The following is a 258,438-nucleotide window of genomic DNA, read 5'->3' as shown; positions in this document are numbered from 1 at the left end:
TCTTTTGAAATTCTACTCTGTCTTCAACATGTACTATATTTCCAAGTTTCTCACAATCCAGAAATTTTGGAAGCATGCTATCCTTGCCCAATGTGCATGCATATTTGACTTCAGGCTTATAACAAGGTGACCCCTTTCACTGCCCTATTAATTCACTTATCAAAAAGGCAGCCCACCAGCAATTTTCTCCAGGCTGGTAAATGAGAAAAGGGCTCTAAACACTGCCCTTGCGAGTCACACTTACATCTCAAGATTATATTTTTCTTTTATATGTACAGGATGTAGGCCCAGGTTACTCAGCATGTCATCATAGGACAATCCTCTCAACCCAAAGATCGATTTAGTGAATCTTCACTACTGTACCAATGCAAATATATCCTTCTTTAAATAGAGAGACCGAAACATAGAAAGTAGAAGCAGAAGTAGACCATTTCGGTCTTCAAGCCTGTTCAATACAATCAAGATTTGAAGGTGCCGGTGTTACACTGGGGTGAACAAAGTTAAAAACAACATAACACCAGGTTATAGTGCAACAGGTTTATTTGAAAGTATTTGAGACACCATCTCAAAGCCATATTCCCAATTTCTCAAATACCCCTGATGCCTTTAAAATCATTTATTCAGTAACTTGGCCTCCACAGCCTTTTGTGGTAAATTATTCCACAGGTTCACTATCATTGCAGTGATGAAATCTTTCCTCCACTCAGTGCTAAATGATATACCCTGTATCTTGAGGCTGTGTTCCCTGGTTCTAGACTCCACAACTGGGGGAATATCCTCCTGCATCTAGTTTCTCCAGCCCTGTTAGAATTGCAGACATTTCAATCAGATTCCTCTTCTTATCCTTCTAAACTTCAGTGAATAAAGGTCCCATCAAAGCAATCTCTCCTCAAAGAAGAATCCTACCATCTCCAGTATCTATCAAGTGAACCTACCCTGCATGCTCTATGGCTAGTATATCCTCTCTTTAGCAAGGAGACCAAAATTACATGCAATATTCCAGATGTGTTCCAGCATAGCCTTACAAATTAGCAGTAAGACATTCTTACTTTAATGGGTACACAGAGTTGTGAAAGATTGTACTCTAACTCATTGTTAGGTGCCTGCACCAACAAATCTGTTTGTTCATAAATTAATTATTAACTTCATATCCTGACAAAAGTCTTATGGTGTTATTCCTACCTCTTAGTTAAAATATTAACATTGAGTTAAAAATCCCTCCCTAGAACTTGATTTAGAGACAAAAACAACTGTAGATACTGGAATCTAAGGTGGACAAGCAGGAGGCTGAAAGAACACAGCAAGCCAGTCAGAATCAGGAGGTGGAAAAATCGACGTTTCAGGTGTAACTCGTCTTCAGTCCTGAAGAAGGGTTCTACCCGAAATGTCGACTTCTCCATCTCCTGATGCTGCCTGGCTTGCTGTGTTCTTTCACCTGCTGCTTGATTACCCTAGAACTTGATACCTGATGGCCAAGGAGGGTGTGTTGATAGAATAGTTTGACTACCAGTCTGCAAATCTTGCCAGCTTTTACAATCTGGTGGTAAGAGTTGGAGAGTCTTCTGGTAAGCTTGATGCATTTTACTTGTGCTTGAGGCTTCCTGCAAATTATAGTCTCCTATGTCAGGTCATAAACATAATGACAAGGAGTAATAGTTTTTAACAATGGGGAAAGAGGACCTTCAGCCAATTGTATCCATGCTAGTCACCAAACTCCATGTATTCTAAACCCATTATCCAATCGGTGGCCTGTAGCCTTTTATCATAGGATATTTCAAGTGCTCATTTAATAGTTCTTAAATGCCTCAAGGGTTCTTGCTTCCACCATCCAAACAGGCAAAATATTTGGATACCCACAACCCTTGAAGTGAAAGAATTTCCTTCAAATCCCTTCTCAACCTCCTACTCTTTACCATAAAACTGTGCCCTCTGGTTTATGACCCCTCCATTCACAGAGTGGAACCCCTACAGTGTGCAATCAAGTCATTCAGCCCATTAGGTCTACACCAACTCTCCAAAGAGCATCCCAGTCAGACCCATCCCTCTACCCGATCCCTGTAACCCTGCATTTTCAATGGCTAATCCACCTAGCCTGCACATCTCTAGACAATGGGTAATTTAGCACGGACAATCCAACTGCATATTTTTGGTTGGTGATGGTGAGAGGAAACATGCAAATGTGGAGAAAATGTGCAAACTCCACACAGCCCAAAGCTGGAATCGAACCCTGATCCCTGGTGCTATAAGGCAGCAATGCTAATCACTGAGCCACCATACTGCCCTGGGCAAGGTTTGTCCCTGTCTACACCCTTCTGATCTTTGTCCACCTCAATTGGTGCTCAGTCAGACTTCTTTCCCCTCAGGAAAACAAGCCTACCCAATCTCACAGTCTGGAAGATCACGGAAGGTTGAAAGAGCATGGAGGCAGTGGACAGAATTACTGTGCAGGGGATTCAAGAGTGGGAGGAGAGGAGATGGGTGGGAACACAGTGGAGGCAGATGGGGAAGTGTGGGAAGAAGGAATGGAGGTGGTAGGGTTAGAAGGAGGAATTGGGTAGGAGGGCAGATGGAACGGGCAGAGAGGTGGAAAGAAGGAATGGAGGCAGAGGAGAGGGAAGAAGGAAAGTGGATGGGAACAAGGAGTGGTGACAGGTGGGAACAAGGAATGGGGCTGAGAAGGAGAAATGGGAACAAGAAATAGGGTCAGAGGGGTGGGAACAGGAGCAGATTAAAAAGGATGGGGTCAGAAGGGCGGGAACAAAAAATAAGGTCAGAGGAGTGGGAACAAGGAATGGGCAGAGAGGTAGGAAAAAATGAATCGGGGTGGGAAGAAGCAATGGATCGGTGGGGTGGCAACGCAGGAGTGAACAGAGAGAGTAGGGAGGATTTCCTTTGAAAGACGCAGCGGTTGTTCGTCAGGGGGAAGAGGCAAGTTCCTTGATCCCTGGGCAGCACAGAGCCCTCCCTCTCCGCGTGTGTAAGTGAGTGGGGAGAACAGGCTGAGGCTCCTCGGCCAACACCAGCCCCCACAACCCCCGAAAGGCCAGCACCAAAGCGGACTTCTCTGCCGAGTTGTCGCTGCTGCAGGCGGTGAAGCTGGAGGCGATGGCCGACGGCGGGGGGAAGCTGCTGCGCTTCAGGTTCCCGGAGCACGACTCGACGGCGCTGCGGAACATGGACGAGCTGCGGCGGGGCGAGTGGTTCTGCGACGTGACGGTGCTGGCGGGCGGCCTGCGGTTCCCGGGCCACCGGGTGGTGCTGGCCGCCTGCTCGCCGTTCCTGCGCGACCGCTTCCGCATGGAGCCGGCCCGCGAGGTCACCGTGCTGCCCGCCACCGCCGCCCCGCAGGCCGTGCTCCGCCTGCTGCTCGCCTGCTACACCGGCCGCCTCGAGTTCCCCTTCGCCGACATCCTCGACTACCTGACCGCCGCCAGCTGCCTGCAGATGGAGGACGTGGTCGAGCAGTGCCGCCGCTCGCTCTCGCCCTGCGTGGTGGCCGCCTCGCTGCTGCGGCTCGCCCAGGACGGGGGCGGCGGCGGCGAGGCCGAGGACGGAGCGGGGCCTGCGGCCGCTGGAGGAGGCCTCCGCCCGGGCCGCTGCTCCGGAAACCCGCGCGTCCGGGCGGCGGAGAGACTCGAGACCGAGGCCTCCCCGCTTCCTCCTCCCACCCAACCCCCTGGGACGACGGGGGCGGTGCGAGGCGTCGAACCGGTCAAACTCGAGGCCCAGGCTTCTCCACCACCGCCGCCTCCTCCTCCTCTCCTAGGCCCCGGTGACCGGGAGGCCCTCGCCGCCCCTCACCCGCCTCCTCCTCCGCCCGCCGCCGATTACCTGGAGACGGAGGGCCGCGTCCACCGGAGGCCGGGGCTGGAGGTGGGCCAGGGGGAGGGAGGGGAGGAGGGAGGCGATGGCGGAGATGGGGAGGAGGACCGAGCCAAGGCCGAAGGGATGGTGGCCGAGGCCTACCCGCCGGGCACCGGGGCGGAGGAAGGAGGGGAGGAAGAGCCCGAGGACGACTACGAGAGCTCGGCCAGCGAGGAGTGCCGGGCCTCGGGGGGTTTCTACGGCGGAGGGGCGGCAGGGGGTTTCTACCAGCGGCCCGGGCTGGGCGAGGAACCGCAGGCCTCGGGCCTGGAGGAGGGCCCCGGTCCCGCTCCCGGAGCCGGGGGCTTGGCCGAGCCGCCCCTCCTGTGCTCGGAGTGCGGGGCCCCGTTCGAGCAGCGCAGCGGCCTGGCGGCCCACCTGCTGCTCCACAAGCTGTACATGTGCCCGCTCTGCGGCAAGCTCTTCAAGAAGAACGCGCGGCTGGCCCAGCACCTCAACGTGCACACCGGCTTCAAGCCGTACGGCTGCGCCGTCTGCGGCCGGGCCTTCACCCAGAACCGCTCACTCAAGGACCACATGAACGTCCACAGCGGAGACTCGCCGCACGGCTGCGGCTACTGCGACATGCGCTTCACCCACTACAACACCCTGCGGGTCCACCTCCGGGACCAGCACGGCAAGACCACCAGCGGCAAGAACTCCGGGGAGCCCAGGCTGGCCGAGATCAACGTGGTAGTGCCCTAGCTGGGCGGGGGTTCAGGGTGGGCCCTGGGGTGGTGGGGGGGGGGGTGCTGTATGGTGTATGGGGCTGGGGGGGGGGGGTGCCCTCCCACGTAAGGAAAGTGGGCTGGCTAGGCGTGGGGAGAGACGCGCAGGCATTGGAGTGGAGCACACGGGGTGTGTGGGGGTTATCCCTAGGGGTTGGGTTGGCATTAAGCCGGAATAGGTGAAATGTGGCACGTCTGTTGGGCTTGATCCCTTGGAATGGGGAGGATGTGTGTGTGTGTGTACGGAATCGGATCCCCAGAGGTGAATGAGGTACTGGGGATGGATCGTGAGTGAAAGGATCCTTCCAGAAGAGTTGAGAGTGTTTGAAGAGTTCCCTATTATGTTGTTGGGGGAATGGCAGGGTAATAAGTAGAACAATTTGTGGGATGGTGCGGGGGGGGGGCCCAGGCAGGGTGACACATACTGATGATGGGTACTCCATACCAAGCTTAAAACCTCAGCCCTGCACACGTGCAAATTCCACTCTAGATAACACACAGTTCCTCCTTTTTGTAGTGCCCCTCGTGCCTGCCTCCTCCTCTCCATCTCAGAAGAGCTGCTGCTCTTTTGCCTCCCCCCACATTATATTCAACCTCACCTACAGTCTCTATCATTTTCTCTGACCCCCTATCCAATAAGATGTGGGAGCAAAGTAGGTCAATACTCCCCTTGCATCCACCATTCAACAAGATCATGGCCGATTCTTTCTGCATCTAGGTCAAGTTCTCAATTTTGTCAAAATCAGAGGAGCTACATCACCAGCAAGCATGCCCTTGCAACTGGTTCCCTGGGCCTCTGAGGATAGAACCTCCATTTTACTGACTGTCCTTGAGGTCTTTGCCCTGGTCACTGAGGCTTTGCAACAAGTTGATCAGCTGAATTCCAAGTTGTACTACAGTCTGAGACATCAGACTGCAGAGCAGGAAGCCATTCACCTTTCATGGCTCTGCAGGTTCCTTGGTAATATGATTCAATTAATCAAACTCCCATCACTTTGTAAATATCATTTTCCCCTTCTGCTATTTGTCGAATTTACAAAGATCATAGATCTCACATCATGGATGATGGTTCTTCAGCTGACTGTGTCAGCTGCTGTCCATCTAATATAATTCTACTCTCCAGCCTGGGGGCTATAGCCCTGTAATTTACAGCATGTTAAATGCAGATTGAAGTGCTTGTTAAATTTGATAGTCAAAATCTGTTATTGAATCTCTTTCCACTGCCCATCTGGGTGTGTCCTTCAAATCGCTACCTGTAGTAATATTTCTTGTCACCTCTGGGTTCTTCTGCTGATTAACTTGCTCCTATGCCCTCTAGTTTCCAACTCTTGTAACCAATGTAAACAATTTCTCTGTGTTTGCTTTGACGAAACTATTAATGATTTTGAGCATCCCTCAATTTTGCACCTAACCTCCTTCCCCTACACCAAACTACCACCCCAAGAACAGTCCCAAGCGCTCCATATCCTTTAGCCCGGAACAATTTTTGGAGACCTCTTCTGCACCTACCCCAACCCTAATGTCCTTTCTAAAGTACTCCAAGGGTCCTGAACAGGACAAAGTATCCCAGCTGAGGCCTTGCCTATGTTTTGTCCAGGTTTAGTTTAACCTCTGCTTTGTATTCTGCCAGTATTTACGAAACTAAGATTACTAAGTATTTATAACAACAGTCATGGCTAGTTTTATCTGCTGCTAAATCAATTTCCAATGAGAGCAGAGTGATTAAAGGACCAGTGTAGCTTTCAAACCTTCCTGACTGTTCCCATCCCTGCTGAGAATGAGCTGTGACCTACAAGCCACCCTTTAAGTCCATTAGAGAGCTTGTCTTTTCCATCTCCGTAGAGTTTTATTACATGTAAAAAATAGAATGTATAGTTTTTAGATTGTGTTGTGGTTCATTTAAACTCTAAGGATAATATTGGTGTCAATCTTCAGCTGCTTGACAAATAAATATAAATTTCATAAATTCTCTCGTCTGATAAATTTGACATCAAGCATATTTGCTAAACTCCTACATGGTGTTGGGGACGGTGTAGAAAATTAAGGGAATAAAATTATTAATCCCATAGACAGTGGTAACACAATTGTTACTGATCTCAAACATAAGGGCATAAATATTACTAATCTCAGGCATGGTGGAAACAGGATTGTTACTAATCTTTGACATTGATAACAATCCTGCACAATTCAGCAGGGGAGAACAGGATTATTACTAATTTTAGATATAGTAGAGAAGAATTGTTACAATTCCCCAAAAATAGAGAAGATAACAATGTTGGTTAACTTCATTCATGGTGGAAATCTGATTTTTACACATCTCTAGACAATGAGGGCAAGATTGTGACTAATGCCAAAAATGGTGGGAACAAGATTGTAACTAATCTCAAATGGGGAGAGGGGCAGAATTACTATTCTCATAAATATTATTCATTCTGCAAAGACATGAACTGAATCGTAGTTTGAGTCCATGAATGGCAATTTTAACTTAACACTGACAAGCAAATGAGACAACTATTATGACAGCTAAGACTTGCTATTTTACCAACGAAAGGAAGTTTAAAATTTAATAATTACTAAAACACTGATTTGTGTGGGGATGTATAAAACATAGCTGGTAGGTTTGTTAGCTAAGAGTTTGTCAATCTGTGTGAATGTGGTGTTTGTCAGCAGAAAACGGTTTCGAGATTCAGAGAAAGATCCAGTTTCAAATGTGTCGACCTTTGGAGTGATCCTGTAGCAATTGCTGGAACCATGCAATATAAAAACATTAGAAAGTGCTGAATCTGATGCCAACTGACTGTCAGAATGATTCACAACCAGACAGATTCTGTGTCAGAACTACAAGATTATAGAGCCAAAAGCATCCTATGATTAATGCACTCAGTCCCAGTTTGACAGAGGATTATGTCAAATGGATCCTGTTCTAGATCCATCCAGTGCTAGAGTACTGAGTGCAAAGCCTGACATCTAATACCAAACAGATCTGGTGTCATAGAATTCCAATACCAGAGCTCAAGTGACGGAAACGGTGGTCGATCCATTGCTAGGGAAATCGAGTGAAAGTATTAGAGATATCGCTAAAGGATTCATTGGCAGATGTCAAATGACAGATCCAGTGATTTAATGAAAGAGTGCTGAAGCAGGTGTATCTGGTGAACAGTAGATTGAGTGTTGGGAGATCCAGTTACAGAGATTGAATGAGGAGTTCTACACAGATTGATCAATAGAGATAAATAGTGATAATTAGACTGAGGTGACAGTGATCTAGCTATCTGAGAAAAAGTGACAAATCTGTGGCAAAAATATTGGGAAGATTCAGTGATGAATCATATGAATGGGCATGGGCAGAGATTCGAATGGTACAGAAATAAAGTGATGGTGAAGGTTCTATTTATGGACTGACTGACAGGTAGGAGAGGTAAAAACAATGACTGCAGATGCTGGAAACCAAATACTGGATTAGTGGTGCTGGAAGAACACAGCAGTTCGGGCAGCATCCAACGAGCAGCGAAATCGACGTTTCGGGCAAAAGCCCTTCATCAGGGGTATGAAGGGCTTTTGTCCGAAACGTCGATTTCGCTGCTCGTTGGATGCTGCCTGAACTGCTGTGCTCTTCCAGCACCACTAATCCAGTGACAGGTAGGAGAGATACAGTGACAGATGAAGTCATGATGAGAGCCTATTTACAGATCGTGTGGCAAGGAGATCCTATGCCAGTGAGATCAGGTACGAGAGGGTTCTAATGACTGATAAATTGAACTGAAGTAAGATGGGTGTGTCTAGGAGATCAAGTCAGATATCTTATGAGATAGGGTTCTAGTGATGGATCGAGTAAATAAACAAGAGTGTGATTGGGGAGATCTAGTGGAAGAGAGTAAGCAATAGAGATGCAAAGACATTGATTAGTGGTCTAGTACTAGGAAGTTTGAAATCTGGGGATTAGTGATAGTTTTCTATTCCAGTTAGTGAGTTATAAAGTGTCAGAATGATCAATCGATTGATTGGCCGATCCGATGTTAGGAAGATTGAGCGATACCAGTGACAATGCTAAGAGGTCGAGTGCTAGGGCTTCAGTGGCATGCACCAACAGTGCCAATGTTATTGGGTGCTACAGGGATTCAGTTGCGGATTCAACATCGGGGAAATCTATTTACCGAGAGATCGAATGATCCAGTGGAAGGTACCAGTGTCTGAGACATCAAATGATGATCCCCCGCTTTGGCAGAAGGACTTGAGTGCAACAGAGATCCATTGACGGGGGAGAAGAATAACAGAAGGAACGAGTTATGGTGAGATCCAATGAGCGTGGGATTGAGTGATGGAGAGACCATGTGCCGAGTAGGTTTCCAGTGGCAGACATCGAGCGATATCAGGGGCCGGGGGGGATCAAGTGCGGCTCGGAGATTGCGCAGCGGGAGATCTGGTGAGAGAGATCGAGCGACGCTGGAATCGGCAACGGGTACGTCCAGTCGCGGGGAGATCCAGTGAGAGTAAGATCCAGACGCTGGGAGATCCAGTGACACAGACCTACATGGGAGGGGGAGAGATCCAGTGACACAGACCTGAGGGGGAGGGGGAGAGATCCAGTGACACAGACTTACAGGGGAGGGAGATCCAGTGACACAGACCTACAGGGGAGGGAGATCCAGTGACACAGACCTACAGGGGAGGGGGAGAGATCCAGTGACACAGACCTACAGGGGAGGGGGAGGGGGAGAGATCCAGTGACATAGACCTACAGGGGAGGGGGAGAGATCCAGTGACACAGACCGACAGGGGAGGGGGAGAGAGATCCAGTGACACAGACCGACAGGGGAGGGGGAGAGAGATCCAGTGACACAGACCTACAGGGGAGGGGGAGAGAGATCCAGTGACACAGACCTACAGGGGAGGGGGAGGGAGATCCAGTGACACAGACCGACAGGGGAGGGGGAGGGAGATCCAGTGACACAGACCTACAGGGAGGGGGAGAGATCCAGTGACACAGACCGACAGGGGAGGGGGAGAGAGATCCAGTGACACAGACCGACAGGGGAGGGGGAGGGAGATCCAGTGACACAGACCGGCAGGGGAGGGGGAGGGAGATCCAGTGACACAGACCGACAGGGGAGGGGGAGAGAGATCCAGTGACACAGACCTACAGGGGAGGGGGAGGGGGAGGGAGATCCAGTGACACAGACCGACAGGGGAGGGGGAGAGAGATCCAGTGACACAGACCGACAGGGGAGGGGGAGGGAGATCCAGTGACACAGACCTACAGGGTAGGGGGAGGGGGAGGGGGAGGGGGAGGGAGATCCAGTGACACAGACCTACAGGGGAGGGGGAGGGAGATCCAGTGACACAGACCTACAGGGGAGGGAGATCCAGTGACACAGACCGACAGGGGAGGGGGAGAGAGATCCAGTGACACAGACCTACGGGGGAGGGGGAGGGAGATCCAGTGACACAGACCTACAGGGGAGGGGGAGGGAGATCCAGTGACACAGACCTACAGGGGAGGGGGAGGGAGATCCAGTGACACAGACCTACAGGGGATGGGGAGGGAGATCCAGTGACACAGACCTACAGGGGAGGGGGAGGGAGATCCAGTGACACAGACCTACAGGGGAGGGGGAGGGAGATCCAGTGACATAGACCTACAGGGGAGGGGGAGGGAGATCCAGTGACACAGACCTACAGGGGAGGGGGGGGGGAGGGGGAGGGGGAGGGGGAGAGAGATCCAGTGACACAGACCTACAGGGGAGGGGGAGGGGGAGAGAGATCCAGTGACACAGACCGACAGGGGAGGGGGAGAGAGATCCAGTGACACAGACCGACAGGGGAGGGGGAGGGAGATCCAGTGACACAGACCTACAGGGGAGGGAGATCCAGTGACACAGACCGACAGGGGAGGGGGAGGGGGAGGGGGAGGGGGAGAGAGATCCAGTGACACAGACCTACAGGGGAGGGGGAGGGAGATCCAGTGACACAGACCTACAGGGGAGGGAGATCCAGTGACACAGACCTACAGGGGAGGGGGAGGGGGAGGGGGAGAGAGATCCAGTGACACAGACCTACAGGGGAGGGGGAGGGGGAGGGAGATCCAGTGACACAGACCTACAGGGGAGGGGGAGAGAGATCCAGTGAAACAGACCGACAGGGGAGGGGGAGGGAGATCCAGTGAAACAGACCTACAGGGGAGGGGGAGGGGGAGAGAGATCCAGTGACACAGACCGACAGGGGAGGGGGGAGGGGGAGAGAGATCCAGTGAAACAGACCTACAGGGGAGGGGGGGGGGGAGATCCAGTGACACAGACCTACAGGGGAGGGGGAGGGGGAGGGGGAGGGGGAGGGAGATCCAGTGTCCAAGAGATCGAGCGACATCCGGGGGACGGGGAGACCGAGCGGCGGGGGCGATCCAGTGAGGAGGGAGATCCTGGAAGGGGGAAGGGGGGAGGCTGGTGGAAACTCCGCGGCTGCGGCTGGTCGGCCCAGCTCCTCTCCGCTCCGCTGCCGGCGCAGGGCAGTTTTGGCGGAATCCGGGCCCGGGAATCGGTCGGCCACCCGCCGGGGACTGCGGCAACTCGGAGCCTGGTGAGTCCGAGCGGGGCCTTCGGGGAGACGGGACGGGGGTAAACAGAGAGAGAGGGGGGAAGTGGGGGGAGCTCGGGTCTTCACCTCGCACTGTACCCCGCCCCCATCCTCTTCCCCCCCGGCCCCGGCCCCGGCCCCGGCCCCGGCCCCACTCCCGCTCGCGTTAGGCCCCAGGCCTGGGGCTGGAGTCCCAATGTTCGCCTGGGTTCAACGGGATACAGGGGAGGCCGGAGCCGCGGCCGCTGACCCCGGGGGAGACGGTGAGGAGGGGGAGACGTGGAAGCTCCTGAATTTAAAAAAAACTCATTCGAGTGTTACCCCCCCCCCCCATCTCCAACTCCTTCTAAACCCCCAACATCTTAATTTTATCTCCCCCCACCCCCTGCCTCCGATCACTCCCCCCCCCACCCCCTGCCTCCGATCACTCCCCCCCCCCACCCCCTGCCTCCGATCTCCCCCCCCCACCCCCTGCCTCCGATCACTCCCCCCCCCACCCCCTGCCTCCGATCTCCCCCCCCACCCTCTGCCTCCGATCACTCCCCCCCCACCCCCTGCCTCCGATCTCTCTCCCCCCCCCACCCCCCTGCCTCCGATCTCTCTCCCCCCCCCACCCCCTGCCTCCGATCTCTCTCCCCCCCCCACCCCCTGCCTCCGATCTCTCCCCCCCAGCCTCCGATCTCTCCCCCCATCCCCTGCCTCCGATCTGCCCATCTCCGAACCCCCATATTTAACTACTGCATCCCCAATTCCTTTGATTTTAATCCCCCCCACCCCAGTTGAGCCACCCTTGATTTCACCATCCTATCCCCACTTCCAACTCCCCATCTTTTACTCAAAACGCACCCCACTCTTCAACCAAACAAACTTAAATCCCACCGCCACACCATCTTCACAATCTTTCTTCCACCATCTTTAACTGCTCATCCCCACCTCCGAATGCCTCAAATCGCCATCTTCATATCTTCGCCCCCCCCCTCCCCCCCAATCTTTCTGTAAGGTATGGAGTTAATGTTTCTCACAGTTTCCTTCCACCATCTTCAACTCCCCATATCATCTTCAACTCCCCTATCTCAGCCCATACCCCCACCTTCAAACCACTTCCAGCCCCTTCCAAACCCCACCTCCAATCCTCTGGAAGCCTCATATCCAACCTGTCTTCAAAGCCCCAACTCCACACCCTACCCCCAAAGACTGCAACCCCAACCCTCTCTAATCTTGCAACCAAAAGCCCTCTTCAAAACCTGGACCAAAAGACCCCCATCTCCAAAATAGCGTTTCTAACAATCACAACACCATTTCCAAATATTATCCTCTTCCCTCCAAACAATGTGAAAGCAAAAGTAAGCCTTCGGATCTGCTCAGACATTCAGTGAGATCATGAATAATCTGATAATCCTCAACTTTCCCTTATGACTGTTAATTCCCATAATTAGAAATCTGTATCAACATTCCATACTTGGCAGCAAACTCCAAACCCTCCATCCAAATGTCATTTTAATCCCACACCTCCAAACATGATACTGAATACTCTGTCTCCAGCCATTCTTTAAACCTGACATCTAAGCCCCTTCCTCATCTCCAACCGCCCTTACAAACCTTTCATCCAAAACCTCACCACCAACACTCTTTAAATTCAACATCTAAATTTCATCACAAACCCTATCCAAATCCCCATTTTCAACCCTCCTCAAATTCAAAACTCAATTTCCAAACCATGTATAGAAAACCATAACCTGAATAGCCTAAAACCCTTAACACCCTCAAAACCATTACCTCCAGAACCTTAACCACCAAACCCCAAAGTAACCTAACTACCCAAAAGTTTCAGCCCCAAAAACCCTAACTCCTTCTCACCAAAAAACTTCATCCTTACCTAACCATTCAGAACATTATCAAAGGCATAACCCAAAACCCATAACACACTCCACCTCCCCCCAGAACCTTAACCACTCATGAAAATCCTAACCAGACCAGTCTTAAATCTGGAACAAAAACAAACCAAAGAAATAAAAATGGAAGATGGTGAAAAAACTCAGTAGGTTTAGCAGCATGCAGGGAGAGAAAATAGAGTTAACACTTCTATTCCAGTAACCTGTCTTCAGAACTGATTGTAGCGGGGAAAAGATTGGTATATATGATGTTGGTGTTTTCCAACTCCCACTCCATCTTCAGTGTATATACCAATCTTAAATAGCTACAATCAGTTCTGGATTGTCCCAAAATGTTAACTCTCCTTTCTCTCTGCAGATACTGCCAGACCTGCTGACTTTATCCAGCAATTTGTTTCAGCCTAAAACATTAACCTCTCGAAAACCTCAACGCTAACACAACCATGGAAAATCCTTAACCGTCCCCTCAAACCCTGACCCAAAAATATTAACTTCTCAAAACCTTAACTATATCCCAAAATGCTTTGCACCAAAACCCTAAACTGACCATCACAAAGTAATTTCCTCTCTACATCACTCCACCTCCCTGCTGTGCGCTTCTCCCTTATTGAGAAAGCTTTCTGTAAATTGATTGAAGGCTATGAAATTACTTTTAGCCAATACCAAACGGGAAGATCATGGAGTTGAGCTGAGTTGAGGAATGTCTTGGGACCGTATCACTATCATTGGGTCAAATTACTGGTGTTCCCTCACTGCAAACACTGTTAGACATAGAGCTAATACGTTAGGAAACTGCACAGAAGGAATGGGCTTAGTTTTGAAGAAATATTGTACTGCATTCAAAACATTGACCCTATTGCTGCCAGGTCTGAGGTTCTCCACCATTTAATTTTTATTTCAGATGGGATGAATCAGACTTAGATTGGACCTATGACAGTACGGGGAGGGGGAGGGGGGGGGGGAGGGAGGGAGGGGATGAGGGCTAATGGTGATGTGGAAGTGGGACAGGGTTTGGAATGGGAATGTTGCAGAGTGGTAGAAAGGAAAATGGCAAATCTTGTTGGGAGATTGGGAGATGCAGGTAGGAGGTAGACAGAAATTGGCTTGTTCAAGCTTGGGTCGAAAGTGATTTTCAAGTTGTGTGCGCTGATGGGGAGTGTGACTCATTACTTGTGTTGCTTAATTGGAATGACTGGATTAGAGTCTTACAGCACGGTAACAGACCCTTCGGTTCAACCAGTCCATGCCGACCACAATCCCAAACTAAACTAGTCCCACCTACCTATCCAGCTTCTCTTTATAACTTAAACCCTCCAATCCCAGCAACATCCTGGTAAATCTCTTCTGAAACCTCTGTAGGCTTCTTCCTATAACAGGGTGACCAGAACCGGACACTTTACTCCCGAAGAGGCCTCACCACCGTCATATACAGGCTGAACATGATGTTCCAACTCCTATACTTTGAAGGCAAGCGTGCTAAACATAGTCTTTATCACCATGTTTACATGTGATGCAAACTTGAATTATGAAGCTGAACACCTACAACATTACCCATGTTCTACAACATTACCCAAGGCCCTGCTTTTAATTGCGGAAGTCATACCCTTGTTTGTTTTACCAAAATGCAATATCTAACATGTATCCAAATTAAACTCCATCTGCCACTCTTTGGCCCATTGACTCAATTGATCAAGATCTCTTCGTAATCTGAGATAACCTTCTTCTCTGTCTACTATACCACCAATATTAATGTCATCTGCAACTTTATTTAGCATACCTTGTATATTCTCATGATTGAATTAAATACCTCAATGCAACTTAATTGCGTCATGCATGGAATTCAACAGTAAGGGAGGAGGCCATACAACCAATCGTTTTGGCATGTGACAGTTCACTTGGATAGTCACTTCTGTATGCAGAGGTTTAGAGCTATGGATAGTGATGAAAGAGACTTCATTTTTCTTTCCACCGCATCGTTGCATTCACACTTACTGTCTGACATTGAAACTTGAAGGGATTTACTCAACTTGTGTTAGGACTGTTCCTTCCATGCATTGGACCCTTATATGGAATTAAAAACTGGAGTTCAGAGGCAGGGAGGCTGCTCATGTGCCACAAGACCTGGGGTCCGTTGGTACAGCTATTCAATTAGCCACAATTTTCCTTTTTGAATTTTTTTTTATTGCTCCTCATCTCTCCCTCTGATGATAAATGGTAAATAATAAATCCATATCCTTTGGTTACTGACCCACTGCCACTGGAAGCAGTTTCTTTGTGTCTATTCTGTCAAAGCCTTTTGTAATTTTGAAAATCTCTGCTTAAATCATTCCTTAACTTCCTTTGCCATGCTGAGAGCTGTCCCAGTTTCTCTGGTCTCAGAAATCCCTCATTTTGAAAATCTCTGCTTAAATCATTCCTTAACTTCCTTTGCCATGCTGAGAGCTGTCCCAGTTTCTCTGGTCTCAGAAATCCCTCATTCCCTGGTGAGACAGAGAATATAGGAGCAGGAGTAGGCCATTCGGCCCTTCAAGCCTGCTACATCATTCTCAATCATGGCTGATCATCTAACCATATGTTATTGACCAGTTTAGAATGACACCTCGCTCCTCCCTCAAACTGTACTATGTAAGTAGCCTAGACCCTAACTTTTATACTTTTTAAAAGGCAAGTATAAAGTGCTGTGTTCCACACATGATTAGATTGGTCCATCATTAAGCTTAAACCAAAACTTACTTTATTCTTACAACATAGTTAAAATACAACAAAGAAGAATTAGAATAACTTTATTGAAATGCATAACAAGATAATATATTATTTAACAACTAATCATGAAATGTTCCAACATAGGCAGCATCCCAAAAACACATGCTTGGTAAACACAATTCAGCAACACAATTATCATTCTCATGCACTGTCTCTGTTCAGTCCAGAAGAAAGAAACACTGAAAAAAACAATTTGCCCCTTTTGATTTTTTTTTAAGAGGAAGCTTTCAGAACTAGGGAGAGGAAAAGCAAAGTCTCATGGATGTTGGAAGATGTCAAATAAAAACAGAAAATGTGAAAGAAACTTAGTTCTGGCAGCATTTGTGGAGAAATATAGTGTTAACACTTTGCCTCCAATATGATTCTTCCTCAGAACTCGGGGGCTCTACTTTAAAATTCAGTATTGTCATTTTAGGGAAGTTTTTCTGTCAGAATGTGTGCGACTTTGCCTCCGAAGGCTATGTGAAGGATACTTTAACACTGGCTAACACACTATAGAAAGGATGAGATTGCACCAGAGAGGATGCAGATGTTGCCTGGTTGCAGTGAATCAGCTGTGGCGAGAGACCAGATAGGCTGGGGATGTTTGCCTTTGAGCAGAGAAGGCAGAGGAGGGATCTGATTAGAACGTAGAATGGTACAACAGAGGAACAGACTCTTGGGCCAACCATGTTTGTGCGGACCATGATGCCATTCTAAATGAACCTACCTGCCTGCACATGATCCATTTTCTTCAATTCGCTGCCTGTTTATATGTCTGTCTAAAAGCCCGTTAAACATTACAATTTTATCTGCTTCTACCACCTCTTCTGGCAGCATGTTACGGGCACCCACCATCCTCTGCATAAAAAAAACTTGCTTCGGACATCTCCTTTAAACTTTCCCCCTCTCACCTTAAATCTATGCCCCGTAGATTTCCACCTTGGTAAAAAGACTCTGACTATCTGTGATTCCCAATTTAATGTATTTCTGTGGTCACATCTTAGCTTCTGACTCGTCAGCAAAAACAATCCTCTCCTTATAGCTAATACTTTCTCCTCCTGAGTTGGAGTGTGAGGACTGCAGATGCTGGAAACCAGAGTTGAAAAGTGTGGTGCTGGAAAACCACAGCAGGCCAGGCAGTGTCCGAGGAGCAGGAGAATCGACGTTTCGGGCAAAAGGGCTTATGCCCGAAACGTCGATTCTCCTGTTCCTCGGATGCGGTCTGGCTTGCTGTGTTTTTCCAGCACCATAATTTTCAACACTACACTCCAAACCTCTTTTTCACCCTCTCTAATACCTCTATATCCTCCTATGGTGTAGTGACCAGAACTACACACAGTATTCCAAATGTGGCCTAGCTGAAGTTATATACAGCTGCAACATGACTCATCAATTTTATACTCAGTGATCTGACTGATGAATGCAAGCATGCCTAACACCTTTTCCTGCCTTACCCACCTGTATTGCCATTTTCAAGGAGCTATGGACATGCACCTCAAGGTCCCTCTGTTACTTAGTGCTCCTCATGGTGTTACCAATTACTGTATAGTCTCCTCTTGCATTTGATCTCTCAAACTGCATCACTTCACACTTAAGGGGAGGTGATGGTTTAATGCTATTAATTGCTGGACTGCTAATCCAGATACTCAGGTTGCATCCCAGGAAAACAGATTTGAATCCTGCCATGGTAGATGGTGAAATTTGAATTCATTTTTTTCGATGTCTGGAATTAATAGTCTAAAGATACCCATGAATCTAGTGTTGGAAAAACCCATCTGGTTCATTAATGTCCTTTAGGGCAGGAACTGCTATCCCTACCCGGTCTGGTCTACATGGGATTCCAGAACCACAGCAATGTGGCTGACTGTTAACAGCACTCTGTGCACTGAGGGCTGGGCAACTAATGCTCAACTGGCTGGCAACGCCTACCTCCTATGAATGAATTAAAAAATGCACTTGTCTGGATTAAAATTTCACATGCCATTTCTCCACCCACACTCCCACTTGAGATGTACAACATTCTGAGATAAGGAAAAAAAAATTCCCCTTAGTTGAGGGTTAGTAACCAGGGGCACAATTTTAAGATAAAAAACAGAAGGTTTAGAGGGAATTTGAGGAAATTATTTCTCATCCAGAGGACTGTGTTTATCTGGAACTCACTGTTTAAAAGGGTGGTAGAGGCAGGAACCCTCAGGGCATTTTGGAACCATTTAAATGAACAGATGAAATGCATACAAAGGTAACAGATCAAGTGCTTGAAAATAGGATGAGATTAGATGGACGTTAATGAGTGGCATGGACACTGTGGGGTGAAGGGCCTCTTTCCACGCTGTAAATATGCTCTGATTCTAAGGTGGTGGAGGGGAGGGGGGGGGTGTCATTTAATATTTTTAAGATCTTTGATAGGCAAGGGAATCAAAAAGCTTTTGGATAATTGGGAATGTAGAATTTAAAACACTTACAAATTGGCCAAGATCTTATTGAGTGGCAGAGACTGAATGGCTTGAAGGGCTGATCAACCTTCTGCTGCCCCTGATTTGTGCATCTGCAGGTTAGGCCTATACTCATTGGAATTAGGAAAAATGAGAGGTAATCTTATTGAAACATATAATATTCTGAGTGACCTTGAAAGGCAAGATGCTGAGATACTTCTCTTTTGGGCGAAATATAAGTGAGGAGCCACAGTTTAATAATACAGAGTCTCGAATTTAAGGTGGGGAGGAGGAGGGAGGCGATGGCGTAGTGGTATTATCACTGAACTGTTAATCCAGAATCCCAGGTAATGTTCAGGGGACCTAAGTTTGATCCCCGCTATGGTGGAATTTGAATTCAATTCTGGAATTAAGAGTCTTAAGGATGATCATGAATCCATTGTCAGGAAAAACCCATCTGGTTCACTGATGCCCTTTACGGAAGGAAACTGCAATCCTTACTTGGCCTGGTCTCCATGTGACTCTAGAACCACAGCAATACGGTTGACTCTCAACTGGCCTCTGAAACTAGGGATGCGCAATAAACGATGGCCTGGCCAGTGATACCCATATCCTATGAATGAATTAATAAAAGGAAGATCGGTAATGTTTAGAATTCACTTCCCCAGCAAGTCTGGGAGATTGGTTCAGGGTATATACTCAAGGCTGAGTTGAGTAAGATTTTTAAAAATTTACTCGTGGGATATAGGCGTTGCTGGCTGGCCAGGATTTTATTACCCGTCCTAACTGCCCTTGAGAAGTGAGCAGCAACTTTGATCGACTGTAGTCTACATGCTGTAGGTTGACCCCCCAATGGCCTAAGGGAAGGAATTCCAGGATTTTGACCCAGTGAAGGAACGGCAATATATTTCCAAGTCAGGACGGTGAGTGGCTTGGAGGGGACATTGCAGGTGGCAGCTTAATCTGTATGAGGGAGTTGAGGATTATTGTTGGCAGACAGGAAAGAGCAAAATTCTGGATTAGTGGTGCTGGAAGAGCACAGCAGTTCAGGCAGCATCCAAGGAGCTTCGAAATCGACGTTTCGGGCAAAAGCCCTTCATCAGGAATAAAGGCAGTGAGCCTGAAGCGTGGAGAGATAAGCTAGAGGAGGGTGGGGATGGGGAGAAAGTAGCATACAGTACAATGGGTGAAGGGATGAAGGTGATAGGTCAGGGAGGAGAGGGTGGAGTGGATAGGTGGAAAAGGAGATAGTCAGGTAGGACAAGTCCGGACAAGTCATGGGGACAGTGCTGAGCTGGAAGTTTGGAACTAGAGTGAGGTGGGGGAAGGGGAAATGAGGAAACTGTTGAAGTCCACATTGATGCCCTGGGGTTGAAGTGTTCCGAGATGGAAGATGAGGTGTTCTTCCTCCAGGCGTCTGGTGGTGAGGGAGCGGTGGTGAAGGAGGCCCAGGATCCATGTCCTCGGCAGAGTGGGAGGGGGAGTTGAAATGTTGGGCCATGGGCGGTGTGGTTGATTGGTGCGGGTGTCCCGGAGATGTTCCCTAAAACGCTCTGCTAGGAGGTGTCCAGTCTCCCCAGTGTAGAGGAAACTGCATCGGGAGCAACGGATACAATAAATGATATTAGTGGATGTGCAAGTAAAACTTTGATGGATGTGGAAGGCTCCTTTAGGGCCTTGGATGGAGGTGAGGGAGGAGGTGTGGCGCAGGTTTTACAGTTCCTGCGATGGCAGGAGAAAGTGCCAGGATGGGAGGGTGGGTTGTAGGGAGGTGTGGACCTGACCAGGTAGTCACGGAGGGAACGGTCTTTGCGGAAAGGGGTGGGGAGGGAAATATATTCCTGGTGGTGGGGTCTGTTTGGAGGTGGAGGAAATGTCGGCGGATGATTTGGTTTATGCGAAGGTTGGTAGGGTGGAAGGTGAGCACCAGGGGCATTCTGTCCTTGTTAAGGTTGGAGGGGTGGGGTCTGAGGGCGGAGGTGCGGGATGTGGACGAGATGCGTTGGAGGGCATTTTAACCACGTGGGAAGGGAAATTGCGGTCTCTAAAGAAGGAGGCCATCTGGTGTATTCTGTGGTGGAAATGGTCCTCTCCGGTGCAGATACGGTGGAGGCGGAGGAATTGGGAATACGGGATGGCATTTTTGCAAGAGGTAGGGTGGGAACAGGTGTAATCCAGGTAGCTGTGGGATTGTGAAAAATGTTAGTGTCAAGTTGGTCGTCATTAATGGAGATGGAGAGGTCCAGGAAGGGAAGGGAGGTGTCAGAGATGGTCCAGGTGAATTTAAGGTCAGGGTGGAATGTGTTGGTGAAGTTGATGAATTGCTCAACCTCCTCACGGGAGCACCAGGTGGCGACAATGCAGTCATCAATGTACCGGAGGAAAAGGTGGGGAGTGGTGCCGGTGTAATTACAGGAGATCAACTGCTCTACGTAGCCAACAAAGAGACAGGTTTCCAGCATCTGCAGTCATTGTTTTTACCCCTAGGAAAGAGCAAAAGCTACAATCATATCTGGCAGAGGAGAGGAGACAAATGGGCTCACCTTCCTCCTATTTACTGGGGGAAAGGAATGATTCGCCCTGTGTCTTGCTTGTGTGTTAGCAACACTGGGTATATTGTGGTCCATCTGAAGATGTCTGATGCATCTTTCCCTGTTATTTCTCCTTCTTGTCCCCCTCCTCAGATAAGCAATTGGAGAATGCCATCCTAAGCACCTTTCCCTGTTGTTATTTCCTCTTCTCCCGCACCCACCCCAGATAAGCAATTAGAGGATATTGTCTAATGCATCTATTCCTGTTATTTCTCTTTATCCCTCCCCAGATTCCTCTGCCCAGCTATGGCGTCTGACGACGTAGTGAGGTTTCAGTTCCCGAGCCACGAGGTAACCATCCTGAAGAAGATGAACCAACTGCGGCTGGAGGAGCGTTTCTGTGACGTGACCATCGTGGCGGACCAGCTGCGGTTCCCGGGCCACAGGGTGGTATTGGCCGCATGCTCACCGTTCCTGCGTGATCAGTTCCACATGAACCCATCACAGGAGGTGCAGGTCTTCCCCATGACCGGCGCCCAGATTGTGCTGCGCCTGCTGCTCTCATGCTATACCGGCTGCCTTGAGTTCCCCTTCAATGACATCCTCGACTACCTGACAGCCGCGAGCTGCCTGCAGATGGAGCATGTGGTGGAGAAGTGCCGCCAATCGCTGTCACCACGCATTGGGCCCCGCGTGCCCCCATCCGAGGGAGTCGATGAGGGGCCTGGCACACCGCAGATCGCCAGCTCGTCAGAGCGAGTGCCGGACACCGAGAGGCCGGCTCCCTGGGAAGCTGGGACAGCAGCCCCAGCACCAGAGGAGAAAATACCGAAACGGACGCCAGCTGACGATGTGGTGAAGCTGGAGTCAGAACAACACTCAGATTTCAGCGGGACCGAGGACATCTGCATCCACAAGGTGGAGTCGCTAGCCGACTGCATGGAGGGTTGCCCGGAGCCGGTGGGCAAAGTGCGGGGTCCTGAGACCGCCAACGGCCTGGAGCCAGATCCGGGCATCCATTCGACAGCGGGTGGCTACCCAGATGCCGGTGGCCCTCCCTATGACATGTCAGAGGTGATGATCTCAGACGAGTTCCAGGAGGAGGACTATGAGAGCTCAGCCAGTGAGGAGTGCCGCAGCAGCGGCTTCGCTGGTAGTTACTACCGGCCCGGAGAGGAGCACCCGCCGCTGGCACCTCAACAGCAACAGCCGCCGCCCCCTTCTGCCACCGCCCTGGCGGGACTGGGCACTAAGGAAGGGGAGTCGGCGCGCAGCCCTGGCCTGTGCTCGGAATGCGGCGCACCGTTCGAGCACCGCGAGCACCTGGCTGCCCACATGGTAGTCCACAAGCTCTACATGTGCCTGCTGTGCGGCAAAGTGTTCAAGAAAAATGCACGGCTGGCGCAGCACATCAATGTGCACACCGGCTTCAAGCCGTACTGCTGCGCTATCTGCGGTCGCACCTTCACGCAGAAGCGCTCGCTCAAGGACCACATGAACGTGCACAACGGTGACTCGCCGCATTGCTGCAGTTACTGCGACATGCGCTTCACCCACTACAGCACCCTGCGGGTCCACCTCCGGGACCAGCACGGCAAGACCACTACACGCAACATGGAGAACAAGCCTGCTGAAATCAGCCTGGTGGTGCCTTAGCAGTTGGTTTTACCCACCAACCCAATCTACCCCTTCTATCCTATCCTTCCCTTCTCTCCACTTTATCATCTCAGAATCTTCATCCTTCTTCACCCCAGATCCATTCCAACTTGACCCCTCCCATATTTCACACAGAATCACCTCCTGTCAAAGAAGCACCCCATTTTTTAGACAACTTCACAGTGCAGCCACCCCAATTAACGGCACACAGTTTTAATCTGATCAAACAATGGACTCTTCCAAATTCTCGGTCCACCTTCTGCTCTTGTCTGTTTAAGTTTTTTTTTAACCAAGGGCCTATCCTCACCATCGCCTGGTTTATTTTATTTTGTATGTCTCCACAACAGGAAACGTCTCTTTTGTGTAATCTATATTTTTATTGCAAAAAATAATAATTTGTGATTTAAAAAATATACAAGTGAAAATCATTTCTTTTTATAACCTTCTGTTGCGTGAATTATTAATTTGTCAGGCGCTGGGAAGGTAGAGCATTGTCCCTCGGACTGTTTTTTATTTCACTGAGTGCTTTTATGGTGGTTTCACTTGTAAGGCAGGTAGTTGCCATGCAGTCTAACACTCAAACACAGCCTGCTCGTGAAGCTTTAGGGGTTTCTGGTCGTCCCCCTCACAGCTTTTACAATCAGATTTTGTTCACAACATTGTAAACAACATTGAAGAGCCACTGACTGCCTTGTGAGTTTTTGAAGGGGAAAAGGACTGCAGCAGATTTAAGGTCACCACTCCCCTGGCCTTTATGGAATGGATGGAGACCATTCAGCTCTAGAACCTGTCCTGTCATTTCATAGAATCCTTACAGTCCAGAGAGGGCCATTCAGCCCATAGTGTCTGCTCTGCCCCTCTGAAGGAGATCCCATCCAGAACCACCCCTACCCCATCTTTGTAACCATGCATGGGATTTTTAAACCTCTTGGCTAAACCACGTAACCTGCACATCCTTAGACAATTACAGGGCAATTTTACTAAGTCCAAGCCATTTAGTCTGCACATCTTCGGACTATGGGAGGAAACTGGAGACTCCGAAGAAACCCACGCAGAGACTGGGGAGAATGTACTAATTCCACATAGTCTCCCCAATGCTGGGATTGAACTCATGTCCCTGGCTCTCAGGCAGCATTGCTAACCATTGTGCCACCATGCTGATCTTATCTGATAAGATTGTGACTGATCTTACACCTAACTCCAATGCCCTTTGTTCCTTAATATCTACTGAAACATATCATTCTCAGATTTAAAATGAGCAATAGATCGAGCATCAATTGCCATTTCTGGTCACGATTACAAACTGTCTCCCACTGTAACCTATGTAGATAGAAGTGTTTCTAAATTTCACTCCTAAAAGGAGTAACTCTAATTTTTAAATGGTGGTCTTAGTTCTTGATTTCCCACCCAGCAGAAACAGTTCTTCTCTATCTACCTGACCTGTTCCCCTTAACATTGAGAAAACTTCAATCAACTCAGCTGTATACCTCTGAATTCCAGGGAATGCATCCCTAGTTGTTTTAAAATCTGCTAATAATTCAACTTTCAGAGACCGGCTATCATTCTTGTGAATCTACCTGCACTTCCTTTGAGGTTAGTGTAAACGTCCAAAAGTATAATGTCCAAAACTCATCACTGTTACTCTGAGTGTGCTGTAACCTGGGTGTTATATACCTGAAGTTTGACTTCTACTTTTTTGTATTCTTGTCCCCCATATGTAAAAGGCCTGCCTTCTGTTAGCTTTTGGTTTGATTTTTTTCTGTACCTGTTCATGACATAGTAATGAGCCATAGTCATACAGCCATAAAGCACAGAAACAGATTCTCGGTTCACCTCATCCATGCCGACCAGATAACCTCCTAGGCTTTCAAGTCTCATTAAACCCACACTGTTTCCAGCTTTTCATTGTCATAGACAGGGAAATAAATCAGTGGTGTCCACATTAAATAACGAATTAACCAAAGACAAATTCAGGTACTGTAGGTGGATATCTGACCAAGGCTGAAGTTTCTTTCCATTTAATGCCATCAGCTTTTGATTTGTTCTGATCATTTATTGTCCTTTCTTAGTCTCTAACTGGTGAAAATGGAGCATGTACAATCTCTCAGAACCTGTTGGCTTTAAACCAGAGTTTTCTAAATATTGGACTTCTTCGAATGTGGCATTTAAAAAAAAAAGTTAACTCAATTAAAGTTAATTAATGCAACAATTTGGCTAGAAACTGCAGCAGGATATGCAGAGAAGGTTAATGGATTGGTCCCTTGAATGAGCGGGTTATCTCATGAGGAACCGTTGAGAAGGTTGGGTTTGTTTTCATCTGAGTTTAGAAGAGTGAGGGGTCACTTGATGGAAGTGTGTAAGATTCTGAACTGTTTTAGAACATAGAACATTACAGCGCAGTACAGGCCCTTTGGCCCTCGATGGTTTCACAGGTTGGTGGAACAATCTGAAGCCCACCTAACCTATACTATTCCATTTTCATGCATATGTTTATCCAATGACTACTTAAATGCCCTTAAAGTTGGCAAGTCTACTACTGTTGCAGGCAATGCGTTCCACGCCCCTACTACTGTGAGAAAAGAAACTAGCTCTGACATCTGTCCGATATCGATCGCCCCTCAATTTAAAGCTATGCCCCCTCATGCTAGCCATCACCATCTGAGGAAAAAGGCTCTCACTGTTTACCCTATCTAACCCACTGATTATATTCAATGTCTCAATTAAGTCATCTCTCAACCTTCTTCTCTCCAACAAAAACAGCCTCAAGTCCCTCAAGCCTTTCCTCCATACCAGGCAACATCCTAATAAATCTCCTCTGAACCCTAAAAGCTTCCACATCCTTCCTCTAATGCGGTGACCAGAACTGTACACAATACTTTCAAGTTGGGCTACACCAGAGTTCTGTACAGTTGCAGCATGACTTCATCGTTTTGAAACTCAATCCCTCTACTAATAAAAGCTAACATGCAATATGCCTTCTTAACACCCTATCAACCTGGATGGCAATTTTCAGGGATCTATGTACATGAACATTGAGATCCCTCTGCTCATCTACACTACCAAGAATTTTACCATTAGCCCAGTACTCTGCATTCCTGTTGCTCCTTCCAAAGTGAATCACCCCTCACTTTTCCACATTAAACTCCATTCGCCACCTCTCAGCCCAGCTGTGCAGTTTATCTATGTCCCTCTGTGACCTACGACATCCTTGTGCACTGTTCACAACACTACCGATCTTAGTGTCACTCGCAAATTTACTAACTTATCCTTCTACGGTCTCATCCAGGTTGTTTATAAAAACGACAAGCAGCAGTGGACTTTAACAAGGTGGACATAAAAGAAGATGTTTCCTTTTGTGGGTGAGTTCAGAATCAGCAGGCTCCATTTTAACATTAGGTTTGCACATCAAGAAGAAATTCCTTTTAGAGGGCTTTGTAACTTCAGAATTCTCTGCCTCATGAGGTGGGTGTCATCGTTTTAAAAATATTCGGAGGTGGATAGATTATTTTACAGCAAGGCAAGAGTTGCCAGGTAGATGGGAATGTAGGATTAGAAACACAAACATCAGCCAAAATCTTGTCAAATTATGGGAAAGGCTGAATGGACTACTACTACTTTGTATCATCATTCCTGTACAAGTGACCCTTGACCCCACTGGATACAGGTTGACCACTGCTCAAAGTAACTGACCTGAAATACAGCCAATCCAACCTTGAAGCTGACCACTTTTGAGTGTTAACAGTACACTGATATAGCTTCCTTTGGTCTGAAGTAGGTGACTGCCCACTGTGCCATCTTGAGTTCCACATATGTCCTTGCTCTCTTGGTCTTCTTGTGTCCCTTTGGAGATTTCACACCCCACATGCACTGCTGGCTGTTGTTTCCAAATTACTGTCATCCGCTAACCAGGATGTGCAGAAAAAGAAGCACTGTCTCAAGCTCTGGGCCAATGCCCTTTTTTTCAAGTTGTTGAGCTATTAGAGAGGATGGGCAAGACATTCGTAATAGTTTCAGGGATGAGAGACTTCAATTATGTCGAAAGGTTGTGATTATTTTTCTTAGGGGAGAGAAGGTTGAGGGGAGATTTGACAGAGGTGTTCAAAATCATAAAGGATCTGGACAAAGTATTTGGAGTAACTATTAATGAACACATATAGAACCAGAGGGCACAGATTTAAGGTAATAAGCAAAAGAACTACAGTGACACGAAGAACAACTTTTTATGCACAGCAAATTATTAGGATCCGGAATGCAAGAGAAGTGTGGTGAAGGCAGATTCAATGATAAGCTTTTAAAATAATTATGTATGTAAACAGAAAAGCAAAATGCAAGTTCGGTGGAAAAAGATAGAGGAGAGGGGCTAAGTGGTTTTCTCTTGCGGAGAGCCAGCACAGGCACAATGGGATGAATGTGCTGTAAACCCTTCCATGGTACAACCCTCTACTCCTTGTCCCATCTATTATTAAGTATGGCGATATGATTTGGGTTTCAATACAAAACGCTAAGCACACCCAACTGCCACATTCTGTTGATTATTCTCATGTATCCTGTAATTTTCCCAAATGATCCCAGAGTGATATGTTGGTAAATGCACTCTGGAAGTCAACCATAACATCCATGGGCACTCCCTTACCTACCCTGTTATTGACCTGATTAGGGAACCTGAGCTTATATTTAGAAGAATGAGAGATGACCACATTAACACATGTACAAGTTTTATTGTGTGGATCCAGCAAAGATGTCTCTCTTGGCTGGGAGGTCAGGAACCATTGGAGGACAGTCTCATTAGAATTTAGAAAAATGAGAGATTACCTCTTTGAAACATATAGGATTCTTAAGGCTTGAAAGGGTTAATACTGAGGGGATGTTTCCACTCAAGGGAGAGTAGATCAAGAAAGCATAGTATTCGAATAAAGGGGTGAAAATTTAAGACCGAGAAGAATTTTTTTTCTGTCAGCAAGTTGAGAGTCTTTGGAATGCCTTGCCACATTCAAGTATGGATATCCTTGTCGATATGTAAGACTGAGATATATAGATTCCCTTTCCTTCAGGACATGGGGGAAGCAAGGGTTATGGGGAAAAGCCAGAAAAGTGGACATGAGGAATATTGGATCATCCATTATCCTATGAATAGAGGAGCAGACTCAAAAGGACAAAAAAGCATACCTCTGTTCTTGTTAGTATAGTCCATTAGGACTGAGTTGAGGAATTCCTTCACTCAGGGTGGTGAATTTCAGAGGACCGTAAATGCTTAATCATTGAGTGTTTTAAAGATGGCAATGGACAGATTGCAAAAGATAGAGACTATGGAGATAGTGCAGAAAATTATTGAGGTTGAAGATCAGCCCTGATCTGTTTGGACAGAGGATCAGATTCAAGGAGTGGAATGAACCACACCTTACCTATGTTTCTGTTTTCCTATCAACTCTAAAATTCAACTTGATTAGAAAGACATGACCACTGTTAAAAATGCTGACTGTCAATTCACCCCTTATCAACCAAATATTTAAGCACTTTATATTTGTAATGAGTGGGAGCAGAAAAGGTAATTTTCAGATTGCAACAAAAGGAGAAGTGGTAATAATTTGAGAGATTGTAATGGAAAAAGTGTAATCAAATGAGAGGTTGTAATGATGAAATTGTAATAGAAGGTGTTGTTACAAGAAGGTTGTATTGCAAGCCTGACGTCATCTATGATGGTTATGATACTGGTTTAGTAATCAAGATTGAGTCATGAGTTGAGGTTTCAAGTACATCCCATCAGGACAATTGGAAAGGTTAATTAAATAAATATCAAATGAAAAACTGGTCTCAGCAGAGGTGATCACCAAGCTAGCTTTTTAAAAATAAATACTTTCCATTTGCCAATGTCCTGAAGGAAAGGGAATCTCATCTTGTTCTAGGCTGGCCAACACAACTCTAGACAGAAATGGGCTCTCACTTTAATGTTGCAAAAAGCAACTCAGTTTGCCACTTTATCAGGATGCCCAGAAATGCCAGCATTGTCAGCAATTCCCAAATCCTGAAAGCAAACATCAAGAAAGAGAATTGGCATCCATTGCCTGCCTTGTGCAATCAATGGTTGGGAAATGCACACTTTCCTGTAACTCCAATTCTTTTTGTTTTGTGTACACTGGGTAAATCAGGACAAAAACAATGATCCTTACACCAGGGGACATTTACCTCATGAATCAATTAATGTCAAACAGTGAATGTTCACTAACACTGATGATTTGATGGGAAATCAGCAGGGTAGATATTACGAACGAAGATAAAGAATGAACTTTAGCTCAGAAACTCATCCTCAAAAAAATAAGGGCACGGCGTTTCCAGTTTTGTTCTGATTCCCTGTTTACCCTGCAGTTAATGAACAGCCAAGAACTTCAATAGTTGGTCACCAGTACCTATGCTTGGAATCAGGATTCAGTGTCATATAGATCCACGGAAGCTTGAGAGCATTTTCAAATTCCTCAGGATTCGGGAATGAAGCTGTATCGATTCCTCATCTTCTGCCTTCCTTTTCTGGCAGGCGCAAAAGGTAAGTGATGGACTAACAGAGTCAGGCTGCGATTAGCAACTTGGGGGTTTCATCTTTCCTGATTTCAGAATGCATTGAGACTGTAGAGGGGTGACCATTTATCTTTGGAATCAACCTGCCAGGGCATATTCCAGTCCTAAGCCATCACTGAATCATTCTATGATTCACTTTTTCATCAGAAAGAGGGGCTTGCATTTATCCAACTCCTTCAGTGACCTGAAGAGACCTTCACAGTTACTTCAAATGTCAACCGGTTAATAATGTGCACAGCAAGCTCCCATAAACAAATTAGGTGAATGACTACATCACCTATATTAATGATTGAAGAGAACAAATAAAACAAAAGTGCTGGAGAAACTCACCAGGTCTAGCATGTCTTTGAATAGAGAAACCGAGTTAACTTCTAGAGTCTAATATGGCAGAAAAAGACATACTGGCCTCCAAATGTTAACTCTTTTTCCTCTCACCACATATACTGCCACACCTGTTGAATTTCTCAAGCACTTTCTGATCTTATTTCAGACTTCCAGCATACACAGTAGTTTGCAGTTATTTGGTTAAGGAGAAGTGTGACGACTGGGAGGACTCCCCTGCTCCTATTTGAAACAGAGCCATGGCACCTTTCTGGCCCATTTGAGGAGGTAGCTGGTGCATTGGTTTAACTTGTAATAACTTATTTGACAGTTTGCACTCTCAGCATTGCTTTGGAGTGTCAGCCTTGATTATGCACTCATTTTTTAAGGTGGACTGGCACTTCCAGCCTTTTGATCTCTACAAAGCCAAGATGTAGGAATAGGAGCAGGCCATTCAGCCCATTAAGCCTGCTCCACCATTTAACAATATCATGGCTGATCTGATAATCTTCAACTCCACTTCCTTACCTTTTTCTTATAATCCTTGATTCCCTTAATGATTAAAAATTCCTATCTCAGCTTGAATGTATTTATCAAGTCAACCTCAACAACCCTCCGGTAAATAATTCCACAGATTCACTACCCTCAGAAGAAATTCTGGAAGTGACAGTGCTACCCAATGAATTACACAGGATTAATGAGGGATCTGAATAAAGTGTTTAGTCAGACATTCCTTTACCCAGAGTCTGATCCTATTAAAAGAAAGTAGTTCGGACCTACACTGAATTCACAGAATGAGAGAGAGAGAGAGATGTCTTCTCTTCCAGCGATTTGGAGATATTAAGGATAGCAGTCGCTGAACTCAGAATCGGTAAGAAGTGGAGCTGGAAAGGCACTGCAGCTCGGTCAGCATCAGTGGAGCAGGAAAGTCGACATTTCGGGTCAGGACCCTTCATCAGGACTCTTCTACATCTCTTTAACATGGTCTCCTCCTCCTCCCTTGTCCTTTATATTTCACCCATTCTCCTTCACCTTGTCGTCTTCTCTCTCTTCTCACTCATTCTTTCACATTCAGTCGCCCTAGTCCTCATTCCCCTTCCTCTATCCTTGTTCCCTTTTCCCTCCTTCTCTCCCCCTCTGTTTTTGTCCCTTCCCTTGTTCCCCACTTGCCTTCTATTTCTCCCTATTCGTCTTCTCTCCCTTCAGCTCCTCCCCTCTTTCACTCTCTGCCCTTCATTTTTCTCTCTTCCCCCTCGTACTGTCACACTCAGGCCAGGTAATCTGCTGGAAAGGAAATACAGAAATTTCACTCCAGTGACTGCCAACAGTCAGCAGATCATGTGCTTTCACTGAAAAGCCAGTTGATCTTGAAGACTTTCTTGAAGTCAGAACTTATCACATCAGTGGGCAAGGCCCTCCAGAGGCTAATAAGATGAATATGAGGAGCGGCCCTTGAATCTGTTTCACCATTTAATAAGATCCTAGTTGATCTGATTTATTCCTTACCTCCACTTTCCTGCCGTTCCCACATAAGCCATGATATCTCACTCATCAAAAAACCTGTCCAACTCGGAATGGAATTCAATGACTCAGCATCCATTGCTCATTGCAGGAAAAGAATTCCACTCTGAGAGAATCTCTTCATCCCTTGATCTCAGTCTTATTTTGAAACGGCACCTCCTTTGTTCTACATTTCCCCATGACAGAAAATGCCTCCTCAAAATCTGTCATAGATGTCATACAGACATAGAGATGTACAGCACGGAAACAGACCCTTTGAGCCAAATCAACCATGTCGACCATTTATTCTAACCTAATCTAGTCCCATTTGCCAGCACTTGGCCCATATTCCTCGAAACCTTTCCTCTTCATATATCCGTCCAGATGCCTTTTAAATGCTGTATTGTACCCTCCTCCACCACTTCCTCTGGCAGCTCATTCCATACACGTACCTGTGCGTGAAAAAGTTGCCCCTTAGGTCCATTTTATATCTTTCCCCTCTCGCCCTAAAACTATGCCCTTGAATTCTGAAACCTTCCCCCAACTTCAGGGAAAACACTTTGTCTATTTATCTTATCCATGCCTCTCATGTTTTTATAAACCTCTATAAGGCCACCCCTCAGCCTCCGATGCTCCAGGGATAACAGCCCCAGCCTAGACCGCCTCTTCCTCCAATCCTCAAATCCTGGCAACATCCTCGTAAATCTTTTCTGAACACTTTCAAGTTTCACAGCATCCCTCCAATAGTAATGAGACCAGAATTGCAATATTCCAAAAGTGGCCGAACCAATATCCTGATGAAGGGCTTGTGCTCGAAACATCAATTCTCCTGCTCCTCCGATGCTGCCTGTCCTGCTGTGCTTTTCCAGCACCACACTCTTGACTCTGATCTCCAGCATCTGTGGTCCTGACTTTCTCCAATGTCCCCAACAGACATAACATGACCGCCCAACTCCTAAACTCAATGCTCTGACCACATCTGTGACTCTACTTTCAAGAACCTATGAACCTGCATTCCAAGATCTCTTTGTTCAGCAACACTCCCTGGAGGTTACCATTAAATGTAGAACTTCTACTCTGATTTGCTTTTCCAAAATGCAGCACCTTCAATTTATCTAAATTAAACTCAATCTGCCACTCCTCAGCCCATTGGCCCTCAAGATCCCATTATAATCTGAGGTAACCTTCTTCGCTGTCCACTGCACCGTCGATGTTGGTGTCATGTGCAAACTTACTAACTGTAGCTCCTATGTTCATATCCAAACCACTTAAAGGATGAAAAGTAGTGGACCCAGCACTGATTCTTGTTGCACATCATTGGTCACAGGTTTCCAAGCTGAAAAACAGCCCTCCACCATCCCCTCTGTCTTCTACCTTTGAGCCAGTTCTGTATCCAAATGGCTAGTTCTCCTTGTATTCCATGAGATCTAACCTTGCTAACCAGTCTGCCATGGGGAACCTTGTCAAACACCTTGCTGAAGTCCATATAGATCACGTCCACCACTCTGCCCTTATCAATCCTCTCTGTTACTTCTTCAAAAAACTAAATCGAGTTTGTGAGACATAATTTCCCATGCACAACACCATGCTGACTATCCCTAATCAGTCCTTGCCTTTCCTAATACTTGTGTATTCTGTTGCTCAGGATTCCCTCCAACAACTTGCCCACAACGAATGAAAGGCTCACCAGTATATAGTTCCCTGGCTTGTCCTTACCACCTTTCTTAAATAGTGGAACCACGTTAGCCAACCTGCAGTCTTCTGGCACCTCACCTATGACTATCAATGATGTAAATATCTCAGTAAAGGGCCCGGCGATCACTTCCCTAGCTTCCCACAGATTCTAGGGTACACCTGATCAGGTCCTGGGGATTTATCCACTTAAATCCGTTTCAAGACATCCAGTACCAGCTCCTCTGTAATATGGACATTTTTCAAGATGTCATCATCTATTTCCACACATTCTATCTTCCATGTCCTTCTTCACAGTAAAAACTGATGCAAAATACCATTTAGTATCTCCATCGTCTCCTGTGACTCCACACATTAGCTGCCTTGCTGATCTTTGAGGGGCCCTCTTCTCTCCCTAGTTGCTCTTTTGTCCTTCATGTATTTCTAAAAACCCTCTGGATTCTCCTTAACCCTGTCAAGTCCACTCAGAATCTTATATGTTTCAGTAAGATCACCTCACATTGTTCTCAACTGCAATGTGTATAGGCCCAACGTATTCAACCTTGCCTCACCTCTTCTATCCCAGAAATCTGCTAAATGACCCTTCTTTGAATTCTGGCGAACATTTTATCCACGGCATTAAAGGCTGATTTTTTTCCCCTAATTAACCTGTTCAAGGATGTTAATACATATAGTTATGGAGAAGGTGGGACTTGAACCCAGAACTTCCTAGTTAAGAGCAGGGACACTTACAGTGCCACAACAGCCCTGGGCTAATATGTGATGTTATCACCACTGAGTCAGAACAACTGGGTACATACACCTAATCTAAGCCTAAATCAAGGCCCCATTGGCCTCTCAGGTGAACATAAGAAATGCAATGATTCTATTTGAAGAAGAACAGGGTATAGTTGACTTGTTGAGGTTTTTTTTCTTCACTTTTAGCTTTCTCCTTTTCACAAGATGAGAATTGCTTGTGAGGCCTGCATTTGTGGCCAATCTGCAATGCCCTTGAACTAACTGCACTGTTGGGCCTAAACAGAGGCACTGAAGAGCTAACCACATTAGTGTGGCTATGGAGTCACATGTCAGCCAGCCAAGTAAAGATGGCAGATTATCCTCCCTAAAGGACACCAGAAAAAATGGGCTTTTACAACATTTGATAATTTTTTGTTGTTCTTGTTTTCTGTATAGACTTGATAGGTGTACCATATGACTCAGAGTTCCACAGTCACTATTACTGCACTGAGTAGCTGCAGTTTTCTTCTCATTGAATTATCTTGTTGAAAAAGAGACTGTAACAACACACCAATTGCAAAAACAATTCATAATTTGGCAATGTACTTCAAAGCATCTCCTACTAGTCACAAGCTTTGACACTGACACTGTACATGCAGGAATGGTGTTATACAGCACACACATGGCTTTGAAAAACAGAAAGCACTGGAGAAACTCAGGAGAACTGACACCTTCTGGCTCCCAAAACAGTTACCAAGCTGGTCCCATTCTCCATCCCTACATCCACAGCTCTCTAAATTTATCATTTCTAAATATCTATCCAGGCCTTCTTATGAAACCTCCTATGGAATCCATCTCCACCACTCTCCCAGGAACGCATTCCAACTCCCAACAACTGAGTAAACAAGTTCCTCATCTCACTCTTAGCTCTCTTGCTGACAATCTTGAAAGTATGACTGTCTAGATATAAACTCAAGGATCCTACCTGTCACCTTAACAACTGTTTCAATTTGCCTGGCCGCCTTCAGAGATTCATGCTCATGAACCCCAAGGTCCCTGAGCTCCTGTCCTACCCTCAAAATTGTACCTTTGAGCCTAGATTGTCTCTCCAAATTGCTTCTACCAAAATGCATTACTTCACATTTCCCTGCATCGAAATTTACCTGCCAGATGTCTGCCCATTTGGTCAACTTGTCGATTTCCCCCGACATCACTCAGCACCATCCCCACAACTCACTATTTTCCCTAGCTTCATCTGCAACTTCAGAGATTTTGCCTTCAACACCCATTTCCAAATCAGAAAGGGACAAGGGTCACAACACTGATCCTTGGCAAGCACCATTTTAAACTTAACTTCAATCTGAGAAATGCCCATCTATATCTACTCTCTGTTTCCTATGTTTTAACCAACTTCTCGAATCCTGACAACTTGGAACCAGGCCATTCAGCCTATCAAATTCACATTGCCCCTGTCAAGAGCATATACTACCCAGACCCATCCCTGCATATCCCATGGCTAAGCCAGCCAAAATATACATCTCTGGACAATATGGGCAATTTAACATGGCTAATCCACCTAACCTGCATGTCTTTGTAGGAAACCAGAGCACCTGGACTAAGCCCGCATAGAAACAGGGAAAATGTGCAAACTCCACACAGTCTCCCAAGAGTGAAATTGAACCCGAATCCCCGGTGCTGTGAGGCAGCAATGCTAACCACTGAGCCACCATGCTGCAAAATCTACCAGTCCCAAACCTTTCTAATTTGCTAACCAACTGTATCAAATGTTTTTTGAAATTCCATGTGTACAACATCCATTGTACCACCCTCACCATTGCCTGTGTCACCTGGTCAGACAGCTCAATTAAATTTGTTAGATATCACCTGCCTTGACAAAGCCAAGTTGACTGTCAAGTATTAACTTGTTTCTCTCGAAGTGCGTCTTTACCTTATCCCGTATCATGCACTCCATCAGCTTTCCCACTATTGATGTCAAGCTGACAGTTCTATAGTTTCCTGGATTATATTTTAAACAGCACTGTCACATTTGCAATCCTCCAGCCACATGGGACTAATCCTCTGCTCAGAAAGGCCTGAAACATTTCTGCCAATGGCTCTACAATTTGCTCTCTTATCATTTTCCGCTTGTTAGAGCAAACATGGATGTTGTCCAGGTCTTGTTGCATTTGAACACGGATAGATTCAGTGTCTTGAGAATCATGAAAGGTGCTGAACATTGTATAGACATCAGGTTTGGACAGCGAAGGAGTACAGAAAAGACACACCAGTTTAGTTCCAGGGATGAAAAGCTTCAATTACACAGAGACATTGCAAACTTTGGACCTGATCTCCTCAGGGACTGTTAAGTAAAGACTTGATCAAGGTGTTTGAAATCCTGAGGAGTCTGGGCAGCATTAGTCATAATACGCCTTTAGCAGGATTGACAACCAGAGTGCACAGATTTAAGGTGATTATCAAAAGAAACAAATGTGTCACAAGGAGAAGCCTCTTGTAGAGAATGCACTGCTTGAGAATGTGTTGGCATCAAGACAATCAAAATAGAGTTGATTAAGTGCCAGAATGGAAAGATTGACAGAGCTATGGGTAAAAGCAAGGAATGGAACTAGTTAAGTTGCCATGACAGAGAGCCAACATGCCCACAACAAGGCTGAATAGCCTGTATCATAATCAAAATCTTTTAGTCAGCCCACTGGGTTGGCTTTCCGGACCAATTCTGAGGTCAACGTGCAGTAGTACAGTAAGGTGGAACCTCCTTCATCCTAACTTTCACCTCCCTATCCCATTCTCCCTCACCCATTCATGAAGTTACATTCACAAATCTCATTGCAGAAGATGACGATCAAGAAGAGAATATAACTTGTGATCCCAATGTCCACATTATTGGGGGCACACTGACGAAATCGAATGGTAATGCAGTGGACAGCATTCTGAGGTTCCAGTGTCCAGAACACACCTACCCATACCCAGTGTCAGAGACAAAGTGCACGAGGAGCGGGCACTGGTTCAGGCTCACTTACAGACGCACCAAACCTATATGCAAAGGTGAGACAGCTTCCTTTTCTGTTCCTCTCCTCTCTCCTTCCTCTTTCTGCTTCACTCTTTCATGACCTGTGATCATTTATTACTGCCCATCCAGACAATAATTGGCCTTGAGAAGATTGTAACTGAGCACCATTTTAAGACTAACTCTGCCATTCTCAGTTTACCTGTCAACAGAATTGAAATTGTGGTGGAATCTGAAGTTGTGTGTCACTATCCCATGTCCTGCGATCAATAAACTCGAAGATTGCACCTCCCTGGAAACCTCCCAGGAGAGGGAATAGGCTGACCAAGTTGCTCTTGCCTCCGCAAGAGAATCAGAATAACAGGCCAAATGGCCTCCTTCTGTCCTGTATCTGTTCTGTGACTCACTGATCTCCTTAGCTCACTCGCTCCTCCTTGAGTCTTTTGAAATCCCTCATGTCTCTGTTCTCCTCAAACCCTGAAGTCAATGCCAGACCATTCAACCTTTCTAACCTGTTCTTATCTCTCTAGAGTTTCGATGTCCAATGCCCGTACTGGAAGATGGAATGATCAGACCACAGAACCTTTCCTATTCCAACGGGGAAACTGTTTTTTTCGAGTGCTATGATGGGTATAAGCTTCAAGGATCAATTAGCAGGACCTGTATGAAGAATGGGCGATGGAATGGGACAATAACTAGCTGTAACTCTGGATGTGAGTTTCCCCCTTAGGTATCACTGGATGTGTTTGCTTTGCTGTTTTCAAAATAGAATTCCACTTAGCCTTCCCTTCTTGTAACACGTTTCCTACTTTCACCACCGGAAGTTCAGGTTCTCGTGTTTAGATCCTATCCTCCAATCCTGGACACTTCAACCAGTAGAAATAATTTATTTCAATCTTCAGGATTTCCAGCCCCCATCCCGCCCTTCCTCCGACTCCATGCCCCCCACTCTATCGTCCTCACATCAACCCCTCCCACACCACCCTTTCCTACCCCGCTGCTTAACCCATACTTCACTCACTCCTCTCATTTCTACCACCATCAGTCTTACCATATTGACTCCTCCCAACCTCACTCTCTTCCCATTTTCCCTCTCACCAACCCTCAATTCCCGCAACCACACTCTCCTCGCACTTCGATCCCCCAAATCTCTCCCCCTAGTCCTTTCAAACTCATTCTCCCTGCTGTCAACCTCCCACCCTCAATCCTCCAAGCCTCACTTTCCATGCTCTCAACCCTCAAATTATTCTCTCCTCCCTCAATCCTCCCAGACTTACTCTCGTCACCCTCAATCCTCCCAACCTCTTTCCCACCCTCACATTTCCCCATTCTCACTCACCCCAACACTCTCTCGTTTCCCCTGTCATACCTCTTGGTGTGATTCCACTATTCCCTCTCCTTAAATTCTCTATCTTCCTCGTTGCATCTCCCTTAGTATCTGGAAATCTTTGACCAACTCACCCCTTAACATTGTAAATTTAGGGCGGCACGGTGGCACAGTGGTTAGCACTGCTGCCTTATAGCTCCTGAGACCCGGGTTCAATTCCCGCCTCAGGCGACTAACTGTGTGGAGTTTGCACATTCTCCCCGTGTCTGCGTGGGTTTCCTCCAGGTGCTCCGGTTTCCTCCCACAATCCAAAGATGTGCAGGTCAGGTGAATTGGCCGTGCTAAATTGCCCGTAGTGTTAGGTAAGGGGTAAATGTAGGGGCATGGGTGGGTTTCGCTTCGGCGGGTCGGTGTGGACTGGTTGGGCCGAAGGGCCTGTTTCCACATTGTAATGTAATCTAATCTAAATTCTAGGAAACACAACCCTGGTTTGCATTATCTCTCCTTGTAAGTAACCCTCAGGCTCCAGGTATTATCCTTGTGAGATCTGATCCATTCTCTCCAAGGCCAACATATCCTGCCTAGGATTGGATGCCCAAAACTGATTGCAGTGTTCTAGGAACAAGCTCAAGGGACTCTTGGTACTCCTAAATGAATATTGCTATCAACAGTACCCTCCAATTCTTCAAACAATTATAGGCTTAGATTGAAAGAGCTTTAACTGAAGCACTTCAGTAAACTAGAAATTCCCGGTGCCATTTCCTTCATGGTGAGCGGAGTTATTGTACCATGAACTTCACTCTTTTGGAAATTGATGAATGGGAGGTGTGTAGGAGGAAGGGGTAACTGCGTGGGAGGGTGAAGCTTTTCCCTTGTGTGTATGCTGCCATGGGTTTGAAAATAACTGAAAGCTAACTAGCTACTAAGTTGTTTCTCACCTTTAATCATGTTTCCAAACTCTCAAAGCACAATACTGCCCTCATCCCGGGATCCCAGCTGGAGGCAGGAAATCCGGAGAGAATTACATGATCGGCAGCAAGGTGGAGTATGTCTGCAACAACCACCTGGTGCTGGTAGGGTCGAGCGTGAGGCAATGCCTGGAGTCGAGGGAGTGGAGTGGGAGAGAACCCAGCTGCCAACGTAAGTCTTCCTCTTCATCAGTTCTTTAGGTTCATCGAATGAACCATCAGACAGGAGCATCAGCTCACTGCCTCTTTCTATTACCTGTTGTGCAGGTAATGACTGTTGGAATGACAGTTTGCATGGGATCGCATAGTGTTTACAGCACAGGAATTGGCCGTTTGACCCATCCCCTCTGTGCCAGGTTTTATGAGTCATGGAGGCAAGGAGAGGGATTTGATTTATTTGTTATTGTCACATGTACCGAAGTACAGTGCAAGGTTTTGTTTTGCGAGCAGTATAGGCAGATCATACCTTACAGGACACAGAGATCATAGGGTGTTTAGACAAAACAAAGCATACAAGGTTATATCTTCACAGGAGATGCACAAAAGCAACATCAACATTAGACTGGAAATTAGAGAATCCATTCAGCAGTCTAATAATAGCAGGGAAGAAGCTGAACTTGAACCTGTTGATACATATTTAAGCTTCTATATTTTCTAGTGGAAGAGAGTATTACCAGGGTGGGAGGGGTCTTTGATAACTTGGAAGCCTTTTCATGGCAATGGGAATTGTAGATGGAGTCCACAGATGGCAGGATTGGCTTTTGTAATGGTCTGGGCTGTGTACACAACTTTCTGTAGTTTCTAACAGTCCTGGGCAGAGCAGTTGACGTACAAAGCCACTATGTACTCAGGTTCTACGGTGCATCTGTAAAAATTGGTGAGGACATGCTAAATTCCCTAAGCTGCCTGAGAAAGAAGAGGCATTGTAGTGACCATTGCATCTAAATGGGAGGTCAAGGACAGATTGTTGGTCATCATCACTCCAAAGAACTTGACATTCTACCCTCTCCACCTCAGCTCCATTGATGCAGATTTCATAGAAACTTATATAATTCTAACAAACTTGACAAAGTAAATGCAAGGAAGATGTTCCCGGTGACTTGGGAGTCCAGAACCAAGGATCTCAGTTTAAGAATATTAAGGGTAGGTTGTTTAGGACTGAGAAGAGGAGAAAAGCCTTCACCCAAATAGTGGTGAGCATGTCCAATTCTCTGCCACAGAAAATGGTTAAGGCCAAAACATTGAATATTTGCAAGAAGGTTTTAAATATAGTTCTTAGCGCTAAAGGGATCAAAGGGTATGGGGATAAAGCAGGATCAGGGTATTACTTTGGATGATCAGCCACTATCGTATTGAATGACAGAAGAGGCTCAAAGGGCAAAATGGCCTAACCCTGTGTGTATTTATCACGTTTCACATAAAATCTGTTCCACATAAAATCTGTTTGACACTGTGTATTTGTGTGTGGCAAATCTTAAGGCAAATTTTTTTTTAAAAATTACAAATGAACTGAAAGAAATACTGAAATGGATAAAGTCATTGCCTTTAAGCCAGGAGCTCCCACCCAGTTTGAATCCTAAACCAAGTCTTGATGGCCAAGGAAAGTGCATTCATGGTACCGTGAAACATGCCAAGCCCCTATCCTGCAAATATATTCAAATGCCCTTAGGGAGGGAATTTCAGAATATTGATCCGGCGACACTGAAGGAATAAACGACAAGTTTTCAAGTAAGGATGGTGAGTGGCTTAGAGGAGAACACACAGGTTGTGGTATTCTCATGTATCTGCTGCCTTTGTCCTTTCAGATGGCTGTGTACATAGGTCTGAAAGATGCTGAGCAACTCTGGTGGAGAGTGGATGCTTGTGGATGTGATGCCAACGAAGTGAACTGCTGTGCCCTGAAGGGTGTCAAGCTTGACTGTTGTAGGAGCTGCACTCAGCCAGGCAAAAGGGGAGCAATCTATCACACTCCTGACTCCTTATCCAGTCTTGGCTTTTATGTGGCTCTGGAACCTCAGCTCGCCACTTAACTGCCCACTGGAATGGCCTAATGAGTCACTCCATTATACTTGAGGAGGCATCTCAGTGCCACCTTCTCATGGGCAATAATGCGTAGGCACTAAATGCAGATGTCGCTAGGATCCCCACATACTGTGAATGAAAAATAATCATCCATCTGTTTTGAGGGATTAAAATCAACCCAGGACTGAGAGGAGAACTCGCTTCCTCTTTTTCAGAATGGAGTAATGGCAATACTATTTTATTGAGGTTAAATATTACGGAGAGTCTCAACAAGCGCAAATGATGAGGAAAATACAATGTAAAGAGTGGATTGACGACATTGCCCTTGCTTCCCTCCAGTTTCCCACCATCCATCATTGAAACCGAAATTGAAAGAATCCATTCAGCTTCAAACTTTATGCAGGAAGTTGGCAGGTGTGGTTAGTTGGTGGGGAAGTTGTCAGGGGTAGCATGGAAGAACAACTTTCCATTTGGGAAGATTGTGGGACAAAAATGGTACAGTCTCAGTTTGGACACACGTGAATCTATCACGTGGATCTTGCTAAATCAACACTTTTCTTTCGGCAGACAAAAACTCCTTTGACACTCCAGAAGATGTAGCATCAGCTTTCACAGCCTCATTTACCAATATGCTGGGTATGACTCAAACTGGAGAAGCAAAGCAGCCAGGTACGTCATATGTTGACATTAACCAATCCCCCTGTCTAACTCTTCCTTTGTCTCAGCTAGAACCTTTTTAAAAAAGGGATAGGATAAGTCCTTAATAACCAAAAGTTGCATTTTCACTTTTTTATTGGTGAGAGAAACATAAGAAACCACAATAGGCCATTCTACCCCTAGCAACTTGCTGCACATGGAACAAAATTGATACAATTCTGGTCTTAATTCTACTTTTCTGTCTGCACTCCTCCATAACTCTTTTAATCTATTATAACACCGATGGGAGGAGTGCTCTGGTAATCAATCTCCAAAGTGTAAATGTTTTTTTAATCATCAAGATAGTTAATTTGTCTCTTTATTGTCTTTACGTAGAATAAGAGATACTTTGACCAGGTTTCTTCATTAGACTCAAAACACACTTAATGCAAACAAATGTCCTTTAGAAGTGGGGGAAACAGGTTACCAACGAAGCTACTATAATTACTCTTTAATTCCAAATAGATACAGGTCAGATAAAACAACACAGGTCTGCAAATACGAGTTTGGGGGAAAAAAGTTGAAGAATAGCACCCTTGTAAGTCAAGGGTATGAACGTGTTGGTTTCTCACAGTTCTTTAGATTTTCTGTTGACGAGATCTAATTACTGAAAGTTGCAGAATGATCAGAGATCTTCAGACCCAATTTCAGATTCTGATCCTGATATTGAAAACTTCATAAGATTTTCAAACTACTTCACTGACAGAGAGTGTGTTTTTTGCTGTTTCTTTTCTTTAAGGTTTGTCTTTTTCTGACTAAGGCAGAGAAATCTGCTTTCTCCTGCAAGTTCCCTCAACAACTCACATCTCAGGTCTGTGAAAACATATAGCAACGTGACACCAGAGGCTGCTTCTAGGCAACAAACGACATAGATCCTAGATTTTATTTTGAAGTCTGCCCGTTGAGCAGTTATGGACCACAAACTTTATGTCTTATATCTCTCTTAAAAGACTTTATTGGGCTCTTTCTCCCAAAATGACTTGCTTTTCCAGCAAACAAAAGATTGTCCATAGTTCACTTTGACCTTTTCCAAGAAATCACGATAAAGCCTCTTCAACCAAGAAATGTCCAAATTGTTCCTTATTCCATTTTCTTATAGTTCATTGATATATATGGATTCTCAACAAATCAGCAATCTGTCTAAAACCAACCTTGAACATATTCAGTCGCCCAGACTGTCCATTCTGAGGAAAAGAATTTCAAAGACTGATGATCCCCAGATGATTCTCCTCATTTCCACCTTAAATAGGAGACCCACGAACAAACAGCTAAAATAAAATTGTTTAAGGAGCTAAAGCAAAATAAATTTTAGAATATTTTCCATAATATAACGTACATACTTTTAGAAGTGAAATGTTTCAATGAGATTGGGGAGTGGATGGCAGTCTGATGTTAAGATATTGGATCAGTCATGATCATATTGAATGTGGAGCAGGCTCGATGGGTTAATGGTCTACTCCTGCCTCGAGTTTTTAAATGTTTTCTATGATTGTTTTTTTTCCTCCTGGGTTGTTAAATGCCCTTCTGTCTGATCCAATGACCAAAATCCTCCTTTCGAATATTTTATTTGTTCCCATTTGAACCACAATCTATTATAGGAACAGTGAACATTGAGCTCACTGGGAGCTGAAGAGTAGGAAGAGGCTGTTCTACCAATCAATTGGACCATGGCTGCAGTGTAACCAAACTCCATCCAATCACCTCGGCCCGTTAAACCCATACACCCTGACCCAATAAAATATCTATTCCTACCAGAAAACAAATTGTGGATGCTGAAGATCTGAACCAAATTTCTGAAGAAGTTTCATTGGACTCGAAATGTTAACTCTCCTTTGTCCATAGATGCTGCCAGACCTGCTGAGTTTCCATAGCAATTACCATTTTTGCTGGAAAACAACTGTCCCACTCAGTTTTGAGTTTTTCCTGCCACACCTCAGCCCACAGAAACAACTCTTTGATGGAGAGAATACCAGGTTTCCTCTTCTTTTTGTGCGATCGTTCACCACATTAGTGGGCATCAAAGTCAATGTTCCATTAGGCTCAAGGGTTCTTGGTCTTTTCTTATTCAAAGTGGAATCAGTCTGGTCAACATAACCCTGACTTCTAGATGGGCCTGGGGCTGAGGGTAGCCAACTTCAACTGGATTTCTCCCTGATGATTGCATCACATGACATTCGAGGTCCATCCACCTCAGCTGGTTTAACAGTGTTTACTATCCCCCAACTCCCTCATTCTCCAAGAGATAGTAACATAGTAGTAATATCACTGGACCAGTAATCCAAATGCCAGTCTATTACTCAGGGGAGTCGGAAAGTGTGGTGCTGAAAAGGCATAGCTGGAAGGGCAGCATCCAAGGAGCAGGAGAGTTCACATTTTGAGTGTACTCGGGGGACTCAAGTTCAAATGAATAAGTCTGAACTTTAAGCTAGTCTTAGGAATAATAATAATGATGTACTGCCGATAATGGTTCACTAATATCCTTTAAAAAGTGACATTTACCATCCTTACCTAATATGGATTACATGTGACTCCAGACGTATGCAATGTGACTGACTCTGAACTGCCCACCAAATGGCCAAGTATCTCAGTTCAAGGGAAAGGCTGGGCTTGTCAGCGACGCTCATATCTCATGAATGAATAACTCAGCAACAAAAGTAAAGAAAATTGATTAAAAGTCAAGTCAGATTTTGGGCCTCGGCCACCTTTTTCCTGCACTTTGTTCACAGTCATGTCAAGTGAGATTAACTTTTCAATGGTCAAAGACTCCATGGCAACAGAGGGTCAGGAACTCTATTGGGATCCTAGGGCTTGCCTTCATCCAAAGGCAGATGATAATGGTGGGAAGAAGATGAACTTTGCCACTGACAGATTTGCCTTAGTGATTTACACGGTGTGGTGGGATATGCAAGGGGCACTAGATGGACACAGGCCTTAGAGAGCTCAATGTCCATTGGATTTGGGAAGGTATCTTCTGATCTATGGAACACCTCCTTCCAATGAGCGCCAATGTAACCCATATCACCCTAACTTTAACTGTCTCTTACTTCACAGCATCCACTGCCCGCAAAATTACTCTCGCCAAGGATGCTCCACTTCATATATACATCCTGCTAGATGCTTCCGAAAGTGTTGGTGAGGCCAACTTCAATGAAGCCAAGAATATCATAAAGAATCTCACTGACAAGGTAATGAAACAAATCACTGCCAAGAAGTTTGAAAGTGGCCTTTAGCGTAGTTTTAAACAGAAGAATTTCATGGGGGTTATTCCTTGTTCTGCAATTTTTTGGACATCACTGCCTCAGGATAATGCAGCCCCGTTTGATTGGAACCCTACTATCTTAAACCTTTCCACTGGCATCCCCACCAATACTCAGTAACAGAAGTGTGCACCGTCTACAAGATTCTCTGCAGAAATTCACCAAGGCTTGCTGGACACCACCTTCTAAATCCCAGACTTCTGCCATCCAGAGGGACAAGAGCAGCAGGTTCATGGGCCACCGCCATCAACAAGTTCCCCTCCAGGCCACTCTCAGTACTGATTTGGAAATATATATTACTGTTCGTTCACTGTCACTGGGTTAAAATCCTCGAACTGTCATCTAGATTGACTGGGGGTGTACATACACCATGTGAACTGCAGTGATTCAAGAAGGCAGCTCACCACCACCTTCTCAGAGGAAATTAGGGTTAGGTGACAAACCTTGTCAACGAAGCTCACATGAACAAAGAAGTAATTTTTATTATTTTTTGTTATACTCTTACATTGTAATTTATACAGTCATAGAGATGTACAGCATGGAAACAGACCCTTCAGTCCAACCCATCCATGCCGACCAGATATCCCAACCCAATCTAGTCCCACCTGCCAGCACCCGGCCCATATCCCTCCAAACCCTTCCTATTCAGATACTCATCCAAATACCTCTTAAATGTTGCAATTGTATCAGCCTCCAACACTTCCTCTGGCAGCTCATTCCATACATGTAACACCCTCTGCGTGAAAAAGTTGCCACTTAGGTCTCTTTTATATCTTTCCCCTCTCACCCTATGCCCTCTAGTTCTGGACTCCCTCACCCCAGGGAAAAGACTTTGCCTATTTACCCTATCTATGCCCCTCAAAATTTTGTATACCTTTAGAAGGTTTACAGAACCTCAGCCTCCGACACTCCAGGGAAAACAGCCCCAGCGTGACAGCCTCTCCTTGTAGCTCAGGTCCTCCAACCCTGGGAACATCCTTGTAAATCTTTTCTGAACCCTTTCAAGTTTCACGACATCTTTCCAATAGGAAGGAGACCAGAATTGCATGCAATATTCCAACAGTGGCCTAACCAATGTCCTGTACAGCCGCAACATGACTTCCCAACTCCTGTACTCAATACTCTGACCAATAAAGGAAAGCATACTAAACGCTTTCTTCACCATCCTATCTACCTACGACTCCACTTTCAAGGAGCTATGAACCTGCACTCCAAGGTCTCTTTGTTCAGCAACACTCCCTAGGACCTTATCATTAAGTGTATAGGTCCTGCTAAGATTTGCTTTCCCAAAATGCAGCACCTCGCATTTATCTGAATTAAACTCCATCTGCCACTTCTCAGCCCATTGGCCCATCTGGTCCAGATCCTGTTGTAATCTGAGGTAACCCTCTTCGCTGTCCATTACACCTCCAATTTTGGTGTCATCTGCAAACTTACCATCTGTACCTCTTATGCTCGCATCCAAATCATTATGTAAATGACAAAAAGTAGAGAGCCCAGCACCGATCCTTGTGGCACTTCACTGATCACAGGCCTCCAGTCTGAAAAACAACCCTCCCCCACCACCCTCTGTCTTCTACCTTTGAGCCAGTTCTGTATCCAAATGGCTAGTTCTCCCTGTATTCCATGAGATCCAACCTTGCTAATCAGTCTCCCGTGGGGAACCTTGTCGAACGCCTTACTGAAGTCCATATAGATCACATCTACTGCTCTGCCCTCATCAATCTTCTTTGTTACTTCTTCAAAAAACTCAATCAAGTTTGTAAGACATGATTTCCCATGCACAAAGTCATGCTGACTATCCCGAATCAGTCCTTGCCTTTCCAAATACATGTACATCCTGTCCCTCAGGATTCCCTCCAACAGCTTGCCCACCACCGAGGTCAGGCTCACCGGTCTATAGTTCCCTGGCTTGTCTTTACCGTCCTTCTCAAACACTGGCACCACGTTTGCCAACCTTCAATCTTCCGGCACCTCACCTGTGACTATCGATGATACAAATATCTCAGCAAGAGGCCCAGCAATCACTTCTCTAGCTTCCCACAGAATTCTCGGGTCCACCTGATTAGGTCCTGGGGATTTATCCACCTTTAACCGTTTCAAGGCATCCAGCACTTCCTCCTCTGTAATCTGGACATTTTGCAAGATGTCACCATCTATTTCCCTACAGTCTAGATTTTCCATATCCTTTTCCACAGTAAACACTGATGCAAAATATTTATTTAGTATCTCCCCCATTTTCTGTGGCTCCACACAAAGGCTGCCTTGCTGATCTTTGAGGGGCCCTATTCTCTCCCTAGTTACCCTTTTGTCCTTAATATATTTGTAAAATCCCTTTGGATTCTCCTTAATTCTATTTGCCAAAGCTATCTCATGTCCCCGTTTTGCCCTCCTGATTTCCCTCTTAAGTATACTCCTATTTTCTTTATACTCTTCTCAGGATTCACTCGATCTATCCTGTCTATACCTGACATATGCTTCCTTCTTTTTCTTAACCAAACCCTCAATTTCTTTAGTCATCCAGCATTCCCTATACCTACCAGCCCTCCCTTTCACCCTGACAGGAATATACTTTCTCTGGATTCTTGTTATCTCATTTCTGAAGGCTTCCCATTTTCCAGCTGTCCCTTTACCTGCGAACATCTGCTCCAATCAGTTTTCGAAAGTTCTTGCCTAAAACCGTCAAAATTGGCCTTTCTCCAGTTTAGAACTTCAACTTTTAGATCTGGTCTATCCTTTTCCATCACTATTTTAAAACGAATAGAATTATGGTCGCTGGCCCCAAAGTGCTCCCCAATTGACACCTCAGTCACCTGCCCTGCCTTATTTCCCAAGAGTAGGTCAAGTTTTGCCCCTTGTCCAGTAGGTATATCCACATACTGAATCAGAAAATTGTCTTGTACACACTTAAGAAATTCCTCTCCATCTAAACCTTCAACACTATGGCAGTCCCAGTCGATGTTTGGAAAGTTAAAATCCCCTACCATAACTACCCTATTATTCTTACAGATAACTGAGATCTCCTTACAAGTTTGTTTCTCAATTTCCCTCTGACTATTAGGGGCTCTATAATACAATCCCAATAAGGTTAGCATCCCTTTCTTATTTCTCAGTTCCACCCAAATAACTTCCCTGGATGTATTTCCGGGAATATCCTCCCTCAGTACAGCTGTAATGTTATCCCTTATCAAAAAGCCACTCCCCCTCCTCTCTTGCCTCCCTTTCTATCCTTCCTGTAGCATTTGTATCCTGGAACATTAAGCTGCCAGTCCTGCCAATCCTTGAGTCATGTTTCTGTAATTGCTATGATATCCCAGTCCCATGTTCCTAACCATGCCCTGAGTTCATCTGCCTTCCCTGTTAGGCCCCTTGCATTGAAATAAATGCAGTTCAATTTATTAGTCCTACCTTGTCCCTGTCAATTTATTAGTCCCTGCCTGCCCTGACTGTTTGACTCACTTCTGTTCTCAGCTGTACCCGTCTCAGATCGATCTCTTTCATCATTGTCTCCCTGGGGTCCCACTCCCACTCCCACCCCACTCCCCCTCACCTCAACCACCCCCCCCCCTCCACCCTCACCCTCACCTTACTAGTTTAAATCCTCCCAAGCAGTTGTAGCAAATTTCCCTGCCAGTATATTAGTCCCCTTCCAATTTAGATGCAATCTGTCCTTCTCGTACAGGTCACTTCTACCCCAAAAGAGATTCCAATGATCCAAAAATGTGAATCCTTCTCCCATACACCAGCTCCTCAGCCATGCATTCATCTGCTCTGTCCTCCCATTCCTCCCCTCACTAGCTCGTAGCACTGGGAGTAATCCAGATATTACTACCCTTGAGGACCTCCTTTTTAAATTTCTGCCTAACTCTCTGTCATCTCCCTTCAGAGTCTCAACCTTTTCCCTTCCAATGTCGTTGGTTCCAATGTGGACAATGACATCCTGCTGGCCCCTCTCCCCTGTGAGAACATTCTGCACCCTCTCTGAGATATCCTTGATCCTGGCACCAGGGAAACAACACACCATTCTGCTTTTTCTCTGCTGGCCACAGAAACGTCTGTCTGTACCTCTGACTACAGAATCCCCTAATACAATTGATCTCTTGGAAGCCGACATACCCCTCGTTGCATTAGAGCCTATTTCAATACCAGAAACTTGTCTGTTCGTGCTACGTTCCCCTGAGAATCCATCATACCCCACATTTTCCAAAACAGCATTCCAGTTTGAAATGAGTATATCCACAAAAGACTTTTACCTCGTTGATTTTAACCCTACTGCGAATCCTCTTGCAAGGATGCCTGCCTTGAAGAAGTTTTCCTCCTCTGTCTACAAGAATCTCAGGGAGTCCCTCTCCCACTGCAACTCCCAGGTCATTTCCTCTGCCCTGAAGCTCTTCAACCATGTCGTGAAACAAACTCGCTACCACAGCCACATTTGCTTCCTCAGTGCCTGCCTCCGTAACCAACTCATCCCACACGGACTCCTGACCACCTTTAAACCAGCAGAGTTCGGACCCGAACAGGACAAACAATACAGACTACAGATTCAAAAACACCAGCAACAGTTCTCCTTCAAGATCCTCCACTCCATGCTTGCAACAATGCACCAGCACCTAACCTCTCTCCAGTCAGCCCTGCCTTCAGCTGAGGGCCACACTCTCTCAGAATTGCAAAGGACCCACTCTGTACTACATCCTCAGGAGAATTCATACTCTCAACAAACAGTATTTCAATTCCATCTCAAACATCAAAAACTGTAAGTACAACAAACTTTTATCCATCCACCTCCATGACCAGCGCTCCTCAAACATTCCAGAAGATTCCCCTGGCCTCAGAACCTATTCCACCATTAGCCATGCGGCTGATGTAGCTACCACCCCCACGCTGATTGATGATGTCACTTCCGCCCCCATCATGACCACTCCCACAACCACTTCCACCCCTCATAATTCCTCATGCATCACACCTGACATCACTTCTGCCCTTCACATCATCGCTGATGCCACATACTCAGTGACTCCCGCCACCCCTATTGCCGTGGTTATCACCACTCCCGCCCCCACCAGCGCCACTCACCTGCATTCTGCTGACATGCCCCCCACAGACCCCACTGTCACTATCCCCACCCCCCAGAACCCCAAGGGGAACACTACCCTTGCTCATGACTCCACCCCATTCCCCCCACCATCACACCCACTCCAGTTACAGGTTCCGCCCCCACTCCTAGCTCTACACCCACACCAGATCCCAACTCCCAGCCCTGCCGAGTTTTCACCATCCCCCCCCCCAGACCTCCCCCTCACTGAGGACGAACGATCAGTCCTCAGCAAAGGACTCACCTTCATCCCCCTCCGTCCACGCATCAATGAATTTAATACACGCCGTGATGTCGAACAATTCTTCCATCGCCTCCGCCTCCGAGCTTACTTTCACAATCAGGACTCCCGCCCACCTTCAGACGACCCCTTCGCCCACCTCCAACACACTGCATCCACCTGGACACCCCGCGCTGGCCTATTACTTGCCCTCGACCTCTTCATTTCCAACTGCCGCCGGGACGTTAACCGCCTCAACCTGTCTACCTCCCTCCCCCACTCCAACTTCTCACCCTCACAACGTGCAGCCCTCCAATCCCTCTGCTCCAATCCCAATCTCACCATCAAGCCAGCGGATAAAGGGGACGCAGTGGTAATCTGGCACACTGACCTCTACACCGCTGAAGCCAAACGTCAACTCGAGGACACCTCTTCCTACTGCCCCCTCAACCATGACCCCAACCCCCCATCACCAAACCATCATCTCCCAGACCATACAGAACCTCAACACCTCAGGAGATCTCCCACCCACAGCTTCCAACCTCATAGTCCGGGAACCTCACACTGCCCGGTTCTACCTCCTTCCCAAGATCCACAAGCCTGACCACTCTGGCCGACCCATTGTCTCAGCATGCTCCTGCCCCACTGAACTCATCTCTACCTACCTCGACACTGTCCTATTCCCCCCTAGTCCAGGAACTCCCCACATACGTTCGAGACACCACCCACGCCCTCCACCTCCTCCAAGACTTCCGTTTCCCTGGCCCCCAACGCCTCATCTTCACCATGGATATCCAATCCATCTACACCTCCATCCGCCACGACCAGGGCCTCCAAGCCCTCCGTTTTTTCCTCTCCAGACGTCCCCAACAGTATCCTTCCACCGACACACTCATTTGTTTGGCCGAATTGGTCCTCACCCTTAACAATTTCTCCTTTGAATCCTCCCACTTCCTCCAGACCAAAGGGGTAGCCATGGGCACACGTATGGGCCCCAGCTATACCTGTCTCTTTGTTGGCTACATAGAGCAGTTGATCTTCCGTAATTACACCGGCACCACTCCCCACCTCTTCCTCTGCTACATTGATGACTGCATTGGCACCACCTCGTGCTCCCGCGAGGAGGTTGAGCAATTCATCAACTTCACCAACACATTCCACCCTGACCTTAAATTTACCTGGACCATCTCTGACACCTCCCTCCCCTTCCTGGACCTCTCCATCTCCATTAATGAAGACCAACTTGACACTAACAAACCCACCGACTCCCACAGCGACCTGGATTACACTTCTTCCCACCCTACCTCTTGCAAAAATGCCATCCCGTATTCCCAATTCCTCCGCCTCCGCCAGATCTGCTCCCAGGAGGACCAGTTCCACCACAGAACACACCAGATGGCCTCCTTCTTTAGAGACCGCAATTTCCTTTCCCACGTGGTTAAAGATGCCCTCCAACGCATCTCGTCTACATCCCGCACCTCCGCCCTCAGACCCCACCCCTCCAACCGTAACAAGGACAGAACGCCCCTGGTGCTCACCTTCAACCCTACCAACCTTTGCATAAACCAAATCATCCGCCGACATTTCCGCCACCTCCAAACAGACCCCACTACTATGGATATATTTCCCTCCCCACCCCTTTCTGCCTTCCGCAAAGACCGTTCCCTCCGCGACTAACTGGTCAGGTCCACCCTCCAATCCTGGCACTTTCCCCTGCCACCGCAAGAACTGTAAAACCTGCGCCCACACCTCCTCCCTCACCTCTATCCAAGGCCCTAAAGGAGCCTTCCACATCCATCAAAGTTTTACTTGCACATCCACTAATATCATTTATTGTATCCATTGCTCCCGATGCGGTCTCCTCTACATTGGGGAGACTGGGTGCCTCCTAGCAGAGCGCTTTAGGGAACATCTCCGGGACACCCGCACAATCAACCACACCGCCCCGTGGCCCAACATTTCAACTCCCCCCCCCCACCCACCCTGCCGAGGACATGGAAGTCCTGGGCCTCCTTCACCGCCGCTCCCTCACCACCAGACGCCTGGAGGAAAAACGCCTCATCTTCCACCTCGGAACACTTCAACCCAAGGGCATCAATGTGGACTTTAACAGTTTCCTCATTTCCCCTTCCCCCACCTCACCCTAGTTCTAAACTTCCAGCACAGTAACTGTCCCCATGACTTGTCCGGACTTGTCCTACCTGCCTATCTTCTTTTCTACCTATCCACTCCACCCTCTCCTCCTTGACCTATCACCTTCATCCCCTCCCCCAATCACCAATTATACTCTATGCTACTTTCTCCCCACCCCCACCCTCCTCTAGCTTATCTCTCCACGCTTCAGACTCACTGCCTTTATTCCTGATGAAGGGCTTTTGCCCGAAACGTCGATTTCGAAGCTACTTGGATGCTGCCTGAACTGCTGTGCTCTTCCAGCACCACTGATCCAGAATCTGGTTTCCAGCATCTGCAGTCATTGTTTTCACCTCCTGCACTAGCTGCACACCTCTACTACCCTTCCTGGAGTTAACCCATCTATGTGACTGTATCTGAGACTTTCCCCCCTTCCTATGTCTGCCATCCATCACTTACTGTTGCTGTTGCAAATTCCTCATTGCTTCTATCTGTCTCTCCAACCGATCCACTTGATCTGATAAGATTTGCATCCAACAGCATTTATGGCAGATATAATCTGCAGTAACCCTTAAACTCTCTTTAAACTCCCACATCTGACAAGAAGTGCATATTACTGCAAAGGCCATTTTTGCTCCTTCACAATCTACAGACCCAGGAAATAACACCGTCTTATTCCTCGACAAACACTGCCTCAGGTTAAGTTTATAGCTATGGCTTATATTTTAAGTTTAATCAAGAGATTTATCTCCAAAAACATATAATCAAGAAAGAATCCACTATACTCACTACTGCAGCCTTTCTCTTGGACAGACTTAAAACAACAATTAATTTATCTGACTCTGTGCTGTAAACTTCGCCCAACAGTTCCTCCAAGATTAGTTGTGAATTTCACTGTTTGTTAATTTTCCTAGATGCACTCCGATGTCCAGTGACACGAATTCAAACAGCAAAGGCGGTAATTGTGCAGGTTCTCTCTCTCAATTTATTTCTATTTTATCTCATAGATTGCAAGTTTTGACATTCAACCCAAATTTGGAATTATATCGTATGCATCAGAACCAAAAGTCATCTCTGACATCAATATGAAGGAGACAGCCACAGCCGATGAGGTCATTTATGAGTTAGATAATGGGGAATCGGCACAATATGAAGGTGAGCTAAGGGTTGGAATGCATTTGCTCATTCATTAATGGTCTAATAATGTAAGAAATAGGAACTGGAGTAAACCATTCAGCCCCTCAAACCTACTCCACTTCCTGCACAATGCCCATGGCTTTGCAGTTTCTTGGTATCCAAAAAGAAGTCTTGCATGTCATTCGCCTCAGCGAATTTGCGCTTGAGGGAAACAAGCAAGATCAGATATCGCCTCACGGAATAATTGGACAGTCAACTCCCATTCTTATTTTGCTCATTCAACATAAACTGGGATAAAACCCATTCTCTGTCTCCCCTGCCCCACTCCCTTGTGATGCTTCTCAACATTGTCCTGAAGTCCGGGTCCCCCAGTTACTCTTCTCTCTGTCTCATTCACTCCTGACAGCTGTCTGTCACTGGCTCCTCACTCCTACCCATTCATCAACCTACAGAGAAGCTATACATCGCTGCTGCTCTGCACCGGCCCATATTGCCACCCTCTACCCCTGCAAGGCAGGTTTTACCACAGACATATGTTTTAGCCTCATCTAGAGTAAGGTGTTCAGTTCTGCTCATCACACCTATGTTGAAAGGATTTTCTGATTGTAGGTCATCCCGAGCTGAAACATGAATTGTTTCTCTCTCCACACATGCTGAGCATTTCCTGCAGTTTTTTTCTCTGTTCTTATTGAAACATAGAGGGATGCATAGTGGTAAAAGTCACTGGACTAGTAATCCAGACCACCAGGCTAACATTCTGGGAACATGGGTTCAAATCCCACAATGGCAGATGGTGAAACTTGAATTTAACAATAGTCTGGGGAAAAAAAATTTGTAGTCTAATAGCGGCCATGTAATTTCTGTTGATTGTTGTAAAAAAAAAAAGACCCATCATGTTCATTCATGTCCTTTAGTGCAGGAAATCTGCCATCCATATTTGATCTGGGCTAGATGAAACTTCAGACCCACTGTAACTACCTTCTGGACAATAAATATTGGCCTGGCCAGTGACACATCCCCTGAATGGATGAAAAAAAAATTGGAGGGAGCAGAACACAGATTCACCAGAACAATACGGCACAGTGGCTCAGTGGTTAGCACTGCTGCCTCACAGTGCCAGGAACCCGGGTTCAATTCCCACCTTGGGCATCTGTCTGTGTGGAGTTTGCACATTCTCCCCGTGTCTGCGTGGGTTTCCTCTGGGTGCTCCGGTTTCCTCCCACAATCCAAAGATGTGTAGGTCAGGTGAATTGGCCATGGTAAATGGCCTGTAGTATTAGATTCCATTAGTCAGGGGTGAATGTAGTAATGGGTCTGGATGGGTTGCTATTCAGAGGGTTGGTGTGACCTTTGGGCCGAAGAGTCTGTTTTCACACTGTAGGGAATCTAATCTAATCTAATACTGGACCTGAAGGGCATTGTGAGGAAAAAGTAACTGTAACCAGCTTGTATTTGCTGGAAATCTTGTCGTTTCTGAGGTGATTCAAGAGTCTGTTTGTCCCATTGTGTCTATGTGAGACAACTGCAAAACTTTCAACAACTTCTTGGCTTTCTACCCCCCACCCACTGTCTTGCAATGTTTTCCTCATCAGATAATGATCCAATTCTCCTCTAAAAGCTGTGATTGGATCTCCTCCCATGGCACTCTCAGGCAATATTTATACATCATCATACATCATACATAAATTCTGACCAAATGAAAACAGAAAGTGCTGAAGAAACATAGCAAGTCTGGCAGCATCTGTGGAGAGAAAGAAAGAAAATATTTCGAGTCTAATCTGAAGAGTCAGACTGACACAAAACATTAACTGTTTCTCTCTTCACAAATGCTGCCAGTCCAGCTCAGTTTCCCTACCAGTTTCTGTTTCATTTCCGATCTCCAACATCTGCAGTATTTTGCTTTTATTAATAGTCCTAACCACTCTTTGCTTCATAAAGGCATCCCCCCTCCATTTCACTCAAAGTCATAAACATGGAAACTTTGGTCAAACTCATCTGGACCAACCAGACATTCCAATCTGACCCAGTCACATTCGCCAGCATTTGGCCCTTTCGACTCTTCCTATTCATGTCCCCATCCAGATGCCTTTTGAATGTTGTAATTGTACCCATATCCACCACTTCCTTTTGCACCTCTTAAAATACATGCACCACCGTCTGCATGACAAAGCTACCGGTCTTTTAAATCTTTCCCCCTTACCTTAAACCTATGTCCTTTAGTTTTGGACTTCCCCACCTGAAGGGAAAGACCTTGGCTATTCATCCTATCCATGCCTCTCATGATTTTAGAAATCTCTTAGGTCACCCTACACCCTGCGACACTCCCAGGGAAAACAAAACCCAGCCGATTCAGGCTCTCCCTGTAACTCAAACTCTCAGTCCTAGCAACATCCTTGTAAATCTCTTCTGTACTCTCAAGTTTAACAACATCCTTGACCAGAATTGCACACAGTATTCCAAAACTGGCCTCACCAATGTCCAGTCTTGTTTCTTTTGCCACTCACCTTAGACATGTAGCCTCTGGTTCATAATCCTTCCAGCGGATAATAAACCAACAGAAACAATTCCTACCTGTTCACACTCATCGCGACTTTGATTCGTGTTATCAAATCTCTACTTGACCTTCCCTTTGAAGAGAACAGGGTCTGGATGCCCAATTTCCTTCATTAATGTTAGTCCCTTATTCCCAAAAGAGTACTACAGGCCCAAGGAGCCAAATGGCCTAGTCTTTAACTTAAGAGTTGGGTGCACAAAGGGCCCTGATTTTTAACTTGAACCATCCTCGGTGAAATGGTGACATGTAAACATACAACTTATTCTCCGTTAAGTTCTGTTGTGCACTGAAGAGTGTTATGGACCAAACTAGACCTCCCCTATATTTTAAGAAGGTAGCCTCGATACTAACTTTTTCTTATTTTAAAAGGCAGATGTGAAGCGCCGTGTTCCAGATGCAATGCAACTGGTCAAACTACTAGTTAAAATACAGGAGGAAAAAACAGTGAGAGAATAGATGATAGAAGATATTCACTGAAGCGCCAATCTTGTTGAGACCCCAAAGGCTTCTGCTCAAAACTAAACCAAACAACTAAAAACAACAGAGAAATCCTGATCTGTGAAAGCTGTCCATACCCAGCTGCTTCCATTGTTTCAACTTTAAAACAAAATCCCAAGGACTCAAACTGTTTACTTTCTTAGAGACAGCTTAGCGCCTCTGCCTTACAAAATCTGTTCAAGAAAAGGACAAAATAACCTCTTAAAGTGACAGCATCATCACAAAAGGGATCTCTCCTCTGAACAGTGACAACACAACCTTGGCATCACGGAGGGGGTTAGAAGGGGGACAACTATAGGGTTAACATTGGGGTTAGAGTTAGTGTGCAAATTACCTCCTGTTGACCTATGGACCTCAAGGTCGTCTTTATTCCGATTGTAAAATGTAGAGACTCCCCCATTTATATTTCGCTATGGGCATCACACCACAGTGTAGATGCTGGGAGGTTGTTCTCCCATCCCTGCTGGGGAACCCAGAACATAGTATTAGGGTAAAGAATGATCACTTGGGACTGAAATAAGGAGAAAGTTCTTCACTCAAAAAGTTGTGAATCTATGGAATCCTCATTTTGAGCAGCTTATGGATGCGCCATCATTTGATACTTTTAAGGCTGTAACGTACAGGTATTTTGGGTCTTTTAGGGAATCGAGGTATACGAGGAATAGGCTGGTGAAAGCAGCTCAGATCTACAGTCAGCCATGATTGTACTCAATAGCAGAACCAGGCTTCACAGGTCACAGGATCTACTCCTGCTCCTACTTATATCATCAACAGAGGATAACTCAACACTGATTCATCAAAACAGGGCTAGACAGGGTAACCATAGGAAGGATGTTCCCGATGACCAGGAAATCCTGAACTAGGGATCACAATCTAAGGAGATGGGGGTATGTCATTTAGGACTGAGATGAAAAGTAATGTCTTCACACAGAAATTAGTGAGCCTGTAAAGATCTCTGCCATAGAATGTTTTCAAGAAGACGTTAGATGTAATTCTTAGCACGAAATGGATCCAAGAATATGAGGAGAAAGTAAGAACAAGATACTGAATTGGATGATCAGCCAGGATCACATTGAATGGACAGCTATGTTAAGTTGTAAATTGTGTAAACCAAGAACAATAGACTTTTGTCTGATATCTGGTGTGGAACCAAGTTAGCAGATAAAGTTAAGAGTTGGATCTCCCGATGTCTAATTGAAAGGCAGACCATGTTCAATTGCCTGCTGTTTCTCTCTCTTTCCAAATTGCCGCTGAAGCCACTTTTTATAAAAAAAATCAATTCCCTTGATTTACATCTTATGTTTGTAGTTCATGCTGACAAGAGAGGCACCAACATTCATGCAGCGCTCAAGAAGGTGTTGGAAATGATGGTCCTCTCAAAGATCATTTATAAGGATTCCTGGGCCAAGACAAGATTCGTCACCATATTATTTACTGATGGTGAGTACGCTCAGATACTAGTGTGAAATATCTAAAAAGTGGATAGAAGATAAGGTTTGGGGCAGATTAAGCTGACCGAAGCAAAACAGACCCACATCACACTGACCCTGAATGTTTGCAGTCATAACTGACTACAGCCTCCTAGAAATAGCAGTCGGCTGGCTTGGACATTCCCCTCATTTGTTTTATCTCTTCTCTCCCTACCACCTTCAAACATTGCTTACAGTATGCACTGTGGCTGCAATATTATGCAGGCCATCTTAAATGTTATCTCCCGTCACCAAAAAGCATAGTGGCAATACGTGTGCGCACCATCTACAAGATACATCACAGCAACTCACCAAGGCTCCTGTCAGAACACCTTCCAAATCTGCACTCTCTAGCATCTAGAAAGGCAAGAGAAACAGATGAATGAGAACACCATCACCTTCCTTACAAGCTGCACACTACCCAAACTTGGAAACATTGTGGCCATTCCTGAATTGTTGCTGCAGCACCCTCTCTGTGAGTATAACTGCTATAGATGGACTGCAACGCTTCGAAAACATGGCTTGTCACCATCTGCTTCAGGGCAATGATGTCAGGCAAAATAATGCTGGCCTTGGAGGCATTCATGAATGGATAAAATAAATTGGTTGAGGGTGCTGTGATGTGTTTTGGGATACTCTCAATCAGGTGGTTCTCAATGGTGAGTTGTACATTTCTGAGACCTTCTTTGGTGTTGCAGGGAAATCGAACATGGGAGGGGACCCCAGGACAGCAGTCAGAGAAATAAAGGACTTTATTTTTGCACAAAATAAATCGGATGATTATCTTGGTGAGTATCCATGTGCCAGCGTGAGTTTTCATTTGGTTCCAAGCCAGACTGCGATGTGTGAAACTAGATGTCAAACATTTTCTTGTACATTTATTGTGCAGCATTTCACCTGTCTGTCTCCTACCTACTGTTCCCAGTGTTTCAACAGTCTCTACTTATAAGTGCTCGAGGCACGTAATTAAGCAATGCCTTTCACTGGTGTATCTTGGCAATATAATTAACATACCATTAACAAGTTATTCAGAAGATCATTACTCACATAGATACTTCCATTCATTGCATTCAAAGCAGCTTTTTCTCTGCTGTCCACCCTTCAACAATCTGTAATAGATAGGAGAGGAGAGGAAAATGTCATTGCAATGAAGTTGCTTTTTATCTCGTGGAAACTGGCAGTAATTTTTCAGCCTTTCTTAGATTAATGGGTGGCACCAGAGGACTTGTTCAATTTTTTAAAATGGTTTAAAGTTAAGTCTAGCAACTACAGACCAGTCAGTTGAACTATGGTGGGCATAAAACTTCTAGAAATAATAATTATGGGCAAAATTAATAGTCAAATAAACACCTACAGGTTAATTAAAAGCCAGCATAGATTTCTTTTGGGAAAATTATGTTTAACCAATTTGCTGGAGTCTTTTGAAGTAACAGAGAGAGCTAATGGAAGTAAGGCTGTTCAAGTATTCATGGACTTTCAAAAGTGGTTTGATAGAATGCCACTCACATCTGTGAGCAAAATTATAGCTCATGAAATAAAAGGGACAGTAGCAACATGAATACTGAATTGGACAAGTGACAGGAAACAGATAGCACTGGTGGTTGGATGATTTTCCAATTGAAGAAAGATTGTTCATGACATTCTTCAAGAACCCTGATTTATATTAATATCCTGAAGGTTGAGGTAGAAACTGCAGTTTTAATACTGTTGCATGGTACAAAGTTTGGAAGCATTCTAAACTGAGAGAACAGTGTTGAATACCAAAAGGGCAAGTAGGCAGATGCAGATCAAGAGAGTAACATGAAGTTATTCATTTTGTTAGGAAATACATGGAGAAACAATCTCAGAAGTATCCAAGGGTATTGAATTGCAGGAGCTTACAGCTCTAAAGTATATGAAGGAACATATTGCCCTTGATGTATGTGTATTAGTCATTGGAGCTGGCAAGACACATTAAGAGAATGGTTAACAAAGCATATAGTATCCTAGGCTTTATTTGCAGGGTCATGAAGTACAGTTAAGAGCAGGTGGTTATGCTGAATTTATATAAGACTAGATTGACCTCGGCTGGAGTACTGTATCCAGTCCTAAGCACTGTATTCTGGGAAAGGTATGAAGACATTAAAGAAAATACAGAAAACATTCACTAGAATCACTCTAGGAATGAAGGACAACTTGGGGTGGGATGGTCTTCCTTGGAGCAAAGAGAATTGATGGTAGTATTTGAAATCATGGGAGTTTGAGATAGACAGGGAGAAACTGTTCTTACTTAAGAAAGGAGAGAGAATGATTGGACATAGATTTAGAACAATTCGCAAAAGAAGTCGAAACAATACAAGAGCGAACCTATTCACATAGCAAAAGTAGTTGGGAGCCTGGGAATGCACTGCCTGAGATTGTGCTGGAGGCAGCCATTCAAAGAGCTAGGCGCAATCGCGACGGGCTGAACGGCCTCGTTCCGCCCTTGACTGGTCTTGGGGCATTGAGGGCTACGTCCCGCTAAGGCGGGCGCGCGTACAGCTCGCAGGGAGTAACCGTCGGAGGGGTGGGGGGGTGCGGCAGAGAGACAGAGAAAGGAGACCTCCCAGCCTCCTTCTTACTCCCGGGAGAGAACCAAACTGACCCCAACGCCCGCTGGAGCCCCAGTCCGACTGAGACTCAACGTCAGGACAGTACCGCACGCACTCCCCTGAACATGCGCAGTGATGCGTGATGTCACGTGCAAATCAACCTGACAGCGTTCGAAGTTTGGGTTACTCTCCAACGGACACGCGCGCGTGCGTTTCGCTCGCTGTCGTTTGCAGTGCCGTGAGGAGAGGAAACGGTCGACGGTCGGATACTCGCTGTCACCGTTGTCAGTGAAGCGTCGACTCTCCTGGTCCTTGGTCGCTGCCCGGACCTGCTGTGCATTTCCAGCGCCACCCTTTTCGACCCCCCCCCCCCCCCCCCCCCCAGCGTCTGCAGACCTCACTTTCTCTGAATGTCTGGGATGGAGTACCAGGTGAGATTTTACTGAGTAGGGTTTGGATTGTTTTCGGCTGGAGCTCGGGGCGAATCCGAGGTTTGGCTGGGGATCTTGGGTGGTGGAGGAGGGTGGTTTGATCCAGATGGTGGGCGCATCCAGATGCAGAGGTCGCAGTCTGAGGACTTGGGGTGGACCAGACAAGATGGAGATCAGACACTTCTTCACCCAAAAAGTGGAATTCATTACCACAGGAAATAGATGATGCCAAAACATTGAATGTATTCCAGAGGTGGCTAGACATAGCACTTGGGTGAATGGGATCATGACGGTTGGCGCAGCAGGCTTGAAGGGCTCCTCCTGCTCCTATCTCCCATGTCTCTAAGAGAAATTGTTTAGACTAGTGACAAAGTTTGTTCAAGCTGGTTTGTACATCCAGGCATATTGAATTGTAAGCATATTGTCCATCCTTCGCTTGAGTGTCAGTGCTCACAATCTACTACTTGTCTTACAGATATGTACTCCTTTGGAGTGACAGATGGTGCCAATATGCTAGAACTGAACGCGCTATCATCTCAAAAACACGACGAGAAACATTGCTTTATTCTTAAAAGCACGACAGAGCTGATAAAAGCTTTTGATGACATATTAGGTATGGATTTCAGTTTCTTTGACAGTGTTCCTTTAAGGCTCATTAAACAATTTAATTCTGAGTGGAGATGCTCTTATCCTGGTTTAAATTTAGCAAGGTGCAACATCCAGGTCACTACATTTGAAATTCTTAATTTCCCACAATTCAGCCAACATTAGTCACACTACTGAAAAATCAGTGGTGTTAGAAGGGCTGGCTTTATTAAAAGAAGATAAGTCCCCAGGACCAGAAGAGACCGTTCCTAAGGATAATGAAATAAGATTGGAAACTGCAAAGGTACGAGCCAGAATTTTCCAATCCTCTTTTGATCGTCATGGTAAGTGAATGTTCACAGGGAAAGCATTTAGAGTCATAAGGATGTACAGCACTGAAACAGGCACTTCAATCTAACTTGTTCATGCTGACCAGATATCCTAAATAAATCCAGTTCCATTTGCCAAGATTTGGCCCATATCCCTGTTAAACCCTTCGTATTCATATACCCATCCAAATGCTTTGTAAATGTTGTAATGTACCAGCTTCCACCACTTCCTCTGCAGCTCATTCTATATGTGCACCATCCTCTGTGTGGGGAGATTGCTCATTAGATCTGTTTTAAATCTTTCCTTTCTCACCCTAAATGTTAGCCCTCCAGTTTTGAAAACCCCACCACAAATCCTGGCAAAATAATCGAGTACTGGGTACTGTTAGGTTCAGGGATGATTCAGTACTAACTATTATCAGTACTAGTTGCAATTAAGTACATGAATGATTCAGTATTAGTTACTATTGTATAAAGGATGCTAGAGTGCTAGTTAGGTGCATCAAGATTTGATTACTAATTTCCTTGGATATGGGAATGGTTGAATGCTGATTAATGTTTGGTACAGGAATAGTGGAGTGTTTATTATTATTGAGTTGGAATGCCAACATAAATTATTACTGTTTGATGCATGAATTCTCATTATTGTGTATGCAATTTCTTTTTATTCATACATGGGATGTGGGCATCACTGGTAAAGCAAGCGTTTATTGCTCTCCCCTAATCCTGCTGGAGGAGATGGTTGTAAGCTGCATCCTTGAATTGTTGCAGTCCTTGAGGTGAAAGGGCACCCTAATATTGCTGTTAGGATCGGAGTTCCAGGATTTTGACCCAGTAATAGTGAAGATGTTGAGATGTCGTTCCAAGTCAGAATCATGTGTGACTTGATGGTGGGTTTACACGCAGTTGTCCCCATGCATTGGCTGTCCTTGTCTGTCTAGGTTTGTCTTGGAAGGTTCTGTTGAAGGGGTAAGTGGTGAGTTTCTGCATTATATCTTCTATTTATTCACTTTACCCTCCATGTATGTGTACCACCTATAAGTTATAATGCAGGCGGTGATTAGAGTGCCAGTGAAGCAGGCTGCTTTGTTCTTATTGTGTCCAGCTTCTCGAATGTTTTGGAACCACACCATCTAGGCACGTTGGGACTATGCCTTCGCACTCCTGACTCATGCTTTGCAGGTAGTGGACAGGCATTGCAGAACAGGAGGTGAGTTATTTGATGCAGAATTCCTTGCCTCTGAACTATGCCTGAAACCAACCTTTATCTGTCAGTTCCAGTTCAGTTTCTGGTTCATTTTATTCCCCAGAATGTTGATAGTAGGGGATTCAATGACAGTGACACCACAAATGTCAATGAGTAACGGTTAGTTTCTGTCTCGGAGATAATCATTGCCTGGCAGTTGGGTAGTGTAAATGTTTCTTGCCACTTAGCCAAAACCTGGATGTTATTGTGCCGTTACTGTTAGGTGCAGGAATGATTGAATAATAATTACTGTTGAGAACAGGAATGGTTGAGTACATTTTACTGTGGGGTGTGGGAATGGCTGAGTACAAGTTATTATTAGGCATGGTGATAGTTGAACATTGGGTGCATGAATGGGTGAATACTGATTGCTGTTGAGTATATGAGTGATTAATTACTATTGTGTCTGGTGATAGTTGAGTTTTATTACTGTTGGCATTTACTGACTTATGACAGTTCGGTTTGTGACACCTCTCGAGCATCTTTGCTAATCTTGCTTTGGTGATTATTGTAACATGTGCTGTATCTTTGCACTTTTGCAGACTTTAACCAAATTGGTGATTTGTGTGGAGTTGCTGATGAAAATGTAGAGAAATCCTTCAGATTGAGACACCCCTGGCACGTTCTCATGGAAATTCCGGTAGGTTTTACACACAACCACAGAAGTAGCAAGATATTATTAGGGTCTCAATTTATTTGCCCTTGAAAAGGTGATTGTGAGTTGCCTTTTTGAACTGATACAGTCCATTTGGTGCAAGTACACTCAAAGAGAAAGTTTCATAATTTTTGACCCAGTGACATTAAAGAAAAAAGCAATATATTTCCAAGTCAATACATTGTACGTCTTGAAGGGGAACATGGTAGAAGCAGGTGGTAGTGTTCCTAAGTATCTGTGCCCCTTATCCTTCTAGATTTTAATGTCTGTGTTTGGAAAGTGTTGGCTGAGAAACTTTGGGTGAATTTCTGGAATGCAACTAGGTCCATTGCTGCTGTTGAACATTGGTGGTGGAGAGAGTAAATGTTTTTGGATATGATGCTTGTCCAGGCAGTTGGGGAGTGTTCCATCGATTGACAATGGTCTTCATTAGACTCTTGATTCCAGATTTTTGTTGAATTCCAATTCCACCCAGAACACTACCTGGACCCCTAAGGTATAGTCTAGTAATAATACCACTTGATTGTCACAGTGGTGATGCTGTTGAGCCCTTAAAATCCATTTATGCCATGAAATCACCTGGAAATGTTTTCTTAGGATTTTTAAAATAAATTTTCCTTCTTCTGTTCCAAAAACGTGATTGTTTCTGAAAATCTAACTTTTTTAATATTAGAAATATATCCATATTTGACAACTTAGGACCATCTAGCAATGCAGGGGCAAAAATAGAATTACCAATGCGCACAGAAAATGCTGGAGAAACTTAGCAGCATCCTTGACCTGTATATGATTCCAGATCCACATTAATGTGATTGACTGTCAACTACTCTCTGAAATGGTCTAGCAAGTCATTCAGTTGCATAAAACACCTCAAAAATCTCTCAGAAATGAAATTGGACTGACCACCCAGCATTGACCTATGCACCAAAAACAACAACAACAAACACAGCTCTGCAGCATCATCCTTACCAACATCGGAAGGCTATTGTTAAAATTGGGAGCGCTGTCCCACAGACTAGTCCAGCAACAGTCTAACATAATCATACTCTTAGAATCATACCTTACAGGTAACATCCCAGACAGCACCATCACCATCCCTGGGTATGTCCTGTACCACCAGTAGGACAGACCCAGCAGTGGTAGTGGCAAAGTGATATACTGTTGGGAAACGGTTGCACTTGGAATCCTCAACACTGGCTCCTGACCTATGAGGGCTCATAGCATCAGGCCAAACATAGACAAGGAAACCTCCTGCTGATTACGCGCACTATTTTCCCTTGGCACCTCCATATTGAACAATACTTGGAGGAAACACTGAAAGTAGAAAGGGCACAAAATGTACTCTGTTTGGGGTCTCCATGTCCATTTTTAAGATTGACTTGCAGAGCCACGACCGTCAGAGGTGGTCGGAGCTCCAAGGGCATAGGTGCTAGACTGGGTCTGCAGCAGGTGGTGAGAGAACCAACAAGACGGATGAATACAGTTTGACCTCGTCCTCGCCAGTCTGCCTGCTGCACATCCATCTGTCTATGACAGTATTGGTAAGAGTCCTTGTGGAGACAAAATCCTGTCTTCGCAAAATCCTCTCCTCCTTCATGTTGTGTGGCATTGTAACTGTGCTAATTAGCACACATTTTGAAAAGAGTTGAAAAGTGTGGTGCTAGCAAAGCACAGCAGGCTAGGCAGCAACTGAGCAGCAGGCGACTTATACCCAAAACGTGACTCTCCTGCTCCTCAGATGCTGCCTGAGTTGCTCTGCTTTTCCAGCACTACACTCTTCGACTCTGATACTCCAGCATCTGCAGAACTCACTTTCCCTCAGATTTGGAACAGATTTTGCAACTTGAAATTGGGCATCTACAAGGCACAATGGGCCATCAGCAGCAGCAAGATCATATTTTAACACAATGTCCAACCTTATGCCCTGGCTTATCCCCCATTCTACCATTACCATCAAGCCAATGGATCAACCCTGGTTCGATGAAGCAAGAGCAGGAGGGCTTTCTAGGATCATTACCAGGAATACTGAAAACTGAGCTATCAACATGGTAAAGCTACAACAACAGACAACTTGTGCGTCAAACCGCATTAGCAACAAGTGATAGATGGGTTAGCCCCATCCAATCATGACTGTCAGTTATCAATTAAACAACTCAGTGGAAGAGGAGCCCAACAGATTTCCCCATCCTCAATGATGGGGATATACAACACAAAACATAAGGCTGAAACATTTGTACCAATCAGGCAACATCCTCTAGAAATCCTCAACATCACAGATATCAGCCTTCAACCAATTCAATTCACTCTGTGTCACATCGAGAAACTGGATACTACAAAGTCTATGGGCCCTGATAAGACTACTGAAGACACATGCTCCAGGACTTGGTGTGCTCCTAGACAGCCTGTTCCAGTGCAGTTAGATCACTGACATCTACTTGGCAAAGTATGAGATTGCTCAGGTATACCCGCTGCACAATAAGCAAGACAATTTCAACTTGCCAATAAATGCCCCACCCCATTAGTTCACTGTTGATCATCCACTCTCTTCAACACTGACCTTCAGTAGCAGCAGTGTGTATCCCATACAATCAGAAATGCAGCAAGGCTGTTTACACAACACCTTCCAAACCCATGACTGCTATAATTCAGGAGAACAAATGTAGCACTACCTACAAGTTCTCCAAGTCATCATCATTCTGACTTGGAATTAAATCACTGTTCCTTTACAGTTGGTAGGCCAAGCTCCTCTAACTCCCTGGCTCACAGTAAGGTGGGTGTTCATACACCCAAAAGATTACAGCAGTTCAGGAAGGCAGCCCACCATCACACAAGGAAAATGGGAGTGCTAATTGAGCCAATGACATCCTTAACCTCTGAATAAATTAGAAAAAATTTTGGACTTCACCTGATGACGGAGCAGCACTGTGAAAGTTTGTGCTTTCAAGTAAACATGCTGGACTATAACTTGGTGTCATGTGACTTCTGACTTCATCAAAGTAATACCAATTTCACTCTTCCATGTGAAATTTAGTAATTATTTTTCAGCCTCCACCCTTTAGGAAGCCATCCTCTGCTTTGGTGTTAATAGATTCCAAGGCATTTGGAGTGATTGAAATTAAAGCATGTAATTCTCTCATTTTGCAGAGAGAGTTTATCACCTTCCTCAGTTACTCACTGATGCTCAATTTACATTCCGCCAGGGTCACCAGGTGAGAATGATAGCCCTTGATATCAGGATCCTGTTTGACTGAATGTTGGATCAAGGAGCTCAAACAAAACTGGAATCAATGGGTATCAGGGGGCACACTCTCCACTGGTGGAAGTCATATCCAGCATATAGGAAGTTGGTTGTGGTTGTTGAAAGTCTGACATCTCAGTTCAAAGGATCTCTCTGCAGGAGTTCCTCAGAGTCGTGGCCTCTTCCCAAATGGCTTCAATTGCTTTGTCAATTATCTTTCCTCCATTGTAAGGTCAGACTGGGATCTTTGCTGGTGATTACACAATGTTTAGCACCATATATGACTCTCCAGTATTGAAGCAGTCTTTTCTCAAATGCAACATGACAGTATCCAGGCTTGGATTGACAAGTAGCATTTTCACTACACAAATGGCAGACAATGGCTGTCTCCAATAAGGGACAATTTAACCACCATGATTTTCAAGACATTACCATCACTGAATCCCCATTATTAACCTCCTGGCGATAACAATTGACAAGAAACTCAACTGACACCCCCTCATAAACACAGTGACTACAAGAGCAGGTCAGAAGCTAACAATATTTCGCAAGTAATTCAGCTCCTAACTCCTCAAAGCCTGTCCACCACCCACCAGACGCAAGTCAGGAGTGTTGTGTGATATTTCCCATTTGCCTGGATAGGTTTACATTCAACAGCACTCGAGCTTGACACAATCCAGGACAAAGCAGCCCATGTCATTGGCATCGCATCCACAAACATCCCACCCTTCCACCATTGACACTTAGTAGCAGCAGAGTATACTACCTACGGAATGGACTGCTGAACTTCACCAAATATCCTTAGACAGCATCTTTCAAACCTATGACCACTTTCATCTAGAAGAACAAGTGTAGCACTTCCATCTGCAAGTTCCTCATGTTGATTTTGAAATATGTAGCCATCCCTTGATTGCTGCTGGGTCAACATCCTGAAATTCCCTGCCTAAGTGAATTGTGGATTTACCTGTAGCACTTGTACTGCAGCAGTTCAAGAAGGCAGCTCACCACCACCTTCTCAAGGGCAACTAGAGATAGGCAATAAATGCAGGCTCAGACAACAACGTCCAAGTCCCTCAAGTGAATAATAAAAGTCTTCTGTCCCTCATTCCATACTCAGTATTACAGGTCAATATATGTATGTGGTCAGAGATTCCTAAAAGCCACCAAATATTTATCCTTAACTGTAAATAAACATTGATAAACATAACAATGTGATTAACCAGATATGAATACATTGTGGAGGGATGTTCAGTTATGGTTTCCAGTGGGAACTGGATGACAGCCTGAAGGGAAAAAAAGTTAAGCAGAATACAGGGTATAGGCACTGGAGTGGAAACTGGTTAATTGTCCCTGCAGAAGGTACCACTAACACTATAGGCTGAACGGTTTATCTGCCATTATACTCGTTACACTATGTTATTCTTAATTTTTCATCAAGGAAATTTTGGGACACAGTCTCATTGAAATGTATCAAATTATTGGAGGAGTTGACAGGGTAGATAGACAAAGAATGATGGAGAGACTGGAATGAGGGGCCATAGACATTTTAAGACTGAGGTGAAAAGAAATTTCCTCAGGTGAAAGGTGTGAATCTTTCACACTCTCTGCTCCGGCCTGCAACAATTTGACTAGTAAGGACCTTCTGGCATGCACTGGACACCTACTCCGTTCAAAGGCAAACAACGTCCCATGGAAGAGTAAACTAAATAATGGAGGTTTTGGAATTTAGAGTTAAGGTGTAAGATCAGCCATGACTGTCTTAAATGATGGAGTAGGTTTAGGCCAGTGTATGGCCTTGATTCTTTGTCATCTTGCCCCACACCTCAAAGTTGCATGTGCTCTTCACCTCTCTCTCATCCTTTCATGAAATCCACTCCTCCCGTGTCTGTGCCTTTTTTGCTCATTTGTAGCCTAACCACCTTAAGGGTTCATTCCTTCACTTTGGCAATGAGGTCCAGTAATGAGTGGTGCTCTCTTCCCCATACAGGGTATCGGTAGTTGCAGTGGATCCATTGTGTCCCCTGAATGGGTCCTGACGGCCGCTCATTGCTTGAAAGATGTGCAGACTAAGTTGGATATTGATAAGATTACAGTGCAAATTGGTAAGGGCTTCCTTTCCACTTTTCTTACCCTACCACAGGAAGAGCTGATTGTCCTTCCTCCAGTGTTTAAAGGTGAAATTATTCATAGGCTAGGGAGCACTTCGGTAAGGTCACAACTAGAGTGCCAAGAGCCTGGTCACCACACTATAACAAGGATGTGGGGTTGCACTGGAGGTGGTGCAGACAAGATTCAGCGGGACATTGCCTCAGATGGAGCATTTTTGCTATGAAGAGAGGTTGAGTAGACTCACATTTTTTTAGAGCAGAAAAGGTTGAGGGAAGTTCTGATTAAGATGCTGAGGGGCTGGATAGGAAATAACTGTTCCCCTTAGTCAAAAGTCATTGAAAAAAGGGCATAATTTTAAGGTGAATGGAAGGACATTGAGAGGGCATTTGAGGAAAATATTTTTCACCCAGAGGCAAGTGTGAATCTGGAATGCACTGCCCAGGAGAACAGTGGAGATGGAAAATCTCGCCACTTTAATAAAAAAGTACACGGATGAACCCTTGAAATGTCATAATTTTTAAGGCTATTGACTAAGTGCTGGGAAGTGGGATTAATGTAGATAGGTCAGTACAGACTTGATAGGCTAAAGAGCCTCTGAGGTGCTGTGTGACCTTAGGACTATGACTTTAAAACTACCTGTTTTACACTCCATCTGCCCCAGAGGCAAGTACTGGCTGGGGTGTGAAACAGGTCAATGTTCCACCACTCTTTTTCAAGTCTTCAAAGACGAACTGTAATCCTCTTTGTTTCATGGTTAACTATGATAGCTCTTGGTTCCCAGATTCTTAGATGGGCAAAAGTGAATATTATACAAGGAAATTTGCCAATGTAAAGGGTTGAACACAGCAGTCTAGTTCTGTTTTGTCCAGAGCGTGGGGCTAAAATTCCAACGATATGCACCCGTAGGGCATCCTAACAGCCACCACACCACCTCAGTGCTGTTGTGAACAAGACTGTTGAAGGAAGGCACAAGTCAGAATAGTTGAAAAGGTCTTCCCAATTGGCTTCAAGACAGAAATCAGAGAGTTTATAGAATCGCTACTGTGTAGAAACAGGCCCTTCAGCCCAACAAGTCCACACCGACTCGCCAGAAAGTAACCCAAGCAGACCCATCCCCCTACCCTATAACCCTATATTTGCCCCTGAGTAATGCACCTAACCTAGATTGTAGGAGGAAGTCAGAGCACCCGGAGGAAACCACACAGGCATGGGGAGAATGTGCAAACTCCACACAGTCACCCAAGGCTGGAATCGAACCTGGGTCCCTGGCACTGTGAGACAGCAGTGCTAACAACTGAGCCAACATGCCATGGTAACGATGTTCTGCAAGGTTCAAATGCCAGAATACCGCTTCACAATGATTCTGATTTTGGAATCAAAAGCACTACTTCTAATTTGAAGGGATAATTGCCACAGAGGAGAACTCCAACGTATTGCAGGAAAATATTAATAACGGTCGAGAATAGTTAAATAATTAGCAGATTAGGTTAACGCTGTTTAATGTCAGGACATTTTGATAGGAAGAGTAGAGAGGTCACTTATTACATGGAAGGTGCAAATCTAGATTGGGTCGAGGATCTAAGGAATAACGGGATCGCCGAGTACAAAAACACGAATCACTAAGAATGTACCACATATTAGCAAAATTATAAAAAAAGCAAACCACGCACTAGGCTTTATTTCTAGAGTGATAGGATTGAAAATAGCAAAGTATTAAACCTTGTTTTGATTCTTGAGTGCTGTGTGCTATTCTGCTTGCTATGTGATGAGTTTTGTTTTCCAACATTCAAAGACCGACTGACTTCCTTGTATTACTAACCCTGAGGGTGGCTGATCTTTGATGAGGTGAATAGCTATTATTAGTTCAATTGTAAATAACAGCCCACTGTCTTAATGACTTTGGGCTAGAGTTGAAAAGATTCTGTTTCAGGATTCCCACTCAAGATAGTTGCAACCACATCATCAGTTGCACATTCCTTGAACTGCATTTATAGAGTGCTTTGGATACAAAGACAGTGTTAGAGATGTTCCTCACGAGCCTACAACTCTCTTGACCTGGAAGACAGTGGCAGAACGCGATGGCAAGTGATAGAGGGACACAATCAAGTCCATTGGGGGAAAGAAGAGATACAGAAGAGTGGGCATACCAATGCATTAACAAACACTTCAGTTCTGAGGGGAGTTTTGTAATGGGGTTGTCAGAGGAAGGAGTTTCACAGTAGAGTTACCTTAATTTTTACAACTGTAGCAACATGTTGGCACTTCACAGAAGCAATGGTTTTGGCACCGAGCCATGTAAAGAAATATTAGGACAGACGACCAAAAGCTAAAGCAGGGCGATAGGTTTACTGGAGCATCTTAAAGGAGTAGAGGGATTTCCTCTCTAACTTAAGGCATCAAAAGCAGAAAGTACCAATAGTGAAGCTTTGGAAATTGGGAAATGATCTTGAGGGCTAAGAGAGTGAATGGGGAAAAGCTTAAATTCTTCACTTCTCAAGAAATAATTCTTTTTATCCTGATCCAAATCTGCAGGTGATAAGTTTAGTTTTAGCCATGTGAAAGACGTATATATACATCCACAGTACAACCTATCAGGGCTGCTTGATGAGAAAATCTCCCAGTTTTACGACTATGATGTGGCATTGCTTAAGTTGAAGAAGAGAATAGACTTTGCCGACACAAAAAGGTAACTGGTGTCTTTACTTTGTGTATATTTGCCTTTGTGAGAGACCATTCAGTTGATCTTAATTTTCCTGTCCAGAGACTCTTCTCTGTTCACAGAACCTGATTGATTGCTGCATTAACACATGCAGGACAATGTTTCATGCTTTGATTTCCACTATTCTATCTGGAGGCACATTCCAAGTACTGATCAGATTTTGTGTGAAAGATTTGACTTGATGTGGGTCCAAGTTTGACTCTTTTGCCAGTATGACCATTCTTGTAGACGTGAAAAGTATTTGAAATATATCTTCTCCATTTAACTTTGTCAAACTTTTAACAATGTTGTATCATTTTAGAAGATCACCCCTCATATATCTCTGATCTGAATTGAACACCCAAAGTTTTCCTGATTTCATTCCCCCCAATTCCATCAAATGAATTTTTGACACGAAGAGACTTAAAAAGAAATGGGGATGGTACAGGAAAGCAGTGTTTAGTAGATTGAATGGAGAGGCATGCATGAAGGGCCAAGTGGCCGATAGCTGCTCCTGATTCATACATTCATACGTGTGTTCTTGTGAATGAAAATATTTTCTTTAGTCTAGAAGTTTATTTTGCCTCCCAGTGCTAGGGTTTGGGACATCTGCTCTGGGCTGGACAGGAAGTAGAAGCAGGAGAGATCTTGGTCCTTGTAAGTATCAAAGACATAGAACAGGGAGACATATTCAGCTTTGACAGTGTGAAGAGCAGAACCTGAAAGGTAACGACTTCTGGATTATTACCCAAGTCCATGCCAATTTGCAGAGGGACTCTTAAGATTAGTGTAATGAATACATATCTCAGTGACTAATGTGGGAGAATTGGATATCAGTTCCTAGCATTAATGTGAATATCAGAGTCTGTATTTTTGGGATTTAATATACCTCTACCATGCTAGGACCAGTCTTCTAACAAATCATAAAACTAGTGATACAGAGAGGGTTATAAACTAAACAGTGGGGTGGGAGGTCAAGGGATAGATGCAATAAACAAGGGAGAACAGTAGTAATGAGAAATGAAGGTCAGGAGTGGACCTAATAAACCTAAAAATATGCCAACAGTCAAGACGAATTGTTATAAGGATAACAAAAAGGCAAAATTAAAGGTGCTTAATATGATTGCATATTGCATCCATAATAAAGTTAATACATTGATAGTGCACATTCAAAAATAAATAATGTGATATATTAATTTTGGAGACACGGCTGCATGATGAGTAGTGATAGATGCTTGACGTTCAAGGAGAATGGGAAACTCGATAAAAGTGGAGAGACATTGGAACTCTAGCTCAAAGGCAAATAGGTAGGTAGATTGATTCTTTTTAGGCAAGAGACTCAAAGGTTGACGGGTAGATGGGAATGTGGCATTTGAAACACAAATGTATAAGCCATGATCTCATTGAATTATGGAGCAGACTCAAGGCCAAATGGCCTACTTAAAATTGTATGCAGATATGAATTTAGAACAGAAGTAGCTTTTTCATTGTTTGACAGTAATTCAAAAAATGATATGTGACAGGCTGCAATAATGGCAATAAAGGTCCAGATTTCCTGGTGTACATTCATGTATATCAATATACTTATAGATTTTTATGTGTTTACTTTGCAGTCTTGCTCAGACTTTCATATCATGTTCTTTTATTCTGTTTATGCAAAAGTTTTAGCTATTTGAATATCTCCATTACTATTCTAAAACCACAAGCCACTAAATATTATCAAGGAACATAATTTATTCTTGCTCAGTGCTGTTGTGATGATTATTGATTGTGTAAATCACATCTAGTAACAGTTACTAAACAGTTGCAGGAATGTATAGTATTCTATCAGGTGAACCAATAACAACATACACCTATTCAGTGAAAAGTGTAGAATATACAATCTATTCTATAAAAAATAAATCTATAGAAACAGCATTCACACTAATGTATAATATTCCTTTTGAAAGTTTATTGTGGTGTCTCATACTGTTGGACCTTGTGGTTGTGGAGATGAAAGGATGAGAGGCATTTCAACATGAAGATTTGGTTTATAGAATTTGAGAAAATTTTCCAGGAAGTATGCACTTCCAGGATTTGATTTGCATTGTTTATAGCAGGAGAGCATGAGAGATATTTCACCCAGCCCGACACACCAAATGAGCAAGAATAAGCATGGAATTCTCCAACAAAAACAATGGATATTCCACATATACGCTTATTCATTCATATCATCAGTGATAATCTCTCCTTCAACAATCCTTTTAAGTGATAATCTATTTCTTTTAGTCGATCCATCTGTTTACCATGCACAAGCGAAACAACAAGAGCCATCCGAAAACCATTCCCAGGAACAAATTGTCGTGACCACGGTATGTGTGAACAATGAAACTTGATATAGCGGAGTGTCAGAGTGATTATTGAAGGATTCCTGCACAATTTAAGCAGTGTACTCAAGATTGTTCAGGCAAGCGTGCATAAAACTGTACAAGCAAAATTAGGTGCAAGGTGATGAGCCATTTAAACACCATAACTGGTTAGCTCCAATGACTGGTTTATGAGGCAGAGTGACACCAACAGCGTGAGTTCAGTCCCAGCACCAGCTGAGGTTATCATGAAAGTCCCACCTTCCCAACTCTCCCCTCACTTGAGGGATAGTGACCTTAAGGTTAAATCACCACAGTCATATCTCTCTCTGATGAGAGAGCATCCCTATGGTCCTCTGGGACTATGGTGACTTTACTTATTCCTCATGCAGTGTAACAAACTTAAACTGGAACTGAATTGCATTGGTATTTGATTGCTTTTGAAGTGACTATCCTGCTAACTAGTTTGTTCTGTGTATCATTTACTGACTCACTCATGCTGTAACTGACCAGCTCCTGGAGTGACAATAACATCATTTTTGCTGAACCTTCCGACTGACCCCTGCTGTGACCTGGCTGGGCAGTGAGGAGCAGGACTTTGCAAATTTTTTTAGGTTTGAGAAGCCTGTAAACTAGGCTGTATTTATTTAATCAGCTTATTCTGTGCAGAAAATGAACTGTTACCGACGACCAGATCAGTCCCAGCAAGCTTCGTGAAGCGTGACAGGGGGAGATCAGAGACAGAGGCGTATGTCACAATAAAGACGACTGAGGCTGTAAGTGATATCTCCACTGACCCTATGATGTGAAACCTTGCTAGTCCTTAGGATCCCCTCTTAAAGAAGTGTCTTTCCATTCGGCCTAGTGAACCATGAGGTTCATTGAACCCTGTGCATGTAGCCCACATACTCTTCTGCAAAGAGTCAATGCTAAACATTGACAAACTGTTCTAATGAAGTCCCAGGTAACAGGAAAGGTAAATAAACTGGTTAAGAAGGCTAATAATGTACTTGCCTTTAATAGGTGAGGAATAGAGTTTAAGAACATAGAGGTGATGCTGGGAATGTATAGCATGTTGTTGTGCCACAAGTACAGTATGTGCAGTTCTGGAAGTCACACTGTAGGTGGGATGTGATTGCACTGGAGAGGATGCAAGGGAGATATACCAGGATGATGTCTGGGTTGGAGAGTTTCAGTTATGACCAGATTTTGAACAGACAGAGGTTGTTTTCCTTGCAGCAGATTGAGACGTATAAAGTTATGAAGGGCATGGGGAGGGAAGAAAGAATGGTGATTTGAAGGAGGGATCAATAACCGAGGCATAGATTTATGGTAAGGAGAATGTGAGGAAAACGTTTTTCATTCAGAGGGTGGTGGGAATCTGGAACTCACTGCCTCTAAGGGTGGTAAAGGCAAAATCCTCAACATTTAAGATGTCTTTAGATGTGAATATGATGAATAGTCAAGGGATTTTAGGGAGTCCAAAACTAGAGGGCATAGATTTAAGGTGAGAGGAGAAAGGTTTAAAAGGGGCCTGAAAAGCAACATTTTCCATGCAGAGAGTAGTGCATGTATGGAACGACCTGCCAGACAAAGTGGTGGAGAGGGTTACAATTACTTCATTTAAAAGACTTCTGGATGGGTACATGAATAAGAAGGGTTTAGAGGAATGCAAGCCAAATACTGGCAAATGAGACTAGATCAGTTTGGGATATCTGGTTGGAATGGATGGGTTAGACTGAAGAGTCCGTTTCATGCTGTAGAACTCTATAATTCTATGTGCTCTTACAAAGCCAAGGCACACAAGACTATGGACCAAGTGCTGGAAAATGGGCTGAAAGGTCTTTTTCTGTGCTGTAGAACTTTGAGTCCATGATTCATGTGCAGCCTTATTCTGTAAATAGTTGCCAGAATGTTTCATAAAAGGTAAAATTGCTAAGTCTAGATTCTATCAGTCTCTTGATCCTGACCAAGGACACAGCCTCTTCTAAAGTCCAATTATGTGGCGATGAGGCTACTGGGTGAGGGAAGTCACTAAATTGTGATCACAGGGTAGCTGTCCCCACTGTCCTTACCTCCTGCCTGACAGCCAATGTCCACTGCCCTTTGTTGAGACCCTTCTCCATATATAGGGATCCAAGGTGCTTAAATAAAAGTACATTACTTTGAAGTCCTGAAGTTGAGTGATGCTGGACTCAAAACTTTACCTCTTTCAGTCAGCACAGATGCTGTCAGACCTACTATGTTTCTCAAGTCTTTTCTTTGTTTAAAATGCTTAAAACTGGCAATTATCATCTCACTAAAGATACAGCTTTTTATTCAGTCTAAAAGTTGGGAATGTCAGGCAAGGTATTCTGCTGATGTATCATTGTCTGTGGTTTCACTTGTCACTATTTCTGTCTCGCCACTTAGCTGAGAGATGCCTGTGAGGCGAATGCACTCCATGCTGAAGAGTACAAACACGTTACTGATGTGCGGACGGTGGTCACAGACAGATTCCTCTGCACTGGAGGACAAGACCCTGTAGCTGAGGAGGTATCTTGTAAAGGTATATGGCTCAATACCTTAATCTCATCACTCTTACTGTTTTACTGTGTGTGTCTGTTTGTGTGTCTGTCTATTTCTGTGTATGTACTTTTGTGCACTTGTCTTTTATCTGACATTTTGGGTATGCCTGTTTGTGATGCTGTGCATTTGTCTGTTTTGTGTGTGCCTGCATGCTTGTCTATGCTTACGTTTCTCCGGGTGTGACCACTTGGATATCTACAGTTATATGTAGGTGCTTACGTGTGTGGCAGGCCACCTTTGTGTCTCTGACATGTAACTTTTTGTATTTCTGTGAGTGTGCTTATGTCTGTGCCTCTGTGTTGGTGCTTGTGCATTTGTCTGTAATGTGTGCACACGTAGCTCTGTGCTTGTGTGATTCTCTTTGTGAAGGATCAACCATCAGGAAGAAATTGTTTCCATTGGCAACTGGAGAATACAGGTTTAAAATAATTAGCAAGAACTCAGAAGTCGAGGAGAATGTTTTTCGATCTGTGAGTTGTGATTTGGAAAGTGCCGCTTGAAAGGGCAATGCAAACAGATTGAATTGTAACTTGTAGATGGGGGATTTGGATAAACACTTGACTGGGAGAAAGTGAGGGCTGGAAATCAGAGTCGAAAGGTGTAGGCTGGAAAAGCAAAGCCAGTTGGGCAGCATCCGAGGAGCACGAGAGTCGACATTTCGAGCATGAGCTCTTCATTAGGAAAATTCCTGATGAAGAGCTCCTGCTTGAAATGTTGACTCTCCTGCACCTTGGATGCTGCCGGACTAGCGGTGCTTTTCCAGCATCACACTTTTCGACACAACACTTGAATGGGCAATTTTTAGGAAGGTAGGGAAAACCGATAAAGTGACAACAAAGCTTGATGACTCCTTCACAGAAACAGCATAGGTACAAAAGTGTTGTAAGGCTCTTCAGTGTTTTAGTTTCTTAAAAGAAAATTCTGTTTAGTCACATCTTGCGATATTGGTTTGCAGGTGACTCGGGAGGTGCCTTATATATGGAGAAAAAACGACGATTAATTCAGGTGTGTTTTACAGTTCCTGCATATGCTTTGTTCCTCTTTAGAACATAGAACATTACAGTTCGACCCTCGATGTTACACCGACCTGAGAAATCTATCTGAAGCCCATCTAACCTACACTACTCTATTATCATCCATTTGTTTATCCAATGACCACTTAAATGCCCTTAAAGTTGGCGAGTCTACTACTGTTGCAGGCAGGGCATTCCACACCCTTCCTACCTTTTGAGTAAAGAAACTAGCTCTGACATCTATCCTTTATCTATCACCCCTCAATTTAAACCTATGTCCCTTCATGCTGGCCATCACCATCCGAGGAAAACGGCTCTCACTGTACACCCTATCTACACCTCTGATCATCTGTATGTGATTATTAAATCACCTCTCAAGTACTTCTCGAACGAACACAGCCTCAAGTTCCTCAGCCTTTCTTCATAAGACCTTCCCTCCATACCAGGCAAAATCCTAGTAAATCTCCTTTACACCCTTTCCTATGCTTCCACATCCTTCCTGTAATGCAAAGACCAGAACTATACACAATGCTCCAAGTGTGGCTGCACCAGTTTTGTACAACTGCAACATAACCTCGTGGCTACAAAACGCAATCCCTCATACAGTAAAAGCTAACACACTGTACGCTGCCTAAACAACACTCTCAACCTGGGTGGCAACTTTCAGGGATCTATATAAATCGACACCAAGATTGCTCGTTCACACCACCAAGAATCTTACCACTGGCCCAGTATTCTGTATTCCTATTACTACTTCCAAAGTGAATCAGCTCACACTTTTCCACATTAAACTCCAGTTGCCATCTCTCAGCTCAGCCCTGCAGCTCTGCAGATCCTTCTGTAACCTACAACATCCTTCCGCACCATCCACAACTCCACCGACCAGTGTCATCTGCAAATTCACTAACCCATCCTCTATGCCCTCATCCAGGCCACTTATAAAAATGACAAATGGCAGTGACTCCAAAACAGATTATTGCGGTACATCACTAGTAACCAAACACCAGGATGAACATTCCCCACTCTCTGTCTTCTTTCAGCTAGCCAATTATTGATCCAACCTACTAAATCAGCCTCAATCCCATGCCTCTATTTTCTGCAATAGCCTACTGTGGGGAACCTTATCAAATGCTTTACTAAAATTCATATACACCACATCAACCGCTTTACCCTCATCCACCTATTTGGTCACTTTCTTAAAGGTTTGCGAGGCATGACCTACCCTTCACAAAACATGTTGACTATCCCTAATCAAGTTATTCCTTTCTAATTGCTCATAAATCCTATCTTTTTTATATTCATTTCCAAAACTTTACCCACAACCAAAGTAAGGCTTACTAGTCTATAATTACCAGTGTTGTCTCTACTCCCCTTCTTGGACAAGGGGACAACATTTGCTATCCTCCAGTCTTCTGGCACTATTCCTGTAGAGAATGATGACATAAAAATCAATGCCAAATGTTCTGCAATCTCCTCCTTGGCTTCCCAGAGAATCCTTGGATAAAGAGGAAAATCAGGAAGGCAAAACGGGGACATGAGATAGCTTTGGCAAATAGAATTAAGGAGAATCCAAAGGGTTTTTACAAATACATTCAGGACAAAAGGGTAACTAGAGAGAGAATAGAGCCCCTCAAAGATCAGCAAGGTGGCCTTTACGTGGAGCCACAGAAAATGGGGGAGATACTAAACGAGTATTTTGCATTAGTATTTGTTGTGGAAAAGGATATGGACATTATAGACTGTAGGGAAATTGATGGTGACACCTTGCAAAACATCCATATTACAGAGCAGCAAGTGCTGGATATCTTGAAACACATAAAGGTGGATAAATCCCCAGGACCTAATCAGGTGTACCCTATAGCTCTGTGGGAAGCTAGAGTAGTGATTGCTGGGCCTCTTGCTGAGATATTTGTATCATTGATAGTCACAGGTGAGGTGCCAGAAGACTGGAGTTTGGCTAAGGTGGTGCCACTGTTTAAGAAGGGTGGTAAGTACAAGCCAGGGGACTATAGACCAGTGAGCCTGACATTGGTGGGCAAGTTGTTGGAGGGCATCCTGAGGGATAGGATGTACATGTATTTGGAAAGGCAAGGACTGGTTCGGGATAGTCAACATGGCTTTGTGCGTGGGAAATCATGCCTCACAAACTTGATTGAGTTTGTTGAAGAAGTAACAAAGAAGATTGATGAGGGCAGAGCAGTAGCTGTGATCTATATGGACTTCAGTAAGGCGTTCGACAAGGTTCCCCATGGGAGACTGGTTAGCAAGGTTAGATCTCACGGAATAAGGGGAGAACTAGCCATTTGGATACAGAACTGGCTCAAAGGTAGAAGACAGAGGATGGTGTTGGAGGGTTGTTTTTCAGACTGGAGACCTGTGACCAGTGGAGTGCCACAAGGATCGGTGCTGGGTCCTCTACTTTTTGTCATTTACATAAATGGTTTGGATGTGAGCATAAGAGGTACAGTTAGTAAGTTTGCGAATGACACCAAAATTGGAAGTGTAGTGGACAGTGAAGATTACAACAGGATCTTGACCAGATGGGCCAATGGGCTGAGAAGTGGCAGATGGAATTTAATTCAGATAAGTGTGAGGTGCTGCATTTTGGGAAAGCAAATCTTAGCAGGACTTAAACGCTCAATGATAAGGTCCTAGGGAGTGTTGTTGAACAAAGAGACCTTGGAGTACAGGTTCATAGCTCCTTGAAAGTGGAGTCACAGGTAGATAGAATAGTGAAGAAGGCATTTGATATGCTTTCCTTTATTGGTCAGAGTATTGAGTGCAGGAGTTGGGAGGTCATGTTGCGGTTGTACAGGACATTGGTTAGGCCAGTGTTGGAATATTGTGTGCAATTCTGGTCTCCTTCCTATCAGAAAGATGTTGTGAAACTTTAAAGGGTTCAGAAAAGATTTACAAAGATGTTGCCAGGGTTGGAGGATTTGAGCTATAGGGAGAGGCTGAACAGGATGGGGCTGTTTTCCCTGGAGCGTCAGAGGCTGAGGGGTGACCTTCTAGAGGTTTAAAAAATTATGAGGGGCATGGACAGGATAAATAGACAAAGTCTTTTCCCTGGGGTCAGGGAGTCCAGAACTAGAGGGCATAGGTTTAGGGTGAGAGGGGAAAGATATAAAAGAGACCTACGGGGCAACTTTTTCACATAGAGGTTGGTACGTGTGTGGAATGAGCTGCCAGAGGAAGTGGTGGAGGCTGGTACAATTGCAACATTTAAAAGGCATTTGGATGGGTATATGAATAGGAAGGGTTTGGAGGGATATGGGCCGGGTGCTGGCAGGTGGGACTAGATAGAGTTGTGAATCTGGTCAGCATTGACGGGTTGGAGCGAAGGGTCTGTTTCCATGCTGTACATCTCTATGACTCTAAATCCTATCCAGCTGTGGGGACTTATCTATTTTCACCATTCCAGAATTGCTTACACCTCCTCCTTATGAACCTCAAACCCATCTAGTCTAATAGCCTGTATCTCGGTATTCTCCTCGACAATGTTGTCTTTTTCCAGTGTGAATACTGACAAAAAGCATTCATTTAGCACCTCTCCTACCTCCTCGGACTTCATGCACAACTTTATACTATTGTCCTTGACTGGCCATAATCTTACTGTCGTTATTCTTTAATTACTGACATACCTGTGGGAAAGCTTTAGAGTTTTCCTTGATCCTACCTACTAAAGACTTCTCATGTCCCCTCCTGGCTCCTCTTAGCTCTCTCTAGGTCCTTCTTGGCTAACTTCAACTCATAAGTGCCCTAATTGTGCCTTCATGTCTCATCTTTACATAAGCCTCCTTCTTCCACTTGACAAGAGATTCAATTTTTTTTAGTAAACCACGGTTTCCTCACTCGACCACTTCCTGCTTGCCTAACGGGTACATACATATCGAGGACATACAGTAGCTGTTCCTTAGACAGGCTTCACCTTAAAATTGTGCCCATTCCCTGAAGTTTCCTTCCCCATCTTTTGCATCGTAAATCTTGCCTTATCACATTATAATTCCCTTTCCCGCAGCTATAACTCCTGCCCTGCGGTATATACCGTATCCCTTCCATTGCGACAGTAAACCAAATTGTGGATACTGTCACCAAAGTGCTCACCTACCTCCAAGCCTAATACCTGGCCCGGTTCATTACCCAGTACCAAATCCAATGTGGCCTCGCCTCTTGTTGTCCTATCTACATATTGTGTCAGGAAACCCTCCTGCACACATTGGACAAAAACTGACCCGTCTAAAGTACTTGAACTACTGCGTTTCCAGTCAAGACTTGGAAAGTCAAAGTCGTCCATAACAACTACCTTGTTATTTTAGCTACTGTCCATAATCATCTTTGCAATCCTTTCCCCTGTATCTCTGGACCTTTTCTGAGGCCTATAGAAAACTCCCAACAGGGTGAACTCTTCTTTCCTGTTTCTAATCTCAGCCCATATTACCTCAGTAGACGAGTCCTCATCAAACATCCTTTCTGCCACCATAATATTGTTTTTGACTAACAACTCTTCATCTCCCCCTCTTTTTATCACATTCCTTGTTCTTCAAGGATATGTTTATGTATGTTGTGGTTCTGTTCACTGAGCTGAGAATTTGTGTTGCCGACGTTTCGTCCCCTGTCTAGGTGACATCCTCAGTGCTTGGGAGCCTCCTGTGAAGCGCTTCTGTGATGTTTCTTCCGGCATTTATAGTGGTTTGTCTCTGCTGCTTCCGGTTGTCAGTTCCAGCTGTCCACTGCAGTGGGTGGTATATTGGGTCCAGGTCGATGAGTTTGTCGATAGAATCTGTGGATGAGTGCCATGACTCTAGGAATTCCCGGGCTGTTCTCTATTTGGCCTGTCCTATAATAGTAGTGTTGTCCCAGTCAAACTCATGTTGCTTGACATCTGCATGTGTGGCTACTAAGGATAACTGGTTGTGTCGTTTCGTGGCTAGTTGGCGTTCATGGATATGAATCGTTAGCTATCTTCCTGTTTGTCCTATGTAGTGTTTTGTGCAGTCCTTGCATGGGATTTTGTACACTACGTTGGTTTTGCTCATGCTGGGTGCCTTGTCTTTTGTCCTGGTGAGTTGTCTGAGAGTGGCTGTTGGTTTGCATGCCGTTATGAGTCCTAGTGGTCGTAGTAGTCTGGCTGTCAGTTCAGAAATGTTCTTGATGTATGGTAACGTAGCTAGTCCTTTGGGTTGTGGCATGTCCTCATTCCATTGTCTTTCCCTTAGGCATCTGTTGATGAAATTGCAGGGGTATCCATTTTTGGCGAATACATTGTAGAGGTGTTCTTCTTCCTCTTTTTGCAGTTCAGGTGTACTGCAGTGTGTTGTGGCCCTTTTGAACAGTGTCTTGATGCAACTTGTGTGTGTTGGAGTGGTTGCTTTCATAGTTCAGGACTTGGTCTGTGTGTGTGGCTTTCCTGTATACCTTTGTGGTGAATTCTCTGTTCGGTGTTCTCTGTATCATCACGTCTAGGAATGGGAGTTGGTTGTCCTTCTTCTCTAGTGAATCTGATTCCAGTGAGTGTGGCATTCATGATCCGGTGTGTGGTCTCTACTGCTGTGTTTTTAATGATTCCAAAAGGTGTCATCCACATATCTGATCCAGAGTTTGGGATGCATTTGCGGTAAGACTGTTTGTTCTAATCTTTGCATTACAGCTTCTGCTATGAGTCTAGAGATGGGTGAGCCCATGGGTGTGCCGTTGATTTGTTCATATATTTGGTTGTTGAATGTGAAGTGTGTTGTGAGGCATAGGTCCAGTTGTTTGAGGATGCAGTCTTTGTTGATAGGTTTCCCGTGTTGTTATCTGTTCTGTATGTCCAGCAGGTTGGCTATTGTTTCTCTGGCTAGGGTTTTGTTGATAGAGGTGAACAGTGCCGTTACATCGAATGAGACCATAGAATTCTTGGACATCAGAAATATCCATATAGATAAGGAAGAAACTATGGTCTCATTCGATGTAATGGCACTGTTCACCTCTATCGACAAAACCCTAGCCAGAGAAACAATAGCCAACCTGCTGGACATACAGAACAGACAACAAGACGGGGAACCTATCAACAAAGACTGTATGCCCAAACTACTGGACCTGTGCCTCACAACACACACTTCACATTCAACAACCAAATATATGAACAAATCAACGGCACACCCATGGGCTCACCCATCTCTGGACTCGTAGCAGAAGCTGTAATGCAAAGATTAGAACAAACAGTCTTACCACAAATTCAACCCAAACTCTGGGTCAGATATGTGGATGACACCTTTGTCATCATTAAAAACACAGAAATAGAGAACACGGATCATCAATGCCACACTCACTGGAATCAGATGCACTAGAGAGGAAGAAAAGGACAACCAACTCCTTTGATGTGATGGTACAGAGAACATCGAATGGAGAATTCACCGCAAAGGTGTACAGGAAAGCCACACACACAGACCAAGTCCTGAACTACGAAAGCAACCACGCCAACACACAAAAGAAGTTGTATCAAGACACTTTTCAAAAGGGCCACAACACACTGCAGCACACCTGAACTGCAAAAAGAGGAAGAACACCTCTACAATGTATTCGCCAAAAATGGATACCCCCCGCAATTTCATCAACAGATGCCTAAGGGAAAGACAACGGAATGAGGACATGCTACAACCCAAAGGACTAGCCACGTTACCATACATCAAGAACATTTCTGAACTGACAGCCAGACTACTACGACCACTAGGACTCATAACAGCACGCAAACCAACAGCCACTCTCGGACAACAACTCCACAGGACAAAGGACCCAACACCCAGCATGAGCAAAACCAACGTAGTGTACAAAATCCCATGCAAGGACTGCACAAAACACTACATAGGACAAACAGGATGACAGCTAACGATCCGTATCCATGAACACCAATTAGCCACGAAACGACACGACCAGCTATCCTTAGTAGCCACACACGCAGATGACAAGCAACATGAGTTTGACTGGGACAACACTACTATCATAGGACAAGCCAAACAGAGAACTGCCAGGGAATTCCTAGAGTCATGACACTCATCCACAGATTCTATCAACAAACACATCAACCTGGACCCAATATACCACCCACTGCAGCGGACTGCTGGAATTGACAAGCAGAAGCGGCAGAGACAAATCACTATAAATGCCGGAAGAAACATCACAGAAGCGCTTCACAGGAGGCTCCCAAGCACTGAGGATGTCACCTAGTCAGGGGACGAAATGTCTGCAAAACAAATTCCCAGCTCGGCGAACAGATCCACAACAACGAGCACCCGAACTGCAAATCTTCTCACAAACTTTGAATGTTTATGTATCGTAATTAGTGAGGGCAAGGGATCAAATTTCAGAAGATTTTAAAATTAAAGAGTAAAGTTAAGGCACAAGAGAAAGATACTTTATATGAGAAATGATGAACCGACCGTAACAGTAAGGGACAGAGAGGACAAATCCAAGATCAAATCAAAAGGTAAGACTGAAGGTTACACGGAAAACAAAAGGACTATCCTAGAGCTCTATATCTGAATCAACTTAGTATTCAAAACTGAGAGCTTAAAAAGAAATACACATGATCTTGTAACTGAAATAACTCAACAGAGGCCAGTATCCCGTCACCAGGTGCCCCTCTATTTACAAATGTGCACTCCTTGCCCATAATGCTGCCTCATACAGAGTAAGGCACCAGGGTGACAGTATCCCTGACACTCAACTGTTTTATGTCAGCAAGGGCTTCTTGATTGAGGCTGTATAATTGGGTCCAATCCGGGAACTCCTATTCTATGAGGTCCAGCTGCTGACCTTGTTACAATCACTGTAGTAACAATTACAAAGAATAGATGCAGGATGACAGAGACTGTGATCTGAATATTAAAGATATATAGGGATGCCCAATTAAGATAGAGATGAGAGTTCCTTTTCTCACAGATGGTCATTCGGGACACTTCATCAAAAGACCACAGAAGTAGAGACTTCGAATATTTTTAGGATAGTGGCGGATAATTCTTGATAAGCAAAGGGGTGGAGAGATTATCAGAAGTAGGCAGGATTGTGGGTAATCAGTTCTATAATTTGTTGACCACTCTGTATTATGTTAGCAAGCCACTCTTGGTCTCTTCAATTCTACATACAAGGGACTTAACCTGTCCTTGTTTGTTGCCAAAATCAAACTCCCATACCAAACCAGATCTGGCAACTCAAATATTTCCATTTCCTGTATATGTTGAAGGAGAGACACTGAAATTTTTTCTTCATTTGTGGGACGAGTGTACGTCTGGCTGGGCTAGCTCAGTCATCAACTTGCCCATCGCAAATTGCCCTTGGGGAGATAATGGTGAGCTGCCTTCTTGAATTGTTAAGCACTTCTCACACATTAGCAACCATCATTATGTAAAGGTGACCTTTGACGATGAGATCCAAGACTGAATCAGCTGGGCCAACTCAGTCATCTATAATCTACAGCAGTGAGTGTTTGACTTCAGAGACCTCAGTAAGCCAGCAAAAGTTCTAGTGTACAGAGCAATTGTCATCACCATGTTCCTGTATTACATTGAGACCTAGATTGTGTATCAGTGACACTTAAGACAAATTCTACCAATAATTCCTTCTCCACCTTCATTAGATTGAGTGGGAGGGCTGTCAAGCAAACTTGAGAGACCTTTCCAAAGGCAGCTGTCTTTTAGGTAAAACTCATGCAAAATCAAGACTGTCTTATCAACTCTCAAGTGGTTAGCCATTGCTGGGTGGACAGAGAAAATGCTACAAAGACACTCTGAAGTTCTCCCTGAAACACACACCCCGACATTAACGAAGGGGAGGATCTTTCTACCAGTTGTTCAGAATGCCAACAACTTGTCCGCCAAACTCCATCACACCCCATTGTGCCCAAAATGTCTGTGAGTCACCAGTTAATATGTTCGGTCACGTGAAGATAGCAGAAACCCATAGCCCTGGTCGAGGTCAACCTGGAGTTGAGGGCAGCCGAAGACGACAAATGTTTGTGTCATTGTGTTAGATATTAGGCTGAGGTAGAGTTTATGGATTCAAGTCCTATTGCACAGACCAGAACAAAAATGAAAGATATTGTTACCAAGGGAGTGCTGCACTGCCAGCAGGCCAGTGGAGGGTGAGGAACTTCATTCACACATATAGATTGGAGAATGTTGTCCTTGGAGAAGAGATAATGGAGAGGAGATTGAATGGAGATGTTCAAATTCATGCAATGTCAAGAGAGTATTGGTAGAGAGTGGTCCCACGTAGGGAAGATTTGAGGAGAGAACCCAGATTTAAGATAATTGGCAAATAAATGAAGCAAGATATGAGGAGGAAGTTTATGATGTAGTGAGTGGTTAGTAGTATCTGGAGTGCACTGAAATTGTGGTGGAGGTAGATCCATTCAAGGCTCTCAAAGGGAATAAATTGTTTTTTGAAAAGGAAGCAAGTGCAGGGCTAATGGGAAAAGTGGAATTAATGGCATTAAGGAAACTCCTCATTTGGAGAGCTCATACAGATACAATAGGCCAAATGACCACTTTCTATTTTGTAACAATGCTGTGATTTTGAATAATATGCAGTTTCAGTATGTAATTCTAACATGTGTTTTCCTATATTCTACAGGTGGGCGTTATAAGTTGGGGAGTTATTAATGTCTGTGATACTGTGAATGCAGACAAGAATCACGCTCGCGACTTTCACGTCAACTTATTCAAGGTGTTGCCATGGTTGAAAGAGAGACTTGGGAAAATTATGACATTCATAAATTAGGGTTAGGAGATGGCCATTCTGCCTCTCAAGCCTGTACTGCTATTGAATTGGATCATGGTTGCTCTCTTTCATAATGCTATCCCACCCACCTTGGTTCCATAAACTTCAGTAACCTTGCTGAGTGAAAATTCTATTAGTCTCAGTTGTTTTAATTTTGATGTGGGGAATGTTCCAATTTATCCGCTACCCTTTGTGTGATCTAGCATCTCGCCCAAGGATGTAGCTCTAGTTTTAAGCCCATTGCCCTCATGTTCTGGACTCGTCCTTTAGAGGATCTGGGTTCTCTGTTTACCCTGCTGAATACTTTAATCAGTTCAAACACCTTAACACTATTAACTCAAGGGAATAAAAAAACCTAGTTTCTGCAATATCTCCTCATGTTTGGACCTTTTCAGACTTGGTATAATATCATAAGGAATAGGTCATTCGAACCATCTTCACCATTAAATAAGACCATGGTCTCAACTTTCCTTACTGTTCCCCCATGATCCTAACTCCCTTGTCAATCAAAAACCTGACTAATTGAACCTCCGACAGATTCAATTTATCCACTCTCCATTGCACTCTGGGGTAGAGAATTCAAAATTCCGCAGACCACTGAGAGGGGAGATTCCTTTATACCTCCATCTTAAATAGTCTTCTCTTTCTTAATTTGGAACTCTCCCTAGATTCCCCAGTTGAAACACCCTCTCAGCATCTTGACAGTCAAGCCCCCTTCAGAATCATTATATTTTAACTTGATCACTTGTTTTTCTAAATGCTAATAAGTTCAACCTGCTCAATGTTTTCTTATGATATATTCCCCTTTATCCCAGGGATCAAGCCAGGTGAACTGTGCTGAACTGATTCCAACACAGTAAGGAGATAAAAATTGTATAGTGTTCTAGATGAAATGGCACCATCAACCTGTACAGTTGTAGCAATATTTTCCAACATTTACATTTTATATCTTGCAATAAAAGCCAAAATTCCTTTTGCCTTTCTAGTTTCTTGCTATACCTGTGTGCTGACATTTTGCGAATCATTTACTAGAACACTTAGAGGTCTCTCAACAAAAGCCAAAAGAACTGTGGATGCTGGAAATCAAATTATAACAGAAATCGCTGGAAAAACTGAGCAGTTCTGGCAGCATTTGTGCAGAAAAGTCGGAGTTAGCAGTTTGGGTCCAGTAACCCCCCCCCCCCCCCCCCCCCCCCCCCCCCACCACACCTTTAAACGGAGATCTCTCTGTGCCTTAGCATTCTGCAGTCACTTCTATTCAAATTATATTCCAGTTTATGAAATAATTGTTGTGAATCTTCACTGCATCTCCTCCAAGACTACTATTTCCTTCCTGAGATGCAGTGAGCAACTGAATATAGTTTTAATACATCCACAGTACTTGTTACTCCCATTCATAATCGAGCTGACTATCAGATAAAGGTGAACTTCCATTTACTTGTTTAGTTATTTTTTTGTATGTGTTTACGAGTATTTTAAAATATCTTCTATAGTTGGGCCCTCTAAATCTCTGTTCATCCACAGTTTCCGTTTAGAAAATATTCTGATCTTTTCCACATCTCTAACTGCCAGTTTTGACCACACTTTAAATCAGTCACTGCCTCTGCAACTTTCCCCTTCCATCTGTGTCATTTACAGTGCTACTGAAAATGGTGCCACTTACACATGTGGTTCTTTATTCTTTCATTGGTACTATTTATCTACATAGTGAAAAACAGTTATCCCTGGGAATATACCAGGAAACACCCTGCAATTAGAGTATATAGCATTATCACCAGTCTTTGCAACCTACCTCATGCAATTTCCCTACATATGTCAATAGATTGTCTCCAATTCCATGTGTTTTAATTTCATTAACAGTCTCTCATGAGGAACCTTACTGAATTTCTTCTGAAACTCCACTTGAATGATATCCATAGATGTGCCCTAATGCATCACAAAAGCTACATTCTTGGAATGTAGAAATGTGATTGAGGAGCAGGGTTAGATTGTTCAACCCTTTCATTTTGCTATATCATTTGACAAGACTGTGGCTGATCTGGTTATGGATATTTTTTTCTTCCCTTGTAGCCACTGGAGTCCCTGGTCTATGAAAAATCTACCCAAAATAAATTCAATGATGCCTTAATACTTTCTAGAGGAGTGAATGCCACTGACTGTAGAGAGGGAAGAAAAATTCTCCTCATCCCCATTTTCAAAGGGAAATCTCTTATTAAACTGTCCCCTACTTCTAGAGTCCTGCAGAAAGTGATATTTTTACTTGAATTCAACTGGGTTTGTGGCTGTGACCTCGTATTTTGCAATCCAAGCTGGCACTCTCTAATAGTCCATATTGAACTAACTGCTCATTCTCCTAACAGATTTGAAGATCAGTTTTATCATGTCTAAATTTATCAGATCAAGTCCATCAGTGTGGTTATCACTAAAGCAAACACAAAGCAAAGACATACCTTGTCAACAGTGCCAAGTGCAAGATTTTACCTTGACTTCACTGATCGATCTTGACAGTCTTCCCAAATGTGCTTCTGGAGTTTAGGACACAAGGGGTAGGTTACTTGGCCCTTCAAGCCTGGCCCTTCAAGCCTGGCCCACCATTCAATAAGTCCATGGTTGATTTGCCCCAGGCCTCATCTTTGGTGTGAGCTCATCATTGCCCTCAACTCCCTGATATTTCAGAAGCCTCCTTAAAGAATTTCAGTGATCTAGCTTTCACAACTCTCAAAAGGAATTTCAAGCATTCTTCTGAGCGAAGAAATTCCTTTGCATCTCAGGTTCAAATGGGTGTCTCCTTATTCTAAAATATGTGCCCTAGTTTGAGATTTCCCAAATCTACTCAACATTCCACTTTGTCAAGTTTCCTCAGAATCTTGTCTTTTAATAGGATCACGCCTCATTCTTTTAAACTTTAGTGAACAGCTACTAATCTGTTCATCCCACGTATCAGCCTTGTAAACCTCTTCTAAACTGCTGCGAATGTCAGCACATCCACCCCGTTCACAGTGCTGCCATTGCAGACTCACCCACACCCTGTACAGTTGCAACGAGATTTCTATATTTTCAAACTCCAACCATCTACAAATAAAAAATTCATTTGCCTTCTTAATTGCTTGCTGTACCTGCATGCTAACTTTCACGATTTTAAGAAGATACTGCTGTGCTGCAGTTTTTTGATAAGCAGCAAAAGGGAATTGGAGGGATCATTGAATTATCTACCTAATTATACACCCTCCCCAAAATTCAATTACATTGACAGAGGAAAAATAGAAGAGCGATCGATAGAAACAAGGACTGGTGTGCGCAGGAAAAATGAGAGACCAAAAGAGAGAAGGAATGAGAAAAGGAGACAAAAAAGGCACTGAGTGAGATAGTGGAGAGGGACAAAAGAAAATGAGGAACTGTGAAAAGGATAGAGAGGAAAGTGGAGTGGGAGAGAGAGAGTGATAGAGACCAAAATAGTGTATATGGGGAGAATGCAAGGGACTGTGAAACAGAAGACGGAGTCAGTGAAAGAAGAGAGAAGAGGGTGAGTGAAACATATAATACATAGAAGATAGGGTAAAAGAGACGAAAATGAAAAAAAAGAGAAAGACAAGCTCAAGAGGAAGAGGTGGACTGATGTAGAAAGAGGGAGGAGGATAAAGAAATGATAGAAAGATGAGAGGAGTTAGCCAATGTTACTGTGAGCTCCTGACTTAACTATACATACAGAATATTAATAGTTTGGTGCAAGTTAAAAAAATGAATGTGTCATAGATTAAAAGCCTTTCTAAGGAAACATTACATTTATGAGCAAGAGGAATAGGTGATTGTTGGTGTTTACTGATTTATTTCCCTTCCTTCACTAGCTTGATATAGAATATATATTTCTTTTGACTGTTTCTTGTGATATTTTGTTGAAACAAACTTGTAAGTACATGCAATCCTTATTTGCAAATGCTTCACAGAAAACAATGATCCATGAGCACATTTGGGAGCCTGAAGCGTGGTTGCAATAAGCATCATTATGAAAGAAAGCATCGTGTAATGTACACAGGCCATTTACACTAAGAGATAGCTGTCTACCTGAATCCCATTTCCCAGATTTTTACCAATATCTCAAGATTTTTCCAAATATCAAGACAAATTTCTTTTGAAGGATGTTCGATGCCCCAGAACTTGGCAACCGGGGTCAAAAATAAGTTGATGATATTATCAACCCAAATATTAGTGAGGATGGGGGGAGAAAATGTGTGTTACATGTGACATAAGTACAGGTGTATTTGTACACTTTGTAAATACTGTCTGAAATTACATGTTTGTACTCAAGAGATGTGTATGTGAAGACACATCAGTTGTGATAACAATAGAATTCTAATTGCAGTGCAGGTTGCCTTTAAGCAGTTCCCTGGGATTGAGGAAGACTTGTTTCCACTGTGGTTCTGCAGGTTATGAGATGGTTGATAAACTCAGTTGAGACTGCCATGTGGAATGGTGACACTGAAGTGTTGGGTCAGTGGGTTGTTTTAATGTTAGTACGCTTCCTCCAACTCCTTGACTTTGCCTCAGCCTGTCACCGATAGTGTCCCCCACTGTTTTGTGCACTGGTGGGTGAACCTTCTCCATTTCAGTTTGTTAAATGTCAGGGATTCTCTGAGTCATATCTCCTTGGGGTTGCAATGAGGACATCCCTAAACTGTACCCAGTTAGCCTTCAGGGAGTCTCCAGATACAAATAATTCTGAGCAAGCTGTTGCTTTGGGAATCTGGTGCCCGGCATACAAGTCAACACATCCAACCCTGTGGACTGGTTTTCAGTGACTTGAACCTTGAGGCTGTGTGTATAGTTTTGTTGTTCTCTGTTTGATTATGAGAAACTGGGAACATAAAATGCTCACCTGATTTGGTTGGTTACACATGCATGTTGACTCCGAGATAAGGAAAGAGTCATTGTGGAAGCTGAGCAGGCAATAAGAAGATCAGGTTTTATAGTCCTCTGTCAGTGGGTTCGTGAGGGAAGGCATTCTAAAATTTCTGTGATGACCTTCACAATGGTACTCCCACATTGTGGGGTGGCGTGAGGCCTGGGTCAGCCTGCCTGGCCTTACCTTATGTGAGGCCGTTGAAGTTGCCAAGTAAAGACCACTTTAAGAGCTATTTACTGCCTGGCCTCAATTTTCAGAAGACATTTGGGGCTGTCACATGGGGAATGCTGAGTATTGGTTTTAGATTAGATTAGATTAGATTACTTACAGTGTGGAAACAGGCCCTTCGGCCCAACAAGTCCACACCGCCCCGCCAAAGCGTAACCCACCCATACCCCTACATCTACATCTACCCCTTACCTAACACTACGGGCAATTTAGCGTGGTGGTGCTGTTGGGTGGAGGGTTTTCAGCCTGTGAGAAACAAAGCCCACTCACTTCAATAATTTCAGTCCGAGACAAGATCTGAATCAGTAGTGTCATTTATTTTACACTTGCAAGTGGGTGTGATGTCCAGTGTCTATAAGGCAGAGGACATACACACCAAATTCAATTCATACACAACATTTATTTGATTTCTATTGTTTTACACTGCTCCCTCCCCTGTTTATATCTTCCACTTCCCTAAGACCGGCCCCCATTACCCCTGTTTATCTCTTGCCTTATCTGGCCTTGTCTGTGACAAAATGCTTATTTCTGGCCTCACAAGGCTGTTTGACCTCATCCTGCTGTAGGTCATTATTAGGCATATTCTTTCTTCATCATTATCTACCCCCTTCATCTGTGCCTTTCCTGAGGCCGTTCTGATCCCTATGACCCTTTTAATTGGGGTTTGTTCCTCTGTCTCTGTAAAAGTGGGAAACAGATGTTTATACCTACTGTTTGTACAGGCGTATCTAGCTTAACTTCATCCCCTCACAACATCTTGTCTACTTGTCCGTAATGTCTACTATTGTTTTGCAGTCACATTTCATTCTGACATACAGTTTTAGCTAATACAAAAACAATTATATATTTCCTCCACATCGTTTCCATTCTTGTTGACTCAGCTCGTGGCTAAAACAATTACAAACTGGTGTGAGTTCATTTTACTTTGTAAAATGGAATTGCAGAATTGCAGAAGTAACATTAATTTACCTATATCCCACAATTTCCCCCTTTTATTTAATTACCATTTGTTATCTTCTGCATTTTTCTCTTAGGGGCATCTGTTTCATTAAGGCTGTTTCAATCAGTCTTTGGGTGAGCCCTCGTATACAGGGTATGATACAACAGCCAATGGCTACCAATACCCCGACTACTACTATCAGGGAAGTAAGGATAGAAACCACCACCCCCTTCTACCTTCCAAACCAGGACTCAAGCCATCCTGTGAGAGATGTGTCTACTCCTGGATTCTAAGCCAATTCCTCTGCTAAGGTAGTCAATCCCCTTAAGGCCCGAGTAATTGAACCATCAGGTGCAGTGTTATTAGGAATAAAGGTACATCAGCTTCCTCCTAACATCACACACACACACCCTTTTTCTGCTAAAACCCTATCAAGGGCCATTCTGTTTTCCCATACCATCCTACTTGTCGCATCAAGCTGGTCTGATATTCCTTTAACCGCATCTCTTGTATAATTTATAAATTGCTGTTGATTATAGAAAATGTAATTTATCCAATCTACATTTTTATTAATTGTTACCCACCAAAATAGAGCTGACTCAAAGCCTGCTGCAATCTGGTTACGAGCCTTGAATTCATCAGATACCCTCCTAGGGACTCCTATCAAATCGAGATAAATCCTGTCATTGAAAGAAGTGTCTAACAGTGATCTCTTACCCCTTCCCTTTTCCCCTACTATCTTTTCCTTCTCAAATGCCAGGGTAAATGGAATTGCCAATTGTACAATTGCACATATCCCTCTCCAATCTGGAGGTAGCGTGGGTCTCAATATTTTGCCTCCACAGTCCCACCACAGATCCGCTCGGGGAACCTTTAGTGCTGAGTAGTTCCCTCCCTTCTCCGTTTCGGTAACATTTTTAATCTCATTACATAATTTCAGCTCCCCCAAATCTTTCGACCGACTTGTACCTCATCTATGCACACATGATGTGTGATTTCCAACTGCGGCGGAAAATAGGGGGGGAGCTTTTGCATCTTTCTTCTCCAAGGGAGGGAACATCAGAGATAGGGAGGTAGAATTCCTATCATTCCATGCAGTCTCATCCTGATACAGGGCTATCATACATTTCATGCCCTTCCTGCCTCGCTTCCACCGAGTGGAAAGGAAACCACCTGGGCCACTGGCCGACCAGAGGCACATGCATCGCAATTGCTCTTGTTCAGACTTTTCACAGTAAACTTTACCCATTCAACCCAGGCATTTGCATCCCCGTACCCAGTTTCTATTTCAATGGTCTGTTTCAAGTCATTTACCTCTATAAATTTTACTACTTTAGGATCAGCGGGAGGGGTGAAAGATTGTATCTTATTACCCAGTAGTTCTACCCGTTTTCCCCGTCCTACGCTAATTCGAAAACAATAGCCCAAGAAATCCTTCCCATTTGCTTTCATTTCTATCCCAAACGTTTAATTTCATTGTATCTCATAGGTGCCCCCCCCCCCAGGATTGTTTCGTGCCATGTGGCTTTCCTTATTGTTAGGTATATTGGGTTACACTTTTTATCGGGACAATCGCGAGCTGGTCGGAAGGGGGCCCGGTGTACTGTGACGAGACCATTATACTAAGTACCATCCCCAAGGCCATCCCCATAGGACTTAAGATGTATCTCAGAGCTGCGGTACTGTCTCTGATTATCTACATCCCCACAATTTACTAAACTGCATACACCAGCGTCTATTACTTGTGGATTATCAGATTCAGGAACCGTTAATAATACATATGAAAATGATATTTGACGAAATCCTAATACTAAAAGGGCTAGCATCATAATTCTAGCAGCATTCCCAGTATATTCCCAGTATTCTAAACATCATGCTGAAGCACAAAAAGACTTAATATACAATCTTACAGAAATAATCCCACGCTCGCGTCACCACTGTATAATTAGTTACTCAAAGTCTCTTTAGTCCGAGTTTCAGTGGATCTTGCGTTGATTCAGCTGTCCAGACTTCTTCCTCAACTGGAGATTCCACTGGCCCTTTGATCCGAGTGTAGTGAGTCCAGCCTTTCTCTGCTGTCCTCATTGCCGTTTCGGTAGTCAAAAGAGCCTGGTACGGCTCTTCCCAGTCTGGCTGCAATTTAGTCTCTGTCCATGATTTTACTAAGATTCAATCGCCCGGCCGGATGGGATGAATGGTGCATTAAAGGGGTGGAGTCTGTGCCAATAAACCCTGTTTCCTGAGGGAAAACAAAGAGGAGGACAAGCCCAGTATATACTTCTTTAAAAACAAATCTTTAGTTTCGGGAATTGGCAATTCTCCATTCGTTCCCAAGTAAGGTAATCCAAATAAGATTTCATAGGGGGATAGTCCCAAGTCTTTCCTTGGGGCTGTTCATACTCGCAAGAGAGCTATAGGTAAACATTTGGTCCAAGGGAGTCTGGTTCCTATTATCAATTTAGAGAGCTGTCATTTGAGTGTTTGGTTCATTCTCTCAACCCTTCCCGATGGAGGTTGCCATGGAGTATGGAACTCCCAGGAAATTCCCAACCCTTTCATTACCCCCTGTAACATTTTAGAGGTAAAGTGAGTTCCTTGGTCGGAATCTATATGATTCACTAGCCTATATCGGGGAATTACATGCTCCAATATTGTTTTAGACACTCCACTCGCAGTGGCAGTAGCTAGGGGGTATGCCTCAACCCAACCAGATAAATGATCTACTATGACTAGCATATATTTTAGTCTCCCTACCCTGGGGAGTTCAGTATAATCTACTTGTATACTCTGGAAAGATCTCAATCCCGGGTCTCTTCCTCCCGGGGTCTGTTTTCTCAAGACTTTCTTATTTACCTTTCTGCATATTACACATCCCTCACATATTTGTTTAGCAATTGTATATATTCCTTTACATCCATATTCCCTAAGAACTAAATCACATATTGCTTGTACTCCCCAGTGGCTGCCTTGGTGTGGGACAGCCATAATCTCTCGCATCATCATTTTGTTCAAATTCTCCTTCCATCAGGTAACATCCAATGCCCGTCTGCTGTTTTTACAGCCCCTAAATCTCTCAATTCTTTTTCTTCGCTTTCAGTAAATATAGGAGCTTCCCGAGGACCTGGGACAGTAGGTATTAGGGAATGAATCACCACTTCTTGTGGGTTCAGGGCGGCTTCCCTCGCCACTTCAGCGGCTAATCTATTTCCCCTAACCTCTGGTTCATTTCCTTTCTGATGACCATTTACATGCACTACTGCTATTTCTTGGGGGAGTAATAGGGATTCCAAGACCCGTTTAATCAATTCTTCATGTACTAATTCCTTCCCCCACCTCTGGGTTAATACTCCCCCAGCCGCTCCCTTATCCACGGTAGCAAAGAGGTGGAAAGGTTTATCTAGGGAAGGTAAGGCTAACACGGGGGGCATGGATCAGATCTCTTTTGCCTCATCATCCTAACTTAGACATTTTGGTTCCCCCTCTAATAGTTTGAGATATAATTTCTTAGTCTTCTGTGCATAGGAATCAATCCACAATCTGCAATAACCCGTGAGACCCAAAATTTGGGTAACTCCCGTTTAGTGCTGGGCAGCGGCATTCCCACTATTCCCTCTATCCGTTCCGGGCTTATCTTTCGTTTTCCCTCACTAACTAAATGTCCCAAGTATTTCACTTCTTGCTCCACATATTGTGGTTTGTTTTTAGATACCCTCAGTCCCTGCTGGCCCAGGAAATTCAATAATTTGTTCGTGGCTTCTACTACTCTTTCTCTTCTTTTTCCTGTTACTAAGAGGTCGTCTACATACTGCAACAGGGTAGTCCCCTTGGGGCTGCTAAATTTCTCCAATATTTGTTCTAACATCTGTCCAAATAAATTTGGGGAGACCGTAAACCCCTGGGGGAGCACAGTCCACTGGTATTGCTGTTTCTGTCCTGTCTTAGGGTCTTCCCACTCAAAGGCAAACAAATTCCTACCTTCCTCTGCCAAGGGACAAGCCCAAAAGGCATCCTTTAAATCTATCACACTAAACCATCTGTGGTCATGAGGGATCTTACTTAATAACGTATAGGGGTTTGGCACCACTGGGTGCCTGATCTGTACTATTCGATTTAATGTTCTCAAATCCTGCACCAATCGATAAGTTCCATCGGATTTCCACACTGGTAGTATTGGGGTATTATAAGGAGACATACATGGCTCCAACAGTCCATCTCTAATCAGTCCTTCAATTACTGGCTGCAATCCTCATTTACCTTCGATGGAAATGGGATATTGTCGCTCACAGACAACGTCCCCTTTCCTTTTTTTAAAATTTACTTCAAGGGGAGGGATCTGTAGTTTTCCACAATTCCCTTCCCTAGCCCATACAATAGGGTCTATGTCTCTCTCTCCACATCCTCTGTCAACATTGCCTTTGTACAACTAATTCTTTTTCCTGAATGCCAATCTCCAGTCCTAAGAGGATAATTAAATCTCTCCCTAATAAGTTACTTCCTATATCAGGGATATACAGCAGTTCCCCTGTGACCCTATCCTTAGGACCTTCTATCATCATAGGTTCAAATACTGGAACAGTAAAGCCTTCCCCTTTTACCCCCAAAACAGTAATTGACCGTGTCGACATTCCTACTTTCTTTGGTTTAAAATTCAGCGATGACCGTGCTGCCCCCGTATCTACTAGGAAGACTACCTCTTCCCTATAGGGTCCCACCTTCAGGTTTATCAAGGGTTCCTGGTGGGTCCCTGAGGGCAGGAACCCCTGACACCCCTATTCTTCATCAAAATTCATAAGCAGAATTGCCCTCTCTTCCCTTTTCAGAGCAGGACACTCCCACTTAAAGTGCCCTATCTTTCTGCAATAATAGCATCCTGCCTGTGGAGACCTCCAGCTCTGCCCCTGTCGCTCGAACCCTCTATCAAACGCTCCCCCTTGTCCTCTCTGTCCGACATGCTGCCACCCGCCGCTCCGGTTGGTCACTATTGGTTCCACTCTTTTCTTCACTACCTCATCAACCGTAGCTACCATCATTTTCACCTTCTGTTTTTGTCTCTCATCCTCTCTCTTTCTGTGCTTCTCTTAACAATTCATCTAATGGCTTTTCACTCCACCCTTCTATCTTCTGTATCTTTCTCTGTATGTCTGGCCATGCCTTTGTCACAAAAATGTACTTTCAAAAGACCCTGTGCCACTGGATCCTCAGGGTTCATTCCAGAATATTTCCACATTGAGTCTCTTAATCTCTGCAAAGAAAGCTGAAGGGGTCTCATCTTTCTCCTGTCTAACTTCAAAGACTTTAGTCAAATTCTGTGACTTCAGAACTGCCTCTCTTATTCCTTTTCGAACCAGGTCTTTCAATTCCCTCATTCCTTCTTAATACTCTGGGTTTTGATCTTCCCACTGGGGGTCTCTGAGGGGAAACTTCGTCTCTCCCTGTCCAGCATCCCCATCTCCAATGGGGTGTTCCCTGTCCCATATTTTAATGGCTGATCCCCGTATAAGTCCCCTTTCTTCCCCAGTAAATAGTATATTCAAAATAGACATTAACTCAGTGTTTTTAGCTCCCCATAACTTCAAACACCAATTCATCAATTCATGCTTGACTAACTTTAAAGCCTGTTCCAAACTTGTAAATATATTTATATATTTACGTTCATTTATTCAGTATTTAATATTTAAAATGTAAAATGCATACAGTTCTCAATTTTGAAATCCACTGTAATCACCCAGTTTTAGTCCCTTAATTTAAATCCAAAATTAGTTTTCTTAAGTAGTGCTGACCAATCATTGCTTAATTACAATACTATAGGTCGTGAAATAATCAGAGCTGCCTTAAAAGAATTTGTCTATTCAAGTTAAAAAAAAAACTTCTAATGCATGAACAATGGCCGAATCCAAGGTCACAGATATTAACCATAGAATTTTGTTTTTACTACAATCTAATGTTGAACTGAAACTTCAACTGTCCTCCATAAATCGCTTTTATGTAAAGATAAAAGAGATTAGTTAGAAACTGATAGTAAGGCAGTCATGACCTGTAAGAAGAACAGGAGGTATCATTCTTTTTTTCATAATCTCTATAGAATCCTTAACCTTAAAAGAAATCATATTAAGTTTCCATAATAAAAATCAGATTCAAAACAGTCCCGGAACTCAAGCTCCAGGGAATAAAACGCAAACATTCAATCACCAACAAACAAATGTGCATTCAAACCAAATCACAAAGGGTTAAACTTTCTACCAGCTGTACAGCTCTTTTCATTCACTCTCTCTCTCTCTCTCTCTCTCACTCATTGACAAATTCAGATATTTACAAACCCAGTCTTTGTCTGACCTGTATTTTGGCCAGAAGACGGCGGGACGAAGAATGGATTCCTTAGTCCATATGAAGCAACAATATTTAATCATCTTTTTCCCCTGTACAAGTATTATTTTGCCAATTCCACAACATCCTGCCCAAAGGACTTTCTGGAGGTATGTTGTAAGGGACCCTGCCTCCATTTCCATTGCCTTTTCCTTCTTTTGTTTTCCCGGAGGCTTTTTCCTTACCCACGGCACAACCCATATTGAGATCCTTCGTTAGTCCCTTATTAACTACTAAAACTCAATCCCGGCCACCAAGGCAATACTTAAAAGTCAATTTTCTTACCTTGGTCTGTGCACAGAGTTGCCTGGCCTCTTTGTGTCATATTGTCTATCGAGCTCCTATCACTGTCTGATTCAGATGTCTCTCTTGTGGGATTCGTACCAGTCGCACAAGGGAGCGGACCAAACTGGGACACGAGACCGCTTCTCAACGGGGAACGGGACGCGTCTTCCCAGTGTCCAAGGCCAGCCACTCCCCCCCGGTGATGGAAGAACATCACGGACGAGCCCCCAATTGTGAGAAACAAAGCCCACTCACTTCAATAATTTCAGTCCGAGACAAGATCTGAATCAGTAGTGTCATTTATTTTACACTTGCAAGTGGGTGTGATGTCCAGTGTCTATAAGGCAGAGGACATACACACCAAATTCAATTCATACACAACATTTATATAATTTGATTTCTATTGTTTTACACTGCTCCTCCCCTGTTTACATCTTCCACTTCCCTAAGACCGGTCCCCATTACCCCTGTTTATCTCTTGCCTTATCCGGCCTTGTCTGTGACAAAATGCTTATTTCTGGCCTCACAAGGCTGTTTGACCTCATCCTGCTGTAGGTCATTGTTAGGCATATTCTTTCTTCATCATTATCTACCCCCTTCATCTGTGCCTTTCCCGAGGCCGTTCTGATCCCTATGACCCTTTTAATTGGGGTTTGTTCCTCTGTCTCTGTAAAAGTGGGAAACAGATGTTTATACCTACTGTTTGTACAGGCGTATCTAGCTTAACTTCATCCCCTCACAACATCTTATCTACTTGCCCATAATGTTTACCATTGTTTTGCAGTCACATTTCATTCTGACATACAGTTTTAGCTAATACAAAAACAATTATATATTTCCTCCATATCGTTTCCATTCTTGTTGACTCAGCTCGTGGCTAAAACAATTACAAACTGGTGTGAGTTCATTTTACTTTGTAAAATGGAATTGCAGAATTGCAGAAGTAACATTAATTTACCTATATCCCACAAGCCCATTACTATTCTACTGCTGAAACTCTCATTCATTTGTTACCTCTAGCTTCAACTATTTGAATGTACTCCTGACTGGCCTCCTACTTTCCACCCTCAGTGAACAAGAGGTCATCCAAGGTTCTGCCACCATATCTTAGTTCACAGCATGTCCCATTTCCCTATCACTCTTCTCTGATGAACATTGGCTCCTGCTTAAGTTCCCCTCTCTTCGTGACCTCACCTTTCCTTATCTGTACAAAGCCTTGCAGCCTCACAATCTGCTGTCACTCTTCTCATTTTGACTCCTTGAATATGCCCCAAATGTAATTGCCTCACATTTCTGCCCATCCCATTGCAATCTTTGATTCCCTTGTCAATTGGAAATCTGCCTCAGCCTTGAATGCATTCAACCACCACCTTTGGTATCAGTGGAAAAGAACTCCAAAAATTAATGACCCTCAGAAGGAAGAAATTCCTCTTTGCCTCCATCTTTAATGGGAGACCAATTACTTTGCAACTTTACACACCGTCTCTTCTAAATGTCTACATGATTTGCAAGATCACTTTTCATTCTTATGGGAAGGCAGTGGTGTAGTGGTAATGTTGCTGGAATTGTAATCCAGGGTCCCAGGCCAATATTCTGGAAGTATGGATTTGAATCCCATCATGGCAGCTGGTGAAATTTGAATTCCATACACATTGGAATTATTGAAACAAGATGACTAATATTGACCACTTTAAGGAAAAGAACTCTGTCAGCTTCACAGGTCTGGCTCACATGTGACTCCAGACCTACAGCAACACAGTTGACTTTTAGCTGCCCTTCCAAAGTATTAGGGATGGGTATTAAATGCTTGCACAGCCAGTCCCACCCGCATGTCATGAATGAGTTAAAGTAAGTTATTCTATTGATATCAGTCCAATCTGTTTGACCTTTCCTTGTAAAATAATCTCTTCATTTACGTAATCAGCACAACTAATCTTCTTTGAACTTTCGGTGTGTGTATCCCATCTTAAGTAAGGAGACCAAAACTGTATCCAGTGTTTTTAGTTTTCTAAACAGAGTAATAACAACCCCTCTCACTTTCTTTGATCTAACAGGGCCTCATCTCATCAGACAAGAATCTAGTTTCAGCTGATAACATTTCACAGATATGTGAGGTCAGAAGCTCATCTTGGAGTCAGTTACGTAATTTCCAGTTGATATGGACTTTACTCGATCAGTCAATGACCTGACCAGGTGGACCATCTCAGCCTTGTGTTTGCACTGATGGTTAACATTGCCAAATTTATATTATTGTGGTCACTTGACAGTACAGGACTTGAATATTGTTGAAATGAGAGACATATTTTTGTCTAGCACTCACCAGAGTGCATATAAGAATGACAAACTTCAAGCAATCATAACCATTTACACTGCAGTAGAAGAGGATGCTGCTTGGTTGGCAAGCAGTCTATGCTCAACTAATGCACACTTGCAATACCCAAAACAAAACAACTACAAATCTCTATAATTCTTGAGATTAGGTAATACTTGTCCTCAATCCAAAGTTACAAAACAATTTAAAATAATGAGTTGACCTCCAAATTTGGCTTTTTGCCTTTTTCCAAAAGTGACAATCATACACAGACATTTATTCTCTGGAAAACAAAACAATATGTTCAAATTTTAAACCTCTGCGATACGCTGGAGATTCTGCTTTGTTTTCTCCACGGCAACATCTCAGCCAATCAAGTCAGCTTGTCAACCAATCAGCACTCTTATCTCCCATAGATATATATAAACATGCATAAAGGAATTGTTGTGATTTTTTGAAATTTAGCATTATTCCATTTGTCCTGATGAATGCAAGGGGAAAACCTTCAGCAAGTTGTACAGGACATTGGTGAGGCCTCTTCTGGAGTACTGTGTTAGGCTTTGGTCACCCTATTGTAGGAAGGATATTATTGAACTTGAGATGCTTCAGAAGAGATTTACCAGGATATTGCCAGGAATGAAGAGTTTGAGTTATGGGGAGAGGTGAAATAGGGATATTTTCATTGGAGATAAGAGGTTGAGGGGTAACCTTAAAGAGCTTTATAAAATCATGAAGGGTATAGATAAGGCAGGTGTCTTTTCCCTGGGGTGGACACCTAGGGAAAAGGGGCATATCTTTAAGGCATGAGAGGAGAAAGATTTTAAAAAGACATGAGTGGCAATTTTTTAGCAGATTGGTTCTTTTGTGGAATAAACTTCCAGAGGAAGTGCTGGATTCAGGTACATTTACAATGTTTAAAAGACATTTAGGTAAGTATATGAATAAGAAATTGTTGGAGGGATATGGGCCAAGTGTGTGCACATACTACTAGTTTAGTTTGGGATTATGGTAGCATGGTCTGGTTGGACCTAAGGGTCTTTTTCTATGCTGTATGGCTGTATAACTTGTTATGAACCATACAAGACTGCCCCCCAACCCCCCAAAACAAATATTTTAATAAGCTATTCTAGAGCCTAATTTTTTTCTTATCTTAAATGAAATATGGAGTGCTGTGTTCCAGATGCAATATGACTGGTTAAACTACTTGAAGTTAAGAAAAACGCAACTTATTTAAACATTATAGTTAAAATAAAAACAAAAGAAAGAGGAATTTAGAATACCTGAACTCTGTTGAATAGCTTAACACAATAATAGATACAGTAACTATTAACTGTTCTGATGTACTAACATCCCATTAAAATACTGCTTGGCAATAAGGAAAATTCAGACAAAGATTTTCGCATGCAGTTCTCTCATCAAGGATGGAAAAACATCAAGAGAAAGTTCAGAGAGAATAGCAGCGAGGGGACATTCACTGAAGCTTCATCTGTTGAGGCCCCAATAGCTCCTGATGCTGCTGAAGAAAAAACCAAAACTCAGGAATCTGGGATCTGTGAGAGATGGGCACACTCATTCCAGCTGTTAAACAAAATCCAAGGCCTCCAAAGCGGATCTTATCCCAGATTGCTCAGCACCTCTGCCTTACAACTTGACCTAAAAAAAGGACAAAATAAGCTCCAAAGGCCACAGCATCATCGCAGACTCTATGACTATGACTCCAAGTGACTCTATTTCCAGCCATGTTCTAGCTGATATTCCCTCAGTCTAACTGGTGTGCATTCCATTGAACCTGTCAGGGAATCTCACTCACATTGATATAAAAACACCCATAAGACCTTTAACATTGTAAAATATCCTCAGCTTCTTCAATGAGACATAATCTAATAAAATTCGACACTGAGTCACTGTCGTGGAGAAAATATGGAGAATCACTAGGAGATGCAGAGAGTTCTTCAAGAAGTAGGTCTTTTATTTGCAAACAAAAAGACATGACACTCAGAAAGCAGATTTTCAAATGCCCACGAACCTCAGGGTCTGTGGTTTTTTACATTTTTTTATCATGTTTCTGCTAGCTTATCATCTTGTGCAACTATATTAATCAAAGTACTTCACTCTCGCTATACAATAAACCAGTGTTGTTCGTTCCCATTATCTCTAGTTGTCTCACTATAGATTTTCCTACATTCTACTTAATGTTATTCTAATGTCACGGTTAGATATTTACTGTCAGCTTTTGCAACAATGGTCTTTCATTCCAGACCTTACTTAATATTTTCCTAATGTCATGATTAGATACTTATTGTCAATAGTCTCAAGCAGACTGACTCTACTAACTATTAATTAGATATTTGATATCATGTCCCAAACATTTATGCTCCCAATCTTGTCATAATGACACTTAACAGGAAGGCTAACTTTACTAATTCTGTTATCTCATCTCACCATAGTGACCTTTCAGCCTCAACCTTCCTCTGCTAATTGGTGTAAGACCATTTCACTATTCTTATGCTATCCTGCATTCCACAGAATAGCAACAGATCGTCTTGCAACAGATCGCCAGTGGTCTTCATGCTTTAACCCCTCCCATGCTTTCATGCTCTTTATTTTCCATATCACATGAGGAGAATTTAGGTCAGTTGAGAAGTAACTTCCGTCAACGATGTGGATTTTAATGATGTGATTGAGGTGAGGTAGTGAGTTGGAGGGAATTCCAACACTTGGAACTCAGGCAACTGAAGGTATAGCCACCAGTAACAAAGTGATGAAAATGGGGAATGCTCATGAAGCTGAAGAGCAGAGTGTTCTAAGAGGGTTTTGGAGTTGGAAGAGATTTACAGAGATAAAGAGGTACTAAGATGAGGATTTCTAAATCAAAGCTTTGCTGTATGAAATATCTGTGGAAGCCAGTGGTACAGCAGACAATAAAGGCATGGGACTTGCTACATGTTTGGATTTTGCTGAGTTAAGAGTTAGGGAGGAGCTAAGTTGGATGACCAGTGAGGTGAGCATTGAAATAGCCCAGAAGTAATACATATGAGGATTGAGATTTCAAACCACTAGTGAGGTGAGGCAGGAGCAGAAACAAAAATGGTACAGATTTGGAAATAGGTAGGTTTGGTGATTGAGGGGACATTAGGTCAGAATCTAATCGTAGACTCAGATACAGTGCCAAGGTCACGAATAATTTGGTGTAGCCTTAGACAGATGTCCAAGAATATAGTGACTGGTGCCATGTAGGAACATATGTTTATTGCAAGGTCAGTGGAATATTGAAGGAGAAATAGTTTGCTCCAGTTTTACAGGACATTCCTGAGACTGCATCTGTAGTTCTGAGTGCAGTTTAGATCTCCTTATGTTTAGAAAGGGTACAGTTGCTTCAGAAGCACTTAAGGGAACATTCACTTGGCTGATGCCTGGGGTGGAGGGGTTCCTTAACAGGAAAGCTTGGACAAATTGGGCCTGTATCCAGTGAAGTTTAGAAGAATGTGAGGTGATCTTATTGAGATAAAACATTCTGAGGTTACTTGGCAAGGAACATGCTGAAAAGATGTTTTCTTTTCTGAGAGAAATTAGAATTGGGGATGTGTTTAAAAATAAGGGATTTCCTATTGAATTCTGAGAAGAGGAGAACTCTTGCTTATTCTTCAAAAGGTAATTAGTCTATAGATGTCTCTCCTCCAGAGAGCTAATGCTAGATTATTGAATATTTGTAATACAGAGACAGATAAACTCTTGTCTAATAAGGGGGTCAAAGTTCATTTGGGCTGAGGCAGGAAAGTGCAGTTGAGGCCACAAAAAAATCAGCCTGATTTCATTGAATGGTGGAACATGTTTGATGGACTCTACATGTTTGTGTGCAAAGGAAAATACAAAGTAGAAAATCCACATCAGGCGTTGCTCAGGAAATTCTGGAGAACTAACCTGCTTATCTGAACAGTGACTGTGGGGTTTCTAATATCCACCTGAGAGGGTGAGTCTGTCTCATCTGAAGAATGCACCTCTGACAGTGCAGTCGTCCATGAGCACTGATGCTGGAATGACTCAAGACAAGAATGCCCAATACAGTCCAGCTCCTGTGGCTGCCTACGTCCCAGTGTTTACTGTCAATTAGACTCTGTGTTGAATTTTCCAGATCAGAATGAATAATCCTGTCCATTCCCAGCATCATCCCCATCTCTACTAATAAAGATTGGCCACAATGAGAATTGCACATTGGAGCCTTCTGCTGAGGTGGATCTTGTGGAATCTTGATTGGTAGAGGCATTGCCATGGTGATTGCACCAGTTAAAGATACTTAACAGTTAACTGCCAGACTTTGTCTAAATTTTAAATCAAGTACATTGATTGATTTATTGTTGTCACATGTACTGAGATGCTGTGAAAAATGTTGTTTTGTGTTCTATACAGGCAAATCGTACCATAAGCTGTTTGACTCCAATTGGTGAGGCCATCACCCCGAAAGAAGAACCAACTTGTACCAACATACACCAAAACCCATTTGCTACAAATCCATGCCAAATATGGTACAAAGCCACGAAAGCCAGGTCTGTGCCCAGCATCAGCGGCATAACTGAAGCCTCTTTTACTCAACATAAACAGACAATGAAATTCAAAGCTGACAGATATTGATGCACTCATAGAAAGAGCAAGGCATAAACAGCAGGACAGAGATCTATGATTCTGCAACATTCTCAGGCTGTGTATGATCAAGTAGTAATATAGGACCCAGACCACATTAACCTCTATTTACTTAACTTGTGGTATTTGCAGGGAGATTAATGCAGAACAATCGGCCAAACGAGGTCTGATTGATATCTGGGGTGACGTGAGCGATGGCAACGATGTTATCTATTAAATAACTTCATTGATCAGGTTGTCCATGTTTACACTGCCATTGCTGGGAAGTTATTGTTTAATCAGCGTTGAGAACACAGTCTATGTGCCATTGAGTGCAGCATTATCCACCGGCGAGGATAGAAATGGGACTGGTCAGGATTGCTGCCTTGAATCTCTTCATTTTTCTTGTGAGTGGTAAGTGAACCCTCAAATCCAAACCATCAGGAAGGCAAGCGTTTGTTTATCAGCAACATCCAGGCTGGACAGGCCTGTTATGTTTCTGAGCTTTGTATGCATGCTGGGTTGAAAGATGCCTATTGCGCCATTGTTAAAACTCCCTCATATCAGGCAAAATGACTTGGTTTTTAAGCAGTGGGTCAGGTTATCAGCACAACACTACACCCCCGTAATCCCTCCCTCATGTTTTAATCCGGATTCCCTTTCTATCGATTCTATTCGATTGTGAGGGTAGGCAATGGCCTTGTTGTATCATCACTACAGTATTAATACAGAAACTCAGTTAGTGATCTGGGGACCTGGGTTCAAACACCACCATGGTAGATAGTGGAGATTGAATTCAACAATGAACCTGGAATTAAAGGTCTAACGATGACCATTGTTGATTCTGGTACACTAATGTCCTTTAGGGAAGGAAATCTGTCATCCTTATCTGCTGTAGCCTTCTTGCGACTCCAGACCCACAGCAATTTGGTTAACTCTTAACTTCCCTCTGGGCAATAGGGATGGGCAATACATGCTAGCTTAGCTAGAATGTCCACATTCTATGATGAGTTTTTAAAAATGTATCTCTCCCTGTGGGAGACAGTTCCACCTTCTTGTAAGTCTTTGAAAGAAAAGATTTCTCCTGAATTCCTGATTGGATTTATTTGTGAATATTGAAGTCCCCAAACTCTGCTCTCTGACCTACTTGTGGAAAAGTCCTCTCTGCATCTGCACTTTTGAAATCCTTCTTAATTTTAAAGATTTATAACCCTTGAGCCTTCTCCCTTCCAGAATGTAAAGTTCCAGCCTGTTCAAAGGTCTCTAATGTTTATATTAGAGCTTTGTTTCACCTTCTCCAGTTTCTCTCCTGATAATGTATCAACATCTTGCCCTATTCTTCCAACCAGAGTCACTTCCTCTATATACACAGGCTGCCATTATTCACTCCTGTTCTCTCCATAAAGACTCCTCATCTTCACTTTTTCCATTGTCCTCTGTATATATTCACCACCTTCCTTCCCTCCATATTCCTTGTCACCCCCATACTCTCCAGTCTGACCCCCTCACTCCATATCCCTCAGGATACATCCTTACTTGCTTGACTCCCTCCTTCCACCTTCACCCCTTCCCTCCACATCACTCAGTAAACACGTTTCACTTGAACACATTCTATATCCGCCAGTAAACATTTTACACCCTCATGTCCTATATGTTCTTAGTAAACACTTGCCATCCTCATGTCTTCCATTTACCTTCTCCCCCCCCTTTCGATCCATATCCCTTTGTTGACCCTCTCCACACTCCCATTCTCCATAGATACCGTCCACAATCATTCCCAAAAGATCCCTCAGTGAACACTCACCATCCTCACTCCATTTCTCTTACATGTTCACTCAATCCATGTTCACTCACTTGCCCCATTCATTATTCACAGCCCTCAGTCCTGTGTTGCTGTGAGAGGGTGTATGTGAGCCTTGTGTCATGTGTGGAGGTTTAGGTACATCTACCCATTGGGAGGCAAGAATGTGTGTTTAGGTATGTGAGTATATTGTGTCAGTGGTTCTGTCAGTATGCGTGTGTGAGCATGTCTGTGTGAGCATGCATCTGTGTGCACATGTATGGTTGTATCTGCATGTGACCTTGCATATTTGTATTTCATGTTAGAAAAAGCATTTACATACACTATGTCTCTTTCAACTCTACAAAGCGGATGGTGTCCACTCGCTGGTTCAGGACAATAGCTTGATCAATCAGATTCAACCTGCCTGCTTACAAAAGCTGGCTGTTAACTGTCAATTATCATTAACTGGTGTACAATTCATGGCAATACCTCCACCAATCAGAGTATCAGACTGTTCTCACGCAAGACAACTGTCGGGCTTCCCCTTGAATTGTAAATTCTTGCAAAATACCCTGATGAGTACAAGTCTTTTTTTCAGAAATCCAACACTCTGGATATTGAGATTTAACGGTTATGAATTTCTGGGTTCACATCATGTTCTGTCTGATTTACATTCTCTGATTATAGGTGAAAGTGAAAATGATGACATCACATGTAATCCCAACATCACAATCAAAGGTGGGAGGATCACACTGTCCAATGGTGGGGAAGTTGGGAGCACTTTAAGGTACATTTGTCCCTTCGGGTTTTATACATATCCAGTACCAAACCGGACCTGCAGAAGAAATGGCCAATGGAGTTTAATGAGAAATGACCATGGACGGATCACTTCAAAGGCAGAATGCAGAGGTGAAAATCTTAATCGTTTTTCTTCATTCATTCCTAGAATGGTATGGAAAAGATGAAATATTTGCTTTCTGCTGTTAAATGAGGGGAGGGTGGCTGCATTTGATATCAAGGCACCGCTCGACTGAGTTTGATATCCTAGAGCCTTATCAAATTGAAGCCAATGTTATTGGGGGATCCCACCACCAGTTGGAGTTATACTTGGCACAAAGGAAGATTGCTAATGTTGGAGGTCAGTCATCTCAGCTCGAAATCTCTGTAGGATTTCCTCAGGGTAGTATCCTAGACCTAACCAGCTTCAATTACAGGGTAACCCCCCCATCCGTGAAATCATTTTCCGTGGTTTCAATTACCTGCAGTTTACCACAGCCCAAGCATATTATAGGGAACATTCCAGCATCAGCGACCAGGAGGTTGCTGGGCTGGTACGTTCCCATTAAATTAATGGGTTCACTCCTGTCCAAAGTTTCAGGCTTCTGTGGTAGGTTTTGGAACGTAACCCCCCGCAGGTACGGGGGACTAATATATTTTAGAAGCTTCTTATCTCGATTTAAAATCAAAAGTAGGAGCATTGCTGATGATTGCACAATGTTCAACATCATTCGTGCTTCCTCAGACACTGAAACCACTTGTGTCTAACTGCACAACAGTCAGGCTTGAACTGATAAACAGCAAGTAACATTTGTGCCACACATGCTCAGGCAATGACCATTCCCAATAACAGAGAATCTAACCACATCCCCGAACATTGCTGGATCCCCAACTAGCAACATCCTGGGGTTATTATTTGATGAAATAGCAGGGCATCTCGAAAGAAATTACCCCATTGTACAGATGTAGCAAAAGTTCATGAAGGGCAGGCCATGCTTCACAAATCTTTTGGAATTCTATGAAGCATTTCAAGCAAGGTGGACAATGGGGACCTAGTGGATATGGTGTACCTAGATTTTCAAAAGGCCTTTGACAAGGTGCCACACATGAGGCTGCTGCATAATATAAGGATGCATGGTGTTAGGGGTAGAGTATTCGTGTGAACAGAGGATTGGTTGACTGACAGGAAGTAAAGAGTGGGGATAAATGAGTGCTATTCTGGCTGGCAATCAGTGACAATGGTGTGCCTCAGGGATTGGTGTTGGCACCATAACTATTTACAATTTATTTCGAAGATTTGGAGTTGGGAACCACTTGTACGGTGTCAAAATTTGCCGATGACACTAAGATGGGTGGTAGAGCAAAGTGTGCAGAGGACTGTGAAACTTTGCATAGGAACATAGATACATTGAGTGAATGGGCAAAGGTCTGGCTGATGGAATACAATGTTAGTAAATGTGAAGTCATATATTTTGGTTGGAGTAACAGCAAAATAGATTATTATTCAAATGGTAAAAAAGTTGCAGCATGCTGATTTGCAGAGGGACCTGGGTGTCCTTGTGCATGAATCGCAGATGGATGGTCTGCAGGTTCGATAAATAATTAGTAAGGCAAATGGAATTTTGTCCTTCATTGCGAAAGGGGTTGAGTTTAAAAGCAAATAGGTAATGTTAGAGCTGTACAAGGTGCTGGTGAGGCCACACCTTGAGTACCGAATGCAGGTTTGGTCTCCTTACTTAAGAAAGGAGTTAAGGGGGTTGGCTTATGAGGAGAGGCTGAGTAGATTGGGATTATATTCATTAGAATTCAGAAGAATGGGGGGGGGGAATCTTTTAGAAACTATAAAGTTATGAAGGGGATTGATAAAATAGAAATAGATTAGATATTTCCATTGGTAGATGAAACTAGGACAAGAGGGCATGGTCCTCCGGTCCCAGAGAGAGGGGGTGGGCGGGGGGGGGGGGGGGGGGTGGATGGACTGTGTATCTAACACACCTCGGTCCCAGAGAGAGCAGGGAATGGACAGAGTACCTAACACACCCCGGTCCCAGAGAGAGAGGGGGGAAAGGACAGTGTATCTATAACATCCCAGTCCCAGAGAGAGGGGGGGAAAGGACAGTCTATCTGGTACAGGTCCCAGAGAGAGAGAGAGAGGGGGGAAAGGACAGTGTATCTAACACACCGCAGTCCCAGAGAGTGAGAGAGAGGTGGGTGGGGGGGGGTGGGGGGGTATGGAAAGGACACTGTATCTAACACACCCGGTCCCAGAGAGAGGGGGATGAAAGGTCAGTGTATCCCAATAACATACCCCGATAGAGGTAGCAGGTTTAGATGGTTCAACTAGAGGGTTGTTAATCTATGGAATTCCTTGCCCAGGGAAATGGCCGATACTACTTCAGTAATCGCTTTTAAAGCTAAGGTGGATACTTTTTTGAAAAATAAAGGAATTAAGGCTTATGGTGAAAATGCGGTTAGGTGGAGCTGAGGCCACGAAAGGATCAGCCATGATCTTATTGAATGGTGGAGCAGGCTTGGGCCAGAAGGCCTACTCCTGCTCCTAATTCTTATGTTCTTAATTTCTTATTGCTCAGAGACCGAACAGGACTCACCTTACAAATAGTGTAGCTATTACAGCAGATCAAAGGCTAGGAATTCTGCAGTGGGTAAGTCACTGGACCTGTCCAGTATCTACAAGTGTTAAATTAGGCATGTAATGAAATACTCTCCACTTGCCTAAATAAGTACAGCTTCAACATCACTCAGAAAGCCCGATATCAACCAAGGTAAAACAACTAACCCAATAGACCGCATCCATTTATACTGAAATACTCAATCCCTTCACCACAGGCACACAGTGGTGACAGTGCTGCAAGGTACACAATCTGACATAGGAGCAAAAGTAGGCTATTCAGCCCATCAAGTCTGCTCTGCCATTGAATGAGATCATGGCTGATCTGACAATTCCAACTCCACTTTCCTACTTTTTTCCCCCATAACCCTCGATTCTCTTACTGATTAAAAATCTGTCGATTTTAGCTTTGAACTTACTTAATGACCCAGCCTCAAGAACTCTCTACAATAAAGAATTTCATAGATTCACTATCCTTGGAGAGAAGGAATTCCTCCGCATCTCTATCTTAAGTGTGTGACCCCCCCGCACCCCACCCCCATTTTGAGATTATTCCCTCTGGTCCTGAATTCTCCCACGAGGGGAATCAACTTTCCCGTATACACCTGTAAGTCTCCTAAGAGTCTTGAATGTTTCAGTAAAGCTACCTTTCATTCCTTTTTATAATTACTCTTAGTTAAGCTTGACAGAGTTGTTTTGACCCGTGTTCCTCCCTCACAAACTGCAGCAATTCATGAAAGTTATCGTACATAGAAAAGTATAGCACAGAACAGGCCCTTCGGCCTACAATGTTGTGCCGAGGATTAATCCTAATGTAAAATAAAATAACCTTACCTATGCATCCTTCAACTCACTGCTCTCCATGTGCATGTCCAGCAGTTGCTTAAATGTCCCTAATGACTCTGCTTCCACCACCACAGCTGGCAACGCATTCCATGCATTCACAACTCTCTACGTAAAGAACCTACCCCTGACATCTCCTCTATACCTTCCTTCTAATATCTTAAAACTATGACCCCTCATACCAGTCAATCCTGCCCTGGGGAAAAGTCTCTGGCTATTGACTCTATCCATGCCTCCATTACCTTGTATACCTCTATCAGGTCACCTCTCTCCCTCCTTCTCTCCAGAGAGAAAAGTCTGAGCTTAGTCAACCTTTCTTCATAAAAGAAGCCCTCCAGTCCAGGCAGCATCCTGGTAAACTTTCTTTGCACTCTCTCCAAAGCCTCTGTATCTTTCCTAAACTAGGGCGACTAGAACTGGACACAGTATTCCAAATGTGGTCTAACCAGGGACTTGTAGAGCTGTAGCGGAAACTTTGAGGGATCTATGTACTTGAACACCAAGATCTCTCTGTTCCTCCATACTGCCAAGAATCTTGTCTTTAATCCTATATACAGCATTCAAGCTCGACCTTCCAAAATGCATCCCTTTGCATTTATCCAGGTTGAACTCCATCTGCCATTTCTCAGCCCAGCTCCTGTCTATGTCACGCTGCAGCCTGCAATAGCTCTCGATACTATCAACAGCACCTCCAACCTTTGTGTCATCTGCAAATTTACTAACCCATCCCTCAATCTTCTCATCCTTTTCATTTATAAAAAACTACAAAGAGCACTCCACTCAACACTGTCCTCCAGGCAGAATACTTTCCATCCACAACCACTCTCTGCTCTTTGTCAGCCAACCAGTTCTGAATCCAAACAGGCAAGTCTCTCTGTATCCCATACCTCCTGACTTTATGAATGAGCCTACCATGGGGAACCTTATCAAATGCCTTGCTGAAATCCATATACACCACATATACTGCTCGACCTTTGTCAACGTGTCTTGTCATATCCTCAAAGAACTCAAAAAGATTTGTGAGGCATGACCTGCCCCTCTCAAAGCCATGCTGACTGCCTTTAATCATGCTATGCTTTTCCAAATAGTCATAAATCCTATCCCTCAGAATTCTTTCCAGAACCTTGCTGACCACAGACATAAGACTGACTGGTCTGTAATTGCCTGGGATTTCCCTATTACCCTTTTTGAAAACAGGAAAAACATTTGCCTCCTTCCAATCCTCCTGTGGTATGACTCCTGTGGAGAGTGAGAAAGCAAAGATCTTCACCAGCGGCCTAGCAACCTCCTTTCTCGCTTATCAGAGCAACCTTGGATAAATCTGGTCTGGCCTGGGGACTTATCAATCTTAATGTTCACCAAAATTTCTAACACATCAATTTCATCAATCTTGATCTGTTCAAGCCCATATCCCAGCTCCTCAAAGTTCTCATTCACAACAAGGTCCTTTTCCTTAGTGAAAACTGAGGCAAAACACTCATTTAGGGCTTCCCCTATCTGCTCATAAAACAGTAGTTTCCAAACCTGTAATATTTATCATCCAGAAGGACAAGGCCAGCAAGGCATGGCCCAAATTGCACATCGCCTGTTGTTAAAAGTACAGGTCATTCTGCTATAACGCGACAGTTGAGTTTCTCTGCAATCTTGCGCCATAAGAAACCGCGCTGTAGAACATCACTAATAGAAAATCGCTATACCCATTTCAGTAGAAAGTTTTCACTATTCAAATAATGTCCACAATCACAATCAGCCAGTTCGTGCTGATGAAATGTGCGTTATAGCAGAATGACCTGTTTATCATTGTTCTTACACTGTTGCTGGTTTGAAATCTTAGACTTGGTCTCTAAATGTTTGAAGAAAGCTTCATTGCGCAGTGAGCAGTGTGACTTGTAGCTGAGTGATGTGGTTGAGATGGGGAACAAGGCCTTATTTAAGGGGAGGTTAGGAAATGGGTAAAGTGAGTGGGCAGAGGTTGGTTTGGAACCTGTCCAGTCAAGTGGCCTGCTCCTGAGCACCTTGCTCTGTGTGGATCCTTTTCACATGTTGTTCTTCTTTCAGCATTCAAATGCCCGACGCCTTCGATTGAACAAGGAGCATTCTTTCCAATCAGTGTGTCATATGCCGTGGGTGACACTGTCAGCTTCGAGTGTGATGATGGATACAGCCTATGGGGCTCAAAGAACAGAACCTGCCTGATCAATGGAAGGTGGAATGGGACCACAGCCGTGTGCCAGGGTGGATGTAAGCTCTGGGTTCTGAGGCCAAACTCACAGACTGAGCTTTCCTGTGCACTTTGGGCCGGGGTGGTTTGGGGGGTGGGGGGTCATAGATGATGCCAGAGTGATAGCTGCACATGAACATCTCCAATCACCACCACAACGCTTTGGCATTGCAAGTGCACATCTAAATGCTTTTTCAATATTATGAGGGTTTCTGCCTTTACCATCCTTACAGATACTGAGTTCCAGATTCCCACCATCCTCTGGGTTTACATCTATATCCTCACATCTTCTTTAAAACTCCTGCTCCTTACTTTAAATCAATGCCCCGATCCTTGAACCCTCCACCAGGGGAAATGTTCCTTATCGTCTCCCCTGCCTATGTCCCTCATACTTTTCTACATCGAAATAATGTACCCCACTCCCACTCTCAGTCTCCTCTGCTTCAAGGAAAACAACTCCAGTCTGTCCAATCTCTCTTTGTAACTGAATTAGGTTTAACTCAGGCAATGTCCTGGTAAATCTTCTCCTATAATGTTGATTCCAGAAATGTACACAATACTACCAATTGCAGCATCATCTTACTGTTCTAAAATGCTATGCCCCAGCTAATATAGACAAGTATACTATATGCCTTCTTAACCATTTTCTACCTGTCCTGTTACCTGTCCTGTGCCTCTGATTCTTGGTACTTCCCAGGGTTCTATTGTTCATCATGCATTCCTTCTCTTGTTTGTCCTGCCAAAGTGCATGTGAATTTAATTTAGTTTGCCGCTAATCAGCCCAGTGCCCAGCACTTGGATAGCCTCCTGTCCCCATAGGATAATCTCATGATGTTTTACCATCACACAAATTCCTGTATCATCCGAAAACTCACTGATCATTATTGGAGCTGTCCAATGTTTATTTCTGCTTTGCGGTGAGTATTTGATTACATACCTCCCTTTTCTGTTTGCAGTGGACTCTTGTCCTAATCCTGGCATTCCTGCAGGAAGCTCGAAATCTGGGACTAACTATGGCTTCAACGACAAGGTCAAATACCTGTGCCTCCACAATCTTGTTCTGATTGGTTCAAATGAGAGGATCTGCCTGGAAACTGGCGAATGGAGTGGATCGGAGCCTGTGTGTCAGCGTGAGTGAACAGAAATGGCAGAAATATCACTCAAAATAAAATGGACCGTATATTTAAATGACAGTGTAAAAATTGGAAAATGAGCACCTAGGTTTAATTGATTTTTGTGACCAACGTTCTGATTAAACGTTATCTTAAGGTCTCTCGATGGGAACACAATGAAGGGATAAGTGAGTGCACTGTAGGATCAACTTTAATGGAATCAGGTCACATGGACCGAATGTTATCCTTATTGCCCCCTTACTGTTGTCAATGGTTAGTACACAGCTGTATAAAACCCTTCGGTCTCTGGGACTGCTATGCCAAAAGCTCCTTAAAAATTGCCCTCAGTATGTCTGTGGCCTCAGCTGGATGGGAGGCATAGGGGTATAGCTTAAGATGGTTTTCCAGGAGCACCTGAGTCATTAAACCTGAAACCGGAATTGAATTCACTTTATTGTCACCTGCACAACAGTTAGAAATAAGGGGGCATTACTTGAAATGAGACTAAGACCACACTGTTCACTTTTGAGGAGATGGTCATGCACTCTGACTTCAATATCCCTACCACAGTCTTTGGGAAGAAATGTAAAATTTAACAAGTTAAGAAGGAACGTACAATTGATGGCTGTTCTGAGTAAAGGTGAGTTGAAGCTGTCAAAGTGTCATAGAACTATACAGCATGGAAACAAAGCCTTCAGTCCAACTCGTCCATGCCAACAAAATATCCTAAATTAATCTAGTCCTATTTGCCAGCATTTGGCCCAGATCCTCTAAACCCTTCCTATTCATATACCCATCCAGATGCCTTCTAAATGTTGTAATTGTACCAGCCTCCACTACTTCCTCTGGCAGCCTGTTCCATACAGGAACCACCCGCTGCGTGAAAAAGTTGCCCCTTACATCCCTTTTATTATCTTTTCTCTCTCACCTTAAGTCTGTGCCACAGTAATGCAGCTGACCAGTACTCTGAAATAGCCCCAGCAGGTCACTCAGTTCAAGGCCATTTGAGTTTACTGACAAATGATCGCCTTACCAGCAACTCTGGAAAAATAACTAACAAAAAAGTCAATAGGTGATAATTTGCCAAATGTATTCTCATTTTAAAGGACTTTAAGGCTTGAAAATTAATAAGGAGCAAACTGCTAAGACAGTATCAAAATAACCAGGAGCTCTGATAACTAAAAGAGGATCCTGCCTAATACCACATCCTGCCTCAGCCTGGCAGAGAAGCTTAAATTATGAGGTCAGGCTTATACTGTCATGAATTTTGAAAACCATAAGACTGTAAGATAGAAGAGAGGGAGGTAAAAACAATGACTGCAGATGCTGGAAAGCAGATTCTGGATTAGTGGTGCCGGAAGAGCACAGCAGTTCAGGCAGCATCCGAGGAGCAGTAAAATCGACGTTTCGGGTCAAAGCCCTTCATCAGGTATACAAGCAGACAGTCTGAAAGGTGGAGAGATAAGTGAGAGATAAGATATAGGAGCAGAATGAGGCCATTTGGCCCATCGAGTCTGCTGCGTCATTCGATCATGGCTTATATGTTTCTCAACCTCGCTCTCATGCCTTCTCTCATAACCCTCGATCCCCTTACAAGTCAAGAACTCTGCATTCAATATTCTCAATGCCTTGGCCTCCACAGCCTTTCGCGGTGATTCATTCCACAGATTCACTGCCCTTTGGCTGGAGAAATTCAGGGATGATCTGACCTGGGGGGTTCTTGAGACATTATAAGTGACTTAATTGAATAGACGCTGGGAAGCTATTTTCTTTGGGTCGAAAAATTAGAGTGAGGGATCAGGTAAATGTCGGAGCTGGGTCATTGTGGAGTGACGTCAAGAAACGTTATTTCACAGTGGAGACTTGTGAACATTGGAAATTCTATCTCCAGAAAGGCTGTGGATGCTGAGGGCCTTCAAGAGTGCACTTTGATGGTTTTGTTTGCTGCTTAAAGGTATCCAGACGTGCAAACAAAATGCCTTCTTCACGATCCGATCGACCTGAGACTCCACTTTCAAGGTTTGCACTCCAAGGTTTCTTTGTTCAGCAAACTCCCCAGGACCTTACCATGAAGTGTATCAGTCCTGCCCTGATTTGTCTTTCCAAATGCAGCACCTCACATTTATTTAAATTAAACTCCATCTGCCATTCCTTGGCCTATTGGCCCATTTGGTCAAGATCCCCTTGCACTCTGAGGTAACCTTCTTCACTGGCCACCAATTTTGGTGTCATCTGCAAACTTACTAATTATACCCAGGGGTGTGGATAGGGTAAATAAACAAGGTCACCTCCTGACTTGGGGGAGCCCAGAACTGGAAGGCATAGATTTAGGGTGAGAGGGGAAAAATTTAAAAAGGACCTAGGGGGCAACTTTTTCATATAAATGGTGGTGCATGTATGAAAGGAGCTGCCAGAGGAAGTGCTAGAGGCTGCTACTATTAATAGCATTTAAAAGGCAGCTGGATGGCTCCATAAATAGGAAGGGTTTAAAGGGATGTGGACCAAGTGCTGGCAAATGAGACTACATAAATTTAGGATATCTGGTCGGCATGGACGAGTTGAACCAAAGAGTCTGTTTCTGTGCTGTATGTCTCCATGACTCTATGATCCCGCAACCCGGGGCGATATCTGTGTTCCTATTTAGCATCTCCAATTTTAATTTTTCCAACATCAGTGCCCATATATTAAGCTGCCTAGGCAGCCTTGGGAGTAGCCTTCCCCTAGTCTTCTCCATTACCCTTTCGGCCCACCCTAAAATCTACCTACTTTACCAAGCATTTTTCTGGACAGAACTCATATTTCCTTACGTGATTCAACCTCTGACGTATGAAGGAAGATTGTATCGACTGGGCCTGTACTCACTGGAACGTAGAAGAATGGGTGGATGATCTCATAGTTACATATAAAATCCTGATCAGACTGGACAGGCTGGACATGGGGAGATGTTCATGATTTCAGGGAAGTCCAGAACTAGGGATCACAGTCCAAGAATAAGGGGTAAACATTCTGGAAAAATGTCTTCACTCAGTGAGTTGTGAACCTGTGGAATTCTTTACCACAGAAGGCTGCTGGGGGCCAGTTCCAATTCAAGAAAGAACTGGACATTAGCCCTTGTGGCTGAAGGGATCAAAGGGTATGGAGAGAAAGCTGGAGTGGGATTCTGAAATTGTATGATCAGTCATGATCATAGTGATTGGTGGTGCAGTCTTGAAGGGCTGACTGGCCTATTCCTGCACCTATTTTCTATGTTTCGTATTTTACTCCTGTGAATGCTTCTGTGAATCACCTTGGGTTGTTCCATTTTGTTAAAGGTGCTACATAAATACAGGCCATTCTGAATTCTGAAGAAGGGCCATGTCAGACTCCAAGTGTTAACTCTGTTTCTCTCTCCATAGATTTTGTCAGACCTGCTGAGGTTCTCTAGCATTCTATGTGTGTTGTTTGAGACCTCTAGCTTCTACAATATTTCACTTTTATATAAGTTGTTGAACTGGTTGAACTTGTTGTTGAACTCTTCCTCCTGTTCCTCTTGTTCTCACATCCCCAAATGGTGACTCTCTCTCCCTCTCTCTCTTGTTTCAGACATATATTCCTTTGACCTGCCAGAGGAAGTGGCTTCTCATTTCTCTGCCTCATTTTCACGCTTTCTGAGTGAGTCAAAGATTAACTCCGAGGCTAAGGAGCAAGATGGTAAGTGATCTAACTCGGTTCTCGATATTTTATTGCTGGCGCAGCAAGTCTGTGAGTTTCGCTGGGAGAGGCTTCTTCCCAAGTGTTGGGGTTCTTCTGTCTACAGTCTTAAGGCATTTTGAACCACAAAATTCCCATCACTGGCAAACCTAAAGCCAGTCTGTTCACAACCTCAGTGTCAGTTTTGATCCAGAGGTAAGATCTGCCTCTGCAACATCACCTGACTTCACTCCTTCCTATTTTTTATTTCAAAACTTTACTTCATTCACAAAGAAATACATACATAGTCATGAAAGTTGTTCAGTTCTAGACAGTAGCATATGAAGATAACTAACAAATATTGGTGTTTGACTATCAAGCAAACAAACCAAAGACATTTCTTAAGTGTGCAAGGCATTGGGAGGCAATGGCTTAGTGGTATTATTGCTGGACTATTAATCCAGAAACTCAACTAGTGTTCTGGGGGCATGGGTTCAGATTCTACCATGGCAGATGGTGGAGTTTGAATTCAATAAATAATTAAGGGTCTAATGGTGACCATGAAACTATTGTCGATTGTCAGAAAAACAATGGTTTGCTAAACTTCTTTAGGTGACAAAACGGTCTTCTTTACCTGGTCTGGACTACATATGACTCCAGATCCATAGCAATGTGGTTGACTCTTAACTGCCCTCTGGGCAATTAGGGGTGGGCAATACATGTCAGCCTAGCCAGAGATGCCTATATCTGTGAGTGAACTTTTTAAAAAGTAGGCATATTTATAAGATTGTATGTATTATTTAGTTATGTTTGTAGGACTTTAACCAATAGTTAGCTTAGAATAGAGACATAGATAGGAGAGGGGAAATGAAAGGCTAGATTTTACTTTAAGCTTGTCATGGCTACAGATTTCAATATGATTTATACCAACAAAGTATTCTTAAGAATGTAGTCACTGTTGTGATATAGGATATGCAACAGTCAATTTGCAATCTCCCACCAACAGCAATGAGATGATGACCAGACAATTTGCTTCTTCTTTCTGTGATATTGACAGAGGATAAGTTTTGACCAGATATAGTTCCCCTGCTCTTCTTCAGAAAATTGTCACACCTTGGAGGGAAAGCCAGTGCTAGATTTAGTGTCTCGCCCAAAGGGCAATACAGCTGACCCTGTAACATACCTTCAGTTGTGCACTGTCTGGATCGGGGATCTTATGCATAAATCACAGCAAATCGACATTCAGGTCTAGCAAGTAACTGAGGCACTAAACAGAATTTTGGCCTTCGTCACAAGCAGGATGGGAACAAGTTGTGAAGTCTTGCTACAAATGTGAAGGGTTTCCTTGAGACCACACCTGGAATATTGTGCGCAGTTTTATTTAAGGTGGGATATTTTTGCATTGGAAGCAGTTCAGGGAAGATTCACTCAGCTGATCCTGGGATGAGGGGTTTGGCTTATCAAGAAAGATTGAGCAGGTTGGGTTATATTCATTGGAGTTTAGAAAAATGAGAGGTGATCTTATTAAAACATTTGGGATTCTGAGGCAGCTTGACAGGGAAGATGCTGTTTAGATTTATTTTCCCTCTGTGGGGGATTCTAGTATGAGGGATCTCCTTGGAGATGTGGAGGAACTTCTCTGCTCAGGGACTCAGTGGCCTTTGGAATTTTCTGCCCCACTAAGCAGTGGATGGTGACTCATTGAATCAATTCAAGGCAGAGTCAGCTGATTCACATGAGGTGGATAAAGGGTTATGGGGACAGGGAGGAAAGAGAAGTTGAAGATGATCTTATTGAACGGCCAAGCAAGCTCGAGGGGCTGAATAGCCTATTCTTGCTCCTAATTCTCATATTTGTCAGTTTGGACCTTTGTGCTCAAGAATGGGAGGGAGGGAGTTGAATCCACCAAGAGGCAGGAGAGGTACCAACTGAGGTATAGCTGACTGAAAAGGTTGTGGACGGAATGGCATAGGAGAAGATCGGAAGAGAATGGGTGAGCTGGAAAACTGTGGAATAGAATAGGAATGAGCTAGATACTGAGAGACTAGTACTCCTTAGAAATTGCAAGATTGCTTTTCATTTAATGATAACACTTGACAAATCTCGAAAGTCAAATTAACCCAATAAGCAGGTTCTGATGGTGTGACATATCTACCAGTCTACCTATATGTATGAATGGATTTTGTTCTATCAAGAAGTCTATGCCTAATTGTAAATATCTGATAATATCTGATAAGCATTTCTGGTTTTTCTCAGGCAGCCACGGCAGGAAACTCATACTGGGGCAAAATCAGAAGCTTCATATTTACATTCTGCTTGATGTTTCTGGAAGCATTACAAAAGAGGATTTTCAGAACGCCGTTGCTGCTGTGACCCAATTTGTCACCATGGTAAGTGTGACTCAATATGATATCTGGTTCAAAGCAGTCCCTTTCTGCAGTGGTATTGTGCCACCCTCTCAATGGCACCCAACAGCAGCCTGCCCACCATCTACAAGGCACAAGTGTGATGGAATACTCCCCACTTGCCTGGATGAGTGCAGCTCCAGCAACACTCAAGAGAAGCTTGACACTATCCACGACAAAGCAGCCAACTTAACTAGCACCACATCCATCACCTTCAACTTTCACTTCCTCTGTCACCAATGCCTCGGGTTGGCAGAGTGTACCATCTACAGGAATTTAGAAGAATAGGGGCAGCGTTGGGGGGGAGTCATAGATAATTATACAATCCTGATGGGACTGGATAGATTAGCTATGATCCAGTTAACTCAGGCAGAGAGATAATCACAAAAAAAAATTAAGATGGTCCTAGAGACAAATTCTTATCATGAGACTCTTATACCGATCATGTTAATCCAGCCATTTCGTTTGTCTCCAGCAACATCTTCTTTTTGATTTTTTGTAATTATCTCTCTGCCTTCACTTGCTACACAGCCGTTGACACTTTACTTACACCATCTGACACTTTTGATCACCTGCAAAGACTTGTTATTCAGCCTCTCAATGCTCCACTCACACCATTTGTAGTATCTTTTGACACTTAATTACCTGGAATTACCTTGCAATGATCTCTCCACCTATAAATTCTGTGCCTGCACACTTCTCTCCACTGGGATTGATCCGAAAGTTTGTGATTTCAAATAAATCTGTTGGTCTATAACCTGGTGTCATGTGACCTCTGCCTATATCTAACCCAGCCCAACACTGCATTATGACCTTCAGGACAGTTAGGGGTAGGTGATAAATGGAGGTCTTGCCAACAACCAGTACTCTAAGAAAGTGAAATAACAAGTTCTGGGCTCTAACTCATGTGTTCCTGTGATAGCGAAAGAGTTTCCTTTCTACAGGCCATCCAAAAATGCTTTTCAGCCAATGAAGTGGTGCTAAATGTTGCAAATGCAGAAACTCAATTTGCGTTCAGTAAACACTCACAAACTGCAAATGAATATTTTGCATCTGTATTTACTGTGGAAAAGGATATGGAAGATATAGACTGAAGGGAAATAGATGGTGACATCTTGCAAAATGTCCAGGTTACAGAGGAGGAAGTGCTGGCTGTCTTGAAAAGGTTAAAAGTGGCTAAATCCCCAGGACCTGATCAGGTGTACCCGAGAACTCTGTGGGAAGCTAGAGAAGTGATTGCTGGGCCCCTTGCTGAGATATTTGTATCATCGATAGTCACAGGTGAGGTGCCAGAAGACTGGAGGTTGGCTAATGTGATGCCACTGTTTAAGAAGGGTGGTAAGGACAAGCCATGGAACTATAGACCGGTGAGCCAGACCTCAGTGGTGGGCAAGTTGTTGGAGGGAATCCTGAGGGACAGGATGTACATGTATTTGGAAAGGCAAGGACTGATTCGGGATAGTCAACATGGCTTTGTGCGTGGGAAATCATGTCTCACAAACTTGATTGAGTTTTTTGAAGAAGTAACAAAGAAGATTGATGAGGGCAGATGTGATCTCTATGGACTTCAGTAAGGCGTTCGACAAGGTTCCCCACGGGAGACTGATTAGCAAGGTTAGATCTCATGGAATACAGGGAGAACTCGTCATTTGGATACAGAACTGGCTCAAAGGTAGAAGACAGAGGGTGGTGGTGGAGGTTTGTTTTTCAGACTGGAGGCCTGTGACCAGTTGAGTGCCACAAGGATTGGTGCTGGGCCCTCTACGTTTTGTCATTTACGTAAATAATTTGGATGCGAGCCTAAGAGGTACAGTTAGTAAGTTTGCAGATGACACCAAAATTGGAGGTGTAGTGGACAGCGAAGAAGGTTACCTCAGATTACAACAGGATCTGGACCAGATGGGCCAATGGACTGAGAAGTGGCAGATGGAGTTTAATTCAGATAACTGTGAGGTGCTGCATTTTGGGAAAGCAAATCTTAGCAGGACTTATACACTTAATGGTAAGGTCCTAGGGAGTGTTGCTGAACAAAGAGACCTTGGAGTGCAGGTTCATAGCTCCTTGAAAGTGGAGTCGTAGGTAGATAGGATGGTGAAGAAAGCGTTTAGTATGCTTTCCTTTATTGGTCAGAGTATTGAGTACAGGAGTTGGGAGGTCGTGTTGCGGCTGTGCAGGACATTGATTAGGCCACTGTTGGAATATTGCATGCAATTCTGGTCTTCTTCCTATCGGAAGGATGTTGTGAAACTTGAAAGGGTTCAGAAAAGATTTACAAGGATGTGGCCAGGGTTGGAGGATCTAAGCTACAGGGAATGGCTGAACAGGCTGGGGCTGTTTTCCCTGGATCATTGGAGGCTGAGGGGTGACCTTATAAAGGTTTACAAAATTATGAGGGGCATGGATAGGATAAATAGACAAAGTCTTTTCCCTGGGGTCAGGGAGTCCAGAACTAGAGGGCATAGGTTTAGGGTGAGAGGTGAAAGATATAAAAGAGATTTAAGGGGCAACTTTTTCACACAGAGGGTGGTACATGTATGGAATGAGCTGCCAGAGGAAGTGGTGGAGGCTGGTACAATTGCAACATTTAAGAGGCATTTGGATGGGTATATGAATAGGAAGGATTGGGAGGGATATGGGCCGGGTGCTGGCAGGTGGGACTAGATTGGGTTGGGATATCTGGTTGGCATGGACGAGTTGGACCGAAGGGTCTGTTTCCATGCTGTACATGTCTATGACTCTATGACTCTAAATGACAGCCAGAGAATCTGTTGATTTGTGATGTTGGAATAATCATTGGCTGGGATACTGGGGAGATTGCTCTTCCTTGAAATAGTGCAGTGAGATCTTTGAAATCTGTTGAGTGGCAAATATTGTACCTAAAAGATAGTGCCCTCAACAGTGTCCCAACGACATTAGCCCTTACTTTAGCATTTTAGCCTCTGGGTCTATGAAGCCATGATCTTCAGACTCAGAGATGAGACTGCAACCACTTGAGCCAAAATGAGGACTCAAACACAGTTCTTTTTCAGTTGTGTAATGAATGGCAAACCTCCTGTGGGTGAGTGGCAAACATTAAGTGGAGTCTCTCTGCCTTTAGGTTAGCTGCAAAGCTCTGTAGAACCATGTTGCTCCATCATACAGCACCCAATTCAGGAAGGGTAGCAGTTAGGAAGGGAGTTACGGACTGACCTCCAAGGTTTGCTTTGTTGATGGGACCAAAAACACGGGTGCTCAGTTTCAGGATCCCATACACAACAAGAAAACGAACCAGTCCATTTTAACTTGTTCTTATGCAGTTGACTGAGGGATAGATATTGGGTCTGGTCAGGGGGAGCAGCTTCCCTCATTCTTCTCCAAAATACCATCCCGGGATCTTTAATGTCCATTAGATACACGCCCCTGGCTTAACATTTCATCTAAATGGCAACACCTCTGTCAGTGTGGTGCTCCATCAGTACCACAAACTTGTGAGGGCCAGCCTACATTATGGGGTTCCACTCACCTCTCAGCTGTTGGATGGCACAGAACCAATTGATGGGCTGAGTGGCCAATTCTCCTTCATCTTGGATTGCTGTTAGTTCTCAAGAAGTTTACAGAGAATTGACTTTTCAGGAAATCTACTTCCTGTCCTCCCTCAGATCAAACAGTTTGAAGTTGGGGTCAGTTACGGACTGGTGATGTTTGGCTCTCGGACACATGTGGAGATCAATATTGCTCATGATGATGTGAGCGATTCTGATTCTGTTCTCCAAGTACTGCCTACTCTTAAATATGAAGGTAAGTGATTGCCTCCCATCACTTATCCCCAACATCAGTAGTGAAGGTTCTCGACTTGTTTTTAATTTCTTCCCTGGTCTTGACCCTTTCTATTTCATCTGCAGGCCCCCGGAACCCTCTGAGATAGCTGTGTACTCCTCTAATACTGGCCTCTTGCCCTTTCCCTGACTTTTAGTTGTTCCACCATTGCATTTGCAGCATTCTAACTCAATCCCTTGAACTCCTTGCCTAAACCTCTCCTTGAAAACATTCCTTTAAAAAAACTCCTTGATTGACCAAATTCTTGTTCTTCTGATCTAATTTCTCCTGAAATGGTTCAGTGTCATATTTTGCCTGATAGCACTTCTGGGAGATGCTTTGATCACTACGTTAAAGGTGCTATATGAAAACAAGTTGTTGTTGAGGTGAGATATTATCATGAAAATTACTTGCCTTTCATAATTTTTAAAACTTTTTTTTTGTTCCTCTTTTCTTTCAAGTCTTGCTACTCTCTTTTGAGACATTGATTGAGCCCCATATTTTTTTCCCAATGAAGCCATTCTTCAATATAGAGATAGTGGAAACCAGTAACGCCTTGAGCTAATATCACTTCAGACAGTGAGTATGGCGGTCCATGTTTCTGTATCACTTCAAACAACAAAAAAAGTCATTATCAGCAATTTTGACTTTTCCACTTGACCCTCAGCCTCATGACAATTTGTGTTAGGAAGTGACATCAACGCAAATCTGTTTATTTTATGAAAAAATAATTTTAGGTCTCATTGTAAAGCTGCAATTGCTGCCAATTCCTAATGACCCTCAAACTAAATGGCTTGCTTTGCCACTTTAAGGTGAAGTTAAGTCTCCTCCACATTGCTGTGGGTCTGGAATCTAGCTAGGTCAGACCACGTAAGGATGGCTGATCTCCTTGCCCATAGTGGCATTTGTGAACTGGATGGAATGGTATGGCCATTAATTTTTTTTAATTCTCTCGAGGGACATGGTCATTGCTGGCTGGTCAGCATTTACTGCCCATTCCCAGCCGTCTTTGAACTGAGTGGTTTGCTGGGTCATTTCATGGGTCAGGTGAGAGTCAACCATGTTGCTGTAGATCTGGAATCATGTGTAGTCAGACCAAGTGAGGATGGCCGTTTCCTTCCTTGAAGGACATTACTGACCCAGATGGGTTTTTCCTGACAATCAACAATGGTTTCATGGCCATCAATAGATTCTTAATTCTATTGTTTTTATTGAATCCATGATGGGATTTGGACCCAGATTTCCAGATCATCAACTGAGTTTCTGGATTAATAGTCTAGTGATAATACCACTAGATTTGATTTGTTATTGTCATATGTATCGAGGTACAGTGAAAAGGCAGATAACACCATACAAAGTGCATTAGGGTAATAGAGCAGAGTGAGGAACACAATGTTACAGCTACAGAGAAGATGCACAAACAGCAAGGTGAATTTTAAATTTAAAGTTTGAGATATCCAATCAGAAGCCTGATAATAGTGGGGAAGAACCTGTTATTGAATCTGTTGGCCTGTACGTTTAAGCTTTTGTATCTTCTGCCTGACAGAGGTTGGAAGAGATTATAACTGGGCTGGGAGGGGTCTGTGATTATGTTGACTGCCTTTCCAGACAGCGAGAAGTACACATGAAGTGAATGGATGGAACATTGACTTGCATGTTGGTCGGGACTGTGTTCACAACTCTCTGTAGTCTCTTACCATCCTGGGTAGAGCAGTTGCCATACCAAGTTGTGATGGTCATCATCAGCCCTCTAGTGATAGAGTAACTTCACATTCCAGGTTTATTGCTTCAATTCAAATTTCCCCCAGCTTGCTGTGGTAGGGCTATAGACCTGTGAAGGCTAAAGCCTCTAGGTTACTCTGGGTTAGTCCATTGACATTACCATTGCACTACCATTAGCAACCAAAATTGCTCACATTAACATCTCACTTGTCCAAACAAAGCTACATGCTGAAGGAGACAAAAATACAGCTTCAGTGGCAATGGAGTATAAACTCACAGGTCCTCAGAGACTGGAGCTTTAATCCAGTGCCCTGGCCCACTCAGCCACACTACCACATTAACCCAATTCGAATATGAAGGCTTTGCCCTCTTGTTCTGGCTCCCTGATTTGAGGTCACATCTTTAAAGGGACGCCTTTGCCAGTGTTGAGTTTCTCAACGGGGAACTTGGGCCTGGATTTGATGTTCGGTCTCATATCAGAGGCCTCAGGATCTGCCTGAAAACCCATTGTCTGATTAACCTTCTCGATCTTAGACGTCACAAAGTACAGCAATGCAGGAACAAACATGACCGGAGCTTTGAAAACAGTTCTTGAAATGATGGTTCTGCAGAAGGCAGCAATGAAGAACAAACAGCTAGAATGGAGGGATGTCCGACACGCCATCCTGATCTTCACTGATGGTAGGTAACAGTGAATCACATCTTCTTTGTCCTTTCTTTGCGAAAGCTACCTCTGCCAATGTTTCCACAACAACTTTTAGCTCTTGGGTTCAATATAAGAATGTACGAATTAGAAGCAGGAGTGGGTCATTCAGCCCCTTGAGTCTGCTACATCATTCAATCAAATTATGGATAATCTGGGTTGGCTTAGTGGTTAGGATGCTGCCTCACAGTACCAGGGACCTGGATTCGATTCCAGTCTTGGGCAATTGTGTTGATGTGAAGTTTGCACATTCTCCCCATGGATGTGTGGGTTTCCTCTTGGTGCTGTGGTTTCCTTCCACAGTCCATAAATGTGTAGGTTAGGTGGATTGGCCATGATAAATTGCCTACAACGTGTAGGGATATGCAGACTAGGTTGATTATTCATGGAAAATGCAGAGTTACAAAGATAGGTGTGGGTCTGGGTGTGATGCTCTTCTGAAGGTTGTTGTGGATTTGATGGGCTGAATGGCCAGCATTCACACTATAGGGATTCAAATTGTGGCCTCAACTCCACTTTCTGCCCATCCACACTGCCCCCACACCACAACATTTCATCTGCTATAGGTTCAGCATATATTCAATGACTCAGCTTCCTATGTTCTGTGGAAAGAAGAACATTCCAGTGATCCTCAGAATAAAGACATTCCTCTTTGCTGCATCTTAGATTTGATTAGATTCCTTACAGTGTGGAAACAGGCCCTTCAGCCCAACAAGTCCACACCAACCCTCTGAGGAGTAACCCACCCAGACCCACCTCCCTCTGACTAATGCACCTAGCACTACAGGCAATTCAGCCTGGCCAATTCACCTAACCTGCACATCTTTGTGACTGTGGGAGGAAACCCACACAGTCACAGTGAGAATGTGCAAACTCCATACGGACAGTCACCCGAGGCTGGAATCGAACCTGGGACCCAGGTCCTGTGAGGCAGCAGTGCTAACCACTGAGCCACTGTGCCTCTTACTTTGAGATTGTATCCCTCCCTCCAATTCTAGATTACCATGAGAAGAAACATCCTCTCAACATTCACCTTGTCAAGTCTCTCAGAATTTTATTTTTAAATAAGACCGCCTCTCATTCTTCAAAACTCCAGTACAAGCAGCACCTGTTCAACTTTCCCTCAGATTAGAACCACATTCACAAAAGTGCATTCCCTCCATTACCAGTGCTCATTAGTAACAGGACTTTCCAAACACGTGACCACTTCTATCTAGAAGGACAAGAGCAGCGGATATATGGGAGCACCACCTCCTGCAAGTTCCTTCTCCAAGACTGTCACCATCCTGACCATTCCTTCACTGTAACTGGGTCAAAACCCTGGAATTCCCTTCCTAATGGCACTGTGAGTCTACCTGCAGTACATAGAATCCTTACAGTGCAGATAAAGGAGAAAATGAGGACTGCAGATGCTGGAGATCAGAGCTGAAAATGTGTTGCTGAAAAAGCGCAGCAGGTCAGGCAGCATCCAAGGAGCAGGAGAATTGACGTTTCTTCCTGAAGAAGGGCTCATGCCCGAAACGCCGATTCTCCTGCCCCTTGGATGCTGCCTGACCTGCTGCGCTTTTCCAGCAACACATTTTCAGTGCAGATAGAGGCCATTTGACCTATTGTGTCTGCACTGACCTCTGAAACACACATTGCTATTTATCATATCTCCGTAACCCCTCATTTAGTATGGCCAATCCACCTAATTTGCACATCTTTGGACAGTGGGAGGAAACCAAAGCACCCGGAGGAAACCCGCACAGACACAGGGAAAATGTGTAAATTCTATACAGACTGTTGCCCGAGCCTAGAATTGAACCCGGCTCCCTGGCAGTGTGAGGCTGCAATTCAAGAAGGCTGCTCACCCACCACCACCTTCTCAAGGGCAACTAGGGACAGGAAAAATACTGCTGGCTCAGCCCATGACACTCACATTCCATGAGGGAATAGAAAGAAAGAAAGGGAACACGTGGTCCAGGAAGCACAATCTGTGAAATTTACCACCACAACCCCTCCCTCTTCTGTCAAAGGGCCCATACAATGCCTGGGCAAGCTAGGCATTGGCTTTGAATGGCAGAATTTGTGGAGTCCAGGCAGGGTGGTAGAAAACTGAATCAACACTCATAAAACTCTATGAGTGAACAAACATAATGGCAAAATGAGAAAAAGTGCTGGCCTAGAAGGCTTGTGTTCAAGTGCCTACCTGCTCCAATGACATCACTGTAAAGGTTGATTAGCAAGTATTCCTTTCTTTTTAAAAATCATAATCACGAGTAATCGATCCTTAACAACCAACCTTCTGAGTTTTGTTTGTTTTCCAGGGAGGAACAATGTGGGAGGAAACCCCAAACCGATGATGGATCGCATTCGGCAGTTCCTGGACATTGAGAATGTTGGAGAAGACTTTCTCGGTAGAGCATCTCTCACAGTTTCACTGTTCCTTCTAAGCACCTAGAGCTGGCGGAGGGTGTTACTGGGAAGCATAAACACCCCTGTCTTTTATTTTAATATTCAGTAACTGGAGATAAATTGATTCCTGGGATGGCAGGACTGACTCATGATGAGCGATTCGTTTATTCATCCATGGGGTGAGAGTGTCACTGGCTAGGCCAGCATTTATTGCCCATGCCAGAGGATGGTTAAGAGCCACCCACATTGCTGTAGGTCTGGAGTCACATGGTGGCACAGTGGTTAGCACTGCTGCCTCACAGCGCCAGAAACCCGGGTTCAATTCCCGACTCAGGCGACTGACTGTGTGGAGTTTGCACATTCTCCCCGTGTCTGCTCTGGGTGCTCCGGTTTCCTCCCACGCTCCAAAAAGATGTGCACTTCAGGTGAATTGGCCATGCGAAATTGCACGTAGTGTTAGGTAAATGTAGGGGAATGGGTGGGTTACGCTGCGGCGGGTCGGTGTGGACTTGTTGGGCCAAAGGGCCTGTTTCCACACTGTAAGTAAGCTAATCACATGTAGGCCAGACCAAGTAAGGATGGCAGATTTCCTTCCCTAAAGAACATGCAGTGAACTAGACGGGTTATTTTGACAATTGACAATAGATTCATGGTCATCATTATACTCTCAGTTCCAGATTTCTATTTAATTCAAATTCCACCTTCTCTCATGGCAGAATTTGAATCTGGGTGCTCAGAACATTAACTGGTTCTCTGGGTTGAGTTGGTTAGAATTGTGTCACTGGAGTTCAGAAGAATATGGGGGAATCTCATAGAAATTTATACAATTCTAACAGGATTAGACAGATTAGATGTAAATAAAAAACATTCCTGATGGTGAGGGAGTCTGGACACGGGGTCGTAGTTTAAGGAATATGGATAAATCTTCTCGGATGGAGATGAGGAGAAATTTCTTACCAGGCAATGGCAGGCCTACGGAATTCACTACTAATGAAGTGGCTGAGGCCAAAACATTATATGTTTTCAAGAAGGAGGTAGATGTAGCTCTTTTAAAAAAAAATCTGCGGATGCTGAAAATGAGAAATAAAGTTAGAAATTGCTGGAAAACCTCAGCAGGTCTGGTAGCATCTGTGCAGAGAAAGCAGATTAATGTTTAGGGTCCAAAACCCTTCAGATTTTGCTCTTGTGGCTAAAGAAATCTGGGGTGAGGGTGGGATGGGGGTATTGAGCACGATGATCAGCCATGATCACACTGAATGGTCAAATGGGCCTACTCCTGCTCCTATCTTCTATGTTTTGTGGGGCAAGTGATGGCCTAGTGGTATTATTGCGAGACTACTAATCCAGAAACCCAGGTAATGCTATGGAGCTGTGGGTTTGAACCTATCACGGCAGACGGTGAACTCTGAAATCAATAAATATCTGGAACTAGAAGTCCAATGGTGATCACGAAACCATACGATCGACAGGGGGAAAAAAAAGTCCTTTAGGGAAGGAAACCGCCATCCTTACTTAGTCTGGCCTATATGTGACTTCATACCCACAGAGATGAGTTTGACACTTACCTGCCCTGTGGGCAATAAATGATGGCCCATGAGTGAATTGAACACATTATATAACATCTGATCATGAAACAAAGAGGGACTATTTCTAGTCCCAGTTTGGAATTTGGGCTTTGGAGTGGGTGGACAGGATCATCCTAAATTAGATGGATTTTGGGAGCCATGATGCTCTTTGATCCAAAACCAATTACCCCTACCCCAGGACAATCAGCTATTATGAGGATGGTTACTGTCCGACAAGGAGGCTCCCCCAGTCATAGCCTGCAACTCACAGAATTGTTGTGGCATAGAAGGGGTCCATTTGGTCCGTTGTACCTGCACCACTTCTATTACCATGTGCCTGAGCATTGCTGGCTAGACCTGCATTTATTGTCTATCTCTAACTGCCCAGAGAGCAGGTAAGGATCAGTCACATTTCTGTGGGTCTGGAGTCACATGTTAGAGTGGCAGCTTCCTTCCCGAGAGGACAGTAGTGAATCAGATGGATTTTTAAACAAGTGATGGCGGTCACATAGTCACCATTGTGCAAGCTTTTTATTCCAGACTTTTATCGAATTCCGATATCATCATCGCTATGCTGGTATATAAACCCATAATTCCAGAACATTGTGCTTGGCGGGGATGGGGTTGGGGGTCGATCTGGATTACTACTTCAATGACATTCCCATTACGCCACCCCCTCCCAGATTCTGTTTCGCCCTCCTAACATCCCTCACACCTGTGTTACAATGATATTGGACTTATTAATCAGTCATAGCGTCAATCACTTGTCAATTATTCAAGAAGAAAACCAGACCCAGAGGAGGAAATCCCACCAACAGTGGCGAGAGCTTTAGGAACTAACAGGCCACACTGCTATGCCCAGTGGATATGGGTTACAAAGAACCCAACAAACAGGGTGTCCATCGCAGTCTCGGGCCCACCGTCTTCCTGCAGTGGCCTGCTTTGGAGAAAGCTTTCCTGCTCAGACGATACTAATTTCTCTTTCAGATGTCTACGTGTTTGGACTTGGCAGTGATACTTACAAAGAGGAGGTGAACTCAATCGCATCTCAGAAGAATAACGAGAGGCATGTGTTTTTCATGCAGAAGGAGGAGCTAACAACTGTCTTCAACTCGATGCTGGGTAAGAGAGGTTCCGTTAGCTTTTGACCAGGGAGATACCATTCAACAGTTTAGCTCTCCACCACCGCCAGCCCCAAAATTCAACTTCGTTAGGACTCCCCCAAACCACATTGAGCCAGCTTTTCATCAGCCCCTCCCCATGCCTCCATCCCTGCCTTTGCATTGGTTATTGTCTCATGAAGATCCTTGAAAGTGTCCTGTGTTGAATGTTTGTTTGCTGAATTATCCCAGCATTTCAATGGAATGCTGTCTTTGTAAAATTGCAATAGAACAGCTGAGGGATTAACAGACAGAGTTCATTTGGCCCGTTGTTCCTGTGCTAGCATCTTGCTGTGTCAATTCCAAACTAATTCCACCAAGTGACTCTCTCCCTATTGCCCTGTACAAACTTCAGACTAACCACACTTCCCCACACTCTCCCCATAGCCCTATATCAATCCCAGAATAATCCCAATGTCAACTACAAACTAATCCTACAGCCCTGATGTCTCCCCATAGCCCTGTATCAATCCTAAACTAACATCACTGCTCCACTATTTCCATCACAGGCCAATTCCAGACTTATCCCACTCCTTCACACTCTCTCCATAACACTGTATCAATCCCAAACTGATCCCATTCCCACACACTCTCGAAGTAGCCCTGTTTCAATCCCTAACCAACCTCACAGACCCAATTGTTCTGTAATGGGCAGCATGATAGCTCAGTAGTTAATACTGCTGCCTCACAGTGCCAGGGGCCGTGGTTCAATTCCGGCCTCGGTCTGTGTGGTGTTTGCACAGTCTCCCTGAATCTGCATGGGGTTTCTCTAGCTGCTCTGCTTTCCTCCCACAGTTCAAAAATGTGCAGGTTACGTGGATTAACCATGCTAAATTGCTCATGATGTCCAGGGATGTGCACGCTCAGTGGATTAATCATTGGAAATGCAGGGTTATAGAGTGCGTCTGGGTGAGATGGTCTTTGAAGGGTCAGGATAGGCTGAATGGCCTGCTTTCACACTGGAGGGATTCTATTCATTTATGTCAGTTGACCTAACAAATTTTCCCTGTTTCAGATTGGCACAAGGAGTGACTTGAGTTTTATTGCCTCCTGGTTTGAAAACAACTCAGATTTAAAGTTCTCATCCCAGTGTTCAAATCTCTTCATGTCCTTGCACCCCTTAATCCAGCTCGACAACCAACTGAGATATTTGTGCTGTGACAATTCTGTCTTTTTAATTTTAATTGCTCCATTACTAGCAGCAGTGTTTTGTCTCTCTTTAATTCTGGAATTCTTTCTCTAATTCTCTGATTCTCTCTCTCCTCCTTTGAGATGTTCTTGAATACACCCATTTGATTAAATATCACCTCCTGTGGCTTAGTATCAGATTCTACCTGCTTGGATACAACAAGGTTCTTTGTGACATTTCATTGTATCAAAGTTGCTATAAAAGTGCAATTTGTTGTTGTGCATAACTGGAGTACAGAGGCAATTATATGTTGGGTTGTAATTTGAGTGTTTCTCCTTTGCTGTCCTGGAAATGGGATAATTGCTTCTTCACGCCAGGTTAGCCTCTCAGAATTTGTTCTCAAGTGAATGAGCAACCTAGGAACAGGAAGAGGCCATTCAGCCTCTTGAGTCTGTTCTGCCATTCAACTTAATCATGGCTGATCTGTATGTTAGTTCCTTTCTTCCATTACCTTTTTAATCTGCATAGAATTATGAGGCAGATTAAAAAGGAATAATAAATATGAAAACTGAAAGAACTGCAAATACTGGATAACAGGAACAAAAACATAAATTGTTGGAAAAGCTGGCATCATCTGTGGACAGAAATCAGAGTTAATGTTTTGGTTTAAGTGACCCTTCCACAGAATGTTTATGACCTTTGTAGTCCAGAAGTACCAAAGAAGGTAGATAAAAAGGGACCACGAGATGTAACATATTTAGAATTCCAAAAGGCATTCAATAAAGTGCACATGTAAAGATATTTAGTAAGAGCCTATGGTGTTTGGGGTAGCATATCAGCACTGATAGAAGATTGGCTAACTAATTAAAGTCTGAAAGTTGGAATAAAGGGGCATTTTCAAGATGGCAACTTGAGACTAGTGGAGTGCCACAGGGATCAGTACTGGGGCCACAATTTATTACAATATATATGAATGATTTGGAAGTGAATGTACTATCACCAAGTTAGTGGATGACGCAAAGGTAGGCGGGAAGGCAAGAAATAAAAATGAGATGAGCAGTCTCCAAAACAGATATGGAACGGTTAAGCGAAATTTGGAAGATGAAGCATAATGTGGTGAAATGTGAGATTATATACTTTACCAGGAAGAATAAAAGAACTGAATGTCATTTAAATGTGGGAAACACTGGAGAAAATTGCAGCACTTAGGAATTTGGGAGTCTTCACACATGACTCACAAAGATCTAGCAATCAAGTTCAGCCATCAGTGGGGAAGGCAAATGAAATGCTGGCCCTGATTATAAAGTGAATGAAATATAAAAATAGAGAGATCTTGCTAAACTAAACAAGGAATTGATCAGATCACAGTTGGAATACTGTGAGTAATTCTGGTCCCCTTATCGGAGGAACAAAATGATGGCACTAAAGGTTCAATAGTCTCTGGATTAGTGGTGCTGGAAAAGAGCAGTTTAGGCAGCATCCGAGGAGCAGTAAAATTGATGTTTTGGGCAAAAGCCCTTAATCAGGAATACAGGCAGAGTGCCTGAAGGGTGGAGAGATAAAAGAGAGGAGGGTGGGGGTGGGGAGAGAGTAGCATAGAGTACAATAGGTGAGTGGGGAAAGGGATGAAGGGGATAGGTCAGGGAGGAGGGTGGAGTGGATAGGTGGAAAAGAAGATAGGCAGGTAGGACAAATCATGGGGACAGTGCTGAGCTGGAAGTTTGGAACTGGGGTGAGGTGGGGGAAGGGGAAATGAGGAAATTGTTGAAGTCCACATTGATGCCCTGGGGTTGAATTGTTCCGAGGCGGAAGATGAGGCGTTCTTCCTCCAGACGTCTGGTGGTGAGGGAGCGGTGGTGAAGGAGGCCCAGGACCTCCATGTCCTCGGCAGAGTAGGAGGGGGAGTTGAAATGTTGGGCCACAGGCCGATGTGGTTGATTGGTGCGGGTGTCCCAGAGATGTTCCCTAAAGTGCTCTGCTAGGGGGCGTCCAGTCGCCCCAATGTAGAGGAGACCGCATCGGGAGCAACGGATAAAATAAATGATATTAGTAGATGTGCAGGTAAAACTTTGATGGATGTGGAAGACTCCTTTGGGGCCTTGGATGGAGATGAGGGAGGAGGTGTGGGCGCAGGTTTTGCAATTCCTGCGGTGGCAGGGGAAGGTGCCAACACGGGATGGTAGGTCGTAGGGGGGCCTGGACCTGACCAGGTAGTCACGGAGGGAACGGTCTTTGTGGAAGGTGGAAAGGGGTGGGGAGGGAAATATATCCCTGGTGGTGGGGTCTGTTTGGAGGTGGTGGAAATGTCGGTGGATGATTTGGTTTATGCGAAGGTTTGTAGGGTGGAAGGTGAGCACCAGGGGCGTTCTGTCCTTGTTACGGTTGGAGGGGTGGGGTCTGAGGGCGGAGGTGCGGGATGTGGACGAGATGCGTTGGAGGGCATCTTTAACCACGTGGGAACGGAAATTGCGGTCTCTAAAGAAGGAGGCCATCTGGTGTGTTCTGTGGTGGAACTGGTCCTCCTGGGAGCAGGTACAGTGGAGATGGAGGAATTGGGAATACGGGATGGCATTTTTGCAGGAGGTAGGGTGGGAAGAGGTGTAATCCAGGTAGCTGTGGGAGTCAGTGGGTTTGTAAAAAATGTCAGTGTCAAGTCGGTCATCATTAATGGAGATGGAGAGGTCCAGGAAGGGGAGGGAGGTGCCAGAGATGGTCCAGGTAAATTTAAGGTCATGGTGAAATGTGTTGGTGAAGTTGATGAATTGCTCATCCTCCTCGCGGGAGCAGAAGGTGGCACCAATGCAGTCATCAATGTAGCGGAGGAAGAGGTGAGGAGTGGTGCCGGTGTAATTATGGAAGATGGACTGTTCTACGTAGCCAACAAATAGACAGGGTTAGCTGGGGCCCTTATGGGTGCCCATGGCTACCCCTTTGGTCTGGAGGAAGTGGCAGGATTCGAAGGCGAAATTGTTAATGGTGAGGACCAGTTCAGCCAAATGAATGAGAGTGTCGGTGGAAGGGTACTGTTGGGGATGTCGGGAGAGGAAGAACCAGAGGGCTTGGAGGCCCTGGTCATGGTGGATGGAGGTGTAGAGGGTCTGGATATACATGGTGAAGATTAGGCGTTGGGGGCCGGAAAAAATGGAAGTCTTGGAGGAGGTGGAGGGTGTGGGTGGTGTCTCGAACGTATGTGGGGAGTTCCTGGACTGGGAGGATAGGACAGTGTCGAGATAAGTAGAGATGAGTTAAGTGGGGCAGGAGCATGCTGAGACAATGGGTCGGCCAGGGTGGTCAGGCTTGTGGATCTTGGGAAGGAGGTAGAACTGGGCAGTGCGGGGTTCCCGGACTAGGAGGTTAGAAGTTGTGGGTGGGAGATCTCCTGAGGTGATGAGATTCTGTATGGTCTGGGAGATGATGGTTTGGTGATGGGAGGTGGGGTCATGGTCGAGGGGGCAGTAGGAAGAGGTGTCCTCGAGTTGGTGTCTGGCTTCAGCGGTGGAAGGTCAGTGCGCCAGACTACCACTGCGCCCCCTTTATCTGCTGGCTTGATGGTGAGGTCAGGATTGGAGCAGAGGGAGTGGAGGGCTGTGCATTGTGAGGATGAGAGGTTGGAGTGGGGGAGGGGGGTAGACAGGTTGAGGTGGTTAACATCCCGGCGGCAGTTGGAAATGAAGAGGTCGAGGGCAAGTAATAGGCCAGTGCGGGGTGTCCAGGTGGATGCAGTGTGTTGGAGGTGGGCGAAGGGGTCGTCTGAAGGTGGGCGGGAGTCCTGATTGTGAAAGTAAGCTCGGAGGCGGAGGTGGCGGAAGAAGTGTTCGACTTCACGGCGTGTATTAAATTCATTGATGCGTGGACGGAGGGGGATGAAGGTGAGTCCTTTGCTGAGGACTGATTGTTCGTCCTCAGTGAGGGGGAGATCTGGAGGGATGGCGAAAACTCGGCAGGGCTGGGAGCTGGGATCTGGTGTGGGTGTGGAGCTGGGAGTGGGGGCGGAGACGATAACTGGAGTGGGTGTGGTGATGGGGGGAATGGGGGTGGAATCATGAGCCCCTTTCCGCCTTCCGCAAAGACCATTCCCTCCGTGACTACCTAGTCAGACCCACGCCCCCCTATAACCCACCCTCCCGTCCTGGCACCTTCCCCTGCCATCGCAGGATTTGCAAAACCTGCGCCCACACTTCCTCCCTCACCTCTATCCAAGGCCCCAAAGGACCCTTCCATATCCATCAAAGTTTTATCTGCACATCCACCAATATCATTTATTGTATCCATTGCTCCCGATGCGGTCTCCTCTACATTGGGGAGACTGGACGCCCCCTAGCAGAGCACTTTAGGGAACATCTCTGGGACACCCTCACCAGTCAACCACACTGCCCTGTGGCCCAACATTTCAACTCCCCCTCCCACTCTGCCAAGGACATGGAGGTCCTGGGCATCCTTCACCGCCGCTCCCTCACCACCAGATGCCTGGAGGAAGAACACCTCATCTTCCGCCTCAGAACACTTCAACCCCAGGGCATCAATGTGGACTTTAACAGTTTCCTCATTTCCCCTTCCCCCACCTCACCCCAGTTCCAAACTTCTAGCTCAGCACTGTCCCCATGACTCGTCCTACCTGTCTATCTTCTTTTCCACCTATCCACTCCACCCTCCTCCCTGACCTATCACCTTCATCTGTGTTACTTTCAACCCACCCCAACGCCCACCCTCCTCTGATTTATCTCTCTACGCTTCAGGCTCTCTGCCTCTATTCCTGATGAAGGGCTTTTGCCCGAAACGTCGATTTTACTGCTCCTCGGATGCTGCCTGAAACTGCTGTGCTTTTCCAGCACCACTAATCCAGAATCTGGTTTTCAGCATCTCCAGTCATTGTTTTTACCCTGAAGGTTCAATAGGTTAAGTCCTGGTATGGAGGGGGCTTTTCGATAAGGAGAGGTTCATATAGATTGGACTTGTATCGTTAGAGTCCAGGCAAATAAGAGGAGACTGGAGCATATATTCTCAAGAATAAAGAGTCACTATGTAAGACAGAGATGAGAAGGAATTTGTTCTCCCAGAGGGTGGTGAATCTGTGGAATTGTGCACTGTCAATACTGGGTCATTAAGTATATTCTGTGCTGAGAGGACAGATTTTTAATCCATAAGGAATTCAAGGATTACAGGGAAAAGGCAGGAAACTGGAGTGGAACATAATCAGATTAACCATGACCTCATTGAATGATTTGATGTGCTAAATGGCCAATCTCTACTTCTCCATCTTATGGTCTTCCAACTTGAACATTGCTCGAAAGAAATATGTATTCAAGAGGACATATGCAAAATGCATTTGATGGGATGAAATTTCAAATGATCCCATCAATTTACAATGAAGAAGATATGATTGGCCAATTGGACAGCGTTTGCTGAATAATTCTGATTATAGTGATAGTTAAACAATGCATTCACCTTATCCATCATTTAATGTGGGTTTTTAAAAAATGTCTCCTTCTGTCACTTTCCCTTCACCAGACAACCTTTGGACAAATGCTGAAACATTTGCTTTCACCAATGATGGCCTTGCTCTGTTCCACCGAACTAAAGTCTGTTGCACAGAACTAAAGTTTAACAAAGTGCATTTCATTTTACAGATCTTACTTCAGTAGGAAGTCTGTGTGGTTTCGCCAATAAAAGTTTAACTGCAAGCGATCAGAGTTCCTATCCATGGTATGCAGAAATTCGCAGTAATGAAAATCCGGTGAGTCTGTGTGAGCTTTTACTTCTCTGATAGAGAGATATACTCACTGAGTGGGAATAAAAGACCTATGCACACAGACAAAGTAAGAGAGAAATGCTTGCACACAAACCCCCAACACCGAGTCATAAAGAGATGTACAGCACAGAAACAGATCTTTCGGTCCAACATGTCCATGTTGGCCTGATATCCTAAATTAATCTAGTCCCATTTGCCAGCACTTGGCCCATATCTGTCCAAACCCCTCCTGTTCACGTACCCATTCAGATGCCTTTTAAATGTTGTATGTAATTGTACCAGCCTCCACCAGTTCCTCTGGCAGCTCATGCCATACACACACCACCCTCTGCATGAAAACATTGCCCCTTAAGTCCCTTTTAAATTCTACCTCTCTCACCTTAAACCTATGCCGTCCAGTTTTAGACTTCCCTATCTGGGATAAAAGACCCTATCCATGCCCCTCCAATTTTGTAAACCTATGAGATCACCCACCGCCCCCGCCCCCCCCCCCCAGTCTCTGACACTCCAGGGAAAATAGTCTCAGCCTATTCAGCCTCTCCCTACATCTCCAACCCTCCAACACTGGAAACATCCTTGTAAATATTTTCTGCACCCTTTCAAGTTTAACAACATCCTTCCTATTGAAGGGAGACCAGAATTAAACACATAATTCCAAAAGAGGTCTGACCGAGGTCCTATACAGCTGCAACATGACATCCAAACTCCTATACTCAATGCCCTGACCAATGAAGGCAAGCATACCAATTGTCTTCTCCAACACAAATTGGGAGAGACTGAGAAAGCAACAGAGGGTGTTCACGAGACACAACACATGGTTGGAGAGAGGGAGAAAGAGACAGAGATGAGCACACATGCAGAGAAGGAGATATGGGCAAGGAAGATACACAGACACAGATATAGGTACACAGACAAACACACATGAAGAGCATGAGTGGGAAATTCAGCTGAGAGAGATGTTTGGAGAGATAGAGAAAGAAAGGGAAGCAATCATAGCATCGAGAAAGCACTGGGGAGAGGGAGAGATCTGGGAGAGAGAGGATAAAAGAGATACATTGAAATAAAGAAAGAGAAGAAAGTGGGATAGGTAATAATTCATTGGAGAGAGAAAGAGAGAGAGGCAGTGACAAAAGGGAGAAAAAATAAGAAATGGGGAGACAAAGAAGGAATGAGAATGTGTATGGCTGAGTACTAAATGAGTTGGTTTATAGATGATCTTGGAGAGGAGGTCTGGCTCGATTAAGATGAAGCATCCTGTCTTCCAACCCACAACCTCATTATGTTAGAAAGCCATCTTGGTGGGGTGGCAGTGGGAGGACTATACCACATGGCTTTTCACAGGGCTTTCCACTATACCACATGGGCCTCAATCAGTCCCATTGAGGCAGGGTGTGTAGCAAATACAAACTCAGAGGTTACCTCAATGGGGAAGAGGGTGACAGAACTGAAGGAAGTGGGTGCGAATTGGAGATTTGAAAAGGACTGGAAGCCAATGCAAGACAATGAGCACTGAGAGAGATGGTTGAGTGGGATCAGGTGAAGATTTGTTTGTGGCTAGCAGAGGCTCTGGGAGGCTTAGTCGCCAGTGTGGCTGAACCCTGGGGCGAAAGGCATTGTCTTGGTAGCAGATCATCAGGAAGTTTTTAAATGAGCTGTCTCCTCAATAGGACTTTCGGTGTTCTGGATCCATTATAGGAGATCAATGGATCCTAACAGCAGCCCATTGCTTCGAATATCTGCCTGAAGGAAACACTGACAGCAGAGTCATTTTTGTTGGTAAGAGAGAACTCTTTGATGGCTTTTTGTTTCCAACGCCCTGAACGAGGTTGGGAGTGGGACACAGGGCACATGCCACCCATTATCAAACCCAGTCCACCCTTTATCGCATTTACACCCCCACACAACTCATTCATCTGATAGTTCAACTCATACATGACACAGGCCATTCGGCCCAAATTGTTCTGTGTCAGTGATTTTGCTTCAAACACTGAAGGCATTGATTGAAGCAGAATGTTTCCCCTTCAGGAAGAATCTCGAGCTAGAGGTTTACCATTTATAAAAGCAGGTGGTCACCCACTGAAGGCATGATTTTATTGTCTTGGACTGTCATATGTTTTTTGGAACACTGTTCCTGAGAAAGTAGTGAAAGCAGAGTCTTGAATAGTTTTCGGTCAGAAGTGGATAGATTGTTGTTTGGAGACAGGTGGAAGGTTACCTGGGGTTGAGGAGGAGTGTGCATTTGAGGTCACAATCAGATCAGTTTTGAGGGGCTGAATTCATATGTTTGTATATTACTTTCTGGGAAGAGACTTAACGACCCTTTGAGCCAAACACATTCTTCTAATATCAGTCTTAAATGGGAGACCGCTTACCCTTAAATTGTGTCCCCTCACTCCCAGTCTTGCCCATGAAAGGAAATTCCCTCCTGGTATTCACTCTGTTGAACCTTGTTAGAACCTTATTCCTATTAATCAGATCAATACCTTGTTCTTCTAGACTCCAATGCGAACAAATCTTCGTCACTGGATAATCACAGATTCCCCTAAAGTGTGGAAGCAGGGCATTCAGCACATGGGGTCCACATCGACCTTCGAAGGGCATCCCACCCAAACCTACATCCTTCCCCTATCCCTGTAACCCTGCATTTCCCCTGGCTAATCCATCTAGCCTGCAAATCCCTGGACACAATGGGCAGTTTGGCATGGCCAGTCCACCTAACCCGCATGTCTTGTGAGTGGAATCTGGAGCACGAGAGGGGACCCTCACAGACACAGGAAAAATGTGTAGAACTCCACACAAACAGTCACATGGAGAATGGAATTGAACTTGTGCTGTGAGGCAGCAGTGCTAACCACTGAGCCACCGTGCCACCCTGGGACCGAGTCTAGTGACCCCAGAACCTCACAAAGGGCCTTACAGCCAGTGGATGGTTTTGAAATATTGTCACAGGTGTGACGTAGGAAAATACGGCAGCCAATTTGTGCACAGCAAGCTCCCACAGAACAGGAACGTGGTAAACAGCTGTCTATTGGTGACATTGGGTTGAGAATATTCAGGGCTGAGATTGATGCATTTTTTAAAAAATCACTAAGAGAATCGAGGGCTATGGGAGAAAGGTAGGAAAAGCAGAGTTGAGGATTAGCAGAATCAGTGAACCGAATGGCCAATATCTGCTATCATGTCTTATGGCCGAATACATTGTAATCCATGATGCAGAGAAAGCACCTTCTTTGGAATAATGGCTTTAGGACTCTATGACTCTGTGAGAGGCCAGAGAGTGCTTCAGTTTAACATCATATTCAAAGAAAAAAAAACTTGTGAAGGAATGGAGCTTTATTTTTTTTCTGAATTTCACAGGAGCTTCCAATACGAAGGTACAACTCGAAATAGACAGAGTCATAAAACACCCAAATTACAACCTGACTGGGAAGGTGGAGATGGGCATCCAGGAGTTTTATGATTATGATATTGCCTTGGTTAAGATAAAGTCAAAATTGAAATTCTCAACATTCATCAGGTAAAGCAAAAAATCATCCCTTTCTCTGTCTCAAACGGATTGCTTTCCGTGGCAATTTTTTGAAAATTCATGTGATGTACCAACTAGGCCAGTATTTATTGCCCATTCCTGATTGTCTAGAGGGCAGTTAAGAGTCAACATTGCTGTGGATCTGGAGTGACACATAGGCCAGACCAAGTAAAGATGGCAGATTTCCTTCCCTAAAGCCATTAGTGAACTAGAGAGGTTTTTTTTACAACAATCGATAATGGTAACATGGGGCCAGCTTATTAGTGAATTCAAATTTATTAATCTTGGCCTCTGGAAAATGATAATAAAAGTCAAATACTGCAATACTGGAAACCTAAAACAAAAAATAGGAGGCAAAACAAGACAGGCATAAATGGAAAGAGACACACACACACACACACACACACACACACACACACGTTTGGGTCTGGTATGACTCTTTTTCAGCCATGTAGAAATAGAAGTGCACTTTCTCTCCAGCACATTTCTTTCTTCTAGATTAGGAGACCTATGACACTATTACTTCTCCACTGGCTCCCTATACACCTGGAACACATTTCTCAGTATTAGAGTAATTACTCCACTGAAAGAGGCCATTTCGCCCATTTCAGTTGTCTGCAGAGTAATCCACTCCATGTCATTACCCCATTGGTCAGCAACTTTATTTCTCTCAACTGCTCATTCCAACCTACTTTTGAAATTATGAATTATCTCCACTTGCAGAACCCTGATTGAAAATAAAGGGCCGCTCATACAGAATAGAGATTAATCGACATATTTTCTGAGGCATATGAGTCTTTATAGAACCATCTTACTGACATGCTGGTTCAAACAGAATCAGTGAATATTTCTGGGGCAGAGGTGAAGGTGTGAAAGGTTATCAGGACTAGGTGGGAATGAGGTTACAGTCAGACTGGCTGAATAGCAGAGCATTCTCATGGGTGTGAATGGCCTACTGCTGATTTTTATGTTCATACGTAACCTCCTGAAATATCTGAGTGCTCCTGAGATGTCCAACTCTTGTCTAACTCTGATTTTAATTGCTCCACCATTACTGAATATACCTTTATCTGCCCCAATTCCCAGCCTCTGGACTCCCTTCCCTATACCAATCCAGCTCAATCTACCTGGATGTGAAGTCTGGTGGGAGTGAGGTACAAGGGATGGGTTTGGGGCTATGACTTATGTTCCAGTCAAGATGGGCTCTGCCTAAGAACTGTCCCACAATTATCCCAATTGTCTCGTTTGGGCATAATCCACACCGGGTGCATCCCAGAACCTTAGTGTCATGTTCCCTACTCGACAAGCATCCCAAAGTCCCATTGGCAGATCTATTTGGATGCAATTCACACAAGGTCCCAGTATAAGCCACATGACACATTGGAGGAAAGAAGTGTCCCACAATTACGCTGACTGCCCCCATGTGACAGGTTACACATAGGGAGCATCCCACAATTGCATCAACAGTCTTGTAAAACAGAATTCAGGGAGCATCCCACAACCACAACATGTTGCACCATAGGGAGCATCTTCCAATAACTAGTAATTCTAATGTAACAGATTGCATATAGGGAGGATGTTATAATTATAATTATGGCGATTGGTTGGTTATAAAAACACCAAGGTTTTATGCATCTTAGTATTGTACCAAATAAACCTGGACTTAATGGAGGCTTGATCAGATTTTGACAGTAATTGTGGCTGTAAGCTGTTTTTCTGATTGATTATTTCTATAAATGTAACTTCAACCCTATAGATTCCTTTGACCCTTCCTTGAAGAGTATCTGACTAACTCTTTCATCACTTTCTGCCCTCAGACCGATTTGCCTGCCATGTACAGTGGACACCAGTGTTGCTTTGAGGATATCTCAGACCAAACCAACTTGTGCTGATCATGGTAATCTGTGGCTCCTTCAGTGTTTCAGTTCCACCCAACTTAAGGGTTAATAGGCAATTGAAAATCAAACTTATGTCACAGAATGAATAGAATGAGAAAACTGTGGAATAATTCTGCAAGGAAATAATTCTCTAGATCTTACTGAGGATGTGTGCTTTAAGGTGCACTTATTCTGGAAGAGGGATGGTTAGCTCAGTTGGTTGGTTTGTAACGTAGAGAGATACCAATGGTCTAGGTTCAATTCTCCCATTGGCTGAGGTTACCATGAATGTGCTTTCTTCTCAACTCTTCCCTTACCTGAGGCATGGACATCCTCGGGTTAAACCACCACCAGTCATCTCTCCCTGATGAGAGAGCTGCCCTGCAGTCCTTTTGGACCCTGGTGACTTCATTTGCAATTGCTAGGCCAGCATTTGGTGCCCATTCCAGTGTAGGGGTCACTGCAGACATAACAGATCAGCAAATTGTTAGCAAAGGAAAGATCTCGTAATAGCCTCTATCAACAGGGACAAAGTATTTGGCAAACTAATGGGACCGAAGGAAAACCGGTCACCAGGAACTGATGGACAGCATCCAAGTATTTTAAAGGAAATAGCTGTAGAGATGGTGGTAGCAATGGTTGAAATATTCCAGGACTCTCTGGATTCTGGAAGAGTTCCAGCAGATTGGAAAGCTAATGGGGTCCCCCTGTTCAAAAAGGGAAGGAGACAAAAAGCAGGAGCCAGTTACACTAATGTCTATCATTGGGAAAATGTTAGAGTCCATTCTTAAATAAGAAATACAGAACATTTAGAAAAGCTTAAGACAATCAAACAGGTTTTACATGATTTAATTAAAGGGAAATCATGGTAGACAAATTATTTTTAGAGTTCTTTGTCAAGCAGGACTGATGAAAGGTTCTGACCTGAAACATTGACTCCCCTGCTTCTCTGATGCCACTTGACCTGCCGTGCTTTTTCCAGCTCCACACTTTAATCGACATAAACTGGCTACCTTCAAGCTTGAGAGGCTTTTTGCTGCAGATAAAAAAAAACTCCTTCTGTTCTCCTTCAAACGTTCGCACCCTAAGCTGTTCAGCTACTGGGAGCCAATCAGATAGCCGTTGGAGACCTTTGGAATTAATAACTGATCACAAGGCCACCAACCAATCAGCTGCTGGTGCTGACCAAAGCTCGGATTTTATACAACCCCCCTCTGTCTTCAGCTGATCTGTAACTAGGTATTCAACACAAACAGGCAGCTGTGCAAACAGCAGTTACAATGAGTGTTGGAATATTTGCTTTTAAAAAGTGCAGTAATGCTTCATCAATCCATGGTTTTTAAAGACAGTTCTTATCCCATTTCAATCCTGAACCAAAACTACAGAAAAAAATAAATAGATAGTCTTTAAGTTGAAGACTGAAGGAAACTGATATCGATAGTTTCACGAGTGGGCAATAACTTAGCAAATGGAGTTTTTGTAGGAAATTGTGAGGTTGTGTCGATTAGTTGAAAGCCTTTACCTCAGTTGGCTCGCAGAGCAGGGTAATGCCAACAATCCCATCACTGGTATGAGACTACCAGGAAGGACTCTCCTTCTCAACCTCTTCCCTCACCTGATGTCTGGTGGTCCTCAGGTTAAATCACCACTAGTTGTCTCTCTCAAATGAGAGAGCAGCCCCTATGGTCTGGTAAGTCTATGGCAACACAACAACAACAAAAAAATAAATGAAAACAGACTCCAAAGAAGTGCAGCATTGTGGGAGCTGGGTGTACTTGTGCATAAAACACAAAATGCTAAGAATATAGCTGCAGCACGTAACTGAGAAGGCAAATTGCAAGGCAATGGGGGGAGGCAACTGGGCCCAACTCATGCAGGGTAATGAACTGCCTCTGACATTTCCATGACATAGGAAAAAGTGAGGACTGCAGATGCTGAAGATCAGAGTCGAGAGTGTGGTGCTGGAAAAGCACAGCAGGTCAGGCAGCATCCGAGGAGCAGGAGAAAGCAGTTTCTTGCTACTCGGATGCTGCCTGGCCTGCTGTGCATTTGAGGCACCACATTTCCATGGCATACCTGACCGAAGAAAACTTGCCAATAATCGCAGTGCAGAAAAAAAATATATAATGAGGATTAGTAATGGTCTGTTGCTGTTACAGAGAGAGAACTGATCCCAACTTTGGGAACTGTTGAAGCCAAGTTTATTCAGAAAACTCGGAAACACGAACTGAAAAACGTGAAGATAAAGACTGGTGCATCGGTGAGTTATTCTGCATAGGGGGAAGTTTACTGTATTTTGAAATTTTCAATAGTGTCTGACCCAGTTACAGTACAAGATATATATTCAGATCAAGAACCTGCAGATGGGAGTTTGCACATGCTGCCTCGTTCAGTGCTGGGGTAGTACTGTAAGTTGCTGCAGTGTGTCTTGTACGCAGGACACATAACTGCTGTCACAATACACCAGAGGTGAGGGGAGTTAATGTTTAAAATACTGGATGGGGTGTTAATCGAGTGGACTGCTTTGTCCTGAATGGTGTTGAGATTCTTGTGTGCTATTGGATCCACACTCGTCCAGGCCAGTGGGGAGTATTCCAGCACCCTCCTGACTTGTAGATGACAGACAAGCTTTGACAAGTCAGGGGCTAAGAATTGAGTCCAAGTCAATGCACAACACAAAACTATTGGTGAATGCTCCAGTAAGTTCTCAATATATTTTACAGGAAAGAGCTTCGTGTGAGCAGGACGCTCTCAAAGCTGCCATCTATGTTAACGTGAGCAACGTCAAAGACGTGGTCACTGACCGCTTTCTCTGCACAGGAGGAAGTAAAAAGAATCCGGAGGTCATCAGCTGTAAGGGTAAGCATTCCGGAGTTGTCCCATCCTCCTCTCTCCAGAGGAGGAATTCGCCTAGTCACAGGCCCTTGCCTTCTCCCTACGCATTTCTCTTTTTCAAATAATGATCCATTTCACTCTTGACTCAACTTGCCTCCACCACAAATTCAGTCAACCTATTTTTCCAGATACTAACCGGTCCATGTCTGAATTACTTCCTCCACCAACTGCTCTAAATTTGCATGCTCCTTATGCCTGGTACCCAAAACATCGATTCTCCTGCTCCTCAAATCCTACTGTACTTTTGCAGCACTACATGTTTCGACTCCTGGTCTAAAGCCATTAGTGGGGACTGTTGTTCATATATTCTATGTAGTCCCCTCACGCTTTTGAACATCTATATCAAGTCTCCTATCCACCTTCACTTCCCCAATGTTTGGAAACTTAGCAAATAGCAAGGGCAGTAGGCTATTCGGCCCTTCAAACCTTCTCCACCATTCATACTATTATGACTGATCATCGAACTCAGTTACCTTTACCTGCTTTCTCCCCAGACCCGAAAAATGCATCTAACTCCTTTAAAAATTCAACTTCTCTCTGTGGCAGAAAATTCCACAGGCTCACCACTCTCTGGTTGAAGAAATCTCTCCTTCTCTCAGTTCTAAATGACCGACTCTATATCCTTAGACTGTGACACCGCCCAGTTCTGCACTCAGAGGTCATTGGCAATATTATTCCTCCACCCATGCTCTCTAGTCCAGTTAGAATTTCATAAGTTTCTATGAAATCTCTCCACTTCATTATCCTAAATGCCAGTGAATATAGTCCTAACCAACCCAGTCTCTCTTCATACCCCAGTCCTGCAACTCAGGAATCAGCCTGGCAAATCATTGATGCCCTCTCTCCATGGCTAGAATATCCTCCCCAATTTCTCCTACTTTGCATATGTAATAGGAGTCTCTCATCCCTGGAAATAGTCACTGAATATTTTCTGCACTTTTCTGATGCCTTCAATCGTTCCCAAAAAGTATGGAGCCCAGAATACTCCAGTTGGGATCAAAATTATTATTAAGGTTTAATGTAACTTACCTCCTTTTGTACTTTTCTCTGTACCCTGTTCGTAAAGCCCAAGATGTAGTCTGTTTTCTTAAGGGGTTACAGAAGCAGCCTAGCAGTGATGATTCCAATGTATACTCCCAGCTACCACTGGGAGCAAAGCAACTAACTATTTTATTTTTTTCTTGTTTAAAAAAGGAGATTCAGGAGGACCATTGTACATTCAGAAACTATACCGATATATTCAGGTTTGTACATACATCTGTGTTGTTTCAGTAGTGTGCAATGTCAATCCTACTGAGGTCTCAATACCAAGAGTTGAAACACTCTAAAGTCCTATCAAATTCGGAGCTGATTTGAAGTATTTAGGTGGCCTGGAGAGGCTACAGAGTTTGGGGTTATTCTCCCCAGAGGGGGAAAGGTGGAGGGGAGTTTAACCCCAGCACAGGAAGAAGCCAATCAGTCCATCCCTGTATTCCAAAATATGACGTGGATATGGATTAACCATTTCTAATAGTCATAGATTTGAAGGACAAGGGGAGACAACTGAAACTTACAGAATATTGAAAGGCCTGGACAGAGTGAATGTTGGGAAGATGTTTCCATTGGTGGTGGTGGGGGGGGGAGACAAGGATCTGAGGGCACAGCCTTAGAGTAAAGGGAAGACCTTTTAGAACAGAGATAAGGAGAAACTCCTTCAGGCAGAGAGTGGGGAATGCCTGGAATTCATGGCCACAGAAGGCTGTGGAGACCAAGTCATTCAGTATATTTAAGGCTAAGATAGATTCTTGATTTTCAAGGGTATCAAGGGTTATGGAGAAAAATCAGGACAATGGGGGGTTGAGAAATCTATCAGCCATGATTGAATGGTGGAGCAGACACAATGGGCTAAATGGCCTAATTTGTGCTCCTATATCTTATAGATGACCACTACACTCATTTGAGGGTCTAGGCAAGAAAGTTTGAGGAGGAATAAGTTGTTGCTTTAATTCGTTCACTGAAAAGGGGTGGGTAGAGGATTTCAGTCTAACTTGCAAAAGGGATTGGTCAAAATCATGAATGATGAATGAGCTAAAGTACAGGGAAGTGGAGCTAATGGAAAAGCTCATTCAAAGATCTGGCACAGCCTTCGCGGTCTCTTTCTGTGTCAGCTTCTCCAATATACCCATATAACTCATGTTTCCACATCCCTGGGGTCATTCTACAAAAGCTTTTCTTATGCCTTCACATTAATCTGAAACTGTGGTGCCCAGAACTGGATACTACTCCAGTTACTTGTGAGTTTTAAGATTTGTAGCTCAGGTTGAGGTTCTGGATGGAAGTTTGCTCTCTTAGTCGGAAGGTTCACTTTCAGACATTTCGTCACCGTACTAGGTAAGATCTTCAGTGGAGGCTTTGTCTGGAGGCTCACTGAAGATGTTCCCTAGTATGGTGGCAAAACCTCTGAAAATGAATCTTCCAGCTCAGTGAGCAAACTTACATCCACTCCAGCTACTGTCAGACTACTGTTTAGAGTCATACTCATACAGCATGGAAACAGATCCTTCACTCCAACCAGGTCACGCCAACTATGTTCCCAAACTGAACTAGTCCCATCTACTATTTTGTTTTTAAAAAGTCACAATCCCCTTAGTTTTTTCATGGGATGTGGGCATCACTTACAAGGCCAGTTTTTATTTCTCATCTCTAACTGCCCCTTGAACTGAGTGACATGCGAGGCCCAAATTCAGCCACATTGCTGTGGATCTGGAGTCACATACACGTCAGGACAGTAGATTGTGTTCCCCAAAGAGAGTTGATGAACCAGATGGGTTTTACAACTGACAGGAGCTTCATTTTCACTGATACTGCAACTAGTTTAAGTCCAAATTTTATTAATTCAATTTAAATTACATTGGCTGATCAAGTAGGTTTTGAGTTCCTGCCCCCGTACTTTTAACTTCTGGCTTACTCATCTAGTGATACTGTCACAACATCGTCACCTTCTCAATTTACTGCAACTACCTTACCGTTGCATTGTACACCTCTATTTATAAAGACATGGATTTTATCTATTTTTATAGACTGCATTCTCACCTCGTTCCGCACTTTCAATAATTGGTGCTATTAAACATTTCCTCCACCACAGCCTGCATGCTCCATGTGCCCCCACCTACCCACCCACCCTTAGAGCTGTTGCTATTCTCTTATGAAAGGTGCTTTCTAAATGTAGTATTTCTGCCATCCCAGGTGGGAATCGTAAGCTGGGGAGTTGTGAACCTGTGTGAACAATCCTATCTACCAGACCATGCCAGAGATTTTCACATCAATTTGTTCAAGGTGATGGACTGGTTGAAGCAGCACCTGGGCGACAGCACCAGATTTCTGGGCCAGTAGGAGACACATTTCCCTTCCAGGTAGCTGAAGGGAATCCATTGTTCAATGAAAACACTGCTGCGTTCTTAGATACATCTCACTTACCATGTGGCACTGTGATTTTCTCTGAGCTGTTGTTGGGCCCAAATCAATAGACACATGTAATATATATATACACACACACACACACAAAATACCTGCATCATGGGAGCAATTCCCAGCCGGAGGATTTTCAGGTGCTGGCTGGAATCCCATTATGGCCCAGGAATCTCTCATTTCTACCAATCCCTGAAGAATGACCACTCTGTGACTTTCGAGTCACAGCCTGGGGTCTCCCAACTCTTTATAATCCGAACTTTCAGCGCAGGCTAGAGTTATCCTAACATCTCAGCAGTATTTATACATACCCCATGCACTCAGTTGTAGTTTGAGTGTCAGCTAGCAGTACTAAAACAAGCAAGTTGTCTTGATGCAGGCCAGCACTGAAGTTCAAATCACCCATTCTTACAGCTGTGCAGTCCTTAGCAAATTGCAAGTTCTTGTCTCTACTCTTCCAGTGATTTATTGACTATTTCCTCTGCCAAGTATGTTGCCGATGTTTCAGTTAATGATAAAGACAATCAGGACATTTTAGTAAAAAAGATTCTCAACTTCCAGTGTGGCGCATTGATTAAAATATTCAGTTGATGAGCATTTGGTTTTATAAAAGATCAATAAATACTTCATTCAAATGATTTTTATTAATTGTTGTTGTTCATCCTGGGCTTAGCCATAAACAACTCACAGAGCTATCTTACAGAGATTTAACACCCTCGGAACTTCCTGCAGAGAAATTTAACTTACTGGGTCAAAAGAAGCAACGCTTGCATCGAGATCGGCAACGGGAATGAATGGGTTCTGGCAAATTCAGTTTTTATTTTCTCTTGTTACTTGCTGCAGTAGAATTAATGCTAATTGCGCTGAGTAAGTACCAAACTCCAAACAACAGCTGGCAGCCTCTGTGTAGGCTAAATGCGGAATGATACCACAGTTCCTGTCACCTTTGCTGCTTGACAACAGGCATTACAGTAAATATTCTGACAGGGCCAAGAGAAAATTCCAGGTGGAAATCTCAGTGGGAGAACGATAGGCTACGGTGAGTTTGTGTGTGTATGTGTTTCATCTGCTTGTGCTTGAAATTTTCCTTCTCTCCGTCAGTTATAAATAATCAATGTTCGGGAAGGAGGGTGGTGAATAAGAGCATTCTGACTGAGTGGGGCGTTTGGATAGACAAGGTTCCCAATTCTGGCTGGCTAAGTCAGGAGTAGGCGAAGGATTCGGAGAGATTGGAAGTTGTTGGGGGGGGGGGGTGTGGTTGGGAGGCGTTGAAGAAAGAAGGGGTACAATTGTAACCGTGTTCTGTTGTAACCATGTGTTGAAAATAGCAGTTTTGTGGTGGCGTGCAGTGAGGGCAGAACGAATCTCATTATGGGCTGTGGTTTTCATTATCCTAAAAAGGCGCTGGGTTGGCCAGCTAGGAGCAACGACGAAAGAATAAAAAAAAAAGAGAAGAATGTGATGAGATGGCCTGAGCAACGAGGTCGGGATTTCACTCTGGGATTAGGGAATCTTGCTCAACAGTTTTACGGATTGGTTTAGGAAGGGAGGTTGGGGACAAATGGGGTGAGAGGCAGTGGAAGATCGCAACTGGTGAGGTTGCATTCTGAGCTTTATAATTTTCAAATTGTCGCAACCTCACCTGTGAGAAACCAGGTAAAACACATCACCTGTACACTCACGCATGTATGCGATCACTCACCACTGCAGCAACAGGCAGTGGAACTGTGTGCATCACGGTTTCAAATTTCAAAACAGAATTAGGTAAATATTTGAAAGGGAGACACCCTCAGGGACATGGAGTAAGTGGGACTGAGTGGGTGGCTCGATCGAAGAGCTGGCACAGGCATAACACACAGAATGGGCTCCTCCTCCAGGTGCCGTGTGCAGTGCCTTCATTACAACACAGGACTTCAGTGTAGTTGCTAAAGTTCACATCGTGCTGAAAGTCAAACAAACAGTCTCGTGTTTATAATCACACCTTTCAGAGTCTGGCTGAAAGCAGTGTCTGAGAGTAGCACAGATCAAAACGGATGAAATACTCATTTTGCGGTCTGGAACACGAGGTCTCACACATACACACGCCCACTGCCTGACATGGAGAATTTCTAGTGATGGGTCTGTAGGAACCTGCCCTGTCACCGTGTCCTCTCAGCAGGTTGGAAGCTTCGCAATACCCAGTTCGGCTGTGGCTGCCAGCTGGCATGGTTGGTACAAGGCTGCTGGGGCTATGCTGGTTCAGGGCTGCGGGACTGAAAACACCTTGCCCCTTGGACCCATGACAATGGCGATGCTGACCCGACGACATCACCAATGTAGGAGGTAGCTGAACCGAAGAGGCATAGGCTCTTGCTTGGCTGTTGTTTAATCGATACGGCAGGAGGAGGTGGCGGCGGGGGCAGAAGCACGGCGTCCCAGTGCGAGATGGCTGGCCAGCCGGCTCTTACTGGGTGTACAGGCTGGCAGCGAACACAATGTCCCTTTTGATGAGGTTCGAGGCCTGCTCCATCTTGGCATTGAGGGTGGGGTCCCCGATGATGCGGGCTGCGTTGCGCACATCGCGACAGGTCTCGTTCAGCCGCTGGATGCACCGCACGATGATGCCCTCCTGGACGTCCGTAAGCCTGGTGATCTCAGCAAAGGGCTGAGCACAAAACGGGAAAGGCAGCGAGTTCACCAGAAGTGGGAAACACCGTCAACAGCTTCACCAAAAACTCAAACCTGCCTCAGAGGGAGGTGGTGAGTGAAAACTGAACCAAAACTGCAGCTTTTCAGGGGCATGCAAAACATAAAAAAAAAGGGAAAGCGAGGTACAGAGGAGGAGAGCTGTACGTAAGGGAATTCCAGCGCTTAGGGTCTGCAGTGGAATGATTAAATTCTGGGAGCTGGCGTATTACAGCGGGAGAAGGCGGGCAATTCAACACAAGGCTGGAAATGTTGCCAGACTGTGGGACAGTGTCAGTCAGCAAGCAAGCACAGCGGGAGTCATATGGGGAGCAGAGTTTCGGATGAGCTGAAAATTCGATGCTGCATTGTGGGAGATCAGACACAAGCGGCTTCCCACATCAGAAGTGGAAAGTGACTAAAGCACGGATGAGGATTTCAGCAGCAATGAGGAGCTGAGACGGGGCAATCTCACACAAAGCTACAGAGAAGGAAATCAGCGACTTTGTTGGATGGTCCAAAAATGTGGCCCACAGCTCATCCTGGGGTCAAAAACATCACGGAGGTTGTGAAAAGACTGGCATTGTCTCAAACAGATGGTGGGGAGAGGGGTAGAGTTGGTGACAAGGGAGTGGAATTAGTGCTGAGAACTGAAGTCAAGTCTCGAGTTTTCTCAATGTTTTGCTCAGGAAAGCGACTGGTGTAAAAATAAAATGGTCTGGAATCCTGTCTCTTTTTCCAATGAAATCTCTTTCTAATGACTGACTCAATGTTCAGGGAAAATAAAAGTTCAATCATGTCATGTCACAGCTTTCTCTTCAGAACCCTGAAAATGAACAAGTGCTGTCTAATTACCTTCCGCAAACTGCGATGGAATCAGATTCCAATTCTCCTTTTAGGTGGCACTATCTAGATTTTAACACCTCTCCCATGGTGTGAACTTCTCACTTCCTCTCTAGATCTCTCTCTATAAACGATGGCCAACCAACAACCACCATTAACAATTTTGGTTTTGCAGCTTCAATCTCCCCTTAACCTTCTCGGCTCTGTGGAGGACATTACTAGCTTCTCCAGATTCCACCCATTATGAGGTCCCTCCTCTCTACCATCCCCGAGCTTCAATATTCTTCCTCGAGGTCTACCCAAAAAGACCATAGGATAAGGAGCAGAATTCAGCTACACAGCCTATTGAGTTGCTCTGCCATTCGATCATGACTATTAAGTTTCTCAATCCCATTCTGCTGCCTTCTCCCTGTAACCTTTGGTCCCCTTACCAATTAAAGATCTTATCTATCTCTGTCTTCAACACACTCAAATGAGTTGCCTTCCACGGCCTTCTACAGATTCACCACCTTCTGGCTGAAGAAATTCCTCCTCATCCCAGTTCGAAAGGGTCACCCTTTCACTCAGAGGCTGTGCCCAAGCTAACTCGCTTGAGTGCAGAGGCACATGTCCCAGTGTGTACTTCTGTATCAGCCCGTTAGTGTGGTCTGCCTGTCTGTCGGTGCCTGCATCTGCCCCTCTGCCTATCCATGCATCACATGGAGAGGAACATGGAGCCCCCAGGCCTCTTTTAACCTTTGCCAGAGGTAGTCAGGAACTAAAGAAAAAATGCACTAAAAGATTAATTGTTTTGGGGTGGGGGAGGTGGAAAAATGTCCTAGTAGCTCACTGGTTCCCCCTGCCGCGCCGCACCGCACCGCCCCCCCCACCCCACCACCACCAACCCCTGCGGCTGACAGCTGGGCGAGACAGGAGCAGAGGTAAAATAGCAAGTGGCCTTGATAGCAGGTCACTGCAGCTTGTGGATACTCACCAGACCCTGGGCCCACTCGTACACCACTTCCACCAAACCAAACTTAAACTGCTCTACATAATCCTCAACCGACTCACGCAGGCTGCACTCCCGCTGCAGGGTGGCTATCCTCTCGGCAACACCACGAATCCGCTCGATCCCCTGAGGAGGAGAAATGGACACTTGAACAACAGGAACACATGTTAAAAGGACTGAACGAGAGAGGTTGGACAGTGCCTTGTGCAGTGACGCAAGCCTCCAATTCACAATGCTGTTCTTCGGGCAGAGCCCTGTGCCTAGTTCCGATGGACGGAGGTGCACAAGATACAGTTTGCATACAATAATGAAGAGAAGCTGTTCCCATTACCAAATAGTATAAGGTCCAGGAGAAAAAGATTTAAGGATTTGGGGAATAGTTAGAGGGGAGGGCATGTCACCAAGTGGTCAACACTGCTGCCTCATGGCGCCAGGGACCCATGTTCGATTCCACCCTCGGGTGCAGTCCAAAGATATGCAGGTTAGATGGATTGGCCATGGGAAATGCAGGGTTACAGGGATAGGATAGGGGAGTGGGTCTGGGTAGGAAGCTGTTTGGCGATCGGTGTGGACTTGTGGGCCCAATGGCTTGCTCTCACACTGCAGGGATTCTAAGGTAATGAGCTGGAGTATGCAGACAATGAATGATTTTGAAAGGAAACCGGATGAGCATTGGAAGGAAGGAAATAAATTTGCAGTGAGGGGGGGGGGGAATGGGATTGGCTGATTTGATGTGCTGTGCAGAGAGCCAGCACAGACTCAGTGGGCTGAATGGGTTCTGCCAGTTAGCGGTTTTTGAGAAGATTTGTAGCTCAGGTTGATGATAGCTACTGAGCTGCTGGCCTGTACGATCCTCTGACACAGCAGTATGGAGAATGGCCACAGGATTGATACAAGAGCACGTCCAGCCCACAGCGTCCGTAGTCAGTACCCATTCAGCCACACGCCAGGGCTCTATCCCCGAATTTCCATGCTGCCCGAGGCCCTGTCCTGCCCTCACCTTGCGTAGAACCTCATTGAGTTCAGGCTCCACCTGCGTTTTCTGCTGGAAGACCAGGCAGGACAGAAGAGCGACAATCTCCTCCGGCCGCAAGTCTGTCAGCACGTTCTCAAAGACCATCTCCGTCACAATTAGCTCATGGTTACTGATCTCACAGGCCACCCGGCCCTTCAATTGCACAGCACAACTCTCATCGATGTACTTGAGGGCCTTCAGCACCTGTTGGGTGGGGGTGGGGCAAAGGTGGGAAACAGAAAAAGCTCAGCTTCAGACCTGGGACGATTCCAGACAGCTCAACTGGTTGCTCCCTTACCTCTCACCGCCTCCTAAAGCACCACTGCACACTCTCCAAACCCAAAACACTGGTCCCATCCCCTGGCTCTCTCTCTCTCTAACCACCGCCCACCCGACTCCCACCACTCTCGACCCTGGCTCTCTCACTAACTCACCTCACCACTCCCATCCCTGGCTCTCTCTCACGGACCCTGACCCTACTCCCCAAACCTGTTGCCCTCTCACCGACAACCACTGCGCCCCCCACCCCCTCCCACAGCTTTCCCTCACTAACATCCACTCTATTTCTCTGCTGCCCCCCTAACCTCCCATGACGCTCTCCCTCTAACCTTGGCATCCACCCTTCTCCCCATGCGCGCGCTCTCTCTCTCTCCCCGTCACAGGCTCTGCCCCATCCTGTGGCACCCACTGACCTCACTCCTGCCCCTCCCTCCTCTCTTGCTGACCCTTGTACCCACCCAGGTCTCTCTCGCTGACCTGTCCCTCTGACCCTGTCCCTCGGCTGCATCTCACCAAGTCCCATATTGACGTACATTAACTCTCTGCTCGTACTCTGGGAGCAGCATCAGGCTCCGATCCGACACTAGGAAACGGAGTCGTTCCAGCTCATCCTTGATCATCATCCGCTCATGCATCCGTGTGTACTGCAGGAGATATTAACCAAATCAGCAGCAGTTCACGTGTGTCAGTTTCTCACAGACACCCATCCCATCCCCATGTCACACCCAAACTGAGCTCCCTAACACATCTGCTGACAGGAACGAGAGAAATCAACAGCACTTGTCCCAGGGAGATGGACAATTAAGCGTGGAGTTACTCTGGTATCACCTATGCATGCAGTGAGATTTAGATGGGAACTCACGGGTTGTATTGGAAACTCTTGGGTTTAGAAGTGTAAGTCAACTAGCTTAATATCTGTTGTTGGGAAAAACATTGGAAGCTCTTATCTAAGTGTCCTGTTTTAACTTTGTTAATAAGTTCAAGGTAACCAGGCAGAGTCAACATAAAGGGTTGTGAATGTACCATACTGAGACTTCCAGAAAGCGTTTGAAGTGCCAATTCATGGTTATTGTGCAAAAATAAAAACTCGTGCTGTAGGGAGCTAGCGTATAGGACGGTTAGAAAATTGGGTTGGGGAAAAGGAAGCGGAAAGTAGGGAATAAAATAGGCCTTTATCAAGTTGGCGATATGTAGCAAGTGGTGTGCTCGGGTTTTAACTGTTTACAATTTATTCAAATGACTTGGATTAAGCAACTCAAGACAGGTTTGCCAAATTTGCCGATGACATAGTTTGCTCCCTAAGTTGTGCAGGAAACATTTGTAAAGAAGGCTTTAAAAAGATGTCGATAAGTGGTCAAAGATCTGGTAACTGAAGTATAATGTGGGAAAATGTGAATTGTTTATTTTGGCAGCAAGAGTAATAAAGTAGGTTATACAAATGGCAAGTGACCAGAGAACAGGTGACTGAGGTGTCAGTGAGGGAGCACTTTGGGGCCAGCGACCATAATTCTATTAGACTTAAAATAGTGAAGGAAAAAGGATAGACCAGATCTAAAAGTTTAATTTCGAAATTGGAGAAAGGCCAATTTTGACGGTATTAGGCAAGAACTTTCAAAAGCTGATTGGGGACAGATGTTCACAGGTAAAGGGACGGCTGGAAAATGGGAAGCCTTCAGAAATGAGTTAACAAGAGCCCAGAGACACTATATTCCAGTGAAAGTGAAAGGAAAGGCTGGTAGGTATAGGGAATGCTGGATGACTAAAGAAATTGAGGCTTTGGTTAAGAAAAGGAAGGAAGCATATGTCAGGTACAGACAGCATAGATTGAGTGAATCCTTAGAAGACTATAAAGGCAGTAGGAGTATACTTAAGAGGGAAATCAGGAGGGCAAAACGGGGACATGGGATAGCTTTGGCAAATAGAATTAAGGAGGATCCAAAGGGTTTTTACAAAGTACATGAAGGACAAAAGGGTAACTATGGAGAAAATAGAGCCCCTCAAAGATCAGCAAGCTGGCCTTTGTGTGGAGCCGCAGAAAGTGGGGGAGATACTAAATGAGTATATTGCATCAGTATTTACTGTGGAAAAGAACATGGAAGATATAGAATGTAGGGAAATTAATGATGACATCTTGAAAAATATCCATATTACAGAGGAGGAAGTGCTGGGTGTCTTGAAATGCATAAAGATGTATAAATCCCCAGCACATAATCAGGTGTATCCTAGAACTCTGTGGGAAGCTAGGGAAGTGATTGCTGGGCCTTTTGCGGAGATATTTGTATCATCGATAGTCACTGGTGAGGTGCCAGAAGACTGGAGGTTGGCTAACCAGTTAGCCCGACATTGGTGGTGGGCAAGTTGTTGGAGGGAATCCTGAGGGACAGGATGTTCATGTATTTGGAAAGGCAAGGACTGATTAGAGATAGTCAACATGGCTTTGTGCGTGGGAAATCATGTCTCACAAACTTGATTGAGTTTTTTGAAGTAGTAACAAAGAGGATTGATGAGGGCAGAGCGTTAGATGTGATCTATATGGACTTCAACAAGGCATTCAACAAGGTTCCCCATGGGAGAATGGTGAGCAAGGTTAGATCTCACTGAATACAGGGAGAACTAGCCATTTGGAGGGTTGCTTTTCAGACTGGAGGCCTGTGACCAGTGGAGTGCCACAAGGATTGGTGCTGGGCCCTCTACATTGTCATTTATATAAATGATTTGGATGTAAGCATAAGAGGTACAGTTAGTAAGTAGCAGATGACACCAAAATTGAAGGTGTAGTGGACAGCGAAGATTACCTCAGATTACAACAGGGTCTTGTACAGATGGGCCAATGGGCTGAGAAGTGGCAGATAGAGTTCAATTCGAATAAATGCGAGGTGCTGCATTTCAGGAAAGCAAATCTTAGTAGGACTTATACACTTAATGGTAAGGTCCTAGGGAGTGTTGTTGAACAAAGAGACCTTGGAGTGCAGGTTCCTAGCTCCTTGAAAGTGGAGTTGCAGGTAGATAGGATAGTAAAGGCGGCGTTTGGTATGCTTTCCTTTATTGGTCAGAGTGTTGAGTACAGGAGTTGGGAGGTCATGTTGCAGCTGTACAGAACATTGGTTGGGCCACTGTTGGAATATTGCAAGCAATTCTAGTTTCCCTTCTATTGGAAAGATGTTGTGAAACTTGAAAGGGTTCAGAAAAGATTTACAAGGATGTTGCCAGGATTAGAGGATTTGAATTATAGCGAGAGGCTGAACAGGCTGGGGTTGTTTTCCCTGAAGCGCCGGAGTCTGGTAGGGGTGGTGACCTTGTAAACCTCTATAAAGTTATGAGGGGCATGGATAGGGTAAATAGGCAAAGTCTTTTTCCTGGGGTCAGGGAATCCAGAACTAGAGGGCATAGGTTTAGGGTGAGAGGTGAAAGATATAAAAGAGACCTATGGGGCAACTTTTTCACGAAGAGGGTGGTACATGTATGGAATGAGCTGCCAGAGGAAGTGGTGGAGGCTGGTAAAATTGCAACATTTAAGAGGTATTTGAATGGGTATATGAATAAGAAGGGTTTGGAAGGATATGGGCTGGGTGCTTGCAGATGGCACTAGACTGGGTTGGGATATTTGGTTGGCATGGACGTGTTGAACCAAAGGGTCTGTTTCGGGGCTGTACATCGCTATGACTCTATTACCAGGAGATGCAGATGAAGCTGAGTGTCCGAATGGAATCTTATCAGTTATCCGGAGGGGAAATAAATACAAAAATACCGAGATTCTCCTGGGGTTGCACAGGATTACTGTGTCGAGTATTGGGCACCCTCAGTTAAGGAATGATGTGAGTGAGTTGGAGAAAGTTCAAAGATTTACTGGAATAATCGTAGAGTCCCTGCAGTGTGGAAGCATGCCATTTGGCCCATCGAGACCACACTGACCCTCCAAAGAGCATCCCACCCAGACCCATCCTAGATGGGCTCAGCTTCTGTATTTGCTGTAGCTTCAAAGAATAACAGGTGAGGTCTTAACTGTTGGAGACACTGACAGGCTGTTTCCTCTTATTGGAAAATCTCGAAAAAGGGGTCACAGTTCAAAAGCAAAGGGTCAGCTATTTAAAAGGAAAACAAACATTTTCTCCTGGGGGAGGAAAGCCTTTGGAACCCTGTTCCCGAAAAGGTGTCAGAAGCAGAATCTTTGACTATTATTTCCAGGCAGAGGTGGATAATTCTTGTTAAGCAAGGCATGAGTGTTATCTGGTGCAGGTGAGAATGTGGTGGAGTTGAGGTTACAATTAGATGAGACAATGTGAAAACCAGTGGAGCAGGCTAGAGGGGCTGAATGGCCCACTTTGCTCTTTGTTCATTCGTTGACATGGCTCTGTAATCAGAAATGACATCCCTCAGTTACTAGCCCTCCCACTTACTGAGTACACCTGCCCGTCTTCAGCTGCCAGGTTGACCCTTCCACTTCAAGGGATAACAGGAAGCACCCGATAGCACGCTGTGCCCCGAGCCCACAGCAAGGGCAGGCAGACCAGAGACAATGGCTCAAGGGGTAAGGAAAAGCAAGAGGTGAAGTGGCAGTGCCACAGTGGCTCATGGATTCACAATGGGTCAGAGTTTCGGAACAGACTCAGCCATGCTCCACGCAGTCGGCTGATATTTACCATCACGATTTGCATGCGAACAGCACCCAGGTTAGTGTACAGGAGCGGGGTGACACTCAGACAGCAACACGACTCACAGAGAGGTAAAGGGACTATACAGGCTGTACCTCAGTGGAGAACCTGGGGCTGTGGACGCAGGTAAACGTGCTGAGAGAGTCCTCGAGTCTCCTCGCCCTGGTGTAGCTGTCGACCAGGTCCAAGTCCTTCAGCTGCAGGTCGCCGATGGGGTCCAGGCCAGCAAGGCCATCAGGGTGGGCCTCAACCAGCCGCAGGAGCTCCTGAGTGGCAGTGGTGACCGACGGACCGGGTGGGTCATTCCTGAGGGTGGGGGGGGGGGGGAAGGGAACAAAAGAGATCGATGCTCTATTAGAGGTACCCAGGCATGGAGAGGGCAGATGTGGGTGACAGCAACCCCACAGCACTGCCCTTTCTTCACCCGGCAGTGTTGGAGGTTCTGGAGGAAGTGGGGGGGGGGGGGGGGGGGGGGGGGAAATCAATGTGAAGACACCGGGGTTGGAGTGGGGAGCAGAATAGGGTTAGTGGGTGATTGTATAGGGGGTCATGCTGACAATGAACAGGGGGTGGCAGAAAAGGGACAGGTTTAGTGGGTGATAGTATAGGGGCTATGCTGATAATGGGGGGTGGGGGGGGGGTAGAGGTGGGGAGCGGTGGAGGGGTAGAGGTGGGGAGCGGTGGAGGGGTAGAGGTGGGGAGCGGTGGAAAAAGAAAGGAAGGACACATGGCTGACTTTTGCAAGACATCTGCAGTCAGCCAGTCCCTTCACTCTGCTATCCCTTTGTCCCACAGGCGGTTGGGGTGTTGTTACAGGAGGGACAGGGGGTAAAATCGGTGGTGCTGGGTTCAGAGTAATCCCTTGAGCAGTCCGTTATCCCCCTGGTACATTCCGCTCCCTCCCTTCACCCCGACCCCCCAACAGTCTCACCCCTCCCACTCAATGTGCTTCCAACGTGGTGCCGTTGGCAGTGGTAAGTGACTGACCTGAAGCGAGGAATCTGCCTCTTCTTGTAGTCATCGATGATTTTGTCGGCGTTGATGCGCAGGGTTTTAACGGTGATGCTGCCGATGTCCTTGGCGGTCAGTTTCTCCACCACGTGGCCACAGGGTCCTGGGCAGGTGGGGAGAAGTCAGCAACAGGTCAGTCCAGCCCCTGCAGATCCCTCCCTCCCTCCCATTATACATCGTGTATATCACACCCAGAGTTCAGGCTCAGGATTATCTCCCACCGGGAGCATTTCAGACTCATCATCTTCCCACAGTCCCTTCCACAGCTGACCCCAGGGGAATGGAAGTAGAGCCTTTCCCTCGATCTGTAAAGCAAACGCCCACGTGACTCTGTCCCAGCTCACTATGTTGTTTTTTAATATTCATTCACGGGTTGGGGGCGTTGCTGGTTAGACCGCCATTTATTGTCCATCCCTAATTGTCCAGAGGACAGCTGAGCATTAACCACATTGCTGTGGGTCTGAGTCACACATAGGCCAGAAAAGGCTAGAACAGCAATGCTCTTCCCTCATGTTGCAGCTGTACAAAACTCTGGAGCGGCTGCGCTTGGAGTATTGTATACAGTTCTGGTCACCGCATTATAGGAAGGATGTGGAAGCTTTGGAAAGGGTTCAGAGGAGATTTACTAGGATGTTGCCTGGTATGGAGGGAAGGTTTTACGAGGAAAGGCTGAGGGACTTGAGGCTGTTTTCAATAGAGAGAAGAAGGTTGAGAGGTGTCTTGATTGAGACATAGAAGATAATCAGAGGGTTAGATAGGGTGGACAGTGAGAGCCTTTTCACTTGGATGGCGACAGCTAGCACGAGGGGACTTAGCTTTAAATTGAGGGGTGATAGATATAGGACAGCTATCAGAGATAGTTTCTTTACTCAGAGAGTAGTAGGGATGTGGAATGCCCTATCTGCAACAGTAGCAGACTTGCCAACTTTAAGGGCATTTAAATGTTCATTGGATAAACCTATGGATGAGAATGGAATAGTGTAGGTTATATGAGCTTCAGATTGGTTCCACAGATGGATGTGACAGAGTGCCGACGGGCCTGTACCGCGCTGTAATGTTCGATGTTCTATGATGTTAATGAACCAGATACATTTTTGCTGACAATTGACAATGGATTCATGGTCATCATTAAGACACTTCACTCTAGATTTTTGTTAAATTCAAATTCCATCACCTGCCAAGGCAGGATTCGGGTCAGAGTATCATATCCGCACTGTTATCCGAGCCATTACTTTCCTGCCAGAAATCTCACTTGCAGCACTATTGTCAAACAAAAGTTCATGTTCAACACACCAATGGCAGTACCCTCAAGGTTACATCATCAAAAAGTGCCATCGAACTGGTTTAAACTAGGTGTACAGGTTGCTGGTGGGAACAGGGAATTACTGAATTCTCAGAGTGCTGAGGTGCATGAAGGGAGATTACTCAACAAGCTCACCTTCAGGAAGGAAGAGTTTATTGGCAAGGAGGTAGTCAGGAGTCGGTGTCACAGGTAATTCCTCAACATCTTTCCCAGTGTCCTCTTGCCTGGGCTCTGAGAGGACCAGGGTGGTGAACGATCGGTTGCTGGAATCTGTGCAAACCTGCAGTTCACGAGAGAGCACTCGGTGAGACGACTTTCAGATAGAAACAGGAAGCGGCCAGTCATCCTCATAAGCCATTTCAGTCATTTGCTCACATTGCGACTGATCTGCATCATAATGCTATTTACCTTCCTTAGACTATTTTGTTAAATAAGGAGCTATCAATTTTAGTGTTTAAACTGGCTCTTCCAAATTCTTAGTATCGAAATACAGAAACGAAGGAAGAATCTAATGATACAAAAGACCGTTCAGCCCACCAAATTGCAGAACGATAAAAAAAACTTTCCTACCTTCTAACTTTTGGTTATAGGAATTTGTATGCATGTTGAAATATCATCTTCTAATATAAATGCGATGACGAAGATGGTTAAGAAGTGTCTCGTGAAGTCATTGAAGTCCGAAGTCACACAACACCAGGTTTACTCACAATCACAAACTCTCAGAGCTCTGCTCCTTCGTCAGGTGAAGTGGAGGGAATTGCACAGGCACAGAATTTATCAGCGGAGAGATCATTGCAAAATAATGCCAGGTAATTCAGAGGGTCATACGATAACTACAGATAGTGCGAGTGAAGTGTCAACAGCTGAATAGCAAGTGAAGGGATGACTTTAATTAGTTTGTCCAGTTTTGGATTGCTCGTTACTTCGGTTAGACCCTCGTCTTGTAACTATCATGTTATTCCAGCCATTTGGTTTGTCTCCAGCACCATCTGTTTTTTTTTTGGAATTATCTTTCTGCCTGAATTAAGTGGATCACAGGTCATCCCTTCACTTGCTACTTAGAGTTTGACACTTCACTCACACCATCTGACACTTTTGACAACCTGCAATGACTTGTTGTTCAGCCTCTCAATGCTCCACTCACAATCATTTGTACTATTTTTTGACATTCTTAATCACCTGGAATTATCTTGCAATGACCTCTTCGCCTATCGAGTCCGCGCCTGTGCACTTCCTTCCAATTCACATGATGAAGGAGCAGCGCTCCGAAAGCTTGTGATTTCAAATAAAACCTGTTGGATTGGAACCTGGCGATGTGTGACTTTAGACTTTGCCCACCCCAGTTCAACACTGGCACCTCCACATCGAAGTCCCTGAAATTCAGCTTGCTTCCCAACACAGTTTTCAAATGAACTGAACAGCCAGTTTTCATCCCTGATCACAAATGGCATATCAGAACTATTTGGAGGCTGTGCTTCTGTCACCTTCAAAGCGAAGGGAAAGTGGAGATAATAATTTAAGGTGGATGGTTTCAGTGCAACAAATAGAGACAGTTCAAAGCACAGCTAACATCCCCCACCGCTCTACCTGCAGGATCACTCCCAGGGCATTCTTGTGACATTGGTTTTTAACCACCAGGACTCGCCCAACAGACAGTGCCTTGAAAGCGCTTGTGGATTCCATGATGCTTTTCTGTAACGCGAGACAGAGCAGGTGTTAAAACAGCAGAGCAGCAGGTTCCACCGTTGTTTAAATCCATTGAGAGTCTATGCTTCATCTCATCACACGTTACCTGTAGAGTGTTCCTCGTGTATAGGAGCTCCCGCACAGTATTGTAGTAGTGCTCCAAATCACTCAGCTGACCAACACACTCCACCTCATCCATGTTTGACAGCTTCTTTGCCAGCTCCTGAATCTGCTGCTCGTACATCTGCAAAGCACAACGTGAGAAGTCGGAAGTATAAGGCGCCATTCGGCCCTTTGCACATGCTCCACCCTTGCATGGGAAGGAGGGGGCTGCTGCACGGGGAGATATCACTGCAGCTTAGTCACTGGAGCACTGCGTTCTGCTTCTATCGCCTCATGTAAGAACGAATGACCACATGAGCGGTTCGGTGAAAATGGACTTGCCAGATTTCGGGCTTTATTTTTGAAAAGGAGGCTTAGCTGAGCAGGTTAGGCCCAAACTCTGGGTTTAGAAGACTGAGAGGAGGTCTTATTGAAACAAATAAAGATCCAGAGGAGAGCTGACAGCGTCAATCCTGGGATGATGATTCAACTGGTTGAGAAGTCTGGAATTCAGGGGGCTACAACTAAAAAAAAAACCAGGAATTTCTCATTTTAGGCAGAGCTGATGAGAACGATTTTCTTCCAGAGAATCATCAATCTGAAATTCCCTTCCTCAAAAGGGGACTGGAGGCAGGGTCACTGAATATGCTCAACGCTGACTTAGACAGACTTTCGATAAACTAGGGAGTCAAACGACATGGGTGCACTTAGAATAAAAAGTGGCTTTCAGGAATCTATTGAATCAGCCATGACCTTATTGAAAAGTAGAGCAGGATCAAGGGGCCGAATGGTCTACTCCCACTCCTATTTCTTCTGTTCTTGTGCTACAATCCCACTTTGTTGCCATCTCTCAAGAAAAAAAAAGAGAAGACTCAAGCTCAAATTCTACATTCTAACCACTTCGCTGAATGCTTTAGAAACTTGACAATAAATAAAGACGAATGGTAGAAAACAGGGGCCTCTGAAATGTGGGTGCCAGGATGCATCCGTGTACAAACAGAAAAGAAGAGGCGATTGAAATTGCAGCCACAAAAATAACTCCATGAAGTGACACACTGAGAAGAAAATTCCAGGATTTCAACCATTTGGTCAGAGCTGAAAAAATTACAGGAATCTTTTCCAGAGAAAGAGGCCTTTCCCTCGGCTGAGCAGAATGACGACGATCACAGAGCACTTGCAGTAGAACTATACGGATTGTGAGAGAATGGCACGACACAAATAAGCAGGTCATACCACAACGGCTGCTCTCCTAGTCTTGACATTCAACGCAACTACCATCACGGAATCCCACAAAAACATCCCGGGGTCACCATCACCCAAAAATTGCAGTTAGATGCATGATTTAAACATAGTGGCTGCAAGAGCTGGTCAGATGCTAGGAATCCAGCAGAGAGTAACTCATCACCTGACTCCCCAAAGCCTTTTCACCATCGACAAGGCACAAGTCAGGGGTCTGATGGAATACTCCCCATTTGCCTGAACGAGGGTAGCTCTAACGACAAGCTCGACACCATCTATGACAAAGCAGCTCACTTGATAGGCACTGGAAGGAGCGAACAGTGCCTATGCTCAATGGCAGCAGTGTGTACCATTTGCAAGAGGCACTGCAGAAATTCACCAAGACTCCTTAGACAACACCTTCCAAACTCATGAACACTTCCACCTAGAAGGGCAAGAGGCAGCAGATACATGCGATCACCACCACCTGCAAGGAAGGTCCTCTCCAAATCACTCACCATCCTGATTTGGAAACATGTCACTGTTGCTTACAGGGTCACTGACTCAAAATCCTGGAATACCCTCCAAAACAACATTATGGGTCTACTGAGCGCAAACAGACTGCAGCGTTTCTAGAAGGCAGCTCACCACCACCTTTTAGGGGAAATTAGGGACGGGCAACATGCTGGCCCAGCCCATGAGAGAATTTCTTTCTTTTTGAAAATGCAGTAGAGGATAGGGCAGATGCAATATTTTCGTCTCCTTGACGAGATCGGTGTCAATTGGATGGAGGTTTGGTTTTAAAGAATATGAATAGGTGATTGGATCGCAAGGTAACAGAAACCTATCGCTACAAGATGAACCTTTTGAAGTCAGGTTAGGGCAGCTGAGGGGTTAGCACTGCTGCCTCACAGCACCAGGATCCCAGGTTTGATTCCAGCCTCGGGCAACTGTCTGTGTGGAGTTTGCACATTCTCCCCGTGTCTGTGTGGGTTTCCTCCGGGTGCTCCTGTTTCCTCCCACAGTTCGAAGATGTGCAGGTCAGGGCGAATTGACCATGCTAAATTACCCATAGCGTGAGGAGCACTAGTCAGAGGGAAATGGCTCTGGGTGGGTTATTCTTCGGAGGGTCGGTGTGGACTGGTTGGGCCGAAGGGCCTGTTTCCATGCTGTAGGGAATCTAATCTAAAGCCCTTAAAAAGGACTCGGTGATAATCTGCAGCTGTACCTTGGCATCCTTCCTGGTGTGGAACTCGGAGAAACTCCGCTTCATCATGTCCTCCACCCGGAGCGCCTCCACCCGCAGCAAGTTCAGGATCATGGTGTAGGTTAGACGGAACTGTGATTGCAACAGCGTTGGCTTCCCCTGCAACAAAATACACACACATGCTCACACCGAGGGCTGCACAAAGCCATCACAGTGCAACAAAATACACACACACACTCGCACGGAGGGCTGCACAAAGCAATCTGGGTAACAGGAAAGAGACAGCAAAAGGGACAGTGAAAGGCAAAAGTGGTGGCAAAGGGCAAGAGAGAGCAAAGGAGAAAGATGGAGAAAGGTCAAGTTGTTTTGAACTAAAGCTAGAAATCGAAGTAGGGCTTTCGTCAAAAGCATTACATTGGATAAAGGGTGACCATTCTGCACAGCAAAAATCTGCAAACAAAGCAACTGAATGACTGACAAACTGCCCCTTTTCTCATGCAACATGAGGTCACAAGGGCAAGGGTAGACTCCTTCAAAAGTTAGCTGGTCTCCAAGACTGAATCGCACTGCCACCTCCCTTCTCAGCTCCTCCAACTGCATTATTTACCAACATCATCTTGTGGAGGTCAGCCATCTCGTGGACCCCAGACTTGCACAGGATGATGACCATCCCTGTTGTGTCCAGTCCTCTTCTTCCTGCTCTCCCAGCCATCTGAATATATTCACCTGCAATGAGTACAACACGGGTAGAGGATTAAAAATGGGGTAGGCGGTCAGGACAGGATTTGGAGGTTCTGTTTGGATTTGCTTCAGTACTGAAGATTAAAGTGTGATTAAAAAGGAGCTTTGTACTGCTTGATTTCATCTTTAATCAAATGTGGGACGTGGTTCAATTGTTGGACGTGCAGAGTATTATCTACGTCAACTGCCTTCTTAACATACAATGGGAGAGGTTTGCGAGACTATTTCAGAAGGCAATGAAAAGTCAACCACATGGTTTCTGTATCTGCAGTCACACATTAGGCCAGACCAAGGAAGGATGGCAGATTTCCTTCTCCAAGTGAACCTGGATGGGTTTACAACGGTAATATCACGAGTAGTTCAAATTTCATATTTGCCATGGTTTGCTACAAACTCATGTCACATTAAGGCCATGTCACGTTAATGCTGGTCTCTGGATTACTCTCCAGTAAGACTGCTGCTGTGCAAGGCTTTAGGAATCTGGAGCAACCTTCCAATGATGTCAGAGAGTTGCTCCTCACACGGCATAAATAACGCAGTGTGGGTAGATTTAAAAGAAAAAAGAAACACACAGAGAACAAGGTAGCAGCTTGAAGTCTAGCGATGTGAATGTTAGAAACACATACAGGGAAGCATGTGGAATAGGCTCACAAGCAAAAGGCAGCAGAGCTTATGAAATACTCCTTCCAGAGTGCAAAAGGACAAAATTACAGCCCGGTATATCTCCAAATACCATTTTCTGTAGTATTTAGTCTTAATTTCTAATAAACAGTGTTATAAAGAAAAACAAGCCTAAGGCAAGTTCTTACTTTGCCTTCTCCTCAAGGAGTCTGTATTAAACCCAAACTCAGGGATCTGGACAGCAGACTGCACAATAAAAGAATGACCTCTGACTGAACTAGCCAGCCCTCAACAGAGTCGATAGAATGGATCATACAGAGAAACCATTTTTCCTGGTGGAGGGAGCTTAAAGCAAAGGGCATAATCTTAAAAGTCAGAGACAGGCTGTTCAGACATTACCTCAAAACCACTGCAGTGACTCTAGCTGACCTGTGGTAAAGCTTATGCTCCATCAAATCCTCCCCGCAGTCCTCTCCATCTCACAAGGATGTTGCCGGGGGTGGAGGGATTGAGCAAAAGGGGGAGGCTGAACAGGCTGGGGCTGTTTTCCCTGGAGTGTCAGAGGCTGAGGGGTGATCTTATACAAGTTTAAAAAATCACGAGGGGCATGGTTTTTTCTTATTACAATCTTGAGTTTTATTCTTAACATGTAATGTTAACATGATAGCCAAGGTCTTTTTCCTAGGAAAGGGTGTGTCCAAAACTAGAGGACATAGGTTTAGGGTGAGGGGAGAAAGATTAAAAGGGTCCTGAGGGGCAACGTTTTCACACAGAAGGTGATGCGTGTATGGAATGAGCTGCCAGAGGAAGTGGTGGAGGCTGGTGCAATTACAACATTTAAAAGGCATCTGGATGGGTATATGAGTAGGAAGGGTTTAGAGGCAAACGGGCCTAGATTAATTTCGGATATCTGGACGAATTAGACAGAGGGGTCTGTTTCTGTGCTGTACATGTCTTTGACTTTATGACACTCAGCAACACATCTTTCTTTTGCTATCTCACCTTAGATATATCTATATATTTCAACCTCACCCTGTGATAGTGGGATACCCATTCTCACCAGTCTCTGGTAAAGGCACCTCTCCCGAATTCACGACTAGACTTAATCAGTCACCATTATATTGATGACCCCTAGTTTTGGCGACAAGTGAGGCTGGAACTATTTTCCCTGCCTCGAACCCATTACATGTTAAGAATAAAACTCAAGATTGTAATAAGAAAAAACAAACTCGAAAGATGCAACCTGACATCCAGAAAATCCAGACTATAAATAAAAGATCCATGGAAGAAATTAGAGGCATTTGAAACACAGATGTTAAGGCACATATGCTAAATCGCCCATATAGAGAAGGTAAGTCAAATGAAGAGGTGAATAATTGCAAGAGCAAAAAAAAACTGTTTAAAAGTGACAGATAGGAAAAAAATTAAGGATTTTGGCCACTAGATTAAAGCTGAAAAGTCAAGGATCTCTTTTAAAAGACAAAGTGGACATCAGCAAAAAGGGGAGTTGATCAAAGTGCAGTTGAATGCAGAGAATCAGAGAGATATACAGCATGGAAACAGACCCTTCGGTCCAACTCATCCATGCTGACCAGATATCCTAACCTACTCCAGTCTCATTTGCCAGCACTTGGCCCATATCCCTCTAAACCCTTCCCAGACATATGTCCATCCAGATGCCTTTTAAATGTTGTACACTACAGCAACAGAGGATATCGCAAAACAGATGTGTGCGACATGCCATGATAGCAGAGAGCCAGCACAGATGTGACAGGCTGAGTGGCTATCTTCTGTGTTCTAACTATTCTATGATTCTACAAGGTATGCTTATGGTAGCAAACAATAAAAAGGTGAAACTGTAAATAACTGTTCTCTAGAAACAGCTAGGACAAGCAAGATGGACTGAAAGTCTCATTCTGTGCTGTAATGTTCTGTAATTCCTCGCAGTAAGTAAACCCACCACAAAAGGATTGCAAGGCAATGATGGTGGAGAAAAAAAACATGCAAGTACTTTTTAAAATAATTGGTAAAGTCAGTGTTTATGGGGCGGCACAGTGGCTGAGCACTGCCTCACAGCACCAGGGTCCCAGATTCAATTCCAGCCTTGGGCGACTGTCTGTGTGGAGTTTGCATATTCTCCCAGTGTCTGCATGGATTTCCTCCATGTACTCCGGTTTCCTCCCACAGTCCAAAGATGTGCAGGTCAGGTGAATTGGCTGTGCTAAATTGACCATAGTGTTAGGTGCATTATTTGGAGAGAAATGGGACTGGGTGGGTTACTCTGAGGGTTGGTGTGGACTTGTTGGGCTGAAGGGCCAGTTTCCACAATGCAGGGAATCTAATCTGTTTAATGACCTATCCTTAGTTGTCACAAGGTGGTGCTAGTGAGCCATCTCCTGGAACTGCTGCATGTGGTGCAGGAGTCCCTAGTTGTGCTGTTAGGAAGGAAGCTGCAGGATTGTGATCCAGCCAAAGTGAAGGAATGGTGATACATTTCCAAGTCAGGATGATGCCTGCATTCAGAGGTGATGGCAGCCTAGTGTCCTTTGAGGTGGCAGAGATCACGATTTGCAAGGTGCCCTCAAAGGAGCCTTGGTGAACTGCTACAGAGGGTCTGGTAGATGGTACAAGCTGCTACCAGCAAGCGTCAGTGGTGCAGCAAGTGAAATGTTTAAAGACAGTGATTGGAGGTGTCCGCTGAGCGAGGTTTTGTCCTGGATGCTGTCAAGCTCAGTGTGAAGTTGGAGCCTGCCTCACCCAGGTAAGTACAGTGCATTCATCAGACTTCTGCTTTGTCCAGTTGTCGTCAGGCTTTGGAAAGTCACGAGGGGAGCTGCTCATGTTTCCCAACCTCTGATCTGCTCCTACAGTCACACAGTATTTACCTTGCTGTACCACTTCAGTTTCTGGCCAATGGTAACACCAGGCCGTTGAAAATGGGGAATTCTGTGATGGGCAATGCTGAACAATGCCCACAAGGGGATCCAGATAACTGAAATTCATTCAATTTCTCCTCTCACCCCGCATCGCGACTCGTCATCTCCCACTGAACGACATTCCCCCATCCCACCCCAAGCCTGGACTGTGTGCTCACTACCCCTCTCCACTTTGTTTGGTGGTCTGCCCTCAGTGACGTGGCTGAGCCTACCACGTGTGGACAGGAGTTGGGGAGGGAGTGTGGGGGAGGAGGTTACATCGTTACCTGGTGTCAGGTCTCGGAAGTTTGTCCCATCATGCTTCCGGATTGTGTCAAACACCACAGTTCTGGCTGGCATGTTCACTCCCATCGCAAAGGTCTCTGTAGCAAAGAGAATCTGTACCACGTGGAAATACAAAAACTAAATTACCTCGTGATATAAACATCATTAAAACACAGACAGACGGTGCTGAATCTGTACCGTATGACAAAACAATTACCCTGTGATATAGACCCTGTAAACACTCAGACAGTGCTGACTGCTGGATCAATACCTCCTCAGGCCAGTTTCCTTCAACCATTCACTCCATGGAACAAGCCAGAGGGAGATGCAGTCAAGTTTCACAGTCATAACAACACAGTATCAAAGCGAGCTATCAGATGCAGGATATGTTGGCTGAGCTGGGAACTTGGCTACTAGCTGTTTCGCCCCCTTCCTAGGAGTCATCCTCAGTGCTGTGGAGCCTCCTGTGAAGCACTGCTGTACTGTATCAGTTGGAATTTATTTGGTTTTGTTCCCACTGCATCCAGTTGCGGGTTACAGTTGATCGTTGCAGTGGTCGTTATATTGAGTGGAGGTTAATGTGCTTATTGATGGAGTTTGTGGATGAGTGCCATGCTTCTAGAAATTCTCTGTCTGTCTTCTGTTTGGCTTGTCCTATTATCATTGTATTGTCCCAGTCAACTTTGTGGTCCTTGTCATCTGTATGTATAGCTACTAGCGACAGCTGGTTGTGGTGTTTAGTGATTAGTTGATATTCATGATTACGGATCACTAGTTGTCTGTCTGTTTGTCCTATATGTTTTATGCAGTCCTTGCATGGAATCTTGTACATCACTAAAACTTGTCCTGCCCCCAAAGGCCACGACCAGCTGTCGCTATACATACAGACCATAAGGACCACAAATTCGACTGGGATAACAACAATAATAGGACAAGCCAAACGGAGGACAGCTGCAGCATTTCTCAAGGCTTGGCACTCAACCACAGACTCCACCAATAAACACAATAAACCCAATATGCCAGCCATTACAACCAAACATCTGTAAACCAACTTCCCAGCTCAGCAAACATACCCAGAACAACTGCAACCAGCCACCGAGCTACAAGTCTTCACACAAACCTTGGAGCTATCAGAGTTTGTGCATCCTCGCCTTCACTCTTCCCAATATCCCTGCTATATTTATTCTCCTGCAGCTATGGATCCAATTCCTTGCAGAATACCTCTAACTTGTCTGCTTCCACCATTCTCTCGGGCAGCACACTCTAGACCACATCTACTTGTTGCATAAAAGAAGTCTTTCGATTCTTATCGCTGGGTCTTTGGCCAATTTATCTAATATCTGTGCCCTTTGGTGCTAACATGTATTTAGCTATGACAGACCAATTCTCTTTCTTTAATCTCTTCGATCTTTTGAAAATCCCTATCAAACCTCCTCTTAACCTTCTCTACCAAATGAGGAGCAATCTCAATCCCTGCAAAACCTTCACGTCCTTAATAAAATGTCATGCCCAAAAGACGGCAAGCCTTGCTTCAACTTATACCTAGAACGGTGCGTTTGGTTTTGGGTCAATTTACTTTGGGAGGGAATAACTCGCTGTGAAAGCAATTCAGAGAAGGTTCACTCAGCTGAATCTGGAGATGAAACAGTTGTGAAGAAAGGCAAAACAATTTCGGCCAAAACGCATTGCAGTTCAGAAGAACGAGAGACGTTCATATTGAAACATAAAACACTCTGAGGGGAGCCCTGACAGGGTAAATGGTGAAAAGGCTAGAACTAGGAGACACAGTTTCAAAATAAGGAAATCAAGGAGGAATCTCTTCTCTCAGAGGGTCAAGGGCCTGTGGAATTATCTTCCACAGACAGCAGACGCCTGTGACCCGGATACACTTTGTATGGTACAATCTGCCTGTATAGCACGGAAAGCAATATTTTTCCATTGTACCTCAACACACGTGACAACAATAAACTGATCGATCAATTTTACACAAAGAATGTTGTAAGGGTGAGGAGGTCTGCAGGAAGTGGGCAAGTCACTGCTCACACAGAACAATGTTATACCTTTACAAGGCCCCTGGTAAACAGCATCTCGATAACCTCCTTCAGGATTGGAAGGATCCCACTGTGATGGACACCAATCCCCCGCTTCAGAAGCTCCACCATCTGAAGGACCTGTCCAGTGGAAACAGAAACGAGTTTTTAAAACTCCAACAGATCGAGCAAAGGAGTAAACAACGCGTGATGCACGTTTAGTTTCAGTATCAACATATCCTGGAGTTGGCGTTGAGCCAAGCAGTTGCTAGGGACACAATCCCACGGAACACACTAAATCCCATCTGTCTGTAACTCCACGGGGAGAAAAAAAGCCAAAGCTCATCTCACTGCCTGTAGTCCCGGGCATTAAAAACCGAAGCTGTCTGTGGCCCAAGGCAAAAATGAAGAGCACTGGGCTTCATCTCACGGTCAGTAATCCCAGACACCGAGCTCCATCCTCATAGCACGGTGATTGGAACGAGGTTAGCCAGGTAGATGCCAGAGAACGAGCTCCCCATTTGGGGTTGTTAATCTGGTTCAAATCAGGGAGCCCTGGCTGACAGATATAAACAGGAGTGTCAGGGGTTCTGCACACCCTAGGAGCTGGCTCTGAGGAGGCTGGATCAGTGTCATGTTCTATACATGTGTAAATAAAAGGGTGACTTGGTGATGGGATACTGGCCTTCATGGAGTTATTTCACACAGTATCCCTCCCCACAAAACACATTTCACAGCTGCAACACCATGCACAAAAAAAACCACACACACAAAATCCCTCCTGTCTGTAACCAGAGGCAAAAATAAAATCCAGAACACTATCTGACTGTCAGAAAACACAGATGAGAAAACAGTGAATCCTGTCCTCTCTGACTGTACACCTCCCCAAAAAGCACCACTCCCCAATTCAATGCAAGCTGCGGCAGAAAAAAGTCAAATCCCATCACACTGTGTGTAACCCTAAACGAGGAAGCACCAAAACCCATTTCACCGTCTCTGAAAAACCGAACATTTAGCAAATACTGTGCTAAGCTTCTTTCCTCACTTTCCAAAGCATGGTCCCCACCTGGACTTATGCACGTACCTCACATGTGCCACCCACACCCAACTGTACAGAAAAATGGAGAGCCCGCAGCTGGAGATGTTCAATTTTGGCCACCTAACTTAACAAAGAATATAGAGGGAGTGCAGTACAGGTTCACCGGACTGGGACAGTCCTACAAAGGAGAGATGGAGAAGACTGGGACCCGGATCAGAAAGAGAAAAACAAGCAGGAGTGGGCCAGGTGACCCTTCAAGCCTGTTGCCCCACTCAATACGATCATGGCTGATCCTTTATCTGCACACCTTTATTCCTCCGATATCACGTTGCCTTTCAAATCTAAATGCAGCAATCTCTTTCTTGAATATATTCACCTGACATGGACTCCAGCAGAACTAACTGAGTCACAGATTAAGAAACAGGTTATTCAAGATGACGAGGATGGTAAATCTTTAAAATTCTGTCCTCCAGAGGCTATGGCTGCTTAGTCAGTCATAGAATCCCGACAATGTGGAAAGAGGCCCTTTGGCCCAACAAATCCATACCCACCCTCTGAAGAGTAACCCACCCAGACCCATTCCCTTACCTTATTATCCTACATTTACCCCTGACTAACACATCTAACCGAGTACACATCCCTGAACACTGAGCAATTTAGCATTGCCAATTCACCAAACATATCTTTGGATTCTGTAAGGAAACTAGAGTATCTGGAGGAAACACACAAGACACAGGGAGAACGTGCAAACTCCACACAGAATTGCCCGGGGCTGGAATTGAACCCGGGTCCCTGGCACTGGGAGGCGGTAGTGCTAACTACTGAGCCACCGTGCTGCCCCTATGAGGCAAGATGGAGATTCAGTACATTCAAGACCAGAGATCGATAGATCTCTGAATACAGCCATCAAAGGATAGGGGGCAGCGTGGAAAATATGGTAACAAGGTGGACTATCAGCCATGGTGCAGGCTTCAGGGGCTCAATGGCTTATTCTACATTTATGTTACCATCCGCATAAAACCCACCCACGTAAACAGGCAGCGGTGGAGCCATCATTTAGTTCCTCATGACTCCTGACAGGAGTGGTGCTGCTCGACCGCACGTTGAGCCGGGATTTAAGGACACAGGCTCACCATCACGTACCTGCGGTAGCTCTCTGTCGGTGCCCTTTAACCGGGAGATGCACTTCTGGAAGAAAATGTGGATCTCGCTCTTTTCCACAGTGCTGGTGAGGTCGACGGTGGTCAGCATGTTGGCATTCTCATCACAGCGGTTCCGCGAGAAGGTGAACGCCACGATGGGGAGGCTGTCCTTCTTCCTCAGCATGTCAATCAGGGACAACCACACGCTCTTATCCTGCGCCCAGTGAAATGCAGAAAGACAGTTTAGTTATCGGGGCTGACAGACTGGCAAGATGCCCAACTGGATGCAGCTGTGGACTGGCTGGTCACGAGACTCCTCAGTATTTGTAAAGCAAACTGAGGCAAGATTCCCGTTCAGAAAATGACAGAGCTCTCCTGTCTAGATTCCTTCACTGCCTATTGGACATGCATACCTACTTTCAGCAACCTGTCAGACACCTAGGTGTGGTATGGGAGGAGAACATGGGGTTGGCAGGGGCTAGGGGTGTCAATGATGGACGTGCATGTCATCTTTCATCACGGAGGTATGATGGCCTTACCTGGCTGGAGCCTCCGTGGTACACCGGTTGCTTGGCTCCAAAAGACTGAGAGTGCTTACTGCTACGTTCCTTCTTGGCGTCAACTGCTGCGTAGTACCTGCAACATCAGCAAGCAAGACGGAAACAAGGGTAAAACTGCGACTGCACTGGGAAACAGACCGGCTGAATAACAGGGGACGGAACTCGCTTGCAAAGTGGGATTATGGAAGGCAAAAAATGCCATGACTTTGGAACTGATGGCTGTGCTCACATTTGCGTATGTACACAGAAATGCCATTTGTGTAATAAATGGAATGGCACGGTGGCGCAGTGATTAGCATTGCTGCCTCACGGTGCCAGGGACCTGGGCTCGATTCCAGCCTCAGGCGACCTGTCTGTGTGGAGTTTGCACATTCTCCCAGCATAACTGTGGGTTTCCTCTGGGTGCTCCGGTTTTCTCCCAAAGGATGTGCAGGTTAGGATGAATTGGCTGTGCTAAATTACCCATAGTGCTCAGCGATGGGTAGGTTGGGTGCATTAGTCAAGGGTAAATGTAGGATAAGAGGGGAGGGGAATGGGTCTGGGTAGCTACTCTTCAGTGTAGACTTGTTGGGCAGAAGGGCCTGTTTCCACACTGTAGGGATTCTATGATAAAAGCAAGGCTCCTTAGACACACCCACAAACACTACCATGTGGAAGGACAAGGATATCAACCATATGAGGGACACCACTGTCTTTCATAGAAACTTTCACAGAATCTCTACCGTGTGGAAACAGGCCCTTCAGCCCAGCAAGTCTTGAAGTTCCCCTGCAAGCCACACACACACACACACGCTTGGAACTAAGTGGCTGTTCCTTCATTGTCTGTGGGTTAAAATCCAGGAATCCCACCACCCCGACCCTCACAGCACTGTGTGTGTGTGTGTGTGTGTGTGTGTGTGTGTGTGTCAATGCTTCCCCCTTGGCAGCGGGTCCACACCCGCAAAAGGATTGGCTCCCTCTTTCGAAATCCGGTGTATCAGGGTTCTCTGGAGCAGGGAGAAAAGAAATTCCAGGGAAGGGCCTCCCTACACCAAATGGACCTCAGCGGTTCAAGGCGGCAGCTCACCATCACCTTCCCAAGGGCAACCAACAATAGGCTAGACAGTGACGGCCGCATCCCAGAAATGAACTTTCAAAATTAAGGAAAGGACTGGTGCTAAACACTTAAAAACAGAGATGAGGTGAAACAGGCAATGCCCAGATGCAAAAAGAGTTAACATAAACATCCATGTAGTGTTCACCACACCCTCAGGCTATTCCTAACGGTACTACAGCTAATTTAGTGTCATTTTTCACTGGGATGGAGCCACTGTTGCAAACTTGGGAAATGCTGCATTCATTATATGCTCATTATACAAGGCAAACAGCCGTGTCTTAATCACCAGGTTATCTATGTTACTAACATCGAATGAAATCTAAATACAGAGCGAGATATCAGGGAGATCGCCCCATTCCAGCCCACCCCTGCTTCTTTGTTGAGTAGTGGCCACAACGACTTTTACATTCACCTGAAGGGAGAGACAGTGCCTTGCTTTAGCAAGAGAGGGCAACTTCAACAGCGTGATACTCCCTCAGCAGCCTATCAGTTGCGGTATTTCTTCAGTACTGACCCTCCGACAGTGCAACTCTCCCTCCGTACTGACCCACTGATGCAGCGGTTTAGACACACGAGTACACACCCACTTAACCCCAGACTCACGCCTTGGTGAGGAAGTTCCCCTGAGCGTCGAGCAGCAGGAAGAGTTCGTTCTGTGTCTTCTGGCTGTTACCAGTGTACAGGTGGTGCTCCAGAGGCACCGGCCTCTTCATGGTGCTGATCACGTAAATCTTCTTCTGCTTTATCCTCCTGCAGGCAGGTGGGAACAAGGACCCGGGTCAAGAGCTGCTTACTCGGCAAAGAGACGGAGAATGGGAGATTGCAAACACCGAGAAAGGGGTAGACGTTCTGCACCAGTATGAGGGAAGGGCGGGGGACAGGAAATCTCAACACACCTTCTCAGCCGCTGCACAACCAACAGCACAGAGTCTCAAGGCTGAAGACACTGCTCTGGTTAACTTTGACAGAACCTGGAGGACAGTCTGAGATAGGCAAAGAATGTATAGTGTATCAAGCACTGTTTTGCCTGGTTATCAACACCCCCCCCCCTTAGATGATGTACACACTCTGGCATCTTCCTGACCTATTTCTAAGTCCAAGTTTGGCCAATGCTATTAAATCTTACAGCATTTGAAGACACTGTTTACTCTGTGCCAGACCGTAGTCCCAAGCTCTCTGGAGCAGGAAGACTGGCATTTGAGAGTGAAGGTGCCTAACTGTGGACGGCACAGTGGCTCAGTGGTCAGCACTGCTGCCTCAGGGTGCCAGGGACCCAGTTTGATTCCAGTCGGTCTACTGTCTGCGTGGAATTTGCACGTTCTCCCCATGTCAGCTGTGGGTTTCCTCCGTATGCTCCGGTTTCCTCCCACTGTTCAAAGACACACAGGTCAGGTGGATTGGCCAAGCTAAATTGCCCACAGAGTCCAGGGATGTGCAGGCTAAGTGGGTTAGCCATGGGAAATGCAGGCTTACAGGGACAGGATGGAGGTGTTGGGTCTGGGTAGGATGCTCTTTGGAGGGTCAATGTGAACTCAATGGTCTGAATGACCTTCTTCCACCTTGTAGGGATTCTATTGATTCTATGACTGTAGATTGTAATCGGATCTTAATGAGAGCACAGGACTGTTCTCCTTAACCAAGGAAGGATAAAGAACAGGTACAGGGAGTGCCTTGAAGGTTCACTCGACTGGTTTCTCAGATTAGTGGACTGCCCTTCAAGTAGAGAAATGCCTATATTTCACAAGGTTCAGAAAAATGAAGGGGCCCTCACTGAAAAACACAAAATTCCCAGAATGCTGACAGCGTACACATCAAGAGCTTATTCCCTGTTGTTTGAGAACCAAGAACATGGAGTACAGTCTCAGAATAGTGGGTTGGAAAATTAGGGCAGACGCAGAGGGGAACATTTCTTCTCTCAAAGGATTGTGAGCTTTTGAAATTTGTGGATGTCCACTCATTCCGCATACATAATGAGATAGCTAGACTTTTGGATAGCAACAGATCAGCAGCATATGGGGACAACGTTGAGCTGAGGTAAAAACTGTAAGACATGATATTACTGAATGAGGGGGCAGACTCCAAAGTGCTGAATGGTCCACTCCAGCTCTGATTCCCTATGCTCTTAGACCTATTGTGAACGAGCGCTTCCCTGCGGCCTGTGTCCTTCTCAGAGGTAGAGGTCAGAGGTTAGGTAGATACTGTTTGAGGCGTCTTGACAAGTTACGACAGTGCATCCTGTCGATGTTACACATTGCGGACACAGTGTCCCGACGGTGGAGACTTCAGGTTAACCAAGTGCGCCATTACCCAAAGAAGGATAATATGTGAAAGGAGGGAAAGTGGCTCACCAAACAGATTACTGAGACAAGGATACTTCTTTAAGAGGGACGACTGGGTTGACTAGGCTTAATGACCCCCTGAGGCTTAGAAGGATGAGAACTGAAGTCATTGAACAGGAGGAAATCCTTGAAGAGTTTGAGAGGGTAGACACTGAGAAAGCATTTGCCCTGACTGGGAGACCAGGAACATGGGATACCAATGTACAAAACAAAGAGTCAGCCATTCTGGACTGAGGAGGAGGAGAAATTTCTTGACTCACAGACGTAAGAGAGTTAAGGATTTTCTAATACAGAGGGCTGTGGGTGCTTTATCGTCAAGTCCATTCAAGGCAGACATCCAGAGATACTCAGGCACTAAGCAAGTCAAGTGATATGGAGAGCAGACTGGAAATAGGGGTTGAGGAAGGAGATTACTTATAATACTTGTGTCTGAATTATAAAAAAAGGTTGGTTTGGAGGTGCAGCAGGTAATTAAGAAGCCAAATGGAATATTGTCCTTCATTGCTAAAAGGGATAGAGGTTAAAAAACAGGCAGCTGTACAGGTTACGGATGAGGCCACACCTGGAGTACTGCATAGTGTTGTAGTCTCCTTACTTGAGAAACGGTGCACTGGCACTGGAGGGGGCGCAGAGGAGGTTCACCAGGTTGATTCCAGAGTTACGAGGATTGACTAATGAGGAGAGATGGAGTAGACTGGGATTATAACCATTGGAATTTAGAAAAAAATAAGAGGGGGATCTTATAGAAATATATAAATTATGGAAGGAATAGATAGTATAGAAGCAGGGAGGTTGTTTCCATTGGTGGGGTGAATCTAGAACTGGGGTGGCAAAGCCTCAAAAATAAGGAGGAGTAGACATAAGACTAAGTTGAGGAGGAACTTCTTCGCCGAAAGCGTTGTGAATCTCTGGAATTCTGCGGCCAGTGAGGCAGCCGAGGCGACCCCATTGAATGTATTTAAGGCGAAGGTAGTTAGATTCTTCATAGTAAAGGAATGAAGGGTTTTGGTAAATGGAGTCAAGTCCATAAAATTCAGCCATGATCTTATTGAATGGTGGAGCAGGCTGAACAGGTCAGATGGCCTACTCTTGCTCCTATAGTTCCTAAGATTATTATGTAATACAGCGGGCCCCAGGGTGTGAATGTCCTCCCCCTACTTCTCTCGCCTATGATCTATACTTTTGCAGGATTGTACAGTGCCAAGTCCTGGTTCCTAAAGAGTTCATTAGACTATTTGGTTAAGTAGGGATTTCTACATTCACAGAAGAATTGAGAGAATTCTCTGGATTATCTTTGTACACCAGAAAGGCCAGGGGCAGCAGGCCACTTCCAGAAAAGTCTTGGATACCTTAAAAGGATTAACTGGTTTGGAGAGAGTTGAGGGCACAGATCAAACGTACAGATAAGGGTTGAAGAATATAGTACAGAACTAGGGTAAGATTAAGCAATATCCATCTGGGTGAGTGAAGGTACATCCCTTGGACTGAAAACATAAATTTACTGTCTCTTTATGGACTGACAAGTTTGGAATTTGTGAAAGTGATTGAAGATGTGTAAATCGATTAAGTTCTTGTATTCAGCAGAGTTTCCATTCTCGTTAGTCCAGAGTGGACTCACTCATTGCATACACTCAAATTAGTAACTGAAAACGTGGACTCTAATTCTGTGGTTGATTATTAAAAGTGATCACAACAGTTGTCAATTCCAAGACTCTTCACCACTCAAGGCTTCCCCTGCCATAAGTCTGTATCTGCTGATAACTCATTGGTATAAGGGTTAAACACCAAGATTAGTCAACAACTCCACGATCAGTGTAACCTGTGACTACTGGGATGACAAAAGGTGAATTTGATGGCCTGTGTTTTTATTGACGCAGAGAGTCTGATTTCCCCAATTTTAATAAAATGGTAAATATAAAAATTTATTTCAACAAAAGGTGCTTCTCCCAGAGCAATGCCCTGATGGAAATCTCTGAAAACATGCTTCAGATCAAAGTCTTTACTGGAAGCGCTTGATCAGCCTTCGCTAAATCGGGACCCTGCTTTCTTGCAGAGAGAACATCTTTGGGCTCAATTTACTTTTAAGTCATCAGCACAGTAGAAGGTGAAATTCAAGCCAGTTCCTCACCAGTGTCCCTCCTCCTGCTGAAGGGCCCTTAAAGGGGAGCCATAGAGCAGGGAGGGAAGCGGGTGGCGTTCCCCTATATGCTGAGGCTTGGAAGGAAACAGCTCACCCGATCCAGTCGGCAAACTCCAGGGTATTGGGAACTGTGGCACTCAGAAGAATGAGGTTCACGTGGTCCGGCAGCATGATCAGTACTTCCTCCCATACGACACCCCTCTGCAAGGAGAGGAGAAGGGGAACTGCATTTACATAGCACCGCACATAACCTCGAAAGTGCGCCACGGCCAAACCATCAAGCGAATATTGCTCTAACTACTTTTCCAACCCTGATCGGGACAAGTGCAAGGATGCCAAAATTTTAACCAAGCTCAACAATTTACCCTATAAAAGGAAAACAAAAAAGACTTGATTCTTTTCTCCGTTGCATTGTCTGAGCCAAAAAGGGGAAACTACAGGCTCCACAAGGTGATCCCAAAAAATGTGAAACCAGTGACCCCCAAATCTAGATCTCTGTGAGGAAATATTAATTCCACACCTATCTTGTCAAGGTCCCTTAGGATCTTAAGTTGCTGTTACTCTTCCAAATTCCAGCCGATTCATGTCTGGCCTGTTCCAACCTTTCCTCAGAAGGCAACTCACTTATTACAAGTATTAGATTGGCAAACCTTCCCAGAATTGCATCCTCCTCATGTTTATAACCTTTATTAAAAGATAAGCAATACTGTACATGGTTTTCCAGACGCAGTCTCACTAGTGCCTTGTGTAACTGAAGCATTAATGACGCATTACCTAACTTTTGTAATCAAGTATCCATCTGGCAAACTATGACAGTTCTTTCCAAAGAATGTTCCTGAATTTTCCCAAATTACTTGCTAACCTTTTGCCATTCATGAACTAGGACAACCAGCTCCCTCTGCAACCGCACAGCGCCTTTCCTTTTTGCTCTTCCTGCTAAATGGTCATTTTTCCACATCATCCTTCATTTACCACAACTTTGCCCATTCACTTAACCTAGTGATATCCTGTTGTCCTCGTCAGCACTGACTTTACTCCCTTACTGTGTTGTAAGGAAGAGTGGCAACAGCATTTTCCATCCCTTCATCCAAACCATATATAAACTGTGAAAAGTTGAGGTCCCAGCACCAATTCATGTGGCACACCTCGTTAGCTCTTGTCAACGTGAAAAAGACCCACTTGCGTCTATTTTTTGCTTCCTATTAGCCAACCAATCTTTTATCCCTGACAGTATGTTCAATCTTTTATCCCTGACAGTATGTTACCTCCTACACTATGAGTTTTTATTTTCCACAATAACCTTCGATGTGGCGATTTATCAAATGCCTTCTGAAAAGCCAAGGGTAATACATTCGATCGTTTCCTTTTAACCAGAGCACGTTATTTACTCAAAGAACTCCAGTGGATTGCTCAAACGTGACTTCTCTTTTGCAAAACCATGTTGACTTTGCCTGATTACATGCCTTTATCGAAGTGTAATACTTTACTAATAGCTTCTAACTTTTTTTTTAAAAGGCAGACTTTAAGCTAACAGGCTTGTAATCTCCTGTTTTCTGACTCCTTTCTTTGAATAAAAAGGCGTTACATTTGTAATCTAATGTAATGTCAGCACATTCATGATGGGTTAACTGGCCTCCTTCTGTACTGTATGAATCTTATCCCTCAGCTGTTGGGGCGATTTCCAGTTTGCCCGAGAGATCTGAGGAAGTACAAGTTTCAAACCATTTGATTTGTCTCACCTCAACATCGTTGACGTAATGGACTTCATCAAATATCACCCATTCAAGATCACGAATAACGTCTGAGCCATTGTACAACATGGACCTGTGGGAGACACAATGTCACAGAGACCCAATCTGCACAGTATCTTGGCCTTATCCTTTCATATGATGTGGGTGTCACATGCACCTGCTGCTCATCCTGCATTTCCCTTGAACTGAATGGGTTGCTAAGCTCTTAAAGAGGACAATTAATTACTGAATATGGACAGTCATATATGGACTAGGATGGCAAATGTTCGAGAGGACGGCACGGTGGCACAGTGGTTAGCACTGCTGCCTCACAGCGCCCGAGACCCGGGTTCAATTCCCGCCTCAGGCGACTGACTGTGTGGAGTTTGCACGTTCTCCCCGTGTCTGCGTGGGTTTCCTCCGGGTGCTCCGGTTTCCTCCCACAGTCCAAAGATGTGCAGGCCAGGTGAATTGGCCATGCTAAATTGCCCATAGTGTTAGGTAAGGGGTAAATGTAGATGTAGGGGTATGGGTGGGTTACGCTTCGGCGGGGCGGTGTGGACTTGTTGGGCCGAAGGGCCTGTTTCCACACTGTAAGTAATCTAATCTAATCTAATCTAAAAAAAGGACATTATGGTTCTAAAACCCCAGACTGGTTTCAACAACAACTGATGAAAATTATTTACTGAGACTAGCTTTTTATTGTACATTATAAGCAAATATTAAACTGCATGAGCAGTTATGACGGGATTTAAACCAACGTCAAACTCCACACTGTTAGCCTGGGCTTAGGAGTTAGTGACTTGACTGCTACATCAATGTTACTCCCTGCTATGTACAACAGTTCATCCATCCACTTCCTGATCTTGGTCATTGACATTGACTGGACAGCCTTACCACTGATATCTATTAAACTTGGTTTAGTGATCTAGGTGTTCAGCATAGACCCAAGGACAAATTTCTTCCACTAGAATCCCAGCTTTCCCAGTCACAGGCTTCTCTTAAGTTTAAGACATCCTATAGGTAAAATGCAGCGACAACATAACTGTGAATTTTGTACAGGTCTTTAAAACCCGCAGTCATTAACCAACGAAAGGAACATTAGATGGCGTAAATCTTCCTGGACAAGTAATCTGGACACCCTGACCAAATGTTCTGAAGATGAGAGTTCAAATTCTCCCTAGGACACCCAGGGAATCAAATTTGTTATTTAAATAAACGTGGACTAAAAGTCTACAGAGGAACCTCGATTATCTGAATTCCGGATTATCTGAGCAAAATCGCAAGGTCCTGATGCTTGGCTAAACTGTGTTATCCGGCATTCACTTAACCAAAAGAAATACTCCCTGCCCATGTCCTTCTGAACTACAGAGGAACCTCGATTATTCATAGAAGTGATTGTGCAATAACTGGAATGCAATAAAAATACATCTGGTTCATTTCTGTTCATTCAGGGAGAATATCTACCTTCCTCACCAGACCTGGCCAACGTGTGAATCAACATGCACTGCGATGTGGTTAACTCTTTAACTGTCCTTTGAAGTGGGCTTTGTGAGCCTCAGCATGGTATTGTAGTGCTACAAAATAACAAACAAGGTTGCAGTTTGACTGGCATTTACCTATCCACTAGATCCCAAACCTACACCAGATGGACTGCAGCACCACTAACATTTCACAATTTCACCACTAAGTGCTGGCCCTGCAAGTGATCCCACAAAATGACGAAAGAAAGCAGGTCTCAAGCAGGAAACTATACAGGCTCCAGTGCAGAGTCAGGAACTAGATGAGGAGACCAGTTTGATAAAGAAAAAGTTGAAAGGAAGGAAAGAAATGACGAACGAGCGGACTCCGGGAGAACAAGAGGAGAGGCAGAGTTACAGACCTGAGAATTTCGGTCGTCATGATGAGGCAGGAAGCTTCTGGATGCAACTGGACATCTCCGGTCAGAAGGCCAACATCTTTAAAGGTGTTCTTGAAATCCCGGAATTTCTGGTTGGACAGGGCCTTAATCGGCGAGGTGTAGATTGTCCTGTTGGGGTGGGGGAGAGAAAACTTCATCGGTGACTAGAAGCAATGATAAAATTGAAGAACACAATAACCAGAGAAGTAGACCACTCAGCCCATTAGACCACCCCACCATTCAAGGTGACTTGGCTGGTATTTAGGCTTGACTCCACTTTCCTGCCCACATCTCCTTGTTGTCAAACATTGATCAAATCCAAGCGACTCTACGACTGAGCACCTACACTCTGGGGTGAGTATAGTCTCTTGAATGAAGGAATTTCTCAATTTCAGTGCTATCCCAAGATGGTGAAGCAGGACAAAGAAGCCAGGCTCTCAACTTAAGACTAGCGCCAACTTACAACCCGAAACTTCGGTGGAACTTTGTTCAGTTTGCAATTCTGACGCAAACTGGGTCAACCGACAACGTATGTACAAAATTCACACAGCCATGTTAAAAGGAGTCAGTCTGGTGGTAGGTCACTGCTTTGAAAGGGATCGAATATCCATCCAGCTTGATTTTGATCCTGGAGGATCAGATTTGCCAATGTCTCAAATGAAATGGATGATCATGATCGCAAATTGAGGAAGGTGTTCCCATTCTCTCCAAAATTGGAAGAAACGTCTCTCGTTTCTTGTCTCCTCTACCTTTCAACAGTTCAAAGATGGCCAAAACCACTTCAGAATCGACTAAATACTTTTCCCAAGTGCAGCCCATGTTAGAACGCAAGGGAATAATGTTTTTAAAACACATCAACTTCCCACATCAACACTAATGAGCCAGTTGAGCAGATATTCGATTTCCTTGTTTAGATCACAGGACACTGAGCTCTCCAGCTCTTTTTCAAAATTATCGGACGGGGAATGTTTTAGTCACCTGAGGGTGCAGACAAATTTTTAAAAGTCTCGTTTGAAAGAGATGCACACCCTAAAGACTGACTCACCCCACAATGCGGCAGCAGCAACAACAGCCCGCTGACCTCTCCTCACCACCACAGCACAGATGCACTGACCCTCAGAGAGTGTGACTTTCCCTCAGTACTGGCACTAGGACAATCAAATTGCTCAAGGTTTGATTAGACCAGATTCCCTACAATGTGGAAATAAGGCCCTCCAGCCCAACAGGTCCACACCAACCCGCTGAAGAGTAACCCACCCAGACCCATTCCCTTTGACTAATGCATCTCACACTACAGGCAATTTAGCCTGGCCAATTCACCTGACCTGCACATCTTTGGAGGAAACCGAAGCACCCGGAGGAAACCCACGCAGACACGGCGAGAATGTGCAAACTCGCCCAAGGCTGGAATCGATCCTGGGACCCGGTGCTGTGGGGCAGCAGTGCTAACCACGGAGCCACCAACAGATTCAGATGAGGAACTGGCTGCTGCCAGGGACTGAGTAGTTGTCAATCCTCGGTGTCTAAAGAACTGAGGGAAATGAGGACCATGCTCATGGGCTTTTACTTCTGTCAGGCTCTCACCTGGTCATGTGTTTCTGTGAAAGTGCGATCGCGTACTCAGCGACGACAGTCTTTCCCGCTGACGTGTGGGCCGCCACAAACACGGAATCGTGAGTCTCAAGGCGAAGGATTGCCTGCTTCTGAAAGACATCTGGCTCGAAGGGCCACTGAAAGGGAGAGAGGTTTTGGGGTGGGGAGAAGGGGGTGGTATGAGAACAAATTAACGTGATCACCAGGAGAAGAGGATCTTGGACCTTCATTCAGTCATTGAGATAGGTCGATAAAATAAAAGACTTCAATTTATACAGAACTTTTCGCAAAAAAAGCTTGAAGCATGGCACTTCCCCCAGCGCCGACCCTCTGACAGCACGGCCCTCCCCCAGCACTGACCCTCCGACAGTGTAATGTCCCCACAGTGCGAGTAGGAGAGATGTGTGCAGTAGCCTTTATTGAAATGGGCGAAACAGGTACACTCCTCCACTGCTTCACCCCACAACCCCAGCAACCAGTTCCATTCCAATACTGAGAGGTGAACAAACAGCCACTGAAAGCTCAGCTCTTACTTTGAAAGCTGGATCTGGGATGCGTTTGTAGAAATCGTCCACAGGGGTGCTGATATCAACTGGGACAGCCCACTGCTCCTTCTCGGGTATGGACCTTTCCTCTTTCTGCTCACTTTGGTCAGGCTGAGGAGTGACCTTCAGCTCCTGAACAGAAAAAGAAACCCAAGTTCAGCTTGTGTTCCTGGAAACTGACATCCCTCTCAACCGAAACTGTGTTGGGATCCGAAACAAACTGCTGGAAATGCAGATTTAATCAATCATTGCTATCGAAAGGAAATGGAAGATACACACAAAAAGAAACAATTAACTCGGAGATGGGGAAAGACAAGGAGAATGGGATGAAATGATTACTCTCTCAAAGAGGAATCATTTCCAGTGCGGAGTCATTTGGAAATGCTGAGGGAATGGTCTCACTCAGCCTGGTTATAACTGGCTGCTTGTTTTTAAAGGGATCTAGTGCTGAAGTCTTAGTTGAACTTGTTCCTATTTTTAAAAAGAATTTAACCTGTAAAACCAAATCTTCCAAGCTGTTGGTTCTGTGGAAAGGCCGCTTGGTCTCAGTCGCCTTTGCCTTTTTCTCGTCCTCTTCATCGCTGGATCCCCCCAGATTGAAGTCATCCATCGCTCCAATAAGGTTCGAGAGGTTCAGTAAGCCAGGGGTCACTTTGTGCTCTATGGATCGAGGAGAGAAAAGAAAAAGAAAGAGACACTGTGAGAGGGAAAGGGCAGGAAGAATTAAAGTCTTTAGTCGGCATGTAGAAACTGAATTGGAGCAGCCACATAAATGCTGTCTCCAGGAGCTTGTTAAAAGCATGGAATTCTGCTGCAAATAACTCAGCCCCTGACTCCCAAATTCCTGCCAAGCATCAACAAGGCAATGGAATACTTCCCCCTCACCAGGCGAGTACAGCTCCAACAACATTCAAAAGGCTTGACAGAATGCAGACTACTTCTCTGGCACCACATTCATCCATCAACTTCAAAATTCATTCCTTCCACCACCAACGTACACATGTTGGAAGCAGTGTGCACCATCTACAAGATGCACTGCAACAACTTAGCAAAGTTCCTTCAAGCACACTCTCTAAACCAGGGATTTCCACCTGGGAGAAGGGCAGTGGATTAATCTGAAAAAGTTTCCCTTCAGTCACCATCCTGGCTTGAAACAACACTGATCAAAATCTTAAAAGCTCCCTCCCTAACAGCGCTGCGAGTGTCCCTACACCTTAAGTGCTGCAACAGTTCAAGAACGTGGCTCACCACCACTTTTGCAATGGCTGTTCTGGATGGGCAATAAATACTGGGCCACATTCTCACCTGACCAAGAAGCTTCTTGGTTTCAGCTGTATTGTAGGACTGAAGCACATAAGGACTAGCAGGGGTAGACCATTCAGCCCATTAAGTCTGTGCCATGATGTAATATGCACACGGCTAATCTCTTGTCAAAACTCCACTTTCCAATTCACTCCCCAGTCTCTTGGATCCCGATAAATCCAAAATCTGACTATTTCAGCCGTAAGTGTACTCAGCAATGGAGCATTAACAATCCTCTGGGGTAAAGAAGTACAAAGATTCTTAATACACTGAGTGAAGAAATTCGCTTTTATATCTCAAACCTAAATGATCATCCCCTCACTCAGGCGGTCCTCCACTTCTTCTAGATACCAAGACAGCAGAAGCTACCTCTCAGTGTTGACCCTGTCAAACCCTTTCTCCATCCAGTCTGTCTCAATATGATCCTTTCAAACTCCTGAACTCCAGAGAACATAGTATCGACCCAATTTACTCAGCCTTTCATTAAGTTGTGTGTGGTACCAAATGAAGATTTATTGATTATTGGGTAGCTGTGAGTGCACATTTTACTTTGGATTTGCAAGCACAGGCAGTTCAAGTACAGTTTGTACTCTGCCCGCAACCTGCAGCCAAGGGAACATGCTGTTTAATGCAATCAGCAAACAGTTCAAATCAGAGTGTACACTGCATAAAGGGAAGGTCACCCTTATTTTACCCCCTGAAACAACTGCAGATTAAGAGCAACCCTTAATTCAAAGCAGTTACCTTTTTTTTTGAAATCCATTCCTCTTTTCCATCCCGGAGGCACAGTCAGTAAATCTGTAAAAGCAAATACGCAGAATGCATTTACATCTGCACAGGGTGCTGAAGCCAGGGACTGCAAGTGGAAATGGGAACATTGAATCCTCATCTTTCTCACAAGAGGTGAGCCTTAATTCAAACATGGACAAAACAGCTGAACTCCAGAAGTGAGGCCCCTTGACATTAAGGAAACATTTGACCAAGTGCAGAGTCAAGGAGTCTATGCAGAACTGGAGTGAAGGGAAATTGGGAGAAAGTTCCATGCTAGTCATATCCAATACAAAGGGAAAATGGTTGAGGTTGTTGGAGGTCAGTGGCTCTAATACCAGAACATCTCAGCAGGATTGCGTGGCTCAGTGGTTAATCCTGCCACCTTACAGCACTAGGGATTCCGGTTCAATTCCACCCCTAGGCAACTGTCCTTGCACATTCTCCCCATGTCTACGTGGAATCCCTCCAGGTGCTCTTGTATCCTCCCGCAGTCTACAGCTGTGCAGGTTAGGTGGATTGGCCATTGGGCCCAGGAATGTGCAGGCTAGGTGGGTTAGCCAAAGGAAACACAGGTTTACAGGGATAGGGGGGAGGAGTGGGTGTGGGAGGGATGCTCTTCAGAGGGGCTGTGTGGACTCGATGGGCTGAATGGCCTGCTTCCACACTGGAGGGATTCCTTGATTCTAGGGATTTCTCTGGTAGCGTCCAGACCCAAACATTTTCATCAATTACCTTCCCTCTGTCATAAGGTCAGATGTGAGGATTGCACCATACCCGACTCCTCAGATACTGAAGCAGTCTATATGCAACAAAACCTGGACAACATCCAGCCTTAGACTGATAAGTGGCAAGTAATATTGGTGCCACACCAATGCCGAAGACTGCCTCCAAACACAAAGAATCCAATTACGTCCTTGACATTACCATTGTTGAATACCCACAATCAATACGCTTATAACTGACAAAAAAAACTGAGCTGGACTAGTCATATAAATACTGCAACTACAAACACAGGTCAGAGGCTGGGAATTCTGTGGCAAGAAACTTACCTCCAGTCTCTCCAATGTCTGCACAATATCGACAAGGCAAACATCAGGAGTAAAATAGAGTACTCTCCACTTTTCTGGACATAGTAACTCCAACAATACAGGAGAAGCTCTGCAGAGCCTGGCAGAAAGTGGCCCAATTGACTGGCACTCTATCCATCAAGCACTCGCTTCATCTTTGATGGAGAGTGGCAGCAGTGGGCAAAAGATGCATTTCAGCAATTCACCAAGACTCCTCTGAAAGCCCCTTCCAAATCTGTGATTCCCCCACTTCAAAAAGGACAAGGGTAGCAGGTGCAAAGGCCCACCACTGTCTACACGTTTCCTTCCAAACTATCCTGTCTCGGAACTATATCGCCATTCCATTCATTCACAGTCACTGGGTCAAAATCCTGGAATTCCATCCCTAACAGCATTGGAGGTGACCCTGTACTCCAAGGGCTGGTTCAAGAAGGTAGCGCACCGTAACCTTCTCGAGGGCAGTGACTGATAGATAAAAACTGCTGATGCAGCCTGCAATACATCATTCCACAACATTTTCAAAAACCGCAAGCGAGAGAGCACTATTCGAACTTTATCTCAGAAGCACTTACCCTTGCCAAAGTCAATGTCTTCCTCAAGTTCTCCCTTTGACTTAATTGTATCCAAACTCGGCTCATCCAAGCCCCCTACAAAGACAGTGGATCAATTGTGAAGACACAGAAAGGCAGAAAAAGAAGCATGAGCTAATTCTGCAAGGTAGGATTTACAGCACTGAAACAGATCATTTCTCTTAACAGATCAATGTTAGTACTTTTATGCTCAGCATAATCCTCCCATCTTCCAAAATATCGTATTAGTTTCTCCTTCATGTTCTTAAGAATTTTCATTTGATTTATTACTATCTTAGTACATGTGACAGTAAAAGGTATTGTTTTGCGTGCTATCCAGACAAATCATACCTTATGTAATAGAACAGAATGCAGTATATAGTGTTCCAGCGACAGAGATGAAGAGAAAGATCAACTAATAGCAGGCATCCATTCATAAATCTGATAACAGCAGGGATGAAGCTGCTTTTGAATCTATTGGCACATGTTGTCAAACTTGTTTAATCTTCAGCCCAATGGAAGATGGTGGAAGAGAGTATAACCAGGGTGGGAGGGGTCTTACATTACGTCTGTTGCTTTCCCGAGGCAGTGGGAAGTATAGACAGAGTCAATGGACGGCAGGCTGGTTCTCAACTCTCTGTAGTTTCTTACGGCTGCTATAACAGCTGTGATGCATCTAGATAGAATGCTTTCTGTCATGCATCTATAAAAATTGCTGAGCGTCACTGTGGACCTGTTGAATTTCCTTCACCTTCTGGAGGAAGTAGCGTGTTTTCTCAATATAGACGAGCCTGGATAGATTATGGGTGATATTTCCTCCCGGGAACTTGAAGCTCTCGACCATCTCCACCTCAGCACCACTGCTAGAGACAGGGACATGCCCTCTACTCTGTTTCCTGAAATTGATGACCAGCTCCTTTGTTTTGCTGACTTTGAGGGAGAGATTGTTGCATCATGCCACAAAGCTCTCTAGCTCATCACTGTTTGAGATTTAACTGACTACAGTTCCCCTTATTCACATTGTTCACTTCAACCACATTATGTGCTAGCCAGCTCCATTTTCATAGCCTTTTGGATAGAGTTTTCTGCTCAATTCCCGATTAGATTTCTCGGTGACTGTCTGAGATTGATGGCCTTCTATTCTGGACTTCCAGGTGGAAAGATCCCAGCTCCCTTTCAATATTTGTTCATCTTGGAGAGGTTTGGCAATCTGTCACTAGCATCAAGTGGACAAGTACTTTTTGGGTCCCTAGGTATCTCTTGGATAATCTCTCCCTTGATCAGGCATAGGAGTACCAGCATGAGCTATACACCAAAGTTTAGATTTACCAGGATGTTGCTGGGTATAGAAGGTTTGAGTCATGTAGGCTGGATAGGCTGGGACATTTTTCACAGGAGCTTAGGAGATGGAGAGACAACCTTGAGGAGGATAGATAGGATTAATGGTAGTTGTCCCTTCCCTGGAATAGGGAATTCAAGATTAGGGGGCACATTTTAATGGTGACAAGAGACACAATCAAAAAGGCATGGGGGGCAATCTTTTACACAGAGGGTGGCTCTTGCATGGAATGAATTCCCTGAAGAAGAGGTACAATTACAATGTTTAAAAGACATTTGGGCAAATACATGAACAGGAAAGGTTTGGAGAGAAATGGGCCAGGAGCAGGCAGTGGAACTAGTTTAGTTTGGGATTATGTTTGGCGTGGACTGGTAGGAGTGAAGGGTCTGTTTCCATGCTGTATGACTCTGACTATAAATATGTAACATATGTACTAGAGAGTGTGAACTGATTCGAGAACATGAACACATGTGAGGGACAGTGTTATGATGGGGATCAGTGGAAGAAGTCAGTGGGGGAGAGCTGTATCTTATTGGACTTTTTGTTGCCACAAGCATCAAAATAATACCGGGGAAGCTGAGAACGGTACCTGGCCAGAATGGGTAATTGGTGGAACTGCCTCTTACAGACTGTGACGGAGGGCCAGGTGGTCGCTGCAGAGAAAGGGAGTTCTTTGTCGACAATCCCATATCATCTAGAAGTACCTGTCGGAAAGAAAACAAGCAAAGAACTTTCATTTGATAGCACTTTGCAACAGTGTACTCACCCTGGGCCTTCTGGAGGGCATATACCATGATGAACATTTACTTTATTGATTCTTCATTGTCAGGCTGCACTTTCATGGCGAATAGAATCAAAGAATGATAGAGCACAGAATCAGGCCACTGAGCCCTTAAGCCTGCACCAGCTCATTTGAAGTCTCATCTAGTCAGTCCCACTTTTGTGCAAAATATTATTTCCTCTCGCCATTTCTGGTTCTTTTGCGAATCATCTTAAATCTATACCTTCATTGTCTCCAGTGGCTGAAGGACAGTTTGTATTCAGTGGAGTCCTTCTTGGTAACCATACCTCTTTCAAATATTCTCTGCCTCTGATTGGTTTATTCTTTAATGAGATGCAGGGATCACCAGCAAGCCCTGCATTTGTTGCCTGTTCCAAATCGCCCTCAAGAGCAATTAAGTATCTATCGTTTTGAGAGGTAGTTATTTTTCAATAATTTCGACCTGATCAAGCAAGTAAAGAATTTTTTTTTTGTTCAATTGTGGTCAGTAAAATACTGGTGCTGGAACATCCCTTAGTTTTTACATAATCATTTACTTTTTGGTCAAATATATAAATACTGGAACTTGCATTTATTGTCCCAGCAAGCAAACTCAGGGCAACTAATGTTGACTCGCTGATTTAAATTAACTTATGGATTTCAGGACAGTATGAGGGCTTAAATTATTTTAGTTTTGTAACTTAAAAGTATGTAACAGACCTACATGTGTTGGGTTATCTGGATATTTTGAGCAGTATGTATCTTGCTGTAATTTATATATTTTGTGACATCTTGCAATGTCATTTTCTCCTCAATGTTCACGGTGGCACAGTGGTGAGCACTGCTGCCTCACAGTGCTAGAGACATGGGTTCAATTCCTGCCTCAGGCGACTGTCTGTGTGGAGTTTGCACATTCTCCCAGTGTCTGCGTGGGTTTCCTCCAGGTGCTCAAGTTTCCTCCCACAATCCAAAAACGTGCAGGTTAGGCGAATTGGCCATGCTAAATTGCCCGTAGTGTTAGGTGAAGGGGTAAATGTAGGGGAATAGGTCTGAGTGGGTTGCGCTTCGGTGGGTCGGTGTGGACTGAAGCTGTGGACTTGTTGGGCTGAAGGGCCTGTTTCCACACTGTAAATCATCTAATCTAATCTAATCTTAACATGCTTTAGTATCGTGATAAAGGCCTGGTGTAACTCCCATTTGTTTTGGAGCGCAAAAGAAACCAAATGGTTTTTGAAAGTGACTTTTGTCAACTTATTTCAAGCACTGCATTGGATGCTTTGCCATGATTTAGAATGGAGGAACAGATTCAAGGAGCTGAGTGGCCTATTCTTGGAAATATGTCCCTATCAACAGTTATTTGAAGTTCACATGGTGGTGGTTAGGGGTTTTAGGGAGTGTCATCACTTTTAAAGAAACCTATCTGGAATCAGGAATACAATACCTAGCCAGAGACTGACTATGTGCTTTCAGACTTTGACAGTCAAATTAAAGGTTAGGATGCTTTTAACATACAGCGTGGGGTAGCAGCTAGCAAGAGTTAAGCCGTAACTCTTTGGAGTCTAGGTTAAAGTAAGCCAACCCAAAACTGAAGAAAAACCTCAGGCACATGAACAAAAGATATGTATCCACCCAGCCAGAGATCTCAAACTCATTTTCTGTCCTGAACTGACTAAAGTTACTGCTTTTTATCCAGTATAATTCTTTAGTATCAATAGAGTCCTTCATGACACTAACTGCCTCTTTCAAATCTTCTCTGCCTATGATTTATTTATTAAATTTAATGTTAAGGATGATAAATTCTGTGAAACTTGCAAAAACATACTTACTGGGTTGGTCTTGTAACAAATCAGGTTCAATAGACTTTTAGATTGGCTCTATCAAATCAAATATCTAAATAACAACTGACTAAAGTTGTACAGTTAAACTGAAAAAGAGTCCCCAGATCTCGCAATATTGCTCCTGTGCCTCTCCTGGTGCATACAAGGACAACAGACTTTCTGTATAAATGCATCAGATTTAATTCCCTGAAGGTTAATTGCGAATTAGAAAATTTTGACAACAATCAACAATAGCTGGTCACCATTTCTGAGACTAACTTTCCATCCCAGGACTATTAAACTTAATTTCCACCAGGTCCCAGGTAGGATTTGAAAACACAACCCTTACATTCTGGCCAGGCCCCTCGACTACTAACCCAATGATGTGAACACAAGGTCACCATCTCTCCATTCTTTAATAAGTAATCAGTCCAAGTTGAGCTGGTCATGGTGCATCCTCTAAATTATAAACAATTATAAAATGATAGACAACAGCTGCAGGTACTGGCGCTGTCTGGTCGGCACGAACGAGATGGACTGTTTCCGTGCTATACAATAACTCTATGACACCTCCACCCCGTACCTCTTTATAGCCCAGCAACTCGCCAGTGGTCTGGTTCCTCTCCACTTTTAGCGTTGAATGAACAGGGGTGACATCGACATGATACAGAGAATCCACGCATACCTCTCTCGGCCAGACCCTTCGATGCAGGCAAATAGGAAAACAAAATGTTCAGAGATTAAACAGTTTGGGAAAAGACAGATGAAGTGCAGTTGAAGGACGTACATCCAACTCTAAGCTACAGAAATTATGTTAAATTTGCAAACCTTAGTTTGACCACACTCACAATACTTCGCAGAATTCTGGGCTCTGCGCTACAAAAAGAGATAGAAGGGCACTTTATATAGCATTATAGGAATGCTACAACCATCAGAATGTAAGCAGGATAGGCACTAGGTAAGACTAAGGAGTGACCATATACAAATACTTAAAATTGTGTAAGTGGTTTGACAGAGTAAAGACAGAATATGTCTCCACTTGTGGCCAGAGACCAGATCAAGGGGCTGGATAAGATACTCGCAAATAAATTCCATAAGGAATTCAGAAAAAAAAATGTATTTACCTAGAGAATGGCAAGAATATGGACATTCAAGGTTCAGGTTGAGGTGAACAGTATAGATGAATACTTATCCACCAAATCAATACTGATCATCACATATATACGAATATACAGGGCCCTGTTGCTTGCAGACAGAAAAAAGCTTGCAAATACCTTGTGTGTGTTGCAGCGGTACAAATGAGATAACGGTTGTTCTCTGGCTCATTGCTCAGTGCAATAGCTTGACCAGAGTCCCTTGTAAACCAAGCTGCAAATTCTTCTCATCTTGTAGAAAATTGCTGCCCGCCCCCACCCACCCCCAGATAGAGGGTAGAGGGTAATAAATGACAATTGGGTGGAATGACCTTACTGTCATGACCCTGATGGGCAAAGCCATGCCCCACTAATCCCAAGTCATCACTAGGGATGGCACAGTGGCAGAGTGGTTAGCATTGCTGCCTCACAGCACCAGGGACCAGTGTTCAATTCCAGCCTCAGGTGACTGTGTGAAGTTTGCACATTCTCCCCGTATCTGCATGGGTTTCCTCCCACAGTCCAAAGATGTGCAGGTTAAGTGGATTGGTCATGCTAAATTGCCCCATAATCCAGGGATATGCAGACTGGGAAATGCAGGGACAGGGTGAGGGTGGGGGTGGGGATGGGGATGGGGATGGGGATGGGGATGGGGATGGGGATGGGGATGGGGATGGGGATGGGGATGGGGATGGGTCTGGGTGGGATGCTATTCAGAGTGTGGTGTAAACTTGATGGGCCAAAGGCCCTGCTTCTACACTTTACGGATTCTATGATTCTGTTCTATGAAATGTATAAATGCCCAATTTAATCATGAGGATGATGTGACCACTATCAAAGATTTTTAAAAAAAAACTCACGAGGTCTCATCAATGGAACGAAACAAACTTATCCTCTAACATATGGCAAAATGGATTGTTAATGACTAACATGCATATTCCTCCCATTATAAATCCAGGACAGACCAGATGGACAGATTTGCAGAAGAATCGTGCATAGAAAACACAATGGCTAATAGAAACAGTGTTTATGGATCAAGAAACTAAATCTCAAAGGGAAAACAAGTGTCAATCTCACAGTTTGGTTGGATTTTGATAACAAAATCACATTGCTATTGGCAGTCAACATTGTATTCCCACACTGGGCTTTCTCGAGGACAGATAAACTCAGTGAAAATTCACTTCACTAATCTTTCATTATCATGCTTAGCTGGAATTCAAGGTCTTTACTCCTTGTAGAATCTTTGAACATTATTTGAATGTCTTCAGAAAGGGAGTGAGACAGACCTAGATTCCTTGCAGACTCTTCTATCAGTTCAGCGAAAAAACTGAAAGTTAAAACCAACCCAAAGGCTGTTGCGGGGCAGCAGATTTTCCTTTTCCCCAATACTCCCTGCCCCTCTCTCTCTCTCCACCCACCCCCTCTCCACCCACCCCAAGGGCACCTGATGCCAGTTCATCTCTCAAAAAATATCAAATTTGGTTTTAGCAGACGTTACATGCATTCCTGTAAGTGAACAGCACACAGTGCAACTCTTGCTTCCGGTGATTACAAGAAATTCTTTCCCTTTTACATACCATCCAAACTTCCATTTTTTTCACTTCATATTTCAACAAAATCACGTTTAACCTTTAAAATAGCCAGTAAGTAGGACTTAGGATTAGGCCACACAAACCTTCCACTCTACTCCTCCATTCAATTATGTCACAACTTTCATATGGTCACAACTCCAATTCCTTGACTGGCTCACTTCTTGATCATTAAAAATATCATTAAGTCTGCCTTGACAAATTTCAACGACATAGCTTCTGCTACGTTCGGAGGGAGAAAATTTTGCTGACAATTCTCAGCAAAAATAAATTCATCTTAATCTTAAAGGGAGACCTCCAATCCTTAAATTGTGCCCCTTATTTCCAGTCTCTCCCACAAGTAGTAATATCCTCCCAGTAGCCACCTCAACCAATTCCCCCTTGAATTTTGGATTTCAATAACTTCAGCGATCATTCATCTAAACACCAATATATAAGACCAACATGACCATCTTTCCTGCGTAGGATAAGACCCTTATCTCAGAGTTGAGTGAATTGCTTCCATTGTTTTCAAGTAAGGAAACCAAAACCATACATAACGCTCCAGATGCAGCCCCAGCAAAGCCTTGCACAACTGTAATAAAACTCCCAGCTTTTATATTCTCGATACCTCATTCCCCTTGCAATGAATGTCAGTGTCTGTCAACAAAGGAACTTACTTCTGGGAGTTTTCAAAGTGATGGAGGGGGAGAAACGAGGGGTCGGACAGGAAGCGCTGCTCTGCCTCAGTGATGAGGTCCAAGGCGTATGGTGGCAAGCCATGAGGAAGCTGGTTTGGAAGCAGAACAGAGAAAAGTCAGCAAAGGGCAGGTCACAGTTACCCCAGAAGGTCCCAGCATCCCAGCCCCAAGTGCCACAACTACAGAATGCAACCTAAGAACACCCGAGAAATCATGGAATTCCAGGTGTCACAAATGGGACATGTCCAATGACAGTCATAGAAAGGAAGAGCACGGAAATGGACCCTGCAGTCCAACTCATCCATGCCACCCAGATATCCTAACCTAATCTAGTCCCATTTGCCAGCACTTGGCCCATTTCCCCCTTACCCTTCCTATTCATGTACCCATCCAGATGCCTTTTAAATGCTATAATTGTACCAGCCTCCAGCACTTCCTCTGTTAGCTCATTCCACACACGCATCACCTTCTGCGTGAGAAAGTTGCCCCTTAGATCCCTTTTATATCTTTCCCCTCTCATCCTCAACCTATGCCCTCTGGTTCTGGACTCCCCCACCCCAGGGAAAAGACCTTGTCTGTTTATCCTATCTATGCCCCTCATGATTTTATAAACCTCTATAAAGGTCACCCCCTCAGCCTTCGATACTCCAGGGAAAACAGCCTCTCCCTATATAGCTCAAATCCTCTAACCCTGGCAATATCCCTTTGAATCTTCTCAATCCTTTCTAGTTTCACCACATCTTTCTAATAGGAAGGAAACCAGAATTGCACGCAATATTCCAGTGTGTGCTGTACAGCCACAACATGCCCTCCCAACTCCAACACTCAATACTCTGACCAAAGCATATCAAATGCCTTCTTCACTATCCTGTAGCTGCAACTCTACTTTCAAGGAACTAGGAATCTGCACTCCAAAATCACTTTGTTCAGCAACACTCCCTAGGACCTTACCATTAAGTGTATAATTCCTGCTAAAATTTGCTTTTCCAAAATGCGGCACCTCGCATTTATCTGAATTAAACTCCATCTGCCACTTCTCAGCCCATTGGCCCATCTGATCAAGATCCTGTGGTAATCTGGAGGTAATTTTCTTCACTGCCCACTACAATTTTGATGTCATCCTCAAATTTACTAACTATACCTCCTACGTTCACATCCAAATAATTTATATAAATGATGAAAAGCAGTGGACCCAGCACTGATTCTCGTGGCACTCCACTGGTCACAGGGCCTCCAGTCTGAAAAACAACCCTCCACCACCACCCTCTGTCTTCTACCTTTAAGCCAGTTCTGTATCCAAATGGCTAGTTCTCCATGAGATCTAACCTTGCAAACCAGTCTCCATGGCAAACCTTGTCGGACGCCTTACTGAAGTCCATATAGATCAGGTCTAATGCTCTGTCCTCATCAATCCTCTTTGTTACTTCTTCAAAAAAACTCAATCAAGTTTTCTGGCATTGTGAACCAGTGACTTTGATTATCAATAGCAGAATTCTCCCTTCACATTGTTTTTGATGTCCTGGCCAAGTAAGTATTACTGTGCAGAGCAAACTCCCACAAATATATTAAGATAGATAACCAGTGATGTGGTTTGTGGTTACACTGTTGAAGATGAATTGTGGACAAGGTATTCCTTCCCAGATAATATCATGGGAATTCTCACATCTACTGGAGGGGTAGACAGGTATCAGGTAAAAAACACAATGTGGTCCTTACCTGTGGAATAGGAGAAAAAGGAGAGAGATCCTGCTCATGAAGGGTGATTTAGGGACATATCTGACCACAAAGGAAGGGATGAAGGGTGTGATGAGAGGGGCAGTGCCCCTGACCATGGAAGCAGAGCAACTGGTTCACTACCTTATGGAGGAAGGAGGTGAGGAGCAGTAATACTATAATGCAAGAATAGGCTTAGAGGATGATCTCAAACAAGAGAAAGGATAAGGGCATAGGGAGAACATCCCAATCCGAGGAAGGTTTTTTTTAAATGGGGGGTGGAAAATATTCCCTTGGAAGATCTGTGGAGTGCTGGAGAGAAAAGGGCTATGATGTTAACCATATTTTGGGGGGAGGTACTTAGCAGGGACCATGAAGGTGTAGGGGAATGGAAAGGCTCATAGCACTTTTATACTGCTTTTATAGCACTGTCCAGATGTCTGTGTCCCTTACAGCTAATGACATACTTTCTGAAGTGTTCTTGGTGTTGAATGATACAAAAACAGAATAGCCAGTTTGAACACAGTGCTTCCTCATCCGCAATACAATAATGACCAGATAAACTGTTATGTGATATACATTAAGGCATCAACATTGACCAGGGCACCTGGGACAACTTCCCGGCACGCCTTCAAAATACACCTTGCTACCTTTCACATTTACTGAAGCAGGCAGAGGGGACTTTGATTGAACATCGCACCCCGAATTGCCTCCTTTGACAGCGCAGCACAGGAATGTCAATCTGGATTTTTGTGCTTGAGCCCTATGATGGGACTTGCACTGCCTTTATTGGTCAGTGCATTGATCATTGGGATGTCATGTTGTGGCTGTACAGGACTTCTGGAAAACTGTTCAATTCTGGTCTCCCTACTGTAAGAAAAATGCTGTTAAACTTGAAAGGTTCCAGAAAAGATTTACAATGATGTTGCTAGGCTTGGAGCGTTTGAGCAATTGAGTGAGGCTGAATAGGCTAGGGCTATTTTCCCTGGAGCATCGGAAGCTGAGAGGTGACCTTGTAAAGACTTATAAAATCATGAGGGGCATAGATAACATGAATAGCCAAGGTTTCTTTTCCCAGGGGAATCCAAAACTAGTCATAGGTTTAAGGTGAGACAGGAAAGATTTAAAAGAGATCTAAGGGCTAACGTTTTCTTGTAGAAGATAGGGTGCATATAGAATGAGCTGCCAGAGGAAGTGGTGGAGGCTGGTACAATTACAACATTTAAAAGGCATCTGAATAGGAAGCAGTGAGAGAGAGATGTGGGCCGAATGCTAGCACCTGGGACTAAATTAATTTAGAATATCTAGTCGGCTGAAGGGTCTGTTTCTGTGTGTTATGGACTAGGCCAGAACACTCAAAGCATTCCTATGCAGGCAGCCCAGACCGTAACTTTGCAATTTGTTCTGGTAACGATGCAGTGAAAATTACCCGAAGTAAGTTAGCAAGGTTGACTACCAGGTTTAAAACAGACAAAAAAAAATGTATTCACAAAATTACAGAATGAAACACAAAGAACAGAATAAAGAACCCCTACAGAATTCAGTCTATCCAAACTAGATTTAATTATGCTGTTCTGAATATACACAACAGTCCCAATAAGCAAACCCTCTTGAAACACAGTTAAAAAATGGAATAGATGCTCACAGGTTGAAGTTAGAAGGGCAGAGAGAGACAGACAGAGAGACAGACAGACAGAGGTCCTAACTAGTTCTGGACTAAACTAAACTGCTCAGTTGGAGAGCTGACCACTACCCTTTCATTATACAGGTCACTTCTAAAACATGATCACTTTGGCCTAAAGTCTCATCTGGTCACATATAAACAGAAAATCCTCTCAAAACAGTTTAATCTCTGGACCAAACCAGACTAATCAGAACTGAGAGCAGTTTATTACCCCTCTAAAATAAAAACCAAGGACATAGTATCCTTGAGAAAAAGAACAGCTTTTACAAAAAAAAAACAGCTTTGTGACACATGGTGCGCACCTCTGACTGAGTTTATGATTCAGAGGTGAATGTGGAGGAGGTTGGGTTGGGTTGGGGGGTGGGGAAATGATTCCACTCCGTAAAAAGAGGGAGATGGCATCCCAACTCCCACACCCACACCCACTCCACTCCCCTTTGCAGGGGATGCACTACCAGAGGAGCCATCAATACTTGGCATTGTTCAAGATTAGATTAGATTAATTACAGTGTGGAAATAGGCCCTTTGACCCAACAAGTCCACACAACCCTCCGAAGCGCAACCCACCCAGACCCATTCCCCTACATTTACCCCTTCACTTAACACTACGGGCAATTTAGCATGGCCAATTCACCTAACCTGCACATTTTTGGATTGTGAGAGGAAACCTGAGCACCTGGAGAAAACCCACACAGACACGGGGAGAATGTGTAAACTCCACACAAACAGTTGCCCAAGGCGGGAATTCAACTCGGGTCTCTGGCACTGTGAGGCAGCAGTGCTAACCACGGTGCCATCATGCCGCCCACAAACTAAGAAATCAATGCTTTTCTTGAGCTCAAGATGATAGTCGCAGTTCCTGCTCGTACACACACTTCATTTAGCACATGAAAGGGTACTCCCATCTGCTGCAGTCAAACTGCTTTGGTAAATAGATGTGCAAGCACGCCCACAGCCTGTGTTACTAAGGAATAAGAGTGCAAATACTCACCGTCGCTAAGGGGAAGATGTACCCATTCTTTCTCGCAGGCTCTGTGATTAACTCAAACTTTCCTGAGCAGCCCACTTCCAAGATGGACAAAGGAAGGTCAAGGGGATCCTTTGGAGGCACTTCTACACAAAATAAATGAAAAATACCATTTAGGGGTGGTTCTAACAGTTGAGGACCTTTGGTTATCTCTTCCCAGAGCCAGAAGAGATTTAAGGTGACTTGAAGAATCAGAAGGATGACTAGATCTTTCTCTTTAACACAGTACGTTGTAATCTGAAACACTAAAAAACTTCCAGGACTAAGGAGGTAGAGAGGAGGAACCAACAAAACTGCTTCTTCAAAGAGCCAGTGCATGCAAGAAGGGCAGATCTACCTCCCCCTGTTTCAGAAGCCAAACCATGGAGGTGGTGAGAAGAACACAAGTTATCTGTACACTCAAGGAGGCTAGTAAAAGCTGCAGGAGCTGAGGGGAAGGCTCATTCCCAGTCACAGACCAAGTCCCACTCTATTACTTCTCCCAGTGACAAAAGCTGAGCACTCAGTAGCTCCCATGCCCTCCAATCACTGAAGAAAACCCCTTCATCCACCCATCTCCCTCCGTTCCACAGACTTCAGCCTACCCACCCAGGCTGATCATTCCACTTCCACCCTAACATCATAATCAGAAGACACAAAAGGACTTGGGAAGATCACGAGCACCCAAGGACTACTAACTACAGGATCAGCAGGATCACACAACTGGTCACCAAATCAAAGTCAAAACATGTCTGTTCGAGAAAGTCAGACTTGCAGCTTTTACAACCTCAGGGCATTCCACCGCACTCCACAACTAATGAAGTGCTTCTAAAATGTAGTTACTGTTGCTATGTAAAGCACGGGCCAATTTGCACACAGCTAGCTCCCACAACAGCAGCGTGATAACCTATATTTATAAATACTGGTTGATGGGTAAATATCAGGCAGGCAGAATTCTTCTGCTCTTTAAAATAATGTTGTGGAATCTTTTACATTCACCCAAGTAGGCAGAGAGGTGGAGAAAGGTTGGGTGTATGGAGATGTGTCATTTTAGCATCTCATCCAAAATATAATCCCACCTATAGTGCAGCACTCACTCAGGATCACAGTCTTAAGAGGGAAGCAAACAGCCTTTTGCTTCAGAAGTAAGCAAGCATCTAACTCTGCTAACAAGGGATGCAGTGGCCTAGGAAGTCAGCTCACCATCACCTTCGCTTCCAAGGTGATTAGGAATGGGCAATAAATGCTGGTCTGATCAGCAACCACGACATGCCATAAACAAAAATGAAAGAAAAACTGTTCCACTGCACAAGCGCAGATGCCCAAACAAATCCAGCATTCAGCCAGACACATATGCAAGAATAAAAAGGATCAAGGAAGTCTTGTGGCACAGCGATAGCATTCCTATGTCTGGACCCATTTTTCTGCTCCTCGGATTCCTGATGAAGGGCTTTTGCCCGAAACGTTGATTTTCCTGCTCCTCGGATGCTACCTGACCTGCTGGGCTTTTCCAGCACCATTCTAATCTAAACTCTCGTTTCCAGCAGTACAGTCCTCACTCTTGCCTAATTGACTTTAACCTTACTGTGAATCCTCTTGCAAGGATGCATACCTTGAAGACGTTCTTCTCCTCTCTCCACTAGAATCTCAGTGAGTCTCTCTCTCTCACTGCAACCCCCAGGTCACCTCCTCTACCCTGAAGTTTTTTACTTCCATCCCCATCCCCATTCAAATATTGTACTCTTTGCTACCTTCTCCCCAGCCCCATCCCACCCCCAACTTATCTCTCCATCCTGGAGGCTCCCTGCCTCCATTCCTGATGAAGGGCTTTTGTCCGAAACATCGATTTTCCTGCTCCTTGGATGCTTCCAGCACCACTCTAATCTAAACTCTGGGTTCCAGCATCTGCAGTCCTCACTTTTGCCCAGAAAAACCTCAGTACAAGGCCCACCTTCTCCAGTGGTGTGTCGTAATATTTCTGAACAGGTTGACTGGAAAATATCTTCAAAAACACATCCAAAAATTGCTATTTAGTCTTGAATTGGCAGCCGTATTTCACATGTTACTTACTAAGCTTAACTCATGACTTGCACCATTTCATGGAAGGCTATGAAGGCATTAAAGAGGTTGCAGAGAAAATTTACAGGAATGTTTTTGCAGTGTGGTTTATTGGAGAACTTCACACTGTTTCACATGCTCAGAGAGATTTGATAGAGGTGTTCCAAATCATGAAGGGACCAGACAGAGTTCATAGGGAGAAACCATTGCCACTGATGGAAGTTGAGAATTTTGGGGGCAGGTTGGGGGGGGGGGGGGGGGGGGGGGTGCATTTTTTACACAACAAACAGTTAGCATTTGGCATGCTCTGTCTGAGCATGTGGTGGAGGCAGATTCAATCAAGGCATTAAAAACGCAAAATAAATAGCACAACTGCAGGGGAAAAAAGGTAGTGGTGCTGCTCTTCAGAAGACTGCTAGTATGGAAACAACTGGTTAAATAGCCTCCTCCTGTGGGTCTGTGTATCGTTTCAGGAGCCTTTCTACAATGAGCCTGTGTGGCAATCCTACAACAAGACCCACTGAGGGACCTCAAATAAGAATCAGAAGTTGTCCTGTGAGGATGCAGGCACAATCCCCAACTGAATTACACGTTTGTCTTTGCTTTCCAGTGATACAATAACTAACCCATGGCAGGAAAAGCCAGCAATATGGACAAGTCTGATGAGACAGTCTTCCTCAAAGCACTTTGAAACTCTACATTAAAACAACACAAACTCTTACGTGTGCAACATGCCAACTCTTACCAATTCTTTCCTGATCCATCTCTGCCTGGCAACCACCGGGACCTCTGACCTTTAGCCCGGCAGTACAACTGAAAATGACCTTTGCCCGCTCCCTTTCAGCACGGACAATCGCAAACACTCGTATCACGGCTTTTCACTGGCGGCGATTGTTGTCGTGTATTACGCTGGTCGTGATTTCAAAACGAGCAAAAACTAGGGAAGAGGCAGACTTTCTATGTCTGGCGAAGTCTGCCACTAACAAAGATGGCCGGCGAACAGCTTCATTTTGCAACACCCCGCTCCCTTGGGACAGCGCTGCCGCATCATCGCCGCCATTAACAAAGATGGCCGAAAGGCCCCGTTGAAAAGTAGTTATCGATATTCGCCACTAACAAAGATGGCCAGAACGGTCCCATTAAAAGCGACAGGTTGGCATTTGCCACGAACAAAGATGGCCGACGCGTTTTTCCGCCAGTCTTATCAATAATGATCGACCAAATCGTGGCGGTTTGCCACTATCAAAGATGGCGGCGCGTTCCGCGGGCATATCCCTGAAGGGGCTGATTTCCGTCCCTTTCTTTTTGGCACGAAACAAAAAACATTAAAAAAAAATAGCTTTTGAGAAATACTGGAGCGATCCAGAGGGAGATAGATTCTTTATTCATGGAAGTCTGTTTCCAATGGTGGAACCGAACGGTCGACGTCATCGGTGCGTCACTGGCGAGCGCCGTTGTTTTCATTTTTTTTTGGTTCCCTTTTTGGCGCAACGTGGGATCAAGAAGAAGATTTGCTGGGGATTGTCGCTTTAAATCGGAGGATTGTTGGGCGAAAGAGGGACTAATGACTCTGTTCCCGTCCGCCCTCAGCGAGGAGGAAGAGGCTCTGCAGAAGAAATATGCCAAACTCAAAAAGAAGGTGAGTGGAGGCCCAGTGATTTCCTTGGCCACAGTATTGGCCAGAGGGGCAATAATTATCTCGCACTCCATTGTCCTGCGGGTCCAGTGATCACTGTGCAGGCCAGAGGCACGATTGTCATCTCAGTTAATTATCCTGCACATTCAGTGACCACCATGGGAACAGTCCAGGCCAAAGGGACAATTATCGACTCATATTTACTTATCCTGTAGATAGAGTGATCACCATGCCAACGGTGCAGGCCCACAGGGGCAACTATTTTCTTCTAATTACTTACAATGTAGGTCCAGTAATCACCCTGGCATGAGTGCAGATCAGAGAAGGAAGGATTGCCTTGTATTGACCTGTCTCAGGTTGCTAACCATTCACGATTACCCTTGGACTTGCTTTCAATTGCAGATCAGTTTTTTTTTCAGTCGCTCTTGTGAGCAAAATAAAAACTTACTATCTATATGATATTCTCTATTTGTTTTCTTTGCAACTTTTTCCTTCACTTTATGTAATTTAGGGGTGCAGTTTCATGATGGTGGGGAATTGACTAGAAACGCCAGTCGGGAGTGGGAATGTCACACCTAAACAAGCCTCCAAGAATAACATCAACTTAAGTCAACCTCAGAGTGAGAGTCTGGATGATTACAAAGTTACACAGATGTCCTCTTTTTGAATTCAGATATTGTGTTCCTTCGTATTATTCTGTGATTTCACATGCATAATATGTTGAAAACCTTAAATCTGTATGAAACTCTTCCAAAAGAAACCAAACGTTGTCCCCTTGGTAACGTTGAGTTATTGAGGGAGCTGTGCACCATCTGTGATACTGCTTTTTGGATGAGATATGAAACTACTATTACTCCCTCTGCCCTCTCATTAAATGTCAAAAATTCCACACAGTACCTTTGGAAGAAGGATGATATTCCAGGAATATCATCTCTCAATTGACAACACTGAAACAGATTTGGTGGTTGATGTCACATTGTTATTTGGGGGAGCTGTGCATACATTGCCTGATGTGTTGCCTTGCATTGTAATAGTTCTTCAAAAAGCACTTAATTGGCTGTCAAGTACTTTGGGACATCATGAGATTGGAAGGAATTGGGAATGGTGCCTTAGAAATACAAATCTTTTGTTCAAGTCATACTGGATTGTATGGATGGATGGAGGGAGTGAATTATCTTTGCACTTCCCTCCCACAAACCAATGATTTCTTTGTTTCCTTAAATGTTACCGAAGTGGAGTCAGTTATGTCATCTGGTTCTGATTGTTCCAGAACCGAGTTCTTCCTGATTGTGTGACTTTCCTTTCAGAAAAAGGCATTGATGGCTTTGAAGAAGCAAAGTTCAGCAGCTCAAACAAACCAGGGTGGAATTAAACGATGTGAGTATACCAGTTTGCTGGAGCAATTTCCTCAGTTGATATTGATGTAAGGATGAGTGATGGGAGGTGGCATGTTGCAATCAGCTCTAGGTTAGAGAGGAATTTATTAACCTCATTAGCATTCTGTGTTATGTGGCCATCCAACAAGACCAGCATCTAGCTTATTGCATTACTCATTGTAATCATCTGCCACCGCTGACTCTCTGAGCTAGTGTTTAACAGTCCCTTTGATAATGTGCTGATGTAATTACTTACTATACCTCTCTCAGAAATCCTTTGTGTGAGTGACATGTTAGTAAAGAGTGAAAAACTGGAAGGCTTTAACTCTTGAATCCAGTCAAAGTTGTTGATCTAATCTTGTCAGAAGCTTTCTGATTCATCATCTTCCCTCACTATGTTCAATTTAAACAAGAGATCTTTTCACTTTGACAGACTAGTCAATCTGTCATTGCACAAAAGGAGGTAGTTAAGACCATGTGTAATGGGATTGAAAATAATTCATCTAAAATGCTTCTGTTTTTTTGAAAAATACTTCTAAACATGTATTAAAATGTATACATTGATGAAGAGAGACTCATGTTCCAAAACATTTTGCTTTGCATTCACCAGGACAAATGCAAGAATGGAAGATTTCAAATTATTTCAATTTATAATATAGGGGAAAACAGTGCTGTTTCATTAGCAAATCGACTCTGATCAAGATGTTGCCTTGAAGAAAGCAACTCTGTAAAAAGGGAACATTTGTGGGATGAATGTGGATCTATCACAGACAGAGCGAAGAGCATTTGTAATGGGCAATAGAGAAAGGTAGATAAGCTAAATGATTACTCTGTCGTTATTAGAATCCAGAAATAGACATCCGAGTGACTGGAAAGGAAGAAGAGTTAAAGGAAATTTGTATGAGGATTTACTGGAAATATTAGTGGTCCTGAATGTTGGCAAGTCCCTAGGACTTAATCGTCTGCATCCCAGAGTATTGAGGAAGCTATCTATAGACATAGTCAATGTATTGTAATCATCTTCCAAAATCCTATAGCTTCTGAAATGATTCCTACAGTTGTCAGCTAGCAAATGTCACCTCATTATTTAAGAAAGGAGCAAAAGAGAAAACTGAGAACTACCAACCTCTTAACATTAGATGAGTACTCGGAAAATACTAGAATCTAATATAAAGGGTGTGATAAATGAACTGCTGGATGTTCATGTTCTGGTTGGGCGTAAGCAGCATGGATTTGTGAATGGGAAATCATTTTTTTTAAAAACTTGTTGGAATTTATAGCCTTGTATCTCTTTTGTGCAGCTCTTTCTGATCAACCCATCATTGACACTGCTACAGCAACAGAGCAGGCAAAGATGCTGGTGAAATCTGGAGCAATTAGTGCCATCAAGGCAGAAAACAAGAACTCTGGTTTTAAACGCTCACGAACATTGGAAGGAAAGCTAAAGGTGAGGAGGAAAGACTGGTTTTCTTATTGTACCCCCCCCATTCTCACTGGCATAACTAATCAGCCATTAGTGAGGCACAGTGTCTGTTACAATGGAGGTAACAGTCAGTTCTTTTGCTCTTGCATTAGATATTTTATTCCCCTTTAGCCTCTCAGAACAGTCTGAGAAGAAACCGTCACTCTCTCCACAGTGGATTGGTTTCCTGAATGAGTTTCCTGACAGAGGCAGTTTCCCTGATGGGATACTTGGTCCAATTCATTTTCACAGACACCAAATAGATGAATGGGCCCCAGTGGATTCTTCTCCCTCTGATGAAACATTTGCCCTGCGAATGGGGCCTTCAGTCTGCTATGGAGTAGAATGTACCTTTACCTGTTTAGCAAGTAGACCATTGTAGTAAGCCAGTGTTTTGAATAGCTAACCCCCTGCCATTGCATTGAAGCCTATTGCGTATATCCCATTCAATAACCTGGTTTCCTTGAAAACTGAGTCCTTGTATCCATGTGGGAGTCTCAGTATGTTTTTGACAATGGTGATTCAATTTGTAATTGTGTTCTGTAGAGAATACAGATGGTGAAACTGATCTTGTAAAAAGTGCGCGCAGTAACAAATATATCACCCAGTTTGCTGGGTTGCTGATTCACTCTGACCTGTCACCCCAAAATAGCTTTGATAAATAATTCAGATAGGCAGCAGCGATATAAGAGAAGCTGAGAGGGTGGGGGATGAACAAACATTTGGGAACAGGCAGCAGTACATAAGGCCCACCAAATTTATCCCCCACCCTCCCAGCTTTTCTCCTATCGCTGTACCCTGTCTCTCTATAACTCAATTATTTCTCAAAGCTATTTTTAAGGTTCGCAATATAGCTACTCTGGCTACTGGTACTCAAAGCTCTCTGGGTGAACATGTTCAACCCCTTTTCCAGCTTATCCCCAAATTCCAACTTTTACTCATGCATCCTTGGTCGCAAGACAGCTCTCCACAGTGAACAATTTACCTGGGTGCTTCTGATGAAGGCATTTACAATTATCTCAGTCTCCATCTGTGGGCCACAAATTGCTGCAGCAATCCTTTTGTTTTCTTGCTGGATGCAGCTTGTGACTGGCTGGATTGAGTCTGAGCTGCTCTTGGAGTGTTTGAGTGTTAAATACCCTCAGATTGAATGAAATGGCAAAACCCTCAGCACGTCTGACTCACTGAATCATGCTGGTTTATCTCTGCAGGATCCGGAGAAGGGACCAACCCCTTCATTCCAGCCTTTTCAGCGAAGTGTCTCTGCTGATGATGACAACTTGGAGGTCAGTTCATAATCAAATGGTTTGTCACTGTATGTATTTGGATAGGTGGATGTAGTGGTTAGAAGCAGGTATATTCTAACCACCAGGACTGGAGTTAACGACAATAAAGGATAATAGATATTCAAATATGCCCTGTCTAGACAGTATTCAAGTGAAGTAAATTGCTTGCTCCTTATAAAACCTACTTCTCATTCAGTGAAATTGTTAGACTGAAAGTGATTAGGATTATATAACGAACTTGTTCCAATGTGTTACCAAGGCGCCAGCAGACACTAAAATAAACTCACATATGATTTGATAGAGAAATGCCATCTCAGATTGCACCCTCATGTTTCCATAGCGAGTTCAAGGAAATGAACATCTGACACAGAAGTAATGATGTTATCGACTGATCTGACCTGCCTCCACACATGTTCAAATGTTTCTCTCCCCATTGGCTGAGTTGGAATGCACTCATCTTGCTTGGAAGAATGTAGCTGTCCAGGACGTAGCAGTCCACTTGATCAGCACCACATACAATTTAAACATCTACCTCTCCACCACCAACACACTGTGATAGAAGTGGATACCATCTACAAGATGTTCAGCAGCAACTCAGTGAGCCTCCTTTGACAGCACCTTTCACATCCACGACCGCTAAAAGGAAAAGGGCAGCAGATACAATCTAAACATTCTCCTCCAAACCACACATCATCTTTATTTGGAACTATATCACTGTTCCTTCACTGCTGGGTTAAAATCCCACCCCTAATAGCACTTTGGGTTGTGTCTACACATATGGGCTGCAGTGGTTCATGAAGAGAGCTCACAACCACCTTCTCAAGGGCAATTAGGAATGGTTATGAATGTTAATCTACTGTGAATAAATAATTTATAACAAAAGACCTTATGCAAGTAGGAAAATATAAACAATTATATCTTCCCTCTGTAGGGGATGCTTTTACTGAACCACATTATAGCTTGAAAGACAGTGCACTTGTCTGATTGTTCACATTTAAGCTAAGCCGTCAGACTTATTTTTAGCTCAGATGGTTACACAAGGCACAGGAATGTTCTTTTGGCACAATTATTAGCAATGACAACACTTAGGCATACATGAGTAACTTCAATGATGACAGACGTACATTTCTGAAAGTTTATTTTAGTAATTGCTTAGCTGAGGACCTGATGAATTCATACAGACATGTGTGCACGCACACACACACTTATACAATCCAAGCAATCATGTTTCCAAATCAAAGGAATTCTCTGCAAAGGTGGACAGCTAAAAATGGATTATATTCTCTAGAGTTTACAAGACTGAGGGATGATCTCACTTGAAACGTACAAAATTGTTACATATATTGACAGCTTATATGAAAAATGACATTTCTCCTTGCATTGATTGAGTAGGTGGAATCTAGAATTCAGGGAATAAAGGATAGGAAATCTAGCATTTGGTGAACAGGAATTCTTCATCCAGAAAGTGGTGATAATTTGGAACTCTCTACCCGATAGAGCTGTGTCAAAAAACTCAATCATTGAGGATGGTATGAAGAAATTCATTGAGGTAGAAAATCAGTCAGGATCAAATTGAATGACAAAGCAGGCATAAAGAATCAAATGACCTACTTTTGCTTCTGTTTTCTATCTTCCTGGTCAGAATAATAAACAATTTCACCGTCAACCATGGGGTTGGAGAGATGTTTGGTGAGGGAGTGTTAGTTTACCTTTGACACCTGGCCTCCAGGAAAAGCTATCCTTAGATTTTGATTTTTCACATTCCCATGCCACATCCCAGTGAATTTGGTGTGGCTGGAAACTTGCTCAGTGGCTATGGATCTTCCCACCATCATCAGTTTCCCAGTAGGAAAACGTGAAAGTAAAAAATGTGGAATGGTGTGGGTGAGGTATTCCAATTAACTTAAAATGGAGGCTGTCCGGCCTCTGTGCTATTTTTCCAATCATTTGTCCAGATGGCTGTTGCTCAGGTACCTATGTACTGTCTCTGTTGCACATGCTGGTGAGGAAAGCCAGTGTCCCAGTGGTAATGCCCATGATCTCTCAACTGCACAAGCCTGTCCAAACTTCCCACAGCACCTCACCACCTCCAGTCCAGCCTGAGAGAATCAGGTCCTGCAAATATAATGCTGCGGGGCTGAAGTTGGTCCTCTTGTGAGCAAATGCAAGTGCTGCTTCTGCCTTTTCTGCATCTACACTCTCGCAGGCGTGCAAGTTTTTCTATTTTCCGAAGCTTCTCAACTCCACAGCATCCAATCCAAAGAGAGATGACTGGATTAGTCTCTGATTATTTATTGGTTCAGCGGTTACCTGTTTGAGGGTCTTTTATTGTTGTAGCAATATTGTGTGTTTTCTTGCCATATTCCACTGATCAGTGCATCTTGATCTCTTAGGTCTGTAAGCGTCCACAGAGGAAGACTCTTTATGAAAGGTACTCGTATTTTTCTTATTTAATCATCTGAGTTTCTGGTCGTTAAAAATTTACCTTTTATTGATTAACGACTGACAAACAAGTGTCTCTCCTGCTCTCTGACTGAGAATGTTTTCTGCCAACCAGGTAAGCAGCTGAGACAGGAACCGCTCGGTGCAACCTTACACCCACAAACAACAACAGCTTGCATTTTTAAAGCACCTCATCCAAAATATCCCAATGCATGATCAAAGAAAGCTTAGCGCTATTCCACAAAAGGAGATATCATGGTCAATCTTCAACAGCTTCATCAAAGTGGTAGACTGTAAGGAGTGTCTCAGAAGGTGAAAGTGAGGAAGAGAAATGAAGATGTTTAGTGAGGCAGCGCCAGGGCCCAGTGCCAATGTAGCTAAAGTCACGGCTAATCGTGACAAGGAGTTTAAAATCAAGTGTGCCCAAGGTCTGGAATTGGAGAAATGCAGAGGCTTTGGAATTAGAGGGATGGAGCCATGGAGAGATTCAAAAACATGGATGAGAATTTTTACATTGAGGCACTTCTTAGCCAGAAATTAATGTAGGTCAGTAAGCTCAGGGATGATTGGGTAATAGAATTTGGTACAAATGAGGACGGGGGCAGCAGACTTTTGAATGAGCTCACCTTAAGTGAGGAAGAGGAGTTGCCAGACAGAACTGCGTAAGAATATTCAAGTCCGCAGCTATCACAAAGGCATGAGGGATGATGATTTCAGTAACAGATGTGTTGGAAGATGCACGGAATCAAGCAGTATTCCAGAGGTGGAAATAGGTGGCATTGATGGTGTGGTTTGTGGGTGGAGGCCAACTTGCTGTCAAATATAACGTCATGTCCCTGAGTAGACTGAGTCAGCCTCAGACAGTTGTCAGGGAGAGGATGGCATTGTTGTCTACAAAATGGAGTTTATATCTGGGGCCAAAGGCCATAAATTCATCCATCAGTTCTGAGGTGGTTTGTGCTCATTGGGTTTTGGCTGTCAGACAAGTTGTTTCTAATTCAAAGGCAATGGAGGGGTTTGAGAAAGGTAGAGGTGAGGAAACACTGGGCGTTGTTTATATAAACATACGGCCTGAGTGTTTTGCAATTATATGCACCTGAAAGCTACAATTGAACGTGATTATACCATGTTTCAGACAATGTATTTCAGACCATAAAACCTTGAGTAAAAAAAAGAAACCATTACACTCATCTCACTTCTGCCTCTTTTGCCAGTTCCCTTTAATCGTTTCTTGAGTACATGCTACTCCTTCCGCAATGTTTGTTGTCTTGAAATCAGAAACCGCATTCTACTACCAGATAAAACCTTGAATGTCTATTTCAAGCTCGAAAAATTTAAGACAAAGATTAGGTTTTCGAACAGCAAAGGTGTTGACAGTTATGCTGAGCAGGCGGGGATGTGCAGCTGAGTCCATGAAAAGATCAACCATGGATGGTGGAGCAGGCTCGATGGGCCAGATGGCCTACTCCTGCTCCTATTTCTTATGTTCTTAAATTCTTATGATGTAGTGGCACTGGAAATGATGCAAATGAGGATGACGCCATAACTGAGAGGTTACAACCATCAGGGAAAATAGAATAGTCTGGGGACTGTCCTCAAAAAGGTGGAAGACATAATTAAGGTCTTTACAATTGCAGGTTTCATTTGGTTGGATGTAGAGAAGGTTAAATATAACGGCAGCACACGTAAGTTAGTGACTAGTTCACCTACTAGGGTAAATGACAAGAATATGGAGTTCATTACCACCGTGACAAGTGGAGGTAAATAGTATAGATACATTACAGGGAAACTAGCTGAACGATTATAGACTGAGAGGGGGAAAAGGAGTATACTGATGGGATTAGATGATGAAGGATGGTAGGAGCCTCATATGAACAAACATATGAATTAGGACCACGGGCCTCCCTGATAACCTTTGATTAGGTAGCTGAACAAGAATCCATACATCTCCATCTTTAAAAATATTCAATCATCCTGCCTCCACTTTTAAGGCAGGGAGTTCCAAGGTTTCACAGCCCTCTGAGGAAAACAAGTTCTCTTCAGTCCTACCCTAAAAAGGAAACCCTTAATTTTCAACCTTGTGTCTGCCAACACCCGTGAACCATTGATGAGTGCTGACTGCGCGTACTCATCTCCGATTTTTCTCAGACTGCGACAATTTTTAAAAGTTAAAAAAATTCTGCTTTGTTTAATGCTACTTGACTTTATCAATGTACTCTTTCATTTATTTATATTTCATTTTCATATGTTGGTTTGGTTTTTATCACTTTTTTTATTTAAATTTATTTGAAATGGTAAGGTCCTGGGGAGTGTTGCTAAATGAAGGAATCTTGCAGGTTCATAGCTCCATGAAAATGGAGTCACAGGTAGACAGGGTCTGGTAGGCTTGCCTTTCTTGGTCCACTGAGTATGGCAGTTGGGAGGTCATATTGCTGCTGTACAGGACATTGGTTAGGCTACTACTGGAGTACTGCGTGCAATTCTGGTCTCCGTGCCATAAGAACGATGTTATGAAACTTGCAAGGGTTCAGAAAAGATTTACAAGGATGCAGAGGGTCAGTGTGTATGGAACGATCTGCCAGATGAAATGGTGATGGCTGATACAATTACAAAATTAAATGGGCATCTCAATGGGTACATGAACAAGAGGGGTTTAGAGGGATATGTGCTTAATGCTGGCAAATGGGACTAGGTTTATTTAGGATATCTGGTTGGCATGAACTATTATAGACCGAAAGGCTTAGTTTCGTGCTGTGTATCTCAATGACTCCAAATATGTTACTTCTACTGCACATGCCTCTAGGTGTTAACAAGCTGGCCAATTGTTAAATAGCGCCCCTGAGTTCAAGATTGATCCACCTCCTTTTCACATCCAAGTTGTCAAGACAGTCCAGAATTTTATGTACTTAAATCAAGTCATCTTCAAGCTTCTAAACTTGGATCAAGTCTCTGCAATTATTCCTCATAACAGAGCCCATAGATGGTATTGGCTTTTCCTGTGATGTACAATCTGTGTAAACAGATGCTGGTAGAAATCCCTGAAGTCAGCTCGAGGTTAGGAGTTTGTTTGGAAACATTATACTGTGACTCAGCAGAGTCTATCATGAAATCAGTTACTGCTTCTTATTCAGAGGATTATTTTGCATCAGTAATTAAGTAGCAGCTGTAGTGCTAGGCATAAGACATGAAAGTCCCTTTAAAGTCATTTATATACTTTCTCTTAAACAGCTTTTAGCTCTGTTCAATCGCGTATTGTTCAACCAAGACCACGATTGCTCAAAAACAACATATCTTTTGATACTTCATGGAACTTATTGACCCCGGCTAAGCAATGCTGTGACCTTGTTTATAGATCCTTCAAGGCCTTTGCTTTCCCTGTAAACTCCTCCAGGCTCTCAACTTTCCAAGATAAGGTGCTTCTTGAATTCCAGTCTTTTGAGTGTCCCAGTTATAATTACCCTATCATTAGTGTCCATGCTTTCAGTTGTCTTTGCCCCGCGATCTGGAATTATCTTGCTCCAGTTCTCTGACACTATCTCATTTTCCTGCTTTAAGAAGCTTGAAACCTACGTTTTATAACCAACTTTTTTTTACATGACTCAGTTTCACTTTACCTCTTGTAAAATGCCTTTGGGTGTTTGTTTCATTAAAATTGCCACATAAATGAAATGCTTTTGAAAAACCTTACTTGTAATGGATTCTAATGAACCTGTTATCTTTCCTTCAGTCATCAGTGCACAGCTATTGGGAAGTGGTGAAGGAGCTTCAGCAATAACCAAAGCTTTTTGTGGTTTGTCCTCAGCTTTGTGAGCTCCAGTGAGCGTGAGAAAGATCGAGAGGAGGAACGTGAATCAGGAAAGGAGCTGGACCGCGACAGCTACCGGGACGTCGAGCGAGATCTGGATCGTGGAAGAGATCGTGACAAAGGCCGAGACAGGGATCGAGACAGGGATCGCGACAGGGATCGAGACCGGGACCGGGAGCGAGATCGGGATCGGGATCGGGATCGGGATCGGGACCGGGACCGGGATCGAGACCGAGACCGAGACCGAGACCGAGACAGAGACAGAGACAGAGACCAAGACCGCGAGCGAGACAGGGACAGAGATAGAGATAGGGACCGAGACCGTGATCGGGATAGAGAGCGTGACCGGGATCGTGACCGTGATCGGGATCGCGACAGGGATAGAGACCGAGACCGTGGCAGAGACAGGGATCGGGATCGGGACCGGGACCGGGACCGTGATGGCTCTTATCGAAGTAAGTGTAATTTTCTTTCTCCCATTGCTGTGTTGACTTTGCCTGCCCGGATTCTCCCAGGTGGCCATTCTATAGGCATGGTTACATTGAGAATCCAGAGAAGTTGCTTTTGCTTCCCTAAAAAACCCACCCCCCATTTCTCCTTTACCCGTGGGATATCGAAGTCTTATCCTAATGCCTTTAAGTTCCATTCCAGTTACTGATGTGAAGTTTATTTTAATTAATTGTTTGCGCACTTGTCCCTCTGGACCAGACTTAACAAGAATGGTTGTTGTTCTATCATCTGCTTCTTGGGAAACTTGCACCATCTGTTTATCAGGCTCATGCTAATGGACTGAGTCATAAGAAATAGGAGCAGGTGTTGACTGAACACCCCTTGAAATTGCTCCATTATTCATATATTCGGTTGCAGTAGATCATGAAGATTCACTATGCTTCCAAAGATAATTAGGGGAGTTGATCTTTACCTCAGCTCCTCTTTCTTGTCTGATTCCCACATTTTGTGACTCAAAGCCCATGAATCTGTTAATGTCAGTCTTGAATATACCCAGTGATTGAACATTGACAACCCTCTAGAGTGAAGAACTCTGAAGACTCGCAGCCCTTTGAATGATGATGCTCTCCTATCTCAGTCTTAAATGGCTGACCCCTTATTCTGAGACTGTGTCCCCGTGTTTCAGATTCCCCAAACACGGGAGACATTTTCTTGGCATCTCCCCTGTCAAGCCACTGACAAATTTTCTCCAGAGAATATCGCCACAGATTAATAAAGGGGAACAGTAGACATACAGTACTTGGATTCCAGAAAGAATCTGATGAAGTTCCACCCCAATGATTATTGATAGAAATAAAGTTCATGCTGAAGGGGGTAGCAAGTGGATTGTAGATTGGGTGCCTCACAGGAAACAGAGAGTAGACATAGAGTCATAGAGATCTCCAGCATTTTTAAAAAGAAAGGCTCTTCAAGCCCTCAAAATGGATTTTTTAAACCAGTTTAGCACTTAGAATCCCTACAGTGTAGAAACAGGCCCTTCAGCCCAACAAGTTCACACCAATACTCCGAAGAGTAACCCACCCAGACTCATTCCTTTACCCTATTGTCTATGTTTACCCCTGACTAATGCATCTAACATACAATCCCTCAATACTAGATGCAATTTAGCTTGGCCAATGCACCTAATCTGCACATCTTTGGATTGTTGGAGAAAACTGGAACACCTGGAGGAAACCCATGCAGACACTTGAACAATGTGCAAACTCCACACAGACAGTCGCCTGTGGTTAGAATCGAACCTGGGTCCCTAGCACTTTGAGGCAGCAGTGCTAACCACTGCGTCAACTTTGACTGGTCTGCCACAGGGATCAGAGCTAGGTCCTCTGCTGTTTATCATGTTTATAAATGATGATGAAATGACAGAAAATATTGCTGCCAAATTTGCTGATTGCAGAGCTTTAAGTTAGGTGATGAAGTAAGTTGCGGAATAGGCAAAGTGATATAGATAAGTGAGAAGGAAAGAAATGGCAAATGGAGTGAAACATGGGAAAATGTGAAATTGTCCATTTTGGGAGGAAAAGTAAGTGCCTTATCGAAGTGCTGAGAGATTGCATAGCTCTAAGTTGCAGAGGGATTGAGGTATTCTTGTTCATGAATTACAACAGGTTAGTATGCAGATATAGCCGGCCATTGGGAAAATTGTGGAACTTTTTTTCACAAAAATTTTATGCTTTTATTAAGGATGAAGATATGGTTGCCAAATTTGTGATGACACAAAGATTGATAGGAAATTAAATTGTGAAGAGGACGTGAAAGTTACACAAAGGTGTAGTTTGAGTGAGTGGACAAAGGTACGGCAAACAGAATAAAATGTGGGGAAATGCGAAATTGTCCATTTTGGCAGTAAGAGTTAAAAGCAAAGCATTTTTTCTAAATGAAATGAGATTGCAGAACTGAGATGCATAGAGATCTAGGTGTATCAGCACACAAATCAGTAAGAGTTAGTTTGAAAGTAGAGCACACAATTAGGAAAGCTAATCGATTGTTTATATTTATTGCCAGGGCATTAAATACAAGAGTAGGCGATAATACTTCAGCTGCACAGGGCACTGATCAGACCACATCTGGAGTGCTTTGTGCAGTATTGGTCACCTTATTTAAAGAGTGCGTAAATGCATTGGAAGAAATTTAGTTTTTTATCAGATTAGAACCTCAAATAGTTGAATTGTCTCATGAGGATTGGTTGGACAGGCTAGATTTGGATCCACTGGAGTTTTGAAGAGGAAGTGTTGACTTGATTGAAGCATATTAGATTCTGAGGAGCCTTGACAGGTCAAAGATTGAGAACATGTTACCTTTTATGGGAAAATTGAGAACTGGGGGTCACTGTTTAAAAATAAGGGTCACCCATTTAAACCAAGATGAGACTAAATTTTCCATCTGAAAGTTGTAAGTCTGTCGAATTCTTTCTAAAAATATCGTTGAACCTTTTGAAGTTGGAGGTGGAGAAATCCTTGTTAACAAGCAGCTAAAAGGTTATTGGGGTAGGTGGGAATGTGGATCAGCCCAGATCTTATGGAATGGGGTGGGGAGGAGTGGCGGCAGTCATTGTGAATGTGGAGAATGGATGGAAATGTTAATTACTGTGTGCCTCAACTCGAATGCTGCTTCTCCCGCAGGATATGACTCTTTCCGTGCACCCCGTAAAGGAAACACCATCTATGTGCATGGCATGGGGATGACTGAGGAGATGCTGAGAAGCTCCTTTTCCAATTTTGGGACCATTGTCAACCTGACCATGGACAGCCCCAGGAAGTGAGTGGTACATATAGCACTCTGTGCTTGGCAAGCTGCCAGTGCAATTATACTGGAAGACAGTGACGTATTGGTAATGGTGCTGGACTAGTAATCCATACTCATACAGCTTGGAAACAGATCCTTCTGTCAGACTAGTCCATGCCGACGATGTTCCCAAATCAAACTAGTCCCACTTGCCTGTGTTTAGCTGATATCCTTTCCTATTAAATGTCTTTTAAATGTTGTAACGATACCTGCATCCATCACTTCCTCTGGCAGTTCATTCCACACTCAAAACATTCTCTGTGTAAAAAAAGTTGTTCCTTGTGTCCTTTTTAAATCGTAGTCCTTTTGCCTTAAAATTATGCCCCCTGCTTTTGAACTGCCCCACCCTTGGGTAAAAACCCTTGCTATTACCTTATCTATGCCCTGTATGATTTTAGAAACTTCTACAATGTCATCACTCAACTTCCTATGGTCCAGCGAGAAAAGTGCCAGCCGATGTTTATAACTCAGACCTTCTATTCCCAGCAAAATCCTGGTAAATCTTTTTCAAACCCTCCACAATTTAATAATATTCTTTCTATAGCAGGACTACCAGAGCTGTACACAGTATTCCAGAAGAGGCCTCATCAACATCCTGTACAATCTCAACATTACGTACCAGCTCCTATGCTCAAAGGTCTGAGCAATGAAGGCAACCATGCTAAACACCTTTTTAACCACCATGTCTACATGTGACGCAATTTTTTAAAAAGAATGTACCCAACTCCTAGGTCTCTGTGTTCTACAATATTACCCAAGGCCTTACCATTAATGGTATAAGCTCTGCTCTTATTTGTTTTACCAAACTGTAATACAGTCAGTTCTTCTATAATGTGGTACAACCCTGCCTTATAGAAAAATCGTGCTTTAGAAACAACATATAAAGTGTTAGCGATGTAATTGTGTTACAGCTAACACACATTTGTGCTTTAGAAACAATGTCCCCAGTTCATCAATCGCATTACAGCAAACTTGATGAAACAGAATGACTTGTACCTCGCCTTTACCTATATTAATCTCCATTTGCCACTCCTCAGCCCATACCCAATTGTTCAAGATCTCCTTGTAATCTTCGATAATCTTCTTCACTATCCATTATACTACCAATTTTGGTGTCATCCACAGATGCACTAATCATGTCTCCTAAACTCTCATCAAATTGTTTATGTAAACGTGATAATTGTTGGAATATAAATTGAAGTAGTACATTTAGAACTTAAAGTTCACGTCGGTAATGGTGATTGCAAAACAATAATTGATTGTTGCAAAAATCTATCTGTTTCACCAACATATGTTGTATATGAATATATAATATAAAATTTTGTATGTGTAATATTTAATATACTTTAGGGAAGCAAATTCCTCATCCTTATCTACACCTTCATATGATTCCAGATCAACAATGTATAGCCTATGTTGCCCTGTTGTGTGAAATACTGTTGAATATTTTAAAGTGTTCATGGCAACATCTATATACAAATTGGTGATCCAACAAGATGGCTGATTTAGAATCATAGAATCTCTACAGTTTAGAAGCAGGCCATTCAGCCCATCAAGTCCACATCAACCATCTGAAGAGCATCGCAGGCAGATCCCACCTATTCCTGTAACCCTACATTTCCCATCGCTAACTCACCCACCCTGCACATCCGTGGACACTGTTGGCAATTTAGTATGGCCAATCCGTCGAACCTGCACATGTTTGGACTGTGGGAGGAAAGCGGAGCATCTGGAGGGAACCCACTCAGACACTGGGAGAATGTGCAAACTCCTCATGGACAGTCACTGAGGGTGGAATCGAACCCGGGTACCTGGTGCTGTGAGGCAACAGTGTTTACCACTGAGCCACCATGACCCCTTTTTGTCAAAATATTATTGTTTTAAGTCAGCAATTTTAATGGTCAATACAATTATCAAAAATAAGGAAATTCAACTGATGGATAAAGTCCAATCCTTCAACAAGTAGATAGCCATGCGTTCACATTATTTCTACTGAGGTTTTGATCCCTCCATAATTTTACGACAGTTATACGAATATTCCAACTCCTTGTGACTATGGTATAATATACTCTTCACAAATCAGTGGCTCAGCAGTCAATCTTAACCGTATACCTAAAAACCTGCATTCACTTTATTGCCCTCTGATTTTTCCAGTAGTTTTACCAATTATGGTGCTTTACACCATTTCAACAAAATATCTTAATATGATCGTGATTCCGAAAATGTTGTTTGAAATCGGGGTGTTTCTCTCTTGTCACTCCTAAGTCAAACTGGGAACGTATATCAAGCAGTTTGGATATTTAGGGGGTTAGACCATTAGACCATAATGTTTAGGAGCAAAATTAGGCCATTCAGCCCATCGAGTCTGAACCACCATTCTCCTATCACCTCCCTGTAACCCTTGATCCTCTTAATCAAGAACCTATTTATCTCTGTCTTAAATACACTCGGTGACTTGTCCTCTGCAGCCGTCTGCAGCAATGAGTTCCACAAGTTAGTTACTCGATGGCCAAAGAAATTCCACCTCATCTGAGTTCTAAAGGGCTGTCCCTTCTTCACTCAGAGGCTTATTTGCCCAGTTGGATAAGTCCAAGCCCTTCTGCAACTTCCTTGCTACCTCAACACTCCCTGCCCCTCCACCTATCTTTGTGATATCTCTGGCCAGCTCCTCCCTTTTGTCTTTGTAGCTACCTTTAAGCAATTGATATGCTGTTATGTCTGATTCAATCTTGTCCCTCTCAAACAGCAGGGTGAATTCTATCATATAATGGTCACTGGCCCCAAGGGGTTCCTTCACCTTCAGCTTCCTAATCGAGTCTGCATCATTACACATCACTAAATCCAGAATCAACTGTTCCCTAGTGGACTCTACCACAAACTGCTCCCAAAAAAAATCATTTTGTTCTTTTCTTGGCTTGTTTGCTGATATGCTATGAATCTCGTCACCCTTTCTCTGTTAGTCTAATGCAACATAAAGGCTGCAGGGATTTGGGCAAGAGCAAGGTGAGTGGGACTCATTGGTTTGCTCCCAGGAATTGTTTGATTGTCAAAACAGTTTCCTTCTCATAAGATGGAGGAATAGGAGTAGGCCATTCAGCTCATCACATTTGCTCCATTTATGATCATGGCTGACTTTATGAGGCCCCAGTTTCACTTTGTAGCACTGCCCCTCTTCCCCATTATCCTTGACTCCTTTATCGATCAAAAACCTGTCTTACCTCAGTACCCCAGCCTGCCCCACTCACTGGGAAAGAGAATTTCAAAGACTGTTAACCTTCCAAGAGAAGAAATTCCTCCTCCTCTGTCTTAAATTGAGAGCCCTTACTGTGACATGATCCTCCCCAATTCTAGTTCTTCCCCACAAGGGGAAGCATCCTCTCAGCATCCATTCAGAAAAGGCCTCTCAGAATCTTTGTTTCAATAAGGTCATTCACATTTTTCTCTGCTGCAATGAATATGGGCCCAACTAGCTCAATCTTTCATTACCCCAATCGTCAGCCTTCTCTCAATTACTTGCAATGTGAATATATCTTACTCAAGTAAGGAGTTTAAAACAGTGTACAGTATCTTACATGTGGTTTCACCAATATTGTGTACAGTTGTAGCAAAACTTCCATAATTCTATATTGCCACTTCTTTGCAACAAAGGCTGTACTACTCTATGATTAAGAGATGGTGGGTTAATTTGACTCTACCTAAAAGGCTTAACCTTCAACAACCTGTTATTTTTTTCAATGCTGCAGAGCACAGATCTCCCTCCTACCGCAGGGTGGGACTCATAAGTGAAGGATTAATGTAGAGACATTACCACTAATAATGTGGATTACATGTAACCAGCAGGGCAATTCACTATGATATTTTAGCCCAGACTGTGCAGCTGGACTCCAAACCTATTACCTGATCTCACCTGGTGTTCTGTAGTTGCCCTGTGTTCAATCTAGCTGTTGACTGGCCCCACTCAACAGTGACCTGTCTGACTGGGAGGTGTAGTTTTTGGAGTCCTGCCCCATCTTACCTTTTCTACCTCTTCCCTGCTCCCACCTTGCTGTTTCATACTGCTGTGTTCTTCATGTGTTTGTGATTCCGCTGATGCTGTTGCACACCAGCTATACTGTACTGATCATTATCCATCTGTTTATTACAGCTGTGCATTTGTCACCTTCGAGACAATGGAGTCGGCAGATCAGGCGATTGCAGAGGTAAGGAACAGATCAGAGTGATGCAGCAATTGATTCCTGTACTTTGCTTGTGTGTGTGTGTGTGTGTACGTAACATGTGTCAAGCTTTATCGGTTATTGTGAATGAGTGGGAATGTACGTGTATAAGAGATGTTTGGGTTTGTTAGTTACTGTGCATGTGTTTCTAATGTTTCACTACAATTCCAGGTACTGTTCAAGTCCATTCCATATTCTGAGGTTTGTTTTTTTTCTCTCTCTCTAACAGCTAGATGGCAGCATGGTTGGAGCTGTTTGCTTGAAGGTGATGATTGCTCGTAAACAGCTCATGTTGGAAACAGCCACAGGAAAGTCGGTTTGGGGCAGTCTAGGTAGGAAAACTTTGCAAATTCACATTCCAGCAGAATGTGCGATTGTATTAATGACGTCATGGTTCACGTGTCTGTTACAGGCTGGCCAAGGCAAAACAATGAGTGTGTTTTTGAGTTGAAGGCGGTCCGCAATTCATACCTCACAAAAATCACACTAACACCAGGTTATAGTCCAACAGGTTTAATTGGAAGCACTAGCTTTCGGAGTGCTTCATCACGTGGTTGTGGAGTATGCAATTGTAAAGCACAGAATTTATAGCAACAGTTTACAGTGTGACGTAACTGAAATTATACACTGAAAAATACCTTGATTGTTTGTTAAGTCTCTCATCTGTCAGTTACATCACACTGTAAACTTTTGCTATAAGTTCTGTGTCTTACATTTGTGTACTCCACAACCAACTGACAAAGGAGCGGTGCTCCAAAAGCTAGTGCTTCTAATTAAACCTGTTGGACTATAACCTGGTGTTGTGTGATTTTTAATTTTGTATACCCCAGTCCAACACCGGTATCTCCAAATCATCACAAAATGTTGTTCTCCCTGAAAGTTGCCTTGTTAAAAAGGGTTCAAAGCTGACAGCCAAATATGTCTTGCAAATTGATTGTATTACTGTGTTCAACCAAGCCTTTGCATCTTACAGACATTGGATACTTCTGGGAAATCAACCTTATTACCCCCTTTCGCTCATAGCTGGAAATATAGCCACAATCATTCATGGAACAGGAGGAGGCCATTGAGCCCTTTTAGCCTGTTCTGCCATTCAATGAAATTGTAGCTGATCTGTAATCTAACTTCATAAGACTGCCTTTGCCCTATATCTCTTAATATCTTTGGTCAAGGAAAATCCATCTCATTTAACATTAATTGTTGATCTAGCAACTGTTATTATTTGGGGAAGAAGAGTTCCAAATTTCCACGACTTTTTTACAAAATATTTCCCAATTTCACTGCCTAGCAGTCTGCCTCTGGTATTTAGACAATGCCTATTAATCCCAGCTTTTCCTACTGCAGGAATAATTTTTCTCTATCTCCCCTATCTGCTGTCCTCAATGTCTTAAAAACTTCAGGTGGAGAAGTGTAATGGTAATATCACTGGACTGCTAAACCAGAGGGCTAGATTAATGTTCTGTGGCTCAGATCCCACCGTGTAAACATGGCCAAGTTGGGTTGAACGGCCTGTTTTTATGCTGCAGACTTCTATTACTCTATGACAACTTGTGGAATTTAAATAGAATGAATAAATCTTGAATGTCAATCTTGTTTCAATAATGGTGACCCTGGACCTAAGGTCAATTGTAAAATCCCAACTGATTTATTAGTGTCATTTACAAAAGGAGATCTGTCGTCCCAAATGTGACTAGATCCCCAGGAACACTTAAATGCTCCCTGAAGGTCTTAACAAAGCACTTTTAACATAATAAATACTTGTCTTGCCAGTAATGCCTCCATCCCATGAAAAGAATAAAAAATTAGATTCCAAGTATTTAAGGCACCAGTTTGTGAAATGTTGTCATGCAGCAGTTTGGTCCTCATTCCAACAGTTGGAAATCAAACACTTCAATTGTTATAGGCCTCTAGTTACGCATACACTCCTGGAATAATCAGTTCACTTCTGATAAGAACAACACTATCCCAGCAAAAAGAAAAGGTTGTGCCTACAGATGCCAACTTGAAACAAATCATCCTGACCCGATTGTCCAACTTGACTGACTATCTTGGGCCTATTGCAAATGAGCATTAATTACACTTGCTGCATTTTTCGCAGAGGTTGAAGAGGTCAGTGAGCTAAATTGTACCCTGACTACTTAAACACCAAAGCATCCTGTGGTTAAACAACAACAGCCATTTCATTATTTCCAGCTGCAGTATTAATCCACAAGCCAAGATGGGCCATCAACTTGGCAGTTCCAGCTGAAGGTTATTCCATGTACCTCAGCCTTACCTTTTACAGTGGTATGCGAGGCTCTTCCAGCATTAAAAACAGTGTATTTGTGGAGTCTCCTTCCCCATTGCATTTTTTAACTTCCCATCAACATTCAGAACTGGATGTGGCAGAGCTGCCAAGTTGAGGCCTGATGCGTTAGTTGTAGAATCAGTTAGGCTTGTCTGTTGTTTGCCGTCTGTGCTGTTTGGCATGCAATTAGTCCTGTATTATAGCTTCACTGTTTATTCCTCAATTTTCGGTATCCATGGTGCTGCTTCTGCTTGCACTTCTGCACTGTCTATTGAACCCGGGTTAATCCTCATGCTTGATGGTAATGGTAGAGAAAGGGACATGCTGAATGTTGAGGTTATAGATTGTGGTTGAATACAATTCTGCTCTTGCTGATTGCTCACAGTGCCCCTTGGATGCCGGGTTTTGAGATGCTAGATCTGTTTGAAATCTGTCCCATCCCATTTAGTGTGGTGGTAGTGCCACTCAACACTGTAAAGGGCTTCCTCTGTGTGAAGGTGGGACTTTGTCTCCACAAGGTCTGTGTATTGATCACTCCTGCCTATACTGCCATGAACAGATGTATTTGCGTCAGGCAGATTGTTAAGGATGAAGGCTTGATGTTTCCTTCACCTCCTGCTGCGGTCTAGCAGCAATGTTGATTAGGGCACAACAGTGACATGTTGAGCCCCAGGAAATCCAAAGAGATTGTGCTTGACTGCCCACTCCCCCATCTAACCTAATCTGGGGTAAAATAAGCAGTTAGATGTGATATGCCCACTTGGACAGTTAGACAGAACTTCTCAAGATAACGCTGCGTCCAAAAGGAGTACGTTTCGCACTCCCAGCTGTAGTTAGGGAATCCAAATGTGGCCGAAAGTAAGCAATTGAGCAATAGAAATAGTCATTGGGAATGAGAATATGCAGTTTAACCTGTGTTTCTTGGTATGTGCCAAGATAAAGAGCAAAATGTGACTGTTTATTCTTGACATGGCTGTACAAATATCCTGACAAGCAGGTGGGTGCTTGTCTAAGAAATGTATACACCTCTGAAGCACATGTTTCATGTGAGCATGTGGAAAATTAATGTATGTGGCAAAATCAGTGTCGGGTTGGTGGACCACTTCTGTTGAGCAAAGCTAGTCAAAAGCAAAAGCACATTTGGCAATGCAACACTGCATCCGAACCATCAGGATTCTCCCCTTGCATCCTTAGTGGGAATTAAATGCTAGGCTCTTCTGTCTCAAGAGTGAAAGCACTGGGCCAAGCTAAACTACAGGAGCATAGAGGCCCTCAGGATTGGCAAGGAGAAAAATATATTGTGGGTTTGGAATGTGTTGTAGGGTGGGGGTGTTTCTGGTGACAGAATGGAAATGGTAATCGCCAAATTACCAACTACGCTAACAGAAGCATTTCTCTTGTCCACAGCGGTCCAGAACAGTGCCAAGGGTTCACACCGTGATAAACGTAGCCAGGTGGTCTACAATGAGGATTTCCTGAGATAACCTGGGAGAAGAAACAAGAAGGGAGTGAACGACTCCAAGCCATACCTCTTGGGAGAAAGTGACTCACCTACATCCCCTGTTGTTTTTGTATGGCCCCAATTCTCACTAATGTTATGCATAAGAAATTTTAAGAGAGTCGCATTTAAATATAGCACAGAACTTGAGTAGTGCTGCTGAAAACAGAGAAATGCTGTTGAAGATTTTTGTCTTGCACTCAGCAGGATAGTCACACAAGAATGTCACATTTCAAAGGAAAAACATTTTATGCTAAATGAACGAAATGCTGATTGGTTGTCCAGTAGACTCTGAATGATTGAAGCATTGCTGTGGGGAATGCAGAAAGGAATAATTATTCCCCAGTTATTTATTTAAATTCCGTGAAGGAAGCCAATTCTGATTGGTCAAGGCATTGCCATGGGAAACCCTTATGGGAATTATTGTTCCCCCATACTTTAGTTTAATGAAAAACATGCAGAACTTCACTTTTTTTGCTCTGTTTGCAGTGGATAGGACCTCAGTCATGAAGCTTCTAGAAAGTGCAAGAAATTGTGAACTGAACTGATCGTTTTAAGTTGCTTTTTAATGTCGTTCTCAGTACATTTATGTTTGTTTAAATAAGTGGCGTCCTACCATGGAATTGCATCTAATATTGGGCATTATGTTCTGAGTTTTGGTTAGTGTGGCCAGTACTCTGCCTTTTGTAAATAGCTGAAAGGACATGCTGTTTGACAAATCACCAGTGGTTGGAACATCTGGCCAACATAACCTGCAGTGTTCCAAAAATATAGCACATGTCCTAACAACAATGGATTATATCAACTCTCATTTAGCCTGCTCACAAAAGGCAGAATACTGATCAGAATACTCAATCAGCCTGTGCTGGGACTACTTAAGTCAGATTTTCAATATGACTCATTAATGTTTGCCTGAAGATACAAAGATTCATGAACAGGGCCTTGTCTTATGCAGACAAAATATAATCCAGTCAGGCATTGCAATTTGAGTCAAAGCATGACTGATGATGGTTCCCTGCTGCTTTCCAATGTCAGTGCCTCAAATAATCAGAGTGACCTTGCTTTTATTGAATTTAAACAAAAGCTTAGAAGGAAACTATTCCCTGGTGTGCTCTGAATGGCTTCACCTCAAACAGAGTACACCCTATTCTCGAGCAGTTTAAATTGTTGTTCCTTTTGAAATGTGGCGTTCATGTACACGTCCTAGTGAGTGGAAGATGAAAGTGTTTAGCAGAGTATGTCTTTCTCAGTAAATACTCGGGTAGCATATGCTAAGGGTCAACCTTTGCATGTCTCCATGTTTCAAGAGTGGGCGTGGAAACTACCATGCTCATTCTTCATCTGACTGAGAACAGAAGAGTGCTGCCTAGTTTCTAAATGCCAGAGCAGCTCCGATTGGCCAATCAGCTCTACTGTTACCCATTACATTTCAGCTTTGAGGAGTTTAGGAAATATAGAAGCACCAGTGTTCTGTATGCTACCGATCCCCTCTTTGTTCATCCACCTTGGCATTGGGAGTGGGCTCTTTTCAAGAGTCTCTCAGCCTTTCCTGATGAGTTTAATATTTCAGTCATTATCTCCTACATTTCTGAGAATTCCATTTCTGAGACACTGCCAGTGCACCTCCTATTGTTTGGTTTCTGTAATCAAGCCCCACCTTTATGGAACCTGTCCTCATAACTCGATAACAAAGAGTTAAATTGGTTGAGGGACCCACTCCAGGACCAACATATCCCTCCTGTAAGTGTTTTAGTGTAAGTGGTACCTGTGTCAGGAGTGTGGGGACCGATCAGCATTAATGCTTATGAATCCCACGAAATATGACTGGTCAGTAAATATAGCAGGGAGCACCACATGATAGGCGTTGTGGTTTTAGAAGGTGAATGGGTGATCCGATTGTCACTATATAAGCACATGAACAGGCTTTTACTCCTCAGGTAGTTTGATTCCACCATTCTTGTGGCTAGTCATTTTGAGAATTTATGCTGCTTTGTGTGCAGAACTCATTTTCTCACTGAATTAACTTACCAGTGTTTGGAAAGAGTGCTTTTTAGTGGGGAGAGGGGGCATGAGATGGTGAGACTAGTTCAGATGCCCAACTTACAAACCAGAGTCCCATCCTTCGCACATGCTGCATTGGCTATATCACTGCGATGTGATCTGGGCTGAGAGGGGAGTTTTGTCTTTTGGAGGGTGAGGGTGGTCTGATTGAACTTGAGGTGGGAGGGATTGAGCCTAATTTGGTGTGTTTCACATCGCCCCTTCTACCTCTATCCCCATCCTATGCCTACCCCAAACCAAAGGTAGCTGATGTCCCATCAATTGCCCACTGAGCTTTCAGTCTGGAGGAAGAATTATAGGGGATGTAATGGGGCCAACAACACAAAATGAAGTAAATACTTGCAAATCTGAAATCCTGCTTGGAATGTTTTAAGTTCCCCAAAAATATCCAATTGTAAATATTGCACCATTTGTTTTTATTAAAATAACTGTGTGAATATTCTACTTGATTATGTGTGGTTTGTTGTGTAAGGGCCCTGTGGGTAGATGTGATAATTTTGCATCTGTGTTCAGTAGTGGCATTGTGAATGCTCTATAATTCAGTCTTGGGAATGATCACTGTAGATAGTACAGAAATCTGAGCTGGATTTGTGAATGCTTGTCAGAATGTGTGTAGCTCTGTTAATTTTTGAGCATCTTGCCACCATGCAGGACATTGCAGCCCACTTGATTGGGACCTTCCCACCACATGAATCCTTTATTCCCTCCACCACGAGCACATAATGGGAGCAGTGAATACCATGTACAAGATGTATTTCAGCCACTTACCAAGTCACCTTGGAAAGGAATTTTCAAGCCAACAACATAGCACTTAGGATGGGGTAGCAAACGCATGAGAATACGTTCCCTTCAAACCAGCCAGCATCCTGACTTGGAACAATATTGCTACACCCTTACTACTAGACTAAACATCTGGGGCTCCCTAACAAGACTGGGATGTATTAACACCAGAAGGGCTAAAGCAGTTCAGGAAAACGGCCCACTACCATCTTCCCAAATGTACTTGGGGATGAACAATAAGTGCAAGACCTTGGCTCGTGATGCTCACATCCTAAATGTGATTGAGAAAGAAAACCCAGCGTTGAGAGCTGGCAGTGTGAATGGTACAGATCGAATTTGCCCAATGACTGGTATAAATGTCAAAGTGTTAAAAGTTTCCAGCTGAAGGCATGTGGTAACCTATGGTGAAAAGATGAAAATCAGGGATATGAAAGAGGCCAGAATTGGAGGAGCAGAAAGATCATGCTGAGAATCTGGTTCATACTCTGTTAATGGACCATCCTTTACATGTAGTTCACTTGCGATATAGGTACTAATACTCAAATCAAGAAGGTGACAAGTATATTGATTGCTCATGAGCCTCTCTAAGACGAAGCCAAAGTTCCCAAGGAGCTACAACATTTTGTGAACTTTTATGGGCTTAATTACATTGGGCAAATGTGGATAGGCACTAAAAGTGATGTCAAGATCCTATTCTGCTTATATTTGAGTGTGTTTAGTAATTGACTGCTGTCATTCATTTTGCAAGCCCATTAATGTTTTGACAGGTTAGTTATAGCCAAGACATTCCACATGAGATAGTTAATACCCTCTATTTAAAATCTTATCCCTTCTCAGTACAGTACATCCATAAGACACCCATAATTCATATATCATTGCTTCTCTCTATGTCCGTCACTGATTTAAAGTATACCTTTATCAATCTGATAGGACAGCAGTATCAGACACACCACAGCGAGTTAAATATAGCAGCATACAGTAAAAGTGTCCTATACTCTATGACATCTATGCTTCGGCAAAAGTGAGGACTGCCGATGCTGGAAACCAGAGTCTAATTTAGAATGGTGCTGGAAAAGCACAACAGGTCAGGCAGCATCCGAGGAGCAGGAAAATCGACGTTTTGGGTAAAAGCCCTTCATCAGGATTATGCCCGAAATGTCGATTTTCCTGCTCCTGACCGGCTGTGCTTTTCTAGCACCACTCTAATCTAACACATCTATGCTTAAATACATGCTCCAAATTCATGTTTTTCTCCAAAATGATCCTTCACTAAATAATTTTGGATAATTTGTATTGTTGTTCTGAAATTAGATATATTTTATTCATAGCCTGTTGTCAGCTTTCTGGTAATTATTTTATTGAAGGCACTGATTGTCCTTGTTCTGGTACAAGCCCAGGGAATATATGATGAATTGTGGTCTTCTGGGAAGCACTGAGGATCAGAAAGACCTTAGTGCGTATATACACTAATCCTTTAAAATAGCAAGGCAGGTAGATAAAATGATTAAGAAGGCATTTGGGATATTTGCCGTTATGAAGGCATAGAGTTTAAGAGCAGGGAGATGGTGCTGGAACTGTCTAAAATGTTGGTTAGAGTATGTAGTTCTGGAACACACATTTTAAGAGGAATGTGCTTGCATTGGAGAGGGTGCAGAGAACATTTAACAAGGTGTTGCCAGAGTGTTAGTTATGAAGAAAGATTCGACAGAAAGGGCAAAAAACTGAAAGAGTTGTGGATGCTGGGTTGTGAAGATGGGTCACTGGACCTGAAATGTTAATTTGGTTTTCTCTTCACAGATGGTGCCAGACCGGCTGAGTTTCTTTTTCAGCAATTTCAGTATTTGTTTGTGTTGGACAGACTTGGGGTTGTTTTGATTGGAGGACAGGAGACTGAGAGGATCATGACTGAGGTGAATATAATTATGAGGGACGTTGATAGGGTAGACACGAAGAAACCTTTTTGTTAAAAACATTGCAGTGACTGGTAGGAATGACCCAATGATATCTTTGCTCTTTGTTTTTGTCGTGTTAGGCAGCTTGCCTATGTAGTCAACTCACCAACATACTCAAAGTCCTTCAAGTAGTTACATATAGGGTGGAAGCAGGCTCTTCGGCCCATCGACCACACTGACTCTCTGAAGAGCATCCCAGCTCGACCCACTCCCTTACCCTATCCCTGCATTTCCCATGGCTAATCCATCTAGCCTACATATCATTTGGACTAGGGGAGGAAACCCAAGCAGACACTGGGAGAATGTGCAACCTCCACGCAGACTTGCCGATGATGGAGTTGAGCCCAGATCCCTGGTGCTATGAAATGACAGTGCTAACTACTGAGACACTGTGTCATCCCCTTCATTTGCAAGGTTCACTTGCTTCTTTTGATTTTTTTCTGCAGGTATGAAACACAGTGAAAGACATAAGGTGTACAAATCTTTATTCAGTTTCCACCACCAGGAAGAAAGGAAACACCCAAGTGGCCAGTGACAAGCACTGCCCTTCTCAGAGATGGCAATGCTGCATCATGAAACAGTGAAGGGAAGGCAGGGATTAAATCAAAATAGAGTTGGAGGGAGAAATTATACACTCCACTCCCTGCGGTGCCCACCTCTCCCTGAAAGTCTCGAAGGTGTTGGTGGACACCGTGTGCTCCTTCTCCAGGGACAACTGGGCTCTGACATAACCACAGAAGAGGGCAGGCAATCGGCCAGAACGATCCCCTCCATGGCCCGCAACCTGGACCTGCTTATGGCCAGTTTGGCCTTGCCCAGGAACTTGCTTCTTTTGAAAAGGAGGTGAGCACAATCAGGACTGGTCTTTAAATTAGAGCCTTGCCAATAGTCTCTGCACAATGAGCACCACTTTTGTCATAAGTCTGGGCACTATGGTTACTTGAAATTTACAAAAACGCAACAGACAATCAACTCACCTGGAGAGCCATGGAATAGGTGAATTTCACAGTGTAAACCTCTGATTGTGCTTTGTCACTGTGGAGGAGTGCAGTTGGTAAGTATCCATTCAATTTACATCTTGATATGGAATAAAAAGTAAAGACCCTTCAAACTGTATTTCTTCACAATTAGCATCGCACTTTGACAAAAAGAAGGCTGGCTATAATTATATACAATCTTTGCAAAATCCTGGATGGGTGGAGTCCACTACCATGACCGATTTCAGATTATCGAAATATACTATAAATTTTTATTTAAAACTCCCAGCAATGTAGAAAAGCACATCCTGATTTAAAATCAAAACAAGATTAAAGCCAACACCTTTCAGTGCAAATCGAGCCTAATTTGACTCTTGTTTCTCCACAACCGTTAATAATCATCTTTCCAGCAAAACAACCGATTAATTTTAAAATAAATTATGGATTATGCTTCAAAAAGGTTACTGGAAAAGAGTAATTGTTCTAATTATCTTCGCTGTAAAGAATTTGTAATTTGTGAGGAGTAGACTGCTTGCAACAATATGGGGAAGAGGCTGTGATTTGGTGGTGAACACCCTCAGACACACAAGCTAGGCAGAATATTGGAGTAAGTGATTGACTGAACGACAATCAGAATAGGGATAGTCAAACTCTTCAAATCCAAGGACTGGTGTCAGTTCCACTCATAATGTTCCTGAATGGAAAAAGCGGCCCCAAGCAGTTAGCCCTTGCCATGTTATCAGCATTAAAGACTGCGAAATTCTTGTCTGGAATTGTTTTGTTCAAAGATTTGAAAGGACGTGTTTTGATTTTAATGGTTGACAAGAGAGAGAGTCCCAGTCAAATGAAGATAACCCAGCAACAGGAAAGGTTAGAAGACTCCTCTCCCATTCAATTGTCACGTAATTTCTTATAGTCCTTGGGCATCCATTTCATCCTGACATATCTGATGTATTTGGCTGGCCTTCGATCCCAGCAATACTCAGGAGATAAGAGCTTAGCAGGTTTGTGATCCAAAAAGTAACGGTTCAAGTGGCTCTCATCATGCCAGACTGCTTCGATACCTTTGCTTTTGTCTCTGATGATCCCGTCCAGGCAGTTCCTAGTCAGGTTAAAAACCAGGTATGGTGTGCCTCCGAAAACAGCAGCGTGATAATAGAAGTCTCCCTCTTCTGGTGCAATGTAAGCTGCTGAGTTTGGGTTACGCTCATAGGTGAATTGGTTGCGGCTGGCGGTGAGGAAAGCTGAGTGGATCTGAGCGACTGAGTCTGCCAAAGCTTCAGCCCCAAAGCGCCCCACAAAGACCTGGTCAACATCAAAGCAGAAGAGATAGGTGACCTCAAAACGGATCTTATCCTGGATGAGGTCATTGATTTGCTGCATGCGCATCATGCTGATGTCCTGCCAGCGAGATTGTTTGGGAACCTTGATCACGTTCATGGTCCGGCCTGGAGACATCTGCAGTTCAGGGGCTTTGCTGACATTGTCAACCATCACGTAATAGATCACCTGGAGTCCTTTCATGAAATGCTGCTCCGCTGAAACCAAGAAATCCTTCAAATATCTGTCAATGTACCTGATGGGGAGGACAACAAGGGTCAAAACTTCTTGCAATCCAAAGGCCCCCACTAAAACAAAAACAACATTTTTGTTCTTTGTCTTGCTTCAGGTAACATTGACAGAAGGTCATCAATTTCAGTTTTACACTAGAAATGAGCTGATGTCAAGTTTCTTTACCCGACGGAGCATGAAGTGTTGTGGGAGAGGTCATTTCACCCACCAAACGACAACTTGGATGAATATTTGCAGGATTAGGATATGCATCAGGATATGTATCATGATACAAGAATCTGGAGAGCGGAGGACAGTGGACTAGTGGCATTACTATTCCATACTGTATAATTCTATGACTCGATGACAATGGGGAGAGGACATAATTGTGAGATTAGTTTGAGATTGCTACAGGGCTATGGGGAAACTACAGGACAGTAGGATTAATTTGAGATTGATACAGGGTTCTGGGAAGTATGATCGCTGCAGAATTAAGTTGGGATTGAGACAGAATTTTGGGGAAACAGCAGACCATTGGGACTAATTTAGAAATGATACAGGACTGTGGGATATAAGGGAGGGCACAGTGGGATTGATTTGGGACTGGACGGGGTTCCTGGCAAACAATAGGGTAGCAGAATTAATTTGGGATGAATATTCTGATATAGGTTGGATATGAATTGGACCAATATTAAATGAGTGGATTAACTCGACAAATTAAAGGGGACCAGAAATGCAAATCTAACAGTCTCTCTATCTTACCGTCCAATCGCAAATACGGTCAGACCAATCACCACCTTCTTTTGAATGTAGAATTCATCTCGTTCCAATGGGTCAAAGGTCCCCTCCCACATAATAGGAGCACCCCACGAGGTCTTTGTCTGCTGATCGGTAACAGCACTTCAAACAGAACAAAGATGTTAGCAGCTGTAATATAGTAGGGAATCCTCATCACAAGATGCTTTCTTTTAATGTTCTCGAATAGTTTAAACCCAGAGACCAACATATTCCCAACAGATGGTCCCAATATGTCTATCTTCACAAAGTAAGTCACACCATGAGAATATATTCAAAATTGCATCAAAGAAATTGAGAACTATTATGGCTAACAATATTTTTGCTCTTAAAATTTGTGGCTTTGCAAAACTGGGCTATAGTAGTATAGTGGTAGTGTCACTCGACTAACAATCCAGGGATGTGGACAATTTTTCTACTTTTGAGTGAATATAAAATCAGCTGGATGCAGAAATGTGCAGACAAATGAAGGCACAAAGCAATATAGAATAACAATCCCTTGGGGCATTTCAACTACCCTGATGTTAATTGAACAGAAGAGATAGGTAAAGGGAATTAGGAAATGGAATTTCTCCAAAATGTGCAAAATTGCTTTCAAAACCACAATTTAAAAAGCCAAACAAAGGAAGATTTGTTTTTGGGTTGAAACAGGTATGAGAAATATTAGCTGAGGAACATCTAAGCAATAGTGACCATAACATAATATTCTTTGAGATGTTAATAAAGAAGTATAATGAAAACCAGATCAATAAGTTGGGAAAAGCCAATTTGTGGGATTGAGAATGGAACCTGTAAAAATCAAATGAGCCAACATTATGGCAGAAAATGCTGAGGAACAACAATAGAAAACATTTAAAACGGTGTTCAGCAGAGTACGGGGAAAACATATTTCATTGCAAAAAAAAATCAAATCAAACACTAGTCAGACTCTGTGAGTAAATAAAGTATAAAGGAACACAGAAGAAAGCAAAAAAGCAGACATAAAATACATAGGCAGCAGAGATGACACAATGTGAAGGATGAAGAGAGCAATACAGTGTGGGGCTGCATTGTGGCTCAGTGGTTAGCACTGCTACCTTACAGCAGCAGGATACAATTCCAACCTTAGGTGACTGTGTGTGAAATTTGCACCTTCTCCCATGTCTGCGCAGATTTTTTTCAGGTGCTCTAGTTTCCTTCCACTGTCCAAAGATATGCAGGTTAGGTGGATTGGCCATGAGAAATTCAGGGTTACAGGAAATAGGGTAGGGGAGTGAGCCTGGGTGGGATTCTCTTCAGAGAGTCAATGTGGACTTGTTGAGCCAAGTGGCATGTTCCCAAGGTTCTCTGATTCAGTAAAAGAAAACAGAATTAGGAATGCAAAGACATTTAATTTTTTTCTCTAGTATGGAAGGCTGTGATGGGGATAGGAATCGTGAGAGAGAGAGAGAGAGACACACACACAGACATTACGCCATAGGTAACAACAGAGAGGAGACAGAAATAACAAATAATTTTTTTCTCTCTGTTTCAAACCAGGGAGATATAACATTTGGAGATAATATTGAATAACAAAATGTGAAATGGGATAAGTGAACTTAAAATTTTTTAAAGGTGTATTAAATAAATTAAACAACCACAAAGAGGATAAAGCCTTGGTCCAGGTGGATTGATTTCATACATAGAACCTAGGAAAGTGATAGTAAAGGCATTATTGCTCATAATTCATAATACTTTAAATCAAGGTGCAGGACCAGAGCCTTGGTGATAGCTAATGTAATTAAGTATTACATAAAAGGTGACAACATGTCAGGGGAATGGACCAGTCAGTTTAGCATCGTTGGTAAGAAAATAATGGAATCCTTTCTAAAGGAGAAAATTTTAAAAATCCAGAGTGAAGAAAGTTAATAATGAAGTGACAGCATGGATGTTAAAATTGAAAGTCCTGTTTATTCACACCTTTTGTGCAAGCATTCAATAGATGTAATCTATCTGGAGTTCCAAAGGACCTTCAATCAGTTTCCCAAATTAGACTAACAAATAAGATCTGTGAATGTGAATAAGGGGACATGTGGCAGAATGTAGTTCATAGCTAATTTCAAGACAGAATGCAGAGCATGGTCGTTATTCAGAATGAAAGAAGTGGGGAATACAATGTTCCACAAGGATCAGTTCTGGAACTATTGCTGTCACAATTTACCTGAATGATTTGTACTTTGAAATCAAAAACACAATTTCTAAATTTAAATGTTACATTAAATTGTGGAGGAGGCAGAAGTGTAACTAACCATAAGGTGCTGGGTCCATTGTTGTATGTTTTTTATATGAACAATTTGGATGAGAATTTGGGAGGTATGGTTAGCACATTTACAGATGACACCAAAATTGATGCTAGTTCTGAGGCAAGGTCACTGGACCAGAAACATTAACTCTGATTTCTCTCCAAAGGTCCTGCCAGACCTTTTTAATTTTTTCAGCAATTTCTGGGTTTTTTTCTGATTTACAGCATCTGCAGTTATTCTGATTTTTAAAAATCTGCCCACCTCTGCCTTGAATATATTTAATTATCCAGTCTTGAAAGCCCTCAGCTGTAAGGAATTACAAATATTCACTATTATCTGAGAGAACAAATTCCTCCTTATCTCTGATTTAACTGAGCAACTTCTCACTCTGACATTATAAACGCTGGTCCTACAGTCTCCCATCTATCATGTCAATTTCGCATATAATTTTATATGTTGCAATGTCCATTAGCTTTGAACTGCCCTACCCTTGTCTATTCACGTTATCTATGGCACTCATAGACCTCTTTAAGGTCACATGTCAGCTCCCGATGCTTCAAGAAAAGAGTCCTAACCTATCCAGCCTCTCAGAGAGTCACAGAGTCATAGAGATGTACAGCACGGAAACAGACCCTTCAGTCCAACTTGTCCCTGTCAACCAGATATCCTAACCCACTCCAGTTCCATGTGCCAGCACTTGGTCCACATTCCTCTAAACCATTCCCATTCATATCCCCATCCAGATGCCTATTAGTGCTGTAATTGTACCAGCCTCTGCCACTCCCTCTGGAAGCTCATTCCACACATGCACCACTCTATGCGTGAAAAGGGTGCCCCTTAGGTCTCTTTTATATCTTTCCACTCTCACCCTAAACCTATCCCCTCTAATTCCGGATTCCCTCACCACAAGGAAAATACATTGTCTATTTCTCCTGTCCATGCCCTTCATGATTTTATAATTGTCTATAAGGTCACCCCTCAGCCTCCAATGCTCCTGGAAAAACAGCCCGAGCCTATTCAACCTCTCCCTATAGCTCAAATCCTCTAACCATGGCAACATCCTTGTAAATCTTTTCTGAACCCTGTCAAGTTTCACAACATTCTTCCAATAGGAAGATCAGAATTGCGTGCATTATTCCAAAAGTGGATGAACCAATGGAACCAATACACCCGAAAGGTTGACCTCTGCATCTCCTGATGCTGCCTGGCTTGCTGCCTCTTGCCTGTCTACTTTGGATTCCAGCTTCTAAAGTTTTTTTGTCTCTAAACAGTTTCCTGTACCTCTGCAACATGAGCTCCAACTGCTAAACTCAGTGCTCTTTGCTGTCCACTACACTTCCAATTTTGGTGTCATCTGCAAACTTATTAACTTTACCTCCAATTTTCACATCGAAATCATTTATGTAAATGGCGAAAAGTCCTTGTGAATATTTTTGCACACTTTTCAGTTTAATAACATTCTTCCTGTGGCAGTTGACCGGAATTGTATCTAGTATTCTAAAAGTGGCCTTACCAATGTCTTGTACAGCTGTAAAAAGATGTCCCAACTCGTGTACTCAATGCTCTGACTGATAAGTGTGCCAAGTGTCTTCTTCACTACCCTCTGTACCTGTGACACCACTGTCCAGGAATGGTGTACCTGCACCCCTAGAGCTCTCTGTTCAACAACACACCCCAGGGTCCGACCATTACTCCTCCCCTGGTTTGTCTTACCAAAATGCAACACCTCACATTTATCTGCTTTAAACTCCATATCTATTGATCAGGACACTATGGACCTCAACTTTATTAACCTGGGATTTCATTCCTAATGAATTGTATGTATTTCTCATTAGCTTTCTAACAGATAGACAGCATTCTCAAAATGGGTTTTAATTTAACATTCCTGCACAAAGCAGTTATAGAAAGATCCAACCTTCACTGCCAGTAAAATTGATGCATTTTAAGGATGGGTTTCAATGCAAAGGAAAAGACAGTGTGACTTGCATTTATATATCATATTTCATAAACTTAGGACATCCCAATGAAATGCTTTTGAACTATAGTCGTAGTTGAGTTGCAAGACACCCAGCAGCTAATGCTTGTACAGCCAGATGCCCCATACTAAGCTGTTTGATAAATCACCACTGTTTTCAGTGAGAATGTTTGAGAGATAAGTATTGGAAGCATAGAGTCATAGAGATGTACAGCACAGAAACAGACCCTTCGTTATGCGCATGTGGTACAACTCAACTGTTCTTTTAGAACGCACATGGCGCTGGAAAGCAGACACTTCCAATACTGCAGCACTCCCTCAATATTGCACTGGGAATGTTAGTTTTGTTTCTGTGTTCAAGTCCTGGAGTGGGCCTTGAATACAAGGCTTCTGATATGAACGTGGGAGATGAAATTAACAAAGGGTAATCCACAATGTTAGCTTCTTGCTCCAGATAAGTTTACAGATGTGCAGAAACTTGCAAGTGTACCACACGCTTCCAATTGAAAGGCCAATGCATGATGTCTCTTAGTCTTACACTTCCCTGACCAGCTTAGACCTCCCTTACAAATTGATCCTAACCCCCTTCCCCCACTTCTGCTAACTATTGGAATCACTTACTTTTGATTGCACAACATTTTGGATCATTACACCTGTGTGACAAACTTTGTTCAGAGTAAACACATGCTGTGGTGGGCACAGTTCTATAGTAGGCAGTAAATTAGGATTAGAGACCATTACATACCTATCATTGAACCAATTTTCATATTTTGTAATGATGTAACTTTTCCTCCATTTAAACTCTGGTTTGTCTTTGGCAGCCCGCATTCTAAGGGTTGTGAGGAGAGAAAAGAAGAGAAAAAGAAAGGGTGTGATTGAATGAACTTGCTGAAATCTGACAGGAATTATCAAGGTAAAGGTTATTGGAAGTACTTGAAAGCTCAGAATACATGTCACCAAGATTAGGAAGACAGCAAACTGTTGGGAGCAAACTGAGGGTAATAACATTCCTGAAACACATACATTGTCCTCAAGATAATTTAGGATCTAGATTCCTGTCATTTATGATGGAAATAATAGTGCAATTTGGGGAGAAGAGGACAAGGATACTGGAGAACCTGAGTTACATGTCCCAGTCTCATTGTGGACTGAGGTGAGTATTATCTGACCTGGTTTAATCAGGAGATGAGGGTTACTTGGTCCAACCTCACAATGGACTGAGAAGAGTGATGCTTGTCAGAGTTTCACTGTAGATGCAGTGAGTGCTACTTGGCCCAGTCTGACTGGGAATAAAGTGTGTATTACCTGTCACAATCTCACTGTTCATGAGGTGAGTGTTGCCTGTCACAGAATGTTTCCTGTCCCAATCTCACTGCAGATTGAGGCATGAATTAAGGTGCATATTTAGTCCAAATGACTCACTGTCCAGTAATGAACTTGTCCTTTTTTCTCTAAATTGATTACCGGATTTTCCTTTGTAAGTTTCTGTTGAAGCATGAACTGAAGCTTTCTCCCCTCTGTGAATTTATCACATTCCAGTGCTGTAGACTAATTATATGAATGTTGATGTGACCTTGAGAACTATTCAATGGCAGGTTTGCACAACAAAGGCGTACACAAAAAGTATTGTGCTCCAAATATTACTTACATTAACCTGGGCGAATTAAAAGAAATGTACACCAGAGACAGGAGTGTTGCACATGTCAGAGCAATAAAGAGCAATTGTTTGCGGCTATCCAACCTGACCTGGAAGTAAGAAAACGTTTCATTTGAGTAAAGTTCAAAGTTTGAAATGGATTAATTCATAATTAACAGAGTTTTAACATTGTCCTTTATGCAATGGCTTTCTCAGTATAAGACCAGAAGTGCAGGATCATAAGGAGGCCATTTGGTCCATTGAATCTGCTCCACCAATCAGTGAGCTAATCTAATCCTCAATTCCTCTTTCCTGCTTTGCCCATACCCTTTCATTCCCTTGCTATTGAAAAATTCATCTCACCTGCACAATGTTTCATAGAATCCCTAGAGTGTTGAGGCCGGCCATTTGGCCAATCACTTCCACACTGACCCTCTGAAGACCATCCAACCCAGACCCAGGCACCATCCCTGCATTTCCCATCGTTAGTCCACTAAGCCTGCACATCCCGGGACAATATGGGCAATTTAAAATGGCCATTCCACCTATTCTGCGCGTGTTTAGACTTTGGGAGGAAACCAGAGCACCCAGAGCAAACCCACACAGATATGGGGAGAATGTGAAAACTCCACATAGACAGTCACCTGAGGCTAGAAATGAACCTGGGTTCCTGGCCCTGTGAGGCAGCAGAGCTAACCACTGAGCCACCATGCTTCATGACACAGCTCCTACAATCATCTGCAGTAAAGAAATCCCTCCTCATCTCTGTGTTAAATGGATGACCCTTTACTCAGAGATTGTGGTCTATGGTCCTAGACTTTCCCACATGGAGAAACAATCTTTCAGCATCCACCCTCTTGAACATCCTAAGAATCTTACATGTGTCAATAAGGTCTCCTGTTATTCATCTAAATGTCGATGAGTACAGACCCATCTACTCAACCTTTTATCATAAGGAAATCCCTCGATTTCTGGGATTATCCTGGTGAACCTTCTCCGTACTGTCTCCAAGGCTAGTATTTCTGTTCTGATGATATTCTAATGAACTGTCACCAGACTCAAAACGTTAACTGTGCTTTCTTCTCACAGATGCTACCAGACCTGCTGAGTTTCTCCAGCAATTTCTACTTTTACTGTTGTATAACTAGTGCCTTACATTGTTTTAGCAATACATCCTTATTTTTATATTCCATTGCTTTTGAAATAAAGTCTAACGTTTTATGTACCTGTTACCTGCAGAACTTGTATTCTAGTTTTCTGTGATACTGCACTGAGGTCTCCCAACTCCATCTGTGCTGCAACTTTCATTCCCCTTAATCATCTTCAGCTCCTCTATCCAACTTGCCAAAGTGCATAATCTCACATCTTGCCAGGCCAAATAGTTGCCCATTCACTTGACGCATCCCTGCCCCTCTGCAGACTGTTTGCATCATCTGCTTGTTTCCCCATCTATTTTTGTGCCATTCACAAACCTGCCTATTCACTTCCCTCATCCAAGTCACTAATATCTTGGAATTTACTATGATCCCAGCACTGATCCCTGTGGCACTCCAGTGGTGACAGTTTTCATTCTGAAAATGGCCCTCTTATTCCAACTCTCTGTCTTCTGTTAGCAAATCCTCTATCAATGTTAATACACTGTACACCAACTATTATCTTAAAAGCAGCCTAATGTGCATTGCCTTAAAGAACACTATTTGGAAATCTAAATACATTAAGTCTACGACTTCCCCTTTACTTATCCTGATAGTTACCTTCTCAACAAACTCTAATAAATTTGACAAGCATGATTTTCCCTTCATGAAGCAAGTTAACTCTGCTTGATCATATTATGTGGTTCTAAATGCTCTGCTGTTACTTTCTTTATAATAGACTCTAACATTTTCCCAGTGATAGATTTTCTTTCAACCTAAAGAGACCGAGGATAAATTCTGAAAAATGAGATGAAAATGTCAGATGAAATATGAACGTGAGAATTTGACTTTTCCAGAGATTAATCAAATAGTTTTGAATAGCCAACTTCCTGAATTGAAAGCTCATTCCTGATTAAGGGCTTTTGCCCGAAACGTTTTTCCTTCTCCTCAGATGTTGTCTGGCTTGCTGTGCTTTTTCAGCGCCACTCTCATCTTGATTCTAATCTCCAGCATCAGCAGTACCCACTTCTGCCTAACCTCCTGAAATAGGACAGTGCATGCTTTGTGAAGTATAAGGAGCGCTAGAATCGTTTTTTTTTGGGAAATGAAGACTTACTTCTATATGGTGTGACTTTATTGACTTCAAGTTGGAAGATATTGATGTGATGGTCATGTCACTGGATTAATAATCCAGAGGCCCTCTCTAATATTCTGGTCACATGCATTTGTATCCCGCAAAATGACTTAGTGCAATTTAAATTCAATAACGAAATAAATTTGGAATTTAAGACTAGTCACTGCAATGGTGACCATGAAATTATCATTGTCATCAAAACCCATCTGGTTGGCCAACATCCTTTAGAAAGGAAATATCTCACCTTAACAGGTTGCCCTGCATAGTACGTTCAAGGGCAATTGGGGATGGGCAACCAATTATAGTTTTGCCTGTGTTGCCCACTTCCCAAGAAAGAATATAAGGAAATATTGCCCCAAATCACAATTGAGACAAAGAAATACTGTGAAGCTTTCATTGCTGTTGCATAACCAGCCCGTTTTGTATGATGGAAGTTCCCTCAAACAGCATTACGGCAATGATCAGATAATGTATGTTTCTTTAGTGATGTTAGTTGTGCAATAAATGTTGGCGAAGACGCAACATTGTAATGCTATGCACACCCATACTTGAGTGTGGTTTATAATTTCCATGAAATGTCTTCAGATAACGTATTTTATGAAGTAAATATTAGGTTGGTCCCTCTTGAATTATGTTCTGCATTGTTCTTTATAGCTTTTCCAAGGAATGTCTGTCTTTTCATTTTTGCTGTAGCCCTCGACGTCACAAATGCTCTGTTCATTATAATGGAATAATCACCTGTGCACAAGAGAAAGGAAAGAACAAAGAAGAGTACAGCACAGGAACAGTCCCTTCAGCTCACGAACACTGCACTGACATAACATCTTTCTAAACTGAAAAACTTTTGCCTCCACACTGTGCATATCCCTCTATTCCCTGACTATTCATGTTTCTGTCAAGATGCCTCTTAAATGTTGTGATTGTATCTATCTCCGCCACCTCCTCCTGCAGCACATTCCAGGCACTTACGACCCTCTGTGTAAAACACTTACCTCCCACATCTCCTTTAAACTTATCCTCTTTTAACCTTAAGCCTATGTCCCCTTGTAATTAATATTTCTACCCTGGGAAAAAAAGACTCTGACTATCCATTCCACCCATTCTGCCTGACATAATTTTTGTAAGCTTCTATCAGGTCACCCCCCTCATCCTTCAAGTGAAAACAAACCAAGTTTTTTCAATCTCTCCTCATTCTTGATATCCATCAAACCAGGCAACATCCAGTAAACCATTTCTGTACCCTCTCAAAGCCTCCACATCATTCTGGTAGTGATGCAACCAGAACTGTATGCAATTTTCCAAAAGCAGCCAAATTTAAATTCTATACAGCTGCAATATGATTGTTAATTTTTCTACTCTACATTCCGACCTATGAACGCCTGCTTGCCTTATGCCTTCTTGTCCACCCTTTCCACTTATGTTGTCACTTTTAGGGAACTGTGGATCTGTACACCTAGATATCTATGTATATTGATGCTATTAAGTGTACTGCTATTTCCTCCTACTTTAAATCTCCCTAAATTCATCACCTCACAGTTGTCCAGAACAAACTCCGTCTACCATTTCTCCCACCAAAGTCTCTAGCCAATTTATATCCTGCTGTATCCTCTTGCAAACCTCCTCACTCTCCGCAGCTGCCCCAATTTTGTGTCTTCTGCAAACGTAGTAATCTAGCCACTTCCTTGTCGTCCAAATTACAAAAAACAGAGGTACTGAAACTGATACATGTGAAACACCATTGGTCACAGATTTCCAAATTGTAAAACATCTTCCACCGCTTCTCTCTGTTTTTGACTAAACCAGTTCTATATCCCACTGCCGATCCCACCTTTTGCATCAACCTGCCATGAGAGACCTTGTCAAAGGCCTTGCTAAAGTCCATTTAAACAACATCTACTGCCCTGCCATCTATCATCTTAGTCACTTTCTCAAAAAACTCAATCAAGTTTGAGAGACATGATCTTCCCCACATAAGGCCAGGCTGCCTATGACTAGGAGGTCAATATTTTTCTAAATGTGAGTAAATACTATCCGCAACAATCTTCTCCAAAAGTTTCCTTACCACTGACATTAGGCTCACCTGTCTGTAATTTCCCGTATTAACCCTATTGCCGTTCTTAAACAAAAGAACGACGTTAGTTATTCTCCAATTCTGCTAGATCTCTCCTGTGTCCAAAGAGGAAACAAAGATTTTTGTACATGGTCCCAGCAATTTCTTCACCTGCCTCCCTCAGCATTCTGGGATAGATCTCATCAGGTCCTGGTGGTTTGTCTACTTTAATGCTTTTCAAAACACGAACACTTCCCTTTTTTTACATCAACTTGCCCTAGCATATCAACATATCCCTCCCGGGACTCACCGTCCCCCATATCTTTCTCCTTTGTGAATACTGATGCACTGTATTCATTAAGGACTTCACCCACTTCCTCCAGCCCCATGCATAAAATCCCTCCTTGGGATTTTCCTTAATCCTGTTTGCCAGACACATATCATGGATGATTTTAGCCCTCCAAATTCCTTGTTTGAGTTCTTTCCTGCTATCTTTGCATTCTTTGAGGGCTCTGTCTATCTTCCTAAATCTTATGTATGGCTCCATTTCCATTTTGACTAAGCTCTCAGTTTCTCTTGTCATCCAAGGTTCTGGAATCTTGCCATCCTTAGTCCTTCTTTTTCACAGGAACGTGCTGGTCCTCAACTCTAATCAACTGGCCTTTAAAAGATTCCCGCATGTCAGATATGAATTTATCCTCAAAAAGCTGTCCCCAAACTGCATTCCCCAGTTTCTGTCTAAATTTGTGGTCTCAGTTTAATACTTTCACCTGTGGATTACTTTTTTTCTTATCCATAAGTAACGTTAAAACTTAAGAATTCTGGTCACTGTTCCCGAAATGCTACCCCACTGAAAAGTTAATGACCTGGACAGGCTCATTCCCCAATACCAGATCTGATATGACACCTTCCCTCGTCGGACTATTTACATATTATTTCAAAACTCCGTCCTGAATAACGAACTCCTCTCCATCCAAGCCCCTGGCAGTAAGGGAATCCCCGTTAATCACCCACCACAACAACCCTGTTGTTTTTATTTTTTTACTTAAGCTATCCACATATCTGTTATATTATGTTGCCACTCTTATCCCTCTCTCAACCAAGTCTCTGTTATAGCTACAACATCACAGTTGTACATACTAATCTAAGTTCTAATTTTATCTGCCCTATATGTCATTATTCCTCACATTAAAACAGTTACACCTGAGCCCACCAGTCCCCGCCATGTTCAATAATCTCTGTTCTGCTTCTTCGTCTTGCTGGCCTTAGTCTCTGACTCCCGCTCAGCAAATTTACTTGTTGACCGACCGCTCTAGTGCCCACTCCCATGTTACACTAATTTAAACTCTCCCAAATTGCACGAGCAAATCGCCCTGCCAGGATATTGATGCCCCATCCAGTTTTGGAGCAACCCGTCCTGCTGCCCCAGAAGACATCCCAATGAATCATGTACCTGAAACCCTCTCTCTTCGATCAGCTTTAGGTCATGTATTTAACTGGGTAAAAACAATAACTGCAGATGCTGGAAACCAAATTCTGGATTAGTGGTGCTGGAAGAGCACAGCAGTTCAAGTAGCATCCAACGAGCAGCGAAATCGACGTTTCGGGCAAAAGCCCTTCATCAGGAATAAATGAAGGGCTTTTGCCCGAAACGTCGATTTCGCTGCTCGTTTGGATGCTGCCTGAACTGCTGTGCTCTTCCAGCACCACCAATCCAGAACATGTATTTAACTGCAGTGTCTTCGTATTTGGCCCAGGAAGTAATACCAAGATTGCAACCCCAGAACACCAAACCCAGGGTGCTCCACTCAAAACATTTCTACTGTTCATTGACCATTCATCTTTGTTCCAGTCATGCAGCCAATTTTGTATCCTGTTGTTCCTTTTATATTTTCTCTTTACCCAAAGTAGTATTAAACACAACTGAGTGACCTTCCCACTACTGAAATCACCGTAACCTCTGATTTGTTTTTTCTAAACAAATAAGCACCACCAGTGCAGCCAATACAATATTTACAAACAAAGAGCACTATGAGCATTGCAAACCATCAAAAGTGGGGGGGGGGGGGGGGGGGGGGGGGCTGGTGGTGGGAGTATGGGAACCGACTAAATCAAAATGGAGTTGGAGGAGGAACCTGTTCCGTGTAAGCTATTTTTACTCATCAACCTGTTCAGAGATGTTATTACACACTTCCGGAGCAGGTGGGACTTGAGCCCAGGAGTAGGAAGGTTACATCTGCACCACAAGTGCTCTGAGCTGTTCCAGCAATTCAATGATCGCCAACATTTCTCACGCCTGTTGTGTGGCACTTTATCAAATGCCTTTAGAAAATTCTTGTACACTGTATCAATAGCATCACCCTCATCACATTACCTCATCAAAAAAGCCAAACATGTTAATTGAACTTAATTTGTTTTAATAAACTCACATTGGCTTTCTTTAATGATCTGCACTTGCCCAAGTAGAATTGTAATGGAGTTATACTGAGCATTCAGTCCAACCCATCCATGCCAACCATATATCCTAAATTAATCTAGTCCCATTTGCCAGCATTCGGCCCATATCCCTCTAAACCCTTCCTATTCACCTATCCATCCAAATGCCTTTTAATATTGTAATTGTACCAGCCTCCATCACTTCCTATGGTAGCTCATTCCATTCACACACCACCCGCTGTATGAAAAAGTTGCACCTGAGGTCCCTGTTAAATCTTTCGCCTCTCACCTTAAACACGTGCCCTCTGGTTTTGGACTCTCATGAATTGGGTAAGGTTTTACGGACTTGCTTCCTAAAGAACTTCAGTGAATAACCTACACTTGTGGAGCGCTAGCTTAGGGACATGACCATCACACCACAAACTGCTATCTCTGAGGCCGAAGATCAAAAATCCATCAGGTCAATTAGATTCCTATCCCCAACTCATTTGCTGAAATTCAGTAAAGCATCGGAAAAGTTCAGCCAGGTCCCATCCTGTAAGTTATTTGAGCATCCGTTGGACTGCTGACACTCGTCCTCATTGGTTTGTGGCCTGGGAGCGAACTGTCGGGGACCCACCCCCTGGACATATCCCAAACTGCACGCCCTCCTTGAATTAATGTTTCACAAGCCCTTTTCTTGGTAGCCATTGTGCAATGTCAAAACCGCTTGACTCCCTTTCTTGTCCTGAGGAAGGGTCATTCGAAACTGAAACGTTAACTTTGACTTCTCTCCACCGATGCTGCCAAACCTGCTGAGTTTTTTTCCCCCCAGCGATTTCTCTTTCTGTCCCTCAGTTAACGCCGACCGCGAATTACCTGGTTGTAGGTTTTTAGGTGCATTCTTGTGTGAAACTGTCTGCACCGCTTGATCAAATTACGGGCTGGCAATTCCTTGTTGACACCATCCCTTCTCCCATCACCCCACCCCCAACCACAGAACTCAGGTGAAGTCAGCCCAACTTCTCCCACCATTCCCTCTGTCGAAAGTTGCGTGTTTCCAGTCACATTGTATCACAGTGACTCTTCTAAGGAGGAATTCCGCCAAACCTTTCCCCACTCGGTGCGGCTGGCGACCCAAAATAACCCTGTAACGTAGATTGTGTGACACACCGACATCCGAGCAAAGCTTACAAGCATCTTTTAATATAGGGGACATTGAGTGCAAAGACACAGCGGAATATGTTGTAGACTCTTATCTCTGACAAGGTAGCTTACCTGCATTTTTTCGGTGTTACCAGCCACCGGTCGCAAGAAAGATCTTCAGTTATTCTTCCCACACACACGGTTCTGGATTTGCTTGTGTTGTTTTTGGACCCAGAGGCGATGAATGCTTCTCTTGGGTTGTCGACCCGTCTTCGGAGCGTGAGGTACAATAAACGGGTCTGCACCGATTCCGTTGCACAGCGGCCGGAGAACTGCCCGGACACCTCCAGCACCCTTTGTCTTCGAGATGTCAAGTGTCCGCCGTCAGAGAATTCGATGTTTCTTTCGGGGGTGAGGTGCGGGGAGTGTCAGTGAAGCGAGCTCTCAGAGTGAAAGACCAACCCCACCCCTGCCGATTCCCTCTCACACACCGCTTTGTGTCGCTGGAGAGATTCGGTGACAGCTTTCCGCATTTTGCCTCATCGACCGAAACGGTGTAGCGGTGCCCATCCGTTGACAGCGTCCGAAATCTTTTCAGCCACTGAGGTGAGCTCGCCGTTTCCACCGCAGCGATCCTTTTCTCGCTTGACGAGTTAACGCCGAGAGGGCTCTGTACCTGCGCCGTTCCAGTGTCGCTGACAATCCCCTTATCCCTTCTGAGTCAGACATGGAGGTACCTCCCGCCTTCTCATTTTCTTGCATCGGAGGGAGCTGGAAGGGAGAGATGGAATGGAGGAAGGGAGAGGCTGATGGAGGAGATAAAATAATTTCAACCCTCAGCTTCTATCTTCCCCTCCAGCTGGGATAGAACTTGTGACTGTCTTGCCAAGCCTCAGCTGCAGAGTGGGAGCTAAACCTAGTTAATGAGACACTGGGGAGATTCTGACTGAGGCTTTCTTTAATCACTGTGGAATCTCTGTGAATGAGGACTCAGCTTTGCACCTTCAAAATTTTCATCCCCATTTCTGTTTTCTTTTTATTCCTTCCAGGATATGGCGTCGCAGGGCTAGACCAGCCTTTTATTGCCCATTGCTAATTGCCCAGAGGGCAGTTAAGGGTCAACTAAGTCTGGAGTCATATGCAGGCCAGACCAGGTAAGCAGGTTAATAAACCAGATACAATTTTTAGACCAGCTCTTTATTCCAGGATATATTGAGAGAAGGAAGATGGACAAACACAGTGGAGGAGAAAGGAATATGAGAAACATAAGCAGAGTGAGCCTATATGGCCCCTTCAGTATGATTATGATTGAGATTCTAACTCAAGTCTACTTTTCCACCTGTTCACCACATCAATGATTTTCTTAATGTCTGAAAGGCTACTGATAAACACACAGTCACCAGATGAGCTCCTATAGGTTCTAAGGCAGAGATTTCTCACTCTCTTGAAAGGCAAAATCTCACATTATCTTCGTCCTAAATAGCCAACCTTTAGGGGAAAGCTACATTCCCTAGTAGAGACTCTCCAGCCAGGGAAACAGTCTCTCAGCTCCTACCTGTTCAACCCCTCAAAGAAATGTATATATTTCAGTGATATTGATTCTTACTTTTCCAAAAGCCATAGAAAATAGACCACATCTGCTCCATCACTCCTCATAAGGCAATCCCCACATCTAAAATATCAACACCAATCAGTCGTGTCAAGTGGTGCACCATTGTGCTGCATTTCTTCTGCAACTCTTTTCCTCCTCAGGTACTGAAGCAATTCACGTCAACATGTAAAAACACCTGGACAATATTCACTCCTGGGCTGATAAGTTATGAATAACATTTGTGCCTCAGAATTGCCAGGCAATGACCATCTCTAACATAAATGAATCTATCTATCTTTCCCACCATCCCCCCTCCGCCCATGCCCGAATGCATTATACTTCCTGAACAACTGCCCCCAAGTGAGACAGGACAGGAAAGTGGATGTACAGCTAAAATCAGATTATCTATGATCCTCTTTGTATTGGAGCAGCTTGAATGGCTGACTCCTGCTTCTAATTCTAATGTTCTACAAGACCAAGGTCAGGAATATGATGGAATATTGGGTTGGATGAGTGCAGCATCAACAACACTCAAGAAGCTCTGCACCATCTAGGACAACATACCCTGCTTGAATAATTCACTATATTACACAGACACACAGTAGCAACATTTTGCACCATCTACAAGATGCATTGCAACAAGTCTCCAAGTTTTCTTTGATAGCAATAATCTGTCATCTAGAAGGATAATGGCAACATTAGAACTCCAGCACCTGCAAGGTACCCCCCTGCCCCCCAAAGCTATGCACTATCCTAACTTGGACACACCTATATATCACTGATTCCTTCATGGCTACTGGTTCAAAATCCTGGAACTCCTTTAAAGGCAGTGTGGGTTGATACATCTCTCCACCCCACAGGTAGTTAGGGATTAGCAATAATTACTGACCTTGCCAATGATTGCTATATCCCATGAATGAACAAACAAAAATGTAATTGTATATGCTACTTCTATAAAATTAAATGAGCACCAGAATGTCCTGTATTAGAATTTAATCTGCTGCATTCATCAGCAATATAATGCATGCGATGCCATGGAAATACCTTTTTAATAAAAACCAACACAGTTGATTTTCTTATAAAGACTGATTGCTATTCTGTTGTGCCATGCATTTCCAAGCTACATTTTGGCATGACTGAAGTACTGTTTACTTTTAGGTTATGATAAAGAGAATAATACTCCCTTTTAGCTTACATCACGCATCACTGCTTCTCGGGTTAAAATGTAATGGAACTGCTTCCAGTGGAGTGCAATATACAGTATTCTTAAATGCAGATATAATTAGGATTAATATTTGATTTAATCTCTTCCAATTACTTTTTTCTTTGCACTTTTAAGTATAGAAGGCTTGTGAATCTTACTGTAGCTAAAAATGATCAATTGAGTAAAATTGTTCATTCCCAGAGTGCTTTATTGTTTAAGATACCAGAGAGTAACTTTAGACTTATGACAGAATAGAAAGAGGCCATTCAGGACATGAAATCTATGTTTGACCCCTCTGCAGCAATTACAGTTAATTACATTCCCACATCCATCCCTGTAGCCCTGCACCTTGATTTCTCCTAAGGTTGCCAGCCATTCTTTTGAACGTATTCATCATCTGGGTTTACATCACTGTTGAAGGCCAAAATCACCAGCCTGACATAAAGAAGTTCATCCTCACACTTCCAATGCCAGTGAGCTGTGTAGCTTCTGCTAATAATGCAGAATGTGTGATTCATGCTTGTTCACCTCTTTTGGTCAGTGCAGTGGGCCCAAGAGTGTCACAGGAACAGTGGGACAGAAGGACCAAGCTGAAATGATTAATAGCTTATGTCAGAGCCTGATAGATGGATGAAAGGACATGTATGTGGATATGTGGATATTTTGTTCATTGAGAAAACACTGCGGTGTGTCAGATTGACCAAATATGACTAATAATCATAACTCATCATATATTACAGAAATGATAAAATATAATAAATGATAAAATAACAATGGGATTTCACGAGTATGAATATTTAAGTACACAAGCAGTATATTGCAAAACGTACAGAATGAAAATGAAAGGTCTACTATACTACTTGATTTTAATAACATCTGGAATGAAACACCTACCCAATGGCAGTCCTGTAATCATTGTTGATTGCCATAATAACTCATCTGACTTACTAATGTTATTTTGAGAAGGAAATCAGCTACCTTCACCTGGTCTGGCCAATATGTGGTTCCAGACCCACCTCAATGCAGTTGACTCTTAACTGCCTTCTGCAATGACTTAGCAAGCCACTCTGTTGTAGCAAACTCTAACAAAGTCTCTAGAAAGAAATTGATCTTGTGGCTTTGATCTAGGCATGCAGAAATAATTATGCAAACACAGCCTGGTTCATTTTGAAAGGTCCTCTCTCCCAACATCTGAGAGATTGTGCCAAAATTGAAAGAGCTATTCCACAGTCATGTCAAACAACAGCCTGATGTACTCATACTGTCAGAATCATACCTTACATACAGTATCATAGACAATACCATTGCTAGTACTCAGGACAAATCTAGCAGAGGTGGCAGCAGGTGATATATAACAGGTAAGAAGTTGCTCTGAGAGTCCTCAACATTGACTCTGGACTCCATGAAGCCTCCATGGCATCAGGTCAAACATGAAAAAGGAAACATAGAACACAGAACAGTACAGGGCCTTTGGCCCATGATGTTGTGCCAAGTACTTATCTTAATCTAAGATCAACTTAACCGACACACCCATCAATTTACAGCTGTCCATGTGCTTGTCCAGCAGTTGCTCAAATATCCCTAATGTCTCTGACTCTACTACCGCTGGCAGTGCATTCCATGCACCCACCACTCTCTACATAAGGAACCTCTGGACATCTCCCCTACACCTTTCTCCAATCATACTAAAATTATGGCCCCCTTGTGACAGTTATTTCTGCCTTGGGGAAAAGTCTCTGGCTATCTACATTATCTATGCCTCTCATTACCTGAATACCGCTGTCAAATCACCTCTCTTCCTTCTCCTCTCCAGTGTGAAAAACCCGACCTCACTCAACCTCTCTTTATAAGATAAGCCCTCCAATCCAGGCAGCATCCTCGTAAATCTCCTCTGCACCCCCTCTAAAGCATTTATATCCTTCCTATAATGACGTGACCAGAACTGGACACAATATTCCAAATGTGGTCTAACCAGGGTTTTATAGAGCTGCAGCAAAACCTCGCGGCTCTTAAACTCAATTCCCCATTAATGAATGCCTTCTTAACAACCCTATCAACTTGGGTAGCAACTTTGAGGGACCTATGTACGTGGATGCCAAGATCCCTGCTTTTCCTCCACACTGCCAAGAATCCTGTCCTTAACCCTGCATTCAGCATTCAAATTCAGCCTTCCAAAATGAATATCCAGGTTGAACTCCATCTGCCGCTTCTCAGCCCAGCTCTGCATCCTGTCAATGTTTTGTTGTAGCCTACAACAGCCCTCAACATTGTCTACAACTCCACTGACCTTTGTGCCATTGGCAAACTTACTAATACACCCTTCCACTTCTTCATCCAGGTCATTTATAAAAACTACAAAGAGCAGAGGCATAAGAACAGATCCATGCGAGACACCACTGGTCACCAACCTCCAGGTGGAATACTTTCCATCCACTAACACTTGCTGTCTTCTTTCGACGAGCCAATTCTGCATGCAGTATTTTCCTGTATCGCATACCTCCTAACTTTCTGAATGAGCCTGCCATGGGGAACTTTATCAAATGCCTTACTGAAATCCATATACACCACATCCACTGCTTGACCTTCGTCAACTTGTCTTGTCACATCCTCAAAGAACTCAATAAGGCTTGTGAGTCATGACCTGCCCCTCACAAAGCCATGCTAATTATTTTTAATCAAACTATGTTTTTCCAAATAGTCATAAATCCTATCTCTCAGAAGCCCCCTGCAAATTGCTATCCTTCACGTCAGCTGCTGAATCAGTGCCCCTCCATGCTGAACATCACTTGGAAGAAGCACTGAGTGTGGCACAGATACAGAATATTCGCAGGGTGGGGAGATTTCAATGTCCATTATTAACAATGATTCAGTACTAGCACATCTGACTGAGTTGGCCGAGTCCAAAAAGAAACAGCTGCAGATATGGTCTGCAGCAAATGGTGAGGGAATCAACGAGAGGGATAAACAAACATTATCCCAACTTCACTAATCTATCTGTTGCACAAGCATCCTTCCAAGACATGTAGGAGTGACCACTGAGCTGTGCTTGTGAAGAAAATGTCCCATCTTCCAGTGATGATACCCTCCACTGTGTTGTGTACGTCAAACACCATGATAAATGGGACAGATTTGAAACA

The 258,438-nt window shown here is 44.0% G+C and overlaps 7 protein-coding genes across 9 annotated transcripts; 5 read left to right on the top strand and 2 right to left on the bottom strand.

Moving 5' to 3' along the window:
• Positions 1 to 1,788: 1,788 nt before the first annotated feature.
• LOC140455343 (uncharacterized) lies at positions 1,789 to 4,601 on the top strand. The gene has a single exon (XM_072550125.1). It carries the CDS (start codon positions 3,106 to 3,108, stop codon positions 4,567 to 4,569), a length of 1,464 nt encoding a protein of 487 aa, XP_072406226.1. The 5' UTR covers positions 1,789 to 3,105; the 3' UTR covers positions 4,570 to 4,601.
• Positions 4,602 to 11,015: 6,414 nt separating this feature from the next.
• On the top strand, positions 11,016 to 22,859 carry LOC140455341 (zinc finger and BTB domain-containing protein 26-like). Of its 2 annotated transcripts, XM_072550120.1 has the most exons (3): positions 11,024 to 11,165; positions 14,414 to 14,521; positions 21,053 to 22,859. In XM_072550120.1, exon 3 carries the CDS (start codon positions 21,069 to 21,071, stop codon positions 22,416 to 22,418), a length of 1,350 nt encoding a protein of 449 aa, XP_072406221.1. In that variant the 5' UTR covers positions 11,024 to 11,165; positions 14,414 to 14,521; positions 21,053 to 21,068; the 3' UTR covers positions 22,419 to 22,859. The 2 variants fall into 2 exon arrangements, with proteins under 2 accessions (XP_072406220.1, XP_072406221.1); XM_072550119.1 differs by lacking the exon at positions 14,414 to 14,521 and having other exon boundaries at positions 11,016 to 11,165.
• A 176-nt stretch (positions 22,860 to 23,035) lies between these two features.
• LOC140455339 (complement factor B-like) lies at positions 23,036 to 87,293 on the top strand. The gene is made up of 20 exons (XM_072550118.1): positions 23,036 to 24,011; positions 25,705 to 25,777; positions 28,782 to 28,956; positions 36,069 to 36,281; positions 36,774 to 36,956; positions 38,537 to 38,710; positions 41,128 to 41,229; positions 44,308 to 44,441; positions 52,966 to 53,113; positions 57,456 to 57,587; positions 58,315 to 58,404; positions 61,093 to 61,230; positions 63,320 to 63,417; positions 68,658 to 68,772; positions 71,312 to 71,465; positions 73,746 to 73,828; positions 74,492 to 74,598; positions 76,235 to 76,370; positions 77,346 to 77,395; positions 87,016 to 87,293. Exons 3-20 carry the CDS (start codon positions 28,902 to 28,904, stop codon positions 87,160 to 87,162), a joined length of 2,259 nt encoding a protein of 752 aa, XP_072406219.1. The 5' UTR covers positions 23,036 to 24,011; positions 25,705 to 25,777; positions 28,782 to 28,901; the 3' UTR covers positions 87,163 to 87,293.
• Positions 87,294 to 107,112: 19,819 nt separating this feature from the next.
• On the top strand, positions 107,113 to 152,832 carry LOC140455338 (complement factor B-like). The gene is made up of 18 exons (XM_072550117.1): positions 107,113 to 107,220; positions 109,277 to 109,498; positions 114,897 to 115,079; positions 116,016 to 116,189; positions 119,754 to 119,861; positions 122,097 to 122,230; positions 125,884 to 126,022; positions 128,297 to 128,443; positions 130,775 to 130,864; positions 133,415 to 133,549; positions 140,344 to 140,450; positions 142,133 to 142,241; positions 143,823 to 143,982; positions 145,809 to 145,888; positions 148,028 to 148,128; positions 148,592 to 148,727; positions 149,958 to 150,007; positions 151,989 to 152,832. The coding sequence occupies exons 1-18, from the start codon at positions 107,169 to 107,171 to the stop codon at positions 152,133 to 152,135; spliced, it is 2,274 nt and encodes a 757-aa protein (XP_072406218.1). The 5' UTR covers positions 107,113 to 107,168; the 3' UTR covers positions 152,136 to 152,832.
• Positions 152,833 to 152,835: 3 nt separating this feature from the next.
• Positions 152,836 to 208,310, bottom strand: skic2 (SKI2 subunit of superkiller complex). Its single transcript, XM_072550116.1, has 29 exons — positions 208,088 to 208,310; positions 205,270 to 205,391; positions 200,861 to 200,970; positions 198,063 to 198,180; positions 195,492 to 195,606; positions 193,567 to 193,641; positions 191,901 to 191,954; positions 190,348 to 190,514; positions 189,843 to 189,986; positions 189,301 to 189,446; positions 187,699 to 187,845; positions 185,826 to 185,910; positions 184,181 to 184,287; positions 180,211 to 180,357; positions 178,491 to 178,587; positions 177,953 to 178,165; positions 175,801 to 175,911; positions 173,743 to 173,854; positions 169,786 to 169,904; positions 169,200 to 169,337; positions 166,758 to 166,895; positions 166,553 to 166,657; positions 165,101 to 165,245; positions 163,639 to 163,765; positions 162,747 to 162,957; positions 158,533 to 158,643; positions 157,706 to 157,924; positions 156,691 to 156,831; positions 152,836 to 154,854 (listed from the first exon to the last, which is right to left on the bottom strand). The coding sequence occupies exons 1-29, from the start codon at positions 208,104 to 208,106 to the stop codon at positions 154,654 to 154,656; spliced, it is 3,744 nt and encodes a 1,247-aa protein (XP_072406217.1). The 5' UTR covers positions 208,107 to 208,310; the 3' UTR covers positions 152,836 to 154,653.
• Positions 208,311 to 208,706: 396 nt separating this feature from the next.
• Positions 208,707 to 233,144, top strand: nelfe (negative elongation factor complex member E). The gene is made up of 10 exons (XM_072550115.1): positions 208,707 to 208,981; positions 210,286 to 210,355; positions 211,656 to 211,801; positions 213,028 to 213,102; positions 215,496 to 215,533; positions 219,347 to 219,804; positions 222,478 to 222,613; positions 226,785 to 226,839; positions 227,084 to 227,186; positions 230,549 to 233,144. The coding sequence occupies exons 1-10, from the start codon at positions 208,730 to 208,732 to the stop codon at positions 230,623 to 230,625; spliced, it is 1,410 nt and encodes a 469-aa protein (XP_072406216.1). The 5' UTR covers positions 208,707 to 208,729; the 3' UTR covers positions 230,626 to 233,144.
• A 2,813-nt stretch (positions 233,145 to 235,957) lies between these two features.
• On the bottom strand, positions 235,958 to 253,286 carry LOC140455335 (N-acetyllactosaminide alpha-1,3-galactosyltransferase-like). Of its 2 annotated transcripts, XM_072550113.1 has the most exons (5): positions 252,639 to 253,286; positions 244,640 to 244,737; positions 243,737 to 243,820; positions 238,723 to 238,860; positions 235,958 to 237,985 (listed from the first exon to the last, which is right to left on the bottom strand). In XM_072550113.1, exons 1-5 carry the CDS (start codon positions 252,642 to 252,644, stop codon positions 237,301 to 237,303), a joined length of 1,011 nt encoding a protein of 336 aa, XP_072406214.1. In that variant the 5' UTR covers positions 252,645 to 253,286; the 3' UTR covers positions 235,958 to 237,300. The 2 variants fall into 2 exon arrangements, with proteins under 2 accessions (XP_072406214.1, XP_072406215.1); XM_072550114.1 differs by lacking the exon at positions 244,640 to 244,737.
• Between the last annotated feature and the right edge of the window lie 5,152 nt (positions 253,287 to 258,438).

This window comes from Chiloscyllium punctatum, chromosome 30, assembly GCF_047496795.1.
Source record: "Chiloscyllium punctatum isolate Juve2018m chromosome 30, sChiPun1.3, whole genome shotgun sequence".
Classification (NCBI taxonomy): domain Eukaryota; kingdom Metazoa; phylum Chordata; class Chondrichthyes; order Orectolobiformes; family Hemiscylliidae; genus Chiloscyllium; species Chiloscyllium punctatum.
The sequence above is the reverse complement of the archived record's forward strand: the minus strand, read 5'-3'. Positions and strand labels throughout refer to the sequence as shown.

What these genes read in the sequence shown, in the direction of transcription:
- LOC140455335 (XM_072550113.1), bottom strand. An exon ending in TTTAATTCGCCCAGGTTAAT is followed by an intron (nt 243,821 to 244,639) that starts GTAAGTAATATT and finishes CACAACCCTTAG; the next exon opens with AATGCGGGCTGCCAAAGACA. An exon ending in GAAAATTGGTTCAATGATAG is followed by an intron (nt 238,861 to 243,736) that starts GTATGTAATGGT and finishes TTCTGTTTGAAG; the next exon opens with TGCTGTTACCGATCAGCAGA.
- LOC140455341 (XM_072550119.1), top strand. Translation starts at nt 21,069, where the DNA reads ATGGCGTCTGACGACGTAGTGAGGTTTCAGTTCCCGAGCCACGAGGTA.
- LOC140455339 (XM_072550118.1), top strand. Translation starts at nt 28,902, where the DNA reads ATGAAGCTGTATCGATTCCTCATCTTCTGCCTTCCTTTTCTGGCAGGC. An exon ending in GGAATCGGCACAATATGAAG is followed by an intron (nt 53,114 to 57,455) that starts GTGAGCTAAGGG and finishes TTATGTTTGTAG; the next exon opens with TTCATGCTGACAAGAGAGGC. An exon ending in CAATAAAGACGACTGAGGCT is followed by an intron (nt 74,599 to 76,234) that starts GTAAGTGATATC and finishes CTCGCCACTTAG; the next exon opens with CTGAGAGATGCCTGTGAGGC.
- skic2 (XM_072550116.1), bottom strand. An exon ending in CCCTGGGAGTGATCCTGCAG is followed by an intron (nt 165,246 to 166,552) that starts GTAGAGCGGTGG and finishes CGTGAACTGCAG; the next exon opens with GTTTGCACAGATTCCAGCAA. An exon ending in AGGCAGATTCCTCGCTTCAG is followed by an intron (nt 162,958 to 163,638) that starts GTCAGTCACTTA and finishes CCCCACCCTCAG; the next exon opens with GAATGACCCACCCGGTCCGT.
- LOC140455338 (XM_072550117.1), top strand. Translation starts at nt 107,169, where the DNA reads ATGGGACTGGTCAGGATTGCTGCCTTGAATCTCTTCATTTTTCTTGTG. An exon ending in CATCCTGATCTTCACTGATG is followed by an intron (nt 128,444 to 130,774) that starts GTAGGTAACAGT and finishes TTTGTTTTCCAG; the next exon opens with GGAGGAACAATGTGGGAGGA. An exon ending in AACTATACCGATATATTCAG is followed by an intron (nt 150,008 to 151,988) that starts GTTTGTACATAC and finishes CTGCCATCCCAG; the next exon opens with GTGGGAATCGTAAGCTGGGG.
- nelfe (XM_072550115.1), top strand. Translation starts at nt 208,730, where the DNA reads ATGGAAGTCTGTTTCCAATGGTGGAACCGAACGGTCGACGTCATCGGT. An exon ending in CCAGGGTGGAATTAAACGAT is followed by an intron (nt 210,356 to 211,655) that starts GTGAGTATACCA and finishes TCTTTTGTGCAG; the next exon opens with CTCTTTCTGATCAACCCATC. An exon ending in CTGATGATGACAACTTGGAG is followed by an intron (nt 213,103 to 215,495) that starts GTCAGTTCATAA and finishes TTGATCTCTTAG; the next exon opens with GTCTGTAAGCGTCCACAGAG.
- LOC140455343 (XM_072550125.1), top strand. Translation starts at nt 3,106, where the DNA reads ATGGCCGACGGCGGGGGGAAGCTGCTGCGCTTCAGGTTCCCGGAGCAC.